The 288,358-nt window shown below is 44.3% G+C and overlaps 3 protein-coding genes across 7 annotated transcripts; 2 read left to right on the top strand and 1 right to left on the bottom strand.

The window, feature by feature from the left end:
- The first annotated feature begins 57,474 nt into the window (after positions 1 to 57,474).
- On the top strand, positions 57,475 to 208,417 carry LDAH (lipid droplet associated hydrolase). Its single transcript, XM_037812830.1, has 7 exons — positions 57,475 to 57,542; positions 76,720 to 76,875; positions 93,045 to 93,188; positions 109,917 to 110,086; positions 155,396 to 155,630; positions 189,504 to 189,586; positions 207,023 to 208,417. Exons 2-7 carry the CDS (start codon positions 76,722 to 76,724, stop codon positions 207,212 to 207,214), a joined length of 978 nt encoding a protein of 325 aa, XP_037668758.1. The 5' UTR covers positions 57,475 to 57,542; positions 76,720 to 76,721; the 3' UTR covers positions 207,215 to 208,417.
- Positions 208,418 to 212,666: 4,249 nt separating this feature from the next.
- GDF7 (growth differentiation factor 7) lies at positions 212,667 to 223,759 on the bottom strand. 4 transcript variants are annotated; one of them, XM_037813415.1, is made up of 4 exons: positions 223,366 to 223,759; positions 219,298 to 220,645; positions 213,090 to 216,349; positions 212,667 to 212,953 (listed from the first exon to the last, which is right to left on the bottom strand). In XM_037813415.1, exons 1-2 carry the CDS (start codon positions 223,757 to 223,759, stop codon positions 219,678 to 219,680), a joined length of 1,362 nt encoding a protein of 453 aa, XP_037669343.1. In that variant the 3' UTR covers positions 212,667 to 212,953; positions 213,090 to 216,349; positions 219,298 to 219,677. The 4 variants fall into 4 exon arrangements, with proteins under 4 accessions (XP_037669343.1, XP_037669342.1, XP_037669341.1 ...); XM_037813414.1 differs by having other exon boundaries at positions 212,667 to 215,578; positions 216,208 to 216,349; XM_037813413.1 differs by having other exon boundaries at positions 212,667 to 216,349.
- Positions 223,760 to 238,689: 14,930 nt separating this feature from the next.
- HS1BP3 (HCLS1 binding protein 3) lies at positions 238,690 to 269,712 on the top strand. Of its 2 annotated transcripts, XM_037813032.1 has the most exons (8): positions 238,690 to 238,748; positions 243,480 to 243,645; positions 247,058 to 247,265; positions 249,180 to 249,402; positions 261,532 to 261,692; positions 263,003 to 263,120; positions 263,720 to 263,767; positions 268,493 to 269,712. In XM_037813032.1, the coding sequence occupies exons 1-8, from the start codon at positions 238,717 to 238,719 to the stop codon at positions 268,734 to 268,736; spliced, it is 1,200 nt and encodes a 399-aa protein (XP_037668960.1). In that variant the 5' UTR covers positions 238,690 to 238,716; the 3' UTR covers positions 268,737 to 269,712. The 2 variants fall into 2 exon arrangements, with proteins under 2 accessions (XP_037668960.1, XP_037668961.1); XM_037813033.1 differs by lacking the exon at positions 263,720 to 263,767.
- The last annotated feature ends 18,646 nt before the right edge of the window (positions 269,713 to 288,358 follow it).

Genomic DNA, 288,358 nt, shown 5'->3' with positions numbered 1-288,358 from the left:
ATTCTGTGCCCGGAACCCTGTCTCCTCAGCCCGGCCGGCCCTGGCCTGAAGACCTGCTGACTCCTGCAGGGTCACCAGCCCAGACCCCCTCCCTCTCTCTACTCCCCACCCCACAGGCAAAGCCCTGAAAGCTGAAAGAGCATCCTCCTGGGTGAACTGAGACGAAGTTTGGAAACCCCATAGAAAGATGGGGAAAGTGACAAAGAGACAATTCAGAAAGGGAGCCCCCAATAGCTAATTCTCAAGGGGAATATTCCGAGTCATTGGCAGCAGACGTGACACAGATGCTGACCCATAGGAACAGACACTGGTCATGTCACTGCAGCAGGAGCCCTGGGGTTCAAAGCTTTGCCCCTATGGATTCAAGGTTATGGAGAGGTCCAGGGGGTCCCAGGGGAGGCACTAGGGTGGCATTTGGGGGCTCAGGCAGTGGCTGTTTTCACTACTGGCTGGACATCAGCTTTACAAATGAGCACATAAAGCAATGTTGAACTCACCTGTGGTCGAGGAAAGGCAATGAAGAAGCCCTTTCACGCACCCAAGTGGCAAGGACAGACTCCATCCAAGGAAGGACCCACTGCCCAGCTACACAGAGCGAGCAGCAGCCTCAGCTTCCCTGGGAAAGTGGGGTGTGAAGGCCCGGCCATTCCTGCCCAGGAGGGACACGGTGACGGCGACACTCACTCCATGGCGTGGTCAGCCTGCGTCGTGTCTGACTGCCTCCGCCACCCAAGCTCGCGTCTACCCTCCCCTTCATACAAGATGCTCCTTAATAAACAGCTTTTTGCTCATCAGACTCCAACCCAGCATCTGTTTCTGGAGAACCCGTGATGGGGGAAAGGCATCTCTCACCTACGCTGGTGCGGGTGATCTGGTGCAGCCACCTGAGAGAGAAATCTGACAAGACTTGGTGAGACCCCGTGTGCAGACTCCCTGGGCCCCAGCAAACCCATTCCTCAGTGTACCCCGGAGAGCCCTGCCCAGCATCCTTCCGGGTGGCAGGCAGGTTACAGCCACCCTAGCTGGACATCGCCAGGGAAGTGGGTGTGGTACGTAAAGCGTCTGTGCACGTGTCAGACATACTGAGGTGTATTTACATATAGCAACATGTGGCATTCTCAAATACAATACTGAGTGGAAAACAGAGGTGAATCCAACACAAGGATTTGAGTGCAACTGGTTTGTTTGAGCAGTGATCCCAGGAAGCACTGGGAGGGGGAAAGGGAGGGGAGGGGAAGGGAGACAGGAGGAGGGAAGGGGAGAGCAGGGCCTGTTCATGAGCTGGGTACCGCTATGGGTGACTGGGGCTCCGTCCTGCTGGGGACCCGAGGGGACTGCTGGTTGTCATCACCAACTCCTGTCCATCACCGATTGAGGCTCTCCCAGACGTTAATTCCTCTACACTTCCAGCCTACCCCACTCCTACAACCAAAAAAGCCCTGAAAATGTCACAGGAGCCTGCAGTGAAAAGCCATTGGCACATACAGGAACAGCTAGTGACGAAGGGACCTGGGTGGGGCGCTGTCAGCAAGTCACAGTGGAAAACAGTGTGACTTACAGCACGATACCTTATACAAAATAAAAGCACACTCTATGTCTTTTTCACAGCCAACCTATGTCTAAATAAAAGCATGGAAGATGGCTTGGAAGTAGATCCATTAAACACATGGGAGTGGGTTCCTGTGGTGGAGAAAGCGGGGAGGGGAGAGGTAAGCAGTAAAGCAAAACAAAAGATGGGGCTCCACGCATGTGTGATGGGAACTGGGCCCTCAATTCTGTATGCTTGAGGTCTTCAAGAATCAATAACATATATATTTTTTAAATGGAGAGCGTAAGAATGAGGTTCAGTTTGGGGGAGACCAGAGGCCTGTGTTCTCAGCAGAATAGAAAATGCTATCTGTTACAGATGTCCTGGGAGTGATTGCTCTTGAGATAGCAAGGACAGAGGGAAATAAAACTTCAGCCCGAGCTCGATGGCCGAGCGGAGCTGGTTGGGTGGTAGGGCAGCTGCTCCGCGTGAGCACAGCGGGAGCTCGGCTGGGGTCTGCAAAGCTAAGAACTTGTTTTCTCTGTCACTCAGACACTTTCCCCAGGACAAACACTCGAGGTACCTTCCCGAGGCCACAGGGAGCAATTTGAAGACTTGGACACCTAATAAAATATAATGAGGCCGGTTATAATCATGAAGCTTCTAGATGTCAGGACTTTTCAGGATCTTCACTGAGGACAAGGTTAAGATCAGCCACTGCAGATATTCACCCCTGGCCTGAATCACTAGCATGGTGGGATGGAGTGAGAGGCAGGGATAACAGAAGGATGGTGGAAAGTGCCAGAAAGTCCATCCATCCTCTGAGCTGTTGTATCACCCTAGTGAGATCCAGCAGGAAACAGGGTGAGCCTGCTTCCTCCACACATCCAGAGGCCCCTCTAAGATTGACTTGCTGCCCAGCAGTCAGAGAGAAGTAGTGCCCTATCAGCATCCTCCTCTCCCAGACACATCGAGGGTTCTTCTGGGCTGGAAATCCCTCCAAAGCCCCAGAGGAAGCCTCTATGAGCAGATCTGAAAGAGTAGCAGTCCCCTCTCTCTCGCTTTACACACACACACACACACACACACACACACACACACAGGTTAAAAATTCAAGTGCAATACTGGAGGAGAAAGAGCTTGGGGAAATAGAAATCCCTGTACAAATGGAGAGCAGGCAGTGACTCTGACTACTCTTTTGTTGGATTCTGATGGAAACTGAGGCAAGAACGCCAGGTGGCCAGAGGGAAGAGAGGACAGTTCTGCTGTTGATTCAGGCAGGAGCTGGGGGCTCCCCGTGCAGCTCTTAGCAGACCACAGCCACTCTGCCCTCGTCCCCGCAGGCCACATCTTCCTCAGACAGCCCCTTGTGCTGGCCCACCAGTTTGTGGTTGGTCTCACTGGTGATGGCACTGAAGACATTTGTCCTGCCCTCTGCTTCGAGGGGGCTAGAGTTGAGTAGAGTAGTGTCTGCTGCTGAGGCTTTGGTGTTTTGGTGCCCATGCAGGAGAAACACAAACTGAAACCGCGTATTTTAAGAATAACGTACCTGTCCATTCATTGTGGCCACATCTAAGTCTGAGTTATGTCCATTACTCTGTAGAAAAAAAAATTAACTGGGCCACTTCTAGAAAGCGGTCTCTGAGAGCTGCTTTCAAAGATGGTTTTGCTTTGTGGAGGATCTGCACGCTGCTGGTCAGTGGCCAAGAAGCAGGCATGTTGCTGTGGTTTCGAGTGTGGTCAGTCACGTGTTGGCAATACAGACGTGACAGAGGCGGGTGCCCGGTGAGTGCACAGGGTGCCATGTGTGGGGGGGCAGGAAGTGGCCCTGGGAAAACCCAGATGCCTCCAGGGCATGAAGAAATAAATGGAAAGGCAGTCACCAAAGGGACCGATGAGAAGACAGAGGCAGCAAGGGGCTCGGTGACGCGAGTCCCAAAGATGGGGCCCAAAAAGGGTAATTAATGTGAAGACATTGTTCCAAACCCTCAAGCCCTTTTCCTGCCAGAGAGTCTGTTACCATCATTGTTATTAGGGGATGGGCATAGAACCCTCCAGAAAACCAGGCAGACGAAAGGGACAGGATCTCCGTTAGTTTTAAAAGAAATAAACCACTGCCCCAAATCTGGAAAAAGGAAAATGTTTGAGACATTCACAGAGTTATAGAGATTGAAGAACAGACAGAAACTTAAGGATGATTCTCCTGCAATCCCCTCATTTTCCCAGGAGGAAGTGGGACTCAGGGGAGTTTGGGAAGTTGCGATGTCCCCGTCACAAGCAGGGGCCGGGTCCGGGACCATCGTGGGGTGTCCTGCCCCTCTGCCCTGGGCTCGCGTACGTCCCCTCACCCTTGGTCATGGCAGATGGGTGCCAGCCCTGTTTGTGCTGTGGGAGAACTTCCTTCAGAAGCCAGAGGGGTCCCCCTGGGTTCCAGGAGCAGAGCAGCCTGCTCGACCAGATGCAGAGGGAGGGCTGAAGCATCCGTGGGGGGCTGCCAGAGGGAGCAGCACCCCATCTCGCCCTGGCCCGAGCTGAGCAGACACGGTCCCAGCGTCTGTTTACATCCGTGGCCCCTGGGCTGGACCTTGCAGCCCCTCACTCCCCCACTCCCACCTGCCATGGACCCCGAGCATTCAGGGGTTTCTTTCACGGCGAGTGGGTGCACGATAGAACCTACTGTGGAAAGGAGGACGGGGGGAAGGGGGGTTGGAGTGCGGCAGAGAGGAAAGGTGGGGCGAGGACTGGTCTCTACCCCCCACTCCTCCCCTAGCAAGCTTGGGTCTCTGTTCATACGTCATTGTTTTTCTGTAACCTTGTATTTTTTGAGTCCTTTTCCACTGGAATGGCAGAAACTTAACCTCAGACGTTCCTTACCCCACCCACCCGTTTTCTCCAGGACTGAGTCTAAATCCTGGGGAGCTAACAAAATGCTGAGGGGTAGCTGGGGGGCAGCATCCTGTGTCCACGTGGGCATCTGCCCGAGGACCCAGTTCCCATCCAGGCCTCGGCTTCCAGTGCACGTGTGTCTCCGGTGGGGCGCCCCTCATTTCAGGCACGGGGCCGCGGATGTGGGCATTCTCAGCTGCTTCTGTGCCCCCCTTGAGGGCCCAGACTCCTTCAGTTCATGGTGGGGTGGGGGGAGTCTTCTCAGGTGGACCCAGCCCCTTCACCCAAGGGAGCCCTTTCTAAAGAGGGCAGGGTTCGGACACTCCACTCTCAGGAAGCTCTTCCCATCTTTCTACACACCGTGGCCTCTTTATTCCCCCAAGGGCATCAGCTTCTGGAAACCTATGTCAGGGAGACAATCTGTTTTCTCTGCTTCCTACTTTTCTCATCTCTTTCCTGAGGCAATGAGCATAGAATACCTGGCTGCTTAAATTGGCTGAGTGGAGAAAGACAGAAAAATATTTAACTACAGGGAGGAAAAACCCACATAGGTTAATGTCTTGAAATGTCACATTCTTACAGGATGTACAAGAAAATCCTTCATGTGTGTTGAATATTTGTGGGTGGGAATATCAATGAAGAGGCTGGGAGCAAGGCCTGGGATCAGGCATCAGGGGGCTAGCATTAGGGGAGAAGCTCCTCAGCCTCTCCTCTTTGCTCCATGGGTGGCAGTAAAGAAGGTGAGAGTCCTCCAGAGGCAGAGGGCTCTGGAAACACCAGGTGGAGTGAGGGGCAAAGTCCACCCTGCTGGGGCTGCCAGCACATATCATACAGCCCCTGAGCAAAAGGATGCCCCTCCGAGATCAGTTACACAAAGATGCCCTGTTCCTCTGGGCTGACACAGTTCACTTCTCCAGTTGCAGAAGGACCCATTTCAGCCCCAACAAGCCCCCCTGGCCAGAGGCTCCCAGGCCCTGCCCCACACCCTTGACCACAGATGGCAGCCCTGCTACCTTTCATTACAAAAGCGTGTCATAGTTTAGATAAGATTATAAGGGAACCTACAAGAAGGCACAGATGTGTATTTAATAATCCTGGATAGTTAGGAAACTCAAAACCCAACAAGGTGATCAGACCTTGGTCACACTGCCTGAGTACTTGGTTCTCTTGGGTCTGCTGTTTTTGTTGAAGGGTTCCCCACCTCTCAGGTAATGAGCCAAAGCTTGTGAATGAAACATTCAAAAAGTTCTCCACTCAGAAGCTTAAATGCTGCTCTCAGTGGTTTCCATGGGCCTGCATCTCTCTGCTCGCCACTGTAAATGCCATGGGACATGCTAGAGGGAACACAGAACTTTACACTTCACCTCCCAAGGTTAAAAAGTAATAAACAAGAGCAGGGAAAGACAGTAAAGAAGTTAAGCCAGTCTCTGTACATGCTCAATTTTCTGGTAACACAGATCATATCTGAAGCAAAAGCTGCTTTTAATCAAAGATGGTTGCATAGCTGTTATAATACTTTCCACATTGGACATTTTAACCAGTGCATAGTGTATTAGGAGGTCTGTGCATAAACAGACTGTCGGGGTGAGGAGGCACGCCCTCCCAAAGGAGAGCCTGAATAAATAAATATGGAACGATAAACCTCCAAGAAGCACCCGTGCCCCTACTCCTACCCGCCCGGTGGAGAGTTGTCATGCAAGCTGCCACGTGAACCAGATTCTAAGCTGCTGTTCACACCACGGAAATGAACTGCTCAGCTTTGAGAGGCACTCAGAGGGGCACTTTGACAAGGCCCCTGGACTCCAGACACAGCCTTGGAAATACCCAGTGGGACATGGCAGCGAGGACCCAGGTTTGAGGCTCTCCGGGATTCCTATGTCAGGCAGATCTATGCCCCCAGGGAAGAGGTTATCTGGGCCGGTGCCCATCAATCTCAGCCCTGACCAACAGGAGGCCCCTGGCTTGCCAGTCTCCCTCAAGAACCTATCCTGTGCAGCCGAGTCCTCCTACTCTCACCTCCAGCTCACTCCTCAACCACTGAGAAGAACTACACATCACCATTTTCAAGGTGATTGTGACAGGGAAACAATGCTATGCTTCTGCCAAATGTTATTTCATTTTCCTCTTCCTGGGCATATGAGAAGCCTTTTTTTTTTCCAGCCCCCCCCCCCCCAGTCAGGTGGAGGCATGTAGTTGAGTTTTGGCCATTAGAATCTGAGCAGAAGTGATGTGTGGTACTGCTGGGTCAAGGCAGCCAAGATCTGGAGAGCCTCCCCCAGGGTTTTTCTCTTTCCTTTCAGAGGTTACAAACTGAAGGTGGCAGCATCGTAGGGAGAAAGGAGCTGGGATCCCCAGGTTACTGCATGGATGAGAGAGGCCCAGGGAGCCACCTCGTCCTCAGCAGACCCTGCAATCAAGACATGAGCCTCTACAGAGTCTCTTACAGAAGCTGGTGAATGTTATCTTGATGAGTACAATGACTTTGTTGAGATCACTGGAACCCAAAGCTTTCCTTTATACCTGGCTTCTCTGCTTCCTGCATACTTTTACTCAATTCCAAGTATGCCCTGGGATTTGGCAGATTATAAGGCAAAAGGAGAGGTTTCCGTAAGGAGGGCCTTCCTGAGTGGAGGCTTTCAGAAAATGTGAAAGACATGTGCTCTCCTTTCTGAGGAATTATTTATTTCTCCACTTCTTCCCCCTTCCAGAGGTTAAAAAGGGAACCTGGCATAGCTCAGTTACGTTGTCAGACAGCAGACAAATAAATATGCAACATGTCAGGTGGTGATAGGTGATAGGTGCTCTGAAGAAGCAAAAAGGAGGGTAAAGGAATGAAGAGTGGAGGGGATTGAGCTGCAATTTAACACAAAAAAAAGTCAGGACAATTCCCTGTGACAAAGTGACATTTGAACAAAGACCTGAAGGAAAACAGTGAGCCATGCAAATTTCTGAAGGAAAGGTGTTCCAGATAGACGGCAAGTGCAAAAACCCAGGGGCAGGGGCATGATTGAAGCATTTGAAGAAAATTATGGCACTGGGTGGAGCAGAGTAAAAGAGGAGGAAAGTGGCAAGGGATGGGGTTCGAGGGATGGCCAGAAATGGATCACACAGGGCCTTGTAGGCCAGGCAAAGAACTTGGCTTTTGTGCTGAGAAAGCTCTGATTTTGCCCTTTCCCCTCTCAGATGTTCTGTGTTATAGTCTCTACAAAGCAGCCAGAGGGTCTTTGTTACAACCAAAGTCAAATCATGTCACTCATCTGCTCAACACTCCACATTGGCTCCTCAGAATAAAACCCAAACTCCTTAAAATGGCCTCAAGGCCCTTCCTACAAGGTCTGGCCCACTATTACCTCTCTCTCTCTCTCTCTGACCTCAGCTCTCCCTCTCTTTGTCTCAGCCATGGGCCTAGTTGCCTCCTGTTTCTCAAAAAGGAAAAAAAAAAAAAAAAAAAAAAGGTAGCAGTGAAAATGGTAAATTGAGGACCTCCAAAAATTTTCTCCTCCATAAGAGCAATGAGAAAACTGGCAAAAATTGTTGGTATCAAACTTTTTCAGAACTCTGGAAATTAACCAAAAGCTTGCAGCAATTGAAAGAGTGAATCAAGAAAAATGGCTGAATTTCAGTAAGAACAGAGAGCTTTTGGGAATTTTAACATGCCCCATAACCACTGCCCTCTCTCTAGCATCATGTAATCTTAAAAACCCAACAGCCTAAAATCATGGTAAAAAAAGAGCAACTTCCTAGCCACCAGAGGGATCAGATTGGGTTTGAAACTCCTTCAAAACCTAATTTCCGGAGAAGTATCATTATTTGACCTGAATGGTGTGTCTCTGGAAGACCCTATTGTAAGCTTTTCTTTACTTGACCTAACTCAGAACTCACTCATTAAAATATGCCTCTTCCCAGGAGGCATTTGTCAAAAGTAATCAGAGGCAATTGATTGATTTGTAGCTGCCTGGGATGGTAGAAAACTGTAGGGAAAAGCAATAGGCTAATCAAGAGACTTAAAAAGAAAAGCTGGGAAGTGAGCTGTCTCTCTGGGCTTTGAAAAGCTATGACACATTCCTGGTAATCTAAAAGGCCACAGTCATGTGTGGGGTTGTGCACATGAACAGGAAGGACCTGAAAGTCTCTAAACTCTCACCTTGTGCTGATCTTGGGCTTTGGACAATCAAGAAGTGAAGGCTAAGGCAGAATTTTAAACTGCCAAACTGAATGTTGAAGACATGTCCCAATGTGTACACAAAACCCCTGGGCAAAGACTGGGAGAAAGTAGATCCAGGAGACATTTAAGGAAATCATTAACAGACAAAGACAACCAAGCAGAGACTTCAGTGGCCACATGCAACAAAGAGTACAGATCTTATAGAATTAGTTCAGAAAAGTCTCTAAAGAAACAAACAACCACCACCACAACAAGAATGAGCAACAACAAAAATCCCTGGGGAGAGGAGAGAATCTGACTTCCAGAGTTGTCACATTACATTATTTAATATATCTGGTTTTCAACAAAAAATTATGGTCCATACACAAGAGAAAAGAAATGATTAGAAACTATCTCTGAAGAAACCCAGACATTGGGCTTACTAGGTAAAACTTTAAATTGGCTATTTAAAATATGTTCAAAGAACTAAAGGAAACCATGTCTAAAGAACTAAAGGAAAGCATGAAAATGATGTCTAACCAAATAAAAGATATCAATAAAGAACCAGAAATTACCAAAAAAAAAAAAAAAAAAAAACCTAAATAGAAATTTTGGAATTAAAAAGTACAATAACTGAAATGAAAAATTCACTAGTAGAGTACAACAGCAGATGTGAGCAGGCAGAAGAAAGACTCAGAGAATTTAAAGGCAGGTCAATTGAGATGAGCTTCAATTCAGAGACCAGCTTCAATTGTGTTGGCTTCTCCCCAGCCAGGTCAGCCTGGGAGCTCTGGCCAGATCCTGGCCTACAGGTGCCGGGGAGTGTTTGTCTAGATGTCCTCCTGAGGAGACTGCCAGCTGGAGTCAGGAAGGCCAACTCAGAGCTGAGAGCAGATGACCAAGGGCCGACGGAAAGACTGCCTTCCTTTTGTTGCTTGATGAGCCCAGTACACAACACACACAGCCTCTCGCGTATCTCCCCAGGGTGGTTCTGCCCTGTCCACCACACCTCCCTCCCTCAGTGCCTCTGCCCGGGCTTCCTTCCTCTCCACTCTATCCCTCGGTGCCTGGGCTCCCTGGATCCACAACCTCCCCTCTCCATTCTGGTTTTGGAGGAAGAGGTGAGTCATCTTCCTTCTAAAGCCTGTCATTCCACTTTTGTCCTCAACTCCATTTTCCCCGTTCTTCCTTCTTTTGGACCACCGAGGCCTCTGTCATAGATCTGTAACAGCTCCTTCCACTTGACCTATTAACACGCTCAAGTCATTTCTTTCTTAAAAGAGAAAGTCTTGACCTCGGATCTCTTTCCATCTCTACCCTGTCACTCTTCTTTCCTTGCCTCTTTAAACTGCCGGCGCCTGGCTGCCACCTTCACCACTTCACTGTCACTGCTCGCGCGGAGCCCAGGAACTGGCTCCTGGTTGCTGAGTCCAGTGGATGCGCTTTCCGATCGATCGTCTCCCCCTGGCTTGGTGCCACTGCTTCCTTTCTGAATAGCTGCTGCCTCAGCCCCTCATGCTCCTAGTCCCCTTTGATCTTCTGGCCACACTCACTCTCCATCTTGGCATCTTCTTTCTCTGCCTCAGATATTACAGCTCCTTGGGACTTTGCCCTCTGCTCTCTGTTCTTTGCACCACCTGCCGAGTATCCTACAGCGCTTTAGGCCGGTCCCTGCAATGAAGGCCCTAATGGGACACGCCGGTACTGAGGCTGAAGATCCCGAGCCTTAGACTGCCGCTGGGAGGGTCTCTAGAGAATATTATGCCATCAATCTCCCCATATAGCTGCAGGTGACTGAACTGTGTCTGGGTGGTGGAGAAACTGGGCAAGTTAGGGGATTTGGTGACTGACAGTGCAGACTAGAGATAAGTTAATTTTGAAGTGCTTATGAGACAAAAAAGAAATCCCCAACTAATTTCAGGCACAGCAGATGGCCTGCACATGTGGGAGAATATATCATCCTCCCACTTTTGCACCAGCTTCAATACTGATTCCTATAAGCAGAACCTCTGGTTCTCCAGCCTTGCAATCCACTATTTGAGAAAATAGGAGGCGGGATCATGGTATTCAGGGAAGCACAGTGTGAAAGTGGAGGTTTTCAACACCCTAGAATGAAATAAAAGAGAAGTATGGACAGGACTGGGCAAGAGCAGGAGCTGTGAAAAACTTGCTTCTTTTGTAAATTGAAAGATAATTGATGTGACCATAACCAGGCAATGGCCAGGAACACATGGTTACTGTCATGCAATGGGTGCTCCAAGACCTGTGCAGAATGAGATGGGCTGGGAGTTCACTCCCAACTGGGATTGGATGACTCAAGGCCTGGTCATTGCAGAACCAGCAACATGGACACATGATTTAGTGCTACAATCAACCACCCCTGGCAGGTGGAATCTCAGGGAAGGATTTTTAGGGTTTAATTAGTTACGATTATAAACTGTCATATAGTCAGGCTCCATGAGGAACAGGAAAATCAAAACACCTGGCAATGACTGATGATCAACTTTAGGGAACATCCTCCACATTCTGTCTCCAGACAAGTCCTGCTCATCCTCCAAGAGCCAACTTAAATGTCTCCCCTCTAGGAGGCTACCTTATCCGTAAGAGGCTGAATTTCACAGCCTCTCCTCTATGCTGCCTTTGTACACCCTTCTGTCATGTAATTTTACCACGTGTGTCATGATCATCAGTTAACCCCTCTGCCTCATCCGTTGGACTGTGTGCCCCTTGAGGGTAGACTCTGTGCTCCTTGTTACCAGCCATGGTGCCTGGCATACAGGCAGCCCTCAGGAAGTTTCGGATACATGGGATGAATGGTGAATGAATGAATGAAGACTTGAAGTGACCGGTTCTCAGAGCCAGACTGGGAAATCGTTCCCTAATAATGGGCACGTGTTGTTGGGTGTGTGCAAAGCTTCAGACAGTTAAGGAGCATTAGAAGGGTGCCAGCCAGGAGAGACATGGGACGGTGCAGCCAAGGCCTCTGGGAACGAGTAGACGTTGCTTCACCAGATGTTGGTATAAAATAGCAGGAGAATATAAAATACTGGCTGCTCCCTGGGTGAGGACCCCTTTCCAATGAATGGCCCAGAACACCGGCTCTGCCGACTGCAGATATCTGTGCCAGCCCCAGCAGGGCATCGAGGGGGAAGAGATCCAAAGATCAGGAATTGTCACCACGGAAGGCTTCACCCGGCAGGAATGAGCTGCTAGGAAAAGGAACACGTGATCTCCTGCGCTCCCCAACCCAGGCAGCCACCCGGGCTCCCTGCCAGGCCTGAGCAGCCTGCACAGAGCCCCCCACCCACTGCTTCTTCCAGAGGCCCCCGCAGGGCCATCTCTGCTGCAAGTCCCTCTTTGTGGAACAAAGCCCTGTGCAAAATGTTTATTTGTTCAATAAAACACACTCATTGAATGCTCAAAATTAATTGTGCTTAAAACACAAGTCCCCTAACTCTGCGTGCTCAGGATAGATGGTTTTCACCCTGAATGAGGTTCAGTTTCCGTGGGAGTGTCCGGCAGGCGGGGAGCAAGGCGCCGGTGGTGCTGGGGTCGGGAGGAGCAGGTTCAGGTCAGGATCAAGTCCTTGCCTCCCCAGTTAGAAACTTGACAAGCCTCCTGCAGACAAAACTCCTTTGACTTCTTTGCTTCGACTTCAGCTTTCCAGAGGCGATTATGAGGGTCCCTGGAGCTGGAATTCCGACCCAGGCTGCCTCAGTTCCAAAGCACACGCTCCTCCAGCTGCACCACGCTCGGCAATTCTCCCTCATGCTCCTCCGGGCTGGCTCCCCAGCAGCTCGGATTCCCTCTGGGGGATCCTACGGGGTCAACAGAAGTGAACAGGATGGGAACCAAGCCCCATCATGCCCAGACCCCTTGCCCTCTTCACTCTGTTGTTATTTTTCTTTTCTAGAGGAAAGTTCCAGGCAGAATCCGGGGTCTAGAGGACGCCATGTTTCCAGACAAGCCAACGGCCTCTCGAGTGTCCTGCTGATGTTGTGAGAGGGCGGCAGACGGGGCCGGGGCAGCTGGAGAGGAGACGCCAGCCCCATTCTGGGAGTAGCTGGGTGTCACTGTGACATCCAGGAAGTAACAGAACTTGGTTTCATACAAGAACAGACCTAGGAATGAGAAGAAGAGAGCTTGATATGGGAGGCATAGAAGTATCAGGTCAGAAGGAAGGAATGGCAAAGGAGTAACAAAAAAAAAAAAAAACAAAACAAAACAAAAAAGGAAAAATATACACAAGATATTAAGATATTCAAAATGATGAGCAATGATAAAAAGATGATAAGAATGAAGAAATGGCCAACACACAAGAGATAAGTCTTTGGAGGGACGTCTAGGCTCTAACTGGGGTTTTCTCTAGCTGCATTGCGATCTCAGCCTATTTTGATGGGGGTGGTGAGCCCCGCCTCCCTGACATGTGCACGTGAGGGGGCTCGGGGGAACCCAGGAGGAGTAATCGGACTCCACACTGTCAGATCCTTTCATCCACCCAGTTAATAAATGTACATGGACGCATGACGTATTTCTGCAACTTACAGCCTTGTGATTTTGGGCAAGTTATTTATAATGCCTGGATCTTAGTTTCTTCATTAACAAAATAGTTTTAATAACTCCTATAATTGTTGTGGGTTCTACATTAAATATATAATGTTATAAAGACCTATTAATAGATACATATGGCATACAGTAAATCCTTACATTCTACTTCTCCACTTGATGTCTTACATTAAATTATGTTTCCTGGAGCAAGATGTCAGAGATACTAAAAAGTTACAGTGAACTTGAAAACCAGGTGAAGGCCAGTTAGCTTCTACAGATGCGCAGCCACACTTTTTTGCAATGTTTTGACAAACCTGAAAACAGCCTCACAATAGACTCCACTGCCCTCACCCCCAATCACCATTAAATAATGGTTAGGTGATTGTGTTCGCACACTGTGCCCTGAAGAAGGACTCCGAGTGGGAAAGGCAGGCCGCAGCTGGAGCATGGAAGTCCCGGCCTATCTGTGAACTGAGCATGGTGGGAGGCTGGCCCCTCGCGTATCACCCTCCGTCCCCAGCACCACCATCATCTCAGCTCCACAGCTGGCATTGTTGAAGTGGCGTGGTAGGCCACGCGGAGCTGGGTTGAGCATGCCAAGAATACGTGGTAAGCTTTTCATTCAGAGGGCTCACAGGGATGAATGCAAAGTGTCCTACAGAGCAGTTCTTTACTGTTATTTGTATTTTGTATTGAGGCAAACTGTTTTGCCGAGCAAATGGGATTGCTCTTCTGAAATGGTCGTGGAAATTAGAGGGGAAGTACATATTTTTACTTTGCATACAATTGTTCATGACAAACATAATGAGTAAAATAAGGCCAATGCACATGTAATTCGTTTGATGTACATAGAAAATATAATAATATGCTTCATGCAGATAAATTATAATATACATTATATATTACATATATACATAATAGGTGTTTATAAAATATTACAACAATCTCTTTGTAATTATAGCAGAGGCAATAATGCTCACTAAATGGTCCATTTGCTCTCTTTCAGTTCCCAGCTTACTTCTGGCCAAAGGACTGCGGTCAGAAATTAACTCTCAGATGCAACCCCAGAAGAGCAGTTTTGATTTCTCCAGGCTTCTCTCTGCATCCGTGAAGCGGGGGGGAGGGTCTTCCAAACGGGGCAGCTACAAGGCGGTGGTGCTTCCATCAGCTGGATCCCCGGAGCAGGGACCCCTTCCCACCCCACCTTTTTGCTGGCTCACAGTGGACAGGCAGCTTGAGGGATAAACGTTTGCTGCAAGCTTCTGGGATGTTGCAGTTGATTTGTTGTCACAGGAAAACCTGTCCTATCCTGCAGATCTAGTAACTATTTCTTGGAATTCTCTAAAACAAATCTCAACTGAGAGGTTTAAACTCAAGAGTCAAAGTTAGTAAGCTTTAGGAGCAACGATTCCATCCCATCATTCTTTTCCCAAATTAATTTGAAAATCAAGGAATAACTCTTTCAGTTTTATTGAAAGGATTTTAAATATATTCCCCTTAAATTCAGACTTTTTAAAAATTCCAAACTCTTTAATCTGGATGAGGTTTAAATGTTTTTAAATCTTCAAAGTCCCTCTTGCTTCTGGACAAGTTTCAGGCAAAGGGACTTTCTATACTAGCTAAAAAGGACATCCTCAAATCATTTACAGTGCCAGAAGTAGAAGGCAAAAGATCTGGTGTTGCATTCCACTTGTATGGCAAAAGGAACTCACCAGATATTTTTGTGAAGCTGAGAAGTTGAAATAATTGAGTTAGTGTTTAAATGGTAAAAAAAAAAAAAAGCTCTCTTACAGCTTCACGGTTCATGTGAGACAAAATAAAATGGTGAAGGAAGCATTTTTCACAATTCACCAAGCCCAGCTGGATCCAAGTGGTACAGGGGGAGATGAACACTCTTTGGTGGTTTGCGTTTGAGGCTATGAAATGAGAGTGATGTACTGCTTGCTGACTTCCTCACTTCACAGGGGTTTTATGAGAATTAAACAGTTAAAAGACTTTGAAGATGACAAATGCTTAAGTGCTAAGCATTATGATTATCTGAAACTATTATTACATCAATTCCTTGTGTAATCAAGTATTATTATTGGAAGCTGTGCAAGAAAATCTAGTCTTTGGAGGTTTTCGTCTCTATTTGCAGAACAAAGAGGCAAGGGTATCATTCATTGTAAGTGCTTTAGACATGAATCAAGAGTAAGTAGACAGTGAGTGAGAGCTCCTTGTTTGTCCATATTCCAACAATAAGAACTTTATGTTCATTGGCATGACCCAAGAAAGCATTATAGTCTTTTGGTGGGGAAAGAAAACAAGAAGATTTAAATTCTGCGATCAGGTGAAAATAAATGGAACCTACTCAAATATTTTCAGTTGATTAAAACCCCTCCTGGCTATTTGAATAAATTGCTCTTGAAGTCATTAAAATGGTAACCTATGGTCTTTAGTACATGTTGGTAATTTTTCCGTACTCAGTTTCATGTATTTTTCTGGCCAGCTTCTTTCCAAAGAGTACACCTGTGTACTAGTTGAACAACGTCTTACTGAAAGATGAAATTAACTAATTTTGTTTGATTTGGATCTTAGTTAAAACTCTGAAGTTAGATATTTATATGCAGAGCCACATAAAGAATACTAGCTTAAATTATTCCATGAGGGACTCTAATAAGATTTCAATTTAGCTAATAGAACATTAGGATATGCTTAGCTAATGAAAATGATTCATCTTTGTTTTACTAGAAAATACAAGGGTGGGGGAGAACTATTACTTTAGGTATAGAACATCTAGTATTTTAATCTTATTTCCCTCCATGCTACATCCTCTTCTTAAATTTATTCACTTTTGTTTCTGAGCTTTGAAAAGTCCTTGATCTTTTTTAATTCATAAAAAACCAATAAAAGATTGTTTTGATTTTAAATAATGGGCCTTTAATGCTTTTGATTCCCCTTTTCCATGTAAAATAGAAGTCTCATGACTCCTATTTAATAGGGGGAATAAAGCTTATCCCAATAACTATTTTCATTTTATGAGGGCAATTTAAGTTTTCACTTTCATCCATTAATTATATGAGGATGTCACAAATGTTTGAAGCTGAGATTTGTTTATCTTTCCAATTTTGATCTCAGTTACAGCCATCACTTGGGACAGGATTAACATGTAACCAAGTAGGGGGTGCCGGGAACCACCCCCTCCCACCTCAACAGGGCAAGTGTGTTCAGTACAAATCTGGTGTCGTTCTTGCTGAGTTTTCAGAACAATCATACTTTCCAGCCAGGCTTGTGCCTGAATGGCCTCAGAATGGCCTCTGAGGAGCCCCAAAATTGCTGTCGGACAGGAAGACTCTGTGGGTATCTGATGTGTGGGCCTTTCCCAGCCTCAATAGGGTAGAGCAGGGCTGGTTTCTCTGCCATTTCCTCTGGGCCCCAACGCAACAGCCCTGAGTCAAGACTGGGAGAAGAACGTCAGCCAAGGAAAGGAGCCTCTGGAGTGCACCTCATACGTGGCTCCTCAAAAGTTTTGCAGACTACCTTGGGGAAAGTAATGAATGTTTGTGATTTTTTATTTTTTTTAAAAAAAGGACTATTCCATTCTACGGTTAAAGAAAGAAACCAATAAATAATGAGGATAGATGAGGCTAAGTATAGAAACAGCTATCACGTAAGACACATTAGACAAAAAGGAAGCAGAGTGCATGAGTGTTGACCATAGATTGGAAGGTTGAAGGGACCCAGTTGGCGCCAACTTGTTACATAGCAGCAGCATGCACAGACACTGGTGACACCACAGTGCCACAGACACGGCTTGGGGATCACCCATCTAGACCAAAGTCCCCCAGCTTTTACAGGTAGGGAAAACTGATGCCCAAAGAGCAGAAGTAGTATCTGTATCTTCGAAGGCCATATTCTCTATTTTATAAAATTTCAAACACTGAACATACAGAGCAGCGGCGGGGGGGGATGGGGGTGGAGATGAATGACCCCTCTACTCTGCCCCACATTTAGTCCCACAGATTCAAGGCAAGTGAGGGGCCCCAAGTCTTACAAGAGGGAACCTTGCCATGAATCCTACGAAGGAGATTTAGTTGCCGAACGATCCAAAAGGCCTCCCCAGGGATGTGCATGGCCCACACGGATGTACTGGGGTTTAGGACCCTCCCTCCCACCTTCAGTTCCTTCTTCATTCTTTTCCTATCTTGTCTTCAATTTATAGCCCTGCTATTCAGCGGGGTCCAGGAGCATCGCATCATCTGGAAGTTTGTTAGAAATGTAGAATCTGTCCTACCCAACAGTGACTTCATCAGAATATGCTTTTTAAAGAAAATTCCCAGGTTATTCCTATGCATATTAAAGTAGAAGGAATTCTGATTTCAGAATAGAATTTCCGGGCTCTCCAGCTCCAGTTCTTGCATCCATGTGCATTTCTAGTTGGATGGCTCTAGGGGGAAAAGCCCCATCCTGCCTCCTTCTCTGTGCATCTCCACATTTTCCACCTCATATAAAGGTTTCCTGGGCAGCGTTTTACCCCTGTTTTCATTCTCTCCTCCTTTCTGCTACCCTCGCAGTGATCCTGGCTGTTCGCGTCCTGCTGATAAATGTCTGCACAGGCTCCCTGGCTCGGTTTACCCTCCTCCCAGGGAGGTTGGGAACCCACCCTGAGCATCCGCCACCGCTCGCTGGGCTCAGCCCGGCCTCGTCTCCCTGCCGGATTCAATCATCCCTGCAGGTCAGAGGTTTATGGCTCGTTTCTTGTAGTTCCAGATGCGCGGTCAAGATGCCCTGGTGTGCAGCTGGCAGGATGAATGGCTTCTTGAAATATTTTTCCAATTCTGCTATTTCAGGAGACTTCTTCCACATTAATATCACTTGCATGGGAATATGAATATAGTGAAATCATAAGGATCAGATCAAGTTTGTCTTTAAACTGTTATATGTATTAAAGTCACTATATGGGCAGTTTCCATAAGACTTTAAATTGACTCTGAATGAAAGAGGACTTGGAATTGGCCCCCCAAATCTTCCTGTAAGTGCTAGGATGTATTCTGTGAGTATGGTTTTGTTTCCTAGACATGACAAGAAATTGCATTTGAAGGTGGGAAAAGGCAAAGGTGATTTTGTTATTTCTGGGGTACTTGAAGAATCCTCCTGCACCCACAGAGTCAAAATGCTTTTACTTAAATGTGCATGAGAACACACACACAAACACAAACATACCTGCTGTGCCTTATCATCCCAATTTATTGTCTCCTCCAAAGATGGAAAACAGAAGAAATGCAAAGAAATAAAAATAAAAATTGACCACAAAGCTGGTGATTTTTGCATCTTATAGGCACTATAATATTAAGGACAGTTCAGCTGACGAGATCTCACTGGTTGAACAACTCAGATGATGATGTTTCCTTGGTGTTACAGAAAACAGTAGGTTTAATTAAAATTACTAATCTACTTGGAAGGTTGAATTTACCTGGTGAAGAGTGAAATAGAAATCAGCCATCATTGGCTCTTTATGTGCACAGGTATCTCTGAGAACGTAAAGAGCACAGGATCGGAGGAAGGCTAAAAAGGGATTGTAAACAGAGGGAGATAGTCCTCTCCTGTACTCCGGGCAGCCACCTCGATGAACGACGGCCTTGATGAACTATTCTCTGATTGAAAGAATAATGGTCCAGAAGAACATTCCTTGGTGAGACAAAGCTGGACACTCTGTATGTTTAGCTTTGGGCTCAGCTCCATCAGACAAGGTTTTCTCCTCCATCGGGGCCTGCGGGGTCAAAGACCTAAGCGCTTAGCAGCATAAAATCCACCCTGCATATCAAACATCAGCAAAGAGTCACTCTAAAGATCTAAACCAACACTCAGGGGTTTGGTAGCACCAGAGCAGTGCTGATGCCCAAGAGTCCAGCACGCTGGGAATTCAATAGACTTTAGGCATCTAGGAAACGAGCTGGGCAGGCAGAATGGTTGAGCATTGCAGAGAAGTTCCACACCTGCAATAATGAGCGGTATCTACCAAACCTGCTCTTTCATGTGTGTCCTTGGGGCCTTACCCTAGCTCAGGCTTCACAGCCTCCCACCTGGCCACCTCCATGCCAGCAGCCTTGCAGATGGTCTCTGCACCTGGCCCCTCTCGCTCACCTCCCTCCTCAGTCTTCTAAACTGACTCATCTTCTTCAGTATTCAACATGACTCAGCTCATCCAAAAAGCAGGAAAACCCTTCTCTTATGACTTCTGAGACTTGGGAGGGGGCGCTCCAGGGGGACAGGAATCAGCAACCCCAGCTGCTGTGTTCCTGAGCCTGCCCACCTCCACCTGCTCTTCTAACAGGGGAAGGGGGCATTTGCTGCCACTTCCAAGGAAGCTCCTTTCCGAAGGTGGAGGGGATGCTGCACAGCAGGGGCAGCAAACTACAGCCATAAGTCGAATCCAGCTCATCACCTGTGGTTATGTGGTCTGTGAGCTATTAAGGGTTTTTACATTTTATAATGTTGGAGGAAAACAATTCAAATGATGAGTAATATTTTTGACACAAAAAAATTATATAAAATTCACATTTCAGCATCCATTGATGAAGTTTTATTGGAACACAGCCACACGCATGTGTTTCAATAGTGTCTGTGGTTGCTTTTGCACCGCGGTGGCAGAGTTGGGTAGTTGCGATGAAGAGCCCAAAATATTTACTCTCTTCGTTTGCAGGAAAAGTTTGTGGATCTCTGCTGTAGAATATGAAAATTGTTGATAAGGCAGTGTGGACTCCCAGTTTATAAATGGCAGAGTAAAGTTAAGATGATGTCACCTTCTCCTCCTGGAAATCACCTCAAAGTAACAAGGAGAAAAAAAACCAAAATATAAACTTCACCTTCAACAAAAGAGGAAACGTCTGTAACCTTGAACCACCACCTAGGATGAAATGCACAGAAATTAAGCAGGGGCATAGGAAACACCAAGAGATGATGCTCGAGTCTGGACATCCCAGAGCAAGTTGGCAGAACACAGTTCTCCAAAGCGGGTGGCACATCCTACGAGGCAACAATTCCTTACTTGGAACAATGATGGCGGGAGTGCCCTTGGACCTGATTTGACACCAAGGATTATCAGGGTGACAAGGTGCACCCCAGAGGCACTGCCATCTTGTTGCAAGAGGGGTGGAGGAGAGCAAGGCTGTCCTCTGAGCAGCCCTGCAGCCCCAGTCTCTACAGGCTGGGGAAAAGTAAAAGCTAAAACCTCACCCCCACACAAATCTAACTCCTTTGGATGGTGTCTTAGAAACAACAGAAATTTATCCTCCCATAGTTCTGGAGACCAGACATTGAAATCTAGGTATCAGCAGGGCTACGTTTCCTTCAAGACTGTAGGGAGAGCCCTTCTGTGCCAGTTTGGATGTATTATGTCCCCCAGAAAGCCATGTTCTTTGATGCAATCTTGTGAGGGCAGACATATTAGTGTTGATCAGGTTGGAATCCTTTGATTGAGTGTTTCCATAGAGATGTGACTCAATTGACTGTAGGCAAAACGTTTTATTGAATCATTTCAATGGCGATATGGACCCCACCCATTCAGGGTGGGTCTTGATTTAATCCCTGGAGTCCTATAAAAGAGCTCAGACAGAAGGAACTCAGTGCTGCTGCAGCCAAGAGAGACATTTTGAAGACAGCCACTGAAAGTAGACTTTCGCTACTCCAGAGTTTGCCTGTGAGAAACTAAGAGAATACCCCCAGACGTCTAGAGAGAGAAACGTCCTGGGAGAACGCCATTTTGAAACATAACCTGGGAGCAAAGCAAGAAGATGGCAGCCACGTGCCTTTCCAGCTAACAGAGGTTTTTTGGACACCATTGACCTTCCTTTGATGAAGGTACCCTATTGTCGATGTCTTAACTTTGGACACTTTATAGCCTTGAGACTGTAACTTTGTAACCAAATAAAACCCATTTATAAAAGCCAATCTACTTCTGGTGTTTTGCATAACAGCAGCATTAGCAAACCGGAACACCTTCCTTGTCTAGTCCAGCTGCTGGTGGCTCCTGTCCTTCCCTGGTTTGTGGCTGCAGAGCCCTGATCTCTGGCCCCATCTTCACGTGGCCATCTTCCTCTGTGTCTCTGTGACTGTGTGTCCCTAGCCTCCCCTCCTTTCCATCGTAGGGACACTAGTCATCAGACTGAGGGCTTCCAGGGCTAATCCAGAATGATCTCATCTCCTTAACTTGGTTCCATTTGCAAAATCCTTATTTCCAAATAAGGTCACACCCCCAGGCACTGGGAGATGGGGTGTGAACATGTCTTTTTGGGAAACACAATCCAACCCATTACAGGGGGTTCAGTGGTCTTAAAACAGGGCCCCAAATTCTTTGACGCTCTTCCCTTGAGAGGAGGTCTGTTCCCTCTCTCTTTGCATCTGGGTGAGCTGGGGACTTCCTCAAACCATAGAGCACAGCAGAAGTGATGTGATGTGACTTCGGAACTGCGTTTTGATAGGCCTGCAGCTTCTGCCTTGTGTACTGGGACACTGAGTCTCCAGGTAAGAAGTCTCACCCCCTTGAACTGCCATGCTGGGGAGTCTACAGAATCTCACAAAGCATTTCACTCAGAGCTGAAATGAGGCATGGGGGGGGGGGCTCCTCCTCCCTGCCACCAGCACCAAATGCAGTCGTCACCAGCCACATGTGGCTATCAAGGACTCGAAACGTAGCTGGGGTGACTGAGGAAGTAAATTTTAAAGTCCAGTGTTTTTTAATTAATGCAATGTTAGATTTAATATTAAAATATCACTAATTTTTATATTGATTACATGTTGAAATGATATTTCAGATAGGTTAGGTTAAATAAAATATATGGTTAAAATTAATTCTACCTGTTTCATTTTCTTTTTCTTTTTCTTTTTTTTTTTTTTTTTGATGTGGATACTAGAAAATTTGAAATTCCCATGGCTCACATTATGTTTCTGCTGGAAAGCACTACTAGAGCATCAGCTCCAATAGGTTCTGGGGCCCAAAGCCACTAGCCTTAGGCAGGTGTGTCTCCCACCTGGACCAGGTCAGTCACTTGAACCCGGTGAGCTGCTCAGGCTCTCGTCTGCACCTGGGCATGGTACAGACCTGACGTTCACAAGAAGTCCTTGAGGAAGGCTCAGGACAATTGGGAACAGAGAGAAAGGCCTTCCTTTGTCTGATGTCCATCTCTCCATTTTAGAAAGATTTTAGTTAAACGACCTGGCCTTAAATACTAGCAAGGCTAAATATTAGGTATGCGGGCTGGGGCATGTTTCTGAACCTCTCTGAACATCAGCTTCCTCCTATTAAAAATGACCAAAAAAGCCTTTGTTGTGAAGACATTTAACCTGCGCTGCCAGGCCTGAGAGTTGCTGAGGATGTCGTGTGACCCCTGCCCGCCGAGCTAGTGTGAGGGTCAGGGGTCGAGGTGGAAGTGACCCACATCTACCACTAAAGAAACAACACTCAGCGGTGCCTGAGAGCCCTGAAGGAGCAAAAAGAAAAAGCCTTGGGGGATACAGTAGTGTGTGTAGGTGTGTGTGTGTGTTGTGGAGGCGAGGAGACAGACAATGAACACATAAACAAATATATAATTCCACCGAGGGTGAGCTCCAGCCCTATCTTGATTTTATACGCACCAGGACTATGGAGGGATAAAGTCTTCAGGCAGAACTCTATCCGTTGACCCTGCCTCGTTTTACTTTTCCTGTATCTGCCTACATTTTTTTTTCTTTTTATTCCAAACACTTGAACCTTCTTACTCCAGGATCAACAGAGCAGTGCAGTTTTCAAAGAAAACAATATAATTTATGCCAATTGGCCTATAATCCATGTCTCTACAGTCAGCTTTCATATGGTCAACTTGTTCAATGGTCTACTTACCACGTGCCACCTTCACCTACTTTTTTTGTTTCACGTTACATAGCCTTGCACTTTCATGGCATTTCCAATGAAGGAGGTCAGCAGTAGCCTCTTGTGAAATTTTTGTATATTTTTCTGTGTTTTTCTGTTTTAGTCATTTGCTAAAGTTACGCCCATCCTGTTTCCGTGGGTCCATTAAGCATTTACGCCATTATTCACATATGACTCATTGAATTGACCCCTTTTGAGAGTTCTTACCTCTGTTTTGCTATTTTCTTTGTTTTTATGCAATAGGGGCTTCAATGGGTTTATTGAGAAAATTAGCCCCCATCTGTGCTTGATGCAATTATTATCAAAATCGCTATTTTGATCGAGGCAAATTACTCTACAGAAAGCTTCTTATGGGCAACTTTTTACTGTATGCTTCTAGGTAGATAACAGGGGAACAATAAAACCAGGTACCTTGTATAGGTATACTTTATAGGTATACTTTATAGGTATACTACACATGTGCCACACACCACCTTAGACCCATTTGGGAAGCAAGTGGGCTAAAGAAGTAAAGGAAGCACAAAGCACATTCATATACATTCTCATCTGAAATGCATTACAATTCCTTTCAGAAGTGAGGGATGGTAGGGAGAATTATTCTCACCTTAAGACAAGGATCCCACGGGTTAGAGAGGTGGCCTCCCATGTCGGAACAGGGCTTCACTCCAGGTTTTCTGACTCCTTGGCTCTGCTTTGGTGAAGCACTCCTCACTGCTTCCATTAGCAATTTTGCAAAAGAGCTAATTATGCTGCTAATTGGTTAAATAAGACACAATTTGTCTACCATTTGCTTAAGCACTGTCTATCTCCTCTGAAACTCCAAAATGTCATTTCTTGTTACTGTTCCTGCTTTATTGAGCAGGAAACTTGGTTGAATGAATGAATTTATAAACTTAGCCAGTTAGGAAAAGAAGAAAAAATGGGATTAGGAAATAGTTGAACAATCCATCAAAGAAATATCCTCCTTTAGAACAGTTTAAGCCAGTGGTTCTCAACCAGGGGCAATTTTGCACCCCCCAGGGCTATCTGGCAACGCCTGAAACTTCTTTGGTTGTTACGGCTCGGGGGAGGGGAGAGGGTGCTCCTGGCCTCTGAGAGGCAGAGCCCAGGGGTGCTGTGATGCGGCCCACAATGCACACAACAGCCCCCCACAACAATGAATTATCCAGCCCAAAATGCCAGTAGAACCGAGGTTGAGAAATTCTCTTCTAAGGGATGCTCGTTTTAGGAGCTTAAAAGGGGTACGGTTTGAAAACTAACCCTGCCCTTGAGGGGAATGTCTTCTTGTAATCTATTTCCCCAATAAAACCATGTTTTGCCATTTATAGCCGAGCTCCCTTTGCAGAAAGAAACCCACGTTCCTATGTGCGTTTTCCCTGCCTGAAGTCCTGGGTGAGGTTCTGCTTTGCTCGTCTGTTTCCTCCGGCAGTCTCCTCTCCACCAAGTCCCTTCATGAGCCTGACTCTTGCTCTCAGTGGAGGGAAGGGCCGCTGTGGCCTCAAGTTGTGTCCTGCTCCCAGACCCACCGTCGGGCGAGGCTCCCGGACGGGCAGAGCGGACAGGGCCACTGGCTTCGTTCTACTTCCTCTTCAGGCCTGTGCTGCCAAGACCAGCCCAGGAGCCAACTGAGGCAGGGCAAGAATTTCTGTTCCTTTCCATCTGTCTTTCCAACATGTTCCCAGTCTCTCTAGTCTTCCTCATGGCTCCCTCTTCACCTCCTGGCTGCCTGGCAGTTCTGCCCCATCCATCCAGTGCCTCAGGACTCATTTGTTTCGGTCTTTCCCTTTAAACCCCATTCGCAGCTGGAGTCCCTTAGGAAAGAGTCAAAAAGTTAAGGACTGATCATGAATGTTCCACCTTCCAGGCAGAGCTGCCTTTTAACAAGGGACCTCACCTTAGCTCAAAGGAGTGAAGTGCTAATGGTGGGATATCAGACATGACAGCCCAAAGTGCGTCCCCATCCATTTCCACACTGGCTTTCAGAGCTCCTCTCTTAGAATAAAAGGGCAGGGGGCTTTGTAGTGTTTACTTGAATGGTGGTGAAACCTGTTCAGAGCTCCAGGTTACCCAGCTGGCTGCTGGTGGGACCTGCCTGCAACCCAAGCCTGCAGCCACGAAGCCTTCTCTTTTCAGTAAAGAGATACCTGGAGGTGAGGTGGGGGAGAACTCCTGCAGGATACCTAGACTCTTCCTTGCACGTGCAGCCTCTCTTCTGCTTACACCAAAAGGCCACCATCCCAGAGCCCAGAAGAGGAGCCCTGTTCTCCACTTTGGGGAAGGGGTGCTGCTCCATGCCCCCTCAGGTGTCTGCCCTTGAAGCTGTATTGTTTGATGTGGTTCTGGGGCCTGAACAGCTCTCTCGTTCAACTCTGACTTCTTCATTCCTAAGTAGGATCCTCAACAGATGCTTGCTGCTTCATAAATGACCATCAAGCTTTCATTTGTTTGATGTTTATATTTCCTCTCATTCCTCTCTGGCATGGGAGGACTCAAGTTGAAACAGCTCAGATTCTTCCTACATGTCCTCACTCTGCTCTCTCTTCTCATTAAGTAAAAATAACCATGAAAAGGCAAAACAAAACTTAGACTTTCATTGCCCGGTAAAATGCAAAAATGTTTTTAAGAAATGGCCTAGAGATCCCTTCCCCCTAAAAAAGCACTCAGTCTAGAAGGAAAACAAAAACACATTTACAAAGATTCTGGAAAATGCCATTTAATGTCCAGAAAGCTGTGGGAGCCCTGAGGAGGGCAAGACAACTTGGGGAGGGTGGCAGGGAAGGTAGGGACAACTGCACAGAGCAGGGATCACCTGACCTCATAACATCCTCAGGTGAGAAACATTTGCTTATTTCAAACCACCAGTTTAGTGGATGGTTTTACTTCCTACCATATAAATGACTTCAAATGCCAGGATTACTTTAGTGTGCACACTGGGCTCTGCTAGAAACTCAAAGTTTTGGAGTGATTTTCCATATACTCCAAGGGTGAAATATAATCGAGGAAACAAAGTTTGTTCTTGTTGATGTTGTTTGGCCCAAATTATGCTCTACTATTTATGCCATTTTACTCCGTTGACTTTCACCCTAGATGCAACTTCGTCTGACTCCAGATAAAGTTCTCCTACTATCTACAGCCACTATGCCCTCTGTACCCAAGTACTTCTTCATGGTTAATACTTACCAAGTTAATTTATTTCACACCAGCTGGGGCAAAGTGGGGCAATTAGCCAACCCAGTCCAGCCAATGACATGACATTTGTTTAGGGTCCTGCCTTGAAGTTATCACTGTTTTAGTGATTTCATTTTATTATTCTTTCTAGCTAAACCTCCCTAAAACCTAGTTAGCTCCCACTGCCCTTTCCCTTGAAACTCCCACAATGACTCTACCGTACTTAATCCTAGATTTTGCTTTGCTTTACTTTATTTTGCTTGATTGGTTTTCACAGGACATTTATGTGTTCCAGTTAATTTTTTTTTCTTCTTTTTTTAACCAAATGAAGCAGTAAAGCTCCAGGAGAACCTTTGATTTGGGATATTTCCATCCCCATAATCTGAGACCATGAGGATTATGATCAATGTCATATCATCACTTTTAAATTAGAAGTGGAATGAGACAGACTAACTGTAGAGACAGCCTGCCCCCTCTCGCACTTCACAGTAAGCTTTCCTGGGGAAAGTAGTGTTGTGGCCCCATAGGTAGAAAGAAAGCCCTTGAGAAGTGTAGGAAAGGGAGAGATTAGTACACTTTAAGGAGAAACCGGAAAACTAAGAAGATTGTGGATGGAGCTTGGCCTTTAAGGCTGAGTAGGAGTTCAAAAAGTGATAAACAGAAGGAAGTCCCCCCAAGGAGATGGAACACCTTGAGCAAGACACCACGGTAGAGCAGGCTGGGGCCTATTAACAAAAAACTTTGTCTTGCTAGAGATGAAGGCTCAGGGGTGGGGAAGGGCCTAGAAGGACCTAAAGCTGCTTAGGTGAGTCAGAGCCACCTCACGAAGGACCTTGGCTCTCAAGCTGGGTGTAGACTTTATTCTATAAGAACGAGGAGTCACAGGAGACTTCAGAAAAGACTCTAGAAGCATAGAGGAGAAGAGCATATTTCAGTGGTAAAAGTGAGAGGTTTTGAAAACTTTAATCAGGACTGTAGCTATGGAGAGGAAAAGAAGGGGAAAAAGAAACTTTATACCAATCAAACCAATAATCAAAAATGAGTTGGATTTGGGGGAGTGGGAGTGGGAGGCTGGTACAGGAAGAAGAAAGAGTCAATGATCGGACATTGTATATCAAAACATTCACCCAGTGCAAGGTCCAAAGTAGGCATTCAACAAATGCTCATTGACATTGATGGTAAATGAGTGGCGATGCCATTTGTGGGGATTAGGAAATGAAAATTGGGCATGGGGAGGAAGGTAGCAGGGAAAGCCATAGGCTTGTGACATTTGCAGTACTTGAGGGAATCAGGTGGAGATGGCTAATTGTCACTGGAGGTACAAAATCTGGAGCTCAGGAAAGAGATCTGGGATAGAGATCAAATCATCAGTATTTAGAGCACTGGTGAACCCACACAAAAAAATGAGTTCTTCCAAGAAAACTGTGAGAAAGAGAGTAGGACAAGGGTGGATCCTTGGGGAACATTGTCTGCTGCTAGACTGCATGCTTTAAGTCCACCATTATTCTCATTGTATCTCCAGACAATGGCCTGGCAAAGAGCAAATGCTCAATAAACCTTGGTTTGGTTTGGGATGAATAAATCAAGGAGCAGGTAGACCTCACTTCATCAGAGAAGAGAAGAAGGATGAGATGTAACCTTTATTGAGCATCAACTACCTGCCAGGTACTAGCTTTGTGATTTCTCCTTGAAGAGAAAAAAATAATGCCATTCAAAGCTTTACAGATCACTTTATAGTGACTTCAGCTTTTGCAATGTCTGCAACTCTCATGCCTTCCTGATGACTTTCTCCCACTCTCAACATTTTTGTGTTAACCTCTGTTTAAGGAATCAGGACAAAATGAAATGCCTTGGAATCTGGGACACTCTCAACATTCTCTTCCATAAAGAGAACTCTCAGGTAACCAGACATCTTGTGGTGATGGTTCTTCTGGGACTGCTGGATTTGTTCATCTAGTTGATTAATTCCTCATTTTCCAAGAAACAGGCCCTGTACTATATGTGGGACTATTAAGTTAAAGAAGACATGGCTAGGCCCACAAGGAGCTTTCAATACAGTTAAAATGTCTGTGTGTGTGTGCACATGTGGGTGTGTGAATATTTAACCATAATATTATCTGATACGTAAGTGCTGTGTTCTGTGGGCACACATAGAGGAAGGAGCCTAACTCTGTCCTAGTGGTAGACATAAAAGTAGAAGATCATTAAAGTCAGAAGAAAAGATACAAAAACAGAGTTTTGAAGGTTAAGTAGGATTTTCTCTTCCAGGCGACGAAACCACATAAGCAAAGACGTGGAGATATGCGAGGGCCTGGGTGTGGACTGTTTGCAGAGGTAGGGAACAAAGCTGGAGCAGCACCACAGAAGGTTTTTAATGAGCGCAGCATGACTGGATTTGTGTTTGGGGAAGACCATCCTGGCAGTGAGTGTAGATGCTGGATCAGAGCCCAGAAAGACAACAGCTGAGCAGGGGGCTTTAGGCCAAGGTGCCTTCCTTTCCATCCTCTCATTTGTCCCACCAAGGCCTCAGGAATGCTAGATCTTGAAGACTCACATCTGTAAATGGCATTGAACCATTAGAAGAGGGTGTAGATTAAAGTGGGTAAACGAATCCCTTTGCAGCCCGCAGAGTTTAGGGGTGGGGACACAGGGTGGGATATAAAAACAAGGCTGCTCAGGAAAGTAGCTTGAAGATTTGGTCTAACTTGTGCTTACAAATCTCGATTTATCATAAATGAATTTTTCTCCAATCATGATTAGGCTTAAAGCTACCTTCCTGAAGCCCCCTCTGTGTTAAGATGAGTCTGCCTTATGTGTCACCATTGGCCCTGGCTCTAGCCCCAGCCCTAGCCCCAGCTACACCCCAGGGTGTTGCAGGGAAAATGCAAAGCTCTCTCAACCTTGAGGCACCAGAAGGAAGAGTCCCTCAACCTGGCAAAGCTTCCCTCAACAGGCTTGGCTCTAGTAACTGAACATTTTAACAACTCTGCTGAGACAGATAAACTGTCATACTGTGGAATTCCAGTGGGATTTGCAAAGACCTCTTATGGCCCAAAGCAGTCCCTAAATTATATCTTGGAATATGGTTTAACCACCTCATCAAGATTCAATTTCCTTAACTCTCTAAAACCACATTTTTAAAATACTGATTTAATTACTGCTGTATCCATCTAACTGCCTTTTGGTACATATGCAGTAAGCATTTTTCACACACGAATCCAAATGAACCAGAGACTGAAATTCTAGAGTAATTTCTGAAGAGCCAAGAAATTTTATTCTACAGTTCAAAATGTACAAGACCTAGTTAGCGTATCTGCCAACAGACACATAAAGACTGACCTTTGTAGCCCTTGGAAACTTCTTTTGCCTTCATTAGTTTTCTCTCTGCTTCAAAAGATAAAAACACATTGCTATCCCTGCGCCTTCCTTGGAAAGTGACTTCTAGCCCCCTGTGGATGAGGGTGTCAGGCCAGTTTCCGCATCACGAAATTTTCAAACAAAGATGGCAGCCAAGTTTGTGCCTCCTGAGTCCCATAGATGACTCCTTTTATTCTCAGCATCTCCTCTCCCCTGGTCTACAACTCAAGTTGTAGGCTTCTGACATTTCCCAGCTATCCAGAGCACAGCCATCAATCAACGGTGCAGTGTGAAAAAGAGCGGAGCCTCATCTACGAAGATTCCCAGCAGAGTTGGAAAGGATAAAAGATTTCAGTGCATACCAGACTATACACTAAGGGTGTCCCTAGAAAGAGACAAAAATCAACCCAGTTAACCAGCCGATTGCTCCCACTAAGGGCTTTATTACTCTACAAAGTTCATTTTCCTCTCATATCTGAATTTTTTTTTTTTTTTTTTTTTTTTTACAAATCAAGCCATCTCTTCCCCCAGGAAGTCTATCCCAATGTTCACCAAATTTGTTATATTTTTCAATATTTTTAATATAAACCTATCATTTGTAACAGCCATATTTATGCAATATTTATAGGCAATCATGAAAATGACTTTCTCACTATAGAGCTATTGTTCCATATTATAATGATCAATTTAAATGATATGATATCAAACCATTTAAACTATTTCAGATCTAAGAGATTTGCCAACATGTTCCCATACACTGTCTACTACTGTTGGTTTATCCTTTCAGTCTACAAATATTTATTAAGCAAATACCCTGGAGAGTACTAGCTACAGAGACTCATGCTAGGATCCAGGAGGTGAATTAAGAGGAAATTAAGGACAAGCACACTTTACAGATTCTGAATTTCCAGGGGATTATGTGTAGGGAATTTTTTTTTGAAAGCAGACCCATATTTTCAGATTTCTACACTTAATTATTAAAAATTACAAAAGGTATCTTGGACACTGGAGATTATGTTTGGTCTGGTAAATATCCCAGCAGCTTTCTCTTTTTAACCAACAGCTCATCTCAAACCTTTTACCAAATACTCAGCATAAGAGAACTTACAATAAAGTTTAGAGGGAAGGGGACCCAAAATCGGCTGAAAGAAAACAAGCTTTTCTTGGATGGAGCCTGCATTAAATCTTTTGCACTTTTGCATAGAGAGACCTGCTCAGAGTAATGTCTGTGGAGTTGAATTAAAAAACCTCAAGTGCCAGAAATAACAACTGCAGTAGATCAAGTCCAGGAACACATACAGGACTAGAAAGAGGAATTTTCCAAAATGTTGAGTTTTGTTTTCATCTATAATATTGTTGATAAATGGGAATGCTACTATGTGAAAACCTGGCACTTTGTTAGCTATAAAAGAACCTTGTGAATATGGGCTATTGTGCCTTATTAATTATAGATGACAGGGAAAGAAGCATGAGTACCTTCTATTGGCTAATGACCTAATGAAATGCACTGTGTTGTTAAGGAGTAATTAAACATTCCCAGTTTATTAATAAGATTAGTTGAATCTCATTTCTCTGTTAAACAAATAGCTCTAATCTTGAGAAGTAGATTTCTGTTTGGTATTATAACTTGAGGAAAATTTGAATTGTCTCACTATTTGCTAATCACGTAAAGAACCCAAGTACCATATTTCCAAATGAAGGTTACTTTGTTAAAGGTTTTTCCTCTAAAAAAATATAGATCCAACTGAGTAGTCCGTATTTTATAGTATTTTAAGCAAATAGAGAAAGATGCTTTTAGAAAAAATTAGTATGTACCACACTATAACTAAAATTAAATCTTTTTTGTTTCTTTGTTTCGGTAAATGTTTTTACATATAACGGGTCTCTTTCACTTAAAAAATTAACAGACTCCCTCCCCCTACCAAAAAAAAAAGTGGGAGGAGGAGCAATCTAGGTAGGCATCTGGTTGGGTTAGGAGGAAACTGGTAAGGCGGCTAGTTGAGCAATGAGAAATGAGAAATGAGCCTTATCACTTTTTATGGACCACGTTTGGGCTACAGTAAGTTAAGCCTTTTATCAGTTGTAGTGTAGTGGTAACTTCCTTTTTCAATAGTTTTAAAAGAAAATGTTATGATCCACCAAAAGCAAATTATCAAAGGGAGTGACACATTGTAAGCATATGGGTTTAGCAACTAGGAGCTTAAACTTTAAGAAATTGGCTGACTTCCAGCAGTAAGGAAGAGTCCGTCCCCTGACCCTCTAACACAACTAAAACTGCTGGATAAAATATTTTAAAACATTCTTTAACAATATCTAAGCTGACAAGAAATCAGGAGCCTGCAGAGGAAAAAAAAATGGAAATTAAGTGACTATTAAATTCAGGTAAATAAGATTGCACAAGTACTAAAAAGAAAACATGGATGAATTCTTCTTTAACTGTGGGGTAAGGAAAGGCTTTCTAACTATAATTCAAAATCCAGAGGTAATTATAAGATTGGGAGAAAATATTCATAACTGTGATGGTTAGGTTCATGTGTCAACTTGGCCAGGTGACGGTACCCAGCTGTCTGGTCAAGCAAGCACTGGCCTAACTGTTACTGCAAGGACGTTTGTGGCTGGTTAATAAACCAACAGGCTGGTTTATTAAATCACCAGTCAATGGGCTGCAGCTGTGACTGATGACTCACTGAAGGGCGTGTCTTCCACAATGAGAGAATGCAGTTGGCTGGATTGAATCCAATCAATCAGTTGAAGACTTTTAAGTGAGACAGATAGAGGACCTTCACTTCTTCTTCAGCTGCTCAGCGAAGTGTTTCGTGAAGAGTTCGTCAAAGTTGCCAGTTTGTTTCCTGAGGAGTTCACTGAACATCTTCATTGGAGTTCCAGTTTGCTGACTGCCCTACGGAATTTGGACTTGTGCATACCCACAGTTGCGTGAGTCACTTTTATAAATCTTATATTCATAGATATCTCTCATTGATTCTGTTTCCCTAGAGAACCCTACCTAATACAATAACATATCTCCCAGATAAAGGGCTAATGTTTCTAATTTTAGAGAACTTTTAAATTTTTAGGGGAAAAAAGACCACAAATCTTCAGAAAAATGGGCAGAAAGAGATATCAAAATGGCCTTATATCTCACAAAAAGAGATATAAAAATGGCCTTAGAGCACACGAAGACCTGTTCAAACTTATCCACAATAAGAATAATGCAAATTAAAACTACACTGAGATACCACTGCTTACCTGTCAGACTGGCAGAAATTCAAAAACTTAACAATATACTCTGTTGGCAAGGCTGGGGGAAACAGTTTAACATGCTGGGAAAAACCCCAGTGGAGGGGAATTTAGCAATATCTAACAAAACCACATATGTACTTATCCTTCAACCCCAAAATTCCACTTCTAGGAATTTACCTAGAGGATACACCTCCAGGAAAACAAAAATATATATGCACAAGGCTATTCATTGTAGCATCATTTGTAATTGCAAAATGTTGGAAACTACCTAAAAGTCCAAGCTTTCAAGGAGATTGGCTGAATAAACTCTAATACACACATGCAAGGGAGTACCAGGCCTTGTAAAAAATAAGGAAGATAAACCCTGTGAACTATTATGGAGTGATTTCAGGGAGATATTATTAAATGTAAAAAGTAAAATGCTAAAGCGTATACATAGTATGGTACCTTTTGCACAAGAATGAAAAGAAAATAAGAAAACATGCATATATTTATCTATCATTACAAAATGAAAGACAGGATAGATAAACCAGAAAATCAATAAAGTTCTGATTGTCAGTTAGGAGTGGGGAGAATAGAGTAGAAGGGATATGAGAGGGAGTGAAGTTCTTTCACATTTTTTCCCTTTAAAAAGATTTTTTTAATCACGGTGAAATTCACATAACATAACAGTAATCATTAAAATGTATAATTAAGTGGCATTTAGTACATTCACAATGTTGTGCAAACACCACCTCTATCCAGTTCCAAAACATCCCAGAGAAAACTCCATGCCTATTAAGCAGTCATTCCCTATTGCCCCCTCTTCAAGCTTCTGGAAACATCAATCTACTCTCCACCTCTGTGGATTTATGTATTCTGGATATTTCATACAAATTAACTTTGACTTTTGAAAGCATATCATTAAACCATGTACTCAAAAAAATTAAATCAGTAAGAATAGGAAGGTGGAAACAAACACACGAACCTCATTATATTTCAAATGAACATCATAATCACACTGAAGGGAGGAAAAAAGAAAAGAAAGAACAAATCACTTCACCATTTACCCAGCGCCCCCAGACGTCCACAGCTGTGGTCTAGTCCTACAACTCCATCCTCACCACCCACACCACCCTGGAGCACTCAGACTGCATCTTCACGGAAGACGACGAGGCCACCTATGACATCTGTCGTAGAACCTCAACATACATTAACCTTAACTGCCTCATTAGCCAGGTTGTGTCCTCAATCACTGCCACCCTCAAGTTTGATGGTGCCCTGAGTGTTGATCTGCTGGAACTCCAGACCACCCTGGAGCTCTAACCCCACAACCACTTTCCTCTGGCCATATATGCCCTCTTCTAAGAAAGCCTACCGTGAGCAATTTACTGTAGCAGAGATTACCTTGCTTTGAGCCAACCAACCAGATGGTGAAATGTGACCAGCGCCATGCTGTTCGTTGTATCATGGCAACATGTTTCCAAAGGCATCTATGCTGCCATTGCCAAAATGAAGACCAAATGAACATCCCATTTGTCGTTTGGCGCCCACTGACTTCAAGGTTGGCATGAATTACCACCCTCCTACCGTTACCTGGTGGAGACCTCGCCAAACAACAGCAAGCAGTGTGCAGGCTGAGCAACACCACAGCTGCTGCTGAGGCTCGCCTGGACCACATGTCTGACCTGACATATGTCAAACGTGTCCATATTCACCAGTACCTGGGCTAGGGGATGGAGGAAGGAGAGTTTGCTGAGGCCTGTGAGGACATGGCCACCGTTGAGACAGATAATAAGGAGGTTGGAGCAGAGAGTGGTAAAGAAGAGTGTCCTAGTTTGCTAATGCTGCAGAATGCAAAACACCAGAGATGAATAGGCTTTTATAAAACGGGGGTTTATTTCACTACACAATTACAGTCTTAAGGCCACAAAGTGTCCAATGTAACACATCAGCAATCAGGTACCCTCACCGGAGGATGGCCAATGGCCTCCGGAAAACCTCTGTTAGCTAGGAAGGCAGCTGGCATCTGCTCCAAAGCTCCGGCCTCAAAACGGCTTTCTCCCAGGACGTTCCTCTCTAGCAAGCTTGCTCCTCTTCAAAACATCACTCCCAGCTGCACTCTCTTCCTCCCCCCGAGTCAGCTCATTTATGTAGCTCCACCGATCAAGGCCCACCCCGAATGGGTGGGGCCACGCCTCCATGAGAACATCTCATCAGAATCATTGCCCACAGCTGGGTGGGGCACATTCCAAGCAAATCCAACCATCACCAAACGCCTGCCCCACACAAAACCACAAAGATAATGGCATTTGGGGGACACAATACACTCAAACCGGCACAAAGAGGATAAAGGTGGAGAGTATTAACCTGTCTACGGCAACTTTACACTTTGTTGTCTTGAGTCTGTTTCATTTCTGTTCTGTGAAACTGTCCATTGTGACTCTACACTGTCAATATAAGTGATGTTTTCATTTTAAATGTCAAAAAAAAACACAACAAACAAACAGATATCAAGTAACTTATGAACACAATGTTAGATTATATATGCTCAGTTTTGGGCAAGATGGGGTGTGGAGGAGAGAGGAAGAAGCGCCAACAGATCATGAACACTTGGCAGGAGGTTCGTTTATTATAGTGGTTGGACAAAGCAATTTTGGAACTATACTAAATGTATTATGGGATTGAGCAAATGAGTAAATGTGTTAATGTCACTGGGAGCCAGGGTTCTCACTGCAAAGGACGAGAGTTATTATGAAATGGGAGAAGGCAAGAAAACACCCTGTGGGGATGGGTTGGGATTGGAGGTATCAGAGTGAATTTACGATTTTTAAAATATCTATATGTAAGTGTATACGTATATGTGTGCATGTGTATTATATGTGTGTACATATATGTGTGCATGTGTATTATATGGGTGTATATGTATATGTATGCATGTATCTTATAGGTGTGTGTAGGCATTTGTGTGCATGTGTATTATATGTGTGTATGTATATGTGCGCATATATGTGTGTATATGTGCATGTGTATTATATGTGTGTACGTATATGTGTGCATGTGTATTATGTGTGTATGTATATGTGCGCATATATGTGTGTCTATATATGTGCATGTGTGTTATATGTGTGTACGTATATGTGTGCGTGTGTATTATATGTGTGTGTATGTATATGTGTGCATGTGTATTATATGGGTGTATATGTATGCATGTATCTTATAGGTGTGTGTAGGCATATGTGTGCATGTGTATTATATGTGTGTATGTATATGTGTGCATATATGTGTGTGTGTATATGTGCATGTGTATTATATATGTGTACGTATATGTGTGCATGTGTATTATATGTATATGTATATGTGTATATGCCTACATATGTTTCCTAGCTCTGTCACTGAAAGAGCCAAGGAACAAAGGCACCCCAGTAGCAATAAGCATACCCAGCACCCATTCCTTTAAGACCCTGCCTCTCTAAAAGGAACAAGGGCTCTTTGGAGAAACGGTTGATTCCAAGGCATATACAAGACTGAAGCATCTTCTTAAAGCAGAAAGCAAGGAAGTGCTCAAGCAAATGAGAACCTGTCACAAGGACACAGGAGCCAGCTTGGAGGAGCTTCCGCTGGCCAAATTTGGGACAATTTGAATATCCACATTAGGAAAAAAATGTAATTAGACCATTGTAAAATTGGGAAGTACTTTGGCCAGGTGATCAAACTTAACATCACCAGTTAAGGAAGATGGACCGTGTACCTCCAGATATGCTACTCTGAGGACACAGCACCTTTATGCAGTGTCCAGCTGAAAATGCATAACCTCAACCCAATCAGGAGGAAACAGCAGACAAATACAAAGTGAGAAAAGCACCATGAGAAAAGAAGTGGGATATCTGTAACCTTCAAAATTGTCAGTCATAAAAAATGAAGACAGGCTATGGAAATCTTCCAGATTAAGGAGGCTAAAGAAATATGATAAAATGCAATACATGCCCCTAGACTGGGCCTTGTTTTGAAGGGGAAAATGCTGTAAAGGATGTTTTTTGATCAAATGACAAAATTAGAATCAGAATATAGATAATAGAATAAATAAAAAATATTGGATCCATATAAGTTTATGAAGGTGACAGTTGTACTGTAGTTACATAATAGGATATCTCTATTCTTAGGAAATACACACGCTGTAGTTAGGGCTAAAAGGGCAATGATGAATGTAACTTGATAATTCAGGAAAAAAAACTAATGTATGTACACAGAGAAGGAAAAGGGAGAGAGAAGACTAGAACATGCAAATGAGAAAGCCAATAGGTAAAACATTAACAATGGGCAAATCTGGGTAAAAGGTATACAGTTGTTCCTTGTAGTTTTTATTTTTGCTACTTTTTGTAAGTCCTAGGTTGTTTCCGAATAAAAAACTTTTTCAGAAAGAATGCAAAAACAAACAACAAGAAACAAAACAGAACAAAACAACAGGGCTTCTAGGATTTGTAAGGGCATTGCCCTCTGTTGTCTCCCAGGGGGCCTACGGTAGAGAAGGGCTTACCGAGAGACCTAGGAGTGTGGCTTTCTGTCCAGTGGAGGGATTATAAATTGACACACAAAAAGCTCACAACATTTTAAAAGGAATTGTATAGCTTAGATTAAAAACAACTGGAGATAACACAAAAGGAAAAGAGACCTTGGAACTCCCAAACTCTCATGAGCAGGAGGCAGGGTTAGAGAACAAAGAAGATTGAGAGGCCAGAACCAAAGGCCCAGAGGGAGCCAAGAGGCCTGAAGAACAACCCCCAGGCAAGAGGACTGAGCCCCCATCAAGGCAGCTGCAACATAAGCCTGGATGAATTTCTGGATTGCTCTGGACAAGAAGCTGCTCTGTGCCGCCCACTTTTCCTGTTTTTGAACAGAAGTATCTGTAACAGTTATCCTGTTTGTCTCACTATTGTATTTTGACTGTGAGGGGGGCAGAAAACTTGCCTCTTCACATAAAAAGGAACAGTCCTCCAGGGGCAGCACCTGAGGAACTGTACCAGGACACTTGTCTGTACCTGAACCTGATTTAGATGATGCGATTCTGGACTTCAAGTTGATTCTGCAATGGGATGAGACCTGGTGGTCTGGAGTGTAAGGGATGAATGCATTTTGCATGTAAGAGGGATGGGAACTGTTGTGGCCAGAGGGCAGACTGTGGCAGAGTGTATTTTCCAAATATGAGCACAACAAAACTGTTATTCCACATGCTCTTATTACAATGTGACTCAGACTCTTCTCCCATTGATAGAGGATGTCTGTTTGCCAGATTCAGCAAATAAAAATACAGGAAACTCAAATAATTTTTTAGCATAAGTATGACCCAAATACTGCATCAAACATTTTTAATACCAGACAATTAATTGTTGTTTATCTGCAATTCATGTTTAACTGGGCATCCTGCACTTCCTCTGGCAACCCTAGAATTTCTCCCTCATAAATCTGGGTGGGTTTGTGATTGTGGTAGAAATGCTTCTAGTTGCCTTCCAAGGCTAGTCATAAAAAGCGATGCAGCTGCCTGGTTCTCTCTCCTGGGTTGCCAGCTCTTGGAATATAGCCAGCCTCCTGGGAGGAAGCCCAAGCCACCTGTGGAGGGGCCCCTGTGGAGAGGGACAGGGGCTCCTGGCCAACAGCCCTGGCTAAGCTCCCAGACCACAGCCAACACCAACTTGCTAGCCATGTGGGTATGTGAGGGCTACATCTTGAAAGTGGATTTTTACTCTAGCCTATAGTAAGTCATCTCATCTCTGTCACCTGGAGCAGAGAGGAGCCATTCCCACTAAGCCCTGCCCAAACTACAGATCTGTGAGCAAAACAAGAGATTTTTTTTGTCATTTTAACCACTAAGTTTTAAGGTTGTTTGTTATGCAACAATAAGATAACTGGAAAAAAAACTGGTTACACATCAAAGCCTCCTAGGTCAGGATTTGTCTAAGCCAGCATTTTTCTTCTTGGCCCCGGAGAGGGCTTGGCACTTTATTATGTGCAACTTCAACTAGAAATAACAGCAGTATGTGCTGTCATTGACTGATACTGATGCTAAGTACCCAAATTGCTACACTGGGGGTGTAACATTGACTTAGATGACAGAATAGGGTTGAAAAATCATTTCAGTGCCATACAGAAACTAACTCAAGCAGCAACTTTCTTTATCAGAACCCCATGAACTACGAATTCCATTTCTAAGTCTTTAAAACTTTGAACAACTTCTTATATCCTTCCTTTACTTTCCATCTAGGATGTTCTCAAGACTGTCTTCAGTTTGGTCCCCACCCCAGCCTCCAATCTAATCCTTCTGACACATTACTGTCATATTATTCTCCTTAAGCCTAATTTACTTTTATAATGCTATTCCCCTACTCAACAAATGTCAATATCTCCTCGCTTTCCTATAGGATAAATTCCACAGGACTTTATTTAACTTATCCAGCCTTAAATCCCATTGTTCCTCTTTCAAATTTTCTACTCAAGCAATAAAATCTTTCCTCATGAATTAACCATTCCAATACTCATTATCTTCAATGCTTTCTGTATACTGCATTTCTATCCTTGACAGTCCTTGCTTTATCCATAATGATAAAAAGTCTAATATAATTTATAGCTCATAATTCAGGCATAATCATCAGAAGAAGGAAGTGATGGTTTTTGTCTGCTTTCATATTAAATTTGCTGGACATTTTCTAATTTCCACCCTCTCTGTACACGAGAATCTGGGGAAAAGGTGTGGTTAGATTTATAAGTACACCTTGTGCCATGAGACTAAGCCAACAGGGGAAAGGCATTTATTGAACAAAAATGTCCCATAATTAAGAAAAATTAGTACTTACAACAATCAACAAAATTCCTTTCCATTTACATATAATGTTATTGCCACTGAGAGCAATGGAAAAATTCTTGTGCTCTAGAATGGAAAGCAACATTTTAAAAGTAGCATAAAGTGAGCAAGGAGAAAACTCTCAGAGACATCTCAAGAAGTCAGCATCATTTCGAGAACTTATCCTGTTGAAGTATAATTTTCAAGAAGAAATTAAAATAAGACTCTCATGCAAATACAAAATGAATGTATGCTAAAGGTTTTATTCAAATCATTAAGTAATAAGGGAAACAGTTAAGATATTAAGACAAGTTCAAAGAAGACTCTGAATATATGTGCGTGTGTGTGTGTGTGTGTGTGTGTATCCAGAATGTCTCTAGAATGCAGAAATGAATTTGCTAAATAGATGCAAAGCTGATTAATATCCAAAAGAGAAACAAAATACTAGTGTTGGGCTTCCTTTTTTCTACAGTAGAGAAATCAATTTTAACTCTATCAGACAGAATTAATTTGCATTGCTATGGACAATAATCATATGCATTACAGTCAGGTTTTTGCAAGTTAACTTCTACCCCTGTAGAGAGTCAATACATAGTCAGCCAAAGGAGAACACCTGTTTATAATCAAGACAATCCCCCAAGGGTAGATTAAACAACATCCAGCACTCCACTGAGAGGACACACATCAATGTCTTTTTCCCATTCTCAAGACTTGGACAATTTTTCCCACAGTTCCCATGGGTAACTCTCCACAGACAAGTAGAATGGGGAAAAGAAAGTCTCTAGTTGGATCAGCCATAGCCACAGCTCAATCTGAATTCAAGGTCGTAGGACCTTTGCTCTCACTCAATACCAGTTTTACAGTCCAGGACTTTGGCTTCCATTTCAGAGGATTTATGATTGTCTGGGACATCAACTAAGAAGGAGGCCCACCCAGTCCCCCCTAGAGACCCAGCAAAAGCTCTGGAGAAGGACTTCATCAGAGGTCATACTGAGGGTCCATGGGTGGCATGCTGACTGCTGCCAAGGGAGTTTATATCAAGAAGTTAACTCCCCAAACAAGTATCATAGCTCCTCAGACCAAGGAGTATGCAAAAGGAGAGTAGACATACTGGGGGCCTTGCCTTAACTCCTTTATGACTTGTGGGTACTGGATACCTCTGTTGCTTGCTCAAGTGCGACATCCCAGTTCCACCAAGCTCTCCCCCTACTCTTCTCTCCAGCTGTCTCTCAACCATCCCACCCTAAGGAACTTCCCTGAATTTTCTCTGATTGTGTCATCTTCCAAATCTATAGTTCCATCACTTGTGTCCCTCCTCTTCATAGATGGTTAGAATTTTGAAACATAAAGGCCGAGGGATTACCTTCTTTCCATTTTTAGCTGTCTTTGCTACCTTGCTGCAAGGAATATGGAAGGCCCAGTTGATTGGTTGGGAGAAACTCCAGAAGGACATGTCAGCAACAAAACTGGATTAGCTATTATTTCAAAAATATCAACCAAAAACATGAAGAAGATTTGAGACACCAATGGCCCAGCCAAGATGAGTGGCAACTTAGCTGACTCCATCTGCTGCTGCACTTAGAATAAATGCTTCTCTTTCAAGATGCTGTTTATGTATTCATTAATTCATTAATTCACTCAATGTCAACATTCTGAAAGTTTATTTTGTTAATTACTTTGAATAAACAAAGTGTGATGCACAAAATATCAAAAAAGAACAACACATAATACATATCACTTTGGAAATGAACACAATATTCAGAGTCAACGTAGATCAGACATAATAGTGGATGAGCCAGCTTCTAAGTTCAAATTGTCACTTTGAACTGAGCAAGCACTTGTGAAGAACAAAGGAAAACATCAGACTGACTAAAGAGCACTTTGCCATTCAATGTAATCAATGAGCATAAACTTTTCTCTCTATGTAGGTAGACTCAGATAAAGAAAATCCATATGCCTCTGAATTGAATATCTACCTCCGTAAAGGTATTTTCCCTTCATTGCCTTAAGAACAGGCAATGTGAAACAGCAAAGGAAGATCATGAAGACATCATATGCTGGAGACGGGCTTGGGTTTCATTTTGTAGGTAAAAGGGAGCCAATTAGGAATGTCAAGCATGAAAGTGACACTATCTGATTTTCACACCTGAAAGATCATTCAGCCTTTACCCTAGGATACGTCCATCATTTGTGCAAAGAGAATTCTTCAAAAGGTTCACCATAATAGAGAGTCATTAACAGATGCTAAGAACATGCCTGATGATGGGTGAAAAAGGGTGCAGGAGCAAGGCACATAACTGGGCTAACTACACTTTCCAAGGCTTCCTTGCAAAGACAACATACATGCACACACATACACACAAACATCACAAATCCACTATATATGCACTCCAAATCCGTGAAGGTCTTCAAGGGGATCTTGGGCTCAGATAAGCATAAAGGAGGGGAAGAAAAGATGGGAGAAAAAGTAACAGATTTAACTCTGATCTATTCTTTTGTTCTGTCTCTTTTAGTTCAGCCCATTCCTTAATCCTCCCTCACCCTTAGCATAATGGAGCGCCAATTTTTTTAATCAAAAGCCATTTTTAGGATCAAAGACAAACATATTTTTAGGTGGACAGTATGTTAGTTATATTTTGTAACATCATATGGTGAAGGGTATTCAACTAAAATTAGAGACTATATTCAATGAAATTCTCAAAAAAATCAAGGGCCTCCAAATCTGGGGGGAAGGGAGGAACTGAATCTTTCTTTTCCAGGTTATTTTTCTCAAGTCCTAGCGGAAGTGCTAATGGGAGACAGGCCTCCTTGCCATCCAGTAACAAATGTAGTAAGGTTACATGAAACCACAGAAAATGAGTCTAGTTAAAAATGTCAGATACGACACTAAAGGAAAACTCAATCTTGTATTTTTTCCTCTTGATCATGGTCTAATAGGGACAATTCAGAAATGATTTCTTCTGAACTTGGTGATATTCATGATTGAAATAGTGTTGCTAATGATAACAATGTGTAGAATTACTACATGGAAAGAACTAATAATGCAAATCATATGGTCTGTAGTTGCAGTTCCCCTGCAGATTATTTTTTCTTTGGCATATTTGATTGCTCAGAGATTAGCATACTAAAACTCAGATTTGTACTAATATAGTGAGAATTTGGGTTTATAAGAGCAAAATTAGAAATTAACCAAATTTTCACTTATGCCAGTTTTGCCATGCAAAATAATGACAACGATTAATGTGAGAGGGAATAAATAAAAAAATTGCTGTTTTCAAATATTTTTGGCATCTGATATATTTTTGTTTAAATCTACCAAGAAAAAGAGTCCTATGAGACACAATATTAAAATAATTATAAAACTATATGAACACTTGCTAAATCAAAGGGACAACTCAGTTTATGGTGTCAAATATAATGCAAATGTTGGGATCTTTAAATAGTATCCTACTTTCTGTCTATGCTTTCAAGAAAAAGAATATTTTTTTCACCTATTTGGAAGAATTTTTTAAAAACTATTTTCACACTTCAAAAACCTAATGTATATCTAATAAATTATTTGTTTGGAAGACTTTACCATATCATTTTTAGGTGTATGATATATATATATACGTACTATATAAATATATAAATAATATAGTATATAGATTCATATAAAGATATATACATTTATATTCAGTTTGTACTCTATCAGAAAGTTTTGCTAGAGCATGATACAATACCAAACAATCCCCAAATCTTGGTAAGTTACAACAACAAAGGTTTTTTTCTTGCTCCCATTAGCTGTCCTTCATGTGTTGTCTGCATCTCTACATGTGGTGGGTTGAAGCTGTATGTATCCCAGAAAAACATGTTTTTAAATCTAATCCATTCTCATGGATGTAAACCCATTGAAAGTAGGACCTTTGATGAGCCTACTTAAGTTAAGGTGTGACCCACCTTATTCAGGATGGATCTTAATCCTCTTACTGGAGTCTTTTATAAGAGAATGAAACTCAGACACAGAGAGAGAAAGCCATGGGAGCAAGGAGCTGAAATCAGTGAAACCCAGAAGAGAAGGGAGAGACCAGCAGATGCCGCCATATGCCTTGCCATGTGGCAGAAGAGCCCAGGATCGCCAGCAGCTTGTCTTCAGAAAGCATCACCTTGATGATGCCTTGACTTGGACATTTTCCTGGCCACAAAATTGTAAGCTAATAAATTCCCATTGTTTAAAGCTAGTCCATTTCATGGTACCTGCTTTAGTAGCCTAGGAAAGTAAAACACTACACCACTATTTCTTCATTCTAGAACCTAGGCCACAGGAACAGGAACAGCCCAATCTCGGACATGCTTATTTGTGGGTGAAGGGATGGCAGAATCCCACAATGGACCATCTGTTTGTGTTTCACTGGCCAGCTTAATGTCAATGGGGCACAAAGGACAATCTCTCTGGGCAGAGTAGCAAATTATTGGAAATAACTCATTGCTCACAGAACTTCCTAAAAATACATTTATGTAAACAATATATCCCTCAACTCTCTCCTTCTTAGGACAATAGATTGCACAACTGGGCAAATCTGCTTACAAAATACCCTTTACTTATCGGTACACATCAGAAACATGGTGTGATGGCTAAGTTCATATGTTAACTGGGCTAGATTATGGTGTCCAGGTGTTTGGTCAAACAACCACTGGCTTGACTGTTACTGTGAGGATATTTTGTGGATTTAAGTCATCAGGAAGTTGACTGCATCTATGACTGACTATATCTACAATCAACTGAGGAGCCACCTTCAACAATGAGAGAAGTATCATCCACTCAGTTGATGGCCTTAAAGGGAAAACTGATAATTTCAGCAGCTGGAAGGGAAAATTTTCATGTCTACTTCAGCCAGCCAGCTTCTACTGGGGAAGTCATTGAAAACCTTTATCTTGTGTCCTTCTCTATGGAATTCAGACTTGCCCATCCCCACAGTCACATGAGCCAATTCCTATAACAAATCTTGTAACAGTCACAACATCTCCTATTCATTCTGTTTCCCTGGAGAACCCCAACTAATATACATGAGACGCAAAAAAAGCAGAACTCAGAAGAAAATTCATAGCCAGAAAATTTGCATTTACAAACAAGACTCAAGTTTAGAAAAAAAAAATCCTAAGGAAAGCAGAAGGAAGGAATCATAAATTTAAAAAAACAAACAATAATGAGATTAAAAAGAGGAATCTGTAGGACTAATACGTAAGTCCAAGAACTGCTTCTATCAAAAAACTAAAAGAAATATGTAAGATACATAAACCATTAGTTTCTCTAATCCAGTGTGGGAATGGAAGATAGCATAAAAGTACAAAAATTAGAAATGATAATGGAATAACCACAAATACAAAGGAAATTGACAGTCATAAAAGACTACTTTGCTCAACTCTCTAACCAAATAAATTTGAACCTGAATAAGAAGGGTGTTTTTTTAGAAAACATAAATTACAAAAACTGTTGGTTTCAATACAGTTTAAATTGTTCCAGAGCATAAAAAATAAAAATAAGGAAATCTTCTAAATTCTTATTATTTATAATATTGATAACAAAAGCCTAAAAGAAAGCCACAAATTAATCCCACTTATGAATGTCAATACACAAATCCTACGTCAAATATTAGCAAATAGAATATAGCATAAAATTAAAATGATGCTTTACGATTGTGATATCTGAGGGTACCCCAAAATTTTACCATTTATCCCACTTTGCTTCTGAAAAAAATTGAAAAATAAGAATAGCAATGAAACAAATGGATACCAAAATATCATCTTTATTTCTGATAAAGGCTATTTCAGGGTCTGTTTTATTTTTCTCGTCTGCTTAAAGCAAATACCATGAAATGGTTTGGCTTGAACAATGGTACTTTATTAGCTTACATTTTTGAAACCAGGAAAATGTCCAAATCAAGACACTATGAAAGTGGTGCTTTATTCCCAAAGACTGGTTGCTGGTGATCCTTGGCTCCTCTGCCACATGGCAAGGCACATGGCAGTGTCTACTGGTCTCCCACTTCTCTTCTGGGTTTTGTTGATTTCAGCTTCTTGCTTCTCTGGCTGTCTCTCTCCCTCTCTCTCTCTCTCTCTCTCTCTCTCTCTCTCTCTCTCTCCATTCAATCCACTTTTAAAGGACTCCAGTAATAGGATTAAAACCCATTCTGAATGAGGTGGGTCACACCTTAACTGAAGTAGCTTCATCAAAAGGTAGTGAATCTTTGGTGGACAATGTCAGTGTTTAACCTTACAAATATGAAAAAGTTCTATCACGAACGAGAACAAATGTATACACTATTACAAGGAGTTAATAATAGAGAGGTATATGGAAAAAATGTGCCTATTGCAAACTTTAGACTACAGTTAGCAGTAATATTTTTAATACTCTTTCATCAACAGTAACAAATGTATTACACCAATACTATGTGTCAATTATGGGGTGGGGCGGTTAGGGGTATGGGAGGATTTGGGTTTCCTTTTTTATTTTCATTTTTTTTTATGGAGTAAAGAAAATGTTCTAAAATCATGGGGTTGTATGCACAACTATGCGATGATATTGTGAGCCAATGATTGCACACTTCAGATGGTTTGTACAGTATGTGGCTACATCTCAATAAAACTGCATTAAAAAAAAAGTTCCTACGTAAAATGGGTTCACACTGACAGGAATGGATTAAATTTAAGAACATGTTTTTTTTTTGTGTACATACAGTTCCAAACCACCACAGGGTCCATAGCTAACATGAGAGTCAAAAGGGCCTCCATAATGAACCCTAGAGTTAGAAAGACTTACCTACCCAGTCACAGGCAATGTTCTACTGAGGTGAAGACTTGCCCAGGTAATTCTTAAATCATGAAGGAGCAAACGCCTCTTACTTCCTGTGGGAAGTTAGCTCCATGAAGAAAGTGGAGGAGATGAGTTAAACAAGTATAGTTTATTCTTCCAGAATTTATGTATCAGTCAAGTCACACCACTTCCCCTGGAGCAAGGTAAGGAAGACGATGAGAGAAGCCAGAAATATTGTATTAATTGAGGTCCTCCACCATGGAAAGAAACATTTGGGAGTTTAAAAAAAAATCCATCAGGTCTAACTAGTAGCCTGTGGTCTATATTACTCAGGAGATAGAACCATCAAGAGAGTGCTGCTGCTATTTTTAGGAGGCTTTCCACCAGTAATTACTCATTTGGGTCCTCCTAGGACTACTGGTAGGCAAGAAGGATTTTGCCTCCAAAAGACTATAACCAGATCAGAAGGTATTCTGTTTTCTACTTTAAATTTTGTTCTTGCTGTTCAGTCCAAAGCAGCCCATCAGAGATTCTGCAATAGAATTAAATGCCAACATTCAGATATTCTAATGGTGAAACGCAAACACCTATTGTTGCCCTAGAATTCCCAGATTTGGGCCATTTTTCATATTAATGAATACAGACAGCCAAATCCATTTTTGAGAAATCAAGGAAATTAAATATGGACTGGATATTAGAAGATATTAAAGAGTTGTTAATTTTGTGAAGTATGATAATAGTACTGTTGTTCTTTTTAAAAGTTCTGTTAGAGATTCATACCAAAGTATTTAAGGTTAAAATAATATTACATGTGAAATTTGCTTTTAAATGCTCCAGCAAAACAAACACACAAAAACTCATCATTTGAGCACACCACTGATAACACAAGTGCTAGACTATAGATATGTTCAAAGTTTCTCAAGAGGCCAGAAGCCTAAGTCTTCCTGGGATAGTCAGGACAGTGACGTTTGAGTGCTGAAAGATGTGTAGGAATTTTCTGGGCTAACTGTGATAGGGTTATCAGGGAAGGGAAAAGCGTTCTCGGCAGAGCGCACAGCATATGTAAGGGCAAAGGGGTCTGAAACAGCAGATTGAAACAGGTTCAAGGAGCTCAGGACAACTCTGGGTAGAAACCTTGCACAACCCCAGTGAAAACACTGTGGGTAAAAATGCTCTTGACTGAATAGAGTTGACATGAGAGCCAACTTTTCTCCATTAAATCATGCCATTCCGGACCATTTTTTGTATTTTGTTAAGCCACTTTCTCTCTTCTTTATGCAAATAGTAGTCATCTTTCACGGCAGGACTCAAGAACTCCCCTCAGTCAGAAGGCCTCTCTACACAATGTAGAGTTCATTGCACACCCCCTCTTCTGATGCGTAAGAGGGTGTATTCAGTGTGGCACTGGGTGATGAGCTGGTCTGCGGTATCAGAACAGGTTTATGAGGGATGGTCTCATCTCTTCACCACCCACCTCTGCTGGATCATGAGCTCCTAGAGGGCTGGAAGACTTAGCACAAATCAAGTCTGGTGCAATGCTCAGGACATCCTAGGATTCACAAAGTGAAGCTTTCCCCTAGCAGAGGGAGAGGGCCGGGCAGGGCCGCCAAGAAGTTACACGAGTCCACTTCAGTCCCCATCATCCCCAGACACTCTTCAGGGTTGGTGTCTCAGTTTCACCATCTGGGGGAACCCTCCCCACGTCCAAACACACACACACGTACACACATATGAAAAGGACTGTGGTTCCCTGGCCTCCTTGAAATGTTAAAAAAATGAATGACTCCAGAACTGAAGTTGAACTGCTTCAATAAATTGGAAACCTAACATTTCTTTTCCCTTTTCATTTAACTCTGTAGATTTCAGTTAAGAATTCTAAAGAAAACCATGAATGAAAATGGGATCTAAGAGGGGACTTGAACTCTATGCTAAAGTTGTTATTACATTTTGGCATTTAGGAAATTGACTACGAAAAGTCAGGCGTGTATGAATTCTTTTTAAAGGAATCTCACTCCTAGAGAGCAAAAGTTTAACAGAAAACTCAAATAATATGGCAAGAGAATAGGAGACATTTTTGTTTTTTTTATTGTTCTCTAACCAGCATTGTGTGTGTATGTGGTGGTGGAGGGGGACGGATGATGACTCTAGCGGATAATTAAGAAAGCTAAATTGTAGTCTTGGACTTCTTCAAGGCTGCAGTGGGAGTGCAAGGAAAACATGTTAGTCTGGTAGGTTTGGGCTGTGGACAGGAAATTTTTAAAGTTGCAACATAATGCATTTCTAAAATATAAACTTAAAAATTAATAAACATGGGTAAGCCCAAAGAAAATCAAATATTAGAGGAAAACATAAATTAGTTGAGTCAATTAGTTTTCTCTTTCTCAGAAGACTAAATACCATGGATGCTATGGAAAGGCACTTTGATTGATGAAGGAGTCCATTCTTATTTTACTGGGAAAAACAAAGTCTCCATTAACAAATAAAAAAAGAATGATTTGTAAAAGCCTTGTACAGTATTATTGGCCCACAAAATCCTTGTTGAATGGAGCAATCCATTGCTGAGGAATCCAATAAAATTTGAACATACTGTAGTCTAAAGGGATATTCCTATGTAGCTAGTCCTAATCTCTACTTTGCTTTTAATTTATAGAGAAAGATGACCTATATCATACATACTTTCTTATCCTCACACACATCTCTACCCCACCACTAAAAGCTTCTTTATGGAGTGGCTTCCTTGAGAGGGACTAATAAATCATATCAATAAATTAAAACAAAATATTTGGGGATGAAGTTACACTATATATGGTGAATGACCTTGACTTAAAATAGAAGTATTATTTTAACCTCTAACATACGTATGTGTGTACATATAAATAAACACATGTACAAATATATATGTATGTGTGTATGTATAAATATCCATTAGTTTAATTGTGGATGGTTTGACTATCTAAAGTTGGTGTTCTAGTTTGCTAAGGCTGCTGAATGCAAAACACCAGAGATGGATAGGCTTTATAAAACGGGGGTTTATTTTGCTACACAGTTACAGTCTTAAGGCCACAAAACATCCAAGGTAACACACCAGCAATCGGGTACCTTCACCGGAGAATGGCCAATGGCGTCCGGAAAACCTCTGCTAGCTAGGAAGGCAGCCGGCGTCCGCTCCAAAGCTCTGGCCTCAAAATGGCTTTCTCCCAGGACATTCCTCTCTAGCAAGCTTGCTCCTCTTCAAAACATCACTCCCAGCTGCACTCACTGAGTTTCCTCTCTCTGAGTCAGCTCATTCATATGGCTCCACTGATCAAGGCCCACCCCAAATGGGTGGGGCCATGCCTCCATGGGAACATCTCATCACCCACAGCTGAGTGGGGCACATTCCAAGCAAATCTAACCAACACCAAAATGTCTGCCCCACACAAGACCACAAAGATAATGGCATTTGGGGGACACAATACATTCAAACTGGCACATTCCACCCCCTGGACCCCAAAATGACATTATATTTCCAAATACAAAATACATTCGTTTCATCACAATATTACAAAAATTTGAATCATTTCAGTAACAAAAGTTAAGTACAAGATCCCATGAAAATCAATTATAGGCATGGCCAGTCCTAAGGCATAATTTTTCTTTAGCTGTGGATCTGTGAACTTAGAACAAGTTATGTGCTCCCAATATACAAAGGAGAGACATTCATAGGATAAACATTTCCATTGCCATAAGGAGAAAGAGTAAGGAAAACAGGGTTAACAGGAGCAAAACAGTTCCTAAAACCCGCAGGAAAAACTCCATTAGATTTCAAAGTCTGAGAGTCATTTACAGAACAATGTTGCATCCTTGGGGCTTGAGAGAGCGGGAGCCTAACCCTTCCCAAGGGCCTTTTTGGCAGCTGTTTCCTCTCCAAATGCTTGGGTGAGTGCTCCAACATATCCACACATTGGGGAGACCACCTTCTCGGCCCCACCCTCCTCAAACATCGGGGCAGCTCCCGGATTCCCTTCCATCTCCGGGGCACACGCTCAACCCCCTCAGAACAGTGTGGTGGCAGCCAGGCTCTCCCCAATTCCCTGGGAATGTGCTCCAACCTCTTTGGGACCTGAGGTGGCAAAACTCTTCCAGAGCATCGAGGTGGAATGCCCACCCTTGACCTCTGGGGCAAACTCACCCTTTCCATTTGTGTGGGCTGCTCCGCTCTCCCAGCCCAAGGCCTCTTGACTCCAGACCTCAACCTCCATGGCTCTGTCTTTGAAGAGATTTTTCCTTTAATTTTTTCCTTGTCTGTCTCCTCCAGTCCAGACTGGCAATGGCTCTGTCTATAAAGATCTCACAAAAAATTCTGTTGGCTTTGCATGAAGCACACAGGGGTCAAACCCATTAGACAATAGGACTTTCCACAAATCCTTTCTGGATAATTCCATCTCCAATCTTGGCTTGTACTGAAATGGTGGCTGGGTTCCATGTTTGGTTACATCCTCATGTTGGGCTATAGCTTCAGGGATTCCACCCCCTGGAAGCTCGTAATTTTCCAAGCGATAAGCTTCTGGTTTCTTTGAACCCAAGAGTTCAGTTCTAAGTTTCTCTCTCTCTGCTCGCATTTTACTATAAGCTGCAAAGAGAAGCCAGGGTACGTCCTCCACATGTAGTCTGGAGATCTCCTCAGCTAAGTATTCCAGGTTGTCGCTTTCAAATTCTTCCTTCCATCCAACACCAGGACTCAATTTTGCCAAATTCTCTGCCACTTTAAAACAAGGATCACCTTTCTTCCAGTTTACAACAACACATTCACCATTTCTGTTCAAGACCAGAAGTATCTTTAGAGTCCATATTTCCACAAACAGTCTCTTTAAAGCAGTTTTGGCCTTTTCTATCAAGCTCCTCACAATTGTTCCAGAATCTTCCCCTTATCCACTTAAAAAGCTGTTCCAACATGTTTGGTATTTGCAAACTCAGCAGCAAAAGCACCCCATTCCTCTCGGTACCAAAATCTGTTCTAGTTTGCTAAGGCTGCTGAATGCAAAACACCAGAGATGGATAGGCTTTATAAAACGGGGATTTATTTTGCTACACAGTTACAGTCTTAAGGCCACAAAAAGTCCAAGGTAACACACCAGCAACTGGGTACCTTCACCGGAGGACAGCCAATGGTGTCCAGAAAACCTCTGCTAGCTAGGAAGGCAGCCGGCGTCCGCTCCAAAGCTCTGGCCTCAAAACGGCTTTCTCCCAGGACGTTCCTCTCTAGCAAGCTTGCTCCTCTTCAAAACATCACTCCCAGCTGCACTCACTGAGTTCCCTCTCTCTGAGTCAGCTCATTTATATGGCTCCACTGATCAAGGCCCACCCCGAATGGGCGAGGCCACGCCTCCATGGGAACAGCTCATCACCCACAGCTGAGTGCGGCACATTCCAAGCAAATCTAACCAACACCAAAATGTCTGCCCCACACAAGACCACAAAGATAATGGCATTTGGGGGACACAATACATTCAAACTGGCACAGTTGGTATTTGTCAGGTTTTAAAATTGTTTCTTTTTATGAGACAGTACCTTTCTGAAGGCAGTGCATTCAGTAAAGGGTCCTTTAGCAAAAATAATCAGCATCTCCCAGCTCAATTGTGGTGGCTTTTAGGAGAGTCTTTTACCCTGAATCTTGGCATAGGCCAGGAGGAACAGTCTAACTATAATATGGGAGTTATATCTGGCTTTGTTGATTTCTAGCTATTATCTCTATTCTATGTAGAGTTTCAAATATTAAAATCAATATAATTTTATAAATTAAAAAACAAAGAACTCATTTATGATATTTAAATTATGGTCAAGATAATTCATTATGTGGCTTTGTTTTACCTACCCGAAGTGTTTGAAAGAAAAGATTAACACAGCTTAGGACATACCAGAGCATTTTATGGAGGCTGCATTAAGCAGTTGTATATAATGTAAAAGCAATCTAAATGCAAAAAGCATTTAGAATTATCTATATTTACACATTTCAAATGAGAAAATCCATTATGACAGTCAGTGAAATACCACAATTCAAAATTTACATTTATGACCAGTGGTCCTATCTCTAGAACATACACTGAAGATAAATCTTAGTTGTGTTCCTTCTACACTCAGAAAAAAACAACTTCATCTTTTACTTTTATCTCTTTGCTCATTCTTTTCTTTTTCTTCCTCTTGTTCCTTTTTACATAATCATCAATCTACATAAATCCCAGTTCAGGGAATGCCTAAACCAAGAGTAAACTTCTCAACATTCTCTGTAATGGGGGAGAGGGAACATTCTTGATTAATAACCACACGTTCTCATAACCTCCATCAGGAATATTCTTTCCAATATTGTAGATCCAAGTGTTACCTATTTCTCTGTCTCACCCTCACCGCTATTAAGGAACCTGTAGCCCTTCCCAGCCAAAGTGTCCCTCGCTACTCCCTCAGCCCTGCTGAAGGGCCACCAGCCGTCGTGACAGGGCCTAGGAGTTATCGCCAAGAATCCCTGCGTAGCTGACCTCTGGCATATCAGAAGTGCTACCTTTATTCCTCTCTCCCTGCTCAGTGACGGTGCCCATGAAGTGCCAGAGATGTGCCACCTTCACCGTCGCCACCCTACAGGGGCTACACACGGCTGGGGGTCCCCTGAAATAGTTTCATGTCCATGGCACACTGCAGCAAGACTGCTCTGCCCAACAGGAGGCAGATCTCCTCCCCTCCTGCTATATTCCTTGGCACCACAATCTGTTCCAGTGGTTCTTCAGGAGCACTCCCTGGGGATCCCAAAGTCTTGCCCAGACTGTGTGGGAAAATTACTTCTTTCTAGTTGCTTCTATATTCCTTCCAGCCCTAGGACTCAGACATGAGTCCATATAGGTTGGGCAAAGAGGGGACCATTTATCAAAGACCATCATCCTGAACTCTCACTTCAAGCGTCTCTTTACCTTCTAGAGTCATGTCAAACATTTCGCAAAGAACTTTGCACATGGTAAAGCCTCAACAAATATTAGCTATTATTATTATTATTAGACAAAAGTCTCCTCTCTCTCCTTCTGGCCATTAATATATTCCCAGAGTTCCATAATTAGCCTATTCTACATAAGCCTCAATTTACACTTGTAAACTTTCCTACACAAATTATTCTTTGCCACCCAATCATGAAGCTAAATAGAACCCTGCGTTGCATCTTTGTGTGGCCACTGCTAGGCCAACGAAATGCAGAGTCAGTCCTTCAAGGCCTCTATGATGCGTCCCCAGATTTCCCTGGAGTAAGTCAGGGATTGAACATGCTCTCTGCTGGAAATAACAAAACCCAACTGAAACTGGCTTAAAAAATAATGGGACTTTCTTAAACTCATTCAACAGGAAAGTCCAGAGATTGGCAGACTTCAAGCACAGTGGATTAGGCCCTGCTCTATGTCCTGTCATTCTCTCAATGCTGTATTTCTCTTTGTTTTGACTTTCTCATGGAGGCAAAATGTTTGCAGCACTTCCAGACATCGTGTTCATATACCAGATTGCCTGTAAGGGCAAAAATTCAAGTCCCCCAGCATTCCAGGCAAGAGTCCTGAGATTCATCCTGACAGCATGGACCAAGATGGAAGCAATGAATGGGATGAGGAAAAGGCAATGTGATGGTTGGTTAAAACAATCAGGGCCCATTCAGGAGCCTCCCCCAAAACACATGGTCTGTCTGGGGGAAAGACAGGTGCTGTGCCATTACAGAGGAAGGAGAAGTAGAAGCTAGTTAGACAACTGAAAACATATTCACTACATCACCCATTGCTTCAGTTTTGTTTCTTAAAGTACCATGCTAAATTGCCACTTTCTATTCCCTTTCCCAGGTAGAATTATCATCTTTATTATCCAACCAAATATACCAGACAAATTACACATTCCTCTATGTGCCTTCCACTAAGATCTATATCAGATTTCAACAATGAGTTATTTAATATTAGGAATAATAATAATTAAAAAAAACCATGATCTTGGCTTGAGTGCAAATCAGTCATGAAACCAGAGCAACTAATTTAATGACATTTTACTCATAAAACTAGTAGCATTTCCTAAAATTTATAGTTTTAGAGAAAATTTTTAAATGATTTAAAAATTCAATATAGGAATTAAATAATATTTCAAAATAAAACTACAGAGAGACTATCAATGGAGTATATGGTTGTCCTATGACTGTTCAGAATATGTGAGCTGTAAATTCAGAAAGAGAGAGATGATACAGTAGTTTGGAGTCTTTCAGAATTCTCCCAATTGCTTTATCCCACATTTATTTCCTCTCTTCATGCAGACCTCTTCTCAAAGGTAACTCCTAAGACACAACTTTTCCTGCTGTCACAAACAATATTGTGAGACTGTGGTAGCCAGTCTCCATGACAGCCCCCAATGATCCCAGCCTCCTGGTAGTCACATCTTTGTATCATCACTCCCACAATGAATAACAAACAGAAGTTAGGTACAGACAGATGTGATGTGTTCATTCTCAGATTAGGTTATAAATACTGTGGCTTCTGCCTTGGGGTGCTCTTTCTTAAGCACACACACACACTCTCTCTCTCTCCCTCCCTCTTGGATCTCTTGCTCTGGTGGAAGCCAGCTACCATGTTTTGAGAAGCACTACAGGTACACATAGTAAGGAACTGAAGCCTCTGGCTAATGGCCAGCATGGAACTGAGGCTTGCCAATGATCATATGAGTCACAAGTGGATTCTCCAGCCCCAGTAGAGCCTGGAAATGACATTAGCCCTGGCCAACTAGCTTGACAGCAATCTCCTGAAAGACTGAGCCAGAACCTTCCAGCTAGGCTGCAATTGGATTCCTGACCCTCAGACTGTATCGATAATTGTTGTTTCAAGCTGGTGTGCTTTGGCGTAATTTAGTTAAAGTAACAAGATATAACTGTATCTTACCCTGCCTTTATTTCCCCTTGTACCTCATTACTGGTTTTTGTTTCATTTGTTTATTGTGTGCTTGTGAAGGCAGAGACTTTTCTGTTGGTTTGCTGCTGTCATCCCCAGCGCTGAGAAGAATATTTGGAATCTAACAGGTATTCAATAAAAATGGAATGAGTAAGGAGAGTCTAGAAATTTTATGTGAAAGTCAAAATTGTTTCATCTCCAGTTTTATAGTAATTATAATGGTCTGATTTTATGGTCATTTGAATTTACAGTAGGCATCTTGGTGGAATGTCTGCCCCACTCACTATGATCCCCTTAACTATAGCAAAGGGCACCTCTGTACAAGGTACAATACGACCCCTAGCGCTTGTCATTGATGATTGAACAATGACTGTATAAAAGACCCCAGCAGGCCAATCAGAATTCTTTCCTGGGAACTTGGAATTAAAATCAAGACAGCCAGCAAGAGTCTCTCTGTGTGGCTGGCCCTATGTACCAATCTGGAGAAGCTGCATTGTACTACAACAGGTAACATAAAAAATCTCAGGGGCTTTAAACAACAAAGGTTTCTTTCTTTCCGGCGCCACATGCATTAATCACAGGATGGTCTGCAGGCTCTATTCAGCAGAGCAGCTTCTCAAGGATGAAGGCTTGTGGGACAGACACCATTTGAATGTTTCCATTACCTTGCCAGAGAAAAAGTGGATCTCTGGAGGGTCTCATACAAGTTATCAATTGCTCAGCCTCAGCCTGGAAGTGACATGTCATTTCTCCTCATAGCACATTGGCCAGAACTGTTCACATCTGCAGCATAACTGTAAGAGGTTGGGAAGACATGATAAACAATTAGAAGGCTGCTGCAAGTAGTCCAAATAAGGAAAGAAAAGTGCTTGGACCAAGGCAGGAGTAGTGGGAATTCATCCCAGAGTAATGTAGTGTATAGTGTACTAGAGTCTGGCTTTGCCACTTGCCAGCCAAGTGAACTTGTCTAAGTTACTTAATTTCTCTGTGCCTCAGTGCTCCTATGTGTAAAATGGGAATAATAATAGAACGGCCATAAAGTCTGGACAGATAGATTTATTTTTTAAAGGTTGCACTTTCTTATTACTTATTCTGGCAAAGGTTTATTCAATCAAATCAAAGACATAAATCATCTGGGGCAACACACCACAGATGCACATGCAGGAATTGAAAGAAATACTGCATTAGTGAACTATGTTAACTGTAATTTTGCAGATGCATTGAATTGAGTGTTAGTAATGAGCGATAACACCTTGAACAAATCATGCAATACCATAATGTAATTAATCATTTTTTATGTTTGTTTCCAGAATTTATAGTCACAGATGATACTAACCTCATTGGGTTGCTGTGAGGATTAAAAGTGTGTTAATTCATGAAAAGTTCTTAGCACAGTGAGCAGCTATTTTCCTAAACTCATTCAGAACTGCCAATTATATTTTGAAAGTAGAACTGACCAAAGTGGGGAGGTGATGAGGCGCAGGTGCCAGTCTACTCTCAACAATTAGTTGGATGGTGGTGCATGTAACTCAAAGCTTCTTTTCTACACGAGATTCATTCTTGATTTGCCTGTTTACTTTTCTGCTCCTCCCTCTGGCTAAAGACCATGTCATGTTTACTGCCGTGAGTTTTTTGACAGCTGTATAGCGATCACCTACTCAGTGCCAGGTGCTAAGGATGCAACAAGTCACAAAACCGAGGTGACCCTTGTCTTCATGGAATTTGGGTGGGGTGAGTTTCAAATACCTGAGATAGCAATTTCCCACATTTTGCTCAAGCACTGCGTAGCAGAGGCTGGCGATTATAATGCTAAATAAACAAGGGCAATTGCGAATTAACTTTCCTGTGTATGTGGGGAAAGGAAGAGGACGGAAGGAAAGAGAAAAGATGCGACTGGTCACTACCGGAAGGGAAAAATGGGCAGAGGGAAAAAAGAAGGGAAGAAACGGAGAACGAAGAGGAGGGAAGGAAGTCGGGAGTATATCAAGGATGGCAGACAATTAGAGGGGGGTGAAATTCAAATGAGAGGGAAGACAAAGTCCGGCACAACCACACCCTGCAGACGGTCTCGCTGGTCTGGAACACGCCCCAGAAGCAAGTCCCAAGTCTCCCAATCCCCGGCGCACCGCGCGCCCTAAAGGCGTCTACATCCGGGAGCGGAGTGTGGCGCGGCGCGGTGACGTCAGTGGAGGCGGGACTCCGGTCCCGGTGACACGGTGCGGGGACAGTCGGGAAGACGTGGCTAAACGGACAGGTGAGGTGCTGCTCGCCGCCCTCGGGGCAGTCTTCGCCCGATTAAAGAAGAGCGGGCACTCGGGAGCGGAACTCTCTCTCCGGCTCCTCGCAGAGTCCGTGCTGCTTTTGGCCAAATGGCCGCAGCGGCGTAAATAACGGCGCTGCCACCGCCCGGGGGCTCGGAGTTTCCGTGACCGGGAGTCCCTTGCGGGGCTGGCGCGGTGGTCGCGCCCCTGAGCGCGGGAGTCGTACTGTTTGTACCGTTGCTCGTACCCCGCTGTGGAGTTGTTAGGTCAGGGCGGTGGGCAACTCGTCCGGAAGAAGTGGTTGGGACGGGTCAGAGTCTGGGCTGGAGATTCCGAAGGATCCGAGTCCTTGTACCGACCAGCACTGGACAGGTGGCTCTTTTCCCCCGGTCGGCCCCAGTTGTCCCACTTTCGGACAGTGGGGTCATTAAGGGGTGCTTTTCGTTCGTACTCTTAGGTTTCTCAGCAGGACCAGCTCCCTCTCTCCTGGCAAGCTTGTAAGAGCAGGTGTCGTTGACCCGAGAGAATTGACTCTCGGGCAATTCTCTGAACTAGACACACCGGTAACCTCAGTCACGTGTTTAAGCAGTTGCCTTGATATTTCTATGCTGCTAAGGTCAAAACGCACTTGCTCCCTTGAATTGAGACTTTATGTGGCCTCCACCTCTTGCTGCAGATCTTGGTGTTTTGTTGAACTGGTATGTGCCTCGATTTTTCTCATCTTTGGAACGGGGTGTATTAGAACCTACCTCATAGGGTTGTATTAACTGGTAGAATTCATATAGCCCTTGGAATAGTGCTTTACACGTTAGAAGCCCTCAATAAATGGCAACAGTTATTGCTGACTCAACTCCTGTCCTCCTTTCACCGACACACACAAACTTTATAGTTCTTTAGTGCTTTGCGGTGGGCATCTAGTGATCACACTGCTTTGCTTTCACCTTTATTGCCTTTCTTGTAAACTCTCACCCTTGGAGTTTGTCTTTACAGAAGACAGGATGCAGATTGGGAAACTTTATTCCTTGGGTCACTGATTCATTTCTTCCCCTCACAAATTGTTATTGGGTACCTGCTTTGTGTTATGTGTGCCAAACACTGCAAAAGTTTGTAGTCTAATATATGAACCTATAGTTCTTTGCCATTTTGACTTCAATGTAAAATTCTTATGACAAAAGAGACAGGTGTATCAAAAAGAAACTCCGAAAATTTGGAAAGATTTCAGAATCTTTTCTGACAAAGGATTTTTTGGTGGTGGTTGTTTTTTAAACTTCCTTCCAAAATAAATTAGAGCTTCTCTGCTGGATTTTTTTTTTTCCAATATTTCGACCTGAAGGTGAAAGGCTTATGTACAGGATTCTAGGAAACGGTCAAGGACCCAAAAAAGGTGCTTCTCTAAAATTGGTAGTTTGATCATTTAAGGCTTTCAGACTGAGTCACTTTCTTTTTCTTAAAAGATTAGTCCCCTTTGAGCATTTAGTATTTACTTTTACTATTATTATGTTATATGTTTAGGATTAGGTACTGACTTCTGATATCTACTTTTGTAAGTATACTTCAGCCAAAGGGAAATTATATTATTTTTTAATGAGTGTATTTAGTATGTAATTAGAGGAGTGTGTACACATTTGTGAAGTTCTTGGCTTTAACTGATACCAGAATCGGAAAGTTGCTTTCTAGCATGTTAAATTTTCATGTGTGTGATAACAATAAAGTTTGATGGAATAGTGATCTAGAAGCAACAAAGGAGTTAGGAAAAAAAATTTGTGTGTGGTACCTTTGTTACAATTGATGGAAGTCAATTTTAGAACATTTTCATCCCTTCAACAAGAAGTCCTGTATGCTTTAGCTATCATCCTCCTATTCCCCCATATTCCCCCAGCCCTAAGAAACCTCTAGTTGATTTTCTGTTGCTAACGAGTTCCCTATTCTAGACATTTCATGTGAATGGAATAATATGTAGTCTTTTGTGACTGGCTTCTTCCACTTAGCATGTTTTGGGGTTCATCCATGATATATCATGTATCAGCACTTTATATATGTATGTGTGTTGTGTGTGTGTTGCTGACAGGGCGACGCTGAAATGAGATGCAGACATAAAGTTAAGAATTAAGGGAGCAGGGGGCCCACTGCGTCTCGTACTAAGTGGACAATAATGCACGTTTGCTCCAGTTATTTATTTCAGAAGATCAGGGAGTATATGCTAAATGTCCTCAGGCTTGGGAGAGCCCACCAGATACCTATGTTTACATTCTGTTGCATATCAGAAGGAACGATCTAGGTTTAGGACAATGGTAAATGTTGTTGTCATAGTCACAAGACACATACCTTACAGGGCGGGCCTGCACGGCGTTCCATGCAGGCCTGAGGCTTAGCGTTCCAAGCCACCACCCTAGATACGCCTCAGGCAACATGGAAGATTTGGTTTCCCACATGTCCCTCTTTTTGTTTCTTCAATGCAGACAGGATGGACCAAGCAGCTTCTTTTTGCTTTAGGTCTGAGAGGGTTTTTCTCGTGCATCTGAGGAAGCAACAGCGATAAGAGCCAACATTGCTGCAGTCAGGTTAGGACCTGTTACTGGCAGCATGTTTGCTGGACTTGTTTTTCTGCATCCTGGCACAGCTTTTTTATCTGACCCCAAGTTGGATGTTGGGCTTCCCTAGTTTGGGGTGTTGGCCTGATCACTGTTGTCTTCAGCGTCAGACCCTGAAACTGCATCACTGGTGGCTCGATGTCCCATAGGAATTTTCTTTTCTTTACTGGGTTCATGGCACGGCTTCAGTCATCGGGCCGGTATCCAAAGTGGTGCTCGTCCGTCACCTGGGGAAACACAAGCGTAACCTCTTCCCCATGTTAATAAAGTACCCATTGTCCATTCATTAGTTAGCATGTTCTTCCACCATATAGGAGGTGCTTTCTGGAAATAATGTTTCAGTGTTGTCTTTTCAGCTGGAAAATGTCGTTCTGCAGCAGTGCCACCCAGTTTTTTATAAAAATTTAGAAAATCTAAAGTAAATAAAGCTTTTGATAATTGTTCATGGGGAGTTCCATCATCTCCCCCTTTTTGTTTTGTTAACATAGTTTTTAAAGTATGATGGGCATGCTCAACAATAGCTTGTCCTTGGGATTATAAGGAATACCAGTGGTATGACGAATGCCCCAAGTAGTAAAAGTAGCAAAAGGGCCATTATCAGTTTTTAAAGCATGGGGCAAGCCCATAGAGGAAAAACAGGCAAAAAGATGAGTACGAACATGTCAAAATGTTTCACCGGTTTGTGCTGTGGCCCAGAGAAAGCCAGAGTACGTGTCAACGCTGACATGAACAGTGGCTAAGTGGCCAAAGGAAGGGATATGAGTAACATCCATTTGCCATAAATCATTGGGGGCTAGACCACGAGGGTTAACACCAGGATCCTGCAAAGGTGGAGCAGTAAGGAGTTGACAATTAGGACAAGAAGAAACAATATCTTTAGCTTGTGTTCTAGTAAGGGAAAATCGAGTCATGAGTCCTTGCACATTAAGATGAGTAAGCGAGTGAAAATGAGAAGCTTCTGAAATAACAGACAGTAATAATTTATCTGCAGTGGCATTGCCGGCTGCTAAAGGGCCTGGGAGGTTGGTATGGGAACGAATATGGGTAATATAAAAAGGAGATACATGAGCGTGAATAGCTGATTGTCGCTCAAGAAAAAGGTTAAATAAACAAGGAGGCAACTGTTGCTTAATGGATGCTGTTTCAATTTTACTAGCTACATGAACAACATAGGCAGAATCAGATAAAATATTAACAGCCTCAGAAAAATCTGTTAAGATGGCTATTACAGCAGCCAGTTCAGCTTGCTGGGCAGAGAAATGAGAAAGATCTAAAACTTTGGACTTAGGGCCAGTATAGGCAGCTCGACCTTTAGATGACCCATTAGTAAAAACAATGGGAGCACTGATTAAAGGCTCACAAGAAGTATACTTAGGCAGTATCCATTGTGTACGTCGAATGAACTGGAAAAGATCATTTTTTGGATAATGATTATCCACCTGGCCAACAGTCAGCTAGAGCAATTTGCCAAGCTAGATGTTGTTGCAAAATAGCTGAGAGTTCTTTAGCGGTTACAGGGAGCGCAGTTAAACGAAGTTCAAAACCATTGAGTCGTTTTGCCTTTTTTCTGGCTTGAGCAACTAAAGTAGCTAAGAGATCTAGATAAGGGGAAATGGATTTTACAGAAGAATTGGGCAAGAAGATCCATTCTACAAGCTGATCGTTTTGCAAAAGCAAGCCTGCGGGGCATTTGGGAGTGGAAAAGATAAGTAGAGATAAAGGTTGTATAGGATCAATGGATCAACACGGGATATCTGAGCTTGTTGAACTTTAGCTTCCACTAATTGTAATTCCTTCTCTGCAGCTGAAGTTAAAGATCTAGGGCTGTTTAATTTAGAATCCCCACAAAGGAGAGAAAATAGGTTGGAGAGCTCATAGTTAGCTATAACTACTTTGGGGCAAAGCCAATTAATATCCCCTAGTAATTTTTGTAAATCATTTAAGGTAGTGACAGCATCTCTGCTGAGTTGTACTTTTTGGGGTTGAATTGTAAGTCTATTGATACTAGAACCCAAATACTGCGCAGGCAAAGTGCGTTGCACTTTGTCAGTAGCAATATGCAGTCCTACGTCCTGTAAAGCTTTTTGAACAGCGTAGAACAAAGCTTCTACTTCAGTCTCCTGAGGTGCAGAGCACAAAGTATCATCCATGTAATGGATTATATAAGCTTTAGGAAAATTTAAATAGACTGGCTGTAAGGCAGGGTCGACATAATATTGACATATTGTAGGACTATTTAGCATACCTTGTGGTAAAACCTTCGACTGATATTGTTTAGAAGGGGTTTTATTGTTAAGGGACAAAATAGTAAAAGCAAATTTTTCCTTATCTTGATCAGCTAAAGGGATGGAAAAGAAACAGTCTTTAATATCAATGACCACTAAAGCCCAGTTTTCTGGAATCATGCTAGGATTGGGGAGCCCAGCTTGTGAAGGTCCCATGGGCTGAATGACAGCATTAACACCTCTTAGGTCAGTTAACATTCTCCATTTTCCTGATTTTTTCTTTATTGGGAACAAAGGAGAATTCCAAGGACTAAAAGACTTCGATATGCTGCAAGGACAATTGTTCTTGAACCAATTCATGTAAAAGCTCTAATTTTTCTTTTGTAAGTGGCCACTGCTCTACCCATACCGGTTTTGTTGTAGTCCATACTAATGGGACAGGCTGGGGAGGCGAATGAACAGCAGCCGCTGCTAAAAAGGTTTATATCCTAAACCAAATTGATCACAGTTTGGTGAGACTTTTGTGGGAGAAGGGGTACCTTGCAAACGTACGCCAAGCCCACAGCTAGGGGCATACCCCATGTTTGCCATTATTTTGTGGCTTTGAACACTGTACACTCCACTAGGAGGAGGGATATGTACAGTAGCACCCCATTGTTCAAGTAGGTCTCCGCCCCAGAGATTAAGAGGCAGAGCAGCCACATAAGGCTGTAGAGTGGCCTTCTGTCCCTCAGGGCCAAAGCAAGGCAAAATATGAACACTTTGCATAAGTCCCTGAGGGGAGCCTAGGCCCACAACAGTAATTTGTGCCTCTTGCAATGGCCAATGTTGGGGCCAATGTTGACTAATAATAAAGACATCTGCGCCTGTATCTGTAAGCCCAGTAAAGCTATGCCCATGAATTGTAAGAGTACACATAGGGTGTGGCTCCTGCAGAGCCTCTGTGAGAAAAATTCCTGCCTTGCTTGTGCTACCGAAACTTCCATTTTCCCAGTTTTTAGAGGGGGAACCAACAGGTACATAAGGTAATAATAAGAGTTGAGCAATTTTTTCACCTTTATGGGCAGTCCTTGGAATAGAAGAAGACATGACCACCTGAATTTCCCCAGTATAGTTAGAGTCAATGACTCCAGTGTGTACATGAACACCCTTAAGATTGAGAGAATTGCGTCCAAGCAAAAGACCCACCATCCCTTTAGGTGAGGGGCCATAATAGCCGGTGGGGACCTTAACAGGAGGATTATTGGGGAGAAGACATACCTCAGCATTGGCAGCGAGGTCTACTGCTGCGCTCCCTGCTGTAGCTGGGGAAAGCTCCAAGACGGAGGGCTTGGAGTTGGTAGAGGGACAGCATGCAGATTTTGATGTTGGATTGGGAATGCTCCCTTTCTGTGAGGGACTGGGAGCCCACCCCAATTGACGTTTCCCGAAAGGGAGGTGTCATCCTTATGAAAAGCAGATCGGCACTGGTTAGCCCAGTGTCGACCTTTTTGGCATTTTGGGCACATACCAGGCAGCTTTTGCGGAGATTTATTTTTAAGGTGACTGCATTCTTTTCTGGTATGACCCATTTTTCCACAGGAAAAACATTTTCCTGGGAACCAAGAGCCAACTCTCAAATTAGCCATGGCTTGAGCCATCATTTCTGCTTTATAACCTTCAGACCCAATATCTTGGCATAAACGAATGTAGCCAGTAAGATCAGCTTTACCTTTAAATGGGGCAATGGCTCATTGACAATCTTTATTAGCATTTTCATATGCTAGCAGCTGCAAAATAGTATCGGCGGCCTCTGAACTAGTAATCTGCCAGTGTATTGCCTCTTGGAGCCAGGCAATGAACTCTGGATACGATTCTTTCAGCCCTTGTAAAACCTTTTGAAAGGATTGTGCAGCTTTACCCTTAGTTTCAATTTTGTTCCAAGCTTGCAAATAACAGCGAATCTGCTCGATTGCCTGATCATTATAAACAGACTGATTTTCAACAGTGGAATAAGCTCCTTGGCCCAGTAATTGATCTAAATTTATATTTACTTTCTGTTGCCGATTATGTGCAGCCTGTCGTTCTGCATGCTCGGTCCACCAAGTCCTAAATTGTAGATATTCTCCTGGGCTAAGGACTGTAAGGGCTAATGTGGTCCAATCTATGGGAATTAGACGAGAACCTTCAGCTAAACTTTGCAATATGCCAACTGAAAAAGGGGAATGAACCCCATACGTTTGTACAGCTTTTTTCAATTCTTTAAGAACTGCAAATGGGACATGCTCATGGAATTAAGAATAAACTCTATCAGGATAATTAGCATCTCGGCCAGGAGGCACTTCCTCACGAACTGTAACAGGGAAGGCAACAGGACAACATATGGCCTCTACATCTCCTTGCCGCCTGGCTTCTGCCAGACCCTGCTGTACGCCAGAGAGGCGGGCAGGTTTAACTACCGGGGTACAGCTATGCGCAGGAAGAGGCAGCAGAAGAGGCGGGGGCCATTCCTCCCAGCAAGGCGCAGAAGGAGGTTTTGGGCATTGACAAGAATAAAAAACTTTAGATTTTACTGGATCTTTTTTCCCTTATCATCATCAGAAAGAGGATTGGGACCAGTATTGTCATCAGACTCATATTCTTCCTCATCATCACCAGTTTTTAAAGTCTCAAGAACAGAGTTAATTAAATACCATGTAGACCAAATAGTAACAGGTAAATTAGCTCCTTGCATATGTTTTTGTTTCAATTCCTTACCTACCCGCTCCCAGTCATGCAATTCAAGGGAGCCAAGAGTAGGGAACCAAGAGCAGTATTTTTCAATAACCTGCAGCAATTCTAAGATTTGTGACTCCCCCACCTTGACACCACTGGCCCGCAGCAGCTGCCGTAAGAGGGAAATATAGGAAACATATTTATTGTGTCCTTCAGCATTACTCATTACCCTGCTTATAATGCTCCGGGTCGTTCTAGAAGGAACGCATACAAAAGACGGCCGTTACCTCCACCCGAGTTCCAGCACCGCTGTACCTCAGTCATTCAAGCGATTCTTCTGTCAGGAACCAGGTCCGGTTCTTTGAGCCCCATGTTAGGCGCCACTTGTTGCTGACAGGGCGGCACAGGAATGAGACACAGACACAAAGTTAAGAATTAAGGGAGCAGGATGCCCACTGCATCTCGTGCTAAGTGGACCATAATGCACCTTTGCTCCAGTTATTTATTTCAGAAGATCAGGGAGTATATGCTGAATGTCCTCAGGCTCGGGAGAGCCTACCAGATACCTGTGTTTACATTCTGTTGCATATCAGAAGGAACAATCTAGGTTTAGGACAATGGTAAACATTGTCTTCATAGTCACAAGACACATACCATGCAGGCCTGAGGCTTAGCGTTCCAAGCCACCACCCTAGATACGCCTCAGGCAACATGGAAGACTCGGTTTCCCATGTGTATGTGTGTGTGTGTGTGTGTGTGTATATATAATTTTATTGTGGTAATTTAAATTTTTAATACAGTTTATGCTCTTTTGCATCTGACTTCTTTTCTACTGTTTTTTAAAAATTTAATTTTATTAGAGAAGTTGTGGGTTTACAGAAAAAACATGTAAAAAATACAGCATTCCCGTACATCCCAAACCCTATTATTAACACTTTGTGTGGTACCTTTGTTACAACTGATGAAGAATTTTATAATTGTACTATTAACTATATAGTCCATAGTTTACGTTAGGGTGTGTATTTTGTTCCAGCATACCACCCTATTCTTAACAGCTTGCATTAGTGTGGTACATTTGTTAGAATTCATGAAAGAACATTTTTATAATTGTTCTACTGACTATACTGCATCGTTTACAGTAGAGTTCACTGTGTTGTAGTCCTGTGTTTTATCTTTAAATTTTTATTTTAGTGACATATATGACCTAAAATTTCCTATTTTAACCACATTTGCATGTATAACAGTGCTGTTAATTACACTCACAGTGTTTTGCTACTGTCACCACCATCCGTTTCCAAAACTTTACATCAATCCAAATAGAAATTCTGTACAAATTAAGCATTAACTCCTCATTCCCTACCCCCAGTCCAACCCCTGGTAACCTGTAGTCTAGATTCTAACTTAATAAGATTTGCTTATGCTAATTATTTCATATCAGTGAGATCATACAGTATTTGTCCTTTTGTGTCTGGCTTACCTCACACAACATAAGTGTCTTCAAGGTTCAACCATGTTGTCACATGAACCAGAACTTCATTCCTTTTTATGGCTGAATAATATTCCATTGTGTGTATATACCACATTTTGTTTATCCATTCTTCAGTTGATGGATATTTGCATCACTTCCAACTTTTGCCAACTGTGAATAGTGCCACTGTGAACATTGGTGTGCAAATATCTGTTAGAGTCCCTGCTTTCAGTTCTTTCAAGTATGTACATAGAGGGATTTCCAGGTCATATTGTAATTCTGTGCTTACCTTTCTGAGGAACTGCCAAACTGTCTTCCACAGCAGCTGCGTTATTTTACCTTCCCACCAGCAGTGAGTGTGTTCCTATTTCTCCATGTCCTCTCCAACACTTGTAATTTTCTGTTTCTTTAGAAAATAGTAGCCATTCTAGTGGAGTGAAGTGGTATCTCATTGTGGTTTTAATTTGCATTTCTCTGATAGCTAATGATGTTGAGCATCTTTTCATGTGCTTTTAGCCATTTGTAAGTCCTCTTTGGAGAAATTTCTCTTCAAGTTCTTAGCCCATTTATTAATTAAGTTGTTTGTCTTTTTATTGTTGAGTTGTAGGATTTCTTTATATTTTCTGGATATTAAACGCTTATCAGATATGTGATTTCTCCCATTGAGTAGGTTTTTTCATTTTTGTGATAAAGTCCTTTAATGTACAAAAGTTTTTAATTTTCATGAGGTCCCACTCTTTTGCTTTTTCTTTGGTTGCTTTTGCTTAGGGTGTAAAGTCCAAGAAATCATTGCTTAATTCAAGATCCTGAAGATACTTCCCTACATTTTCTTCTAGGAGTTTTATAGTCCTGGCTCTTATATTTAGGTCTTTGATCCATTTTGAGTTAATTTTTGTATATGGTATGAGAAAGGAGTCCTCTTTCATTTTTTTGCCCCCAGCACCATTTGTTGAAGAGACTATTCTTTCCCAATTGAATGGACTTGGTAGCTTTGTCAAAAATCAATTGACCGTAGATGTGAGGGCCTATTTCTGAACTCTGAATTAGATTCCACTTGTCTATATGTCTGTCCTTATACCTATAGCATGCTGTTTTGACCACAAGCTTTGTAATAAGTTTTAAAGTCGGGAAGTGTGAGTCCTCCAACTTTGTTCTTCTTTCCTAGAATGGTTTTGGTGTTTTCATCCAGGTCCTCCCTATATAACATGGAAGTCTCTCTCTGGCCACTTGTGCTGTGGAACTGCTGTCTAGTCGTTTTCTGCCTTCTCTGTAGTTATTCCCTGGTGGAGAAGTTAGCTTTGCCTCTGCAATTCCGCCATCTTCCCAGAAGTCCATCCTCTTATTTTTTTGGTGAGGTTTCTTCCACATTAGGGTATCCCACCCTGGCAACCCAGATGGGGTCAGTCCAGAAAGGTGGATCAACCCAGAAAAGTCTATTTTGCATTTAAGTGGACCAGAAAACAGAGGATTGAATTTGTGTGCCTCTCTTTTTTTACCCTGGGGTCACTTTTGTTTGCAGCACTCCTCAGCAGCTTGTGTTGCATCCTAAGCCTCTGTACACTTGGGTCCCTGTGCCTAGATACACGTGGTTTTAACTTGCTGTAACGAGAGGCTCTGTCATCTGCATCCACTGCAGAAAGGAGCTGGGCTGTGCTGCCTCTGCATGACTCATGAGTTGCACAGGACCAAGTGAGCGGGAGGGTCCAGGCTGGCGAGTCCAGGGAGGGGATCTGTTACCTGATCTTCGAGATTATTTTTATTTTTCGTTTGTGGAGTCCTTCTCCAGTCTCTATTGTCCTCCAGAGTTCTAATGAAGTGGAATTTATCCTTTTATTTTTGGATTCTGAAGGCAAACTTTTCCAGTGGTTGTCTACATGGCCATGTTGATGACGTCACTCCTGTGTGGCAGTTTAATTTTATCGTGGTAAAAAATACATAATATTTTTTAAGCAAGCAGTTCAATGACATCATTGCATTCTCACTGTTGTTCATGCATCACCACTGTATTTCTAAAATTTTTTCATCATCCTGAGAGAAATTCGGTAGCCATTATACAATAACTCATCATTTCCTCCTCTCCCTAGTCCCTGGTAACCTCTAATATACTTTTTGTCTCTGTGTATTTGCCTATTCTAGATTCTTTGTATTCAACCACAGTTTTTAGTTTTTAGATGAAATCCAGTTTGTCTTTGTTTTCTTTTGTTTCTCCTTTTGGTGTCACATATAAGAATTCATTGCCAAATCAAAGATCGTGAAGATTTAGCCCTACGTTTTCTTCCAGGAGTTTTATAGTTTTAGTTGTTACATTTAGGTCTTTGATCCATTTTCAGTTAGTCTTTGTATATGGTGTGAGGTAAGTATCCAACTCCAACTTTTAAGTATCCAACTTTTGTATGTGGCTATCCACATGTCCCAGCACCATTTGTTAAAAGAGACTGTTCTTTTCCCACTGGATGGTCTTGACACCCTTGTGGAAGATTGGTTGACCGTAGATGTGTGAGTTTATCTCTGGGCTTTCAGTCTACTCCATTGATTTATAAATCTACTCTTGTTCCAGTACCACACTGTCTTGATTACTGTTGCTTTGTGTAGTAAGTTTTGATACTGAAAAGTGTGACTCCTTCATTCTTCTTGTTCAAGGTTGTTTTGGCTGTTCTAGGCTCTTTCTCCTCTTTCTCTGACGATTTGAATGTTAGATCTTTTGTTATTGTCCTACAAATCCCTGAGACTCTATTTGTCTCTTTGTTTGTTTTGAAGTTTCCCTCTATTCAGATTAAGTAAATTCTCTTGGTCTGTCTTCAGGTTCATCCGTCCTATTCCTTCTCAATCCCTTTCTACTATTGATCATCCAGCAAGTTTTTTTTTATTTGGATTATTGTATTTTTCCATTCTATAATTCATTTGGCTCTTATTTTTTTAAAACCGTTTTATCCTTCAATGAGAACACTTGCATTATCCATGCAAATTATAGGCAAAAATTGATGTTAGTTTTAGATTATTTGTTATATAAACCACTCATCTTACTCAAGATTTTAAGCCTTATTCCTCTGCCAAGTTTTCTCTGTAATTAGCGGAAGTAAAATAGACATATGTAAATATTCCCTCTTTTTCTTTTCCAGACAAATTCTTGTTAGAGACCCCAATTAAAGGAAATGGGGAAGGAAAGGAGAAGGAAATTTGTCCTTGGTAAATTGAAAGTTGTTGGTAGTATCTCACTAGCAGATGGGAGTGGGGATTTCGAAACTCTAGAAAAAAGAGACCAGGAATCAAAAATGGAATGGAAAGTTTTCATTTGCTTATTAAAATGTTTAAAGGAGTTTTATGATATAATTCCAGATTCAGAAGCTCCTCCCCTTCTCCCTTTTTCTCCTGAATAATGCTGCAGATTTTAAATAGGACAGGTAATGTTCATTTACCATATTTAAGGTTTGGGTAATATTGACTCCCAGGGTTTATAAGTTTGATTTCCTACAATATAACTAAAAATGAATCGTGGATTCAATTACCAGATTCACTGACAGTATATCATTGTGGTTAAGAAGCTCTTTCCCAGTAAGTGTGAATATTTAATATATGAAGAAGAATATATTTCAATTCAGTGGGAAAAAGATAGATTATGTACTTAATGGTGTTAGCACAAGCGGCTCTCCATCTGAAAGAAAATAAAAGTGGATCCTTGTCTTGTATAGATGGATTAAAGATTTAATTTTTAAATGTAAAAATTAAAATAATAAAAATTTAAATGAACATCTGGGAAATGATATGTAAAATATAAGAGCACAGAAAAGACTTAATGTCTACAGTGTACAAAATCTCTTACAAACCAAGAAGAAATAGATAAACCAGGTACTTGAAACCTGGGTTAAGGACGTGAATAGACAATTCACAGAAAAGAAAGTACAAAAGGCGGATGAACATGAAAAGATGTTTAAACACAGTAGTAGTCAGAGAAATGCAAACTAAAGTGAGATATTTTATATCCAAAGACTATAAGAATTAAAAATAATGGTACCACTTATTGGTGATTGGGATATAAAGGGGAAGATACCTTCCTAGATTACTAGAGAAGATGTGATTCTTATGCTATACTCTTTTTGGAAAGCAATCTGGCAACACCTATTAAAATTCAATCCAGTAATTCCGTACTTGGGAATCTGACTTAGAGAAAGAAAAGCATTTGTACATGAGGATATATGTTAGCACTTGGGGATTTATTCAAGCATTGTTCCAAAAACTAGGAAGTGAAGGACTCAAGAGGGAGATGATCATATAAATTATGGTACATCCACATTTATGGAAACATTAAAAATAATGAATTATATTATTTGATTTGGCAGGATGTCCATGTATTATTAAATATGAAAAGCAAAATGTATAGAAATGTGTAAAATATGCTTCTATTTATAAAACTGACATGTCTCATACATGAAAATGTATGTAAATGCTTATATTTGTTTATGATTATAGAAAAATATGGACTTCATACTGAGTTAATAACATGAGTTTGAGAGTGATATGGATGGAATTGAGAAAGAGGTAGAAGGGAGGCGTGCACAAGATTAAAAAAAACCTGACCATCAAAAAATCCTGACATGCATTATAGCTCATTTATCCATTATTTAAGTAAAATTATATGTGTATGTATGTTGTTTTTTTTAATAAAGAACTGTGGAGTCAGATATCTGGATTTAAATTCTGGCTCTTCTGCTTTCGAACTTACTGTTTTTGTGCCCCTGGGCAAATTGATGGGGGGTGAAGGGAGGGAAAATAATAGTACCCATTCTCATAGGATTGTACTCAGGATTAAATGAGATAGTATCTGTAAACGGCTTAGCATGGGCTGGCTTACTTGGAATACTCCCTTCTGACTTACAAGATTTTACATGTCTTAGTTCATGCCTGTCCTAATTGGTTTTTTTTGTTTGTTTGTTTGTTTGTTTTCAGTATCTTGCTGGCTTGTTTTTTCTTGCCTATGGATATTCCCTCCCCAAATTCAGCAGGAGTTGTCAAAGAAGCTCTTGAGCAAGGGTGACTTGGAGAATAGTGATGTTATATAGGGCAGCAGGGAAGTCAGAATCCAGGGTGTGTAGGATTGAATTTTGAAAACAAGATGATTTTTATTTTTGACATGTAGAGCTTGACACATCCAATGAGACACTCAGATGAAAGTTGCTCAATATTTGAAAAGTGGGAGAGCTACTTGAGAAATATGGTGGGTGTTTTAGATTCCTAGGCTGCTCCAAGCAAATACCATGTGATAGGTTGGCTTAAACAAAGGGAACGTATTAGCTTACAGTTTTGAGGGCATGAACATGTCAAAAGCAAGGCATCATCAAGTGATGCTTTCTTCCTGAAGACTGGCTGCCAGCCATCCTTGGCTCCTCTGCCACATGGCAAGGCACATGGTGGCATCTGCTGGTCTCTCCCTTCCCTCCCAGGTTTTGTTGATTTTGCTTCTTGCTTCTCTGGCTTTCTCTCTCTCTCTCTCTCTCTCTCTCCAACCCATTGATAAAGGACTCTAGTAAGAGGATTAATAAGATCCACCCTGGGCCAAACTTAACTGAAGTAACCTAATCAAAAGGTCCTACTTATAATAGATTTATAATAGGTTTACACCCATAATAATGGATTAGCTTTAAGAACATGATTTTCTGGAGTACATACAGTTTCAAACCACCACACTCCACACTGAAAAGAATGTTCTTTCCTTACGCAAAATACATTCTTTCTATCACAGTATCCCAAAAGCCTTAAATCATTGCAGTAACAATATTAAGTGCAAAGTCTCATCAGAATTGGTTATAGGTGGGGTCTGTTCTGGGGCACAATTCCCCTCAGTCTGTGGCCCTGTGAAACCTAGAGAGCAAGTTATCTCATCCAATATACAGAGGAGGGATGGGCATAGAATAAACATTCCCATCCCATAGGGAGTAATTGGATGGAAAAATAGGGGCCATGGGCTCCAAACAGTTCCAAAACCCTACAGGTCTGAGAGTCATCTATGGAAAGATGTTTTCTCCTCTGGGCCTGATGGAGTGGCAACCTCACCCTTCACAGCAGCAGCAGCCATGCTCTCCCCAAACATGTGAAGGCTCCAACATCTTCAAGCCTTGGGGTGATGGCCAGGCTCTTGGCTCCACCCTTGTCAAGCATCAGGGTGGCAGTTGGACTTGAGGCTCCACCCTTATCAAACATTGGGATGTTGGCCAAGCTGTCAGGCATCTGAGAAAACTGGGGTGGCAGCACCCTTCCTGGACAATAGGACAGAAGGCCCACCCTTTCCAGTACTGGAGCATACTCACCTTTTCTACACATATGGGTGGGCCCGCTCTCTTGGCCCGAGAAGGTATCTTTGGTCCAGACCTCAGCTTCCATGGTCCTGCCCTTGAAGTGATTTTGCCTTTGATCTGTTCCTTTTAGTGCAGGCTGGTGGTGGTTCCATTCATACAGATCTCACAAAAAGGTGCTGGTTTCACATGTAGTACACAGGAATCCGAACTGTCAAGACAGTAGGACTTGCCACAGATCCTTCCTGGATAACTGCATTTCGAATCCTGACCTTGCATTGAAATGGCCAACAGGTTCCATGTTCAGTTAAACCCTCACGTGGAGCACCATTCTCTGGGGACTCGTTTTGTGGGCTCTCAGGATTTTCAAAACTATAAATTTCTGGTTTCTTTGTGCTCAGGAGTTCAATTCTCAGCTTATCTCTTTCCTTTCACATTTTACTATAAGCTGCAAGGAGAAGCCAGGCCACACATTTTAGTTTGGAAATTTCCTCAGCTACATATCCAGGCTTGTCAGTTTCAAATTCTGCCTTCCATCCAACATCAGAACTCAATTTTGCCAGGTTCTCTGCCACTTTAAGACAAGGATCACCTTTCTTCCAGTTTGCAATGACATGCTCATGACTTCTGTCTAAGGGCTCATCTGAAGGACCTTGAGTGTCCGTATTTCTACCAACAATCTCTTCACAGCAATCTAGGCCTTTTCTTTCAAGCTCCTCACAATTCTTCATCCTGCATGTACTCAATATCTGATTACAAAGTCTGTTTAACATTTTTGGTATTTGCTATAGCAGCACCACACTCTTGAGCTGTCATGTTTTACCCTTTATGTATCACTGGATTTGGTCTGCTAATATTTGGAATAGAGGTGTTTCTTCTGTGTTCTAAGAGAGATTGGCTTATACTTTTCCTTTTTTGTGATAACCTATCAGGTTGATATCCTCATCCTATAAAAAGAAGTTCGGAAATGGTCCCTCTTTCTCTGTACTCTGCATGTCATATAATATTGATATTATTTCTTCCTTAAGTGTTGGCTCTTTCACCTGGCCAGGAATTGTGACATCACTATCTTTAATAGGTAAAGAACTATTAAGATTTTTCTGTTCTTTTTGTGCATGCATTTTTTGAAAGTTGACGATGTCAAATTTATTGGCATATGGTTCTTCATAGTAGTCCCTTTTTATCTCTTAAATGCCTCTAGGATCTGAAGTGATACCCTTTTTTCATTTCTGATTTTGCTTATTTGTACTTTCTTTTTTCTTAAGTCTTGTAAGGGTTTAGTTATTTATAGGTCTTTTCAGAGAAACTTAGCTTTGTTGATTCTCTTTAATAAACATTTTTTTCCTATTCCATTAATTTCTACTCTATATTATTTTCTTCCTTCTATTTTCTTCAGTTACATTCATTTATTTTTTCTAACTCCTTAAAATAGCTCCTTGATTTCCATCCTTCTTTTCTGGTATGTGCATTTTAAAACTTTTCCTGTAGGCATGCCTTTATCTGTATCATGTACCTTTTGAAATGTCATATTTCGTTAACATTTACTTCATTATCATTTTTAAATTGCATTGTAATTTCTTCCTTGACTCATCAGTTATTTAGAAGTGTATTATTTAATTTACAAAAATCAGGGGATTTTCTTATAATTTTATTATTCATTTTTACCTTAACATTCCTCTATGGCTAGAGACAATACTCTGTTATTTCAGTTCTTTGAAATTTGTTGAGACTTGCTCAGTATATGGTTAGTTTTTGTAAATGTTCCATGTGCACTTAAAGGGATGTGTATTTTGCAATTATTTGGTAGAGTTCTTTATATGTCCATTTAAGTTTATTAAATTTTCTATACATTTATTGATTTTTTTTGCTGATTCTGTCAGATACTGAGAATGATGTGTTAAACTCTCCCACTATAATTGTTAGTTTATCTATTTCTCTGTCAGTATTTTACTTTGTATATTTTGAGGTTAAAATATTAGGCATATACTCATTTAGAATTGTTATAGTCTCCTGGTGGATTGAATTTTTCTCTTTTTGAAATGTTCCCTTTTATCTTGACTTAAAAGCCCATATTTTAAAATCTGATTTCAGTATAGCTATACCATCTTACTTTTGATCAGTGTTTGTGAAATACATCATTTTCCATCCTTTTGCTTTCATTCTTTATGAATCCTTATTTTTAATGCATGTCTCTCAGAAGTAGCATATAGGTGTTTCTTTTGTTTTTATACAATCTGATCATCTTTGTCTTTAACATAATTGATCTGTTTATTACTGATATATTTGTGTTTAAGTATATCATTTTACTGTTTTTTTAGTTATTTCATCTGGTTGCTTTTCTGCTTTCTTGCCACTTTTAATATTAATTATTTTTTCTATTTCCTTCTTTTAATTAGCATGTTATTTACACATTCTTCTAGAATTCTTTTAGTGGTTACTGATTTTGTGAACAGATTTTTTTTTTAACATTTTTTTTCTGGCTTTTCTAACTGTTCTCAGTGGAAAGTTGTTTCCAAACAAGCTAGTCCATCATTGCTGAAGTTAGTCCAAATTTAATTTTAACATACATTTTAAACTTTAAAAAACAGCAACTACAATTTCTAATTAAAAACAACTCCCAGACTCACCTCTGTTATATACCAAACATTTAGCATAGAGATCACCAGCATGTTAATGTGTGCTGCTAGACTAAGTTGGGGAAAAAAAAAGGAACTTAAATTCTGCTGCATTTTTGTATATATTTGTACTTCTTATATTGAGTTTGGTAACAATTACAGATTTTGTAGCCCTTCCCTGGACCTTTAAACTTTTAATCCTGTACTTGTCCTGTCTCTATGTATTTTACAAGTTGGTGTATGTTTTTGTTCTCAGCTGCTGAAACCAGTACCACACAGTGAGTTTGCATCACAACTGGTATTTATTAGCCCACGGTTTCAAAGGTTAGTAGGCTTGCTCTGCCCCCATCCAGGTTGGATATCTTCTGGCAGGCTAGTAATCTTTAGGGTTCTTTGACTTTTTTATTACATGGCCACTTACATGGCAGTGTTTTCTCCTTTCTCTTCTGGGTTACATTGACTTTCAGCTTCTGGCTGTTCTCCAGTCACCAGTTTCTTTGCTTACAAGGACTTCGGAAAAGGATAGAAATATACTGAAGGTTTGGTACTTGGTGCTGTAGATACATATGGGAAAGGCAGAGGTAGAGATGGGAGAGTGATTCAAATAATTTAGGACTACAGTTTGCACATACCTAGATTATTCAGGAAATTGTTCACATTATCTCATATTCTAGCACTTTTTCCATGTACCCATTTCATATTTTAATAATATAGTGCTTTAGTAATAATGAAAGTATGCTTGCAGAATTTGAGACAAGAGAGGGTAAAAAAGGAAGGAAATCAGAGACCATAAGGGATTCTACTTTCCCTCTTATGGTTCTGCTGGGGAAGATACAAAGGCAAGTCGTAACCTCTGCATTTCTTCACCATCTCCACAAGGTGATGGTAGGGGACTCCTTTCACTGGTAAAGCACATAGCTGTAAGAGAAGTCCAACAGAAGGAAGTTATCCATGGTTAATTTCAATCTAGAGAAGAGGAGAGCTGTGGGAAGGGCTAACCTGATTTGCTTCAAAACCCCTCGAAATTTTCTTTTTCACCAAGGATACGTCTCCCGGTTACTCCCTACTCTTATTGTTGTTGTTTTTTTGTTTGTTTATTTATTTTTTTTTTTTAATTTTCTTGCAATCCTGTAATCCATAATAGCTGAATAGTGTTATATATCCATTATCTCTTTGTGGCGTATACTTCTAGGTTTACTGAAATTTGCCTTTTTTATTCTTAAATACTGTCTCTGAATTAGGGTTTTATATTTTCGTGACTCTCCATATTGTTTTTCTTTCCTTATTTAGAAATGGACTCAGAAATCAAGGAAGAAATTCCTGTGCATGAGGAATTCATTTTGTGTTGTGGAGTTGAAACACAGATTCTAAAATGTGGCCCCTGGACTGATCTTGTTAGTGATCAAAGCGCCAATAAGCCTAAGCTGCTGATTTTTGTTATTCCTGGTAAGTAGGAAAACGTGAATGAGAAGATTTTATACAAATACTTATAACTGTTTTTGATTTTTAAAGTACTCTTGTGAATTAATTATAGAAAATTTGGTAAATACAGAAAATTTTATGAAAAGGAAAAAAAATCAGACCATTGATAGCAGCTAGTTCTGTTAATACTTTGATGGCTAGATTTTTGTTATTTTATGCATTTGTGATATGTATATTGTGTTGTCTATTTTATGTATATATGTGTGTATATATATTTTGGGGGGTAAAAATTAGAAGCATACCATAAATATGGTTTTGTAATCTGCTTTTATTCCCTCTTGACAATATTTAAAATATTTAGCTGTTATCAAATATGTCTGACAGTTATCTAAATAACTTTTTTCTTATTTCAAGATGATTGTATGTTTATTGTAAAATGCTTATTTATTCTGGGATTTGGCAACTTTGTCACTTGTGACCTTTGCTAGAGCACTAGCAATAGAATGTTAAGAACAGGTGCTTGCTTGTGCATATTTGAAGCGGTTTTAAAATTGTGAGTGAATTTGAACATACATGCTTATAATCTGTTTGTGGTTCCTTTTCCTCAAACTGCCATTTTGAAATGCTTGCTCATTTTTCAGTAGTTGTCAATGCTTTTCTTATTGGTTTGTAATAATAGTTCTTGATATTTAAACTAAAATTGTGCTTTGTCTATATATGTGGCAAGAATCTTTCCTGGCTTGTCTTTTGACCACATTTTTCATATTTGTTGTATAGAAAGTTTCAAATGTAGTCAATATTATTCCTTCCTTTAAGACTTCTGGGTTTCATGACTTTCTTAGAAAGATCTTCCTTATCTAAGAGTATAAAAACAATTCTCCCTAGTTTTGTGTAGTGTTTTTACAGTTTCATTTTTTAAGTCTGATGCATCTAGAATTTACTTGAAGTATAGGGACTGAGGAAGGGATCCAGCCCTCTGCCTCTTCGATGGCTAGCTCCTGGCCCATTACCATCGATTATATAATCTGTCTTTCCCTACTGATTTGATATGCTAATTTTATTATAAAGTAGATTCTTCTACGGTTGGGAGTCTGTTTCTGTACTCTGTCTCTTCATGTACTCTTCATGTTTAAAAATAGCTGTAGTTTCTAATACTTTTAAGTATCTTGTTGAACTTGACCTTGTTCACTTTTATTCTTTTGCTGAATATTTTTTGGTTTCTCACATGTTTCTTTTTCCATATGATCTTTAAAATCAGCGTTTCTAGTGCCAATAAATACCCTCAGAGAAAGCATTCCAAACCCTGGTCTGTTCTTTTGGTATTTAGTCCATATTGCTAACGGAAGTACTTTTATTGCTATTTCTTGAGTTTTCAATACTAGATTTTGTCTGTAGACTCCCTCCATGAAAGATGAGAATTAGCATTCTTACACTGCTGCTCCACATACACATTCATACTTTCCCTCCAACCCCTGAGTTTACCTGTATTGTATATTTTGGTTAGATTAGTATTCAGTGCTTTTATTCTTATAACCATGTACGTATTTACAGCTAAGTCTACAGGACGTTATGATTGTATTTTCTTTTTTGTATCTTTTTTTCATTTTTCTGAGTTAAAGATTGTCTCTTTTATTTCCTTAGTTTTCTGTTTTAATTACTAATTTATCCTAAAACTATTCTCTAGAGGTAAAACAAAACAAAACAAAACAAAAAAACCAATCCTCTCCATACCTTTGAGTAATCAGTCGGTTTCTTTCCCTCCCAGATCTCTCTGTTCTTTGGCTGCATTCTGGACTGGTTGCTCCTCAGGTCTGCTGCACAGCTGTCATCCTGGGGATGACAGCTTCTTCTGGATTGGATCCCCTATTTCCTGCATCCCTTATTTCCAACTTTCTCAGTTTATTCCCTTGTTTTCGGTGGAGCATATCTTCTAGTAGCTTCCTGAGCATCAGTGCATGGGAAGTAATCTATTAAAGATCTAGTGTATCAGAAAATTAGAATTGAGATTGAAAATCATTTTCCTTAGAATTTTGAGGGCATTAATCATTGTTTTCCAGTGTTCAGAGCTGCTTTTGAGAAGTCTGATATTGTGGTTCCTGATTTCTTGTATGTGTGTCCCACCCCACCCTCAGACTTTTTTCTTATTCCAAGATTCTGAAATTTTTTCTGTGAATTTTATTGTGAAGTATTTTGGTATGGGTGGTTTTTCATACATTGTTCCTGGCTTTTGTGGGCCCTTTTAATCTAGAAACTCATGTACTTCAATTCTGGGAGCTCTTATTTTCCTCTCCTTTTTTTAGTCTCCCATTTCATGGATGCAATATCATTTTCTTTGACTTCTTGCTTGCTGCCAATTTTCATTGTTCTCCTTTGTTTTCTATTTGTTTTCATTAGAACTTTGAGTGCTGAAACTGGGACAGACTTGGGCAAACTGAGTCTGTTAGAAACTCTAGGTAAGCCAACCTCTAGGGTGATTGAATAGCGACCCAGAATTTCATTGAGTGATTTCACCTTTATGTATCTATAGCTGTTTCTTGGATTGTTCCATTTTCCCAGGAAGGAATCTTCCAGTCTCCTATTTGAGGAGTGGATGCCTTGCTGGTAATGTTCAGAGCTGAATGGGAGAAAGGAGGTTGGACGTATCCCTGTTTAGTAACACTTAATCTAGCCATGTTTTCTCCATGGCACTTCTCTTCTCATCTGACCTGGAGTTCCTGATCCAAAATCTCTCTTTGGTTTAACCTCTTTCAGGAGTAAACTTCCAATCTGTCAGGATGTAACATTCTGTTTGGAAAGCAGTCTGGCAACATCTACTAAAATTAAAAATACATATGCTCTGCCAATAGTGTGAGTGCTGTTCGATGCCATTTGTTGGAGGAGAGATTTAGAAGCTGTGGGAGAGGAGGGGAGTAGAGAATAAGTGGAAATCTTATCTTGAGCTGGAGAAAGGATATCCTCCTGAGACTGGAAGAAAGGAGGCAAAGTTGGTTACTGAAATGGAGATGTGTGAAGGTGGGCTAGAGGCCTCTTGACCTTTGTTTTCTCTGTGAAGTACGAGTTGAGGTAGGTCATTTATTGAGAGTGAGAGTGGCAGAGGGCCTGTAGGTAGGGAGCTTGAGGAAGGTGGTCCGTGTTTAGAATAGCAGATGTGCAGAATAGAAGGAATGGTCCACCAAACAAAAGTGTATGGATTTTTGAGCAGCACGGTGACCAAACATGGGGTGCATTGGGAATGAGGCCTGAAAGCGCGGAAGATTGAGCTGGAGAAGAGCTATCAGATTTAGGATGCTTTGGCAGTTAACCATGTATGGCTAACAAAAAGATCTAGGCCTGTGGTTCTTAAGGTAGGTGTCAGGGCCAGCAGCATCACCTGAGAACTTGTTGGAAATGCAAACGTCTCTGACCACTGACCTGGAAACGGGGTGGGGCAATCTGGGTGTGACCAGACCCTCCAGGGCTTTGTATTGCTGGTGCTGCCAGTTAGGGTGTGGCCCTGGGAACTAGTGTTCAGGTTTAATGTAGGTGAAGTTCCTTGCTTTTGCATTGAGGAGTTAAGGGATTAAGGTGTTGGCTCAGTCAAGCCATCTGAATTTTGAAATTACCCAAAACTGGAAATGCCAAGTGAAAGTGTCATTTAAGGGTCCAGGTTGTCAGCAAATGTGGGAGTGTGACTAAAAGGTTGATAGATGGAAGTATTGTTAGATGGCCCGAGTCTTAGAGGACAGGTTGTTACGATGAGGCGCAATAGTGAGCAGAGCAGGCAGCCCGTTCCACTTCCCACCCAGAGGTATTCATTCGCTCACTCAGGTATCCCGAGGGCTGGGGAGACTGTGTTGGGGAAGTCTCTGCTCCCACTGAGGTGTGTGAAGTGTCAGAGAGTAGCGAGGCCTCTACTGAAGAGGCCTGAAGGAAGAAAGACCATCACAGGGGAGAGCCAGGTTTCAGGTGGGGTGAAGAGATGGTGGGAACAGTCAGTGAAGACTTGGATGGAGAGAAACTCAAAGCATCCACTGTTTGATAGTCTCATTGTTTTATAGTGCTTTGACAATTTCAGATCACATTTAGTTTCCTAATGTTCTTTTATGTTTGCCCTTCTGTTCTCATTGCTGCCCTTGACCCTTTTCCTTGGATTTCCCTAGAGCTGTAGGATGCAGCTGCCCATTGGTGAGTGGGATTCAGAATTATGTTTTATTTGGGGGCCTAATCTCTTTATACTGAGGGGGAAATTATGGTATTGCTATTTTCAGGATTGTTACGCTACTACAGACACCATTTTAAACCCATCTCTGGTAGGCTGAAATAGCATTTCGTTTTGAATCACATTGTTGTAACAGCTTGCAAAATGAATTCTGCACTTCTAAGATAGTAATGATAATGAACAGTGATTTATTGAAATCCACAGATTGAAAAACTTATAATTTAGCTTCATCTTTTCCTGTGAACCTTAGTTCTAGAATTTCTTTTAAATAGCAATGTCTTTGGACCTCTAAGTAGTGAAATGAGGCAAAGGAAGGCAATTGGAGAAAATAGAACATATCAAATCATTATAAATCTCCAGTGGTCGTATGGGAATAATGGAATCAGATGGCATATTTTGTACTGTGGGTACAGGGATTAGAGATCAAGCAGACAAGGCTTCATGAGTGAGCCTACAGTTCTGTCCACACGACAACCTGATTACCGGATGTCACTTGGATATATGGCGGTTTTTGTTCCCTGCAGAATTAACTGGACAGCAAGAAAGAAGTCGATTATTGCAGTGTTGTACAGCATTTATTGGCAGTCAGGGTCTAGAGATGATCACCACAGCCTCCTTTACATGCTGCTCAGGCATTTGGCTGCATGTATGTTCAAGCCTGTGTTTCTAACACATTTTGATACATATCTCTGATAAAATATTCCACTTGCATTTCTGTTAGGGAATGTTTTATAACATCCCTACACCTGGCAATATGTGTATCTGATTTTAGTTGCATAAACAAGTTTTTTTTTTTTTATTTTTCTTTGTGGTTTCCTGACCAGGAAGTTGAGTTCATGGTTGATAAAGTGTAACATAAGCCGTAACATTTAAGTGGTGAAGTATGAAATGATATGTGAGCATTTTGCATTGCACTTTCTGCTCTTGTCTCTGCTCTAAGTTGGATTTTTCATGTTACTGGCCATGCATCTGGTATCTGGTTGAGATTTGCATGAGTCACCTCCAGAATGACCTCTCCGGACTCCATTTAAAATCTCTTAACCATAGTTATGCTATTTTACTTTTAAGAAACTTAAACTTTTAGATTACATAAAGAATACTTAATAAGAAATAATCAAGAATAATGAGATCATTGATGTTGACTAAATTTCTCTACTTATGATATGGTCATATGAGAAGTAATAGAGTTGGGAAGGTGATAATGTTAAGTTGGAAAAGGCAGGAGGGAATCTGCAGTCAAAGTCCAAGGGGGAGAGAGGAATAGCACAGGGTAATTAGGAATACCCAGGCCCACCACGCCTGCAGCCCCAGGCCTCTAGGGACACAGATGCTGAATATTCCAGTTGTCTCTCCTTGTGTGACTTCTCCTGCCCCTGGCCTCTGTTTGCAACTCTGTGCTTACATTATTTGCTATGCATATTTAAAATTTTTTTTAAATTAAAAACAATTTATGCATGTACTTAAATATGATCATATAAATACTGCTGTAAGTTTAAATGCAGGGATTTTTTTCCTTTCTTTTTCTTTATTGCTTGGTTTATACTATGTGCCTCCTTCCACCAATATCAGCCCTCTCCTCGAACCATTTAACAATGCATGCATATTTGCATGTGTTTATCTATATTCATATATACCTATTGTGGGAGCCCCGGGCCCAGGGCCTTCCCCAAAAGTGCCTTGAAGACTGCACACAGCAGCGTGCTTGACCTAGGACAGTTAAGGTTTGATCCACTCTCCTTGTAAAATCAGGCCTCCAACGACAGCTTGCCTCCTTCCTGAAACTACCTCCTCCCTGAAACTCCCTGGAGTCAAGATAATCTATAATCCTCCCCTCCTCCCTGTTGATTACAGTCGATCCCTCCCTATGTCACAAGACCCCCGCTCCTCTCATACCCATTTGAATGTCTTTGTCCTAACTCTTATAAGCCACTTGCTGGCATCTCCTGCTTTTGCATAGTATCTTCACTCTGAGCTCTGAACCCGCCGCCGTTTAGAGCAGCTCCTGAATTCAGGGCAACGCGACCGACTTCCCACCCAGTAGGTAAGCCCCCAAAATAGAAGCCCATGTCTCAGAACATGTCCAGTGCCTTTTTTAGTCCTTCAGCTGCAAAAGCCCTCTTGAACCGTGACAGCTATACATGCATATTAAAACATATGGAGGGATGTTTTACCAAAACTGGATGATATTATATATACTTTTCTGCATCTTGCTTCTCCTACTGAGCAGTACTGATTAGAGATTCCTTCCTGTCAGCTGGAAGACCTCTAAATCATTCTTGTTATAGCTTGGGTAGCATTTCAAGGTAGTGGTATCATAACATTTTCAGTATTTCCTTATTTCCAGTATTTTTTTTTTTTTTTGGTTGTTTTTTTGTTTTTTGGTTTGTGTTATGAGGAGTGTGCCATGTCGGTTCTGACAGGAAGTGTGATCACTGGGGGGGGGCTGAACCTGCAGATGGGGAGCACACAAGCAGAGTGGGAGGGACCCATGGGCTTATGCCTTTATGGTGGTCCAGGAGTAGAGGTAAGTAGATTTCCCATGGGATTCAAGGATTGAATAGTTTAAAGCAAATACTCATGGGAAGGGAATGGGATTAGGGATCCAAGAGACACGGGGCTGGTTAGCTTGTCCTTTGAGGCCATCTGTGGGTTTTGGGTGAAGTGTGGGTGATATGGGTGGTGGCTGCAGATGTTGGTTTATGCCACAGAGCTAGAAAGCTGCTTATTATCTAGACCAAAGTTCAGTGTTGAGTCAAGTAGCCTAACCAAAGTGAGACTGGTTCCAAGGCTGCCTACATGTAAAAATTTGATAATTATTACATAGACTTACTGTTTATGTTTTGTTTTGTATATTGTGGCCTGTTTGTCAGTTATAGACTTTGAACACAGTTGATTTGTCTCTATTTGTTTTTATAACCTGGTCCTAGATAGCCATCAGGATCACTTGCACTCTTACGTCCTCCTCTTTTATTTTTTTTTAATGTGGTAACATTTATAGAACACAAAAGTAAACCATTTTCATGTGTACAATTCACTGATTTTAATTATGTTCTCAATACTGTGCTACTGTCACCAGTTTCCATACCAGAAATTTTCATCACACTAAACATAAACTCTAACCATTAAGTGATAACTCCTCATTCTTCCCTTCCCAGCCACTGGTAACTTTAATCTGCTTTCTGTTTCTGTGAATTTGCTTATTCTAGACATTTTATATAAGTGAAATCATACAGTATTGGTCTTTGTGTTCACTCAACAGTGTGTCTTCAAAGTTCATCCATGTTTCAGCATATATCAGAACTTCATTTCTTTTTACAGCTGAATAATATTCTATTTTACATATGCACCACGTTTTGTTTATTCTTCAATTAATGGACATTTGGATTGCTTTTACATTTTTGACTATAGCAAATAATGCTGCAGTGGACATTGGTATACAAATATCTGTTCAAATCTCTGTTTTCAGTATTTTTTGGGTACGTACATAGAAGAATTGCCAGGTCATATAGTAGTTCTATATATAACTTTCTGAGGGCTCACCATACTGTTTTCTGTAGAGGTTGCAGCATTTTACATTCCTACCAGCAGTGTCCTAGGGTTCCTAATTCTCTGCATCTTCGACCCTTGCCAACAATTGTTATTTTCCTGTTTTTTAAAATAATAGCCATCCTAGTGGGTATGAAGAAATATTTCATTGTGGTTTTGATTTACATTTCCTTATTGACTAGTGATGTTGAGCATCTTTTCACATACATATTGACCACTGTTTATCTTATTTTGAAAAATGGCCATTCAAGTCCTCTCCTGTTGTTTAATTGACTTGTTTGTCTTTTTGTTACTGAGTTGTAGGAGTTCTTTATATATTCTGGGTATTAAACCCTTATCAGATATATGATTTCCAAATATTTTCTACCACTCTGTGGTTGTCTTTTCACTTTCTAGATAATGTCCTTTGATGCATAAACGTTCTTAATTTTGATGCAGTACAATTTATTTTTTCTTTTGTTGCTCATGCTTAAGAATGCCTTGCTTAGCTATACCAAGATCCCTGTATTTTCTTCCAAGAGCTTTGGGGTTTTAGCTCTTGTATTTAGGTTGTTGATTAATTTTCAGTTAATTTTTGTATATGGTGTAAGGTTGGGGTCCAGTTTCATCCCTTTCCTTGTGAATATCCAGTTTTCCAACCACCGTTAGTTGAAGAGACTGTTCTTTCCCCACTGAGTGGGCTTAACATCCTTGTCAAAAATCAATTAGCCATAAACGTAGAGTATGACTCCGGGGATGAATGAGGACCCGGCATCGTGGGACTGAGAGTATCTTCTTGACCAAAAGCGGGATGCAAAATGAGATGAAATAGTTTCAGTGGCTGAGAGATTCCAAATGGAGTCGAGAGGTCACTCTGGTGGACATTCTTATGCACTATATAGATAACACCTCTTAGGCTTTAATGTATTGGAATAGCTAGAAGTAAATACCTGAAACTACCAAACTCCAACCCAGCAGTCTGGACTCCTGAAGACAATTATATAATAATGTAGATTACAAGGGGTGACAGTGTGATCATGAAGACCTTGTGGATCACACCCCCTTTATCTAGTGTATGGATGAGTGGAGGAATGGGTATAAAAACTAAAGGACAAATGGGGTGGGATGGGGGGATGATTTGGGTGTTCTTTTTTCACTTTTATTTTTTATTCTTGTTCTGGTTCTTTCTGATGTAAGGAAAATGTTCAGAGATAGATTGTGGTGATGAACGCATAACTATGTTGTCATACTGTGGACAGTAGTGGATTGTATACCATGGATGATTGTATGGTGTGTGAATGTATTTCAGTAAAACTGAATTTAATAAAAAAATCAATTAGCCATAGATGAGTGGGTTTATTTCTGAACTCTTAATACTGTTACATTGGTCTGTCTGTCCTTATGCCAGTATTGCACTGTTTTAATTACTGCCCATTTGTAATAAGTTTTAAAATCAGTATGTGTGAGTTCTTCATCTTTGTTCTTCTCTCTCAAGATACTTCTTATGATTCTGGGTCCCTTGGCTTTCCATATGAATTTAATGATTAGTTTTTCCATTTCTGCAAAAAAGGCCCCTAGAATTTTGATTAGGATTTAGTTGAGTCTGCAAAATTTGGGGGGTGATACTGACATCTTAACACTATTAAGTTTTCCAATCCATATACATGGGATGTCTTTCCATTTATTTACGTCTACTTTAATTTTTTTCTGAAATATTCTGTAGTATTTTTCATTTGCACAGTCATTTATTTCCTTGGTTAAATCTATTCCTAGATATTTTATTCTTTTAGATGCTATTGCACATGGGATTGCTTTCTTGATTTCCTTTTCAATAGTTCATTGCTGGTATAAAGAAACACCACTGATTTTTGTTTCTTGAAATTGTACCTTGCCACTGCTGAATTAGTTTATAATCTCTACTGACTTTCTTATGTATTCTTTGGGATTTTCTATATGTGGGATCAGGCCCCTTAAAATTAGAGATAGTTTTACTTCTTCCTTTTCAGTTTGGATGCCTTTTATTTCTTTTTCTTGCCTGATTGCTCTGGCTAGAACTTCCAGTACAATGTTGAATACCAGTAGTTAAAGTAGGCATTCTTGTCTTATTCCTTTCATTGTTTCATCATTGAGTATGCTCTTAGTTCTGGGTTTTTCATATATGCCCGTTATCCTGTTAAGGACGTTTCCTTCATTTCACAGTTTTCTGAGTGTTTTTATCAAGAAAGGGTGCTGGGTTTTGTTAAATGCCTTTTCTGTGTCAGTTGAGTTGATACAGGAATTCTGTTAATGTGGTGTATTATCTTGATTGATTTTCCTATGTTGAACCACCAGTGCATTCCTGGTATAAAATCCCACATGGTCATAGTGTATAATCCTTTTATATGCTGTTAGATTCTGTTTGCTAGCATTTTATTGATAGTTTTTGCATCTGTATTCATAAGGGATAATGGTGTTTTGTAATTTTCTTTTATTGTGTTATTTTTTAGCTGGTTTTTCTATAGGGTGATGTTGGTCTCATTGAATGAGTTAAGAAGTATTATCTACTCTTCAACTTTATGAAAGAGTTTGAGCAGGATTGGTGTTAATTCTTCTTGGAATGTTAGGTAGAATTCACCTGTGAAGCTGTCTAGTCTTGGACACTTCTTTGTTGGGAGGTTTTTGGTTACTGATTCAATCTCTTTACTTGTAATTGTTCTGGTGAGATCTTCTGTTTCTTCTCAAGTCAGTGTAGGTTTTTTGTGTGCTTCTAGGAACTTGTCTATTTCACCTAGCTTGTCTAATTTGTTGGCACACAGCTTTACATTGCATCCTCTTATTGTCCTTTTTATTTGTTGGGGTCATTAGTAATGTCCCCTTTTTTATTTCTAATTTTGATTATTTGCATCCTTTCTCTGTTTTCTTTGTCAATCTAGCTAAAGGTTTGTCCATTTTATCGATCTTTTCAAAGAACTAACTTTTGGTCTTGTTGGTTCTTTCTATTGTTTTTTTATTCTGTGTTTCATTTATTTCTGCTCTAATCTTTGTTATTTCCTTCCTTCTACTTGCTTTGGGTTTACTTTGCTCTTCTTTTTCTAGTTTCTCCAGGTGTGCGTTTAGGTTACTGATTTGAGATCTTACTTCTTTTTTAAAGTAAGCATTTACAGCTATAACTTTCCCTCTCAGCACACCCTTCTTCCGTCCCAGGATTTTTGGTTTATTGTGTTCTCATTTTCATTCATCTCAAGATATTCCTAATTTGCCTTGTGATTTATTTTTTTGAGCCATTGGTTATTTAAGAGTGCATTGTTTAATTTCCCTTAGTGCAGTCTTTTAACTGTTTTCTGGAGTTTCAAAAAAGATATTGCTGGTTGTTCAAAGCTTCTGTGAGAGGATGGAACCCTGAAGCTTTTCACTCTGCCATCTTGATGGGGTGGGGCTTGAATGTGCATTAATTGATTTGTGAATGTTAAACCAACACTGCATTTCTTGGTCATTATGTATTATGCTTTTACTATTTTGTTGGATTCAATTTGCTAAAATTTTATATTGAATTTTTGCATCTATGTTCACAAAGGATATTGGTCTGCAGTTGCTTTTTTTTTTAATTTAATTTTTTTCTGGTTTTGATATCAGAATGTTACTGGCCTTATCAAATGAGTTGGAAAGTCTTCTCTTCTTTTTAATGAAGAATTTGTGCAGAATTGGTATTATTTGGTATTATTTCTTCTTTAAATGTTTTATAGAAGTTGCCAGTGAAGCCATGTGGGCCTGGAATTTTCATTGGGGAAGAATTTTTAAATATAATTTCAATTCCTTTCATCAGTATAGGGCTACTGAGGTTTGGTATTTTTTGTTGATTGAATTTGCCTCGTTTATGTTTTTCAGGGAATTTGTCCATATCATCTAAGTTGTCCAATTTACTGGCTTAAACACAGCCTGGCATGTAGTAAGCGTAATTTCCTCAATTACACTTTTAACACGGAAGAATGTTTTAAAAATGTAAATCTGATTATGCCTTAGCCCTGTTTAAACCATTCCAATATTAACTTAAAATAAAAGTCAAAATGTATACCGTGGCCCCACAGGGTGCTGCATAATCACATTACTCCTCTCTAATCTCTTCACATACTAGAGTTGGTGTCCCTTACTGTATTTTAGCCACAACGGTGTATATTGGATTAAAGAAAGGAACCAAGTATTTTGTCCTCTCTTCTGTTTCTTTGAGAGTCAAGCTCTTTATTTTTTGAGGCCCTTTGCACTTGTTTTCCCTTCCTGGTATTCTCTTCCCTCAAATCGTCACAAAGGTTAATTTCCTCTCATCCTTTGGATCTCAGCTAACTGATACCCTCTCAGACATTTTTTTTTCAGGCCACCCTAATCTGTTCCCTCCTCTATCACATGACCCCATTTATTTCCTTCATAACATTTATCACTCTTTTATTATCTTATTTACTTATTTAGTTTTGTGCTTATATTCCCTCACTAGAACGGCAATTTCATAAAGACCCTTATCTGTCTTGTGCCTAACATGGTGACTTCCATATAGTAAATGCTCATTAAATATTTGTTGAGTAAAAGAATATACAAAAGAAATTTTAGTATCTATTAGAAGGAATGAACAGAAAGTAGTTGGATTATTACTTACTTGATGATGATAAAACAGTGGACCACAAAGCTTAAGTGTATTTGCTTTACATCTTATAGCCATCCAAGGATAGAACTCAGAACTAAACCAAGAGCTAGAGAGAAAAATGTGTTTTATAGTAGTTCCCTTATCTAGTACTGCCTGGTTTTTAGATATCCTGTCTTTATAATGATTGCATCTGAATGGTATAGTTTTTATCTAATAAGAATTCTCACAATAATAGCTCCTTTTTTTCCAGCACCTACTGTATGCCAAATACTGTGCAAATTGCTGTCCATTCGTTATGCCTAATTATAATGTTAACTACTTGACAGAGCTTTGTAAGATTAACAGAGTACACCAAAGATAGTAGACTAGGTCATTTATGTCCTTTTTTTTCTATTGTGTATGTATATATATATAGATAGATATAGATATATATATATATATATATATATATAATATATATATATATTGCATAGTCTTTTAGTCATTAAGTATTTGTTGGGGATTTACCATCTCTGTGAGCTTGGGTGAGTTATTTAGCCTCTGTGCCTCAGCTTCCTCATTCATAAAATAGGAGTAATAATAGTACTACCTTATTTGAGGACCAAATGAGTTAATATATGTAAAGCACTTAAACACAGCTGGCATGTAGTAAGTGCTGTATAAATGTTACCTGTTATTTTCTAGCCCCAGGAAGAAAACTAGAACTTTATTGAGAGACATAAAACATTTGAATAAATATTAGACATAGCACACTCCTGGAAAGTTATACTTAATAATGTAAAAAATATAATAGCTTTCTAAATTAACATACAAATAAAATGAAATTTCAATTAGAACCCCAAAGAGACTTTTAGCAGTTGAAATTGTTGAAAATAATTTTAAAGTTCATGAGATCAGCCAAGAAAATGTAGAAGAAGAAGGGATTTGCCCTACCAGTTACTAAAACATTTTTTAAAATGTAATAATTAAACAGTATGGTATTGGTATTAACATAGAAGGGAGGAAAAAATAAATGGAATTATTTGGAATCTGAAGTAGCAAGCTAATGTAAGAATTTGGTCTTGCATCAGAAGGACATTTCAAGTCAATGCAGAAAGAATGGATTGTGTAATAAATGGTTTGGGGACATTTTGCCACTTGGAAAGAAATCTGATTGCTGCTTTGTACTTTCTACCAAAAATTATTCCAAATTTATTAAAGATGTAAATGTAAAACATGAAGCAGTGGCATCCACAGCCATCACAGATGTGAAAACCCTTGTGCTGGTGCATCCCTTTTCCTTTCTTTCTTCTTCAGCTGCCAAAAAGCATGTACTGCATTTGAGAATGTTTTCACCCTATTTGACAAAGGAGACACCATCACACAAAGGAATTTGGAACTTGGGTGCCTAAGTCAGACTGCCACGTAAGCACAAGAGCAATACGGGTGACATAGGCACCATATTTTACCATCATGGCTAGGAAATAATAGCTAGCTGTATTAGTTAGGGTTCTCTAGGGAAACAGAATCAAAGAGAGGTATCTATGACTATAAAATTTGGAAAAGTGACTCATGCAACTGTGGGTATGCACGAGTCCAAATTCTGTAGGGCAGTCAGCAAACTGTCAACTCCAAGGAAGATGTCCGATGAACTCCTCAGGAAATGAACCTGCAACTTCAACGAACTCTTCAGGAAATGAACTGGGATCTTTGATGAACGTGTTTGATGAACTCCTCAGGAAAAAAACTGGCAACTTTGACGAATTCCTGGGAAACACTTCACTGGGCAGCCAAAGAAGAAGTGAAGGTCCTCTATCTGTCTCGCTTATAAGTCTTCGACTGATTAATTGGATTAAATCCAGCCAATTGCATTCTCTCATTGTGGAAGACACGCCCTTCGGTGAGTCATCAGTCATAGCTGCAGCCAACTGACTGATGATTTAATAAACCAGCCTGTTGGTTTATTACCCAGCCACAAACATCCTCGCAGCCATTGTTAGGCCAGTGCTAGCTTGACCAGACAGCTGGGTACTATCACCTGGCCAAGTTGACACATGAACCTAACTATCACACTAGCATTTATTCTTTACCAGGCAGTATTTAACTACTTTCCATGTATTAACTCAATTAGTCCTCATATAGCGTTATCATTCTCATTTTATGAATGAGTAAATTGAAGCAAAAAACTTGCCGGTGATTACACAGATGGTTAGTGGCAAAGCCAGATTCCAACCAGGCCGTTTGGCTCTCGAGTCTGTGCTCTTCGCCAGTTTGCTACACTGCCTGCCTAGGAAAATGGAAGATACAGACAACAGAAAAGAAATTGGTGCAACTTTGACAAGGATGGCAATGGTTACATTGTTACAGCAGAACCAAGTCATATAATTTCAAAGAGGAGAAAAACTAACAGCATGAGGAAATAGATGAATTTGATTGGAGAAATAGATGTTGATGAAAATGGACTAGTAACTGAAGACCTTTTCTTTTAGTTTGCCAAGCTGCTATGACAAATATCACACAGTGGATTGGCTTATATAACAGGTGTTTATTGGTTCACAGTTTAGCGGCTAGATGTACCAGAACAAGGCATCAACAAGGACCTGCTTTCTTCCTGTAGATTGGAGAATTCTGGGTTCCTTGGCTTGCCTCTCTGCATCCCATCTCGTGGCTGTCTTCGTCTGCTCCTCTGGTTTACACTAACTCTGGCTTCTTCCCATGGCCTTGACTGACTGACCTGGTCTTCTTTGACTGATTTCCTCTCCTTATAAAGGACTCCAGTAAAATGGATTAAGGCTCACCTAATTCATTTGGGCCATCCCTAAATAGGATTTTAAAAGATCCTATGCACAAATGAATCTATACCTTAACTGATAAAACATCTTTAAAAGGTCCTGAATACAAATTGGTTCATACCCACAGGAATGTGGATTAAGATTAAGAACATGTCTTTTGTTGGAGTATATAATTCAGTCTGCCACAACTTTTTACAGGTGATGATTGCAAAATGAAAACCCCATTTCATTTCTAACTCATCCCCAATATTTTAAAACAGATCATTTATTCATTCTGTCTCTATAGCAAAACCATGTCAAAAATACCTTCATTCATGCACACAAGAAAAATCTACATGTATTTTTTTCCCCCAAAAGGTCACACTGTGTACTGTTTATAATGTAAGTACTTGTGATAAATAAAACAAAAGTGCTTAGTAGACTCTTTAAAGTTCTCTTTGTGACTGGTTCTTACACTAATTTGACTGGCCTGGTTTTCTAGTTTTCAGGCTGCTTTCTAATTGAATATAGTCAAAACTTGAAGGGCCTTACAGGCAATATTAATGATTTTAGACTTTATTTAGATGACAATGGGAAGCCCCTGAAGTGTACTACTATGATTTGATTTGAGATTTAAAGATATCTTGTATTCTAAAGAGTGGATTCCATGGGGACAATAGTAGTTAGGAGGAAACCCATTAGAAGGCTGTTCAGGAAACTGGTGAGAAGTGATGGAGAGAAGTGGACAAATTTGAGATACACTTTGGAAACTAAATTGACAGTATTTACTGAGGGATTAGATGTGGGACACAGGGAAGAAACAAGAATGTTTGGACTTGAGTAATGGGTTTGTGATTGGTGGTTCCATTTAGTGAGTTGAGGAACAGAGAGAAAGAATGTATTTGAAACAATTGGAGAATGAAGCAGGAACAGAAATTCTCTTAAGTAATCATTTCTGGATTTAAAATAGAAAGCATACTAAAACTGAGTTATTTGTATAACTGTTACTAGATCTGTAGGAAAAATAGATCCTTTTTTTCCAGTCTGGACATTACCATGTGTGGGTTTATTGCTTTGGTTAATCTAAAGTCTGTGTTTCTTTTCTTAGGTAATCCAGGTTTTTCTGCCTTCTATGTGCCATTTGCAAAGGCTTTGTACTCTTTGATAGACGGACGCTTTCCAGTTTGGATTATCAGTCATGCTGGGCATGCCTCTGTCCCCAAAGACAAGAAGATTCTTACAACCTCGGATGGTATGTCCTTGATAATGTCTACTTTCCTTTGCAGTGAGTGGATGCTCGTGTTTCTAGAAAGCCCAGATGCTCTAATAAGAGGAGTCACACTCATGGGAGCCTGTTTATAGCATTAGGCCATGATGCCATGTTTTGGTAATTTTAGAATTTTTAGAGACATATTAACTCTTGTGCAGATACTTTTCTTTAAGAATTTGGGCCGATCAACCAATCTGTCTATGGCTTGCCTTTTCTGTTTATGCATTGGTAATCAAGTGTATAATTATTAATCATATACTGTGTTTCCCGGGTTATATTAGGAGTCATGGTGGAGAACAAGTAATATAAGCCATGGTCCTTAGTTTAAAGGAGCTCTCAATCTCACTCTTACAGAATGACTAAGTAACAAACTTAAGGAGTAAACAAAGGCAACGGTGCGGTATGGGTTAGAAAAGACTTTGTGGGTAGGTGGGTTTTGACAGTTGAGTAGAATTTGGATTTGGGGAGTAGAAGTGAAGGCAGAGGTGTACCAGGCAGAAGGAATGGCATCACAAGGAGCGAGAGCACTAGGTGTGCTACTCAGGGCCAGATGGCGAGGGACCTTGATAGCTGGGGCTAGAAATAAGACTCCATGTGGTAGACAGCAGGAAGCCTTTTAGATGGAGGAAGTAGTACACAGGGAGATGCAGATTACTTGCTTTTAACTTAGGAGGATTCTTCCATGTCCACTCTTCCAAACAATAGAAAATGAGAGCAAGAAAGAGAAATGTAACTTACGTTCTGTAGGCATTCTGTTGAACGGACTTTTGTTCTAAGGGATGCCCACAGTGAACGTGAGGTGGGAGAGCGATGATTTCGCTGTGCCTTTGTTGTCTGGTTTGCCTCCGGTTCTAACGTGGCCCTCCTCTGCATGAGCATCTACTTAACTCATACTCTTTAAGCTTCTAAGGTTTAAAGATGCATATGTACCTTTTATTTTGTATTCATGATTCTTTTAGACATGGATGTACAAGCGTGAATATTCAAGAACTTGTACTGTATGAATGATATTCAAGGCTAGTGTTGATTATATTTAATTTTAACCATATACTCCGACTTTAATCTCTGACCTCCCTATCAAAGGGTATTTTTTATTTATGTTTTAAAAATAGAAGGTATTTTTGCAATAGCTTAGGGTTTTTTTTTTGACCAAGCTGAAGTAAGTATCTGAGAATTGTCACACAAGTATATTTTTTAGTGTTTTTTTTCTTTTTCTGTAATAGTAACAGTGAACTATGTATCTTAAACCTTAAACCTTAGTTAAATAATTGTATTTAGTTTCTGAAAGGTTTTTTTTTAATCCTTTATTGGTTTCTCATTACATGTTCAAAAATTTTAATTGGGATGTATTATACACCAAGAAAACATTTAGTGACAAATAATTTAAATAAATACTGGGATATAATTTGTAACAATGACAAAACAAGGTGGGAGAGCAGATAGGTGTATGAATATTGTATGTGTATGCTATTGGAGTCAAGTTGGTATCAAATCAAATATGATAGATATATATAGGATGTTGAATTTTAACTACATGTTAACCACAAGGAATATTTATGTATAAAATATATCCATATAGAAGTGAGAAGGACTTCAATATGGTAAAATACAAACAAATAAATATAAAAGTAGGCATTAATGGAAAAATTGAGTTACAGAAAAAGTGTTAGACTTAACAGGCACTAAATGGCAAAATAACAGAAGTCTTGCATTATCATTAGTGACTTTAAATATAAATGGATTAAACTCTCCAATCAAAACGCAGAGATTGGCAGAATGGATATACAGTCTACAGGAGACTCATCTTAAATTCAAGGTCACAGTAGGTTGAAAGTGAAAGGATGGAAAAAAATATACCATGCAAGTAGTAATCAAAAGAGAGATGGGGTAGCTATACTAATATCAGAAACCATTGCAAGGAACAAACACGGTCATTATATACTAATAAAGGGGTCAAGTCAACAAGGAGACATAACAATTAGAAATGTCTACACACCTAACAACAGAGCCCCAAAATATATGAAGCAAATACTGACAGATTTGAAGGGAGAAACTGATGGTTCTGAATCAACAGTAGGGGACTTCTAATACGTCACTTTCAATGATGGATAGAACATCTAGGCAGAAAATCAATAAACACAAGACTTGATTGATGCTCTAGACAAATAGAGCCTGACAGACACATATAGAACACTTCAACCAACAACAACAGAATATATATTCTTCTCTAGTGCACGTGGATCATTCTCCAACAGATCATATGTCAGGTCACAAAATAAATCTCAGTAAATTAAAAAATATTGAATTTGAACAATCTGTCTTCCCTGACCACAATGGAATAAAGCTAGAAAACAATAACAGAGGGAGAACTGGAAAATTCACAGATACAGAGAAATTAAGCAAAGTGCTCATAAAATCCAGTGGTTAAAGAGAAAATCACAAGGTAAATCAGGAAATATCTTGAGGTGAGTAAAATTAAAATACAACATACCAATATTTATGGGATGCAGCAAAGGCAGTGCTGGGAGGGAAATTTATAGCTCTAAATACTTTACAAAGAAGAAAGACTTCAAATCAGAGACCTACCCTCAAAACTGGAAGAACTAGAAAAAGAAAAGCAAACTAAACCCAAAACAAGCAGAAGAAAGGAAATAACAAAGATTAGAGTGGGGAGATAAATGAAAAAGAAAACAAACAATGGAGAGAATGAACAAAATCAAAAGTTGGTTCTTTGAAAAATCAACAAAATTGACAAACCTTTAGCTAGACTGACAAAAAACAAAAAGAGGATGTGAATAATGAAAATAAGAAATTGAAAGGGGGATGTTATTACCTACCCAGCTGAAATAAAAAGGACTATAAGTGGATACTATGAACAAGTGTATGCAAATAAATTAGATAACCTATATGAAATGGACAAATTCTTAGAAACCAAACTACCTACATTGACTCAAGAAGAAATGGAAGATCTCAACAAACCAATTACTAATAAAAAGATTGAATCAGTCATTAGGAATGTGCCAACAAGGAAGAGCCCAGGACCAGATGACTTCACAGGGGAATTCTACCAAATATTCCAAGAAGAATTAATATCTATCCTGCTCAAACTCTTCCAAAAAATTGAACAGGAGGGAACACTACCTAACTCATTCTGTGAGGCCAGTTATCACCCTAATACCAAAGCCTAATAAAGATACTATGAGAAGAGAAGAGTGGAGACAAATTTCTCTTTTGACTGTAGATGCAGAAACTTTCAACAAAATATTTGCAAATCGAATCCAACAGCACATTAAGAGAATTATACTCCATGACCAAGTGGGATTTATCCCAGGTATGCAAGGGTGGTTCAACATAAGAAAATCAATTAACGTAATGTACCACATGAACAAAATGAAGAGGAAAAAAACCCACATGATTATCTCCATTGAAACAGAAAAGGCATTTGGCAAAATCCAGCATCCTTTCTTGATAAAAAAAAAACTTAGAAAAATGAGAATAGAAGGAAACTTCCTCAACATGCTAAAGGGCATATATGAAAAACCCACAGCTAACATCATACTCAATGGTGAAAGACTGAAAGCTTTCCCTCTAAGATCTGGAACAAGACAAGGATGTCCACTGACAGCACTCTTTTTCAACATTGAACTGGAAGTTCTAGCCAGAGAAATTAAGCAAGAAAATGAAATAAAAGGTATCCAGATTCAAAAGGAGAAGTAAAACTTTCACTATTTGCAGATGACATGATCCAGTATATAAAAAGATCCAAAAGATCAATAACAAATGCTGCTAGAGCTAATAAACAAATTCAGCAAAGTGGCAGAGGACAAGATCAACACATAAAAATTAGTTGTATTTCTAAGCACTGGTAATGAGCAATCTGAGGAGGAATCAAGAAAAAATTCCATTTATAATAGCAACTAAAAGAATCAGATTTCTAGGAATAAATTTAAGCAAGTATGTAAAGGATTTGCACACAGAAAACTATAAAAAAAAAAAATGGCTAAGAGAAATCAAAGAAGACCTAAATAAATGAAAAGACATTCTATGCTCTTGAATTGGAGGACTAAATATCATTAAGATGTCAGTTCTACCCAAAATGATTTGCAGAGTCAACACAATCCTAATCAAAATTCCAACAGCCTACTTTGCAGAAATGGAAAAGCCAATTATCAAATTTTTTTGAAGTGTAAGGGGCCCCAAATAGCCAAGAATGAAGTCAGAGCACTTTCATTTTTTGACCTTAAAACTTATTACAAAGCTATTGTGATCAAAACAGCATGCTCCTGGCACAAGGATAGACACATAGACCAATGTAATTGAATTGAGAATTGAGAAATAGACCCTAACATCTTTGGCCAATTGATTTTTGACAAGGCTGCCAAGTTCATTCAATTGGCAAAGAATAGTCTCTTCAACAAATGGTGCTGGGAGAACTGGATATCCATATTTGGAAGAATGAAGGGAGGACCCCTATCTCATATACAAAAATTAATTCAAAATGTATCAAAGACCTAAATATAAGAACTAGGACTATGAAACTCCTAGAAGAAAAAGTAGGGGAGCATTTTCAGAATCTTGTGTTAGGCAACAGTGTCTTAGAGTTTACACCCAAAGCACAAGCAATGAAAGAAATCATGGATAAATGTGATCTCAAAATTAAAAACTTGTGTGCCTCAAAGGACTTTTTCATGAAGGTGAAAAGACAGCATACTCAGTGGAAGGAAATATTTGGAAACCACATTTTCGATAAGGGTTTACGATCAAAAATATATATAGAATCCTACAATTCGACAATAAAAAGACAAACAACCCAATTAAAAACGGGCAAAAACTGAAATAAATTAATGTGCTTAAGTGAGTATGAGAATGTGCCATAGATATGGGGAGGTTTGGAAAATCCGCTTTTGTTTCTCCAAACTCCAGGAGAAAAAAAAGGACAAAAGACTTGAATAGACATTTCTCCAAGGAAGATATACAGTTGGCTTAAAAGCACATGAAAAGATGCTCAACATCACCAGCTGTTAGGGAAATGCAAATTAAAACCACAATGGGACAGCATTTCATATCCGCTAGAATGACTACTATTTAAAAAACAGAAAATTACAAGTGTTGGAGAGGATGTAGACGAATAGGAACAGTCACTCATTGCTGGTGGGAATGTAAAATTGTACATCTGTTGTGGAAGACAGTTTGGCAGTTCCTCAGAAAGGTAAGTGTAGAATTACCACATGACCTGGCAATCCCGCAACTAGGTATATACCCAGAAGAATTGAAAGTAGGGACTCAAGGAGATGTTTGCATACTCATGTCCATAGCGGCATTATTCACAGTTACCCAGAGATGGAAGCCACCCAAGTATCCATCAACCAGTGAATGCCAGAGCTTTAACCCATCTGAGCAGTTAGCCAAAGGCAGCCTCCTTTGGCTTTCCTGTCTCACCTAAGAGGAGAAAAAAAAGCTGAGAAACACTTCTGAATGTTTCAGCCAGGTATAGTGTTATTTGAAAGTGTACTTAGATTGAGTGTATATTGCAAACTCTAGGGTAACCTCTAAAGATTATTTTCAAAGTTGTGTAATTGATAGGTTAAAAGAGGATAGAACATGGAAATACATAAAGTACTCAATTAAAACCAGAGAAAGTGGAAGAAGGGAAGATTTAAAGTGACAACATCCAAGTATAACAACAAAAAAAAAACCTTTAAAATTTGGTCAATATTAATCCAACTATATCAATAATCACTTTTAATATGAATGGTCTTAAATAAAGCAGTTAAAAGAGATTTTCAGCATGGATTAAAAACAAACACAACTGTATGTTGTCTATAAGAAACCCACTTTACATATAAAGACTCAGATATGTTAAAAGTAAAGAGATGGAGAAAGATATGTCATATTCACTTTAAAAGAAAGCTGGAGTAGTTATATTAATTTCTGACAAAGCAAACTTGAAAACACATAAAATTATTAGGAATAGAAGGGGCATTCCATGATGATGAAAGGGTCAGTTCTCCAAGAAAACATGACAGTCCTTAACATGTGTGTGCCTAACAACAAAGGTCAAAATATGTGTGGCAAACCTGATAGAACTGCAAGGTGAAATAGTCAAATCCATTATTATAGCTGGAGGTTTCAACACCCCTCTTTCAGTAATAGATCCAGCTGGTAGAAAATCAGTAAGGATATTGTTGAATTGACTATGAACGACACCACCCGGCATCTGAATCTAATGGACACTTAGAGAATCCTTCTTCCAACAGCCACAGAATATACACGGTCTTCTCGAGCCCACCTGGGACATTCGCTAAGGTCACATCTGTGCCATAAAGCACACCTTAACAATTTTAAAAGAATAGAAATCATGCAAAGTATGTCCTTTTTTAGTTTACATTTTCACCATTTTTATTAATTTTGTCAAATGGTTTAGTGGCACCCCCACCCTCATGTGAAACAATGTTCTTAGACAACCGTAAATTTAAACTAGAAATCCATAACAGAAACATAGCTGGAAAATCCCAAAGTATTTGAAGATTGAACAACACATTTCTGAATAACACGTGGATCAAAGAAGATGTCTGAAAATAAATTTAAAAATATTTTGAACTACATGAAAAAGAAAACACAACTTACTAAAATTTGCAGGATTCAGAGAAAGCAGTGCTTAGAGGTAAAATTTTAGGAAAGAATGCATGTCTTAGAAAAGAATAAAGATATAAAAAAAGAGAGATAAAAAGCTTCCACCACAGGAAACCGGAGACAACAGAACAATGTGTTAGTTTCCTAGTACTGCCGTAACAAATTTACTACCAACCTGGTGGTTTAAAACAAATTTATTCTCTTGCAATTTTGGAGGCCAGAAGTCCAAAATCAGGGTGTTGGCGGGCCATGCTCTCTCTGAAGACTCTAGGGGAGCCTGGTTGAGAATCAGTCCTTCCTTGTCTCTGCCAGCTTCTCATGGCTTGGCAACAAAACCCCAAAGCTCTGAACAAGTTTCTCACCAAAGAAGATAAATGACAAATAAGCATATGCAATGATACTCAACATCATTTGTCAGTAGGGAATTGCAAATTGAAACAACAGTGTGATACCAATGTGTATCTATGAGAATGGGTAAAATCCAGAAAACACCACCAAGTATTGGTGAGGATGCAGAGCAACAGAACTCTCATTCATTGTTGGTGGGAATGCAAAAATGGTTCAGCCATTTTGGAAGACAGTTTGGCACTTTCTTATGCTATGACTTAACAAATGCACACCTAGGTATTTACCCAATTGAGTTGAAAACATAAGCCCATACAGAAATCTACACATAAACAGAGATAGCAGCTTTATTCATAATCACTAAAATGGAAGTAACCAAGGTGTTCTTCAGTAGGTGAATGCATAAACAAACTGTGGTACATCCAAATAATGGAATATTATTCAGCAATCAAAAGAAATGCCATGAAAAGAACTGGAAGAACTGTAAATGCATGTTGTCATGTGAAAGCAGTTATATGATTCCAATTATATGACACTCTGGAAAAGACAAAAATATGCATACAGTAAAAAAAATCAGTGGTTGCTAGGAGCTCAGGGGGCATGGGTACAGAGATGAACAGGTGAAAGGATTTTTAGGGCAGTGAAACTATTATGTATGATACTGTAATGGTGAATACATGGCATTATACCTTTGACAGTACCTATACAGCCTTACAGCACAAAGAGTGAAACTTAAATGTGTTTTAAAAAAAATCACTTAGGAAGTCAGTGGATCCTGGAAAGAATGCAGACTGTGACAAGAGAACCTAACTGTATTAGAAGTACGTGAAATAACCCCAATGAAGAAGATAAGGAAAAAGGTGCTGACTTAACTTTGGAGATGAATGGCATTTGTTTAAAGGTCAAAGAAAGTGCATTTCAGCACTGTACCTCCAAAAGTCGCTAGCTACCCTTGCCTGTTATCTGAATCTGGCAAAAGAAGAGCTCAGACAAAGACAGGGAACTAGAAAGTAGTGGAAATACCAGCAGAGTACTCAGTGAGGGATGATACCCCTACATGTTTCATGTTCAAACTTCTTAGTGGTGAGTTGCTAGCATGTCTTATTCCTATAATCTTACTTTGGTGATTGGTAAGAGAGAGAAGCTATATATTGATTTACTAGTATCACAGTGAGGTACCTGAAAATCATGCTGATGACAAAAGCAAACATTCACCAAACAGAACATGAACAGCGATTTTGCAAGTCGAAAACAGGCTTGAAGGATAACCCTAGATCAGCAGTTCTTGAACTTTGGCATGCATCAGAATCACCTGGAAGGTTTATTAAAACACAGATACTGGTCCCCACCCCCAGAGCTGCTGATTGTAGATGGGGCGGGGCCTGAGAATTAGCATTTCTAACAGATTCCCAGGTATTGCTGATGATGTTGGTCCCGGCACCACGCTTTTAGAACCACTGCCCTGGATCTTCAGCAGTAAGCACTGGCGAAGAAAACCAGTGGGAAGTATCTGCTGTGTGTCTGAATATATAAGAAATGTCTTTAACTCTTGCTTTAAATTATCTTATTAATTATAAATTTATTTTGAATATGCTTATTGCTGTTAGGCTGCTCATCTAGTGTAGAGTTGATAACTTGGTAATTAGGGCCTACCTAATGAGAACAGTGCCATCTAGAGGCATTAGCCCAAAGGGCCCAGGAAAGTTGTGGTTTCCTAGAGGGGTGCAAGGGCAACCCACTGGGTTACTGTGTGTGGTGCTGCAGAAGTATATAAGGAAGCAGAAATGCTGCTCTCCACCTTATAGGTCAGTGGCTCTCCATCTGTATTCTGAGTAACCCTGTTCTATGTAGGGTGGTGAGTAGGGCTCTGGGCCTCACCAGCCCCCCACTCAACTAGAACAGTTTTGTCTTCATCTGTTTTACATGTTGGAGGTTATGTTTGCAAATGTATGCTATAGAAGTTTGCTTTGGATAGACAGGACAGATATATTATTCCTCATCCAAGATTATTGACCTAAGGCACGGGTTTTCTGACAAGCAAAACATAGTGTGGAAAATATGTAATTATTGAGTGAAAGGACGTAAGCTGTAACCACATATCAGATGTTGAAAGGAAAGTGTGTTTTGCTTCATATTAGCACATGTTAAAATTATGAACAGTTGGAAATAATATTGTAGTTGCACCACATTATCACAATCATAAATGGAGTACAATTGGGAGAACAGATATTCACCAATGTCAGAAGAGGGCAATTCAAGGGGAAAAAAAGTGTTAAAAGAAAACGTAAGGAATTAGAAGTTTTACACTCTTTCCTGCTTTGATTCACTGTGTTCACCTTACTCAGTGGAAGACTCATTATCAACTATTTGAAGTCATTTGTCCAAAAACTGTGCATTGAAAGCTAGAAATCATGTTGGTTTTTAACAGATGAAATTATTACCTTAAAAAGTTACATAATCTTTCAACTATGAAGAACTGGGATCCTGCTTACCAAAAGAAACAATAAACTACCCCCACTGCTTGACCTAAAATAGGAAAAAAGAGAGAAAGACCAACAGAATGCCCTCTCTCACTTGACAGAACTATGAAAGGGTTCAAGATGGAATGAGTAGATGAGCGGAGAGGCAAAGATAGTCAGTCAGACAGGTCCCAGGACTCGTGGCTCTAGAGATGGAAGCAAGTAAGTCTCTAACTAGGTAGGAAGAAGAAAATCAAAAGACAGAGCAAAAGAAGGGGTTAGGAGTCTCAGGGAAGACAGGACAGCAGGACTAGGGCGTGTCAGCACTATAGTTAGCATCCCCCAAAACAGACTCGATCACTTCACGCCTCTCTTTGCCATTTGTGGACGTCTTCTCATTGCTCTCAGAATGGAGTCCAGACTCCTTGGCACGGTGTTCAGTGTCCTATTTGATCTTGCTTCACCCTTCCTTTCTAACCTTTTTTCCTCCATCTTCTCCCTATGACCACCAGTAATTACAGAGCTCATGGCTTTTTCCACAATAATACCTCACACTTTCAGCCTTTTGCTTTTGTTGCTGAATCTTGCCTCTTTTCCATATTTCTCCCATTGAACTCCTTAGCTGACCACTTGTTTTAGTCAAGAGAGATCATAATCTGATGACCCTGGCTTTTACAGTCTGTTTGGAGAAAAATAATTAAAAATTGTGTTTTAAGACATGTGCCTGGGGTTTACAAATAGTTTTTGTTTGTTTTCTTTAAGTAAAGTAGCAATTTTAAGTGGAATGTCTACCTGCCGTCCCCTCCCTGTGGTGTGCACCGTGAGGGCTAGCAGAGACTGTCATTGTTTAGATATGGGAAATTTATGGAATACTTAGGGAGCCGGGGACAGATGAGGCCTAAACTATGAGAGTGTTCTTTTGCGTCACCCAGGGGACGTTGTGAAAGGAAGGCCTGTTTGGATCTGTGAATTAAGTAAGTGTAAAGAATTAGGGATCACAGTTCTTGTCCAACTACCTCACTGATGTGTAATGCCAACTTAAACAAAGTCCTTTGGGGCTTCTGTTTTCCATGTGAGTAATAGAAAGTGAATGGTGGTTAGCTATCCAAGAACAGCATGTCAAAGCTTTGTTTTGGAAAAAAATTTTTTTTAGAAATTAAAAAACAACAACAACAAAAAACAATTATGTAACAGTCCAAGATTCTCAGAATTGACGGTTATTGCCATAATTGTTTTGGTGTTTTTTGTTCATAAAATAAATGAAATAAACCAATGCAGAGAAGGTTCAGCTCCTTTTTATCTCATTTCCAGTTCTACTACCGTTAATTTAGAATAAGTACTTCTTGTCTCCTTTTATACTTTGAGTTATATATATGTAGTGATGAAAAATGAATCATGTTGTTTTGAATGTTTTTCAAGTTTATATAAGGAGAAAACTGTATATTCATCTTGCTCAAAACATTCTTTAAAATATGAAGCGCTATGTTTAGCCTTTTAATCTCCACATGTAAGTTGTTTAATTAAAGTTATTTTAGGTTATAGCTTTGGAATAATGATGAGACCAGGTGAAATAGGTTACCAGATTAGAAAATTCTGTTGTGAAATTTGCAGTTAACATCTGCAGACCTAGTCCTCGCAAAAGGCTCATGGAGTACTAGTCTCCATGCTTGTTGGTTCTCTGATCACAGATGACCTGTTAATAGTGCTTGTGTGAAAATACATAGTTAGATTTATACATTTATAGTCAACGTGCAGCTAGATATACATATATTTTATTTATAGTTAAATATATGTACTTACTTTAGACTTATGCTTATAATTAAGTATATAGTTAAGTTTATATATTTATGATAATGTGCCTATAATAAAGAATATTACCTTTCTATTTGATCCAATAAAGCACTATTCTTTTCTCAAGCATATACTTACCCTAGTATTTTATAACTGTGCTTTTATGTCTGTTTCTCCTTACCAAACTAAACTTCTTGAAGATAAGTATATTATATTTATGTCCATATTTTCAATATTGCCAAGGACCAAGTAGTCACTGTTTTGTGAGAGAATTATCAATTTAGTTCATGTAAAAATATAAGAAAATAATATTTATCAGATCTACCAATGTCATGAGGCTGTAAGAAATACATAACATTTCAATCCAAAATTGAGAACAGTTTTAGTAACTGGAGCAATGGATTTGAACACCTAGATAAAAAGTAACTGTGAATTGTTGATATTATTTATTCCTTGTATGAACTACTTAGAAACAAATTATGTGTCTGCAAAGGAGAGGCTAGGCCTCCCTGTATTTGTGCCTAAGAGTCTCCTCCTGAATGCCTCTTTGTTGCTCAGATGTGGCCCTCTCTCTCTGGCTAAGCCAACTTGAAAGGTGAAATCACTGCCCTCCCCCCTACGTGGGATCAGACACCCAGGGAAGTGAATCTCCCTGGCAACGTGGAATATGACTCCCAGGGAGGAATGTAGACCTGGCACCGTGGGACGGAGAACATCTTCTTGACCAAAAGGGGGATGTGAAAGGAAATGAAATAAGCTTCAGTGGCAGAGAGATTCCAAAAGGAGCCGAGAGGTCACTCTGGTGGGCACTCTTATGCACACTTTAGACAACCCTTTTTAGGTTCTAAAGAATTGGGGTAGCTGGTGGTGGATACCTGAAACTATCAAACTACAACCCAGAACCCATGAATCTCGAAGACAGTTGTATAAAAATGTAGCTTATGAGGGGTGACAATGGGATTGGGAAAGCCATAAGGACCAAACACCACTTTGTCTAGTTTATGGATGGATGTGTAGAAAAGTAGGGGAAGGAAACAAACAGACAAAGGTACCCAGTGTTCTTTTTTACTTCAATTGCTCTTTTTCACTCTAATTATTATTCTTGTTATTTTTGTGTGTGTGCTAATGAAGGTGTCAGGGATTGATTTAGGTGATGAATGTACAACTATGTAATGGTACTGTAAACAATCGAAAGTACAATTTGTTTTGTATGACTGCGTGGTATGTGAATATATCTCAATAAAATGATGATTTAAAAAAAAAAAAAAAAAAAAAAAAAGAAGTATAAGAGATTCAACAATGAAAAAAAAAAAAAAGAAACAAATTATGTGTACCTTTTGGAATAAATTCCAAAATCAACAGGCAAGCCCTGAAGTGAAATCTGGTGGACCCTGAGAAAAAGGGTCAGGTTCTAACAGGGAATTGTCAGTGTCAAATTCAGGACCACTTATTGGTAGAGATATGATAAATTGCATTATTTTCTGTGAGCTCAGGCAGTTCTCAGTTTAGAAACACATGTTTCAAATGTGCTTAATTTATTATAACTTGGAGTACATTTTATCTGAAAAGAATGGTGTAAATGACTTCCCTGTTAGTCTCCTTATTTTGATACAATTCAATATCATTTTGTACAACATTTTACGGAGAATAATGATCTGTAGCATTTCTTCAGACTTTTAAAATATTAATAGGAATAAAAATATATAGTCAAATATGTAATTTTTTAACCTTTAGTTTTAACTAGGAAAATTGTGTTCAAATAGCTCATTTTAATTTTCTGTCATTGATCACTAACAGGTAATATGTTTATCATGGAAATCTACTGAATAGTTCCCAGAGATAAAGCCAGATTCAAGTTGAGGGGTTCATTTGAAATATGTTAGACCTTATTTCTGGTGTCAGTGAAGTTTTAAAATATTTATTGCATTTTGCTCATGCTCTTTGCTCTAACCATGTAAATGTTCTTGGTGTTTATTCGGGGAATGACTTAAATGACAGGAATTGAAATGATGGCAATCATAGCTCCATTCATCAGCCCACGCCAGACACGTGCTATGTGCTTTAAAAGTGTTACATTAACTCAGAATCACAGCAGCTCTAGAAGGCCAGCAGTATCATCTGTTTTATAGATGAGGAGACCGAAACTGGAATTTGAGAATTTCTCAAAGTCACACAGTTAGTGGGACACTGAGCTGGGATTTAGACCCAGATTTGTCTTGTCTCCATCACCCATGATCTTTTTACTACACCATACTGTTCCATAGAAATTTGCAAACACTGTGTAAAAAATGTCAAGTACTTGGGTTCCAATTATGGTAATTTTTTTTACATCAGAGAAGGCAATAATTGCTTCTAGGTGGAGTGATCAGAGAACTAGTACTGAGAGTGGAGGTGCGTAAACTACTCAAACCTAAATATATTATAAACAATAAAAATTTGAATTTGGAGCTATCAGGAGCCCTACCAAAGTCAGGTTTCCAGAGTCTATCTCCTAATTCTGTTTTATGCTAATGTGGCTTGCAGGATGGTGAATGCATGCTGGGCTGATCTGGGCAGAAAGGTTAGGGCAGAACATGTCCTGCATGGGAGATTAATAGTACCAAGGAAGTGGGAAAATAAGCCTAAAAAGCTCTTCAACAACTGTTATGTCATACATTGGGGAACAGAGATAAGCAAGAAATAAATTGTAAGTTAGGAGTAAATTAGTAGTAATATGGGGAGATAAACCTGGAGTGTTGTGGAAACTGACAAAAAGGTACTTAACTCTTCACCTATTGAATCATAAAAAGGTCTCTCGGAGGAAATGATAATTATTGAAAATTGAGGGAATATGAATTAGCCAAACACTGAAGGAAGCAAAAACAGCAGGTACAAAAGTAAAGGGCAGTCCTTCATAATGAGTTTTGGGTGGCCTTTTAATAGTTTGCATCAATATTTTGCCAAAATTGTGAGAGCAAGAGATTTAGTATCCCAATGATTAGAATTTTAGCAAGCAATTGACTACCTGGTGATACTTTGAAATATTACACCCTTTTATTGGAGGCATATATATATATATATATATGGAAAATCTTTTGGAGTTTTCTTGTATTCATAGAGTATTTGAGCTGGCAGTATTCAGAGATTATCTAATCAGTTCACATGTTCATTCAGCAATAAAATTTACTTTGTACTGGTCACAGGGACAGATGAAAAGGTGGACTTTGCCTTCAAGGTGCTCATAGCCTAAGAGGGGAGGTAAGCATATAAACAGGCAATTATATAAGTGTCATGAAGCCCTGTAAGAGTTGGGTACTGCTTAGGCACACTGAAAGGCTCATTCATTTTTCTTGAGGTTAGAATGAATGACAGTTCATCTGTGAAAGGGAAGGAAGGATGTTTCCAGTCAGGACTGCATCTTCTGCAAAGGCACAGAGAACTTGGTATGTTTGGGAAATAATGGGTGCTTCTTTATGGCTACAACATAGGGTATAGGTGGGGAGGGCTAGAAACAAGGCTAGAAAGAGCGCTGGAACCAGATTGTGAAGCCCCTTGTAGGCCACACTAAGGAATTGGTAGTTTCTCATCCAAACAGTGGGAAACAGTAGACATTTAGTGAAGACAAATGACATCAGATTTTTCAGGAAGATTACTTTGGTGGTCATGTAGAAAATTGACAGGAGGAGGAAGAGACTGTCCCTCCAACCCCCCACCCCAACAAGGACACCTGTTAGTGTTTTCACTGCGTTGGTGAGAAATGTTAAGGTCTTAAATGAATGCAGTGACAGTGGGGATAAAGAGAGAGAGAGAAATTTGAGATACTTTTAGGAGAAAGAATCAACAGCCTGAACTTGGTGACCAGTTGGATGAGGGTGAAGGAGAAGCTGAAGGTGAACATGGTTTCTAGTTGAGGAGTCTGTCCAGATTATAAGTTCTTTAAATAAGATGATGGGAAATACAGAAGAAACAGGGTCCCTGCCCCCCACCCCCAACCCCCGGTTGTTACTTGATTTGGTAACAGCCACGTGGTTGCCCAAAGTCATCTCAGTATAGCAGAAAATCCAGAGTGTATCTTTGTGTGTTGAGTCACTTGCAATATTGACAGTTGTTCATGGGGCAGCTTTCTCATGGATGGTCACTATCTTTTGGCCAGGGGCTGAGTGTTCATGCATTCACTCATTCATTCATTCCATAAGCACATTCCATTTGCTTAATACCTCCTGTGTGCATTAAGAATATGACAGTGCACAAAAATACTATTCAGCTTACATTCTAGTGGAGAAAAAAAATTATGTAAAATTTATGGTATGTTAAATGGCAGTAAGCATTATGGAAAAGAAAGGCAGGGGGATTGAGAGATTGTGTTTTTTATATTATATGTATGAAAGGAATGTAATTTGGCAACCGTGTGGGCTGGTAAAAGGAACAGTTTGTAGTATTTCTACTAAGACTTCCAGCATTAGTTTCTTACACCAAAAAGAAAAAAAAAAAGAAAAAATTACCTAAAATATTGAAGCAGTGCCATGGATTCTCTTAGTTGGCTAATAATATAACTTAGCCTAAACCAGTGGTTCCTTAGAATTGCAGGTTCTTGAGCTCCACTCAGACCTTCTGAATCAGAAAAATTGCTGAGTGGGGCCCAGCAGTCTGTTTTAACCAGCCTTCCAGGGAATTCTGATGCATGCTTAAGTTGAGAGCCTAAATTAAGAGTAGTTTATGGGATAGTTGACAGTTCATGATCATGAGCTTTCGGTTTTTCGTGTGTAAAATGAGGATAATAATACTTCCTTTCCAAGGTTTTTGTGAGGTCTTTCAGTTTGCTAAAGCTGCCGAAATGCAATATACCAGAAATGGGTTGGCTTTTACAATGAGGATTTATTAGCTTTCAAATAGTATAGTTCTAAGGCCATGAAGAGGTCCAAATTAAGGCATCAGCAAGACCATACCTTCTCTGAAGACAGGCTGTCGGCATCTGGGACACCTCTGACATCTGGGAAGGCACTTAGCAGTGTCTGCTGGTCCTTCTCTCCTGGGTGTTGCTTTCAGCTTCTGGCTTCAGTGGCTTCCTCTCTTAGTTTCTGTGGATGTGCCGGTGTATCTGAGCTTCTCTGGGGTTTCTCTGAGCTCTCTGGGCATTTTCTGTGTGTCCTTTATTGTCTTATAAAGGACTCCAGTAATGGCATGAAGACCCACCTTGAATGGAGTGGGTCACATCTCGGTTGAAATAACCTAATCAAAAAGTTCCACCTGTAATAGGTCTGCAACCACAGGAATGGATTAAAAGAACATGGCCTTTTCTGGGCTACATAACAGCTTCAGACTACTACACAAGCATTGATCGATAGACTGTAACTAAAATGACTAATACTGTGTCTGGCTGTTAGAGGCTTTTGATGAATGGTAATTCCTGCTGTCATTATTGTTATTTTGTTTAGATATTTTTCCCAGTGAAAAGATTACTTTCACTTACTGAATGAAAACATGCTCTTATTTTTGCTTTTAGATTCAAATGCTCAAGAAATTAAAGACATCTATGGAATCCAAGGTCAAGTAGAGCACAAACTAGCTTTCCTGAGAACTCATGTGCCAAAGGGAATGAAACTTGTGTTAATTGGCCATTCAATAGGCTGCTATTTTTCTCTTCAGATACTGAAGCGTGCCCCTGAGCTTCCGGTAAGTATACCTTAGGAGGTGGCTGTAGGTGCTCGATTAGGCACTTGTACAAATCTTCCAAAGCTCTCTTTTCTCTTTTGCTTTACATAGTCTAATAGCTCTCTTGTTTAACTGATGAATAGAACATAGGGAGGAATACTTGTTAGCTGCCTTTGTCTTTATCTCCATTTCGCTGTGCATTTGTATGAGTGCATGTTCATGCAGTTCCCATAATGTTTCAAAAATAAGGCTGAAGAAGATAATTTTCCAAATGAATGCCTTTGAATCTAGGGTGAACTGAAGTTCTTATGTTACATGTAATTTGCTGTCTTTTGTAAACATATGTTTAAGAGCATTCACAAGTTTAAGGCTTAAGAAGAATTTGTGTTTATTGGGAATGTGCAGAATGACTTCAGTAGCTTCAGACAGAACTTCAGTTTAATTCTGACTCTAACTATGTAGAGTTAGGTCAAACTCCACAAGTCAAGGGCAGTCCTCAGTTACCAGGCATAAGTTTGGGGGTCCCCAGGACCACCCTCACTTCTGGCTAACTGGCTACAAAATCAGAGGTTTCCACTACCCCCTCAGGTTTGATAATTCTCTGGCATAACTAACAGAAGTCAGGAAAGAACTATATACTTTACAGTTTTATTATAGCAAAAAGGATTACAAATAAGAAGAGACTCATAGGGCAAGGTCTGGAAGGGTCTCAAACACAAGTTTCCATGTCCTCTGCTCTTGGAGTCAGAACTTATTGCCCTCCTGGCACATAGATTTGTGTTATGAATCATGGAAGCTCTCTGGAGCTTTGGTGCCTGTGATGGTTAGGTTCATGTGTCAACTTGGCCAGGTGATGGTATACCCAGGTGTCTGGTCAAGCAAGCACTGGCCTGTTACTGCAAGGACGTTTGTGGCTGGTTAAGAAACCAGAAGGCTGGTTTATTAAATTATCAGTCAATTGGCTGCAGCTGTGACTGATTGCATCAGTGAAGGGCATGCCTTCCACAGTGAGACAATGCAATCAGCTGGATTTAATCCAATCATTTGAAGGCTTTTAAGTGAGACAAAGGACCTTCACTTCTTCTTTGGCTGACCAGCGAAACTTTTCCTGAGGAGTTCATTAAAGTTGCCAGTTCGTTGCCTGAGGAGTCATCGAACACATTCATTGGAGTTGCCAGTTTGCTGCCTGAGGAGTTCATGAGATATCTTCATTGGAGTTTCCAGGCTGCTGCCTGCCTTATGGAATTTGGACTCGTGCATACGCACAGTTGCGTGAGACACTTTTATAAATCTTATATTTATAGATATCTCTTGTTGATTCTGTTTCCCTAGAGAACCCTAACTAATACAGTGCCCAAGAGTTTTTATTGGAGTTTCATTTTGTAAGCTTGATTAATGGAGTCATTGCCAACCTAGTTGAACTCAATCTCTTTGAGAATGATATGACTCAGAGTCTAAACCCTGAGTCATTTCTTTAGCAGAAACGATTCAGGTGAGCTCTGGAGGCCACCATGAATAACAAAAGACAGTCTTATCATGGGAAGTTCTAAAGAGTTAGATATCACCTAGGTACTGGGACAAAGACTAGTTAAATTCTATAGTATAGTATGGAGGGTATTTTGCAAAAGTTTATCCCTCCTTTCAGAAGGAAGACAATTTATTATCATCATTGTCATCATTACCAACATCATAGTTGATAGGCAGAGAGATATCCTTATGGAACACCAAATCTTTAGTGTTATAACAGACACACATCTAACATCAAACCCAACAGTATAAGACTGAAAGCTTCCGCCTAAGATCAGAAATGAGACAAGGATGCCCACTGTCACCACTACTATTCAACACTGATGTTCTAGCCAGAACAGTTGTGTAAGAAAAAGAAATAAAAGGCATCCACATTGGAAAGGAAGACGTAAAACTTTATTTCCAGATGACATGATCTTTTATATAAAAATTCCTAAAAATTTACAGTAAAGCTGCTAGAGCCAGTAAAAACCAATTCAGCAAAGTGACAAGATACTGGTACAATGCACACAGTTAGTGGCATTTCTGTACACCAGTGTTCTGGTTTGCTAATACTGCCATTATGCAAAACACCAGAAATGGATTGGCTTTTATAAAGGGGGTTTATTTGGTTACACAGTTACAGTCTTAAGGCCATAAAATGTCCAAGGTAAGGCATCAACAACAGGGTACCTTCACTGGAGGATGGCCAATGGCGTCCGGAAAGCCTCTGTTAGCTGGGAAGGCACATGGCTGGTGTCCGCTTGCTCCCAGGTGGCGTTTCAAAATGGCGTTCTCCAAACTGTTGCTCTTGGGGCATTTTGTCCTCTCTTAGCTGCAGCTCCTCTTTAAAATATCACTCTCAGTTGCTCTGAGGTCCTTCTGCCTGTGAATTCCTTTATATGACTCCAGTGATGCAATTAACACCCACCCTGAATGGGCGGGGTTAACACCTTCATGGAAATTATCCAGTCAAACTTTTCCGTCACAGTTGATTGAGTCACATCTCCATGGAAGCACTCAATCAAAAGGTTCCAACCTAATCAACACTAATACATCTGCCCACACAAGACTGCATTGAAGAACTTGGAGTTTTGGGGGACATAATACATCCAAACCAGCACAACCAGCAATGAACAATGAAAAAAGAAATCAAAGAACAATTCCATTTGTAACAGCATCTGAAAAAATCATATATTTAGGAATAAATTTAACCAAAGATATAAAGAATTGAACATGGAAAAGTATAAATCATTGCTGGAAAAAATTAAGGTAGACCTAATTAAATGGAAAGAAATTTCGTATTCATGAATTGGAAGACTATTGAGTTAAAATATCAGTATTACCCAAAGTGATTTACAAATTCAACACAATCTCAATCAAAAGTACAATAGCCTTCTTTGCAAGAATGGAAAGGCCAATCATCAAATTCATGTAAAATAGCCAAAAACACCTTGAAAAAGAACAAAGTTGGAGGACTCACACTTCCCAAATCCAAAAGTTATTACAAAGCTACAGTTATCAAACATTGTAGTACTGATATAAATATAGACATACAGACTACGGGAACAGAATTGAGAGTTCAAAAATAAACCACATCTGTGGCAAATTGATTTTTTTCACAACTGTGCCAAATCCATTCAATGGTGAAAGAGTAGTCTTTTCAACAAGTGGCACTTGGAGAACTGCATGTCCACATGCAGAGGAGTGATAGTGGACTGCTCCCTCATACCATGTACAAAAATAACTCAAAACAGATCAAAGACCTAAATATAAGAATATGTTAAACTCCTGAAATAAAACAGAGGAGAGTATCTTCAGGAGCTCGTATTAGGGATTGGATTCTTGATGTAACACCAAAAGCATGAGTTACAAAAGAAAAAAAAATTAATTAATTAGACTTCTTCAAAATTAAAAACTTTTATTGCACCAAAGGACCTTATAAAAAAAAATAAACAGATAACCTACAGAATGGGAGAAAATAGTTGCAAACCATATATCTGATAAGGATTTAATATCTAGAATATATAAAGAACTCCTACAACTAAACAACAAAATACCAACAAACCAATTTAAAAAAAATAAACCATGGACTTGAATAAACATTTCCCCAAAGAAGATATACACATGGTCATTAAGTAGATGAAAAGATGTTTAGCATCATTAGCCATTAAGAAAATGCAAATCAAAAACTACCATTAGATAGTACTTCACATCCACTAGTATGGTTATTAAAATAAATGGAAAGTTATGTTGGCGAGGATGCTAGGATGTGGAAAAATAGGAGCTCTTGTGTATTGTTGGTGGGAATGAAAAATGGTGCAGCCACTGTGGAAAACAATTTGGCAGTTCCTCAGAAATTTAAATATTGAATTAACATATGACCTGGCCATCCCATTTCTAAGCATATACCCAAAAGAGTTGTAAGCAGGGACTTGGACAGATATTTGTACCACAGTGTTTATAGCTACATAGTCGCAATAGCCAAAAAGTGTGTTCATCGGTGAATGGCTGGATAAACGAAATGTGATACATACATACAATGGTATATTATCAGCCATAAAAAAGAATGACGTTTTGATACGTGCTAGATAACAGATGAACCTTGAAGACATCAGGTTGAGTGAAATAAGGCAGATGAAAAAAGACAAAGGTTGCATGATCTCATTTATATGATATAAGTAGAATCTACAAATTCACAGAGACAGAAACTAGAATACAGGATACCAGAGGTGGGGATTAGGGTGGGGAATGGGGAATAGTTAATGCTTAACGAGTACACAGCTTCTTTTTGGAGTGATAGGAAAGTTTTGGCAATAGATGGCGGTAATGGTAAAACAATGTTGTTAATGTAATGGACACCACTGAATTGTACAGTTGAAAGTGGTTAAAATGGGAAATTTTCTCATGTATATACGTTACCACAATAAAAATTTGGGGGAAAAATTATGTTCCTCAGAGGAATTTTGTGAGAATTTTTGTAAAGTATTTACAAATGGTGCCTGGATCATAAAAGTTACTTATATTGTTGTTGTTATTATTGAAATGATAGTGGAATCATTGGCTTAGTCATTTTGTTGACTGCTATACTTGTTGACTATTGCTGTGTAAGAAATTACTCAAAATCTTAGCGACGTAACACACTACTATAATCTTACAGCTTCTGTGGGTCTTGTACCCGGTTCCGCTTAGCTGGAGCCTCTGCTCTCCTGTTGCTCAGAAGGCTGCCATCCGGGAGTCTGACAGGGCTGCCGTTTCATCCAAAGGCTGGAGTTGAGAAGGGGCTGCTCTCAAGCTCACTTGCGTGGTGGTTGGTTGGTTTCAGTTTCAGAGGGTGTTTGGGCTGAGGGCCTTAGTTCATCACTGGCATTTTGGCAGAGGCTGCCTTCAGTTCCTTGCCATGCAAGCGTCACCAGCTTGCTTCATCAGAGCAAATATGCAAGAAGAGCCGGGAGAATCTGCTGGCAAGATGGAAGTCAAAACCAAAACTTAATTACAGGAATGACATCCAGTCACGTTTGCTCTCATCTGCTTTTTAGAAGCAAGTCACTAGGTCCAGCCCACACTGTAGGGAAGGAGATTACACAGGAGCAAAAATCCCAGGAGGCGTGGGCACCACTGGGAGCCACACAAGGAGCTGCCAACCCCGCCACTATTAAAGTTGGAATTCCACTGGAGTGAAATACAGTCAAGCATGTAGATGTATAAATATATCAATTAAAATACTGAATTTATGTCTTAGTTTGGGAAGTGTCAAGTAAAATGTAGCAAAGTGATATGAAATATAAGTTTTGGTTATTGGTTATTTAGATACTTTTAAAGCTTTCTAAAACAATATTTAAAAGGATACTTGCATATTTGAAATAGTAATAGCATTACTATTCTATAAACATAGAGAAGAAAATATTCCTTCATAGTCTGTTAGTCTTATCACAGTTCTCTCCTTTTAGTTTCTATTTGTGTGTTTGTGCCAGATCTATTCTGCATGTAATGTATGTTTCCTTTGTGTGTATTTGAAAAATTGTTCAACACATTTACTTTGAAACCTGTTTTTGCTTGCATCCACAATGTCATTTGGGAAAGAAAATACAATGCATCTTATGGTTAGTATAATTTCTTACAGCCTTTTCAGCTTTTTAACGTTCTAATTACTTCTCTACTTTTAGGTGTTCTTATGCATTCATGAATAACAGTGAAAAAGGAAAGGAAAGATGACACATAAGCATAACCTAGTGTATTTGTGGAGACATAACTAATGCTGTGATTATAGCATTTTTATCTTTAAAAGGGTGAATTTTAGAGAATAACATGTGCAATAAATTGTCCATAAAGTTCGCCTTTTGTTGGGGGAGGAAGGTGAACATCTGTGTGATTTTTATTGTTCAAAAACTTTCTCTGGTTTCAATTAACTCGGCATTGTTGAAGTTTTCACTATCTCTCACTTTAAACACCTGGGCTAGTTAATATTGGTGGTGTGATCTCTGCCAATGTGTTGAAATTTCAGCGTCTCTGAGCTACTCTAAGACGGCACAGTGCTTGCATGCCTGACGTTAGCATGACATGCTCCATTTGAGATGCATTTAACAATCAGAAGAGTTTGTGTAAGCCAGAGTGTTGCAATCCCTAATCATTTTGCCAAAAATAAGTTAGCTGTTATGTTTTATAACATATGAAGTGTGATAATAAGAAACTGGTGTTTCCATCTCCTGTTACTTTTACTGGAATATTTGACTCCCATAAGATTTTGAGGACATGTAGTTTAGTAGCTAGTCTATTTGGTTTTATTTCAATTCTTTGCAGTGTTTTTGTAACTAATTATATAAAACTTTACTTTTAAAATTGTTTTGAGAGACTTTTATATTATCTGACCTATATTTTAATATACTGGGAAAATAATTACCTTTAAAAATATGGTCTTTAAATATTTTTGTTTGTTTCTTTTAGCAAATTTGGTACATAGAATAATGGAAATTCTTTAGATGTTTTTAGAGTAATTTCCAGAATAGGGAATCTAAAAATAATCTTCAGAAAATAGATAGTTGGAAGTCTCTTAAATAGTTATATCATGACTTAATAATAAGCACAATTTATTTTTAGAGTTATAGGATTTTAGAACTGAGATGGATTTTAGAAGCAGTCTAGTTTCATCTTTCTTTTTATAGGTAGGAACCAAGAGAACTGTGCCTTGCCAGAATTCAGCTGCAATTCTGTCTGATTGCAGGGGTGGGGTGTGGTTATATTAGCTGTGGGTTGCAAAGAGAGTCTGAGAAGGTATCTGATGGCTATTTCAGTGTTTGGATGACAGCAGAGGGGATGGTACAATATGTCCTGCAAGTTTACACAACTAGATTCACATGACTTATTATGTTGCAGCTCAAGGCATAGGTGACTCACAATTTGGAGAAAACTTGAATTCCTTATCCCTACTATCCAGAATCTTCTATCTCTTATCATCACTGTTCTATATGTTTAAAATGTGCAGTCTGATTTTGCCAGTGAGTCTTTTGCAGAAAGTTCAAGATTAGGAATTGGAAGCCCTTGATTCTTTGGGATATGCACTGAGCCATGGAGTGAACTTTAAGTAATTTAACTTTTATGCTTCTCTAATTATTTTTATAGCATTTGATGATAATACTTCCTCACCTTCCAGGGATAGCAGATCCTACAAAAGCTCATTTTTTTTGTTGTTTTTTGTTTTTGTTGTATTATTTGACCTTCCCTGGGAAACATGCACAATAACAGAGAGTTTCCTTTGTGTATTCTGGTTGCAAAAATACCTTCTCTCTAAATGAAATTTCCAGATTACTTAAACTCACTCCTTTAAATTCCATGTTACTTTATCCAATTGGATAAAAACTTGTTTAAAATATATTATATGCTTATCTTCCTTCTCAGTTGTGTATATTGATTATTGTTTTAGTTTCTTAGGTTGCTTAAAGCAAATTATCATGAAACGGTTTGGCTTAAACAATCCGAATTTATTCGCTTACGGTTAGAGTATGGTAACATGTCCAAATCAGTGCATCATCAAGGTAATGCTTTTTTCCTGAAGACCAGCTTCCAGCGATCCTTGGCTCCTCTGCCGTATGGCAAGGCACGTGGTGGCGTCTGCTGGTCTCTGTCTTCCAGATTTCATTGCTTTCAGTTTCCTGCTTCCCTGCTTACACTTACTCTCTCCCTACCTGCATATTCATTCCATGTATAAAGGACTCCAAAATAGGATTAAGTTCCCTCCTGAATGAGATGGTCCACATCTTAACTAAAGCAGCTTCATGAAAGGGTCCTACCCACAATGGGTTCACATCCACAGGAAAAGATTAACTTTAAAAACATGTTTTTCTGGTGTGTGTGTGGCTATAACGCAATTATAAAGGAATTTTTTTCTTAGTGATTCAGCTCATCATTTTGATAGTGCTATTTTACTAGAAAAAAAATGTAGTCAAAGGGCAACATTCATAAATGAAGCAGAATTTTTTTTATTTTGTCTGAATATGGTAGTTTCATTCCTGTAAGTAATGTATATGGGTATTGGTGCTGTGAAAGAAACAATAAATTTGTAACTAGCATGTGGTTCAGAATATACAATGTTAGTTTTTTTTTTATCTTAATGTTTCTTTTCTGTTTATAATTTCAGACCTTTCACAGAATATATCAGGAATTTCTTAAATTTGTTTTCAGTAGAACTGTTTCTTTTTACTATAGTAGGTCATTAAACAGACCATTTACTCTTGTAAATGAAATTTTCTCTTCCTTTAGAACACTGACACTTCAATTTGCAATGTCTTTTATTTTATTTTTTTTTGACTGGATATATCAACGTTCCTCTGAATGGTATTGCTAAATGACTCAGAAGAGAAACTCAACGAAATAAAAGTAATATTTATTCATGGTGATCAATTAAATTATTTGCCTAACTTAAGAATACTAACTACTGTGTGTAGCCCTCAATTTGACAAGAGATGACAGAGAAGAGTCTCAGTCTACCTGTGGAATATGTTGGTTTATTTTCAGTGCTTCAAGATACATTCAAAAATAATTGGTTTGGGGAAGTCGCCATATAATTTTAAGTTAAATAAATATGTTTTATATTTAAATAAAGAGGAAAATTTTTTTGGAAAAAAGAAGTAGTTAAAGGAATTTTGACAATGTCCTGAAATTTCTAAGTTGGTCGTGCTTTTCTTCTTCAATTTATTTCTCAATTTTATGGTTTTCCTATCTCCTCCCTTTGTTTAAGACACTACTTCTCTTTCCTACTTCTGGTATGTTGCTGCTAATTTACTGTTGGTAGGGAAAACAGATTACTATGTTATAATTCTGTCTCAAGTAAAAATAAACAGGTTCTAAATAATGATAAAGATAAGTTTGACAAAATTAAATGTGTTGTTTTATTATTGTTTAAAGTCCTTATTCTCTTTTGTTTCCTTAGAGATTCTCAGTGATATTTTAGGTATTCAAGATTTTAGAGGCTCAAAATATACCTATACCTTTCACTTTTTGTGTGTGTTGATGTCCTAGATTACAGTGTAGAATGTGTATCTTAACTATGGGTCAAGGTTAAAAACAGTTTGAAAGCCATTAGCTTAGACTAAAATATGTCATGGAAGCTAGAAGAGAAAGGAGAAAGTCGAGAAAGCTGTAGGTATGCAGTAGACTAAAATGACCACACATACTTTGCCATTCCTGTCTCAAAAGTTGAAGTCTATTTCCCCTCTTGAATTTGGGCTGGGCATGTGACTTGCTTTAACCAATAGGATGCAGTGGAAGTACCTTAAGAGTACTGGCAGCCTCTGTTTCTTCCTCTTGGAAGCCAGCTGCCATGTAAGAATTCCAGTTACCGTGAGACCCCTGCGGTGTGAGAAAGCTGAGCTGGCCACATGGAGGATCCCGAGGCACCAGAGATGTGAGTGAAGCCTTCCTACACCTTCCAGCTCATCCCATCCTCCACCGAGTGTGACTCCAGCTGATGCCGTAGGGAACAGAAGACCCTGTTTGAATGCTCAGCCCACAGAATCCTGAGACAGGATGAAAGGAAAAATTGTTTTGAGTCATAAGCTTTGGGGTGGAATGTCACGAAGCAATAAGTGACTGAAACTAGGTGACAGAGTTGAGTGTAAGACTGACTGAAGAGGATGAGGACTTAAGGCTTCTGGTGTTGGATGGTCATTGATGACCTTAAAGATAACATTTTTAGTGAAACAGTGGGAGAAAGAGGATGCAGGAAGTTAGGTGGTAAATGGATAGTGATCCAAGATTGGCCAGTTAAGGGGAGAGGCCAGGGTGATAATTTAAGGAAGAAACTGGTCAAGTGAACATATTTTTCCTGAAAGGGGGAGAGAATTTAACATCTTTGTATGCTGAAGAGAATAGCCCCATGAAGAAAGAGATGTTGAAAATGAAAGAAAAACAGGAATAGTTATTGGAGGAAGTTTCCTTTTATTTGTCTTTAAAGCTGGCACACTTAAAAACCAGAAAAATTGAATTTTTCTTAATGTTTGAGTGCATCCTTGTAAAAGTTTTTTTCCCCTCTTATTAGGATATATATGACTATACTTGGTTCTTCATTTGAGTCTAGAAACCTAAGTAAGATTTTAAAATTGATACTATTGTCATTACTGACAGCAATTATATCCAGCCTTCATTTGAAATTTACAGAACATGTTCACATATAGCAAGGTCATTTAGCATCCTAACTTTTCACATTTTACAGATAAGTAACTTGATATTCCAAGGAGTTATGCTGTAACCCATTTGCCGTTTAGCTAGAAAGTGGCAGAGCTAGGGCTCTGTATTCTGTTTTCTAACTTTCCCATTATCTTCTCTCCAGGTGGGTTAGTTAAAATGGTTTTGATTATAGATGGTAAAAGTAAGTTATTTTCTCAAACACCAAAACCTATATGGCCTGGTTGCTTAAACTTAAGGTTTCTACTGATGTTTCTTTAATAATTGAGTTCTTCACATACACAGTGGGAAGCAGGTGAACGCTTTTGGAGGTGTTAGCAGGGAACATGGAGAAATGAGAGCATAAGTGAGTGTTCTGGGGGATGAGAGAGAAAGGGCGTTGGTGTTGTGGCAGACATTAACTCAGAAGAGAGTGAGTCAGAATCCCAGAATTGAGCTGGGCACTGAAGGGGGATTAGAGTGTGAGGGGAGTTGGGGGATCCTGCCAATAGAGTGTGCAGTAGTTCCTCAGTTATCTCCGTTTGACCCATTAGTGATCCTGATGTGTGAAAACCACAATGGCCAGGCAGTCAACAACTACGCTGATTTGTGAAAGGTTCTCCATTTCAGAAAACAATAAATCCCCCACTCCAAGGGAAGTTTATATTCAGTATGCAGAAATGCCAATTTTTCCAAACATTTATGCATTTATTCAAATATATATTTATCTGTTTAAAGTGTTTGCACAAACACATTTAATTTCTTTTCTGAATTACCAGAAGACTACCTTGCTGAAAACAAGATACGTGGAAAGTTTCAACTTTTCAACTTCAGCCATTTTTTAGTTATCTGCATATTTTTTTTTAAAAAAAAGCCTGAAATTGCTTTCAAAGTGGAAAAATCATGTGGGCTTTTTTCATCTTCTCATAACTCAAAACTATTTAATACATTTTTCTCAAACTTTGCAAAAAAAATCACCTTTGGGCTGAAACCTAGCATGGAAAATTTTACACAAAAGGCTAATTTTTTTGGAAAGCTGTAAGAAAGTGAAAACGGGTTTATAATAAAACATTCTTCATGCATGTCAATACTTAGTACTTTATCTAATGCATTCCATCTGAGAATTTCTGAACACTTTTCAGATTTAAATATTGAGCCATTTTAATGTTTTGTATCCATGATAAACTGTCAGTTACAGAAATTTCCCCTGTTCTCTCAAAGGTCCAATATCTTGGGAGCTACTGGGAATTGTTTAAAGAGACACGTAGGGCTAATGAAGTGAAGTGGCTACTAGCCAGAGAAAGCCTTACACCTACTGCCTAAACACACTTAATGCCTGTTTTGATCAGCACGTCTTCCTGACCCAGAAGTGGCTGTGAGTATTTTATAATAGATGACACTGGACAGTGATTCAGATATCTAAGTCAGTAGTTCTCAAAGCAGTATGCACATCACCTGTGCTCTTGTTAGAAATGCAAATTCTTCTACCCAGAATCAGAAATTCTAGGTCTGCGGCCCAGTAAGCTGTGTTTTAATAAGCGCTGCAGTTGATTCTGATGCATGCTTAAGCTTGGAACATAGAATGTATTGAGATGCTGTGGACAATTAAATCTCCTTGGTCTTTCTGTGGCACGTCAGAATACAAGTCCTCTTTTTCTTCAGCTCGCTTCTCACATCATCCTTTGGAAGAAGGAGGAGTACTAATCAAGTTCCATAAAGGAGCTTTCTGCATTTCAAGTATTCTAGGTCTTTCCACCTATGAATTTGTCCACAAGCACACACACCCACATTGGTAGAGGGGCTGCTAGCCAGCTGGATCAGAAAAGCAGCACCACCAAGATGTATTTTCTCATTTCCCTGAGTTATCTGGGTCAAACCTGGGATGGGAACATGTATTTCATTCTCATTCTTTCAAGTCACAAGTTCCAAGATTAAGCAACAAGGTCGCAGAGGTCCGTTAGTGAAAGCTGATTTCCCTACTCTTTTGTGTGCAAGTTTTCAATCTTATGCGCTGCAGTGGCCCTCTGCGTTCCAAGCAACTGCAACTCTAGTGCCTGTATTTTTGTGTCTTCAGGTGCTTAAGTAGTTACGTATTTGGTATTGTAGCAAATTTTGAGAATATTCCCCTGGTGATGAGAGTCCCCAGGCTGTTGTGTGTGGGCCTTTAGCTAATCTCTGGGGGCACCAACTTGTAAGAATGGGAGATTTAGGCATAGACTGCAATTATTCAGGAGAGAGAATTTAAGGAGTTACAAGGTACAGTCATTCAGCTGCAACTCATTTAAATGAAGCATGAACTACAGGTCTATAAGCTAAAACAGGGAAAGGAAAAGACAGACATTTTTAATTGATAATGACAAATTTTTATTTTGAAAAATTGTAAACAGAAAAATAAAATAATTGTATATTGAATCTCTACATACCCATTATCCAGATTACTATGGTGACTAATATTTTGTCTTTACCACATTTTTCTTAAATACTTGTTATTCACCTCATATTTCAGTCTAAATACCTCATTGCACATCTTAAAAAAAAATGGCATTTTCTACCATGTCATTGAAGAAGAGCTACCTAATAAAATGTATCGAAAAATGTGTGCTTAGCATAATGTCTGACACAGTCCTTAATAAATTAATATATAGTAGTAATGAATAATGTTTATTAGTATAGTACTTATTAATGCTAGTTTGATGAATGCAACTCAACAGTTATCAAAATTAATGGCCACCATTGCAGAGTTTACAAGAAAAATTTCAGTGTTGTATGTGTGTAATTCTGTATACTTTTTTTTTTAAGTCTGAAAAAGTAAACACAACTTGGCTTACAGTGGTTATCTCTGGTGGTTAGTGCTAAGTGTAGTGGTAGAGTTAGGAAACTGTTGTTCCTACTTTTTTACAATAATCATGTGTTTTCAAAAAAAATAATTACTATAAAGAGTGTTCATACCTTTGAAATATGCCGCCATTAAAACTGTATTTTCAGAAAACATTGTAGCACATAAAAGTTAATCATAGAGGCAGGACTCGGGCAAGATGGCGGCATAGAGGGGAGTGGAAGCGAAGTAGTCCCCCTGGAACAACTACAAAAAACCAGAAACAACTAGTAAATAATCCAGAATAACTGCGGGGGGACAGAGACTGCCCACTCATCATACACCAACCTGAATTGGGAGGAATGCCTGAGAACACAGCATAAAATTTGTAAGTAAAACCTGCAGAACCAGGTCGGGAGAGCCCCTCCCCCATAGCCCGAGCTGTGGAGCCTCGTGGTGCCAGAGAGAAGCTCTCTCCCAGCAAGCGAATACAGCTCAGCTGAGCTCCAACTGGAGTTTTAAGTAGCGAGTGTGAACTGCTCACTACAGGTACGCAGCCCCAAAAAACAGACAGAGTCTTTGGGTGACGACTGACCTGGGAGAGCCGGAGGGTCGCCTTGGACTGGGTCTGAAGGGGACTATCTGTTTCTTTTTTGGCTCTGTGGAGAAAGCCCCAGTCATTTTCAGTTTCCAGGGCTGTGAAGCGGAGAAGGGTGGAGACAGCACAAGCAGAGAGAGAGAAACCATTGAAATGCTAATGACCTCCACCTGGGGGGTCTGTCTTTGCTAGGAGGAAAGGGGTGGAGCCCTTTCCATGCAGAACCAGACCCCAGAGCCTGGGGGAACACGGCCATACCTCCTCACACCAGTCAAGAATTATAGGCTAACAAGCATCACCTGCTGGGCAGAAAAGCACAGTGACCCGAGGCATCAAAGGGTGGAGCAATTTTCTAAGACACACCCACAGGGAAACCAGATACTGAATATTTCTTCCCTCTGGGACCTGAGCCTGTTCTGGTCTGGGAAAACCTGATTTAGATAACCAAGGAAACCATGCCTAGACAACAGAAATTTACAACCTACACGAAGAAAAACAAAGTTATGGCCCAGTCAAAGGAACAAATGTATACTTCAACTGAGATACAGGAATTTAAACAGCTAATGCTAAATCAGTTCAAAAAGTTTAGAGAAGATATTGCAAAAGAGATAGAGGCTGTAAAGGAAGCACTGGACATGTATACGGCAGAAATCAAAAGTTCAAAAAAACAACTAGAAGAATCTATGGAAATGAAAGGCACAACACAAGAGATGAAAGGCACAATGGAAACATACAACAGCAGATCTCAAGAGGCAGAAGAAAACACCCAGGAACTGGAGAACAAAACACCTGAAAGCCTACACGCAAAGGAGCAGATGGAGAAAAGAATGAAAAAATATGAGCAACGTCTTCGGGAACTCAAGGATGAAACAAAGTACAATAATGTACGTATCATTGGTGTCCCAGAAGGAGAAGAGAAGGGAAAGGGGGCAGAAGCAATAATAGAGGAAATAATTAATGAAAATTTCCCATCTCTTATGAAAGACATAAAATTACAGATTCAAGAAGCGCAGCGTACTCCAAACAGAAGAGATATGAATAGGCCTATGCCAAGACACTTAATAATCAGATTATCAAATGTCAAAGAGAGAGAATCCTGAAAGCAGCAAGAGAAAAGCGATCCATTACATACAAAGGAAGCTTCGTAAGACTGTGCGGATCTCTCAGCAGAAACCATGGAGGCAAGAAGGAAGTGGTGTGATGTATTTAAGATATGAAAGAGAAAAACCGCCAACCAAGAATCCTGTATCCAGCAAAGCTGTCCTTCAAATATGAGGGAGAGCTCAAAATATTTTCTGACAAACAGACAATGAGAGACTTTGTGAACAAGACAGGTGCCCTACAGGAAATACTAGAGGGAGCACTACAGGGTAATAGAAGACAAGAGTGTGTGGTTTGGAACACAATTTTGGGAGATGGTAGCACAACAATGTAAGTACACTGAACAAAGGTAACTGAGAATACGGTTGAGAGAGGAAGGTGGGGAGCATGTGAGACACCACAAGAAAGGAGGAAAGGAGGAAAGATAAAGACTGTAACTGTGTAACTTGGTGAAATCTAGAGTATTCAACAATTGTTCTTTTACGAGGGAGAACAAGTAAATGTCAACCTTGCAAGGTGTTAAAAATGGGGAGGCATTGGGGGAGGGATGCAATCAGCATAAACTAGAGACTGTAACTAATAGAATCATTGTATTATGCTTCCTTTAATGTAACAAAGGTGATATACCAAGGTGAATGCAGATAAGGGGGGGATAGGGGAGGCAGGTTAGACACTTGACATTGGTGGTATTGTCTGATTCTTTATTCTACTTTGATTTAAGGTATATACTGAGTGAAATAAGCCAGACACATTAGGACAATTATTACAGGGTCTCACTAACAGGAACTAATTATAATATGTAAACTCATAGACATGAAATATAAGGTACCAAGATATAGGACGAGGCTTAAGAATGGGGAGTGGTTGCTTAATATGAGGAGAATGTTGAATTAGGATGAACTCAAATGTTTGGAAATGAACAGGGGTGTTGGTAGCAAGATGTGAGAATAACTAACAGCGCCGAATGGTGTGTGAATGAGGTGGAAAGGGGAAGCTCAGAGTCATATATGTCACCAGAAGGAAAGTTGGAGGTCAAAAAATGGGAATGTATAAAACTGAATCCTATGGTGGGCAATGTCCATGATCAACTGTACAAATACTAGAAATCACTTCCATGAACCAGAACAAATGTAAGACAATACAATTAGAAGTTAATAATAGAGGGCCATATAGGGAAGAACTATATACCTATTACAAACTATATACTACAGTTAGTAGTATTTCAACATTTTTTCATAAACAGTAACAAATGTACTATATCAATACTACGAGTCAACAATTGAGGGGGGTTGGTTAGGGATAGTGGAGGATTAGAGTTTCCTTTTCTTTTTTTCTTTTTTCATCTTTCACTTTATTTCTTGTCTGGAGTAATGAAAAGTTTCTAAAAATTGAACAAAAATTAAGTGTGATGGGTGCACAGCTGAATGAGGGTACCCAGGGGCAAGTGATTGTACACTTTGGATCTTTGGATAATTGTATGGTATCTGAACAATCTCAATAAAAATGAAAAAATAAAAAAATAAAAAAAGTTAATCATAGAATACTAAGAAGAATGAAGAAGATACATAGAGTATATGATTGCAACTATATGAAAAGAAAAACATACATGGAAAAGATATAAAATAAAATCAACAAATTTGTGTGCAAGTTCTCAGTCTTATGCACTGCAGTATAGTGGTTCTATTTGGTGAAGTTAGGGTTTTTTTCTCAGTAATTTTTTGTTTTCCAGTCTCCTTTAATGATGTATTTTTCTTCACTATATAATTATTTAATGGTCATGCATTTTCTTTCCCTTTTTAAAAAGCAGTTTGATCATATTATTTCATAATAGAAAGTTGGTCCAGGAGTGATCTCTGTAAATTCTCTTTATAAATGGTAAACTTTGTTGCAGTCCCTCTTAAGATTTGGCCAAATTAACCTATAAGGCCCATATCAAATGCCAACTTTCTTAGATTCTTTTGGGCACAAGATAGAATGTAAATAGACGAAATAATAAATAGGCAATAAGTCAAATGCTACTTCCTGTCTGCAAACATTCCTGATTGCTCTGACTGAATAGAATTACTGCCACTTTTGAACTAATCATATTGCCTCCTAGTATCTTTTCTCTCGTGTTTTGTAGCTTAAGTTCTAATTTTTATTATAGTCACAAGAATAGGAGCTGGCCCTTTTTCTTCTTTGCACACCTGAAAGTTCTAGCATAGGTTTTTATACATCCATTATATATCCCCCAAAGAAAGGCATCATTCCATTTTTGTTGAATTAAATTAAACTCTATAGCAGTTACAACTTCAACAGCTGCTACTGGGTAAACTTCTCACTCAGTTCAAAACCGCCCCTTATTTCTGTTCATATAATCAGCTAACCTCCGGCACTGACCTTAGAGAAAGGATTGCTGTCTTTTACAGTGAGAGCGGGTCCATCTCAGCAGCAGGAAGACAGCAGTTACATGCAGCAGAGGAGGGCACTACTAATTCAACTTTTACAAGCCAGCACAGGAGACTATTTTCTTGGTATTGTGGTAGGTAAAGATTTCATGAGCTGGACAGCACAAGCTCTTCTACAAAATATTGGCATATGCAAGAGGAAAGAGATTAAGGACGTGGCAGACAGACTCTAGGAGTGTCCTCTGTGATCCCCAGTTCTGCTGTAGTCTCTTCTCAGTGATCTTGGGCATGACCTGTGACTTACTTCTAACCAATAGAATATGGCAGAGCTGACAGAAGGTAAACAATTACGTGAACATGATTATGTACATGAGATTGTAGGGCTATTCTTGCTGAAGCCTCTTTCCCTTGCTGGCTTTGATAAAACAAGCTGCCATGTTGTGGGCTACCTATATTTGGGAGGCCCATGTGGCAGGGAACTGCAAGTGGCCTCTGGAAGCTTAAAGCAGCCTCTGGCTGAAAGCCAACAAGAAACCAAAGCCCTTAGCCCTCCAACCGCAAGGAACTGAATTCTTCTAAAAACCAGAGTGAGCTTGGATGTGGAGTCTTCTCTAATCAGGCCTCAGGTGAGACTGCTGTCCCAACTGACACCTTCATTGCAGTCTTGTGAGACACAAATCATAAGACCCAGCTCAGCTGTTTCTGACTCCTGACCCACAGAAACTGTGAGATAACGATGTATTGTTTTAAGCTGCTAAGTTTTGGTGATTTGCCACATGGCAGTTGTTAATGAATACAGAGTGGAAGTAAAAGGTAATGTCAACTGCATCATTTCTCTGCAGAAAAACCACCCCTAAGACCACTGGTAACATTCAGTAGCAGCATCCTTGGCAGTAGCAGCTATCCCAGCCTCTTACCCTGTGACTCTTCCCTCCTCTTACCCTACCTCACCCACTCTTCCTGCTCTACTCAGTTAACTAGGCTCTTGGCCTTCTTTGTGATTTTTCATTAACCCTGTGTCCCCCCTCCCCACCCTCACCCCCCTGTTTGGGTTGTTGATATGTGTGCCCTTTGGATGGCCTGACTCATGATTGCCACACAGGGATCAGCATCATTCATCTTGCTAGAGATAAGCAGGGCCTTACTTGAAAGTATGGCCATGTTCGAATCGCATCTGACCATGAGGGTCCTAGGATATTGGGAGACCTTGGGGTATCAGTTAGTACCCCATGCTAAAGCAGAGGTGTTGTCTTTGTGAACACCCTTGCAATTGGATACATGTCTGAGGAATATACCTTATGCCTTACCACACTTTAATCTTCATATGTTGATGAACTGGGTGTTCTTAGAGCCTCCGTGGATGGAGCATAGCAGTTAGAGAAGTAGCAAGGAGGAAGCAGATGGACACATTTATGTAAAATTTTCTTTTTGTGGCTCTTACTTACTCTAGTTAGAAGAGTCTTTCTAGGTTTATCTTTTTATAGAGATGAGAAATAGGAATGTGATCATTGGGGAAATAAAAGGCTCTCTAATATGGTTATCCAGTATGAGGTTGTTTTATACTCCCTTCTTGCTTGTATGGAAAATCTGTGAACAATATGCAACGTAAGTCCCCCAAAATTCCCTGAAGTGGAAAAAACCCAGCAGGCATTAAATGAAGGATTCTTCATAAAAGCAAAATGTGGTTGCTTTAAGATCTCACATTCCAAGCCTGTTCAGACTAATTGTATTTGGTTGGGAAGAAGCAAGGTCATCAGTTATCTTGGAGGTATATTGACTAGTGGATAAAGACTGAAGCCAGCATAATTTCTGGCAACCTGTCCTTAAGAAAGCAGACAATAAATTATCTTCCAGTATCAGTCATACAGAGGCCAGAGGGACCACATGCAGCTGAAATCTATAGACAGTCCAAAAACTGCATTTCAACAAATAGTTTTAATCTATCTCCTCACTTGTATAAAGTTATGGGAGCTTCTTTAGTAAGCCAAATTGAGCATTAGCAATTCAGTCTTCCTTTTCCTCTTTCGTAGTTTACTACCCTCAGGAAAATGCTGAGAAGCTTCTCTTTTTTGTTTGTTTTTCCTTTAACTTCTCATTTTGAAATAATTTCAAATCTACAGCTCAGTTGCAAAAATAATACAAAACCCATACAAGATAACTCCAACATACCCAGCCCCTCAGATACCCAGACCCTTCAGTTTCAACGTTTTCTCACGTTTACCGTATCATTCTTTCTGCCTGTCTGTCTGTCATCTGTCTATCTATTTTCTAGACATTTGAGAGTAGCTTATATACATCATGCTTCTTGAACAAGGAATACTTGAATACATCTCCTAAGAACAAGAATGTTCACTTATGTAACATCCACTAAGGCCTTGCCACACTTGAACCTTCATATGTCGATGAACTGGGTGTTCTTAGAGCCTTAAGTACAGTTATCAAATTCAAGAAATTTAATTTTGATATGAAGCTTATGGCTTCCTGGAAGACAAGGGAGGGACCAGGAGAGGCCACCATGTGCCTTGCCATGTGACAAGTTACAGACCAAGTATTACCAGAAGCCAGCCCCAGAACACCACAGTGCTTGGGGAGAAAGCATCGCCTTGGTGGCACCTGATTTGGACTTCTTTTATCTTCAGCACTGTGAGCAAATAAATTCCCATTGTGTAAGTCTACCTGTTTCATATTGGTATTGACTTCAGCAGCCTAGGAATCTATAATAACATACTTGAAATAAAAATAAAGATTGTGTCTGATAACTCCAATATCTGAACCTCTTGTAGTTCCATTTCTATTTCTGTTTTTTCTTTCTTTCTTTTTGGTCATGTCGTATTGTCTGTTGGTATGCTTATTAAGTTTTTAAAAATTGAATATATGATATTGTATATGAAAAACTGTTAAATTAATATGAGGCTCTTCCTGCAAGGAAGATTTGCTTTTGCTTTTGACTAGCAGTTCTAGTAAGGGCAAATCATTTTAATCCCTTAGGGGATTGCGCTGGATCCAGGCTGTGCTTGTGAGAGCTGGTCTGTTTCCAGTTCATCACTACTCCTGGAGTGTAGCCCTTAGTTCCCACCAAAAGCCTAGGCGCCTTCCCAACTTTTTCCCCTCAAACCCCATAAGATTTCCAGAATCTCTGTTCAGCTTCTCAGCTTGTTAGCTGCTGCTCACATATCAGCAGATTGCTGAGGAGAAGACCTTTGTCAGGGCACTTCTCTGAGTTTCCTTTCTCTCTCGATTTTGGTACTTCGAATTCTCTGTTTTTGGTGCTCTCAAAAGGATTTTTTTTTTTTTTAATTTTGCCAGCTTTTCTAACTGTTCTTGGCAGGAAGATTGCTCTGCAACAAACTAGTGTGTGATCTCAAGCCCCATCACCATCATTACCAGTTGTTGTCCAGCTTCAAGTTCAAACTTTGCTTTTGAGAAGTCCAGTACCATTCTGAGTTTTAGATTATTTGTATGACCTTTTTTCCCCCTTTGGACAGTTTTAGAATCTTCACTTTATCCCCAATATTATGATGTTTTCCGATGATATTCCTTGGACTGTCAATCCTTTTTAATCTGGAAACTGGCAATGTTGTGTACTGAGAACTTTTCTTGTATTTTTTTTCTCTCCTTATTGTCTCTTCTCATTATTTGAGTGTTGTACCTCCAGAAATGATTCTCTTGACTTATTTTCTTTTCCATTGTCCATCACTTTTGTTTTTAGTTCCATACAATGAGAAATATGGGAAATTTCCTCAATTTTATCTCTCAGTTCATCTAATTGGACTTTTTAGTTTAGCTTTCATGCAAACAATTTCTAAGAGCTATTTCTTGTTCTTTGTTCCCTTTTTGTAGTATCTTTTTGATTTCATGGGTCTCTCTCTGAGGAGAGCAAATTTTGGGAGGCTTTGTTGGAATCCTGTGTTGTCTCTATTCATTCTGAATTCCTCTTTTCGTATTTTTATGTCGATCTGTACATAATAATTGAAGTGTTCCTCAAATATCTGATTTTCCTTTGGTGTCTATTCATATTTAAGAATGAAGCGCTAAAAGTAATACGAGGTTTTGCATGGGAATAGGGCTTTTCAGCTGGCCAACTTCACAGCAGGATGATTGGCCAGGTACACAGATGTTTTCTGTGGTGTTCCCAGATGTCACCATCTATGTGTATTTTCCCTGGAGCCATTCTGTTTATCCAGAAAATATCCTTAAGTCTCCTGCTTGAGGGGCAGCAGCCTGGAAGCCAGACAGCGCAAGGGGCTATATGTGAGTGTGTCAGCATTCAGTGTTTTAACTTTCACTTAAACCTCCCCCCCCCACACCTTTTTTATGGCCCTTTCCCCTGCCTTTCTCTTTACCTGACTTACCCAGCTTAGGAACCTCTCAGCTTCATTGTCTATACAGAATAAACCTGCAGGCCCTTGTTGGAGGAGGGGAGGAGGAATTGCCTGGTCATGTTGGATGAGGCAGGTGTCCTAGGGACTAACTGCCCCTTACCCAAACTTTCACTCGCTGCTGTGTGCTGCGCACTGGTACTAAGCACCCGAGCACCTATTGCGTACTTTGATGCATTCGTGAACAAAACAGAAGGGGGAAAAAGCAACTCTGTCTTCCTGGAGTTTACAGTGTACCAAGGGGAGATGATAATTAACAAACACAAAAATTTAAGTAAGTGAGTAGGCTCAAAGGTGATACTGCCTTGATTAAAGGAATGGAGCAAGAAAAACGGGATTTGAAGTGCCAGGGCTGGGGGATAGAGGGCAGTGGTGGACTACAGCTTTTAACATTTTATTTGACATATACAGGAAAGTTGTAAGAATGGAAATAGCACAAAGAACACACATATCTTCTTTACTTAGATTTACCTATTGTTGATATTTTACCTCATTTACTTTATGATTTGTTCTCCATCCATATACATACTCATAATATTTTTTGCAGAACCATTTGAGAGTAAGTTGAATATATCATGGCCCTTTCACCTAAACACATCCTTAAGTGTATAGTTCTTAAGAATAGGGACATTCTCTTACATAACCAGAGTACAGTTATAAACTTAGGAAATTAACATTGATAGAATAGTTTTATCTATGTTCTATATTCCATTTTTGTTATTTGACCCAGTAATGCCCTTTCTAGTATTTTTTCCCCTCCAGGACAGGATCCAGACTAGGATCAGGTATTGCCTTTAATTGTGATGCCTCTTCATTCTCCTTTAATTTGGGACAGTTCCATGATGTTTCTTTGTCTTTTCATAAAATTGACATAGTTGAAAAATATGGTTCCTATTTTAACAAAATAGAGTATTCCTAGCTTTGTGTTTGTCTCATGTTTCCTCATGATTAGATTAGGTTGGAATTCTCAGCTAGAATCCACAAAGGTGATGCTGTGTCCTTCTTAGGGTGTCACATCCACAGACCCAATATCCAGCCCCTCCCCACTGGCGATGTTAATTTTGATGACCCAGTCCAGGTGTTAGCCAGTCTCGCCACTGCATAGTTACTGCTTCTTTCCTAGCAATTAGTAAGAAATCTGGAGAGGAACTTTTTTAAGTTCATGCCATATCCTGCTCTTCATCAAAAATTTCTCCTAGATTTAGCATCCATTGCTTTTGCTTGTCAGATTCAATCCTTACTATGATGGTTGCAAAATGATTTTCTAACTCTAGCAGCCTCTCCCACATATACTAGGCTGCACTCACTTTCTACTGTAGGCAAGAGCTCTCCCTTCACTCTCATTTGTTTATGAGTATATTTTCCAAGCATTAATCTGGTGGCCATACAGGATAGATTAGCCGAGCAGGAGAAGGGATGCTTGGAATCTGTGACCTCTCCAAGGATGCCATTGGGTCCTTAAATCATCAGTCAAATTATATTGGTGTTTGGGCCTAGAATAGTGCCCCTCAGACACACACACACACACACACACACACACACACAGAGCATTGTTCCATAGGGGTCTGTGAATTCAGTGAGTAACACACATCTGACTAGGCAGGCCTTTGGAAGCAAAAAAGACATTTTTGAAGAACTCAAAACTAAAAGACCGCAAATGAGTAATTGCTGTCCTCACAGTTCAGTTTTCTGCCTCATCAAGGCATTTTCCTGGACTCCCTGAAATGAGCACTTTTTTTCCTGATCATTCAGTCTTAATTTTATTCCACAGTTGTGGTTATTGAGTTGCCATTTTCTAAAATTATTTAGTTCATTTACTCTCTTTTTCATTGATTAATCCCTTTAACCTTCAGTTATTTCCATTTTTCCTAATTACTTTGTATTCACAATCTTTAAAATCAACAACAAAAAAAATCAGAATCCCCTCCTCCATTTATGAAATTGGAAGACTTAAAATACCTGGAGTATTACAGGAAATAAAAAGAAATTATTTCAAGAATTTTTTAAAAACTTGGTTGAAGAAGTGGAATCATCAAGATGGAAATGAGGAGGGCAGAGCTGGTGTTCCTCCTTGGGGGTCCTGCCCATAGCGGCAGGGGCATGGTTGGCTCATCCATTAAAACTTACTGTTTCTTCTCTTATCATTCAGTTTTCCAAAACCTTCTGCTTTTTTCAGAAAAAGTAACCTGCTAATGCTCAGTGTCATTAACATTTACAAATATGTCTGATTTTCTGATAGCTCAAGATATACTGATTACTGCTGTCACTTGCAATGAAAGTACAAACAGGCTCTAATTAAAGGTAATATAGAAGCATCCTTTCATGCAGAAGAATGAACTGCAGTTCAATAATTTTCTTTTTTTGTGGTTGACTGGATAAGTTGCAAATTGAGGCAAGGAGATTTACTAAAACTAGCACTATTACCTGAAACATCTGGTAAATTGAGTTAAAATTTTATTTTTAACTGAAGAATTATTTTTCTCTGTTTCTCTTCCTTTGTGTTATTTGCGTCAATTAACATTAAATTTAACTTGACAGACTTAAACACGGATCTTTGGCTGGATAGACAATTAAAAGGTGAAAATAATTTTAGTGCAGAATTGTTGAAGGCATTTACTCATTCATTTCTGGTCTCCAGTATTGCTAATGAGAAGTCCAATGTTTGTCTTTTTTCCCCAAACTTATTTTTTGTTAGATTTGTTTGGGTATCTAAAATAAAATATAAAATTCACTATTTTTAAGGAACAATTTGATGTGTTTTGACAAATATGTACATGTATACATTTGGTTTAAGAAGTATAATTGCTCAGCATTAACTCCCTCTTGGTACCACGACCCTTTTATCGTTACCACCATGATCATGGTATGGAATATTCCATCATTCCAGAAAGTTTCTTTTGTCTTCCTTTGCAGTGATTTGCCTCTTCCCACAGATCTATATTCTATGGCTATGATTTTGTCTTTTGTACAATTTCCTATATGTAGAACCATGAAGTATGTAATCATTGTGTCTGAGTTCTTTCACCTAACAAAATGATTTTGAGATTGATGCATGTTGCAGTATCAGTCAATTGTTCCTTTTTATTACTGAGTAATATTCCATTGTGTGGATATGCTATAGTTTATTTATTCACTGGTTGATGGATATTTAGGATGTTTCCAGTTTGGCGTTATTGTGAATAATGATGCTATGAACATTCATGTGCTTCTCTTTCTCTGGACATATATTTTCATTTCTCTTGTGTACATTTATTTCTCTTGGATGCTTAGGAGTAGAATTGCTGAGCTTATGTTAGCGTGTGTTTAATTTTGTAAGAAACTGCTGGAGGGGTGACATTATCAACATGGGAATATAAACAGCTACTGAAAACTTTTCTCCAGAGATTTGACAAAACAAAGGGCAATTCTGAATTGTTTGAAACTCTGGAGTAGGCTATAGATTGGGGAAAGAGCCTGCAAATGCCAAATTGAAGAAAGAGAAGAAATGTCATGTAGGAACCTTCTGTCCCGGACCAGGCGTTCCTCTCCTCTCCCCCTCATTTGGTCTCTGTGTGGGAAAGGCACAGAATCAGCAGACAGAACCTCTTCCACCAGGGACACAGTCTATAAAATCTCTCACAGCATTGAGACATACCCCTACTGTTTGCAGACCCGGGGGACAGGGAAGGGCATTTCAAGGCCCAGGTTAGTGAAGAACAAAGAGACTGAGAAAACGTGGACAGAGACTCTGTTTCCAGCCCTGGGTCTGAAAACCCTTCCCCCACCCTTGAGGGAAGCAGAAGCCAGCAGCCGTTTCCTTGCCTTGGGGGTGACTGAGGTACTGGGTCACCTGAGGGAGTCCTCTACCACAGATGGAGCCCCACATCAAGCCAGATTTTGACCAGCAAAGTGAGGGCATAGGAAACCCTCAGTCTCAGCTCACTTGTTTAGAGATAGCCTGTGCTCGGAGGTGAAGTACCCTCTGAGGATGATTAAGTTACTGAACAGCACCATCTGCTGGACAGTCTGGAAAGTGCAAGGGAAGTCAAACACTTAAAAATATGCTCCAGACCCTTTATTAGGACCACAGGAGCTGGTCTACATGTCCTGTATGTGAACCCAGCCCTGTTTAAGCTGAGAAATACAAAACACCAAACTGATAAAGCAGGGCTCTAACACAAACCCAGGTCTTGCTGGCTGGTGGAAAACAGAGCACCACTGGAAGCCAGCAGAACTGTATTAGCACACACACTGAACATGCTGGGGTGCCCCAGAGCCTACCTCCCATCCCTGTGGCAGGCCAAGGTAGGTGCCTGATTTGGGGGGGGGGGGGGGTCTTGGGGCCAGAGCCAATCTGACAACTGGCCGGTGAGAGAAATAAAGAAAAGATGGAGATCAAAGATAACCAACAAGAAAACCTTAGGCAAAAGAGATAAAATAACCTCCAGAATAAACTAATCAAGAAAATCAAATGCCTAGACAGCAAAAAGTCATGAGCCACACCAGGAAACATGAGGATATGACCCAGTCAAAGGAACAAACTAAAACCTCAACTAAGATTCAGGAGTTGAAACAACTCATTAAAGATGTTCAAACAAATCTTCTAAACCAAGTCAAAGGAAAGAACCTGCAAATGCGGCAAAAGAGATGAAAGATATAAAGAAGACACTGGGTGACCATAAGGAAGAATTTATAAGCTTGGAAAAAACAAATGGCAGAAACTTTGGGAATGAAAGCTGCAATAGAAGAGATGAAAAACACAGTGGAGACATACAACAGCTGATTTGGAGAGGCAGAAGAAAGGATCAGTGAACTAGAGGACAAGACATCTGAAATCCTACACACAAAAGAACAGATAGGGAAAAGAATAGAAAAATATGAGCAGGGTCTCAAGGAACTGAATGACAACATGAAGCACACAAATATATGTGTTATAGGTGTCCCAGAAGAAGAAGAGAAGGGAAAAGGGGCAGAAAGAATAATAGAGGAAATAACCAATGAAAATTTCCCAACTCTTATGAAAGACATAAAATTTCAAGTCTGGGAAGCACAGCATAATGCAAACAGAATTGATCCAAACAGACCTACTCAAAGACACTTACTAATCAGATTTTCAAATGTCAAAGACAAAGAGAGTTCTGAAAGCGGCAAGAGAAAAGCAATCTATCACATACAGGAGAAGCTCAGTAAGACTAAGTGCAGATCTCTCAGCAGAAGCCATGGAGATGAGAAGGCAGTGGTATGATATATTCAAGATACTGAAAGAGAAAAAGTGGCAACCAAGAATCCTATATCTGGCAAAAAAGAAAAAAAAAATTCCTGTATCTCCTTTAAAATGAGGGAGAGTTTAAAATATTTACAGATAAACATACACTGAGAAGAGTTCATGACCTCCTCTGGAAGAAATACCAAAGGGAGTGCTACAGACAGATAGGAAAAGACAGGAGAGAGAGGCTTGGAGAAGAATGTAGAAATGAAGATATCAGGAGATAGAAAAAGGGTTGAGATTGGGCATTTGGTGCTGAAGGAGTATAGAATTTTTCAGGAGGATTGATTGTATAGATCCAGAAACAGATAGCACAATACTGTGTGATGGTAGTACAATATTGTATGTACACTGAACAAAGATGACTGTGAGTATGTTTGAAAGAAAAAGGTTAGGGATATGTATGACACCAGAAGGAAAGATAGAAGGTCAAGACTGGAACTGTATAACTTAGCGAAACCTGGAGTGGTCAATGATTGTGATTTAATGTACAAACATAAGAATGTTTTTACCTGTGGGAGAACAAATGAATGTCAGCTTTGCAAGGTGTTGAAAATGGGATGGTATTAGGGAAAAAATACAGTCAATGCAAACTAGAGTCTATCGTTAACAGTAACATTGTAATATACTTCCATTAATTGTAACAAAGGCAATATACCAAAGCTAAATGTCTATGAGAGGGGGATATAAGGGAATGGCATGGAATACTTGGCATTGGTGGTGGTGTCTGACCTTACCTTTTCATTGTATTTTATTTTATTTTTTCTTTTATTTTCTTTTCTTTTTTTCTTTTTCTTTTTTTTTTCTGCTTTTCTTTTCTTTTTTTCATTTTTCTCCTCTTCCTCTTTCTTTGCGGAAGAAATGGAAATGTCCTCATATAGATAGTAGTGGTGAATGCATAACTATGTGATTATACCAGGAACCTTTGACTGTTTACTTAGGAGGTGTGTGAATAAAACTCTTTAAAAAGAAACAGGGATACAAGTGCTGGAGAAAATGTGGAAAGAGGGATGTACCTAATCACTCTTGTGTGGAGAAGTAGAATGGTGCACCCCATCTGGAAAGCAGTGTGGTTCCACGGGAAGCTAAGTATGTGGTTCCCATATGATCCTGCAACCCTGTTATTAGTTATATACTTGGAAGAGCTGAGAACAGGGACAGAAAAGGACATTTGCACAGTGGGGTTTATGGTGGCAGTATTCATGATTCTCAGTGGATGGAGGTGGCCTAAGGGTATATCTACTGATGAACGGAATTACTAACTGTGATGTATACATACAGTGTAATATTGAGTAGCTACAAGAAGGAATGAGTTGTGAGGTATTCAACCTGGTGAATGGACCTTGAGGACAGTATGTTGAGTGAAATAAATGAGAAGTGAAAAGACAACATTATAATGCCTCACTGATATGGACTAACTGTAATGTGCAAACTCTGAGGATTGAATGACAGCATAGGTTATCAGGGGAAGGCTTAAGGTAAAGGTTCCTAGATTGTAAGCTCTTACAGCAGTTACATCTATTCCTAAGTTGTAATGGTTATTTCTAAATCCTGAGATGCTGAGCTCTTTGTATAACCTGTCAGTCCCTGGAACTTCGGGTATCTGTGTGACACCTGTGACTCAGAGCCAGAGTTCAGTAGCTATGAATGTCAGCATTACCCCATACAGCAGATGTTAAAGAGCTTGAGAAAGAGATCAGAATTCAGTGGGAGATATGAACAAAATGGGCTTGGTTAGGACTAAGGTAAATCAGACTAAAAGGTATAGGACGATAGTGACGGTGTTTTAAAACTTCAACTTCTGTATGAGACCAAAGGAAGAGATGTTTATTTGGTGCAAAATCTTTATTTTCTGTAGGACGCTGTATCATTTAACTTGTATGATCAGTTGATTCAAACACCATAGTAGAACTTTTTATAGGGAGTGAGATCTGGTTGGTTTGTACAGGTTAGCATGAAGCCCCAATATGTTCCAGAGTAATTTGGGCAGAGAATAAAAATGTATTTGCAAACCCCCCTTGTGGGACTGGGGAAAAATGTGGAAATATTAAACTTCCCCACCTGGGGAATTACTGATAGTCTCACAAGCATTGGGAACTACAAATTTAGAAGGCCGAGCCCTCTGTCTTGGGGATTGCCCTTATGAAGCTTGTTATTGCAAAGGAGAGGCTAAGCCTACTTAAAATTGTGCATAAGAGTCACCCCCAGAGAACCTCTTGTTGCTCAGATGTGGCCTCTCTCTCTAAGCCCACTCAGCAAGTAAACTCACTGTTACCTCTGCATGGGCCAGGACTCCCAGGGGTGTAAATCTTCCTGGCACCGTGGGACATGACTCCTGGAGATGAGGCTGAACCTGGCATTGAGGGACTTTGAAAGCCTTCTTGACCAATAGGGAAAAGAGAAATGAAACAAAATAAAGTTTCAGTGGCTGAGAGATTTCAAATGGAGTTGAGAGGACATTCTGGATGTTATTCTTATGTGTTATATAGATATCCATTTTTAGTTTTTAGTGTATTGGAATAGCTAGAAGAAAATACCTGAAACTGTTGAACTGCAACCCAGTGGCCCTGATTCTTGAAGATGATTATATAACTATGTAGCTTACACTGTGTGAGCGTGTGATTGGAAAAACCTTGTGGATCACACTCCCTTTATCTGGTGTATGGACAGATGAGTAGAGAAATGAATATAAAAAGTAAATGAATAATAGGGGGGTTTGGGAGGTATAGGATGTTTTGGGTGTTCTTTTTTACTTTAGTTTTTATTCTTTTTTTATAGTAATGAAAATGTTCAAAAAGTAATTGTGATGAATGCACAATTATATAATGGTACTATGAACAGTTGATTGTGCACTTTGGATGACTGTATGGTGTGAATATATCTCAATAAAATTGAGTTTATTAAAAAAACCAAAACCCAACCAACCAACAAACAAAAAAGAAACTGCTAAATTCTTAAGTGGCTATGTCAATTTGCAATTCCAAAATGAGATTTCCAGTTGCTCAACTTCTGTGATATTCTGTAGATTTTTCATAGATGTCCTTTGTCTGGTTAAATAATCTTTCTACTTCTTGTTAGGATTGGTCAAGTACTTTTTCTGCATCTGTTCAGATGATGCTATTTTCTGCTATGGTTTTTCTTTGCTAGTCTGTTAATATAGTGACTTATATTGACTGATTTTTCAAATGTGAAACTAAACTTACATCGTTGGGATAAACCCCATTCAATCATAATGTATCATCCTTTTTATATAATCCTGGATGTGATCAGGTAAAATTTATGCTTATGTTCATGAGAATATATTGATCTATGCTTTTCTTTTAATGTCTTTTTCTGCCTTAGGTATCAGGGTAATGCTGGATGAGTTGTGAAGTATTCTATCCTCTTCAATTTTCTAGAAGCATTTGTGTAAAATTTGCATTATTTCTTCCTTAAATGTTTGGTGGAATTTACCAGTGAAGCCATCTGGATCTGGAGTTTTCTTTGCGGGGAAGTTTATTTTCTTTCTTATTTTGTTTTTTAAACAACAGACTTCTGGGGCTGTTATTCACATACAATTTGCCCATCTAAAATGTACAATATGGTGTTTAGTACAGTGTTTTTTTAGTATATTCGCAGAGCTATGCAACCATCACCATAATCAATTCTAGAACATTTTCATCACCCCCCAAAGAAACCCTCTAACCATTAGCAGTCAATTCACATTTCCCTCCAGCCCTTGTGTAAAAAAGTTTTTAACCACAAATTCAGTTTCTGTGATAGTTAGAAGTTATCTGTTTCTTCTTGAGTGAGCTTTGGTATTTTGTGTCTTTCAAGGAATTTGTCCATTTCATCTAAGTTTTTCAAATTTATTGACTGTAAAGTTTTTATATCTTTCGTTTCTCTCCTCATCATTTTTGTGTTTTCCTCTATCTTCTTGAATATATGGAGTAGCTTTATAATTGCTTTTTGAAAGTCCTTGTCTAATAATTCTGTCTTCTGTGTTATTTCTGAATCAGTTTCTATTGATTGATTTTTCTCCTGGTTATGGGGCATATATTCTTGCTTCTTTAAATTTTTGATAGGGTGCCAGATGTGAATTTTATGTTGCTGCACATTACATATATTTGTAAGTCTTTAAATATTTTTGCCTTTGTTTTGGGAAATACTTAAGTTGCTTTGAAACTCTGAGGTTTTTAAGACTTGATTTTAAGCTTTGTCTGGAACAGCCTTTAGTCAGGGGTTGATTTGGGCTCCCTGCTAAGGCAGTGTGTTTTTGAGTACTCTTTCTGATGCCTGTGTGTTAGGAAGTGTTCTGGCATGGTGGGAACACTAACCCCAGTCCTGTGTGAACTCTGAGGCTTGTTCCCCTGCTTCCTTCCACTGGTTCATTACCAGTAGTTTCCTCAAGTGCTGTACTTCTCAGTACTCAGCTGAAAACTTGAAGGAGGAGAAAGGGGCACCTTCTGCAGATCTCTGGAACTTTCTCTCACTGTGTTCAGCTTTTCCTGCCCAGCACTCTGCCCTGCATATTCCAGCCACCTGGACCTACCCAGACCCCTCGACTCAATGGGATCTCCGCATGCTCTGGCCTGGGTACTGCTCTGGGCAGTGCACTGGGGCAGTCGTGAGACTTGCCTCTATAATTCTCTTCTTTACGAGTCCACTGTCCTGAACTGCCTGTTGTCCAGTGTCTGAAGACTATTGTTTCATAAAATTTGTTTGGTTTACTAGTAGGTTAAGGTGGGAGGGTAAATCTGGTTCCTGTTACTTCATCATGGCTCATATGCCATTTTAATTTTTGTTTCTTTGATTGTGATTTGTTTTTTTCCTGGAAACTTTTCAAATCTTTTCTTTATTCCTGGTATTTTGAAATTCCATGGTATTGTACCTTGACTTGGTGTCTTAGTTTGCCAGACTGCTATAATGAATACTGCAGAGTGGGTAAGTGTAAACATGGGAATTAATTGGCTCATGGTTTTGAGGCTAGAAGTCCAAAATCAGAATATCACAAGGCTTTCTTTCTCCCGGAAATCTGTAGCTTTCTGGTACTAGTTGACTGCAGTCCTTTAGGTTCCTTGACTTGTACTTCTGCTTCCTATCACATGGCAATGTGCTTTCCTTTCCTTGCTTCTGTGACTTCTGGGTTCTCTTATAACACCCCCAGTAATCTGGACTAAGCCCCTCCCTGTTTCAAGTGACCACACTTTAACCATAAATAACCTGTTCAAAAGATCCTATTTACAGTGGGTTCATGCCCACAGGGATAGGTTATGATGAAGAACACGTGTTTGCTGGGGTACATAATTCAACCTACCATACTTGGAATTTTAAAAAAATTTGTTCATTATCTGTGTCAGGCTGAAAAATGTCTTCCCAAAATATCAGGCCCTAATCCCCAGAACCGTTTATGGTAAAAGGTGTGATTAAATTAAGGGAATTAAAATGGGGAGATTATCCTGGATTTTCTGGGTGGACCCTAAATGCAGTCAGATGTGTCCATATAAGAGAGAGGCAGAGGGAAACATCACACAGACTGAAGCGACGTCACAGAAAAGCAGGAGGCAGCGTGCCCACAGAGGCGGACGCTAGAATGATGCAGCCAAAAGCCAAGGATGCTGCAGCCACCAGAAGCTGGGAGAGGCCGGGGATGGATTCTGCCTAGAGCCTCCAGTGAGACCACAGCCCTGCCAACCTCTTGATTTCAACCCAACAATGCTGATTTCAGACTTCAGGCCTCCAGAATTGTGAGAGAACACATTTCTGTTAATTTAAATCATCCAGTTTGTGGTAATTTGTTACAGCAGCAAAGTTTGGGGAGCCTTTCATTTATTGTTTTTGTTAGGCTCCCTTAACACCTTTTATCTTTTCTTTCTGGAACTTGTTTAGTATCTTGTTAGTTTTCCTGAATCAGTTCTCTCATTTTCTCTCCTCCTCCTCATCTCAGTGCTTTTGGTGGGATTTCTTCCACTCTTATCTTTCACCTTATTTACTGATTTTTTTTTTTTAATTTAGGAGATCGCATGTTTAATTTTTAAGACTTCTATCTTGTTTACTGTATGTTCTTTTTATACTCTATTCTTTGTTAATGTAATATTTTATCTCTAAACAAATTATAAATTCTTCTAATCCTTCCATGTCTTTTCTTCTTAGTTTCTTTTTTATATATGCTTTGCTTTGTCTTCCATGGTAGAGTCTTTACTCCAGTGTCTGGCAAGCTCTTGTTTCTTACTTAGATTAAGATTGTACATTATATTTTCTCTATGGAAGTTTTTTTATGGGCTGCACTGACTGTCAGCATATGGACTTTAGCCTTAACTGTTGAGTGATTAGATGCAAGTAAGGCACCTCAACTGGCAATATGGTAGGCCATGCCCAGGTTTGTGCTAGGAAGAAGATTATGGAAATATTTAACTCTGTCACAGCCAGAAATTCCATTCATTGTAACAGGATAAGTTCCTAAATGTGGAGGAATTGTCCATGACCCCCCAAGCCTTGCATATGAAAGTCTGCAATCCAGTTATGAGAATTGTTAACCACTGGAGTAATTTTGTCTGTTTTAGTGGGAGTTGATATTTTGGCAAACATATATCAATTTGGGGGCTCAAGAAAACATGCATTTTCCCTCCCTGAAATGAGTAACAACTTTTTTTCCTTATTGGCATATGCTCTGTGAGGGAATCTTTCAGGACTGTTTACCCCCACAAGACTGAGGAAGAGCGTATTGTGGTTTGGTATTACAGATGTCTCCCAGATTCATTAAAGATCGAGATATGTTTCAGTTTCATGGTCTCATTGTTTTGAAGTGATTTTTCAGAGGAATAAAGGAAGCATCTTTATCTCACAATAAAAGTCTGAAACAACATATTTTGTAGTGATCTGTGGGAAGACTAATTAGAATCACTCGCAGGGTGCTTTCTCTGACCGAGTGTGCCTCTTTCATTAATTGTACTCTACCGGTGGAAACTACTCCAGGGAATCTATGCATGAAGGTTCTACAAAGTTGAAAATAAAGGAAATGCTTTTATCTTTAAAAGACAGGTGGGACTTAATTGAGAACATCATAGAATTATTTCAAAATCAATTTGCTTTGATTTCTTATAGCAAATGTGCTCTTAATGCAAACTTTTGATGTATGCATTTGAAATGCATCAATTCTATCCATTGAAAATGTTAGCTGTATTTTCTGAACACCTATCAAGAGCCACTGAGGTGAATGCATTTTTGAATTGCTGACTAAATCTGAACCGGTAACAGAGTAGATGATTCCCAGCACTTGTGGCACCACCAGGAGAGAGGCTACCCTCATGAAGCTGGCATGTCTCGGAGTTAGTGGGAAGAGAAACATCCCCTTCCCAGACAGACCTGTGAGGAAAAGATAAGTGTAAGATACATCTTTTACACATCTTTATTTTTCTCTGTACTTAACAGGAGGACAGATGCTTCCCTCACCTGTCCTTTTGTCTTGATCTCACAGGGTCGTAGCCATACTAACTGATGGATTTGCTTTTTGCCAGACAGAGTGAAACAAGAAAGTCACACTTTGTGCCTTACAGTTGACATCTCAAAAGCTGGCAGTGTGCTCTGGGATGGCTTCTGTTGCAGGAACCCTTTGTTGCCTGGTGCTTGGCGTGCACCTGGAATGTACCTTTGCCTCTAAGCTTTTCCAGTGTATTCCTTGCCCTTACCCCAAAAACCTCTGACGGATATCTTTGCCTCATCTTAGTACAGATAATTTTATTTTTAATATTGAACTGATGTTTGCATGCTTCTTGGTATTTTTCAGCAAAGTTTAATGGGTAAAAAGTTTGTTTTCCTGATTTAGCGAGTAACCCCGTGCTCTGTTGTCAGCACTTGTGCATGGTAGGTACTCCACGAATGCCTGTCAAACACTGTCTTCTCCAAGGTCCTTTTCAAAGGTTCCCAGGCCCTGATGGACAGGAGGTCTCTAGTGTCCATTTTACATGTTTCACAGTACCCTTTATTTCCCATGTCGAGGTACCTACCTATCATGCGTTATTACAATAGCTCTCCCTCTAGGCTTTTCACCCTCTTGTTCACCCTTGTGTCTTCAGCACTCTGCACAGCTTCTGGTGTATTTTAGGTGAATGTGGTAGTTAACTGTATATGTCAACTTGGCTAGGCTCTGGGTGTCTAGTTCTTTGATCGAACACTTGTCTAGATGTTGCTGCAAAGGCAGTTTGTAGATGTGATTAGCATCTATAATCAGGTGACTTTAAGTAAAGGAGATTACCCTCAATATGTGGGTAGAACTCATCCAGTTAGTTAGGGCCGTAACAGCAGAAAACAGAGGCATCCTAGAGAAGAAGAAATTCTGCCTCAGGACTCATCAGTTCTTGCCTGAATTTCCAGCCTGCTGGCCTGCCCTACAGATTTCGAACTTGGAAGCCCTACAATCATGTGAACCAATTCCTCAAAATAAATCCCTTTACACACACTCACTCACACACACACCCTATTGTTTCTGTTTCTTTGAAGAACCTAGATTTATACAGGGCCCAATTATCTTTGATGAATGAAACAAATCAACAAACCCAAGTACAACCAATAAACCTAATAAATGATTCTTCCATCTCAGTCTGTCTGGGCCTAAGCTTTTAAAGACTGAAGTTGATAACTTAGAACATTCCTAATCCCATTGCCAAAAAATTGTTTGTTTGTTTTTGCTTCCTGTACACACAGTACAGTCCCAAGTTCAGGGAATTGCCAAATAGCAGTTTCTTGGAAATGGAATAGCAGCACCCTTTCACTTTCTGTATCGCATTGCCACTGAGAACCATGAGAGCCGATATTGCCGAAAGCCGTAGTAGTCATGTGAGAATTTTGTAACTGTAGACATGAAGATGGGTTTGCTATTGTCACTGTTCTCTGAATTTTGGATCTACCTGGAGAATAATGTTCAATTCAGAATAGCAAGCACTCTGTCATAGATTACATAGAGCAGCTTGTAAAGATCAGCAGTGGGCCTGTGAGTGTCATCATTTTCTGAATGAGGTTTTTAATGGTTCTGAATCCAAAACACTAAAAAAGAAATGGATTCCAAGAGATTTCAAGCTAAGAAAAAGAACATTTTGCATTTGAAATAAATATAAAGTGTATAAAATGATAAAAGGTAGAGAAGAATGGGTTATAGGAAGATTTTTTTAAATATTTGTAAGTTATATAAATACCTCTCTGCAAATATGCAAATATTCCTTGTAATTAAAACACTGACATGTAGATGAAATTAATGAAATGGCTCTTTTGTTTTACGTTTAGATAATTTAAGTGTAGACAAATCTCTGCTCCAGAAGTTCTGAGTATAATTCACATGAATGGAAAATGGTAAAAAGTGATCAGTTTCTTGAATGCCATCTATCTTCAGCAACCATGTTGAAATGGCAGAATTTTGCCTCAGTAATGACTAGTTGAAGGATCTAATGCTTTACTTCTTAGGATACAGGATGGTTATTTCTGAAGCTGAATGATTTGGTATTGGCCTGTCTTTAACAGTGAACCAGTCACTGAAGGAAATGATTCGTTTAAACACAAGGGAGTTGGGTCACCAAACGATGATGGCAAAGAAGTTCTTTTTTATAAAGACATACAGTGTATATAATGGTTAGTAGCATGAGCTCTGGAGTCACTTTGCTTGGGTTCTTATTTCATACCTGTCACTTTGTAGCTGAACCTCAGTTTTCTCAGAAGTGAAGAAATAGTCCTTACCTCATATGATTTTTATGTGTGATAAATGAGATAGTGTATGTAAAGTGCATTGACACAATGCCTAGAACATAGTAAGCCATCACTAAGTGATAGGCTGTAACTACTACTATGTATTCTAAGCACTTAACCACTGCTGAGCAAATTCTCGACTTACAGGCAGAACATAAGATCTCTCAACTCCATTGGAAATCTCTCAGCCACTGAAACTTTATTTTGTTTCATTTCTCTTTCCCCTTTTGATCAAGAAGGCTTTCTCAATCCCATGATGGTGGGTCCAGGCTCATCCCTGAGAATCATGTCCCATGTTGCTAGGGAGATTGACAGCCCTGGGAGTCATGTCCCACATAGAGGGGAGGGCAGTGAGTTTACCTGCCGAGGGGGCTTAGAGAGGCCACATCTGAGCAGCAAAAGAGGTTTTCTGGGGATGACTCTTAGGCTCAATTATAAGTAGACTTAGCCTCTCCTTTGCATTAACAAGCTTCATAAGGGGAAGCCCCAAGATCAAGGGCTTGGCCTACTACAATGGTCACCCCCAGTGCTTGCAAGAATCTCTCAAATGGAATCGCGAGGTCATTCTGAAGGATATTCTTATGCATTATATAGATATCCCTTTTAATTATTAGTGTATTAGAATAGATAGAAGGAAATACTTGAAACTGTTGACCTGCAATCCAGTATCCTTGATTCTTGAAGGTGATTGTATAACTATATAGCTTATACGGTGTGACTGTGTGATTGTGAAAACATTGTGGTTCATGCTCCCTTTATACATGTGTGGACAGATGAGTAGAAAAAAGGGGGAGAACAAGTAAATTAATAATGGGGTGGAAGGAAGAGTGTGAGATGTTTTGGGTGTTCTTTCATATTTTTATTTCTATTCTTATTTTCATCATTATTTCTTGGAGTAATGAAAATGTTCAAAAAATTAATTGTGGGTGTGATGAATGCAGAACTATATGATGATACTGTGGACAATTGATTGTACACTTTGGATGATTCTATGGTATGTGAATACATTCAATAAAATTGCATTAAAAAAAAAGTTGACTCCAGTAGTTTTCAAATGAGAATGCAAACTATGTGAAAATGTTTCCTTAGAGTAGAATGAATTGACCAGTCTGGAAGTTCTTTCTTTAAGGAGACAGTAATGTAAAAAATATTTTATCATGTACACAGATTTGGAAAACTTTTCTGCACAGATGTGTTAATAAAAATTGAGTATACTTTCTTGATCTTAGTGACTTTTTGTCAGTAGGTTACTACATGAAGAATAAAAGAAACTTTTATTTCTGTGTCTTACGCTATCACATTTGAAATGTAAGTTTCATTGAAATGATCATTACGATGTCTAGAAAAATTATGTTTCACCCAACAATTAATAACTGTTGTTCTCCACAGGCAAGGGAGGAAAACCAGTGTCATCAACCAAGTATTAGTTGGGCTTACATTTTTGTGAGGCAATGATGCATTCCCGCTACGTTAGAACTTCCTTATTGTTTCGGTCCATTCCCATGACTTCAGAGTGCACTTTAATCCTGAATTTCTTGTTGATGTAGATCAGTCAGCTGTAACTTCTTCGTCGCTCATGTATTTTTAGTTTCCCTTGCATGAAGCTTTGTTTCACATAGGTCCCGGTGATGTGTCGTGTATAAATAGTAATGGATTGCTTCCTGTTACTGCCAGCTGATTTGATCAGTCTGAAGTTCTCGTGTACTGGGGGTTATATAGCTAGTATGGAATCTGTGTAGCACATTTTTTGGTTTGACAGTAGCTGTATTTACCTAGTCCCTAAATCTTTGAAGACATTTTAATAAGCACAGAGAAACCCCTTCTTTGGAGTGAGTAAACTTGAAACTAAAATGAGTAAAGAGATATCATAAGGGGCTAAATTATGAGGCATCTTGGAAAATGGATTGTTTTCATTAGTTGATTTTTCTAGTTAACTGTAGATGGACCAGAGGGAAAATACCTATTTCTAACTTTGCTATTTAAATTGTTTGTAGCATGTTCTAGCATGCTTTTCTGCTTTCATAGAGTACAGTAGAACTTAATTGAGTTTTACTTTTCTAATGAAGAATCTGATTCACATAGGGATCCTAGTTCTGAATATTTCCTCTTATCATCTACAGTGTTATTATAAATGCAGACGTGCTAGGGGATTAGGATTAAATGCCCTGAACTCATGTTATTCTCTAGAATTATTTTTTTAACCAAATTCTTGTTAATGGTTATGTGCCAATATTTTATAAAAGTTCCCTGGAGGAGATAATAAGATTGAGAATTGAACAGTTGGATTCAAGTTAGTAGAAGTTGCATTATGCTGTGGCATCTGGTTTTCAAGAGATCACTTGCGGGGCATAGTTGAGGAACCTGAAAATAAGCAAAAATTTTTCTGTGCTTTCAGAGTAGAAAGCCCAAAGAACATATGAGCTGTAAGGCTTAGGATGTCCCACTTGAAGCTTATTAACTCTTTTTTTTACTCATAGTTCCAATAAGCTGGTTTCAAAGAAGAAACAAAACTTAAAATATCTCTGCTTGTCAGCACATACACATCTACCTAATATTTTGTTGTGACATAGCATTCCATTGTATCAGTGTATTGTAATTTATGTAACCAATCCTAATTATCAACACTCATTTCCAATCTTTTGCTGCTTCAAATAATCGTTTTCCATATTTCTGAACTGAATTTTTTCCCCTAATACCTTTATCATAAATTTAATTCCCATATATTCTTAGAACTGTTACTAGACTCTTTTTCATTCCATTGAGCATTGTGATCCTTTTCTGGTATTAAGAATTTTAATTATTGTAGCTTTATAATATATGTAATATTTGCTAGAGCTATTCTCCCCCTTGTTTCTCTTCTTTTTTAGAATTGCTGGGTTATTCTTATATTTCATTTTCCAGATGAATAGTAATATAACTTGACACATTTCAAAATACGAATCGTCTTTTAGTATTTTAATTGGGATTGAAATGAATTGCTAGATCAAGTCAGTGGGAGAACTTATATCTCTTTTGAAATAGGATAGCAGAAATGTCTCTTTGGGTCCTTATTACATAATTTTTTTTATTATAGAAGTTATAGGTTCACAGACATATCATGCAGAATATTCAGAGTTCCCATATATCCACTGTTATTCACATATTACATTAGGGTGATACCTTTGTAACAATTGATGAAAGAATACTATTATAACTGTACAATTAACAATAGTCCATAGTTTATATTAGGGTTCACTGTGTTGTACAGTCCTATGGTTTGGTTGATTGTTTTTTAAATTTTATTCCAGTAAATATATGAAACCTATAATTTCCTCTTTAACCACATTCAAATGTATAATTCAGTGGTGATAATTACATTCACAGTGTTATGCTACCCTCACCACCATCCATTACCAAAACTTTCCATCATTCCAAAAATATTCTGTACCAATTAAACATTAACTTCCCATTCCCTACTGCTTCCCAGCCCCTGATAGCCTGTATTCTAGTTTCTAACTCTATAAATTTGCTTATTCTAGTTATTTAATTTCAGTGAGATCATAACACTATTTGTTCTTTTATGTCTGGCTTATTTCATTCAACATGATGTCTTTGAGTTTCATCCATGTTGTTTGTTGCATGCATCAGAACTTAATGCCTTTCTAGGACTGAATAACATTCCCTTGTCTGTAGAGAGCAACTTCTGTTTAAACATTCATCGGTTGGTAGCTGGATACTTGGGTTGCTTCCATGTTTTGGCACTTGTGAATAATGCTGCAGTGAATATTGGTGTGAAAATATCTGTTTGAATCCCTGTGTTAAACTTTTTTAAAAACTTGTTTTAGAACTTGTTTTAACTTGATCTGTAAATAATGGTAATTGTGCCTTTTCCTTTCCAATATTTATAACTCTCATTTGCTTTTACCTTGCCTAATTCCATTGATTTAGTCATTCCTGGATAGTATTAGTACAACAGCAACCAGGATAATCCTTCTTTAGAGAGAGTTTAAAATATTTTCAGACAAACAGACACTGAAAGAGTTTGTCAACAAGAGACTTGCTCTACAAGAAATGGTAAAGGGAACACTGCAAGCAGATAGGAAAGGACGGGAGAGAGAGGTTTGGAGAAGAGAGTAGAAATGAAGACTGTCAGTGAGAGTAAAAAGAGAGAAATTAGAATAAAATAAAATAAAATAAAAAGATATGATATAAATTCCAAAAGTTAAAATGATAGGAGACATTACGTTGAGTGAAATTAAAGACAGTAAAGGAGATTTATAATACAGAACTATCTCATGTCATGGATTGGAAAACTCAATACTGTAAAGATATTACTTCTCAAATTAGTTCATAAATTTATTACAATACCAGTCAGAATCTCAACAAGATGTTTGTGGAGTTTGCTGAGCCAGTTCCAAAATGTACATGAACTAAAAATACCCCAGGCATTCTTGAAGAACAAGAGGGTGGCGTTTAAATTACTCTACATCATAAATAAGACTTTGTGCTCTTTGCCCAGAGTTAAAGTAGGCTAGTGGAATAGATTAGCGAGCCCTGAACTGGACCCATTCATATCATATACACACAGGATTTACAACAGAGAAGCAGAGAAGCAGGGAAAGCAGCTATTACAGTTAGTAGTTCTGGGACAATTTGTTTTCCATATGGGAAAAAATTAAGTTAGACCCTATTCCACAGCACACATGAAAATCAGTTTCCGGTAGATTATGGACCTAAGCGTGAAAGGCAAAACCATGGAGCTTTTAGAGATATTACTGGAGAATATCAGCAGCCAAGGAGCCTGCGGGGAACTGTGACCTGTGGCAGGTCTGGCTGCCTCACCGTAGTGTGTTCCTGCAGCTCCAGGGGACTAACAAACCAAAGTCCAGCCGAAAATGAGAAGGCAGCTTCGTCGTTGTGTCTGCTGCTGCCGCAGCCGCTAACGAGAAGTTAGCTCCTCAGCCCCAGTGATGAGCTATTCTATGGGCTGGCAAAGGTAGCTCCTTCTTGGCGGTTCACCTAAGACACTGCAGTGGAGGGGCGAGACACCCTCCTTCCTTAATGGCACGGGTTGCTGTGCATATATCCACACCTGTTTGAAATCTCGTGTCTTTTTAAGTCCAGCAGATCATCATGTATCACTTAAAGGAATAAAAGGACTTAATGATGGTAGAATTACCTAAAAGATAGAGGAAGAATTCTGAATTTGAAGGTGGAAAAATCAGTGGTTAATTGTAATACCACTCCAAATGCTGAGAGATTTTGCATCCACTCTGCCTCTGAGATCCTTAAAGCATGCTGCTCGGTACGAAGCGACGTGCCAGGTCCCATCTGGCACTTTGACATTAGACAACATAATAAAGATTTACCTTCTCTGTGAGCCCCGCTCACTCACTTAGGTAATTATACTTTAAAAAAACAGAAGAGGGAAGTATAATACTTAATAAATGCAGTGTTGTTTAAGAGTTACTGCTGATCTACATCCACTTCAGCACTTAATATTGTCAGGCTTCTTAATATAATTAATATGCCACATCTCTAAGAGAGATAGCAGTCACATTTGACTCTGAGCCATTGGCAGCAATCCTGAAGAATAGCTTTGGACAAAAAGGCAAAGATGAAGTTGTGGCATACCCATGGTACATGGAATATGAAAATAGGGAGACTTCTTTTACAGAGCCTAGAGACACCGGGAAGCTATTAGGTTCATTTCTAATGCTTCCTGCAGCTGAAGATAATTATAGTTATATTGTGCTTGTGCTTACCCTGTACCTCCAGCATCATAATGATTACTACTGAATCAGAAGTGCTGCATCTCTGTTATGCTAGAAGGAGAAAAAGAAGATGACCAAATATCAGCAAAGTCCTGGGATTCAGGGCTAATTTCATTCCTTCTCTGTGTGTGTAGCACTGTGTTGTAGTTCATGCTGCAAGTGTGATTCATTTAATTGTCTTTTCTTATCCAGTCAAACTTCACAGGGATCCCATACCTTTGTACGAGTCTTTGTACATGACCTTGGTACAACCATAGCCATGTAGGCACCCGGCTCTGAGTTGAGGATTCTGGACCATCCCTGATATTCTGGGGTCTACAGACTCTGCACAACAAGTTCCTATGAGTGCTTTATTTGGCTTTTATTAAGCACAGCCCATCCAGCGTCTCCTCTTCTGCTCTGTACCTGAGAAGATGCCAGGGTGGCAGAATCTAGCTTCAGTGTCCTGGCTGAGACCCTGATTCATCTGAAAAGCACATTAGAAGCATTTTGCAATGCGGTGTTATCCATCCAGCATTTTAAAAATCATCTGAAAAAGATGTGGCTCCCTTTTCTCAAAGAATGTCTTTTCTTCCTCATCAGGGCCATGCGAGCATTGAAGGAACAGCACATTCATACTTTTGTGACAAAGGAGGAGATCCAAGGGAGGTCGAATTATGTGACCAAAAGAGAAACAACTAAAACGTCTCAGTTATTGTTGAGAGAAAAGGAAAAGTCTGAAGGAAATGGCTGAGCTGTACTAACAGATATGACCATGGGAAAACAAGAAGATACTATGACTAGAATGAAAAAAGTCCTCAACAGTTTTTGCTCTCAAATCTCTGTTCTCCCTAATAGAGAGGCATGGAGACAGACATACAGCCGGTACCTGATCACCTTCGACATGCGGGCCATGCCATCAGACAGGTTACTGTGGAAAAGGGCTCTCGAGATCAAAGATGGAAAAGAAACTTAGTCCACAAAAAACTCACTTTTACTCTCAGGACCTACCAGCAAAAGTGTATTCAGTTCATCCAGAGGAGGAGGGCAGATACGTCAGGGGAATGGTAAAGCAGTCAGGGGAATAGACTCACAGCTGAAGTTCACATCAGAAGGCCCAAGCCCACGTTTGAGACAGATAAGAGGTAGCATTATCTGACTTACAAAGAAGGATTTTGAATGAATGAAAAAAATCCTGATTTTGGGTTAAAGTAGAATTTCTTAAACAAGATACAAAGAGCAGTAACTATATAGAAGACAAGACTTAAATTTGACTACATCAAACTTAAGAACTTGTCTTTATTAACAAAGAAAAAAATGACGTAAACAGGCAAGTTACGGACTATACAATATGACAGAGGACTGGTATCCAGAATAAAAAACAACTACACATCAGTAAGAAAAAACACAGGCAACCTAATAGAAAAATGTACAAGAGACTTGAATAAACACTTTGGAGGATATAGAAATTGTCCAATAAACATATAAAAGCTATTCAACCTCATTAGTCATAGAAACACAAATTAAAGCCACAGAGATATCACTATATACCAGATGGGTCAAAATTAAAAACTTGGCTGTTGCCAGCTGTGGTGAGGATATGTAAAAAACGTGAACTCTCATGTGCTGCTGATAGGGTTGTAAACTGCTACAACTACTTTGGAAAACTATTTGGCATTATCTACTAAAGCTGAACCTATGCATAATTAACCTATAATGCAGTATTGCACTTTGAGGTGATCCATGCAGCAGGAATACAAGGACATTTTCTAAGAGACATGTGCAAAAAATGTTCATAGAAGCATATTTGTAATATGCCTACATTGAATGCAATCCAAACATGTATCAGTAAAGTAAGTAAATTGTGATACGTTCACACAGTAGAAAACTATATAGCAAAGATAATGAATAACCTGCTGCATATACAGATGTGGATGAATTTTATAAACATAGTGTTGAGTGAAAGAGTCAAAAGACAAATGCATACTCTGACTCTATTTATGTAAAGCTCATTAATAGGCAAAAATAAATGATAGTATTAGGGAATGATAAGTATTAGTGTAAAGCGAAAGAAGGAAGTGATTCTATTAAGGGATGAGGAGGACTTGATATAAAGCAAAGTTAGAAAATGATTGATATAAAGTAGGGAGATCAGAATAGATATGAGCGGAGGAAGGAGTTGTGATTGGAAGGTGCACATGCAGGGCTTCTGGCAATGTTTTGTTTCTTGACCCACATAGCTGTTCATTTTATAATTATTTTTTAAATTGTACGTTTTTATTTTATATGTTTATCTGTAGTTATATGTAATAATTTAAATGGTTTTTTTAAAAAAGTAAATCCTTTCCATTCTCATTTCCATTCTGCAGTCTGTTACTATTGATAATCTATTCCATTCATATTACTCTGTTAGTAATAGGGATTATACCTAACTATTTTGACTTTTTTGATCTCCATAGAAGTTTTTTTTATATGCTATTTTTAAAAATATTATTATGGTAAATAATGATTAATTTACAATGGTTTTAATGATGCTTTTTTTCCTTTTGGAGTAGTATTAGAATGTATTTCCTAATTTTCTGATGAATTGAATTGAAATAATATTTTTGTCTTTAAACATTTTCCCATGTAGATAGAAATTTCCAGCTTCTCTAGTCCCTGGCCTGTACTTTATTAGGGTTGAATCAGTTAGAATTATATTTGGTCCTCTTAAAGATTATCTTTAGCTTGAAAGATTATGGAATAGAAGAGTTTTTCAAAACTGAACTATCTACAAATGTACTGAATAAAAGATGCTGAGTAGAAATGGTGTTCTTTATGTGGCTCTCCTTTCCTGTGGTATCATCATTGGTCAAACAATTTGATATAACCACTTTATTAAAAGTGGTACAGTAGTTCTTAATTTCTGCAATCCTTCAAAGGAGTTGTGAATTGCTATCACAAGTGGCTAGGAGTTATCTAGAGTCTGATTCCTCCGCACCTTGAAAATTAACCCCAACAACTAAAGGGGCATCCTTCTGTCCTCCCCAGGCTGGCTGTGGATGGAGAGTGCAGTGGGCAGCGTGCTTTTCAGCCTGAACGGATCCCTCTTCATCTCTAAACTGGCCATCTGTCTCTACGCTGTAGAAGAACACTTAATCAAGTAATGCTCTGCCCCTTGAGAAAGCTCCTGTCAAAGCATGTTCTCTGTTTTAGGTCGTCCGCACCTTGCTGCTCTTTCCCACGATCGAGCGACTGTCACAGACACCCAACGGCAGGATCGCCACCCCGATCCTCTGCTGGCTTCGCTATGTCCTCTACGTTATCAGCTACCTACTCCTGAAACCGTGCCCTGAGAAAATCAAGTCCTTACTGCTCAGAGTGGGCCTTAATATGATGAACCTGTCAAGTGAGTTTTCAGTCAGCAGCGTATTGGAGCCATTCTGCATTGGTAAGCACCTTTAAAATGTATGTGTTTATTCTTATATGAGAAAGTGTTTAGAAAATAGTTTAGAAAATAATCTCAGACGGCGGATGAATCTCAAACGAAAAATTATTTATTGTTTTTTTTTCCCCCAAAATGTTTAAAACTAACAATGAATTAAATGAAAATTTAGTAAGGGCAACACTGCTGACAAATAGAAAAACTCATATCTAACTTTAATTTTAACCTCATGCTTCTGATTCTCCACTCCAGCTGGAGGATGGTGAGAAGGAATTCTGTACAAAGTGTACTCCTTACTGGGGTCCTTACAGGATTCCAGGGTGTGCCTGTTAGTTCAGTGGGACAGTTGTGAGAGATAGCTGAAGGAAGCCAGGCCCACAGTTCCCACAGAGTGGACAGGTGATGCTTTTATTTTCTTCCTTTAAGTGTTTTTAGAGGTCATTTAATTTTTAAAGTAATAATTAATGGTTATGGTAAGATATTATAATACTGGGTACTTTGTTGATTGTTTTCTGAATGTGCCAAAGAATGTGTTTCCTACTTTATTTTTTGGCTTCAAAAATTATTTTAAAATGCTATCTCTCTTTTTATATGATACTAATTTATACTGTATTTAAAAGTGACTTTCATAATAAAATAATCCCAGTTGCTTAATCTACCAAATGAGGATGACATGCTGTTCTGAGGAATAAATGTGATAATCTATACAAAGCTTCTAGTATTTTATTTATAAGAGGCCTCCAATAAATGATAGGACAGTAACAACAGTTGAAACAGCAGCTAATAATCATCAGTGCTCAGTCTGAGCCAGGGACTGTCCTTCGCTTTTACCTGTGGGCCTCAGAAGAAATCATGAGGTTTAGGTATTATTACTGTCCACATTTTACAGATGAAGAAACTGCGGTTCAGAGAAGTTACGGGATATTTTAGTTTCTTTGGCTGCTTAAGCAAATGCCATGAAACAGTTTGGCTTAAACATTGGGAATTTATTCACTCATGGTTTTGAGGCCAGAAAAATGTCAAGGTATGACCAAGGCAATGCTTTCTTCCTGAAAACCGAAGTTCTGAGGCTGGCTTACAGCAGTCCTTGGCTCCTTTGTCACGTGCCAAGGCACATAGCAGCGTCTGCTGGTCCTTCCCTTCTCTTCCAGGTTCTGTTGATTTCAGCTTCTGGCTGCTATCTCGATGACTTTCTCTCCCTCTCCCCCTCTTCCCCCTCCCCATCCCTCTCCCCCTCCCTCTTACCCCCTCTGCTCCCTCTCCCCTTCTCCCTCCCTTCCTCCCCCCACCCCATGTTCATTTCATTTATAAAGGACTTCAATAATAGAATTAAGACCCATCCTCACTGGGCTGGGCCATACCCACCTTACCTGAAGTAAAACTCCCCAAAAGGTGCTACTTACAATGGGTTTACACCCACAGAAATAGATTAAATTTAAGAACGTGTTTTTCTGGGATACATCCAGCTTCAAACCACCACACATGATTTGTTCAAACCCAGGGAATCTGCTTCTTTGCTAAGCTTCCTTTCACCATAGCTCCTGCTGTTCTCTTTTTGCCCCAGGTAATAAGAAAGGCAGGAATCCTGAGTAAAATTTACCATGCTCACCTGTATTCAGAATGCCACAAGATCATGTACGTAGTGAATCCAAAATCAAGTCATAGACCGTTACTGTACAATTGAACAGCTAGATTGTATGGGAGGTGTTTTTCCAACTATGTAGCAATAAACTGTCATCACAAATACAAGGTTCAATATATTTTCTTTTGTGGATTTTTTTTCCTTCATGACCTCCCCAACCCCAATTGTTTATTATAGCCTTAGCATAGTGAATGAAGAAGTTGAGAAAGGGAAAGGGTACACAGGACTGAGGATAGTCATAAACCTTGCCAAAGACTGAAGTTGGAGTTGTCCCTTAGAGACCATCTGGCCCAGTATCTCATCCTCCCCTTACAGATAAGGAAGAGATGGCCTAGTAGGTACCAGTTGCACTAATTGGAAGTCAGAAATCCCCAAATTTCATTTTGGTTCAGTACCATGACTCATTCTGTGGCCTCAGTTTAGACCATTTTCCTCTCTGATTCTCAGTTAATCAAACGAAGAATTAGACTAGATGATTTCTAAGGGCCAATTTTTGAGATCCAGTGGAAGTGGGGGCTCCATTTCCTCTTAGGACTTCTGCTTCTGGGAAGATGGAGATGTACTTTTCCCTATTTCTCCTGCTAAGTGCAATTTAAAATCTGGGTATTATATTGTCATTTTGGGGGACATAACACATTCAAACGAGCACATATATATAAAACAAACATTAGAAGCTTCTGAAAGTTGAAAAACAGAAAGCAGACCTTGGGGAAAGATACTGATGAGTTCTCTGGGTTTTCTCTTTGCTTCATATATTATAGGCATGGAACTGAAATAGCTAGAAGTTCAGAAACACCAATGAATACAGACCAAAAACAAAACAAAACAAAATAAAACTCCAACAAAAGCCTACTCTGTCTAGCCAAAGGACCAAAAAAGGGGCACCATTTCTAAAAGAAACTCATAAATAGTAACATTCTACTTCAGCCAGATACCACAGGCAAACCATGGCCTCATCCCCACTCATGCCAGCAAAACTTGACTAGAGAGCCTGGACTTCTTTCTACTATATTCCTGATAGTCACAAGGCACTCTCCCCTTCCCTGCTGGGGTGCTGTCTGGAGGAGGCCAAGTGGGGAGTCAGAACTTTTACCAATCTCTAGCAGTAATGGACCACTCCCACCACCCTAATGATGTTAGTGGATGCCTAATGAAGAGAAGTTGCAAGGCACTCCCACCCACTTTGAGCCTGGGTGGTAACAGTGGAGGCTTAGTAGGAGTTGGAATTCCTACTGCTGCCCAGCAGTAATAAGGAGGCTCTCCACCATTTGGGTGTCAACAGAAGCCAAGTGGAGGACCTAGACTTTTATCCCGCTTGGCAGTAATGAGGTGGTGGCTCCCCTAGACAAGGATGCCCACTGTCTCCACTGCTATTCAACACTGTACTAGAATCCATGCCATACCAATTAGGCAAGAAAAAGAAATAAAAAGCATCCATACTAGAAAGGAAGATGTAAAGCTTTCACTATTTGCAGACAATATGACCTTATATATAGAAAATCCCAAAAAATCTACAACAAAGCTACTAGAGCTAATAAACAAGTTCAGCAATAAAGGTGGGATATAAGATCAATATGCAAATATCAGCAGTTTTTCTGTACACTAGTAATGAGAGATCTGAGGAGGAAATCGAAAAAATCTATTTACAATGTCAACTAAAAGAATCAGATATCTAGGAATAAATTTAACCCAAGATTTAAACCGCCTGTACATGGAGAAATACAAAACGTTGCTAAAAGAAATTGAAGAAGACCAAAATAAATGGAAGGACATTCTGTGTTTATGGATTCGAAGACTAAGTGTCATTAAGATGTCAGTTCTACCCAGATTGATTTGCAGGTTCAACAGAATCCCAATCAAAATTCCAACAGCCTTCTTTTACAGAATTGGAAATGCCAATTATCAAATTTATTTGGAAGGCTATGGGGCCCCAAATAGCCAAAAACATCTTGAAAATGAAGAATGAAGTTGGAGGTCTCATACTACCTGACTTTAAAATATATTACAAATCTACAGTGGTCAAAACAGCATGATATTGGCACAAGAATGTAGATATATTCACCGATGGAATCAAACTGAGAGTTCAGAAATAGACCCCCACATCTATGGCCAATCAGTTTTTAACAAGGCTACCAAGTCCTCTCAACTGGAACAGGATAGTCTCTTCAACAAATGGTGCTAGGAGAACTGGATATCCATATGCAAAAGAATGAAAGACGACTCTATCTCACACCGTGTACAAAAATTAACTCTAAATGGCTCAAAGACTTAAATGCAAAAACGAAGACTATAAAACTCCTAGAAGAAAATGTAGGGAGGTATCTTTTAAGATCTTGTGGTATGCAGTGGTTTCTTAGCCTTTACACCCAAAGCACACACAATGAAAGAAATAATAAATGTGGTCTCCTCAAAATTAAAAACTTTTGTGCATCCAAGGACTTTCTCAAGAAAGTAAAAAGACAGCTTACTCAATGGGAGAAAATGTTTGGAAACCACAGAGCTGATAAGGGTTTAATATCCAGAATGTGTAAAGAAATCCTACAACTCAACAATAAAAAGACAACCCAATTAATGTATGGGCAACAGACTTGCATAGATATTTCTCCAAAGACAATATACAAATGGCTAAAAAACACATGAAAAGATGCTCAACATCACTAGCTATTAGGGAAATGCAAATCAAAAACAATGAGGTATCATTTCACACCTACTAGAATGGCTGCTATTCAAAAAAACAGAAACCTACAAGTGTTGGAGAGAATGTGGAGAAATAGGAACACTCGTTCGTTGCTGATGGAAATGTAAAGTGTTCCAGCCGCTGTGTAAGATAGTTTGGCAATTCCTCAGGAAGCTGTGTAAAGAATTACCATATGATCTGGCAATCCTGCTACTAGATATATACCGTGAGGAACTGAAAGCAGGGACTTGAACAGGTATTTGCACACCAATATTCATAGCAACATTATTCATAATTGCCAAAAGATGGAAGCAACCCAAGTGTCCATTAACCAATAAATGGGCAAACAGAATGTGGTATATATGTACAATGGAATATTGTTCAGTTGTAAAAAGGAATGAAGTCCTGATGCATGCGACAACATGGATGAAATAAGCCAGACACAAAAGGACATATATTCCATGATCCCACTGTTATGAACTAATTATAATAAGCAAACTCAAAGTGTTAGAATCTAGGATATAGAATACCAGGAGATAGATTGGGGTTAGAGAATGGAGAGTTGATGCTTAACTTGTACAGAATTTCTGTTTAGGCTGATGGTAAAGGATTGGAAATGGATGGTGGTGATGGTAGCACATTACTGTGAGAGTAAACGATAGCACTGAACTATAGGTGAATGTGGGAAACTTTAAGGTTGTATATATTACTAGAATGAAAATTAAAAGATAAAATATAGGTCTCTACAACACAGGGGACCCTATTGTAGATGATGGACTACAGTGACTAATACAAGTATAAGAAGGTTCTTTCATGAATTGTAGCAAATGTACAATACTAATATAAGATGGTAATAATAGAGTTGTATATGGGAAAAATACACCTAATGTAAATAATGGACGATAGAACTATTTTAATAATCTTTCATCAATTATAACAAAGTTAACTACTGTTAAAAAAATAGTAGCTATAAAAAGAAAAGTGCTGTCATCCATTGTATTGTAACAAAGTTCCACACCAATGCAAGGTGTTAGTGTGGTGGTGTACAGGAATACTGTATTTTATGCATAATTGTTTTGTAAACTCACAACTTCTCTAAATACAAAAAAAAAGCAAAGTAGATACTAACTTCAGAACAACAACAACAAAAATAGAAAATAAAACTAAAAGAACCTCAATCGAAGCTTTATACCATATACAAAAATCAACTCAAAACGAATCATAGACTTAAACGTAAAATATAAAACCATGAAACTTTTAGAAATAAATTTAGGAGAAAAGGTCTTCAGGATCTTGGACAAGGCAATGAGTTCTTAAACTTGACAACAAAAGTATAACATCAAAAGGAAAAACTGATAAATCAGAGTTCATCAAAATTAGAAATATTGCTCCACTAAAGACTCTATTAACAAGCTACAGACTGGGTGAAAATATTAACAAACTGCATATCCAACAAAGGACTAACACCTAGAATATATATTTTAAAAAACTGTGAAACCTCAACCATAAAAAAACAAAGAATCCAGTTAGAAAACAGAAGAAAGACATTCACCAAAGAGGATATATTGATGACAAATAAGCACATGAAAAGATGTTCAACATCGTTAGCCATTAGGAAAGGGCAAATTAAGATCACAATATATCATTACACACCTATTGGAATAGCTAAAATAAAAAATAGCAACAGCAGCAAATGCTAGTAAGGATGCAGAGAAACTGGATCACTCATACATTGCTGGTGGGATATAAAATGGTACGGCCTCTCTGGATAATAGTTCAGCATCTTTTTTAAAAACTAAATATACAGCTACCCAGCAATGTCCTGGGCATTTATTCTTGAGAAATAAAAACATATGTTCACACAAAACCTTGTGTATGAGTATTTATAGCAGCTTCATTCATAATAGCCAAAAACTGGAAACAGCCCAAAGGTCTTTCAATGAGTAAATAGTTAAACTAAGGTATAGCCGTACCTTGGAATACTGCTCAGAAATTAAAAGGAACAAACTGTTGATAATATAACAATGTGGATGAGTCTCCAGAGAATTATGCTGAGAGAAAAAAATGCCAATCCCAAAGTACTATATACTGTATGATTTCATTTACAGAGCATTCTTGAAATGATAAAATTATAAATGGAGAACACATTAGTAGTTGCCAGAAGGTAAGGGCAGAAAGGGAGCCAGGAGGGAAGCAGGTGCAGTTATAAAAGGGTAATGGAGAGATGCTTGTGATGGAATCCTTTTGTGTCTTGACTGTATCAATGTAAGTGCTCTGGTTTGCTAATGCTTCTGTTGCACAAAATACCAGAAGTGGACAGGCTTTTATAAAGGGAGTTTATTTGGTTACAAATTTACAGTCCTGAAGCCATAAAAGTGTCCAAACTAAGGCATCAACAAGAAGATACCTTCACTAAAGGATGGCCGATGGCATCCGGAACACCTCCATCAGCTGGGAAGGAAAATGGCTGGCATCTGCTGGTCCAGGGTTATTTCACCTCCTCTCTCAGCTCCTGTGCATCCTTAATTTAGCATCTCCACATGTCCTGTCCGCAACTCCAAGCATCTCTAAAAGTGGCTCTCCAAAAGGCTCTCTCAGCTGCTCTTGGGGCATTTTGTCCTCTCTTAGCTTCTCCTGAGCAAACTCTGGGCTAGCATCTCAAACCATCAACAAACATCTGGGTCTCCTGGCTTGGCATGTCCCAGGGCATTTTCATCTCTCTGCTCTCTCTGAGAGTTCCCTTTAAAGGACTCCAGTAAATGAATCAAGACCTACCCTGAATGGGTGGGGTCAAATCTCCATGGAAATATTCAATCAAGAGGTTACACCCAAATCAGAAAGATTAATGAATCTGCCCCCACAAGATTGCATTAAAGAATATGGCTTTTAGGGGAACATGATCTATCCAAACCGGCACAGTCAGTATCCTTGTTTTGATATTATGCTGTAACTTTTTTAAGATGTTAACATTGAGGGGGAATGGGTAAGGAGCATATAGGATCTCTCTATATTTTTTCATATATAAATCTTATTATCTCAAAATTAAAAAGTTGAATTTAAAAAAAAAGAGAGCGTTCTCCAGTTAGGCACTCCGTTTCCCTCCTTGTACAGTTTTTGCTCCAGCCTGAATTAGGTGCTTGTCCTTGAGAACTGAGCACCTGGAGGACACAGTGCCCCAGGACCAGGCAGCTGCCTGCGCTTTCCTTATACCTCTTTAGACAAACTTTCTAAACCCAAATCAAGACATGGCATATAAGAAAGTTTTATTTGTTTCTCTATGTACAAATGAAAAGTCAAGATACATCAATTATATTACATTTAATTATATGTTTAGTACATAATAATACATTGCTTATGACTTATAATCCAGTGCTTAATGTTTTTTATTAAAACAGGCAATTATATAAAGATATTTTTTGGTTTTTCTACACCAGAGTTATAAACTTCCTCTAGAGATGCAGGTCGACACAAACTGCAGTTGGAAGGAAGACGTCTTCCAAAGGCGTCTTCCTTTCAGCTGCAGTGACGGACCTCCCACCACGTCCTCCAGCAGCCCGAAGTGCAGGCAACAGGAAGCACGACAGGTTGAATGCAGGACACATTCCCTCCCTGACCCAAGGATCCAGAGCCCTCCAGCCACGTTGTTTGAGGAACCCTGGACTCCTTTCTCACACAACCAGAGTGGACTTACACTGTGTGCAAAACAGATTCTGTGACCCAGACTGAACACTCAGCCACATTGCTTCCTCTCTGTTCCTAACAACTGGCTTTTGGACATAACAACAAGCTTTTGGACATAACCCTCCTATTTCTGACATCTTTCCTTCTCAGATTTGCTAGTCCCTTGGTTCTAGATCTGGCCCTCTGATATCCAAGTTATCTGCACCTCAGTGGTCTTTATTTTCCCCATTACCCACTCAGTCTTTGCAAGCTTGGGTAAAGGGAAAGGAGGTGAGAATTACCTGTCTTCTCCCTTCCTTGGGTTCTTGGTTTGTTTTCTACTTAGGTGTTTAGTTCAGTCTCCTACTAGTGACCCTGACCAGCCTCTTCCTGCGTGCTTCCTCAGGATCCCCAGTGTCACCCTTCTCTTGCAGCAACCCTCACAGTAGCTGCCTTTGCCCAGGCTTGCCCTGGTGGCTACTTCGGCCGTTCCTGTTACCTTGCTGACCAGATGCCACTGTTCCTCTCCTGCAAATGGAATAAGGTCCAGCTGAGAGAGGGCAATGCTAATAGCATAAGACCCTCACTTTGGCAGATGGTTGGTGGGCTCCTCCAGAGCTTACGTCCCATGAATGGTAAAGGTAACCGATATTCATACGAGCCCTGGTTATCAGCTTCCATGAAGAGAGGGGTTATTGAGGAAAAGGAAGGCCAAGTCAGGGATCACACTTGGTGGCCACATCTGGGCCATCTGCTTTGCAGTTTGTTATCCAGACAATGACCTTTAACTCGCCAGCTTGAGTTTTAGGAGGCCTTGCGGTGTTTGTCCATTATGTAATGTCTGTGCTTCAGTACAGATCTCACGAAAACAAACGGAGGAAGTTTGCCAGTCCAAGTAGTGGATAATAAATCCTGCCCTATCTAGATAGCAACTCATTTTCTGTATCCTTTAGTTTATACACACATTTTTGTTGTAAGTTCTGAAAAATTCAAGGAACCAGATATTCAGGTATTTCAAATGCTGCTGTCCTTTTGGCAAGATGGCATGTCCCTTCCTGTGGGCTCCTGTGGCCTGTGTTCTCTAGTGTGGCTGAATGAAACATCATTTACTACCCAGCATTCAGACAAGAACAGCCCAATTTAATTAGTATATTCTGTAAGCTTTATAAACACGACAGTGTTCATCAGTGGAAGTTATGTAGCTAGGTTGTTTTAAATATTATTTTCAAAGAAAATATGTGCATGGAGGGAATTTCTTTAGTTTTAATTCTGGAATGTTGCTACTATGTAGTTTCTTGAGAGTAGATGTTCTTCCATTTCATGCGAATTGGACTTTTCACTGAGACAGCTAAATTGGATTTTCTCATCAAAGCTAAAAGCAAATACATTTTAGCCCAGCAATGTCACAGTTCAAAATAATTAACTTTAAAAAGTATTCCAGGGTCTTTTCCTCAGTTAGGCCAAATTGATATGTTTTAATCCCTTTCAGTTACCTAACTAGAAAAACATAGCACAGAGAAAGGGAATTCCTGGTAGGTTACGTTACTTTGTTGAATACATACTTGTCAAAGAAACTTTCATAATCTTTCCTTTCTTTAAGCAATATGGAAATAACTTTTTAAAACATTTACAATGATATAAAATTAGCTGAACTATGTAATGAGCTGATACATAAGTGTCACTAAAGAATTACAAATTTCTTCACGAATATTACTCAGTCCCAGAATAATTTTTGAGTAAGTCAAAACTAATTCCCATTGCCTGTTCTCTCATTTATGTGAGTAGCTTGCAAAAATTCTGTTTATAAAACCAAACATGATTCATTGAAATTTAGACTAAAAGGGGTGTGTTTTGGGTCAAAATTAGGATTTAGGGTAAAAAATGATTAGCTATAGTACAAGGATGTCATCTCTGGTATAGAATTAAATGGCCCAATGACGGTCTTAGTATTTTTTCCAAAGAAATGTTTACATATCTTTTAAAATTATCTACCAGTCTAAAACACCTGGGGTCATGTTTATCACTTTGGTGAACTCAGTGTCACCTAGATCAGATTATCTGTTTGCAAACTAAATGTATAATTATAAGAACCAGAGTCCTGGCTTATGAAGAAGCTTCTACCTCCAAATTATGCAAAGATTTTACAATGGGAGAATTACTTTTTCTTTTTTTTAGCTCTGGTTTTCAAATTGCTAAAAAGCCACATTTGACACCATTGAGAAAGGTAGGTGAGAAACAACCTGGAAAAAAATAAGGAACTGCCAAAGAACTCCCCTGTATAAGAAAACTTCATTTGGATTTCGGTGCACACCCAATCCTGCTTAATCTTCGGAAACCCTCCTGGCTTATGCCTCTCTGAGTGCCTGGCCCTTACTTTACCTGAGAAGCTGTGTCTGGATGGAACTTTGCTGGAGTGTGGGACACTTGTGTCCTAAGGATCATCCAATCTCAGTTTGTACTTAACTTCAGGAACTTTGCTGCCACGCAGCCCTGCTCAGCTCACACCTCCCTAACGGGCAGCGTGCCCCTTACATCCACCAACACCTTACCAGCCTCAGCACTAGCCAGAAGATGCACCAGGAGGGGCCACCCTTGGAAAGGCTCTCCTCCCACCAGATCCTACCTCTGCCTCCTTCAGGGAAGTCCCAGGACCAATAGGTGTGGCAGGAGGCTACTTGCTCCCCAACTCACGTACCAGAACCTGAGAGGAGGTTAAGTACAGTATCAACCCCTGTGCTGACCAAAAATACTCAGAAAATTCAAAGGCCCTATCGTTATTTGTTTTTTTATCAGCGAGGACTAAATTTGGCTCTAGGTAATAGAAAACTAAATTACAGTGGCCTAAACAGATAGGGGTCTGGATTCTTATGCACCAGGAAACCCAGGCTAGGCAGTCCAGAGGTCACCATCAGGGACGTGGGTTCTGTCACCCTTGGCACCTGGGCCTTTATCCTTTGCTCATCATCCCGTGGTCACAAGTGGCTTCTGCAACTCGAGGCCTCGTGTTCAGGCAGAAAGAAAAGGGGAAAGATGCAAAGGGCTTACGTTGTAATTAGAAAGAGAAGTCCTCCCCAGGAATTTATGCCTGTAGATTAGGAGCCTTAACTGTCACATTCCTCACTGTAAGGGATATGAAGAAGTATGCTTTGGCTTTCCCAGGTCTTAAGTGAAGGAAGTCAAGGAAACGAGGTTTTTCTAATTGGCTTTTGGGTAGTCACATGGTATCTCTCTGCCACATCCCCACTCCAGGATGGTTTTGGAATTCATCTTCCATGGACTTAATCACAGAACACCCCACTCACCAAAGAGCTGGCTAAGATAACTAACTCCATCGTCTCTCCACTGTACCTAAAACTCACCGTAGCCACGTTCTTCCAGAATGTCTTCTGGCTTCACAACCCTGGCAAAAAAGCCTCAGATTGGGGCCTGCAGTCTGTTTCTTAATTGTGAAGCATATCTAGAAGCACCATTCCACAGTCGAGCCCATCTCAGTTCCCACGATTATTATTTTATATGCATTTTTTTTAATTTCAAAGGGAGTTTAAAATAAAACTTTTAGATAGTTCACCTTTTTTTGTGTGCCTTACTAATGGCTCCTCTCCCCAGGCACCCTCCCATCATGGAAGTGAATATGCCAAAGCCTTTTCTAATCCAAGAAATCTTGTAATGAGCACTTTTTTAAGAGATTTTTTCTTGTAAACATCATGGTATATTTTGGACATACATGATGTTCAGCCTTTTAAAGAAAATCAAAGTAACTATCAGAATAGACCAGTAGTAACAATCAAATTTTACACTGTTGTGTACATATCCACATATGGTAGATTTCCTACCTCCAAAATTCACCTATCCTGATTAAACCATGCCCATTCCAGTAATTCGCTTTACTTCGGCCAACAACCCTCTCTCCTTGGTAGGATGACAAAACCAAGCAAACTGGGGGCTCTGATTGTAGACTCTTAATAGTGGCACTGGGTAAACTGCTGCCAAAGCAGCAGGACCACTCAGCTCCCCACAGCAAAGTGCTATTTCAGAAAACTACTCACACATTCCCCCAAGCTGCCTCTGTTGTCATTAGTTCTGTTGTTACTTCCCTGTCCATTGTCCCTTGCTGCTAAAACTGGTGCTAAGGTGACCTACTTCCTGGGCAGTCTCTCCAGAAGCTCTTGGACTTGCCCTCTTGCCTATAGTTATTCATCCCAATTTGATACCAGTATCTGCCAGCTATGGCCCGCCCCCCTCCAAAAAACACCAGCCCAGCTACCTCCTCCCTCCATCCCTTCCCATTTATTTCATTTAACAACCCCTGCTGATACCTGCCATGAACGGAGCGCTCTGATAAGCACTGAAGAGAGAGAGGAATGAAATATAGCTTCTGTCCTCATGTTACGTACAGCGTGGTAGGAAAGACAAATGTGAAGAATTTTAATGTATCACGGTAAGGGATATAAAAACATATAGGATATGTTGGTGAGTGGTACCAAGGAAGGAGTGATCACGGAGGAAAAGATAAATGAGTTTGCACTAAAGATGAGCTAAGATTTTTCCAGACCAACAAAATAGGGGAGAGCATTCCAGACATTAGAATAGGCAATTGAGGGGAGCAGAAGGCAGCCTTCCATGGTAGATGATACGTGCTTGGAGAATTCAATGAAACCACTTGACCTGTGAGACAAATGTCCTATTGGTTTTCCAACGCTAGCCCTCACTCAGATATTTCAAACCCTTTCAGCCACCCTTTTGTGAGCTGAGGTCCTGTAGTAAATATTTGAACATTAAGCATGTTTTGGTGGATGGTGGTAGCAAAGAAAATAGAGTATTAGACTCCTCATTGAGTATTTTTTAAAAAAAATTACACCTGTATTTAAAGTTGTAGTGAAACAAAGTAAGCAAATAACATTCTTATAAATCATTTTCTTTCCTTCATGTTTTTATTTCCATTATTCCGTTACTAGACATTTCCTCACTGTGGTGCTTGAAACTAAATTCTGCTGGGTTTCCAAGAATGCTGTTGACAGTCTTTGCCAAGAGAAATGTGTTTTCCCCATAGGAAATTACACTTCTGTTTGGTATTATTATTTCTAACCACTGGATTATATTCTGAGCATTTCTGAGGAATGACAGGGATAGCTTCCTTGGAGCATTACTGGAAAGGAAACTGGTATTGTACTTTCTTGTTTCAAAGAAAAAAACAAGTACCATTAGATGGGTAATTACCAGGAAAAAAAAGTAGGAATAAAAGCGTGGTGGAGTACATTGTCTGATGTGTTCAGAAATGTGACTCCTTACAAGTTACTTGAAGTTTTAAGCTTTTACTAATTCAAGAATGACACATATAAAAGTGTGCTTACAACGTAAACATACACCTTCTTGAATTATCACAGAGCAGACCTCCACATGTCTCAGCCCAGTTGAAAACAGCAGAACGTTGCGTGGATCTCAGCAGCTCCCTGGGGTTCCTGCAGCCCCTCTGCTCCATCCTCACAGACGTGATGCCTTCTTGAATTCCACCAAAGCTAGTTTAGTTTTGCCTGTTTTTGAACTTTATACGGCTGGTGTTATACGGTATATATATTTTTTGTCTGGCATCTTTCACACAACATTATGTTTGTGATGTTCATCCATGTTGCATGAGGTTTTAGTTCTTTCATTTTCATTTTGTATGCTTTTCCATTAGGATAATGTACTACGATTTATCCGTTATGTTATTGGTGGATATTTGGGTTGTTTCCAGTTTGGGGCTGTTATGCATAATGCTGCAGAGAGCATTTCTATGCATGCCTCTCAGTGAACTTGTACACATATTTCTGTTGTGTATTTATCTAGGAGAGGCAGTCCTGGGTTAATATGTTATGAGTATGTTCACCTTTAGTAGATAATGTCAAATGGCTTGCAGTGTATGCGACTTTATTTTATTCCATTTGCTCATCAGCACTTGGTATTGTCTGATTTTTTAGAGTTTTGGCCAGTGTGGTAGGTATGTAATAGTATCTCGTTGTATATGTGAGTGTGTGTATATGTATATGATTCCAGGTATTTTACTTTATTTTGAGATAGTTTATTCTTAAATCAGATAAAATAATTTTTAATTAGATAGAGTTTCCATTTTAAAGGCAGTAATTAGATTATGTTATGTGGCAGAGTTGAATTTAAGAAAGGAAATAATATTCATCATATTCACACAAGGATTATTTGAGGATCATCCTAGAATTCTGCCAACCACAGCTCACCTTCTTCCCACTGTTCTGCAAAGCTACCTTTGTTAAAAATCATATAATCATATATTTGTAGTCATATCGGGGAGAATTTATGTAGAATCAGTATTTTTTTCTATCTTAAATGTTTGGTAGAATTGACCAATGAAACTATTCTGGTCTGGAGTTTTCTCTGTGGGAAGGGTTTTAACTCAAATTCAATTTCTTTAATAGATATAGGACTATTCAAGTCCTTTAATAGATATAGGACTATTTCTTTTTGAGTAAGCTTAAAATTTGAATCTTTTAAGGACTCTGTCAGTGTCATCTAAGTTGTTGAATTTATTAGCATCAAGTTCTCTACAAAATTACCCAATAATCCTTTTCATAACTGTAGAATTGGTAGGGATGTCACTTCTCTCTTTCCTGATATTGGTAATCTGTGTCTTCCTACATTTTTTTCCCTATCAGTCTAGCTAAAGGTTTATCAGTTTTTATTGTTCTTATCAAAGAACCAGCTTTTGGTTTCATTATTTTCTCAATTGTTTTTCTGTTTTCTATTTCATCCATTTCTGCTGTGAACTTGCTATTATTTCCTTTATTGTGCTTACATTGGGGTTAATTTGCTCTTTTTTTTTTTTTTTTTTCCTATTTTCTTAAGGTAAAAACGAGGTCATTGATTTGAGACCTTTATTTTTTCTAATATAGATTTCTAGTGCTATAAATTTCTCTCTAAATTCTGATTTAGCCCCATCCCACAAATTTGATACATTGTATTTTTATTTTCTTTGACTTCAAAATACTTTATTTCCCTTTAGATTTCTTCTTTGACCTAGGAATTATTTAGAAGTGTGTTATTTAGTTTCCACATATTTGGGGAATTTCCGAATCTTTCTGCTATTGATTTCTAATTTAATTCCATTGTGACCAAAGAACATATTTTATATGATTTAATCCCTTAAAAACTGACTGAGACCAGTTTTATGGACCAGGATATGATTTATGTTGGGAAATTTGTGGTGCTTTAAAAGGATATGTATTGTGCTCTTTTGGGTAGACTGTTCTGTGTATGTCAGGTCAAGTTGGTTGATAGTGTTGTTCAAGTCTTCTTTATATTTATGGATTTTCTTTCTACTTGTTCCAGCAATTACTGGGAGATAAATGTTGAACTCTCTGACTGTAATTGTTGATTTGTCTTTTTTATTGTAGCTCTACTAGCTTTTCTTTCATGTATTTTGAAGCCCTGTTATTTGGTGCTATCTTAGTTTGCCAGTGCTGCTGTAACAAACTACTGTATAGTAATTGGCTTAAACAGCAGAAACTTATTGTCTCATGGTTCTGGAGGCTGGAAGTCTGAAATCAAGGTGTCAGCAGCGCCAGGCTTCCTCTTAAAGGGGAGAATCCTCCTCCTCTCTCCCTCCTTCCCTCCCTTCCCTCCCTTCCCTCCCCTCCCTCCCTCCCTCTGTCCCCTAATTTTTTCTCCTTACAAGGACACCTGTCGGATTAGAATAGGGTCCATGCTAGTCCAGTTTGGCCTTATTGTAACTATTAGCATCTTCAAAGATCCTATTTACAAAAAGTTCACATTCCCAGGACTGGGTGGGGTTGGAACGTGAACATGTCTTTGGAGGGGACACAATTCATTCCATAGCAGATGCATAAACATTTAGAATTCTTATGTTCTCCTGATGGGTTGACCCAATTTATCACTATAAAATAACCTTGTTTTGGTAATATTCTTTTCTCTGAAATCCATTTTGTCTAATATTAATATAGTCACCCCACTTTTCTTTTGACATGTTAGCATGGCATATCTTTTTCCATCCTTTTACTTTTAATCTCTTTATTTTTTCATATTTATAGTGTATTTCTTGTAAGTAGAAAATAGTTAAATATTGCTTTCTTATCCGCTCTGCCTTTTGATTTGTTTGTTTGGACCATTTACATCTAATGCAATTATTAGTAAGTTTGGGTTTAACTCTGCCATTTTCACTGAAATCCAAGATGGTAGATTAGGAGAGACAGAGCAAAATTCTAAATGATATAGAGAACAAAAAAGCAATAGAGAATAAATAAAACCAAAGTTGGTTCTTTGAGAAGATCAATAAGATGGACAAACCCTTAGCTAGACTGACAAAGTTAAAAAGAGAGAAGACCCAAATAAACAAAATAATAAATGGGGGGGGGGCATTACTGTGGATCCTGAAGAAATTTAAAAAATCATGAAAGAATACTACGAACTGTACGCCAACAAACTAGATAATTTAGAGGAAATGGATAATTTCCTAGAAACACAAGAACAACCTAGACTGACCAGAGAAGAAATAGAAGACCTCAACAAACCTATCAGAAGCAAAGAGATCCAATCAGTCATCAAAAAGCTTCCTACAAATAAAAGCCGAGGGCCAGATGGCTTCACAGGGAAATTCTACCAAACTTTCCCAAAAGAACTAACACCATCCTACTTAAACTCCTTCAAAAAATTGAAGAAAATGGAACGGTACCTAACCCATTTTATGAAGCCAACATCTCTCTAATACCAAAACCAGATAAAGATGCTACAAGAAAGGAAAACTACAGGCCAATCACCCTAATGAATATAGATGCAAAAATTCTCAACAAAATACTTGCAAATCAAATCCAAAGACACATTAAAAAAATCATGTACCATGAGCAAGTGGGGTTCATTCCAGGCATGCAAGGGTGGTTCAACATAAGAAAATCAGTCAGTGTAATATAACATATTAACAAATCAAAAGAGAAAAATCACATGATCATCTCAATAGATGCTGAAAAAGCATTTGAGAAAATTCAGCATCCTTTTTTGACAAAAACACTTCAAAAGGTAGGAATTGAAGGAAACTTCCTCAATATGATAAAGATAGATGTGAAAAACCCATAGCCAGCATAGTACTCAATGGTGAGAGACTGAAAGCCTTTGCTCTAAGATCAGAAACGACAAGGATGCCCACTGTCACCACTAGTATTCAACATTGTGCTTGAAGTTCTAGTCAGAACAATCTGGCAAGACAAAGAAATAAAAGGCATCCAAATTGAAAAGGAAGAAGTAAAACTGTCATTATTTGCAGATATGATCTTATGTTTTGAAAACCTTGAGAAACTGATGACACAGCTACTTGAGTTAATAAACAATTTCAGCAAAGTTGCGTGTGATGCAAGATTAATGCACATAAGTCAGTAATGTTCCTATACACTAGAAATGCCCTAACTGAAGAGACACTCAAGAAAAAGATTCCATTGTCAATAGCAACTAAAAAATAGCAGCTTAACCAAAGATGTAAAAGACCTCTACACAGAAAATTACATAAGTTTTCTAAAAGAAATAAAAAGGGACCTAAAGAGACGGAAGAATATTCTGTGTTCATGGATAGGAAGGCTAAATGTCATTAAGTTGTCAATCCTACCCAAAGTGATCTACAGATTCAATGCGATTGCAATCAAAACTCCAACAACCTATTTTGCAGACTTGGAAAAGCTAGTTATCAAATTTATTTGGAAGGGAAGATGCCTCAAATTTCTAAAAGCATTCTATGAAAGAAAAATGAAGTGAGAGGACTTAATGCTTCCTGACTTCCTAAGCTTACTATAAAGCCACAGTAGTTAAAACAGCATGGTATTGGCACAACAATAGACACACTGATCAGTGGAATCAAATTGGGAATTCAGAAATAGACCCCCAGATCTATGGTCATATGATTTTTGATAAGGCCCCCAAATCCACTGAACTGGTACATAACAGTCTTTTCAACAAATGGGCTGGGAGAGCTGGATATGCATAACCAAAAGAATGAAAGTGACCCCTACCTCACACCCTATAAAAAAATTAACTCAAAGTAGATCAAAGACCTCAATATAAGAAACAGTACCATAAAACTCCTAGAAGATAATGTAGGGAAACCTCTTCAAGAACTGGTATTAGGAGATTGCTTCTTAGACCTTATACCCAAAGCACAAGCAGCAATAGAAAAAATAGATAAATGAGAACTCCTCAAAATTAAAGGCTTCTGAACTGCAAAGGAATTTGTCATAAAGGTAAAGAGGCAGCCAACTCAGTGGGAGAAAATATTTGGAAACCATGTATCTCATAAGAGACTGATATCTTGCAGATATAAAGAAATCCTACAAAATGACAGTAGTATAGACAGGCCAATTATAAAATGGGCAAAAGATACGGAAGGACATTTCTCTGAAGAGGAAATACAAATGGCTAAAAAACACATGAAAAAAATGTTCATCTTCACTAGCTATTAGGAAAATGCAAATCAAGACCACAACGAGAGATCATCTCACAGCAATAAGAATGGCTGCCATTAAACAGGAACCTACAGATGCTGAAGGGGATGTGGAGAAATTGGAACTCGTACTCATTGCTGGTGGGACTGTATAATGGTACAGCCACTCTGGAAGACAGTTTGGCGGTTCCTCAGAAAACTAGATATCGAGTTACCCTATGATCCAGCAATTTCACTTCTTGGTAAATACCCAGAAGATTTGAAAGCAGTGACACGAACAGATATTTGCACACTGATGTTCATAGCAGCATTGTTCACAGTTGCCAAGAGATGGAAACAATCCAAATGTCCTTCCACAGATAAGTGGATAAACAAAATGTGGTATATACACACGATGGAATACTATGCAGCAGTAAGAAGGAATGAGGTCATGAAACATATGACAACATGGATGAACCTGGAAGACATAATGCTGAGTGAAATAAGCCTGACACAAAAGGAGAGATATTCTGTGTTACCACTAATGTGAACTCTGTGAAAAATATAAAATAAGTGTCTTATAATGTAGAATGTAGGGACCTAGAGATAGTCAGAAGCTAGTGAAGGGGGGACGATAAACTAATACATACAGATATGATAATGAGGGTGATCTTAATGGTATGGGGTCAGTTGTGACTGTGGTTCATTAATGGGATTATAAGTATCAGTGACACATTGAAGATGAACATGTTTGTAAATGGTTGTTTAAAGATATGTAACCCATAGAGTAGCACCAGAAACCTAAGTAAGTGTTAGCATGATATAAGGTATGACACTGGTGCAGAGGGTTAACAACAGAGTGGTATGGAAAAACTACCCATTATGTATTAAAGACTATATTTAATAGGAATATCTTACCAACTCTACACTAATGCTAGGGATGAACAATTAGCAGCTGATAAGAGCTCTGGGATGTATTATGTTATGATAATTGTTTAAAGTTGAGAGTGATGATGATCGTACAACTAAGTGAAAATAATGTAAGAAACTGTTTATCGTGGGATAGAATATAAAGTGAAGTTAGGAACACACTACTTAATAAATCAAGCGCTCGACTTGAGGCTTGGTCTTGTGAAATTTAGAGTTGTAAATAGGAGGGTGAGCCCTCCTATGATTATGCCTAATAGGCACCTACAGGGACCCTCTTTTGTTACTCAGATGTGGCCTTTCTCTCTCTAAGCCCAACTTGGCAAATAAATTCATTAACCTCCCCCCCCAACCCCCTTCTCCACCAGGACATGACTCCCAGGGGAATGAATCTCCCTGGGCAATAGTAGGACATGATTCTCAGGAATGATCCTGGTCCTGGCAGTGAGGGATTGAAAATGCCTACTTAACCAAAAGAGGAAAAAAAAGAAAGCTAACAAGCTGAGGTCACAGTGGCTTAGAGATCCCAAATGGAGTCGAGAGACTATCTGGAAGTTCCTCTTATGCAAGCTCCAGCTAGATATCCCAAATGGCCACAGTATGCCATGCCCTTACCAAAAGTAATTCCCAAATACCTAGGTCCCTCCCTGAGATTCTATAAAAGATTCACTCACTAAGTTTTATCTTTCAGAAACTTAATCACCAGTGTTCCTATACCAGACAAGTCCTAAAACCCAGAGGCAACAGCCTCTTTAAGATCAACAATCAGATGCAGCCCCATTCCCCATACTGTTGGCACCCCCTTTCAATATGAAGAAGTTAGTGTGCTCACTGTCTACACATCCCTGAAGATGGAGAAAGAAGTTAAATGAGAGAAAGGGGTAGCAACAAATAAGGTAAGATTTAGCAAACATCTACAAATACTGAAACTTTATATAATTGTGTGTGTGTGTGTGTGTGTGTGTGTGTGTGTGTGTATATATATATATATTTTTTTTTTTTTTTTTTTTTTTTGGATGCTGGGGTGTTGGAATGGCTGGAAAGAGGTAAATGACATGGTGGAACCGTGGCCTGTAGCATCCTTGAGGATTTGCTCTATAGCTGCTCGTTGGATTGTGCGTTGAAGGTCTTCACCTTTCTATATATACCTTATATTGCATCATAGGGAAGGGACTGAGACTGTGGAACTGTAACCCATAACAGTAATTACTTATATAACTGCTTCTTGGGCTGTACATCAAGAGTTGACACCTTTCTGTATGTATATTTTACAGTAATGGAAATGGCTGAAGTTGTGGAACTATGACCCATGACATTCTTTGAAATTTGCTATCTAACTGCTTATGAAATATATACTGTTATGTACATATGTTAAAGTTCACAAAAAAACAAAACAAACAGACAAAGAAAATCAGTTGGCCATAAATGTAAGGGTTGATTTCTGAACTCTCAATTCAATTCTGTTTGTCTACATGTCTGTTTTTGTGCCAGTACCATGATGTTTTACTTACTGTGGCTTTGAAATAAGTTTAAGATTGCGAAGTGTGACTCCTCCAACTTCATTCTTCTTTTACAAGATGGCCTTGGTTATTCGAGGCCTCTTACTCTTCCATATGTATTTGTCGATTGGGTTTTCCAGCTCTGCAAAGGATATTGAAATTTTTATGGGGATTTTGTTGAATCCATAAACTGCTTTGGGTAGAATTGACATGAACATAGACTGTCCTTCCATTTATTTTCAGTTTTCTTTGACTTCTTTTAGCAGTGTTTTGTGGTTTTCTGTGTACAGTCCTTTACATCCTTGGTTAGATTTATTCCTGGATAGTTGATTCTTTTAATGCTATTGTAAACAGAATTTTTTTCATATCTTCTTCTGATTGTTCATTACTAGTGTATAGAAAGACTTTTAGTTTTCGTGTGTTGCTCTTTTATTACCTCACTTTGCTGCGGATGTGTGTGTTTGTGTGTGTGTGTATTTTAGCTCTAGTTGCTTTGCTTTATTGTAAATTTTTCAAGATTTTCTGTATATTGGATCACATATCTGCAAATATAGAAAGTTTTAATTCTTCCTTTCAAATTTGAATTCCTTTTATTTCTTTTTCTTACCTAATTGCTCTGGCTAGAACTTCCAGTACAATGTTAAATAACCGTGGTGACAGTGGGCATCCTTGTCATGTTCCTCATACTAGAGGGGAAAATTTTCAGTCTTTCACCATTGAGTGTGATGTTAGTTGTGGTTTTTTCATATATGCCCTTTATCTTATTGAGGAAGTTTCCTTCTATTCCTAATTTTGTAAGTGTTTTTTATCAGGAAGAGGTGCTGAATTTTTGGCAAATGCCTTTTCTGCATCAGTTGAGATGATCATGTGTTTTTTTTTTCCTTTCATTCTGTTAATGTGGTATATTACATTAATTGATTTTCTTATGTAGAGCCACCCTTGCAAAACTGGGATAAATCCCAGTTGATCTTGGTGTATAATTCTTTTAATGTACTGTTGGATTTGGTTTGCTAGTATTTTTTTGAGGATTTTTGCATCTATATTCATGAGGGATGTTGTTCTGTAATTTTCTTTTCTTGTGGTATCTTTATCTGGCTTTGATATCAGGGTAATGTTGACCTCATAGAATGAGTTAGGGAGTGTTCCCTCCTCTGACTTTTTGGAAGAGTCTGAGTGGGATTGGTGTTAATTCTTCTTAGAAAATCTGGTAAAATTTACCTGTGAAGCCATCTGTTTCTGGGCTTTTCTTTGTTGAGAGATTGTTAATTTCTGGTTCAATCTCTTTAATAGTTATTTGTTTATTAAGATCTTCTGTTTCTTCTTGGAACAGTATTGGTAGTTTGTGTGTTTCTAGGAATTTGTCCATTTCATCTGGGTTATCCAATTTATTGAGTTGTTCATAATATCCTCCTAGTAGTCCTTTTTTATTTCTGTGGTGTTGGTACTAATGTCCTTTTCATTTCTGATTTTAGTTATTTGTGTTCTCTCTTTTTTTCTTTGTCAATTGAGATAAAGATTTGTTAATTTTATTGATCTTTTCAAAGAAACAACTTTTGGTTTTGTTACTTCTCTCTGAAGTTTTGTGTATTTGTTTGTTTTTTATTCTCTACTTCATTTATCTCTGCTCTAGTCTTTGTTATTTCCTTCCTTCTTTTGCATTGGATTTAGTTTGCTCTTTTTCTAAATCCTCCAGTTTTGAAGTTAGACCTCTGATTTGAGATCTTTCTTTGGTTTTAATGTAAGCCTTTAGAGCTGTAAATTCCCTCTCAGCACTGCCTTTGCTTCATCCAATGAGTTTTGGTATGTTGTGGTTCTATTTTCATTTGCCTCAAAATATTTCCTAATTTCCTTTGTGATTTCTTCGTCTCATTTGTTGTTTGTGTGTGTTGTTTAATTTCTCTGTATTTCTGAATTTTCCATTTCTCCCTCTACTATTGATTTCTAGCTTCATTCCATTGTGGTCAGAGAAGATACATTACATGAATTAAGTATTTTTTAATTTATTGCAACTTGTTTTGTGATGTAACTAGAGAAGAATGTGTTTCTGCTGCTGTTGGGTAAAGTGTTCTATATCTTCTATTAGGTCTCGTTGGTTTAGAGAATTGTTCTGTTTCCTTATTGGTCTTCTATCCGTTATTGTAAGTGCTGTATTGAAGTCCCCTACTATGAATGTGTAACTGTCTATTTTTCCCTTTAAATCTGTGAATATTTGCTTCTATATTTTAAGGCTCTTATGTGAGGTGCATATATATTTATAATTATATTTTCTTGTTGAATTGGTCCCTTTATCTGCATATAATGATGTTCTTTGTCCCTCCTAACAGTTTTTGACTTCGAGTGTATTTTATCTGATGTTAGTATAGGTACCACAGCTCTTTTTTGGTACTACTTGCATGGTTTATTTTTTGATAATGCGGACTTTCTTCTGCCATTTTGCTTTCTTGACTTTGTAAGTCTGATACCTTTGCTGACCCTCACTTCTTCCTATCATATTTATTTGATTACTCCTACTATCATATTTATTTGATTTTTTTGTATTACACCATATTGAGTCCTTTCTCATTTCTGAATGTATTTATCATTTATGTTTTTTTGTGGCTACCATGGGGTTAAAATTTAATATCCTTAATCCTTAATCTATAACATTATAACAAATCATTTGATTTGGTACCAACTTAATAGCATACACATACATTGTTCCTATATTCCATAGGATATAGGAACTTGTTGCAAATTATGTCTTTGTAAGTTGTGCATCCAAAACCATAGATTTATCGTTACTTTTTATGCATTTGCATCTTAGAACCTGTAAGAAGAAGTGGAATTACATACCAAAAAATAAAACACAATAATATTGGCATTTACAATAACCATATATATGTTTAACTTCTTAAGGAGCTGCCAACTGTTTTCCAAAGTAACTACCATTTTACATTCCCACCAACAATGTTTGAGAGTTCCAATTTCTCCACATTCGTGTCAGTGCTTTTTATTATTCATCTTTTTTAATATAGCCATCCTAGCAGGTGTAAATGGTATCTCATTAGGATTTTGATTTACATTTCCCTCATGACTAATGATGCTGAGTATTTTTTCATGTGCTTATTGGTCATTTGTATATCCTCTTTGGAGTAATGTCTATTCAAGTCCTTTGCCCATTTTTAAATGGATTTCTTGTATTTTTATTGTGAGTTATAAGATTTTTTTATATATTCTATATAACACTATATCCTTATCTGATATATGATTTTCTCCCATCCTGCAGTTGTATTTTCTCTTTCTTGATGGTGTTCTTTGAAGTACAAAAGTTGTTAATTTTGATGTGCCAATTTGTTTTTCCTTTTGCCATTTGTGCTTTTGTTGTCATATCTAAGAAACCATTACCTAAAATCACAATGATTTATTCCTGTTTTCTTCTAGTGTTTTATAGATTTAAGTATTACATTTAGGACTGTACTCTATTTTGATTTAGTTTTTGTATTTGAGGTGAGGTAGTGGTCCAATTTCATTCTTTTGCATATTTATTTATAGTTGTCCTATTATCAGTTGTTAAATGTCCACCAATTTCATTATCTTTTTCATTTCTGGGTTGATAGCAGTTGATTGATTTTTCTACTCATTTTCAGTTATATTTTCCTGCTCTGCATGCTTTTCAATTTTTTATTGGATGCCTTATATTATGAATTTTACCTTGTTGGGCACTGGGTATTTTTGTAAATATTCTTAAGCTGTGTTTGACACAGTGGTGTTACTTGGAAACCGTTTGATCCTTTCTGGTCTTACTTTTAAGCTTTGTTAAGTGGTATCAGAATAGCATTTAGTTTAGGGCTAATTTTACCCACCACCAAAGCAAACCCCCCCGTTTGATGCACCTTTAATTGTGAGGTTTTCTACTGTGGCTGGTAAAAATAGTTCCCATTTCAAGGATTATTCCTTCCAATCATTTTGGATGTTTTTTTTCTCCAACTTCTAGAAGTTTCTTCACATGATTGTGCTGATAACTACTTAGCTGAAGTTGCAGGGGAACCCTTTACTAAGATCCTGAACTTGCACGTGTGCACACACTCACTCTCTCGCTCCCTCTCCTCCCTCCTTCCCTCTCTTCCCCTCTCTCTCTGCAACTGGCCACTACTCTGCCCTTCCAGAACACACTGCCTTAGCCTTCCCAGACTCCCAGTTCTGTCTCCTCAACTTAAGGAGCTTGCCAAGCTCATCTTAGCTTTCTAGCTTCCTGTGTTGCAGCTGGAGACTTTCCAAACAATAAGCTGGTACAACTATAAGGTTCATCTCATGTGATTCCCTTTTCTTAGGGATCACTGTTTTTCATTGCCCAGTATCCATGTCTTAAAAACCATTATTCTGTGTATTTTTTCTGTTGTTGTTTTTTTTTTTTTTTTTTTTTTTTTAAGTTTCATGTAGGGGGATAAATCTGATGCCCGTTACTCCATCTGTCTGGAAGTAGATTTATTATGTAGGGTCAGTTTAAAAGCTTTGGCTTTTTTATTAATAATTCAACATTCTTCATTAATAAATTGTACTTTTCTGTCCCTGAGAGTATTTTTATTTCACAGAATCTGATCACATATCTCAAATTTGATGATGATATTTTTGTTCTGTTTTATAAGCAGCTTAAAATCAGTAATTTTGTTAGTAACCATGATTGAGGGTTATATATTTCTTGCCCTACATAAGATTATTAACAAAGTAGTAGGCACAAGGTATTGAACCACATATTTATTGGTGCAAAGTGATACACTTCAAATTGATAGCTTTGGGGGCTTGTGAAGCTCTCTTATGGCTCCAGGCACCAGAGTTGGACTTTCCCACAGACGGCATCAGAGTCTGTAGCTGACATCACACAGTTCTCAGGCCACCCTTCCCATTGTGCTCCCAGCTCCCTGTAATATAAAGGAGGTCGTTTCCGGGGTGGAGGAAACGTCTGGCATAGGCATTCATTACCAGTTACCCAGTCAGTAGGAAAAGTGCAGGTCTCCAATTCCATAAGGACCCTCCATATCGTTTCTTTTATTGGTTTGCTATTGTGACCCCCCATTCACATATTATGTAACTTCCCAGACTTATTTTCTGGCTAAAGAGGATCAAAAAGATGATTTGTCAGAGAATGCCCAGAGTGAGCAAAGAAAGTATAAGGGGATGCCTTTAGATATGAAGGCACTAAGGCCAAGTCTGGCTATAATTCCTTCGGTATGAACTCAGTAATTCTTTACTGAGAACCCCCACCTATGAAGCTGAGATCAGGCTCATAGAGAAGTCACATGAATCTAAATCTCCATGAGAAGCAGTTAATACCAATGTAATGTGAATAGTGCCACCTAAACACTGACGGCAAGCAGAGGAGAAAACAGACTCTTCCATCTGGGGAGCCAAGCAGAGCAGGGTGAATGGAGGATATAGCATCTGTGCTGTATCAAGTAGACCAAATGCTGTGAACAAAAGGATAGGTGAGGATGAGAAATTTAATGTGTGTCTAGAGAACACATTGACTATAATGCAACATCTTCTGTAGATGAGTTGAGACTTGAAGTTAGGTCACGATCAGATTGTGGAGGAGACTGTCAGAAGGCACAGAAAAATAAGAATTTCTCCTCCATAAAATCCATCTTTTCCCCTAAAAGACTCTTTAACATTCCCATGATGTTCCCCCACACCTTTCCTTTCTTCTTAAGTGCCCTCACCATACCCATTCTTCATTCCTTTGTCTTATCTTAATATCCATTCAGTTTCCCGGCCTTATAAGTGCTGCCTTATTTGTAGCTCTAGAGTTTCACTGTTCAATCAGATAGATACTACACATGTGTTTCCATTTAAATTTAAATGTAAACTAATTGAATAACAATTGAAAAATTCCGTTCCTCAGTTGCACTAGCCACATTTCAAGTGTTCAAGAGACACTTGTGGCCAATGGTACCATGTTGGACAGTGCAAACATTTCCACAGTCACAGAAAACTGACTTGATTATGAACATCATGGAACAACGGGAATCTCTGTGAGTGGATCTGGAAATGCAGAAGTGAATCTGTTTATAATTACACAGTATAATACTTCTTTGATGGTGAGGGTGTTCTTTGTTGAATCTTAAGTGCCCAGAATTACAGTGAAGATCCTGCCTCAGAGAAGCATGCACTGCCTGAGCCACTCTTGTACCTAACTAGGGCTGCCCCTGTAGGTTCTTTTTTCATGTATGAAAAAGCACTTGTGCTTTCACTTCTTGGGGCGTAGCACTCAGCCTCATGGTGGCAAGACAAAACTCAGATCTGCTGTGTCTGCTGGGAGGGGTGGGGGAACAAGTCTTGTCCACCCAGCTTAGTCTAAACTGGGCCTGCACTGCAGGTAAAGTACCTTTGGAACATTGTGTCAAGAAATTAGATTTTTAGCTGGGCCTAGCCTGTTTTTATTACACTGAGTAATATCCATATTACACAGGATTGCTGGGAAGTGCACAGCGGTCCATCGGTGTTTACTGTGACAAGAAAGAAGCTGGTATTTCTGACTGCTTCTTAAAGCGAAAGCATTCTTCGCATGAGCAAATAGGGTTTCTCATGTCCAGGCATAAAGGATCTGCTGATCTCACAAACAGCCAAGGCTAGAGGAGGAAGCAAGAAGAGATGCTTTTTTGAACTTTATAGCTCTTATATTTGGGGGCAGAGGGGAGGGATAGAGGTGTGGAATAATAGGATATAGAAGCCCAGCCTGTCAAAAAAAAAAAAAAAGGGAATAGGAAACAAGTGTTCCAGTTGGAAAACATGGCCTTTACCCTGAATAGTATCTTAAATGAACCCTTTTGCAAATCAGTAAGACATTTTTTTCCTTCATGAGTCTGCCGGTAACAATACAAGTGAGAGCATTAGGTATTATTTTTAGAGCACATTTCTTTATAGGAAGCAAGTGTAACAGACATAAGAAGTCTAAAACATAATATGGGCTGGAGGATGGGGGAGGACTCAGAGGAAATGGTTAACTCGAAGAGCAGGAAAGAAAAACTTTATTAAAAAGCCCTCATGTCAGAAAGATTAAAAAATATTGCATCCATAAAACAAAGAACAGAATACTACAAAAAGAGGCAAAGGACAAGAAAATGTCCTTGGAAATTAAAGTTTGGCAGCCAAAATAAAAATTCAGTAGAAGGGCTGAAAGAGAAAGTTGAAGCAATCTCCCAGAAAGTAGTATAAAAAGAAAAAGAGAAGTGCCAAAGAATAAAAAGACTTGGAGGATCAATCCAAGAGGTCCAACAGCCTACTAATAGGAGTTCAAGAAGGAAAGAACAGAGAACACAGGAAGAAATGATCAAAGAAATAATGTAAGAAAAATTTCTAGAACTGAAGTTGATGAGTATCTGCAGTGAGTGGGCCCACTCTATGTTCAGCCCAAAAGAAAAGACTTACAGTTTTTATCCCAGTGAAATTTCAGAATACTAGAGCTAAAAGAAGGTACAAAGAGCTCTTGGGTTTGGTGGGAAGTAGGAGAGGGTTGACGTAGAGTTGAGGGAAGTAGTCACATGCAAAGAAATTGGAATCAGAATCATTAACCTTGGGTCCTAGAAGACAGTAGTAAAACATTAACTTCATATTCAGAGGGTAAGCAGTTTTGAGCTTAAAAACCTATACACAGCCAAACTGTTAGTCAATATGAGAAAAGAAAAAATATTAGATTTATCTCCCATGTACCTTTTTATTAGTTACTGGAAAATGTGCTTCAGTGAAGCAAGGGAATAAACCAAGAGAAAGAAAGTCGTGGACAGGATCCAGGTAATAGGAAATCCAGTTCAGAGAAGTGGCAAAAGGAAGTCCAAGGATAACAGCTGGGCCGGTCTGGAGAGCAGCCACTCCCAAGATTGGAACAGAAGAATGGAAGGCTCTGGGAGGGACACATGGCCAGGAAGGCATGGAACAGATGACTTATTGGATGTATAGGAACATTTGGAAATAAAACACTGGTAGAAATAGGGCAGATCTGATGGATTTTGGAGGAAAGGAGGGAATTTTCACTCTGCACAAAAAGAGAAGAAAAGACAAAGTAAACAATGAACAAAAAAGGAAGGACTATAACCTATCAGAAGGAAGGAAGGAAAGAAAGAAAGGTAAGTGGCAAAATCACCTGGGATTCCATCAACCAGAGATAATCACTGTCACTATTTTGTGTCCATCTTTTCAGCAGTAGCTGTACCACACACAACTATTTTTACAAAAATGGGATCATACAGTACTATTTTGTAATAGACCTTTTTCAGTGACTATTATTCATAAACACATGCTTAGTATTGTGTATTCTTCTGCAGCATCATATTTAATAGCTTATACTTCAGCTAATTGAGTAGACAGACCATAATTTATTAACCAAATCCCTGTTGCTGTACATTTATGTTATATCCAAATAGCTTTAATTTGAATTATATTATAGTGAAACAAAGATAGCTCTGACTTTGAAACTTATTCTTATTGTATAGCTATAATGAAATATCCTTTTCTGATTTAGATTAGGCCAAAAACATGCAGAATATTTACTCCTATACATATTCATGCTAATACCATGGGCAAATTGGCCAGAATGATAGACTCCCACCTTTTAGGATCATATAATGGTTATAGTTAAGAAGTCTGGGGAAACTGTTAAAAAAAAAAAAAAAAAAAAAAAAAGCTGAAAAAGAGCCCAGACTTCAATTAGTGATATGAATGAAGCAGGTCTGGTTAAGACCAGGGCAAGCCAGGCCAAAGGGTAAAGGTTGAAACTGACTGCGTTTTAAAACTTCAACTTCCATACAAGACCAAGGGAAGAGATATCTATTTGGTACAGGATCTAAGTTTTCTAAACGGTACAACTCTACAGTCGATTTGTTCAAACACCACAATTGCATGGAATTTTGAATAGGAAGTGAGATACGGTAGGTTAGTATAGGCTGTAGTGAAATAGTGACACATCCCAGAGTAATTTGGGCAGATAATAAAAAATATATTTACAGCCTCCCCCTCTCCAGCCCCGAGGATCTGGGGGAAGGTGCGGATGTGTTGGACATCCTCACCTGGACTGGTGTTGAAGTTGTGACAAACATTGGGACTGGCGGTTTGATGTGCTGTTTCCTCGATTATGGGACTTGCCCTTATGAAGCTCGTTACCGCAAAGGAGAGGCTAAACTTGCATATAATTGTGCCTAAGAGTCTCCCCCTGAGTACCTCTTTGTTGCTCAGATGTGGCCCTCTCTCTCTCTAACTGAGCCATCTCGACAGGTGAACTCGCTGCCCTCCCCCCTATGTGGGACCCGACTCCCAGGGGTGTAAATCTCCCTGGCAATGTAGAATATGACTCCCGGGGATGAATGTGGACCTGGCTTCGTGGGACTGAGAGTATCTTCTTGACCAAAAGGGGGCTGCAAAATGAGACAAAATAGTTTCAGTGGCTGAGAGATTTCAAATGGAGTCGAGAGGTCACTCTGGTGGACATTCTTATGCACTATATAGATAACACGTCTTAGGTTTTAATGTATTGGAATAGCTAGAAGTAAATACCTGAAACTACCAAACTCCAACCCAGCAGTCTGGACCCCTGAAGACAATTATGTAATAATGTAGATTACAAGGGGTGACAGTGTGATTTTGAAGACCTTGTGGATCACACCCGCTTTATCTAGTGTATGGATGAGTAGAAAAATGGGGATAAAAACTAAAGGACAAATGGGGTGGGATGGGGGGATGATTTGGGTGTTCTTTTTTCACTTTTATTTTTTATTCTTGCTCTGGTTCTTTCTGATGTAAGGAAAATGTTCAGAGATAGATTGTGGTGATGAACGCATAACTATGTTATCATACTGTGGACAGTGAATTGTATACCATGGATGATTGTATGGTGTGTGAATGTATTTCAATAAAACTGAATTTAATAATTTAAAAAAAAAAAAGTCTGGGGAAGCAACTTGTTATTACATTCATGGTCTATATAATATATGAAAAACTATACAGCTGTAAACTCTATGAGAGTGGGACTTATCTCTTTTGTGCTTATGACATAATAGGTGTTTACTAAATTTGTATTGAATCATTGAATAAGAAAGATATGTGATATAGAAAATTTGAACAAGAAACTGGTTAAACCAATAATTGAGATAAAATGGTGTTGCCAGTGTAGCTGTGAAATGAAAGAAGTTAATAAATTATTTCTTAAAAAAAGTAAAGGTACTTCACATTGAAAATGGCTGATCAATCACACATACTTATCTTCATTTCAACTTAAGATCCCATGAAAATAATATTGAAGTTTTTTCGAGGTTTATGATGGGAAGGAGAGAAAGGCCCTTAGCTGATAAGAGATTTCAGTGGATTTCTGGAAGAGAGTAAGTGGGAGTAGGGGAATCTGGATTAAGCAAGACCTAGGGAACTAGAGACTAGAACGGTGTAGTCAACTACAGTAGCCACTTGTCACATAAGACTATTTACATTTAAATTAAGTTAAAAATTCACTTCCTCATTCACAAGAGCACATTTCAAGTGATCAGTAGACACATGTGACTGGTGGCCACTCTATTGGACAGCACAGGCACAGAACATTTCTGTCATCACAGAAAGTTCAGTTATACAACACTGGCTTAGAAGGTGGAATGTGTAGCTAAAGAAGGGGCCTGTCTTCCCTGAAGAATCCCAAAGCATTTGAGACTCAAATTCCTGGTGCGAGAAAGGAAGGGTGAGATTGAGACAGGTTGCTGAAGACAAGGATTAATTACAGTCATCCCCACCCCTGCCTGCTTGCATAGCACACGTAGTAGCCAGGCATCATCCCATTTCTGGACCCTCCCCAAAACTGGAGTTCTTTAAAAACATTGAGGAGCCTTGAGAAAAGACTTTCATGTATTTTGGCATATAGGGACCTCCGATATAACCCTTGTAATCACTGTCATCATCTGACTTTTAGATATTTATTTGTCTGTACACTCACCACTAAATATAAGCTCAGGAATAGCAGGCAGTTTTTCTGTCTCGATATTTATTGCTCTATCTCCATACCTAGAGTGTCTGGCACACTGTAGGTACTCAGTAATCTTTGAATGAATAAAAAAATGAATTGAATGAGTTAGTTAATTCACTAACTTGGGAATAATTCAAGAAGTCAGCAAAGGGAAAGTCTAAGGTGGGAGCCATGTAGCAGTACTAGAGGGCAACTGTCCAGAAAATTGCAGAAGGTCTAAGGGTTCTAGAAAGGAAGTCTCCAGGAAGAAAATGACTCAATATCTGATTGGCTTGATTAAAAAAAAAAAAGCTATAAAAAAGACAGATATTAAGGGAGGGGGAAGAAAGCTGTATGGTGGTAGAAGGGAGACTTGAAAGAACGGAAATGTGTTTCCTGCACCACTTGGTTCAGCAGTCCGTTAGGACCTACAGCCTTAAGTGCAGAAGACTCATTTGTGACTCCAAACCAAAATGTGGACGTGAAAAGTGCAGTTAACAGAAGCTAGAGAGGGAAGAGAGAGTTAAAGAAACTTAAAGAGTAATAACACCCATATCTTTTTTAAATAAGGATTCAAGAAATGCCATCTGTCATTGCCAGAACAAGAAATAAATGTATCATTTAAGTAATAAGAGGAATTAAAAATAAGATATAAATATGTTAAAAAGATGTCAAGAGGGAACATGAGGGGTGTGTAAGTGTGCAAAATCCTTATCTGTCATAGGAGCTAGGCAAGGGGAAATGAATAAGTTACTGAGAAACAACAAGATGATCATAATGTTTAGAGATATGGAGATAATGAGTGAAGATCAGCTAAAAGAGAGGTTTTCCCTAGGGGAGTGGACTTGGGGTAGGAAACAGCGGGACAAGGAGCCATTGTTTTTCACCATAAGGATTTCTGTTTTAGATCATAAAGTATTATAAATGACTATGTATTACCTCAATAAAACTTTAAACAAGGAAAGTTGAAGTAAAATGTTTAAAATAGTAATTTGGAGTTAAAATGCCAGGTGATTTAAACCAGGAGGGAGGCAAGGGGAGAGTGCAAGTACACTAAGGGCCTGCCTGGTTCGGATGGAGAGAGGACAGGCCCTGATTGATTTCAGACAGTAGTAGTAAAAACTGTAAGTTTTACACTTTTTACGTAAGGCTAACCACTAGATTAATAAAAACAGAATTTATGCTTTGAAACTGTTAATGAAAGGAAATTTTTTTAAAAAGGAGGGATGGAAAACTCATCATTCACACCAAAGGGAGGGGAGAAAGAGGGTCAGAAATAACAAGAAAGACTCCAGATGTCTAGAGGTAAACCAGATATCTTTTATCTCAATATATGAGAATATGTTAAGTCCCTTTATTTAAAAGAGATTTTCAAATTGTGTTTTTAAAGATGTCTATTTATATGATTGCAAGAGACTTGCTTAAAAACTAACAGTAATAATACCAGTAAAAATGGAATTCTAGGCATAAGCATTAAATGAAAATTTTCTTACCAGTAGAAAAAAGCCAAGTGGATTCATACATTCATGTTCTTGTGGCTTTCTTCCTCTTTCCCAGGTATTAAACATTGGGAAAGTGATGGTCATTTTGCTTATTTTGCCATCAGTATAATGGGACTGACTAACCCTTATTAAAATCTCTTAAACATCTTTTAAAATAAATGTTATTTTAAATTGTTTTCTTTTTTAAAAATTGCCATATAGTTTTATGTTAATAACTGCATGCCTTTTCCCTGGTCGACATGGTTTTTCTGTAACCATTTGTGCTCCTAATCCTTAAATCCTAATAACGTGGATCAGCTGCAATTACACACACATGTCATCTCCTGTAGTGTCTGGCATGGTGTTGCCGTACTGCTAGCGTCTCCTGCGGAGAGGACAGGCAAGGTGGAGGGGACGTTGCTCTCTAGGGCCGGCTCTTGTTTCCGGGGCCTGCTCCTGCTGCGTGACTTGCTTGCCTCTCTCTGCCGCACTGATATCTTCCATCAGATGGTGCTTGCTGAAAGAAAAGAGAGGACCATGAATTTACTAAAACTAATTGGACATTTTTGTTCTCTACATTGTCTGACTTTTTTTTTTTTTTTTTTTTTAAATGTAGCTAATGCTGCCTACCTTGGGAGCCAAGAGATGATGGAGGTGGTGGAGAGAGACAATAAAACCATCAAGGAGCATTTACCCAAGGTAATCACCGCAGGGCTGCAAAGGGATGAGGGGGCAGAGATGTTCGCTGAGGATGAAAAGCTGGGATGATTACCCTCTGTAAGACTAAATTGTAGAGTTTCGACAGGTCCTACTTCTAGTTAAAATTAAAGTAACTCTTGAAAGTTGCCAAAGGAAAGTTGAGTGCATAGTTACTAAAATATATTATAAACAAAAAGAAATTATTGAATTTATTTCCAGAATCAATACTTTTCCGTTTTTTCAATGCATTTCAGCCTCTATGACCTTGTATTAAGAAGACTCGCGATAATTTTTATTGCATAAATGAATTCTATTAAAACATAAAAAAACATTGAGAAAGAACTAACATTACAAAATACCTGATAACTAGTGAGTCTGTCTTATTTTCCAACACAGTGAAGTAGGAATGTCCAGCTCTGAAACCGAGACCAGATTCTGTACAAGGAAGTACAGAAAGGCAAAAGTTGAAATAGTCAGCATTTGTGAGTTTCTGCTGCAAATGCTGGAATCTTCCACAAACACGTTTGGGAGCACCAATCTCTGAAACTATAGAAGTTCCAGGTTCAGAATATGTCTAAGCAACCTCAAATTTGGGCAGTTGTGGTACTCGTGTGCTATCATTTGTCCGTCATGAATAGAATAGAGTTGTCTATCTGATATGATAGCCAGTAGTCACACGTGACTGTCTGTGGCTACTCTAACTGATATGTGCTATAAGTGTAAAATATACAGTGGATTTCAAAATCTTAGTACCAAAAAAATATGAAGTATATTATTAATAGTTTATATTGATTATACGTTGAAATGATATTTTAAATATATTTAGTTAAATAAAATATAATATTTAAAAATTTCACCCACTTCTTTATACTTTTCTAATGTGGTTACTAGAAAATTTTAAATTACTATTGTGGCTTGCATTATATTTCTGTTGGGTAGCACAGTGTCTAGAGCTTTGAAGTCAGTACTGAACTATGATATCTGCTAGGTTTAATGAAATAATCCCTGCTCTAGGGCCCAGGTATTTACAATCTGCAAATAAATCCTAATACCCTATTGGGTTTAGAATTCCTTAAGGCATTTGACTTAAACTTGCCTATGAAATTAATTCATATTTCTATAACCTCCCAGTACAATTATCTTAAAGCAAGAAATGTAGATGTTCATTAAAAAATATTTTCAGAATATTGATCATAGTAGCTTTACCCAGCAAGGACTTTTGAAAATACCTATCTGTGTTTGTCTTATGGACATAGTGGTCATCATATTTCTAATATGGCAATTGGCCGGAGATGGAAGATTTGAAACCAGAAGGCAGCTGAACGGGGAAGGCTGGGATCTCAGGAGAACCCTCAGGGCTTTCAACTGCTTCTAGTCATTGAAGGATGTGAAAATATGAGAATAGCAGTATTTTGTTTTTCAGTTAAATTATAAGAGAATCTGTTTCCAAAAAAAGCACTAGGTTCTCAAGGTTGGAAGTTCATAAAGTCAGTCCAACTCCCAGTTAATAATCAGACTGGCAGATGCTCACTTCCAAAATTCACACTTGCTGCACGACGAGGCCTTCATGTGTCAAAGCTCGTCTCACCACCTGTGGGAGCCAGCTGCTGTGAAATACTCATCATTTCTGGATTCTGTTTGTGTGTTGTGCTCAGAAAGAGGTCAAAAAAGGTGCTACCTTATTCCTGTGCAAAGTTAAATCCATATGTAGGTGTAATCATTCCCAGTTAGAGATCTGTTCATGGTACCTGACAGGGCGTGAGATTTACTGAAACTTTTATGGGAGAAAAATGAGGGTATAATGGGAGATGGCAGACATTTCAAGGTTAGTACATTCACTGGAATAAGGTTTCCAACTACAGAGAATAATTCTGTTTTGTTCTTAAGATAGCATTAAATTCCAAATGGACTTTGGAATTTGGGAAAGCAAAGCATTGTTTAGTTTAATGATGCAAAGCTACCTTGCCAAAATAGGTCAGTGCAGTTAATTATCACTCCTACCGGCTAAATTTGAGCTCTCCATTAGAATAATACAACTTCAATTCCTAAATGAAACTAAGTACAGAAAGACAGGAAGTTTATTGCAACTTTTTTTTTTCTGTAATGAAAAAGAGGAAACATGCTGTAATTTAATATTGGTAAAAGTTGAATCAACATAATATGTCCCAGTCTGCTTGAGAAAATAAGGAAACCTTGAAAGGGCAGATAGTTCTAGGAAGATTATGGACATTTCCTCCTGGCTTCCAACCACCATGATAATTAGTAAAACTTGAAAAGAAATTCCCAAAGCTAGAAATGTCCCTATTTTAGATATTCCAGTCAAGGATGCACTGCCCATTTCAGCCCACACATTGGCATTCAGAAACTTCATCCCCAGCCAGGATTGTCCGGAATGAAGGTTTTGAGTCACGAATTTTGTTGCAAAATCATTCAACAAATCTGAGTTATTAAACTTCTAACAGTTCTGAAAAATCTCTCTGCATTACACAGTCATGAAGCTATAGGAAAATTAGTCTAAAAATAGCCTCTCTACTGCTTCATGCAGATGGCCTTCTTATTCTTCCTCTTCCACTGGAGAGCTGTCATACCGTAATCAGCAGGCTTTGGTTCTAAATTCACATTTTCTACCGCTCAATTTCCTTTGTCCACATTAAGGGAGCTTTTTATCTTCTTGAGCAAAATGGGCCTTTTTAACTCCATGGTAAGTCTCCTGGGCTGACTATCTTCCCTCCGAGGTCTAGAGACTTTATACACAATATCCGGCAGTTTTGTATATTTGCAGTGTTTCAAATAAAGTTATTTCCGATGCCTGGAACAAATAGAGCAGGCTAATCGTTGTTTCCAAAAGTTGTTACCATAATTTACGGCATCGTAGAATCCATAGTTTCTTCACTGCACTAAATCTTCCTTTTCTTTTAAGACTTAGTTCCAGTGTCGTCTTCAAGAGTCCTTCCCCAGCCCCTGGCTTGGGTCAGGTGTCCTTTCTGGGCACCCCTGATCCCCAGTGTAATTATGATTATTATCATCACAGAGCACTTAAATGATCAGCCTTCCCCTCTCCCCACCTTGACGTAAGGAACTGTGTTTTTCTCCTCTCGAAATCCCCCATGCATGATACACAGTAAGCAATCAATAAATGTATAATAGATGGACAGACAGTTGGATGGGCGAGCCATGAGAGGAAAGATTCGAGACCCTTTTTGTGCCATGGACCTCTCTGGCTCTCATAAAGTGTAGGGGCCCCTTCTCAGAATAATGTTTTTAAGTGCATAAAATAAATACAGGGGATTATAAAAGATACCGATTTTATTGAAATGGTTATCAAAATATTTTTAAAACTAATTCATGATATGTTAATATGTGCATCTTTATAAATACACAAAATAGTGAGATATAATAGCAGTCATAATAACTATTGTGAATTTGTAATGATGAGCATGATTTTTTATTTGAAACAAGTTGACTGTGATTTGAAAATATCCCTGATTTTTATAGGTGACAAAAGTAAATAAAAGTAATAGTAATAGTGCTATGGTTTGTTGCCTTTATTCACAAATGAAGGTATTACTAAATTATAATTAGAAGTTAGTGAAAATGAAGATTTAGTTTTTCCCATCCAAATGTACATATTTCCTCCCACCCCAGCCTCCACCCCACCGTCTCCCCAGGGGCTTGTAGACCCCAAGTGAAGAAACAAAGTCTGCCTCGAGAAACCAGAACAGGCTGGCAGCATGGCACTGTGGCTCGGGCACTGGCCTGAGGACAAGTAGCCCATGGTGTGCTGCCCTACAGACACGAGCTATTTTTGAGTTATTACAGAGCACTGAAGGGTTTAAGCAAGGAGATCATACTCAGCAGTAATACTCAAAATGTTTGACAACCATTCTCCATGGCCACATGACCAATCAGAACCAAAGCCAGCTATGAACAACAAGTTCACCTGTGTCAGCCATAGGAATGTGGTCAAATTGACAAATGAGGCGGATTACTTTGGGGGAAATACATGGAGGAATATCAGGAAAGAATGAAATGTGTAGACTTTTATAAGAACCAAGGCAGTGGAGATGAAGAGATAGAATTTGGAGATGTTTAGGAGATAAAATCAAAGGCAGTTAGTACTAATGGGTTATGCAGGAGTGGAAGACGGAGGAAAGACTATTTCTCTTTGACTGGAGATTTGATAGTAAGGTAGAGAATGTGGAAGGAAAAGCAGCAGCGAGTTTTAGGGGATGTTCGCTTTGGTACATGGATTTGAGATTCCCTGGGGACATCCGAGTGGATTCATATGCCTGGCAGGTAGCTGGATATGTGGGTATGAAGGTTAGAAGAGTAGTCTGGGCTGAACTTTGGTTTGGGAATGATGAGGATATAACTGAAGCTATGAACATGGATAATATTAACCTAAGAGACTATGCAGAATAAGAAGAGGAGCCATCGGAAGATTGATCCTTAGGGAATACTTCTTAAGGTCAGGAGGAAGAAAAAGCCAAAGAATAAGACAGGAGCCGAGGGGAAGGGGCAAGAATGAGAACCAGGGTGTACTAAACCAAGGGAAGAGAATTAACTATGCATTTTCGCTACCCCAGTCCCAGTATGCATTTAGGAGCCTCTAGGGTATGCTCCACTTTATGAGGCACCTGGCGTGTCCGAGGCAAATAGAAGGTCAGCTTTCCCTTGTTCTATCATTGTTCTAAACTATAAGGGAATGTATGTCTCATTCATAGAAAGGTGAAGTAGCGTTTGGTTTATAAACTTGAAGTTTTCATTTAAAACTCACTTAGGAGGGAAATTCTAAACTGCCGTGACCATCTTTGGCCCAGGCTTATGGAAACAGCTGGTGCATGCTACTGCCAGACTGGATCTGAATATCACCATCAGTCAATGGGATTCTGAAATTGTTCCCAAGAGAACACATGGGGCACAGCTTTCTGATGAAGGTCAGCAGCAGTGGAGGGGCGACCTGCAAGGTGGCACTGCTCCTTTCCCCCAGAGGGCCAGTGTGCTTTGGGAAAGGGCCAAAGTGCTCTCAGGAACAAGAGCTCTCTACTTTAGCCAACTCTGCATCCTTCTTAGCCTGACTTAGCTCAAAAGTGCATGTTGCCTTTGGGAACAAACCTTGTGCAGTTGTTTGCAGATTTGGCCATGCAAATCCTTCTGACATGCACGTGTCCTGCTTGGTGGAGTACAGGAACCGAGGCCCTGCTCCCCAAACCAGCTAACCAGGACTGCCTCTCTGCCAAGCCTCAGCCTGCAACTGAGTGTGTTAGTTCTGGCTGTTTAATTTGAAGCCTGTTCAAAATGTCATAATCATCCTGGAAATAGAGGTTTGCTTTATCTGTCATTTTGATTATGAGTACTTCGCTTCAGGTAGTTGTGTTAACATACCTTTGAGTTCCCTAGTGAAGCACAATTAAAGAAGGTTTACTGAACTAGAGGGCAGAGTCTTCAGAGTCACAGGCCTAAGTTCAAATCCCAGCTCTGCCACTTGTTAATTATGTGGCCTTGGTTTTGATTAAATTACTTGATCTCATGTGTCTGGGATGTAATAAGCACTCAATAATTATTGCTTATTACTATTTTAAAGTTAATTGTATCTTAGATATGCCTCTGAGTACTTTAAAAAGACTATTTACCTAAAAATACACAAATTATCTAAACTGACTCAAGAAGAAATAGACAATCTCAACAGACCAATAACAAATTGAATCAGTAGTCAAAAACTCCAACAGGAGATTTAAAATATGTTCACAAAATTCTTTAATATCCGTCCCCTTGAAGGGTGAAATCTATGTCCCCTGCACTTGAATCTGTGCCTGTGACTGCTTGGTCAATGGAGTATAGTAGATATGAATGCTGGGCCAATTTCTGGGCGCAGGCCTTGAGAAATGGGCGGTTTCCATGGCCTGTCTCCTAGGGCACTTGCTCTTAACCCAGCTCCATGCTAGGAACAAACCAAAATGGCCCCTGGAGAGGTCCACATGGAGAAGAGCCATCACGGCTCCTGACCCTCTGCCCTGGCCAACAGCCCTAGCCAACAGCCAGCACCATCTTGCTAGCCATGTGAATACACTACTGGTCAAGACACCCCAGTTGGAGCACAGACAAGCCATTTGCCTCAAACCCTGCCCAGCATGCTTATTTGTAAGCAAAATAAATGATTGTTGTTAGTTTAAAACAAAAAACAAAGAACCTCCTAACAACGAAAAATTCAGGACTAGATGGCTTCACACCTAACAACGAAAAATTCAGGACTAGATGGCTTCACAGGTGAATTTTACCAAACATCCAAAGAAGAATTAAGAAGAATTAACACCAGTCCTTCTCAAACTCTTCCAGAAAATTGAAGAGGAGGGAACACTTCATGACTCATTCTATGAGGCCAGCATCACCCTCATACCAAAGCCAGATAACGCATAAGAAAAGAAAATTACAGACCAGTATCCCTAATGAATATAGATGCAAAAATCCTCAACAAAATATTAGCAAACGGAATCCAACAGCACATTAAAGAAATTAAAATTACAACAGTCTTCTTTGCAGAAATGAAAAATCCAATCAGCAAATTTATATGGAAGGGAAAGGGACCCCAAATAACCAAAACCGTATTGAAAAAGAAGAGCAAAGTCTGAGGACTCAGACTTCCCAATTTTAAAACTTTATACAAAGCTACAGTAATCAAAACAGTGTGATACTGGCGTAAGGATGGACGTAGACCAATGGAATATAATTGAGAGTTCAGAAATACACCCTCACATCTAAGGCCAATAGATTTTTGACAAGTGTGCCAAGTCCACTCAATGGGAAAAGAATAGTTTCTTCAACTAAAGGTGTGGGAAAAACTGAGTCTCCATATGCAAAAGAATGATGGTGGACCCCTACCTCACACCACTCACCAAAATTAACTCAAAATGGATCAAAGACCTAAATATAAGAACCAATACTATAAAAGTCCTAGGTAAAAACTTAGGGAAGCATCTTCAGGACCTTGTGTTAGGCAATGGTTTCATAGATTTTACACCGAAAGCACGAGCAACAAAAGAAAAAATAGATAATTGGGACTGTTGTGTTTCAAAGGACAATATAAAGAAAATGAAAAGACAACCAAAAGAATGGGAAAATATATTTGGAAATCATGTATCTAAAAAGGGTTTGTTATCTAAAAAGAACCCCTAAAACTCAACAACAAAAAGACAAACAGCCCAATTAAGACATGGACAAAGGACTTGAATACACATTTCTCCAAAGAAGAAATATAAATGACTAATAAAATATCATTAGCCATTAGGCAAACGGAAATCAAAACCACAGTAAGATAACCACTTCACACTGCCTAGAATGGCAATTTTTTGAAAGACAGAAAATAACAAGTGCTGATGAGAATGTGGAAAAATAGGAACCTAGTACATTGTATATGTATAATGGTATAGCTGTTGTGCAGAGAGTTTAGGGGTTCATCAGAAAGTTAAACATAGAATTACTACATAACCCAGCTGTTCTAGTTTGCTAATGCTGCCGGGATGCAAAACACCAGAGACGGACTGGCTTTTATAAAAGGGAGTTTATTTGGTTACACAGTTACAGTCTTAAGGCCATAAAGTGTCCAAGGTAAGGCATCAACAATCAGGTACCTTCACTGGAGGATGGCCAGTGGTGTCCGGAAAACCTCTGTTAGCTGGGAAGGCACGTGGCTGGAGTCTGCTCCAAAGTTCTGGTTTCAAATGACCTTCCCCCAGGACATTCCTCTTAGTTGCTTTGGGGGCGTTTGTCCTCTCTTAGCCTCTTCAGAGCAAAAGTCTGCTTTCCAAGGCCATCTCCAAAATGTCTCTGTAAGCTGAAGCTCCTCTCTCAGTTCTAGAGCATTCTTCAAAGTGTCCCTCTGGGCTGTAGCAGCTTGCTCCTTCTGTCTGAGCTTATACAGTGCTCCAGTGAACTAATCAAGGCCCATGCTGAATGGTCTGGGCCACACCTCCATGGAAACTATCCAGTCAGAGTCATCACCCACAGTTGGGTGGGGCACATCTCCTTGGAAACACTCAAAGAATTACAGTCTAATTAACACTAATAGGTCTGCCCACACAAGATTACATCAAAGATAATGGCATTTGGGGGAACATAATACATTCAAACTGGCACACCAGCAGTCCCACTTATACTTATATACTCCAAAGAACTGAAAGCAGGGAATTGAACAGATATTTGCTCACTGATGTTCTTAGCAACATTATTCAAAATAGCTAAAAAGTGAAAATAACCTTTATGTCTATCAACAGATGAATGGATAGACAAAATATGGTATATACATAATGCAGTGGAATATTATTCAGCCATGAAAAGAAATGAAGTTCTGAGACATGTGACAATATGTTGAACGTGCTGAAGACATCATGTTGAGTGAAATGTCAGACACAAAAGGACAGAGACTGGATGACTCCACTTATATTACATATATGGTATCTGCAGTGTATGAATGGAGTATATGACTCCACTCCACAGAAAGTAGAGTACAGGTTACCAGGGTGAGGGAGAGGTAGAATGGAGAGTTAATGCATAATTGGTGCAGAGTTTCTGTTTGGAAAAGTTTTGGTAATGGATGGTGGTGAGGGTAGCACAACACTGTGAAGGTAATTAATTGCACGTAAATATATGCTTGGAAATAGTTGAAATGGGAGATTTTATGTTCTTGACTGGGTTGGTTTTCTATTATTTTTGCAACTGTCCTATAAGTTTGAAATTTATTTCAAAATAGAAAGGTTTTTTTAAAAAAAAAGACTGTTTTCTTTACTTTTCCTTCCCACCACACCCCTTCCCAGATGTATTCATTATGTAATGAAAAAAATTAGTGGTTATTAGGGTATGTGGCCACGGGATCCTGGACTGCCTCAAGTCTGCCCTTGATCGCAGCCAGTGCTCGCCGTAAGGTGCCTCAAGTTACTGCATAGGGCCAATGACAAAGGAAAGCACGGTAGTGCTTGAGCTTACCAGGCCTCGGGCCCGTACCACAGTGCAGAGAATTCTCAGCCTGACTTGGTCTTTCCCTGAGTAGGACAGAAATCCCATTCCAGCTCACCTGCCATAACCTGAGGCATATAATCGGGTACAGGCAGAAACAGAAGAAGATAAATTTGCCCTAATGTCTGGGACAAATAGAGGAAAACAGAAGCCCTGGGGCTGCTTCTCTCCATCCCACCCCATCGAAGAAAGAGACCAAAAACAAGTTGAGAAGTGTAGATTCTGACTCTTGACACTTTGGTGACACCCAAAGGAGAGAGCCCCACTTTGCAACTCTTTTTTTTTTTTAATGTGCTTTTAATTTTGAGGAAAAGTGATGATACTTGAAATGAGGAATGCTTAAATAGCTTCTTCCTGAATTTATTAAGTGTTAAATCCAAAACAGCTTTATAAAAACTATGAACTTGCTATTGATTTTTCCAAAATATTTTTCTCTTTTTTTTTTTTTTTGAGCTCCTCAGGGAAATTATTTCATTAAATTAGTACATATAAGATACCAAGAAACCCTTCTCTGAAAGTATTTCATAACATTTCAGCAGTGAATATTTCTCTTTCTTCTGCATGCTGCCTCTTACACTAAAAACATAGCTTTCTAAATTTCCTTAAGAATATTACCTGCTTTATCTGACTAGTTATCAGCTTTAGCTGAGTTCCTAAAGTACTTATTATAATTTTGGCATTGAATACCAGCAGAATTGAACCATCACTAAATACATGTAATTCATAGTAGCTCAGTAGATCCTTAACCAAAGCTCTTTTCCCTTTTATTGTCATCTCACTTTAATGCTTCATTTAATTTTTCTTTATTTTTGCAAATAAACATCCCTTTCCCCCATCTGCTTTCCCCCACCCCCCCAACAGGAACCTCTAATCTGCTTTCTATCTCTGCGAATCTGCTATTTCTAGTCACCTGCTGTAAGTGATAGCATACAATTTTTGTCCTTATGTGTCCTGCTTATTTCACTGAGCATGTTTTCAAGGTTCTCCCATGTTGCATCATGTCTCATAACTTCATTCTTTCTTACACCCAAGTGATATTGCATTGTGTATATGTACCACGTTTTATTTAGCCATTCATTTGTTGAGGGTCACTTGGGTTGTTTCCGGCTTTTAGCTATTGTGAATAATGCTGCTATAAACATTGGCGTACAAGCATCTGTTTGCAACCCTGTGTTCCCTCTCTTTGCTGCACCCCTTTTGTTGCACATTTGACCCAGCCACTGGCGCCTGGCCCAGTCAGTAATCTGGTGGTACGTCCTTCTACTCCTTAGGCGTGTCCGTTCCAGCTGCTCCCCTGGATGCCCGCAGAGGGGAAGCAGGCTTCTAGGTACACAGGTACTGTGTTTTCACTTCCATCCTTAGCCTCGTTTTTTGTTTTTTGTTTTCAGTCTTTAGGGATTTTAATTCTCCTTTTCTCAAGAATGGCAATTGAGCCAGTTAGGGATAATTAGGGAAGCAAGGAAATAAGGTAAATTGGAAATTAAGTTTTCTAAACTGTCTCCTTTTTTTTTTAATTCCTTAATTCCAAAAAGCATTATTCAAAAAGACTGCAGTGAAATTTTAACTTTGTGGCTTCTTGTGTTCCCAAGAGGGGTAAGATTTTTAACTGAGAGGAGATGCTTATATTGCACAAGAGGTTTCCTTTAACATTCTTCTGAAGTTGCAAGGTCAATGCTTAATAGTGCCTTCAATTTCGGGGGCAGCAGCAGGCAGTTGCTGTAGTGGCGTGTTCTGGACTCTTCCCCAAAGATGGAAATGCATCAGTTTGTTGCCTAAGCCAGGAAGGCTGGATCGGGTAGAAACAGAAATAAAGGCAGCGCAGGAAACTCGAGGAGGGAAGTGAGGGACCTGGATGTGCGGGCACTGATTGATCTCCCTTGGTGAACAAGTGACTGCTTTGTATTGAGCCTTTTGCTTTTTTGACAAAACAAGCAAAACACAGGTCAGGTGGGAGTTCTTTAAGAAAAGGAAAGAAAAAGTGGAGAAAGCAGGAATGACAGAATTTTTCATGACCTCTGAAAATCGGGCAGAGAAAACAACTGAGAGCTGGATCCTCCTCGTTTGATGGCTTTCTTGGGTGCTGGCTGGCTCTTACCCCTTCCACCTAGCCTGACAGCTTCAGGGCCCTGAAGATACCAGCACCAGGGAGCTGGAATGCTGACAGGGGAAGGCTCACAGCCAGCAAAGCTGTGGGTACTGTCTTCGCTGCTCTGACAACCCAGGAGCTTGCCCCCACGGGCCCCACCAGGACGAGAAGCAGCAGCCGCAGATTGCCGGTACCCACCTTCGTCTTGGAAGATCCTTGACCAAGGCCACCTAAACGGCACCGCAGCCTGGACTCTAGGTCTCACTTCTGGGTCAGGCTCTGCTCCGGGAGCTGCGTTTCAGTGGCGGCTGAAACAGGGTGTGCATCACTGTTTGGTTGATGACTTATCTCCCATCTGGTCTACCTTTCTCCAGAATCACTGTCTATAATTAAATGAATAATGTATACAATAAAGCACCTTTGCTTTAGGTTCAAAAAGTTTTGATATCTTTATAGTCTCAGAGTCTGTCTGACTTATGTCAAAAGCAACTTAGAAGAAAATATATTTTCTCAAGGGCTAATTTAAGGTCACATGACTTCTTTTCCCTTTGACCTAGGCACAGCTTTCACTGGGGGTAGGAATCCAGACAGAGCTCTAGTCTGCCATGGCAGAGTCGGTGTCTCGGAGGCCCCACTCCCCTCCTGCTCCTCGTTCTAACAGCAGCGGCCCTTTATCAGTGCTTACTCTGGGTCTGCTTGGTTTTCCAGTCCTCTCCACAAACCCACGGGCAGCCGTTCCTTTCTTCGCTGTGCGGATGAGGAAACAGGCCCAGAGAGGCTGAGTAATTCACCCAAGACCACAGAGCTAGTCCACGGAAGAACCAGGGTTGCTGTCGAAGAGCTGGCTCAGGCCGCAGCTCTTTATGCCACAAGCTGGGCCCTGCCGCCCCCTGTCCTGCGAGAGGAGCCTGAGTGGGCACACACCTCACTTTCCCATGGTACAAGGCCTTGGCGAGAGGCCCTTTCCCCCGAGGGACGCCATGCAGCCCTCTGCTTAGGTCTGCAACACCTCCCAAAACAGACACCCGGAGAGGACCTGAAGGAGCAGAGTCCAGTTAAGTGCCCAGAAGCGCTCAGTCACACCAACATGGCTATGCAGTGAATTAAGTTCTGAGGAGCTCCTAAAATTCTGTTTATCCATAAAGTTAACAAAAGAACAAAATAAATGCACTTCTTCAACTATGAAAAAACTGATTTCATTAGACCCATCACTCCTGTAATGCCTCTAGTCTTTCTGGACTTACTGAGTAGAGAGAGGTAGGTCAGATGGAGATTTTTGTGTGTGGCTTTTTAAAAATATTTTAAAACGTTGATATATCATTGGAAGTGATTTTTGCTAGTTACTAGCTGAGTCAAATATTGGTCATCAGATGGTGTCTTGGTTCACAAGATGGTGTCTAACATTTCTTTGTTCTTATGATAAATCTCTATTAGTAATACATAAAAGCCAAAAACTCAAAATGTACACTAAAGCAAAGCTTTGTTGGCTCCTTCGGGGCAGAATTAGGGTTTTCCAGCTTTGGGTTCCCCCAGTGCTTTGTTCATGCCCCTCTGCGCCTGCCTTGTTCTGAGGGCCAGTTTGCACAGGCCTGTCTTCTTCACTAGTCCATGAGCTTCTCCAGGGGAAGGACTCCTCCTCATTTCTGAATTTCTACCACTTCGCCTCGCGCCAGCTGTGGGATAGGTTCAGTCCTTTTTCGTGGAACTACTTTGAATCTGTCAGTGCCAGCAGTTTACCCTCCAAAGTGCCTGTTTACAGACACACACACAAAAGGTGAAACAAAAACATAAGAAGAGACAAATGTGGCTTCTGTGTAGGGACAAGCTGCAGCTAGTTGCAGGGACATTTCAGCAGGGATGTTTCTCCTTAGAGACACACTGGCGAGTGAAAGGAAAGTGCATCTGGCCGTAATTCCCCCTTCCTGCAGAAGGTGCATGGGGGAAGCTGAGACACCATCCTGGGAAATCACAATTGAGACAAACTGAAAAAATTAAATTTTGTGTTTAATAGAGAAATGGATTACTTAACAGCAATTTCGAGATGCAGAAAGATTTCTGTCTCAATAGTGTGTACTTTTCATCAACTCTCAAGAGTATCAAAACAAGTGCCAAGGAGAAAAAAGAAATAAACTACAGGAAATCGTTTATTGTCTTATAAATCTTTGAATTTAAAACATGCTGCTGTTAGTCTGAGATATTCTTAGGTAACAATTCCAATATTTTTGTAGCACTTGTCACTCCATGACATGCATAGCCCCAAAGAACTACAAAGACTTTGAGAGCTGTAAATAAAGACGGTTTTTCTCCTGTTGCTGATTATCAAAATCAGTTTTCATATCCAGCTTAAGATCTCCCAGTCTTCAAGTTTTGTATTTTCATAACCGGGTCAGTTCACTGTTAATTGTATATAGTAGTAAAAGGTACTGTCTAAGAATGTTACCTCTAGATTTATAACCCGGCTTTACAACTCTAATTGCTTGATTTTAAGCATATTACTTAATCTCTCTAAGCCTCAGTTTCCTTTTCTGTAAAATTGGGATAAAATACTTTCCTGAGAGGATTGTTGTGAGAAAATATGTAGAGCCTGGCTTATTCTCAGCTTTCATCAGTTCAGTATTATACATGGCGATTAATTTTTACACACCCGCATAATAACAGTTTACATGTAACCACTATGTTTTGGTGCCTCCCCACATTTGCAGTTACTTCTCTTTCTTTCCACTTCACCTGTCCTCTCCCCACCCCACACACACCTCCACACACCTCATACTTCTCAGTTTCCTGGTGAGGGTTACAATGCAGAGTTCTCTGGTCAAAGCTATTGCCTGTGACTTACAGTCTGTAGGGAGTAGGAAGTGTCTTGAGTCAGTGTGTGTGCAGGCATCAGAAGGACCATGGGTTTTACTTGTAAGCCAAGATTTTCATAGAAAGCCCTTCAGTGAATGTAACCTGAAGAAGAACTTTAAAAACAAAACAAAACAAAAAGCCTGACCCCACACTCAATTAGGTACTTAACCAAACACAGCCCACTCAGATATTGTGGGAAATCTAGCATCCTCACCGCTGTGCTATCTTGCTCTTCATTGAGGTTCCCAGTACATGCTTTTGGCAGTATGTGTCCCACAACTACTGTAGTTGGATATGACTTTTCACTTAATATTCTAAGATGGGTGTAGGGTCTCTTCATCAGTTTCTGACACCTTCAGGCATGAGGAGAGGCTTGGGCTTTCCCCAGTGCTGAGGTTCATGACGCTGGACTTCTCACTGGAAAGTCTGCTTCATTTCACTGAAAAGTAAATGCTGAATTCTTCACAGAAATATTCTTTGAAATGTCTGACAAAAAGCAATGGCACGTCTGTACAGTGGTGCTGTTCTCCTTGGCAAGGAGACTTTTCTGCTTTGCTTTCTGTTCTGGTTTGCTAATGCTGCCGGAATGCAAAACACCAGAAATGGATTGGCTTTTATAAAGGGGGTTTATTTGGTTACAAAGTCACAGTCTTAAGGCCATAAAGTGTCCAGGGTAAGGCATCAACAATAGGGTACCTTCACTGGAGAAAGGCCATTAGCATCTGGAAAACCTCTGTTAGCTGGGAAGGCACATGGCTGGTGTCTGCTTGCTCCCAGCTTGCGTTTCAAAATGGCATTCTCCAAAATGTTGTTATTGGGGCGTTTTGTCCTCTCTTAGCTGCAGCTGCTCTGAGTTCCTTCTGTCTGTCAGCTGTTTTATATGGCTCCAGTGATTTAATTCAGACCCACCCTGAATGGGTGGGGTAACACCTCCGTAGAAATTATCCAATCAAAAGTCTCGCCCAAAGTTGACTGAGTCACAACTCCATGGAAACACTCAATGAAAGGATTCCAACCTAATCAACACTAATACATCTGCCCCACAAGATTGCATCAAAGAACATGGCCTTTTGGGAGACATAAGACATCCAAACCGCACACTTTCCTTCTAGTTGACTCTTTTTGTATTATAATTTTTCACACAACTTCACCACGAACCAGCTTTTGTGATCTGGGAGTCCCCAGAGTGGCTTATTCAGGCCCACGTCTCTGCAAACAGGAGAGTGCACTGGGGCGCAGGAATAGACCCGGAGAACCCAAACCCAAATCTGAGTATCCAGCTTGTGCCACGCTGTGTCTGACTCTGAGGAAATGCCAAACAGCTGAGTGTAATGAGTGTTGTAATATAATTTAAAGGATTCCTGGTGGTAAGAGTAGGGAGTGATTTAGAGAGAATCTAAAGTGATTGGCCCTTTTGTTAGATAACTAATGCCTGAAAATAACTTATACCCCCAAAAGTCTTTAAAGGGAAAGCTATAGCAGGGCAATTGCTGAGAAAACCTGGGAAATGTGTTTCTCTGTGACTGGCCAGTGTTGTGAAGCTGCAGCATTTCAGAGCTGTCGGAGAGCATTAGAGACTAGAAGGAGGGAACAGACAACTGCCAGGCTCTCCTGTCCTCTAGAAAGCAAAAAGAAGTTCTTACTCTGCTAAGAGCCATGGCAAAATGGAATTTGGTTTTAAAGGCTTTAGACTGCCTGGAAGTGGTTGCAGTGAGCAAAAACAGGAAAATGGGAAAAATGAATTGGGATTAACCTCTAAGCCACAGGTTCTCTGCAGCATTCAAAACTGAAACCCCAGGTGACAACCAGAAAAACTCCTCTGAAATGATTCAGAATAATTGTGCAACTCAAGGTTTAGTTGTTCACCGTACTTTATAGACTGCTACATTAAGTGAAATACTTTTCTCTTTAAAGTGTTTCTTAACTAACCATCTCATTAACTATTAGTCATCAAGACATTATTGTAATAAAGGCCGGTGTTTTTATAAGTGATCCCCCCATCCCACGTTAAGATAATGGATTTAATGATTGATACGGTGAAATTATCCAATGGGAAATACCCCGCTTTCCTGGGCCGCTCTCCCCCGCCACTGGATCTCCCACCATCTCTCTTCTCCTCTGTAGTGAGAGTCAAGTTCCTAACATGCAGAGTGAGCCTGCCGCTCTGTTGTTTTAACATCTCCAGTCCGCTCCTGTGGACTTGAGAATCAGCACAGCCTCCTGGGCATGGCTCAGGAGCAGGCTGCCCAACCCGGTCTCTCTCTGCCTCTCTGGCCTATTTCCCACCACCAGCCATTTTTAGTTACTTGAAATTCCCCAAGCACGGCATGCTCTTTCAAAATTCTTTGTACTTTCCTTGGTATTCTCCCCACCATGTGTCTCCCTTCTCCCAACTTGAAGACCCAACTTCAGGCGTCACCTCTCGGGGGCTCCTACCTGACCACTGCTTCCCCCCAGCGGCACCTCACCCGGACGCTCCAAACTGCAGTCATCTCCTGCCTCCCCCTCTAGAAACCATGTCTTACTGTCTCTGTTGTCCTGATTCTTCACACAGACTAGATGCTCAGTAAGTATTTGCTGAACAGATGAAGCAGCCCGTGAAAACGTGAGTGAATGAGCGAGCGAGTGAGTTAGGTGTAGTTACGGAAACTGCAGTAATATAGCAGATGTCACAGGGTCCTTAAAGGTTAGTTCTCATTTTTTGTAGAAATTATCACCATGTGCCTTTCTGAATATAAGATTTCACTTTTGGTTTGCCTTTTTCTTTTTACAAATACAGAAGAATAAAACATAGCAGTTTTTCAGTGAAGCACAGCAGCCTAGAGCTAGACTTGCATGTGTGCACACACGTGTATGCATTTGACAGGCAAGAGTAGATGCAAATCCAGTGAGGGTGTCAGTCACTCCTTGGGGGAGGTCATCTCCGTGTGTCCTGCTGCTGTCACCTGAAGTATGGTTCCAGTACCTCCCCACTGAACCAGCTCACTCTCCTGCAGGGAGCCTTTCCTTAGGAATGCCATAGCCGTTCTTAGCGTGCGATCATGTTTCACCTGCTACACGGAAATCTCTTTGAAGCTGAGTCTCTCTGCTTCGTTGTTGCATGCAGTCACCAAACGTCCTGTAGCCCACCGTGTGGCCGTCAGGAAGCTCTCAGCGGTCACTCGGTGACTGTCCCAGTAACTCCGTCCCACACCCCCACCTGCCTTCTCTCCGGAGTCCATTTCCACCTCCGTGTGCACGGCTTTGCTGCTGCATCCTTTCTGTGAATTCTAGGAATCAGTCACACAGGTGTCTCCCTACGTGGTTTCCCTCAGTCGGATGCATCATGACACCCTGAGACCGTGATGGTCCCTGCCCTGAGAAGCCACCATCGGGAGGAGGCCTTGGGCCGACGCACCGGGGGGCTGCTCTGAGGCTCCGCAGGCTGTCAGTGTCCTGTCTGTGTGGGGAGGAAAACCTGTCTTCTCATAAAACTGTTCTGTCTTGTTTTTCAGCTCACATTTTACTATGGGAGTATTGACAGATGGTGTCCAAAAGACTACTATGAAGACATCAAGAAAGATTTTCCACAAGGAGATATTCTACTCTGTGAGAAAAATATACCTCATGGATTTGTCTCCTCTTCTAATGAGGAAATGGCTAAAATGGTAGCTGACTGGCTAAAGTATGACCTAGCCAAAATATAAATAATGACACAAAGAAAGAAGCACCTACAGCCGGGTCATAGGGGCAGTAGGTTTACTGGATTTGGTGGGTAAGTGTTTAATTTTGATGATTGATGTGAGAAAAACGTGAGAACCTCTTGGCTTAAAAAGTATGAGCTCCCATGCTAGAGCCTGAAATAAACACAGTTGATGAATCATTCCCTAAGTTTATCAAGACATTTCCCAAGACTCAGGGATCACAGCGATCACTTCTAAACAAGGTCCCTTATGTTTGCAGGAGGGGCCCAGTGACACAAGGCGGTTTGTTCTGGTAGGCAGGATCCTGCAGACAAAATGGGGTCCAAATCCAGTTGATTTTAATTGATTTACATTGTAGAATAGACCCTCCTAGAGGAGAAATTATGAAATACCTGCTAGAAGATGTAACAGAGATCAGTGACTATTGAGTATATTAGGTATGTGACAGGCATGAGACCATGAGAACGGCCCTTGGGCTGCAGAAGTGGGACATGCTGGCCGCAGGTCCTGGCCATGAACCTGGGTCTCCTTTAAGAACAGAAGCTGAGGATCAGCCCAGGCTAACTTTGCACGGGTCTTGGCTGAGATCATCCGAACCAGATGGGCCTCAGGGCTGCCTGTGGGCCCCGCTGTGACTGTTTTGCCACATGTGGAAAACCACCAAGTCCACTTGTTTCTAGCAACTGGTGGCACAGGGCCAGCCAGAGCCAACATGAGAGGAGGCACCACTTGTCCGCGAAGCTGTCCTGAAGAGCATGACCGCCTGACCCACCTGCAGTGGATGAGAATGACGTTGCCCACCTGGTTCTCTGGTCAAGCAACCAGAGGGGAGTTGTTGAAGGACCCAACTGTGCCTCCTGCTACCTGACAGCCAGCACACACCGGGCTGTCCTGCAGCCGGCCGGGTGACGAGCTCCTGCAGGTTCATCTCCAGAAGCAGCCTGGGGAGGCCTTGGACTGTCCTGAATCCAGCCCCCACCTGCCAGCATGCAGCTGCCCCTTCTGTGATTCTTCCAGTAATGCCCTTATTTGTAATAAAGACACACTGAAGTGTGTGCGGGTGATGGAATGTCACGTCGGCAGTTTACTCTCAAATGGATCAAGGTAGAAGATGTTCTTTGTATTTTTACTTGCAACTTTTTTGTAATTTTCAGATTGTTTCAAAATTTAGAAAAATAATAATTAAAAACAAACACCATTCTCTCATCTCCTGCATCTGTCTCTCATTTCTCCTTTTCCAGAAAATGAACCTATTCTAGGCAGCAGATGGAGTCCTGAGTTCAAATCCCAGATCTGTCATTCACTGGGTTTGTGACATCACTTAAGACATGAACTCCTTGAGCCCCTGTAGGGTAGTACAAGTATTTACTTGGTTTTTGGATTAGGAGAAGGTTTTTTGTTTTCATTTTGTTTTGCTTTTTTAAATGAGGTCATGCATTTAGCATTTAGCTCCCTACCAGGCTAATGGAAGATGTTCAATAAAATGGTACCTAAAGGAAGAGGATAGTGAACTTCTTTTTCCTTTGATCTCTCTTCTCTTTGGTGCAGTGGAGGACCCCGTGATATCTCAGCCTCTGCCTTGTTTCACCCAGACTGTAGCTTGATTCTTGCACATTTTAACATTTCTGGCTCATATGAAAGGGGGACACTAGCTCACTTGGCTCAGCTTTCTGGCCTCCAGCCACCCATGCCTCCCCCCACAAAACTAAAGATGGTCTAACATCATCCTAGGCTCCCCAGACAAACCCAAGATGCCCTAACATCACCTGGAGCCATTACAGTCGGTTTAGAAAAGATGCAAGAAGCAAAGATTTCTTAGATAACACGAGACACGCATCGTTGTTCCTGGCCTTCTCATGCAAGAGGAAAGAGGATATACTTGAGCTGCTCCTTCACTTGGGGGTGGGAGAGCTGGAGAGCTCAGCGAGCAAGGACTACATGTGCTCTGCAGGAGTGCTGAGGACAGAAGTGCTTTTATCAGTGACCTTAAACACATGACGTAACCTCCCGATCACTTTCCAAGAGGACTGGGATTCCTGCCTGTGCCCCATACAGGTGTAGGTGAGTGACCACATTGGCCCAGGTGGACAGCAGCTAGGGGACATGTCTGGCTCTTCCTACCAGACTGAAGGCATCTCCAGAGCAAGACTTGTGTCACCCAGCGTCATGCCCAAGTGAGACTGAGTGATCTCCCGAGACAGTGGGTGAGGGCCTGAGAAAGCCCTGGGTTGCTTTGTTCTTTAAAGAAAAAGCTCCTAGGAAGAGAGCCGAGGGGGGAGGCTGCCTCTAGTCCCAGAAGGACAGGTAGCATGTGGATGGGTCTGGAAGAGGAGAGCAAACTAGATAAAGAACTGGCTGCTCACCCCGCATTTTCGGTGTCTCAGTTAGTCTGCACAATCCTGTGGGGTTCTGATGATGTCCATTTTACAGATCACCACTGAGGTGATAAGAAAGGTGAGTGACTTGCTCAAGATCTCACAGCTGCTGAGGGGCAGAGCTGGGGTTCAAAGTCAGGCCTCCTGCAGAGCTGTTCGCTTCGTTCCGCCTTTCACTGCCTCATGCTGCCTCCGAGAGCTAACGGGGGAAGGCCTAGCAACGGGAGGTTTGGGGAAGGGCAGCTTTAGGGCCACTGGCCAGGGAAGTAAAGAGTGGACAGTTGGTAACAATTGAGTTCTTACAGAAGCTTGAAAGGCATGTAACCAAAATGGGTTTTCAGGGGAAAAAAATTTATCGGGCATTGGATTGAGAAGAGAAAAGCTTTCATGCGGGGGCCAGTGATGAGGTCCGAGCTCTTACACAGCCACCTGCTGCTCCCTCCCGGACGTGCCAACTTCTGGCCAGCTCCTCTGGGCGGGCTCTGCACCTCAAACTGCTGCAGTCACTGCTGCAGCTTTTAGAAAGCCCTTGCCTCTACCCCATCTCCTGGTGACCTGACCCCAAATACCAACTGCTCCTGCCTCCCAGAATATCCCCTCCGTCCAAGCCCTCGGATTCCCTGGCCCTGCCTCTCGTGACATGCTAACATTACGGCAGGAATTATATTTTTAGCAGTCTGTCATTCCTCTCCCCACCACACTTATAGCCCTCAAAAGGAGAGTTCTAGAAGATGGGGCTTGTGTCTTAGTCATCCCTGAATCGGGAGGACCTATAGAATAGGGCCTGTTTGTCATCTAAACCCAAAGTTTCTACCATGCCTAAAAGGCAAGCTCTCGAGAAATGTGATCTCTCAGTTGGTCAGACTATCAGGAAATCACATCTCAAGGGCTCTTCATGCCCCAAGACTGAGCCTGTAAGTGAAAGTGTGACCTGCACACATGCTCCTTTATCCCTTACGCGTCTCCCCAGCAGAGCTGTGGGCACTGGGTCAGTAGATTTCAGGGTGTCAACTGTTTGCTTTCTAGCACTGGGGACAACAAGAGAGCACAGCCGCTGCATCTCGTGGCCTCTCCTCTCGTCCCCGTGCGGCTGCAACTGTTACTTCCATTCTTCTGTAATGAGAAAACCCCTGGAGTGTGGGAATTAGCTGCTACCAGCTATGCAGCCTATTTTTTGTCGAGGGCTAACCCGTGCAGCACACCAAGGGGGAATGACAGCACAAAGCACTGTGCTGTGCTCTGGGACAGCAGAGTGTTTTCCTTTTGTACTGCATGCCTCAGACATTCTGGCAAAGGGGCCCGTGCTGACCTCCCCACCTGGGGACAGCTTGCCTTGCTGGGTGAGTCTATGGGAAAGTTCCTCTTCCCTGGGACAGGAATGTGACCCTGTGACTGGGCGTCCACTTCAGCCAGGGGGTGCCGGTGCACCTGCAGGGGTCTCCCTCCCTCACAGTGGGACCAGAATCCTGCCTCTGCAAACCTGCGAACCCTGCGCAGGCCCAGAACGCTGGGCGCCCCTCCTGGCCGCCTGCTTGTGTTGTGGATGCTCCAGGGGACGCCCAGCGCCCACAGTCGGTGGCTGCACACTGGTGACATGTCACAGTGGACTCGTCTCTGCCCAGATCACTGTTCCTGCTGGGCAGATGAGTGTGGGGTTCCTGGGGCACGGAGCCCCCTCGGCGGAGCAGCCTCGGCCAGCCTGGGGATGAACGGGCGTCCCTGGGGCAGGGGTGATGGAAGCCAGGCAGCTCGGTCAGTGCAGGGCCTCTGGGATTTGCTCTCATCTGTGTCTGGGAAATGGGATAGATTTTTAGATGCCACCCTGCCTCTCCTTATCTCCCTATAACTGCCCCTTCTTTACTGAATGGGAAATCTCCTAACCACAGGATGCCAGGGTAGGTCAGCAAGAAGATGGACAAATGAGAAAATGAAGACTTGGCCAAGGTTTGCTATAAACAGCACAGAACGAGGCACTTCAGGCTTTGGGATGGCAGGTCATGGAGCTTCCAAATTTACTGTACCTGCCAAATTAGTCAGTTGAGAGGGGAACACAATTTTTTCTTGGAAAGGAAAAAACTCCTTTACTTTGTCATGATGAAATAAAAGCTCAAAAAGTGAGTAGACTTCCTTGACCTGCCTTTCACCAGAGCCCAGCTCGCGTGACCTCAGGGGCTTGCCCGGTTGCACGCAGGGTGTCGAATTCAGAGCACACGAATGCCACTGTCACAGGCAGAGAGGTGGACCGCGCTGGCATGACCCAGCCCCAACAGATAAGCCTGGCAACAAGTCACCGGCGAGAACAGGTCCCTTTCACCCTCCACAGCTGCTGCTCTGTCCACTCGTCCTTTCCCGGGAATCCATAAGGAGCAGATGGAACTGCTTCCCCGTCCACCTGCCGGGAGAAGGTGGGTGCAGGAGCTGCGCTATCGGAGGAGGCCGCATGGCTGGTCCCATCCTGCCCCACCTGGAGTGATGCCAGGAGATGCAGGCAGTGTCCCCAGCACAGGCTCCTGCACAGACGCAGCCCGTCATATCTGCTCGAGGACCCTGCAGGTTTCCCTAGGATTTGCAGTCGGCTTTTCCAAGGAAGATGCTCCGGTGGGGCTCTAGGCCCTGGGTCCTCAGAGGCAGCCTCCTGGGTGGGGGGCTTGTGCTTCCCGGAGGAAGAGGGATCCTAGGTGGGAGAGGTAGGGAGAGAGCAAACCCTTCCACGCAAATGTTTGAAATGCCAAAGCTTGCTCATTACAGGTCAGCAGGGCTCATTTCACCAAGGGGGACATCCATCTCCCTCGGCCTCTCCTCGCCCCGAACCCCAGCTCGCTGCTTCTCCCTTCCTCACAAGGACCCCGAGTGCCAGCCCCACACCCAAGCCTCCCCCCTCTGGCCGGCCCCACCTGGAGACTGCAGAGCTTCAGGGGTGGGGTGATGAGCACAAAGACCAGAGGACTGGGCCACCGAGCCCCCCATCTTGGTGCCAACCTCCCTGGTGCCCCCAGGACTGACCACCACAGAAAGGCTGCAGGACAGAAGCCTGAAAATTATTCTTGAAAGACCAGTCACAAGTGATTTTCTCCATAAAATATTTAATCAACTTATCTTACAAAATATTAAAATGGCTATTGATGAGCATAAACAAGTTTAACAAATATATAGCGCTATGTAATAGACAAAAATAGATTGCTGTTTACAGTCCATTTACATTTCCATATGTACAAACTATTTAAATTGGAGAGTACATATACACAGTGGGGTGCAGCTGCCCTTGAAGAGCCTGCTGCCCACATGACCAGACGCAGCTGCAGGAGACGGCTGAGTCTGCAGCCCCCAAGCCTCGGAGATCTGCCTGGGCCAAGCCAGAGCCCTAAGACTGCAAAGGAGATTTGTGTCAAATGAGCTGAAAAACCGCACCACCATCTCCAATCTCCTTACTCCCAAACCAAGCTAAGACAAAGCAGGTGTCATCGCAAAATGAAAGGGGCGTCTAGCAGAATGAACAAACCCACCTTGTCTTTAGCTGCTGAGGGAAGTGTCACTGAGCCTTGGCGATGTCACCACGGCTTCACTTCCTTAAAACCAGAGAACTGCAATCAGATTTAATTTGCTTTTTTAGCAGCAGGGATCTCATCGTGAACAAAATTCTGCTGCCCTAGGTCACCCAGGCCTGCTTAAATGGCAGCCCACTGGAGCTGTTATGGGAGCTCTACAGAAATCTTCAGTTAGATTTCTTTATTTATATACAATTTTTTTTCCAAACTTTTCAGATCCCCTATTTTCATCTGCTGAAAGGGCAACTTACAGTCAGCATGTTAAGCCTTGTTAAAAACAAACAAAAAAAACCCACTGACTTTTCATATGGAGCGAAATACTTGCAGCTAAAAGATCTGAAGTGACTCAATTATGATTCTTTGTCAAAGAAAACATAAAACTGTTTGCAGTACAGTATAAAGTGAAATACAAACATGAAATTACTCTAAGATGCTCATGGTTAATCTGTGATTTATCCGAGTTGGAGAATGCCAGAGAAATTCCCCTTTCGAGAGCCTCTGTTTCTGGCTTGGAACCTTTGAGTATTTCCCAGCCAGAAAACACATTATACCCGAGCTTTCTCTCTCACTGAACTGCATCGGCATTTTCTAACCAGAACGCTGGGTGGCTGACTTCGCTCCGAATCTGACAGGCCCTGACCCAGAAATATGTGTGGCGAGGAAATGACCCCGCTGTGGGGCCTCCTCCGCCAGCCCGCTCAGCGCCTCGGCCGCGGGGGAGCCGACCCGCACGCGTGGGGCTGTCGGGCCCGGTGGCCTTGAGCCACTCGGAGACAAAGAGGCCGCCAGGAAAGGCCTTGGCACCCCGCCCCGTCCATGCCAGGTAAGAGCCTGAGAGAAGCGCAGCACCTCAAAGATGGGCAGGTGCTGCCCGCCCTCCCCAGGCTGCAGGCAGCGCCACCGAGCCCCCACCCTCTCCCATGTCGCAGCCCAGGGAGTTTTCCCAAGGGACGCTTAGCCTGTGTGCTTCTGCTGATTTGTTTCCTTCTAATTCAGCAGGGCTGCTCCGAACAAGCCTGACAGGACGTCTTGCCCGCTGCCTGCCAATCCCCAGCCACCACTGCACCCCACTCTGTCTGCCAGCCGCTGAGAAGGTGGTGAGACAGGGAAGCCAACGCAGAGCAGCTGGCCATGTGGCTGGAGGTTGTAGCACCGTGCCTAAAGGCACCCGGATCAGACTGGCAGCTTTTCCAGGTGTTTTCTAGACGATTCGTTTCCGCATTCCATTATTGACTAAGAAAAGGTATTAAAAAGTGCACGGCCGCGTCTCTTGGGAGGCTCTCTGGGATGAAAAGTTTCTGAACCAGCAGAAGGAAGTGCACCTGGCAAAGAGTGACAACTGCTTCACTCACCAGCACACAAAGCCGTCCTGCCGACGGACCCACCTGGCTGTGGAGAAACACCTCTCGCAGGAAGTGTCTGTGAACGCTGCTGCCCTCTTGCCCTTGTAAGGGGATGTATTTGAGAGAAACCCACCCACCCTTTTGCCACTGGAGACACTAGCACATGCACGCACAGATGCTCGAGAGGCCTGCAGGGCTCCCCAGGAGGTTGCCCTCTGGTTGTGCTGCCCTCGGGGTGTGTGTGTCCCTGCAGTCCAGGCCTGGTGCTCAGTGACCGCGCTCTCCTCGACTCCACTGTCCTGATCGCCCTGCTGTAGCTGCTGCCGCCGCCACGAAGCACCAGCCCAAACTCGGCCTGGCCAAGAGGGCTCCCACCAAGGGCACCAGCCCAGGCCCTGGCTGTGGGGGTGGGGGAGGAAGCCGAGCTGTGGCCGAGCTGAGAGCGTGCACGTGAGGAGCAGAGAACCCGGGACTCGCCGTCAGAGCCCACTCCGCCCGTGGGCCAGGTCCACTTCCTGCTCTCTCCCTGCAGCCTGCGGGGTCCACGTCGGGCCTGGAATTGCGGGGCTCCCGTGAAGAACGGGCTTCCCTCACCCACATCTGCCTGTGGATCAGCTGTTTGGGCAGGTCTGGATTAAATGACCCTGCTCCAGCCTAAACGGTGAAGGTTCCACGTACAAGACACCAAGCTGTCTGAAAATATTCAAAATAAACATCATTTTTTCCTCCTCCCTTTGGGTGTGTCTGAATACCAAACTCTGTCGCCGTTTGCCAGGCCATAGGGAAGCTCTTCCGACAGATGATCCCTGCCCTCGACCAGCCCCTGGCAAGCTGGAGCCCGACCCCAGCCCAGACCCGGGCATGGCAGTGAGGTGGGGAGCAGGGAGAGGGGACGCGGAGCAGCCCACCCTTGCCCAGGCTTGCCTGGCCCCTCAGGGACTCCAGGACCATCCAGGTCCCTGTCTGGGCCACCAGCGAGACGAGCCTCCTCTTCTCTGGGTCACCTCCACAGGGGCACCGGCAGCAGGTGGGCGGCAGGTGGGCGCCTTCCCCAGCACTGGTCACAGAACAACGTCAGCCAAGCGCGGCCCTGCTCATGCCTGCCTGTGAGCGGGAGGACCGCGAGCTGCTTCACAAGGCCCTTGGCCGGGGGCACAAGACCGGTCTTGGCTTCTGGGAGCTGAGCCCCGGCTCCCGGGCGCCGGCTGCCTCGGGTGGGAGTCGAAGCGACAGCCACAGAGCCCCAGCAGAGGCTAAGCATATAGAAGACACACGCGAGCCCGCACGCAAGGTGCAAACCTGTGCAAACCCTAAGAGGAGAGGTGGGGGCCTCTTCCCAAAACACAGTCATATTTGCTCTGCCTCTGGATTGAGTGGACTTTTTGGGCAGAAGAGACTCCTAGAAGCCTCCACCCTAAGCTCAATTTCCAGGGGCGGAAGCTGAGGGAGGGCCTCAGACTCCCTTTGGGAGACACCTTGGGGGCGGCCCTGAGCAGCCTTCCTCCAGTGGGTGTGGCCATCCCGTGGGGTGCTCAGCCCCGGAGGTGCCGGGGCCCAGGTGGGCTCAACCAGGCGCTGCTCAGGGAGCCGCTCACTTCCACCCCCTCACCCCCTGCTCCCTCTCTGCCCTTCCTGAGGCAGGTGGCCTCCCCGCCCCCAGAGGAGCTGCTCGGCCTGCCCGGTCCTGAGGGAAGCCCCGTGCCATGCTGCTGCCCACCGAGAGGGACACTCACAGGACCTGGCGAGGCCCAAGACGGTCCTGGCGCCTTCTCACCCCTTCCTCGGGTTTTCTGGAAACCAGAATCGAGCAAGGAAGAGCAGGACTGGTTTTGTCTGCAGGCTCTGCTCCTGGAAAGAACTCATTTTTTCTCTCTGCTTTAAGAAAGAAAACCTATAAGCCCTGGTCATTTTCTGCTACGAGTCTGCAAGTGCCAAGAGGACAAACGACCGTCCCGTTACCACCACAGGCTCCTCCGCCCTCCCTTGGGCTCTCCAGCAAGGCCCCAGCGGCGACGCCCTACTCTGGGGTCACCTGAGGTTGCCTCTGCCATGCTGTCTGCTCCGCTCATCCCTCCCGTGCCCCTGGAGCAGTAAAGCGCCAGGACAGTGGGGTGAAGGGGCCACGTCCACAGTTCAAGCCTGGCTTCCCGGCGCCAAGATGACAAGGCCAGCGGCCCTCTCCGGAAGACCCAGACCAGCCGCTTGGTAACCAGAATTCAAACACTCAAGCGCGTGGCCGCTGCTAGACATGCCTGCCGGCCAGGGTGGGGTCTTCCAAAACCCAAAAGTCCAAGTGCAAGTGGAAGTGAGCAGACAGCCTTGGTGTCCTACAGAGCCGGTGCCAGCCCCCTCTGGCCCTAGCCCGCCTGCCCCCGCTCCCCAGCAGCCTATGGTGGCTCAAATTATCCCAATTCTCCCCCAACAAAACGGATTTTAAAATAATAATTATGCCTCACCACTTTGGGAGGGATACGTTGTTGTCCCCAAATGGGGGCTTCCTTCACTGTCCCGACACTATCCCTGCTTGGGAATTGCCACCTTTCCCCACTGGTGTGACTGGAGATTCCAGGGAGGAGCTTGGTTTGTGCCCGCACCCCCCACCCCCACCCCACCACCGTCCTGACTTGAAGACAGTGCCGGATTCCACCACACACTGCCGACTGTGGGGGCAGAATCCTCTCCCCTACACTCCACATCCTGGCGAAGCTCATTCAGCCACATCTTGGCAGCAGCAGCCTCTCTGCCTCCACGTGCGATGGCCCCTTTGCTGTCATTTTACCACGTGAAAGGCACCCTCTCCATTGGTCTGGTTCCAACTCTGCAGGCCAGAGGGTGGGGCAGAGTCAACACAGGGCTCCGGGAGCCCCTGGGGTTCCGTGCGGCTGCTTAGGAGCTTTCCTTCCACTCAGTAAACAAAGAGTACACTGAGGACTTCCGGGGCCACGGAAGGAGCTGTCCTTGCCGAGGGACGGCACACACCCAGCTCCGGGGAGCAGGCGGACACCTACCTCCCACCTCACTCTGACAAATCTGGTGAGAGGCAGGTCATCAAGAGTCAGTTTATAAAGCTTAGGCTAAATCAAGACAATTCTTCCCCCAAAAAAACTTTTTCTCGGTTACTAAAAGAGTATCAAAATGTTTGCTTTTGTCTAAAGATATTAAATACCCTAGAATTTCTTCACTATAATAGTTAACTATAGTTTTGCATTAACCCCTTTTCTGAAACTTCTAATACTACAACTTTTAACACTTTGGTGCCATTTATTTTTACTGTTTATTGTGACAGGTGTCAGAGCATTAGCCATACAAGCATTAGTAAAGTCACAACTTGGAAAGGGGAAGTGAGCCTTCTCTGGCAAAATCACTAAAATTAGATGGGCTTGTACCAAAGCAGCTACTTTTGATTTTCCTTTTTTTAACCTGAAGAGACTGTTGTATTTTCTGGTTATTTCTGGCTACTCAGCTACAGACTATAAATCCCTATTATATAAGGGGGGAATCTTAATTTTTAAAACAACTTAAATGTGGTTTTTTAGTCCTTAAACAAATTAGCTGTATCCTAAATCTTCAGTATTTCTGTTTCTTAGGAGTATGATCACCTAAGATTAAAATTTGTATAAATCATCCCGGACCTTAACAGCCAAGACCGGAAGGGTTGAATCAATACATCTCCAGGATCCTAAGGGATAAAGCTTAGGAGAGCCCATGAGGGCTGCAGCGTTGTTAAAAGAAGCCCCAGGAGCTCCAGGCAGGAGACTGGCCAACTTCCCTCTCCCAACGATCTGCACAGACCACAAAAGACACCCAGGGACAAACGAATCAGATGCAACGGCGCAGTGAACAGTGAGGCCGGCATGCTCCAGCTTGCTTCTGCATGGGAACTCCCACCAGCACCAGAACTGTGGAGCCAGCCCACTGGCCAGGGGAGGGGCCTCCACCCCAGCTGCCCCCACCCAAGATGCAAGTGCCCCTCTGCCGAGGCAGGAGGGGAGGGGCAGACCTTCCCTCACCCCCGAACCAGCGGGTTGTGGTGAATTTAAATTGGACAAAAGCACTTTTGTGTGCCTTCACTTCCCGTTACTATCACACTGCCAAAAACTACAGCAACAACACACAGTGAAAGCGTGTAAAAGCCGACACAGACTCACCAGCTGAGCACAGGCCCGTTGGCCCACCGAGTAGGCCCTTTGCAGCCACCCCTACCCCCCCAGCCTCCGGCCAGCTTCTTAGGAGAACCTCCGGGCAGGTCTCTAGGAAAGTGGTAGCTGTTCCCTCCTTCCCCCATTCCCAACCACTGCACTAACTTCCTCCCGAGTGCCCCCAAGGCACTGCTCCCACCCGGGCACCCCAGCTCGGAAGCTTCTGAACCTGGCAGATCCCAACCCCCATTTCCACCTCAAATCAGACTCTGGGATTTAAAACTTCTCCCCAGCCCTCTTCCCAAAAGGAAAAAAAAAATAGGCTTTCCACTTCCTGGATCATTCCTAATTGGAATTGGTAAAAAGCGACCTTAGCAGAGCTCTGGGCGCTCCACCACGCATTCTTTCCGACCAATGTTTCCTTCCAAAACCAAGGAGGGGGGCGCGTGCAATTTAAACAAAGGAAAAAAAAAAGGTCTTTTCCAGCGGTTACTTCCCAAAGTAAATGCTTTCTGATGCCATGCAAACCTTCGGGAAGGGCAAGCACTGTCTCCTCCCGGCAGGTGCGGGGCCAGAGTTTGCACCTCCAGTCGGTCCAGGGTGCAGAGACCCAGCCACCCAGCCACCCAGCGGGGCTGTGACCCAAACCCGGCCGGAAACAGAGAGAGATGAGACAAAACTCACTCGCGCCCCTTTCGCTCTCCCGTTCTGGAGCTCCAATTCCCTAAGCCGTTTCGACCCGATTTAGTGTCTGTTACTGCTCACCAGCACAAACGCATTCCTCTCCCCCGAAGGGGGCAATGGGCGCAACGGCGAGCTGCCTGCGAAATACACACGGCTGTGACATTCCGTAGTTGCAGGTTCCCTCTCCCCTGGGCTTTGGGATGCTGGACGTGGGAAATGCGTGCATGCGAGAACGAGTGCATGGCTGTGAGTGTGAGTGTGACCGTGTGCTCTCCCTCCTCCAACGTGCACCACGCACGGTGCCAGGCCTGGCGCGGCCCGCAGCTGCTCTCCGGTAGCGGGTCCTCGGCGGCGCGGCTGCCCCCTCCCCGGCCCGCCCGCTACCTGCAGCCGCAGGCCTCCACCACCATGTCCTCGTACTGCTTGTAGACCACGTTGTTGGCGGCGTCGATGTAGAGGATGCTGATGGGGCTGAGGCGCGCGGGCACGCAGCAGGAGGCCGGCGCCGCGTCCGGCGCCATGGAGTTGAGTAGCGTCTGAATGATGGCGTGGTTTGTGGGCTCGAGGTGCGAGCGCAGCGGAAAGTCGCACACGCCCTCGCAGTGGTACGCTTCGTAGTCCAGCGGCGCGATGATCCAGTCGTCCCAGCCCAGCTCCTTGAAGTCCACGTGCAGCGACTTGCGACTGCAGCGGCTCCGGCCCCGGCGCCCGTGTCCCCGGCCCACGCCCCCACCGCTGCCCTGCGGCGCCCGTGCCCCGGCCAGCGCCGTCCGCCGCCGCCTGCGGCCGCCGCCAACGCCTCGCGGCGACCCGGGGCCAGGGCCCGGATCCGGCGGCGGCAGGGCCGCCAGCGCCTCCCCGAGCGCGCGGGCCTGGGCGCGGATCTCGCGGAACAGGTTCTCCTTCCTCTGCGTGCGGGAGGCGACGACGAGCAGCGCGCGCTCCTCCGCCGCGGCGCCACCCCCGGCCGGCGGCCCGAAGCCCAGCAGCCGCAAGGCCAGCGGGCTCCGCGCCGGACCGCCCACCGCGCGCAGCCAGAGGCAGAGCGCGCGGCTGGCCCGCGGCTCCCGGCGGTGGCGCCGCACGGAGTCTGCCACGTCGAACACCTCCCAGCGCGCGCCGGCCAGGGGCTCCGCGGCCCGGGAGTGCAGCAGGCGCGGCGCGCGGGCGGCGCCGGGGCACGTGGACAGCAGCAGCAGCCGCGGCGGCCAGGCGGTCGCACTGCCCGTCCCGGGCTCCGGGGACCCGCGGCACAGCACTCGCAGCTCGGCGCCCACCACCTCGTCGACGTCGGGAAGGCTGGACACGTCGAACAGGAAGCGCTGGCCAGTCTCGGCTGCCGAGTCGTCTGCACGGAACGAGCAGGGACAGAGAGAGAGAGAGAGAGAGAGAGAGAGAGAGAGAGAAGAGAAAGGCGCGTGAGCGCGAGGCCCGCATTCCCCGGCGCGGGGCCTCCTAACCGCAAATCGCCTCTCCTCGCTCAAGGCCAGAGCAAGGCCCGCTGGAGCCGGCGCCTGCGGCCTGGTCCCCACCCAAGCCGGAACGCTGCCAGCCTGGCCCCAAGGAAGGGGGCCTTTCGTCCTTAGGTCCATCGAGCCAAAAACCCAGCAGTCGCGGCGACCCACCGACACCTGCACAACGCCGAGCCACGGGGCCGGGAGCATGCCCTCGCAGCCGGGACCCAGACTTAAGGCTTCCGGTCCCGGAACCAGAGGTACGAGACAGCCAGGAGTCCCGTGGACGCAGCTGAATTCGCGCGCCCCTTGCGCGGCTCGGAGACCCGCTGTGCCCTCTGCTCAGGGTTGCCCTGCCGGGCCTCCGGGAGAGCCGCGGGTCCCGCCTGTGCCAAAGGGAAAGCCTTCTCTCTTCTCCTCTCGCTCAGCCTCTTCCCCCGGCCCGCCGGCCGCGGTCTCCCATGCGAGCCGGGGCCCCTCTGGGGGTCCAGCAGGAGAACCCGTGAGCCAGGCCAGCGGTGACCCTCTAGTCCAGCCTCCTCGTTTTACCAAAAGGGAGGCGAGGCCCAGGTGGGGGCCAGGCTCGGCCCAAGACCTCAGCAAATAAGCGCTGCTGGAAGGATTGGGAGCTCCGGGCGCAGCTCCTCCCAGTGCTCCCGCGGCCCCCGATGGAGGGGGAAGCCGGCAAAGGGACGCAAGGAACTTTCTCGGTTCTCCGGAGCTGCCTTGCTGCAGTGAGGGGCAAGCACGGCCGGAACAAGGGCTCACTCCCAGGACCGGCGCTCGTGTCTCTGGCTTATTCTTTCCCTCCGCTGGGACTTATTTCGGGCCTTAGAGTTTTAGTTTTGGTTGAGGGCACTTTTTTTTTTCTTTTTCGGCCCAGAAAAAAAAAAAGTTAAAATTCCACCAAGCAGGAGATAAGGAGCGCGCTTTGAAGAGAGGGTCATATGGTTTCATTTTGCCCCAAACTAGGAAAGGCTGCAGACTTCCTCCACCTTCGGGACTTACTGGCTTAACCACCAACCCTAGTCCCTCGCGGCCTGTCGTCCGAGGACTTGCCGCTGTCGGTGGCCTCTGGGACCTCAAGCAGCCGCACCCAGAGGCTGCAGGTAGAAGTGGAGGCAGGAGAGGTGCTGGGCAAGTGCCGGGCCTCTGCTGTGGAGCCTGGGCACTCATGGGCACTTTCTCCGCTTCGCCTGCAGCCCCTAGGCCTCCCCTGGCTTCAGGGGCCCTGTCACCATGTTCTCCCAGAGAGAGGAAGAAGAAGCCTCCAGAACTGTCTTGCCAGCCAAGCGGACCTCTGGAGAAAGGCCCTGCGGTTTAGCTCCGGTGGAGACGCAGGTGGGCCTAGCTTGAGACCTGGGAAAGAGCAGCTGGTGCCTCTGGGAGCTTAGGGTCCTGCACCCCTCACCCTCCCACCCCTCCTGTGGCCACAGAGCCCGCTCTGCTGCTCCACATCTGGGAAGGTCCTCGCCCTACCCAACAAGGACTCCAGCTTCCCAGGGCCCAGTCCAGTGGGCATGTCAGAGAATGCCTGACAGTTCCCACCAAACTATAAGGCCATTTGGGCCTGGGATTTGCTCACAGCCAAAATAAGGCCGTCTGTGCAAGCGCCATGTATGTGTGTTGGAGGGGTGGGTGATTTGGCCACAGTGGCTTGCAGGCCTGTGACACTTACTTTCCAGCGCTTTTCCCCTTTCTTTCCCTCCTGCCTCCCTGGCTGGATAGAATTAAGGCTGAAATTACTTGAATTTCCGCCTGAAATTAGTTAAAATTTTCCTATCTGTCTGCTTTAATGGCTTCAATGGAAATTAATAAAATCCAGATGACACAAGGCAACCACCATGCAGCCTCACCCATGTCCTACCTTTGGAGAGGCCAGGCCAGAGGAAGGTGGGGCCCTGGGTCCCAGAGAGGACTGCAAGCCTGCGGGATCTGGGCCGGGCCCTCTTTTCCCCACACGACCCAAAATTCCTGGATCTCATACCCTCCAGGGGCCCATCACCAGGCACAGGCACCCACAACTAGACACCCCATACACATCCAAGCCACCACCTCGCAGGCGCACCTATGAGACGAAGGTCCTCCTCGTACCGATGACCAGCCTCTCCAGGGCCGCCCACCTTGGTGTGATACCTGCCTCTGCCCAGCACTCCCGGGGCTTCCCCCAATCTGTGCAGCTCACCACGCTGGGAGCTGCAAAGACTGGCCCAACCAAGCAGCCGCGCCGCCACCATCACCGCACAGTCCCTCTCGCAGGACCGCGGGATCCGAGGCTCCTGCCTGCCCAGAAGCCACTCCAGACCCTTCTCCGAGAAGTGGGTCTCGGGCACGGCCTGCCTCCTCGAGGGACCCGCCGGCCGGCAGGGCCCAGGCCACCCGCAGAGAAGCCGGCTTAGGCTCCGGGGCGGTCCCCGCGAGCTGGCACGGTCCAGGGTCCAGGCGCAGCGGGTTCGGGTGAGTCGGCCTCAGCGAATTTTCCTTCTAAAACCTGAGGCTGCGACGTGCGGGGCGACCACGGCCCACAATGGAAGTAGAACGCGGGACACGGCTCCGGCGGTGGCCTTAACCCAGGACCGGACGGGATGGGCGGGCGCAGCAGAGGCGTGAGTACCTGGGGTCGCCTGGTCCGCGAAGCCGGTGATTGTGTCCGCGCGGCCGTCGCGGCCGGAGCCCGGACCGGAGGCGGCGGCTGTCCCGGCCGGAGGCCCCCCGGACAGGCTCCGGTAAAGCGACATCATGAACTGGTGCGGCACCAGCGAGCCGTTCCTGAAGCCGGGGCCGGAGGCGCGGCGCGCAGTAGCGCGGGCACCGGGAGCCGGGGCGGCAGGGGCAGCGGAGGAGCCCGCAGCCGGGGCGAGGGTCCGCCCGCCGCCGCCGCCGCCCCGCGGGCCCCCGGCCGGTCCTGCCCCCGCCGCTCGCAGCACGGCGGCCGCTTCGAGCCCGTCACGGGGGTGGCAGGCGCTCAGCAGCCAGAGGCACAGCGCGGCGGCGGCGCTCAGGTCCATGGGCTCCGTGGGCGGGCGGGCGGGCGGCGCGGGCTCCGCGGCTCCGGGAAGTCCCGCGGCGCCTTTGGAGCATAGTGTTTAATAATCCGGGAAGCGCGCGCGGCCGGCCGCGGCCCCCCCGCCTCCCCCAGCCCGCCCCGCGCCCGGCGCAGCGCCCCCTGCCGCACGCCCGCGCGCCCGCCTGCGCCCCCCACTCACGGCGCCCACCGCGGCGCCCGCGCCGGCCCGAGTCACCCGCCCGAGGCTCCCCCGCGGCGGTGCGGCCCCCACGCCCCGCCCGCGCTGCGCCCCTGCCGGACGCGCCGTCCTGGGTGCGAGGCCCGGGTGCCCCGCGTTCCCGCCCAGCTTCTCCCCGCTCCCGGCGCCTGTCCCGACAGGGCTCCGGACGCCAGACGTGGGGCTGGTCCCGCTCGCGCCGCGACCCGTGAGCAGCGCGCGCAGAGAGGCCGCCAGGGCGCGTTGGTGATCCGCGGTTCCCCATCCTGCCAGAGCCCCCACCGCCACCCCCACCCGGCCTCGGGGCGGGCGGCGGGAGCAGGGGAGCGGACCAGGAGGAGGGGCGGGAGGGCGAGCCGCCGGAAGGGCTGGCCGCAGAGACGGCGGACCTGGGCCGTCGTCGCAAAGGAGACTCTCGGGCGCGGGCTTGGCCCCTCGGTGGGAGCCCCGCGCTGGGAGGAGCGCGGGAGTCACCCGGGCAGCGCCGCGAGGCCCTCGGTGTGTGGAAAGCGGCGGCCTCTCGCCAGCCCTGTCTCTTCAGGGTCCGGCCGGCGAGCGGAACGCGCCCTCGGGTATGTGCGCGCCGGCCGGGAGCCGGGAGGGCGAGCGGCGAGGGCCCGGGGCGGCGCCTCCCTCTGCCTTCCCCGGCAGCCGTTTTCGCGGGGGCCGGCGTGGGTGGAGGAACGCCCGGCGGCGGCGGCGGCGGAGCCCGGGAGCGCATTCGCGCGGGGGCGGGTCCCAGGCCGCGTCGCAGGAGGACTCGCAGAGGAAGGAGGCTGTCGTCGGGGATCGGCCCAGCCCGACGGGCAGCTCGGGCATACCCTGAGTGTGGAAGCGTCCAGCGGACGGACGAGCCGCTTTTAGGCGGACAGAAGGCCTGGGGCGGGCCGACTGCCGCAGCACAGCCGGCGCGTCGTTTTTCCTTTTAAACGGCGTCAGTACCAGGCTCGACATCATGCCGGCGCCGTGCGTCGGATGCGGTCATGCGGAGAAGAGGCAACACGACCTGTCGGCCCGACGCCCTCCCAGCTGCGCCCACCTCTGAAGACCCGGGAGGCCCTGTCGGGGACGCTCCGGCACCACTTCCCTCCCGGTTCCCCTGCACCCGCCGCTCCATCCCGAGCTGGCGCTGCGGTTATCGCCATCCGAGACACCACAGGGACGCCGTGTCCACCCGGCTTGTGGCTTTGGGCTGCTCACTCTCGGGGACAAACCGGGCTGGAAGGGGGAGCCTAGGAATGAGTCACCACCCGTGGACCCCAAGGCCTATAGGGTGGGCCGAGGGGAAAGGCCCGAGGGGAAAGGTCCGAGGATGGCTCATCGGGTGGGGGCTCCTGGGTGGGACGCGCTGCCGGCGTCGAGGGTCTAAGGGTTGTTGCCAGAAAACTAACGACTGGGTCAAGACCTGGCTTGGACCTCGGGCAGAGTCCCTTGCCTTGTCTTGGCGTCAGTTTCAAGTGCCTAAAGAAGGAGAGTTTGGAAGGAGTTCCATCCCAGGCTCTTCACAGCAGGTGCTAAATAAACGCTTGTGGGGTCCTGACACCCCTGCCCTGAGGGCTAGTGGGAATGGGGTGGGGCCCCTGGACTCTGGCTGTGCTTGCAGTGAGCAAGCCACTTGGCTTCTCTGAGACTGAGGTTTCTCATCTGTAAAATGGGAGCATTCTCACCTCAGGAAACTTGTTTGTGGCCAGGACAACAGGCTGGACCAAAGCAGCCTCAGTACGGGAAGGCACCAGGGGAGCCTGCCTGGGGGGCTCCCATCCTTCTGGAACCACTGCCCACTGGCTGTCCAAGCTTGGGCCAGCACTTACCCTGTAAAGTCAGGCAGTCGTTCATTCATTCATCCTTCTATCCATCCATCCATCCATTCCTCCTTTGCATTATCAGGCACTTAAGCCTTGCATCCTGCATTCAGCAGTGCACAGGAGATTTACTGTGGGCTAGAGGGGCAGTAAACAGTAAGGAAGTAAGTAGAGTAAAGCAATGGAGAACCAGGGCTAGGGGGCTCATCAGCAGAGGCCACATTGGAGCCAAGCCCAGGAGGGAGGGGGTGGAGTTCTCTCCATATCTGATCCCTCCCCTTCCCTTTAAATGACAGTAACTATTTGTCCCCCCCCCCCCGGGTGTGTGACTTCATGCCAGTGGCTGTACATCCCTTGTGCCATTTAATTCCCACAACTATTCTGTGAAGTTGTTATTATTCTCATTGTATAGATGAGGAAAGTTGAGTCACGAGAAAATTCAGCACCCTGCCTGGGGACACCCAGCCCTTGGCTGCCTGCTGCCTGCAGGGATGGGAAGGCCAAGGGCTTGGGTTTACGCGCTCCCCCAAGCCCAGGGGAGAGGCAGGTGCTCCTGCCTTGCCTCTCTGGCTCTCTGGGAAGTTCTTGGCAGAGAAAGGGGACTCCTTCCTGCCAGAGCTGACAGCCGGGAGTTCACCACACCTGCCACTGAAGTCACTGCCTGTCGTCAGCAGCAGCAGGACCTGCCCACAATTTGAGAGGCCAGCTCCGAGGATGGGCTAGCGAGAGCTTGTGTTCCAGCTGCTCATTTTACATGTGAGGAAACATGCAGAAGAGGGCCGGGTGGCACAGCGAGGCAGTCCCAGAGCCAGGGCTTGGCTTCACCCAGCTGTCCAGATGCCCAGCCCTGGGCGTCTCAGAGCACCCTGACTGAGAATTGGTCCTCGGTGAAGACATTTCCTTCCCTGAGGAGAGAGAAAGGTGAGACGAGTACCACACAGCCCTCCGTCCCTGACGCTGTGATGCCCGAGCCCTTCTGGTGAGCAGTGGCCTTGTGGGGTCCAGCCTATCTGCTGGGGGCTTTCTCGTGGGGGATGTGGGGCTTTGGTGGGTGGGCTGGGTGGGAGGGAGCTAGCACCCCCAGCCTGGAGATCCGAAGCTGTGCTCTTTGTGTCACTTTGGGCATTTTGAAAGAATCTTCTCCATCCTCCATGTTGCCCCAGCGGTCCCCAGAAGGTGCTGATGAGGCTCGGAGGCAGGTGAGAGGAAGCAGGAAGCCGGGGAGAGAACCGGGGCCGGGTCTTCAGTGGTCTGCTGACCAAGCCCCTCCCTTTCCAGACCCCCCGACTCCAGCCTTCTCCCCCTCAGAGAGAGGCAGTGACTTGGCTTTGACAGAAGAGTACAAGCAGCCTGGTTGCCTGGGGCTCGTTTCTTAACCAGGGTGAGGAGGGATGGGTCCCACATTCCCACCCCAGACCTTGCTCTTGGAGCGCCTTTTCCTGCTTGCCCATCCCTGGCAAGAGCTATTTGCTTTCCCAAAGTCTCTGATTCGGAGCCATAGGATTCCAGGATCTGGAGGGACCCTTTGCATCTTCAGGCCAACTTTCCGTGGCATGCTGGAAGCAAAACAAATTGCTACCCAGGCCATGCCTGCACAACCAGAGACGGAGCCACCTAGAGCTGCATGTGAGGAAGTTCCTCCCACGGCACCTCTGAGAACCACATCTCTCAAAGGCTCTGTTTTGGTTTCCTTTGGCTGCTCATGCAAATACCATGCAATGGGTTGGCTTAAACAATGGAAATTTCTTAGCTCATGGTTTTGAGGCTGGGTAAAAGTCAAGGCAATGCTTTCTCCCCGAAGACTGTGGCTTTCCGGGGGCTGGCTGCTGGCGATCCTTGGTCCTGACTCCTCTGTCACATGGCACATGGCGGCCGCTCCTGGCCTCTCCCTTCTCTTACGGGTTCCGTCAATGTTCAGCTGCTCCTTCCATGGCTGTCCCTCGTGTGTCTGCATTTCATTCTCTTATAAAGGACTCCAGTGATACGGTTAAGACCCATCCTGCCTGAGGTGGGCCCCACTTAACTGGAGTACCCTTATCAGAAGCTCCTACTTTGACGGGTGCATGCCCCAGGAGTGGACTAGATTTAAGAGCATGTTTTCTGGGGTACATAGCACCAAACCACCCCAGACGCCTCTGCTGTAGGGAGCTCACCCAGTGTGGGAACCGGGACACTGGCTGGTGCTTAGGAAGCTGGGGAGTCTTGGACTCTGCCAGCTGTAGCCCCATCGTGGCGAACGTCAGGCACTGGGGCTGGGGCCTGCTGGGCCTCGCATGCATTCCCCACCACACCCAGCTCCAGGCCCCCGTGCCTGATACAAGAGAGCCAGGAGGCCCTCACGGGTGACCCCTCTGCAGCTTGGGAAGCCAGGTCCCCACCAAGGGGAAGTTCTCAGCAGCCTATCATTTGGCACCGCAGCCATCTGGGAGTTGGGGTCTCCCTGATCTCATTCATGCCTTTGCTCTCCGTTTCAGCTCAGAGGGCCTTGTTTTCAGCCATGCTCAGGGTGCCCTGTAGGCGAGGCATGCTGAGAGCTTAGCCCCCATCCTGTTCACTGGTCAAGATGCTGGGTTCCTGCAGACCCACTAGGCCCCCGGTTCCTGCAGCTGGGTGCTATTTTGGAGCATTTAACACATGGCCCCCAGATATGTTTGGTTGATGCACCTGAGAGTTCAGAGGCCTGGATCCAAACCCTGGCTCTAACTGTGGGCTGCCAGTCCCTTGGGTGTTGCTGACTTTAGAGTCCCCAAGTGCACGGTGAGGCTGACAATCGAAGCTCCACCAGGGCTACCTGTGAATGGCGGGGAGTGTGAGGGTGGGCCCAGCTCAGGCTGCTGCCAGGGAGCTTTCCAGGTGTCTGCCTGGTCCGCCCCCACCTCCGGAGCCTCTGGTCTTTTCAACTCAAGCTGGAGAGAGGCTTGGAGGTGAGGGCACCGCGTCAGCTGTGGCTCTGCCCTGATGCTGTTTCATGGGGAGGCTGGGAGAGGGGAGACAGAGGCAGCATCTAGAGATGCAGCCTGCAGATGGGCTGCAAATATCTCCCCAAGAAAGACCTGGGAGGGGGCGGCCCCGGGATTCCAGCAGGGCTCTGGTTCAGCCCTCTGCATGGGGCCCAGGGCGCGGCTTCCCCAGTTATCCCGGGTGACGGCTCTGGCCCCAGGCCGCTGGCCCCTGCCCGCCTCTGTGCCCTGCACTGCAGGGTGGGAGAGGGGAGGCACCAGAGAAGACGGGGGTCTTCTTTCCCAGAGTCCTCCGCAGGGAGCGTCTTTAACCACGTTTTGGGACAAATGGCCGAGGGCTGGCAGACACCGCCATCTGCTGGTCACTGGCTGTAACAGCATCACAGCGCGGCTCAACGCCCTACCTGCTCGGATTCCCAGACAGCGTCAGCCAGGCAGAAGACTCGGGAATCAGCACCCCAGACCTCTGCGGTGCTGAAAGGTTTCCTGGGAGATGAGAGGGAAAGGACTACCGCCTCCACTGAGGCCAGGAAACACTCCAGCACGGGGTCAGATAAAGGCCTGGCTTCAAACCCCGCCTTCGCACGGCACTAGCTTTGTGGCCTTGTGAAATGAATTAACCTCTGATCCTCTGTCTCCTCTGCTTTAGAAGGGACTGTGGCTCCCACCGTCCAGGGGATGCTGCAGACTAAAGGAAATAAAGTCAGTGAGGTGCTGACCACCGCGGCCAGCACGGAGAAAGGGCTCAGTGATGGGCTTTTATTATTAGCTGAGGAAGTCCTGGCCTCAGTAGCTGGAGGGGAGTTGATCTAACCTGCCATCCAGGCTCTCCTGTGGGCACTGGCTTTGAGGCTGTTCCCCTCTATGTACTTGCCCGTCTGCATATTCTGGAGTCATGTCTCCATGAGATGTTCATCTTTGGGGGATAGAAACTAAATGCAATAATTTGGAATGCCCACACTTCAGGATTTCTCAGAGAAGGCTCCCAGGTTTTCTCCTCTAGACATACAACGAATAGGGGCCGAACCGTCTTTGGCCTGGGAAGACTCGGGCCAACAGGATTGGAGGACTCAGAAGGTGTGTGGTGTGTCCCCCGGGCAGGATGTGAGGCCTCGCAGCCACCTGAGGCTGATAGCCGTGCAGCCGGAAGGTCTTGTGGCTCCTGGAGCAGGGTGGGCAGGGCCAACTGAGCAGGAGCACCCCGGGGCTGCTCTGGGGATCCCCTGGAACAGAGGCCTCTGGGAGATTTGCCTGTAGGAGGCAGCCCCTAGGACAGAGGATGGGTGGCGTGTACAGAATTGGAGACGAGGCCCTTAGCCATGGCAGCCCCCAAGAGCACCCACCATGAGGCCTTCTGGGGTAGCTGATCCACCTCTAGGTAATAAATTAAGGGCAGCAACCCAGTGAGGTTCTGTCCCCGCAGACTCTATTCCCAGCTTGTGCTGATTACTGGAGACGGAGACACAAATCCAGGAGAGTTAATAAAGAGTGGATGACAGAATCAGCCCCCTAAAGCCACCAGAAATAATTACAAAGTAAAAGAACTGTAGGATACTATTTTGTTCATCTCTCAGGTTGGCAAAACTCAAGATAAAATACATGATTGTGAGAGGATGGGCAAGTGGGTGCTATTGTACACCCTTGGCAGGAGTGTAAGTTCAAAGAGATTTTTCAAGAGCAATTTGACAGCATCAGTGTTAAAACAAGGAAAGAGAAATGCTTTGACTCAGCGTGTGTCTTTGTCTCACTTGTAGAAATTTAACTTATAGATTTACTCATGCAAGTGAGGATAAATATACAAAGGTTTTAAAAAAATAGTGAAAGGTGGAAATACCTGAAATAGCATTTAATAGGGTGTTAACAAATAAATTAGGATACACCCTCAGAATGGATTGCTATTCCCTATTGTAACAATTAGATTTATGTGCATGGCATAGAAAAACATCCACAATCTCTTATGCCCAGATACAGGGTGGGCAGAGTGGAGGGAGGGAGGGAGCACACCCACAGCTGCCAAGGCCAAAGCCGAAACCACACAGTGAATGTGTCAGGAACAAATCCCTGTCCCTTCCGTACAAGCTCTGGGTCCCAGCCCCCTTACCTCCTCTTCCCTCTGCTTCGTGTAAAACCAGATTCACATTTTTACATAACAAAAAAATCCAAATCATCGTTTCTAGTTATCAAAATAGACTGTAAAAACCTATACTAATTCCCAGTATAGCACTGGAAATAACACTGACAGATCAAGGGGACAGATTAGAACCCAGAAACCAATAACAATGTCTGCAAATATTTAGAATATAATAATGGTGACAATTTCCAGTGGAGGGAAAGTATGAATTGTTCAATAAAAGGTGGACATTCAGTTAAATATTTAGGGGGAAAAATGGATCCTTATCTCATGACATAACCAAAATTAAATCCTAAAGGATCATAGAAAATGAAACTGTAAGCAAACTTGGAGGAAATTTGTGACTGTTTATATAGTCTAGGGATAAGAAATACTTTTCTCAGTAGAATTTTATTGCCAAAACCACAGAGAACTATCCATAGTTGAAACTACATACAAATCTTAAAACACGCATGTCAGAAATTCTAAGAACAGAACTGACATCAACCAAATGATGAAGCTTAGCATCACCGGAGAGGGGAAGAGCCAGCTCCCGCGCCCCCACGTGCTCTTGGAGGTAGTGCCCCTGCTACAGTGTTTAATCTGCACCTAATCGCAAGAGACAATTAGACACATCCAGACCCAGAGCAGGCTGCAAAAACAATGGACTTGGACTCGTCAAAGCTGTCAGTGTCATCAAAGATAAAAAAGGCTGGGCAACTTCTGGAATGAAGGAGACTAAAGGGACATGGTCTTTAGCTATCCTGCATGTTCCGTAGCTAGATTCTGCACTGGGGGCAGGGGAGGCAGTTTTAAATAAAAGATGTTATTGGGACAACTGGGGAAAATGTCTACAAGCAATACTCAAATGTTTCAGAAGAAAGAAAGAACACACACACACACACAAAGGAAGGAGGTAAAGTAAACATGGCAGAGTGTTATCAATTGGTGTTGTGGTTTCAGGGTGCTGCCAGCCCCCCCCCCAGCTACCGGGAGTGTTGGCCGCTGGCATCTCTGCACTTAGTCCTCTCTGGGACTCGCTTCCTCGTCCGAGCTCAGGCCCCTTCCCAATGGGGCTACGAAGGATGACAACAAAGGGAAGGGCTGTCCCAGCTCCCTCAGAATGTCCCAGCACCCTTGTGGTTGTACCACGGCCAGCACCCTCTGCCCACCCCCACCCCTACCTCCAGAGCTCTGCCCAGAAAACCCTGCCAGCCACCTCGGCCTGGGGATCCCATCTGCTGGTAAACGGCATGCAGATGGGGTATTGCCCTTCTGCTCTGGGAGCTTGAAACTCTCAAAATAAAACTTACCAGGAAAGACAACTAAAAGACAAATGAAGGGATAATATTTATCTCAAAGGGCTAGTTTGGATGTGTTATGTCCCCCAAAATGCCATTATCTTTGATGCAATCTTGTGAGGGCAGACTTATTAGTGTTGATTAGGTTGGAACCTATTGATTGTTTCCATGGAGATGTGAATCAGTCAACTGTGGGCAAGACCTCTGATTGGATAATTTCCATGGAGGTGTTACCCCACCCATTCAGGGTGGGTCTGAGTTAAATAACTGGAGCCAAATAAACAAGCTGACGGGGGACCTCAGAGCAACTGAGAGTGACATTCTGAAGAGGAGCTGTAGCTAAGAGAGGATAGAATGCCCCAAGAGCAACATTTTGGAGAACGCCATTTTGAAACACAACCTGGGAGCAAGCCGTCGCCAGCCGCGTGCCTCCCCATCTAACAGAGGTTTTCCGACACCATGGGCCATCCTCCAGTGAAGGTACCCAGTTGTTGATGCCTTACCTTGGACACTTTATGGCCTTAAGACTGTAACTGTGTAACCAAATAACCCCCCTTTATAAAGCCAATCCATTTCTGGTGTTTTGCAAACAGCCAGCATTAGCAAACCGGAACAGTTAGCATTTTTAATAGATAAAGCATTTTTACAAGAATGCTTTCCATGAGGGATCAAAAAGAAAAACAATGCATTTTTTTTTTAATGAGCCAGCAAAATAAACAGGAGAGTTACATAGAAATATAAAGACCAACAAACAAACAAACAAAAGTCCAACCTCACTTGTAATTTAATAGACTTCTAAACAAAAAGAAATACCATTTTTCACTTCTCAAATTTGAGATGATTTAGGAAAATGAATCTGTTGCTGGTGAAGCTTCAGGAACGTGTCCTCCCTTCAGCCTCGCTCAGGGCGATTAGTAGTGTGACCAGTCGAACGCAGGTTCTCTGCCCGATGAGCATCACAGCCGATCTGTGACACCAGGATTTCAAAGGGAGAAAGACTCGATTGCCACCCGAAGCAAGGGGAACAGATGGTCTGTCACCCTAAAATGTCTCCTCGAACTGCAGTAACTCTGAGAGTTTTATAGCATCCAAAGATAGGCAGGTTTATGATAATGAGTGTAAGGGGTAGAGATGACGAGGTGAGAAATGATCTGATTATTGCGCATGCGTAGATGGATTGCATGCCTGGTCACAGAATGTATGTAAGAAAAGGGTGGCCTTAACATGATGATGGGTGTGATTTTTAATATTATAATGAGGTATAGGCCACTTATAGGTTGAAGTTTAAGCTACTGCACATGGCAGGCCGGCCAATATTGGTTAGCTCTAGCTTCTTCTAGTAGGATAGTTTAGGAATTGGGGTGGTTAGCTCTGGGCTGACTCAGATTCCTTCATTAATAAACATTAAGGGGCTGTCTAGTGATCACAAGACTTCAAAGTTGCAAAACAGGATAAGGGGGTACAAATGGGGCCAGTCACTAGGTTTTCACAACCACAAAGTAAAGGTTATCTAGTTATACAATCATTATCAAAGATCAAGGCAGCTGGGTTATGGTTCAATGAGTTTCAGTAATTTCAGGTATTTCCTTTGGGCTATTCTAGAATATACTAGAAAGTAAGAAAATGGTGTCTATATAATGATTCAGTCACCAGATTGTTTTTTAGCTCTTAATTTCTCAGTTACAGTTGCAGATACAAAAATCCCTGAAAGTGTTGTGTCCCTGTGCTCCCAGGTTCTCCAGCTCCCCGCTGTCTCCCACTCCTTTGGGAGCCAGACATTGGCTGGATTTGCTGTGCTGGGCAATGGGCAGACCAGAGACCCAGGTTCCTGAGGATTCCCTGGAGCCCCTGGGGCCCCAGCCGCCTTTCCGTCCAGGCCCCTTCTGTCTCTGCTCCCGGACTGCGTGCACTGCACCCGCACTGGAGATCAGTCTCTGCTTTCATTGGTCAAAGACCATTTACCAGAAATACGTGTGGACTTTGAAGGGCTGGGGTGAGGTGTGTCACAGAATATACACTGTAATTCATACTTATTACATACTGATAATGATTAATTGTATACTTAAAAAAGACAACATAAATTGTAATAAATATAAAAGTAAGACATAAAAATTAGTGAATATAAGTATATAAAATTATAAAGGATAGTTATTAATATAATTATTAATATATAACACAAATATATCATGTGTATCACTACATTGTATGCATGTGTATATATATATGTATGTTTACACACACAGACACATTTATCATTGGCTGGACTTGGGTGGTCTGGCCCTCTCCTTACAGGGGAGCCTGGGAGCCTGAGTGCTTTGTCTTTCCAGCCTCTTTGGTAGTAAAGGAAAGGAGGAAGGGGGTTGTGGGTGGCTTTTGGGGAGCTGGTCTACAGTGCCCACCACACGTTGCATCTTAAGTCACATTTTATCTCATTTTACTCATTTCTGCTATGGCGGTTTCAGCAAGGAGAAAACCAAGGCTCAAAGAAGTAGCCACTTTTTCAACCCCAGGACCTGGCCCACCTCCCCCTGGAAGTACCCCATGTGTGCCAGCCCCGGGCTGAGTCGGTCCTGTGTCCGCTGCTGGACGCCCACAGCACCCGGCTGCCTCAGCGTTGGCATCTCCAGCTGTCCGTGGCTGCTCCGTGAGCCCTGCCACCCACCCCGTGTCTCCCCTGCCTCCCCAAGGCCTGGCAGGTGAAACGGGTCTGGAGCTGGGCCCACCAGCCTCTGCTGAGTGACAGCCAGGTGGCGGTTCTGATGCCCTGGTGGGTCCCAGACCCCCAGAGCTAGAAGTGTGCACCCAGCAGGTTCCCAGAACACTCACCCCACCAGAAGCAAGGGACAGGCCTGGCTCAGATCAGCCCCCCTGCGGGCTGGAGGGTCCCTCTGACTGACCCCCGAGGCCCAGTGACTTCCCCGAGGCGCAGACCGAGGCCTGGCCTGCAGTGCTCCTCCCAGGGAGGGGGAAGGGCGGTGGATCTAAAACCCTTTGCAATGTGGTTTGAGTTACCACAGCTTCAGCCATGGAAGGGGCTCCTCCAGCCAGGCAGGAAGCAGACAATATCAGATTTAGATTCCACATTCCTTGCATCATGTGCAATTACCACTGGAACCACACGGGGCACACGGGGCCCACAGAAGCAGAAAGTGGGATTGTTCTCAGGGATGGGCTCCCTCTTCCATCAGAAACCGGGAGTGTTCTTGGCAGGCAGCAGGTGTGCCCAGGCCCCCCGGGGAGCTCGCTTGGGAACCCGCAGGCAGGAGGAGGCTGGGCTCACAGGCCTGGGCATGGTAGTAGCACCTGCAAGGATGGGGAGATCCTCTTCTTTGCAGCTGCCACCCCTGCTTGCCCATGGACATGAATGTGTCCCTGCACCCATCCCCGGCTGTTCTGGTTTGCTAATGCTGCCATTTTGCAAAACACCAGGAATGGATTGACTTTTACAAAGGGGGTTTATTTGGTTACAAAGTTGCAGTCTTGAGGCCATAAAGTGTCCAAGGTAAGGCATCAACAATAGGGCACCTTCACTGAGGGATGGCCATTGGCATCTGGAAAACCTTTGTTAGCTGGGAAGGCACATGGCTGGCATCTGCTTGCTCCCAGGTTGTGTTTCAAAATGGTGTTCTCCAAAATGTTGCTCTTGGGGCATTTTATCCTCTCTTAGCTGCAGCTCCTCTTCAAAATGTCACTCTCACTTGCTCTCCAAAATGTCACTCAGTTTCTCTCTTTTATATGGCTCCAGTGATTTAATTCAGACCCACCCCGAATGGGTGGAGTAACACCTCCATGGAAATCATCCAATCAAAGGTCTTGCCCACAGTTGATTGAGTCATATCTCCATGGAAACAATCAATATGTTCCAACCTAATCAACACTAATATGTCTGCCCCCACAAGATTGCATCAGAGGGCAAGGAGTTTGGGGGAAAACAGTATATGCAAACTGGCACAGCAGCTGTCTTTCCAAATGGGCTCACCGGGTGGGTTCACCCCTCTCTTGGTTCCAAGAGCCTCCCTTCTACCCAGGTCAGGGTCTCCAGCCCAGGGCTGCCTCCTGAGGTCCAGTCACCCGGGTGGCCCCAGCCCTCAGCACCACCCATCCAAAACGGAACTCACCATCCCCCCCAAAATGTGCTCCTTCCCCCTTGGCCCTGTCACTGGAATGGCAACACCATCCAGCCACCCTCGGGCCAAACTGTAGTGGCGCCTCTGGCCTCCTGCCTGCCCCCATTTGCTGACTGAGTCTGGGCCAGTTCCATCTCCCAAAGCTCTCTCCCACCTGGCCCCCTCTCTACCTGGGCTGTCACCCTCATCCGGCCCACCATCATCATCTGCCAGTGTCTTCTCAGCTTCTCACCATCACATGCTCTAAACCGCTGTCCATAGAGGAGCTGGCCAGGTCATTGCTCTGTCCACAGCTCCGATGGCTTCTCACTGTCCTCAGGGCCACTGAGAGCCCTTAGCTGGGTGCAGACGGCTCTCTGTGTCCCGGCTCCTGCTTGACCCTTCCTCATCAACTCCTTTCATCTGGTTCTCTGAATTCTGCATTCCTTCTTGTCTCTAGGCCATCGTGCGTGATAGTCCCTCTTCTCTATTCTGTTCCTTTTTATTCTTCTAGTCTTACTTTAGATTTTGTCTCTTAGCCATCTCTGACCCCCACCCCACCCAGAATATGAGCACAAAGATGCTCACTGAAGGTAGCAACGGTGTCTTCCTCACTGTGCATGCTTAGCTCCCAGCAGCAGGCCACCTATTTAATAAACGTTGGTCCCGTAGAGACTTCGTGATGCATCCCAGAGCTGCAGCACACTCCGACTCCTGGACTGCTGAGGCCCACACGATTTTGGGAGCAGAACCTGAATCCCCTTCCTCTAGAGAGAGGCAAGTTAACTTAATCAAGACATAGGCCCCTGTCCTGCAGAGAGGCGGGCAGGCTGGCAGGCAGAGTGGCAGCAGCTGTGGCCATCTATCAGCCACACAGCTGGGGCCGCCCCGCAGAACTCACTCTCGCAGCCATCCTTCCACTCACTATCGCTTATTTAGTCTACAAATTCAAAACAAACCCAATAAAGTTAAATGAATGTACGTATCTTATTCAAAAGATACATTGGGGAAAGTGATTCATTTTTCACCATGTTTCACTGCAGAGCTTCTTTGCTGACACTGGATGCGGCCCTGGGTCATAACTAGGAGGTGATGAGACCGGCCAGCCGAGGCTGCCCCTCTTCTGGCAGAAATCACCTGTCGCCATTGCCGACATCGCGGAACGCCAGCTTCTGCTGCCTTTTGTTACTGGGAGCAACCAAGTCACCCTCTGCTGCGAGAGCTGCAGGAGAACAGCAGGGCGTTTGGGGCCTCCTTCTGGCTGTTTCCAGGCTCAGCTTTGCTTCCCCTGGGCCGCTTGGCCGGGGACCCACCCTGCTTCTCCTGCCACGGGCAGCCGAGTCCACCGTGACATCTGTTCCCTCCCGCAGCCCTCTCCTCCTAAGCCTCTGAGGAAAGCGGGCCCTGGACTGCACGGCGCTCACCCCAAAGGCGGCCACCCACAGGCAGGCCAGGAGCCCCAGGCCCCCTCCCAAACCTCTGCCCCACCACCCACTTGAGCCACCCTCGGGGCCTCTGTCTGGGGAGTGCCTGGCAGGTGTAGAGAGAGCTGAGAGCAGGACGGAGAGAGGCCCCCAAGAGAAGGCAGGGAAGGAGAGGTTGGGGGCAGCAGCTCCATGGGCTCACCCCCAAGGTGGGGACGGGTCTGTCTTGTTTGCTGTATACCCAGAGCCTCCCATGGGATCAGAGCAGAATTTGAGCTTAGTAGACACTTGAATGAATGAATGGATGAATGAATGAATGAATGAATGGGAAGGCCACGCGGGAGAGGAGAGAATAGCTTTGCAATGGGACTAGCAGAGAAACAGCACAGAGGGCCCTGGGCGGGGGTCCGGGAGTTCCAGAGCTGGGCAGCAGGGCTGGAGGCTGGTTCCTGGGGAAGAGGCAGTTCAGCAGAAGGCCCGCCTGGATTTCCCGAGGGCAAAAGCCGCAGGGGAGAGGGTGTCGCGGGTCAGCAAGGGGGAAGGAGCAGAGGGGTGAGCACCCGGGAGGGGAGGGAGCCTGGGCACGCCGCGAGGGGAACTGGGGAGAAGGCCGGGCAGGAGGAGTTGTGTGCAGAAGCTGCTGCTGGGAAGACCCTGTTCGCCTCTGGAAGGTGCTGCCTCTTTAGATTAGACTTCACGAAGGGGGTTGCATTTCTCTTCCTTGCTGGGGTGTGTGTCACCTCTTCGGACCCTGCTGACATTTCTGGGAGGTCGGCGCTCTCAGCACCCCTGGGGTTCGGGAGCACCCGCGGCGAAGCTTCCCCGACGCTCTCCCCCTGGCAAGGGGACCAGGAAAATTTCCGGTCCCCACGGGACACCGGCACGCGGGAAACGGGGCGCTGTGCCCAGTGTCGCCCGCCCGTGGCCACCAGGGGGCGCGCCGGGGCTGGCGCAGGCGGCCGTGCGCGCGGGGCGGGGACGCGGCGACGCCGGCACCGCCCGGTCCCGTGACCGCGCGCCCCGCCCGCCGCCGCCGCCATGCAGTCGCCGGCCGTGCTCGTCACCTCCAGGTGAGCCGGGGCCCCGCGCCGGGCGACCTGCAGCGCAGAGGCGCCGAGCCGCGGCCCGAGGGGGCGCCCCGGGCGGGGACGGAGGCGGAGGCGCGCACCGGGGCGGACCCCGCGGCCCGCAGCTCCCCGGCGCCCCCTGGTGGCCGGGCGGGGCCGCCCCGGTGCGCGCGGGAGAGGGGGCGGTGTCGCGCGCCCCAGGTGAGGAAACTGAGGCCCCAGGGGGCGGAGGACGAACCCAGGAGCCGACGGGAGGCTGGGGCCGGGCACCCCTGTCCCTCTCCCTGCCGCCGGCGGTCCCTTCCTGTGGCTGAGCCGCGAGCCGTCCGTCCCTCCTTCCAGCGTGCGCCGCGCGCCTGCCCCGGGCAGGCCCCTGGGGATGGGGTGGCCTCGAGTGGGGAACGCCAGGAGCCGGGGGGTCGGGGCCGGGGGGAGGCCGCGGGGCCGGGCTCCTGGGAGGAGGGAGTGAGGCTGCGCCCTGCGGGGTGCGGGTCCCAGGGTCCGGCCACGCAAGGGGGGAGGAGGACAGCAGTCCCTGCAGGGAGTGACTCGGGGCCGGGGTGCCAAGGCCCCAGAGGCGTCTTGAGTGGTGGTGGCAGTGTGGCCCCCTTGATCCTGGCCTGGTTTCACTGTTTCCCCCCTTTCAGTAGCTGTGTAATGACCCCCTTCAAGCATTTCCATATACCCCAGCCATGTGCCCTCAACACAAACTCGTGTGCTAGGATGCCAACTTATGACATACAGGAATATATTACCCCACACAGACAGCTGTTAATTTCCCAGCAGCAAATCTGAACTTCCCTGTGACTTCAGGTCTAGAAAACTCTGTTTCATTAGGTAAAATTGAATGTCAGAGCCTGCTGGGTCTCTAGATGAGGTAGCGAGGTTGCAGGTCATAGCTTCGTTGGCAGAAGAGGTTACCCTGGTGCCACGTAAGTGACTTCCTCTCCCCGAGCCTCAGTTTCCCCCTCTGCAACACGGAGGTTTGCGCAGGGCAGGAACACGCAGTGCCAGCGGCAGACACCCCTCTCGGCCACTCGCACAGCAGTGGGGTTTGGGTTTGGTGCTGGGTACTTGGGGGTAGGTGGCATCCCTCACTGCCCCACCTGGACATGGCTTGTGAACACACACACAGGGGTGCCACATGCTGGCGAAGGCCACACGAACTCGTGTGTGTTCCTCCTCACTGGCAGGCTCCAGCAGACCCCCGGAGCTGCAGGGTACACCCCAGTGCCTTAGCGCAGCAGGCCCTTTCCAGGTGGGCCCCACCTTTTCTCTCCCCTTGCCTGTCACATCACGCAGGCCTTCATTCATTCATCCAGCAGATATGCACTGTGCTGAGACTCAGCAGTGAAGACAACCAGGTCCTTCTCCCGGAGCATTAGTGGGGGCTGAGAACAATAGGCAAATATATAACACGTCAGGGGAGATAAATGCCTTGAAGGGAAATAGGAAGGTAGGGAAGTGGAGTGACAGGTGCAGTGGACGCTGGTCGTATGGTGGCCATGGAGAGTCCTTCTGATAGCGTGGCATGTGGGCAGATCCCTGACAAGTTCCCTGAGGGACAGAGCTGGGCACATGTCTCAGGGAAGTGTTCTGGCAGAGAGGAAACAAAAGCAAAGGTCCTGAGGCAGGGGGACAGCAAGCAGGCTGCGTGGCTGGAGTGGGGTGAGCCCAGGGAAGAGTGTCAGGTGACGCAGGGGTCGGGTGATGTGGGGGTCAGGTTGTAGACTATACGGTGACAGGTGTGAGTTTGGGACCGAGGCTCACATCAAGGAGGGCCTCCGAGGTGAGGCTGAGGCCTTTGGATTTCATTCTGAGCACGATGGGATATTATCTGACTTACATTTTGCCAAGATCCTCTGGCCGCCCCGTAGAGCTGAGCAGGGACACAAATCGAGGACCATTTAGGAGGCTGTCGCCATCATCTGTATGAGAGGATGTGGCATGGATGGGGTGAAGCGGTGGAGGTGGTGAGAAATGTGTGGATCCTTTTGACAATCTTTCAGGATTTGCTGATGATTTTACATGGGCTGTGAGAAAAGGAAAGGGCAGTCAGGCCTGGTTGCAGGGCTTTTGGCCTTAGATACTGAAAGGATGACATTGTGGTTTTCTGGGCTGGGGAGACGGTGACCGCAGCACTTTTGAGGGAAGGTAGGAATCACCTGAGCATCCATCTTTTAGCAAGTTCCCAGGTGCTGCTGATGTGGGTCCAGGGACCACACTTTGAGAACCGATGGTCTGGGGCAAGGTGGTAGGTTGCCAGGCCCTGTCCTGCCAACTTTGTGGGTGTGGATTGAAAGCGGGGCCAGGCGACACGGTGGCCTGTTCATCCCCAGTCACGGTCAGCTGCCGGCCACAGGCACAGAGCAGGCAGAACCCTGGAGTGTGGGGGGCACTTTCCCGGTCACTCAGCACTTGGGGGAGCACTGGGCACCGAGGCCTCACACAGATTCCAGCAGTGGAACAGGGGGAGGCATGACGTGACAGGGAGGGTCCGGGAAAGGGTGGTGGCATCTGTGGCTTGCAGGTCCTGGTGCCGACAGAGCTCCCAGAGACGGGGAACTGAAGAGACAGAGCTGGAATTCGGGGTGCCTTCCTCTGCCTTTGCACCCCCAGAGGCCCCTCCCCTCCTCCAGCGCAGGTGTCCCCGTCCTTTCCACTGCCACTTCCTGGAAGTCAGTTTTACCTGTGCTTGGTGTTCACCGTGATCCTGCTTTATACCTTCTTTCTTTGCGAAGCCGTGTGGGAGGCGGCCCGGGCTCTGGAGCCGGCCGCACGGGATTGACTCCCAGCTGCGCCTCCACCACCCTGAGGCCTGGGGCACGTGAGGACCCTGTGTGTCTGTTTGCCTGTCCTTTAAGTGGGCCCACGTGATAGCAGTGCCCTGCAGGGCTGTGGGGAGCCCCAGTGGCCACCCCGTGCAGAGCAGAGCGCTCGGGCTGTTGGTGAGGGCTGGCTGCTCCTCTGTTCATGTCAGGGTGCCGTGTTCTCCACCCTTACCAGCACACATCTGGGCCTCCCAGGGCTGAGCCTGCACCAAAGGCCTGGCTGTCTTGAAGGATTTGGGTTCCTTAGCATGTGCTTTATGCTGCATGAAAGCATCCCACGTGTGTCTCGGTGTATGTGTGTTCAGCGGTCCGTGTCCATACTGCACACGCGGGCAAATCACAGGGGCCCCAGCTCTCCCCATTTTGTCAAGCGGCAGCATGTGGTGACTGTCAGTGTGGAGACCCAGGGAAGGGGTACCAGGCTGGGGTGGTGGTGGTGATTTAATACGTCAGGATGTAATTCCAGAGAGAGAAAGGGCCTTGCCCCAAGGCACAGTTCAAGCAGACGAGCACCCCCCGCCCGGCCAGCATCAGCCCTTGTTGGAGTTCCTAGAGCCCCAACCAGCACATAGTAGGTCTGCTTGGTGTCCACCGAGGCCGACACTGGCCTGGCTCGTCATGCCCTGTCGTGGGTGTGTGTCTGATGTGTTTTCATGCGCCCAGGTCTGTAAACACCCCTATATAGGATGAGGGGTACACTCAGCACTTCTTCTCACTCCAGAGAAAATGTTTCCTAACTTGGTTGCTCTCCATGCAATTTAGCAAATCTGAAGAGCATTTAACACTTTTTCAAGTGCTCTGATGTTCCTTAGCAGATGTGTCCTCTAAATGCTCGTGAGGAAGGTACTGAGTATAGATAGGAAACGGGCTGATTTTGGTTCCTCGACTGCGTAAACAAACACCGCGAGATGGTCTGGCTTAAACGATGGGAATTTATTCACTCACAGTTTTGAGGCTAAAAGTCCAAATCAAGGCGTCATCAAGGCGATGCTTTCTTCCCAAAGATGGGCGCTCTGGGGCTGGCTGCCAGCGATCCTCGCTCCTTGGCTTGCTACGTGGCAAGGCACACGGCGGCGTCTCCTGGTCTCTCCCTTCTCTTCTGGGCTCCATTTCAGCTTCTCGTGTCCTGTGGCTTTCTCTCTTGCTCTCATGTCCATTTATGAAGGACTCTGGTGAGAGGACAAAGACCCGTTCTGATTGAGCTGGGCCACACCTTAACTGAAGTGGCCTCATCAAAAGGTCCTGCTTACAATGGGTCCACACCCACAGGAATGGGTTGTTTAAGAACGTTCTTTTCTGGGGTACAGACAGCTCCAAACCACCACAGGTGCCATGCCGGCTCCCCAATGGAGGGCCTCACGTCTTGCACCCTCTCCGTTTCCCCCAGCTGGGCTGGTTCTGGAGCTGATCTCCTGCCCCTGGTCAGCTGAAGAGGTGTCTCTCTCCAGGTTCCAGAGTTGAGCTGCCTTCACAGAGGGGTTTTATTCTTGCCCTGTGTGTGGACCCTCTACAGAACTTTCTGATGTCTGATTGGAACCCCGTGATGCCATCCCACTGAGACTGCAAAAGCTGATGCACTGATTTTGCATAAAGCATTTAGTTCATGGTTTTCAGTGAGCCCCTTCCTTCTCTGTTCTCCCATTTTCCTTTGTTCCTGGGCAACCCAAGGACAGGACCCAGGTCTTGGTGTGGGAAACCAGGCTGCTGAGCTGCCTGCAGGGTTTGTGAGGGGCTAGGGTGGGGCGAGGTGGGGCCATGGCCTGGAGCTGCTGAGGACCCCAGCAGACCCTGCAGAACTGTCTCACACCCGGGCCCGTGGGCCAGACCCAGGTCCTGCCTGCGTTTCCCCTGGAAGCCTGTGGGCTTGACCTGAACTTCCTTTGTCTTCTTTTCCCATTGGCAGGCGAGTCCAGAATGTCCACACGGGCCTTGACCTGACCGTGCCCCAGCACCAGGAGGTGCGGGGCAGGCTGATGTCAGGCCACGTGGAGTACCAGATCTTGGTGGTGACCCAGCTGGCTGCGTTCAAGTCGGCCAAGCACAGGCCCGAGGACGTCGTCCAGTTCCTGGTAAGCTGGGGCTCAAGCCAGGATGCTCCTGAGGAGGCCCAGGCCCAGCGTCCAGGGGACCCTGGGGATCTGCCGAGGCACACCTGCCCGCCAGGTGTGGGGGAATCTGTGAGAGTGCAGCATCTGCAGCCAACACCCACTAAGGCCTGCAGGGTGCCAGACCCGTGTTGGGTGATCAGGACATGGGAGTCGGGCACTGATGCTCACAGTGCATCAAGTCTACCCTGGGAGGTAGGCTTGTAAAGAGACAGATGCAGATGGTGACAGGAGCTCACGGCGGGCCGTGGGAGCACAGTGCAGGGCGCCTCACCCACCAACCCTGGGGAATGGGGTTCTGGAAGGCTGCTCAGAAAAGGTGAGGGCTGAGCTGCATTCTAAGGAGCAGGTGGGAGGTAAGGAGTGGAAGGAGAGAAGGGTGCCCTCACGGAGGGCACAGGGTGGCATGCGGGGAGCTGAGCCCAGCTGAGCGTCGTCCTGGGATGCCAAGGGAGGACGTGAGGGTGGACAGCGGGCTGTGCAGGGAGCCTGCCTTGCCTTGCAGCCAGGGAGGTGATGCAGGCAGGGGAGTGGCATGGGCACATGTGGGGAGCGGAGCTGGATGGGAAGGAGTGAGGCTGAAGGTGGGGAGCCCGGGGCTGCAGGGTACAACAGTAACCCCCAAGGAGAGGGGGTGATGCAGGCCGGCAGTAGTTGGAACGGAAAGGAAGGACAGATTTGAAAATATTTACAGGGTACTCTCTGCCTAGGTTTTGTAACTGTCTGCCCAGTGGATGGGTCCACGAGGCTGGAGCTCAGGAGGGGGTCGGGCCCAGGGGGCAGGTGTGGAAGGCAGCGGCCCTGGGCGAGAGTTAAAAGTCTGGGGGTGGGAAGAGTTCCCCAGAGAGCAGAGGGCAGAGAGAAGCCTAAGGAGGAAATTGGGGCCCCAGCAGTTCAGGGACAGTCAAGGACGAGGCATCCCCTCGAGGCAGAAGAAAGAAAGCTGGGTGTCTTGAGTCACGGAGCCTGATGAAGGAGAGCGTTTTCAGAAGGGGCAAGAGCACAAGCTCACTGCTCTGTTGTTTATTTCCCCTTTGGCCTTTTATAAAAAGGGCCTGAACCTTGTGATGCAAAGGGAAGGCCACGGAATTGTTAGGATAAAGATGAAGTGAGCAGGAGTCATGCAGCAAAGGGGAGGCAGTAGCCATGCGGCTCCTGGCTGCAGCTGTGTGCTCACAGGTCTGTTCTGAGTCTCCTGGCAACCAAGACGAAAAGGGAAACGGTGGACTGCATTGCTCTCTCTGCCTGCAAAAAGAGCCAGGTTCTGAGAGAACGTGGCACAAATTTTTTGGGGCCATTTGGCAGAGTCACAGGATGTATCTGAAAGAGCAGTGGTGCTTTTGCACGTGGGTGTTGATCACACGCCTCTTGACAAGCTCCAGATTTAACATGAGGTGGTCCTGTGTCTGGGTGTTCCCAGAATGGGGTGCTCTGCAGGGCGGCTTGGCAGCTTCCCGGTGATCCGACTTAACCAGGCTGGAGCTCAGCACACCCACGTGGTTAAGGAGGGAGCCGAGGAGGAGAGACCTGAGATCGACGCCCCTGGGTGTGACAGGCAGTATTCTGGTAGCCCTGGAGGGGTACCCAGTGCAGCCCCCCGCGATCGGCGTCTCAGTGAGGGCGCAGATGAGGATGGCTTTCAGCAGCCCCACATACCCTCCCAGGGCCACTTTTTCCCCACCAGTGACAACCCTGTACTGTGGCAGGCGGTGCATGGGTGCTTCTCAAACATTCCGAAGTACCCGCAAGGGCAAAGGAAGACTGGCATGTGTCCCCGTGGGGTCTGGGGTGGCCCCCAGTGGTGTACCCCAAGCGTGAAATCTCTTTGAAGTTCCATGATTTAGCTAAGAAAATTAACAAGTGTTTTGCATTCTCCTTGAAAAGGCATATATATCATCATATAAAAGTGTGCTCACCTGCCTACGGGGAGTAGCTCCTGAGGGGCCCCATGTGTCTGTGCTTGATGGACACGCCCGGGTGCTAGCCATGTGGCTCACCGCGTCCACTAAGGGGTGTGGGGCCAGGGGACCGTGCATCCAGCACCCAGCACCCAGCAGCAAGTGCCTGTCCCTGACCTCCTCTTGGGGCGAGCTGATGGCTACCTGAGAAAGCCCTTGCTGTGGAACACGGCGGATGTGGGTCCTGGATTGGGGGGACCCCCGGCGCCCCAGGACCTGAGGCCCCCAGAAGCCGGGCCTGTGGGTCGGTGGGGCCAGCAGAGGGCGCTCGGCCCCCACGCGGCCTGCCGGGACCAGCCTGGGAACTGTGCCCGCGCCAGGCCAGCGCTCCCGGGGACGGCCCGCGGGCATCGTGTGCGGGGAGGCCTGTTGGCAGGAAGCCCCGGGGCCGGCCCTGTGCCCGGCGTTGGCAGCTGCAGGCAGTGACTTCCTTCCCCAGGTGACTGCCCACCCCGGGGGCTGCGCAGGCCCCCTCCTCCCCAGCCACCCCCCGCCCCAGCACCCTCACAGGTCGCCCCAAGTTTGAATACGTGGTGGGCCGAGGTGCTGCCCTGGCCTGGGGGTGACATGTGGATAATAGAAGCCCCCCCTCCACCGTGGTGGTACAGAGGTGCCGGGGAGCCAGGCCTCGGGTATGGGAAGCAAGGGACCCCCCTTTGACCCTGGCTGTGGCCCCCAGCCCACTGCCCTGCGACTGCTCGCTTCTCTGGGTCTCCCCCACCGGCCTCTGGGGGCCGAGACAATGCTGGGGTGTCCCCATCCCGAGCCACCGCGCAGCGAGAGCAGGCTGAGTGCCCGAGTGAACCTTGGCTGCTGTGGGAGTTTGGGGAGCTGCAGAGGGGGCGGTGGTCAGCCTTGCTCTGCAGGGGGCCGGGGGCGGCACTGGGGTGACTCGCTCCCCAGAGCCCCAGCCCGCCGGATCGAGAACCCAGGGCGCAGAGGGTCGGAGAATCCAGCCGTGGCCGGATCTGGCTCTGCCCCTGCTAAGCCCTGAGGCGTGGCCCTGCCAGTCATCCCAAGAGCCCTGAAGAGAAAAGGGGCCCCAGGCTGTGGCTGGAAGGTGACCTCACTGGAGACCTGAGGCCAGCCTTCCGGTGCCCGCAGGGCCTGGGGCGGATGGGCTGCCTTCACCTGGCCCGGCCCCAGGCCCAGAGTCTCCCTGTTATCTCCTCTTTCCCTGGGGCCAGAGGACTGTCCAGTAACTGAGTCTCCCCTTGGCTAGGGGGGTTAAGGAACGGGAACCAGAGCAGGAGCTGGGTCGGGGACGGGGGTGGGGTACACCCAAGGGAGCCTGCCCCTAGCCCCAGCTCTCCCTGCGGCCGGAGGCAGGGCTCTCAGGCCTCTTGGGACCCCTGCCTGAGCTGAGAGAGGCGCACTTCCCTCTTCACTCAGGAATCCACATGCCCCTCTCATTCCAGGTCTCCAAAAAGTACAGCGAGATCGAGGAGTTTTACCAGAAACTGAGCAGTCGCTATCCAGCGGCCAGCCTCCCCCCCCTCCCCAGGAAGGTCCTGTTTGTTGGGGACTCTGACATCCAGGAAAGGATTGCCGTGTTCAATGAGATCCTGCGCTGTGTCTCGAAGGATGCCGAGTTGGCAAGCAGCCCAGAGCTGCTGGAATTCTTAGGTACCCAAGGCTCTGTCCTGACTCGCTGTGATCTCCCTGGCTCAGAACTAGGATGCACAGCCCTGGCGCAGCAGGAGGGGGCCGCTGCTGCCCGCTGCAGCCCGGAAGCTTCAGCCAGGGGTGGTGGGCAGGAGACCAGGCCCGAGCCCTGAGGGGCTGCCTGTCTGGGTGCCAGATGGAGCTCACACAGGTGTGCTCTCTGCGGTCGGACCCCACCTGCAGGCATCCTGGCCAGTCCCCTGCCCCAGAGCTCCCCCCACCCATAGGCACACCCACCCTGGGGTCCAGCTTAGGGCAGAGCCTACCACACAGCAGGTGCTTATGATGAGAGCTGAAATTATAACCCCCCCTCCCCACACACACACACCATCACCAGCACACCCAGCACCTCAGAACGCCCCTGGGGCAGCCCCCAGCCTATTCAGGTGCCCCCAGGGAGGACAGGTGCTCCTGGGCCCTCAGGGTGGGGAGGGGCCCCATGTGGTCCTGCAGGTTCCCCTCCTGGCTTTCTCCCTCTTTGGATACCCTGTTTGACTTAGTCTTCTCTCAACTGCTGTGCATCTGTGCGTTCCACAAGCTGGATGGGAATTTTCCAAAAGAAAGTTAATAGCAAATAGGCAAAGTTTTAAAAAGAGGGATAGGGAATAAAAGCAAAACTTGTGAGTGCACAGAAGGCCTGGGACCAGGTAAGGGTGCAGAGCCCGGGTTTCGTACATCGTTTGTGGGCCCCGCATGTGGGCCCACAGACCCATTCCCTCCTGCCTGTCCTCACCTCCCTTGGGGGCCTGTGGCCTGTGTGAGGGGCTCCAGCCCACTTGTAGCTATAGGAGACTTTCACCCGCTCCCGGCCCCTTCTGTCACGGAGAGGCAGGATAGGGTACACGAACTTCTGTAGCCTCTGTGTGCCTCAGTTTCCCGTTCTGTCAGTAGAGGTACAGCCAGGACTTCTGTCAGGAGGGTTGGGTGATATTTAAGTGAATTCACACCTGTAAAGTGCTTATTGGTATTAGATGGGGAAATTGAAAGTTCATGAGGTTTTGAAAGGTATTTTCACATTTGTCCTAATGATAATAGAATATAAGACAATATAATAATTATCACTCAGAGCATTCTTTATGCCAGACACTATAAGTGCTTTGTTTACAGAGTGATTAAAAAGAAGACCAGTGAACACTTCCAGAGATTATATTATTCAGTAACTTTTTGGACATTGGTGAGCAAGCGTTCTCAGCCTGCGCTTCTCACACTCCCCGTGGGGAGGAAGTAGCAGTTTGATTCCCGATCTGTCACAGGCTGATAATTTGGTAAATCTGAGACTGCGTGCTCGGATGTCGTGATGATGCCCCACTGCTGTGAACGTTCAGCAGGCTGGCGCTCCCCTTCTGTACCTCCCTCGTCCTGGGTGCCCAGCTGCGGGCCGTGCTTCAGAGGCACTGATCCGAGGCGGTTTGTAGTGGAGCAGTCAGTCGCTTCTGGAGCCTTCTGTGTGCCCCCTCTGCGCATGCGTCGCATCTGTCATCTAATCAGCCAGACCCTCAGAGCAGGTCTCCATCCGTGGTGGGAGGGGCCAAACCCCTCCATGGGCCCCACGGCCACGTAAGTGTTTCTGGAGGTGTCTGGTTCTGTCCAGATCACCCTGTACACCATCTGGCTCATGTGCCACTCGCTCGGCAAAGATAGGCTCTGCCACCCCTGCCTCGCAGGCGGGCTCTGAGCCTCGGGGGTCCAGGTACTGCTGCCTCTGCCCAGCTCTAAATCTCCCACCTGGAGCTGCTCTGCTCCCCAGGGGGCTGTAGCAGCCTCTCATCTGCCCAGACCCGCCTCCCAGCTGCTGCCAGAAGCCCTCAGCCTCAGAGCACCCCCTCCACCCTGGGGATGGGCGTCATGGCCCTGCTTTTCCGTTCCTCTCCACAGGCACCAGATCCCCTGGGGCTGTGGACCTCTCCAGCAGAGAGCAATCAGTCCTGGCTGCCGACAGCCAGGCAGGGGACGCCGGGGAGGCTTTCGATTTCTTCGAGCAGCAGGATCGCGTGGTGGGAGCGGGTCCGCCCATCCTGGGCCCGAAGGGTGAGGATGTCGGAAAGGGCTCAGAAGAGGAGGAGGAGGACGAGGCACTGGACCCCCTGGGCATCATGCGGTAGGTCTCCTCACTCGGAGCTTTCTGGAGAGGGCTCCTCCCTCCATCCAGGGAGTCTGAGAAAACCCCTGGGTCACCACCCTGCAGGGCTCTGGGCCCTGAGGCCTCGGCCTGGCATCTCAGGGAGCGGCTCTGCTCACCCTCAACATCGCCACACCTCTGAGGCTGGGCCCAGGTGTTGCCTACCCGTCACTGGTCTGCACAGGACCCTCGTGGAGCTGCCCCGGCTGTCTGAGCCCCCAGCAGGCACCAGGAGGCCAGGGTCCTCCTTCCAGCTCTTCGCTGGCAGCTGTGTGACTCACGATGCATGGCTTGAGCTCCTGGGCCCTGTTTCACCACGTGTGAGGCAGGGATATTTATCTTGCCTCTGCACGGGCAGTTGTAAGGCTTCCATGAACTCACAGAGGTGGAGAGGCCTGGGGACCCCTGAGGCGCTGAGTTTGTAGGATGTGAGGTCCCCCGCATGGTGGACCGTGTCCACTTTGCATGCACATGCACTTACACACACCCACTCACGCACAGGCACTGGCTGCGGAAGAGGAGGTGGGCCAGCCATGGTCTTGGTGTCCCCGGTGGGTGGTGCCCCATTTCTGCCTCTTTCTTGTCCCTTCTCCTTTTTTCTGCCTCTGTCAGCCCATCAGTAAGCCACTCCCGAGCCCCCACTGCCTGCCCCCATGTGCATACAGGGGCAGGGGTCGTGGGTCCACTCCCGTGGGGCTATGGGCCAGATGAAACGAAGGAGCCGACGTCCTGCCCCAGGGCTCTTGTGTTGAGCACAGGCTGAGATGTTTGGGAGGAGACAGCTGCCCGGGGTGGGGAACTGGGCAGACTCAGCCCCCCAGGGTCCTCGTTCTTTCTTTGTGGCCCAAACTTGCAAGAAATAAGGTGGGATGTCTTTCTGTGCTGGCTGTCATGCTGGGCGTGGCACACCGGGCAGTGCTTTGATTCCCTGCCTGCCTGGCAAGCAGCTATCATCCCATTTGACACATCAAAGAAGTAGAATGCTGCAGAAGCCGAGTGCCTCGCTGTGGACACCTCGTCCATAAACCACGGCGCTGGCATTTGACTGGAGTTCAATCCCGGGCCTTGGGACCAAACCGCCTGGGCTGGAGTTCTGGATCTGCCATCACCAGACAGGTGTCCCCGGCAGCTTCTCTCGTGTCATCCGAGTTTCTCAGCAAAAACAGGGTAGTGGCAGCACCACCCTCTTAGGGCAGGACTTATTGCAAGGATTCAGGGAGTTCCCAGAGACCAGGCACCTGGTCAGTGCTTTGTCCTAAAGCCACACTCCTTCCACCACCACCTCAATGGAATCAGCCACAGGCCTGGAGATGGGTTTCTGTTTGTCAGTCCATCTTGGGATTTGTGGGAGCCTTGGGTCAGCGGGTGAGTGAGGCGGGCCCTAGAGGGCCTGCCCCGGAAGGAAGGAGGGCCGAGGCGGTCAGGCTGAACCCTCGGCAGCGAGGGAAACACAACCCTGAGGCCTTGGAATGCACCGCTCCTGGCTCCGCCGCACGTTCCTGTGTGCCAGGATGGGGGCGTCCTCTCCTGGTGGAGGATGTGAGAGGACAGAGCTGTGGGGCATGGCTGTCTGCAGGCTGCAGGTGGGCAGTGAGGATTCACATGCCAAAAGGACAGCCGGGAACCCAGGGAGCACAGCTTCTCAACTGGGAAGTCGGCAAAGCCAGGGGCATCAGCTGGAGGGTCCGCAGAACCTCGGCATGTGGAGCTCCCTGGACGCAGGCCCCCTGCCCCAGCCCTGCCTGGCTCAGACCTTGCCCTGGAGGGGGTCAGCGGCCCCGAAGTGGTGAGGTTATGTCGGGAGAAGGGCCTGTCAGGAAGAGGCTGGGGGAAGCTTGCAGGAGCTCCCCTTATCAGTCTTGCACAGGCCGCCGGCCCTTCTGGGGCTTTATTTTGGTAAGGATAAGGTTTTGTTTGAAAACACTTTCTGTCTTTCTGAGAACCACATGTAGTGCCAAACTTTGGAGGTTTGTGCCAGCCTGTGGCTGGAGGGCATGCTCAGCAGAGTGGCTCCTTTTTTGGGTAGGAAAATGCCCTTTGGGTTGGCAAGTGCTGCCTCGAATTTCCTACTTAGTCCAGCAGCAGATTGTCAGGGGGTTGTCAGCCAGGTGGGGACCACGGGCACCCCTGCGCCTCACGCACCCGTCCCCTGCTCTGCCCCCCAGGACCTTGTTCCTGAACCCCACACCAGGTACTTTAGCGCCTCCAGAGAGAGCTCAGAGGTCTCGGACCCTCTCCTGCCAGTGTGTCTTTTCATGACCGGTGCAGTAATAAGATGAACATGTGTCTGTTGGGGCTGTCAGTGCCATCACAGAAACAGCCAGCAGTTTTGGGGAGCTCATTAAATGCTGGGGAAAGAGTTCACATCTGCTTGCAAAGACTCATTTTATGTTTTAAGACAGTCTTCTGACACTTTTTTGTTATGACCCATTATAAAAGTTACATTGTGTATCATGACCCTGTGCACACATGTACACACACACAAACACACACGTATGTAAACTGAAACAAGTTTCAAGAACTCCTACTAAACCTTACCAAATGCATTGCCCTCTGCTGTTTTCGGTTCTGTTTCATTTTTTTGTAAAGGTCACGAGCCACCAAATTGTTTTCACCATCGGTTGTGTGTCCAGCGTGGAAACCGGTGTTTGGGGGCTGGTGTTGGCGTCCGTCTTTTGTGTGTGTGTTTGTCCAGATCCAGCCAGCCAGCGGCTGAGGCAGGGCTTGGCACCTGCTCTGCCATCTTCAGTGGGCCCAGCAGTGGGCAGGGGCCTGGGGTTGTCCCCTTTTCGCAGATGAGGAAGTAGAGGGCAGCAAGGACCTCAGGCTCAGCCAGAGCCTCAAGTGTGGTGAGCAGCGCCTGGAGGTGGGCTGTCCCACCAGTCTCTCCCAGCCCACCAGGAGGGCTTTGCGGGGTCCTGCACAGTACCCCCACCTGACCCAGTGGAGGGGACACCCTGCCTTTTGTAGGCGGCTTGTGTTTTGCAGGCGGAGCTCTTCATGCCACCCTGAGCCCCACTGTGGACGCGGCAGCCCTGGTTTCCAGCCGCGCCCCCATCCCACTGGGCCTGGCCTGGCCCTGGGCCCCTCCACGGCTCTGCCTTCCCCACATGGCCGCGGGGGGCGCTGAGGCCCTGCCACGGGGAGGCTGGGCACACAGTGCTGGGGAGACGGCTCAGCCTTCCTTTGTCTCTTAAACATGGTTTTGGTTTCTGAGGCAGAGAGAAGGGGCCGTGTGTTAGAGAGCACCCTCCCCGTACCCGCCCACCTTGGCTGCCTGTCCATGTCCCTGTCCCAGTCCCAGCCTTGGGCCCAGGCCCAGCATGTTCGTGTGGGTGCAGATGGCGTGAACAGGCCTTTAGGGGCTCTGCTTTTTCATCTAGTGTCCCCCTGGGATCACTGTTCCACGTCATGCATAGCTTTCGGGTTTAACTTTCTATTTTAGAGACTTCATGGTTCCGAGAAAAATGAAGTTCTACCAGAGCCATTTTGTCTTCCACTGAACAGTCTGTTAAAAACATTTCAAATGATTTCTTGAATAATCTGATTATGATTGAAAAAGTAAAGGTGCAGATGACTCCCCCTCCCCCCGACTGCATACACTCTGGGGTATTCAGGCCTTATTGCCACAGTGGGGTCGTGTCATATGTGCCATTCTGCAGTTGTTCTTTTCAGTCTACCTATTGGATCTTGGCCAGTCAGTAAGTAGACTTCTGCATTCTTATTCTGTGCAATTCCAGCAGCTTGATGAGCTGTAACTGGCATTGCCAGGCCCCCTGCTTGCAGCAGTTGTGGGGTTTCCATAGGTTTTTGCTAATATAGCTGATGGTTTGAGGAACTGTTTCATTTATTTTCTTGTGCTTCTCCCCCGGGTGCATGTTCCAGAGCAGGGTCCGGAAGCCTCTGGTGGGGGCTTTACCCCTTGGGTACAGTTTTCTTAAAGGGGCCTAACGCGCTCTGCCTACCTGAAAGGCCGGCTCCTTCCCACCCCTTGCCCCTTGCCTGCTCCCCCTGTTGTACGGAGCCTTCCCTCTGGTACCAGGCCTCCGAGGACCCCAGGCGCCCACGGACAAGCCGCTTCCTGCGTGGGAACGCGCCTTCCTGCGTGGTGTGCTGCCCGGACTCTCCTCGTGGCCCTGGGGGCAGCGGACAGTGAGCGGATGCCCGTGGTCTGGCGCCATGGCCTGAAGTTGGGGTGTCGGACACTTCTGGGGAATGTGTTTGTTCTAAACATTTCTATAAATTTTTCTTCCTCTTCCTTAATAAGCATATGTGTTTCCATGTAAAAATGATACTTTATCCCAGCGTTTGGGTGACATCGATGCTCCGGGATGAGTTTGTGGCTCCAAGTGCCCTGGATTCACTGACCCAACGTCTGGAAGCCCAGCTGGGGCCCCAGGTGGGCCATGGAGGGCCCTCTGGGCCACCTCATCCCCTGCGCTGGAGGTGCCCTTGAGCTCCCCTCCATGGGTGGCTCTTGCTAAAAATCGCTGCCATCCTCAAGGGCTTAGAGCCTCTCTGATGCTCGGGCCCAAGCCCAGGCCCCCACTCCTGCTCCCCCGGCGTAACAGCACCTGGCTGGGAGTGCTGCATGACCTGGAAGCCTGCAGAAAATGCAGATTCCCCGGCCCTGCCCCAGACCTGGCCCTGGGAACCTGCTTTAACATACTCTTAAGGTGATTCGTATGCAAGCTCACATATGAGAAGCCTGAGACACCAAACCTGATTAAAGTCTTGGGGGTGACAGAAGGGGAATAAACCCAGACAGCAGCAAGTCACCACCACCCTGCCTGCACATAGGGGGTCCCAAGGGAAGAGGGGAACTGAGCAAGGTTCTGTTCTCTGCACCCTCCCCCACCTCCTCCTCATTCCTGGGTTTATCTCTTCTGTCCACGTCTGGAGGAGTTCCCCGGTGTGCAGGCTTAAGGGCAGTTCTTTTTATTATTTTTTTTTATTAGACAGTTGTAGTTTTACAGAAAATATGCAGGAAATAGGATTCCCATCTACCCTACCCTCACACATGCTTTTCTCTATTATTAACACTTTGCATTAATTAAGCTGTTAACTATAATCCATGGTTTATATTAGGGTTCACTGACTTGTATAGTCCCATGGGATTTTTTAAAATTTTTATTCTAGTAAAATATATACAGCCTAAAATTTCCCCTTTTAACCATTTTCAAATATACATTCACAAAGTTGTGCTACCCTCACCACCGTCCATTACCAAAACTTCCATCAGCCCAAACAAAATTCTGTGCCAATTAAGCCTTAACTCCCTATTCCGTCCCCCAACCCCAGCCCCTGGTAACCTGTATCCAAGCTTCTGACTATGAGTTTGCATATTCTGATCATTTCATATCACTGAGATCATTTAATATTTGTTGTTTTGTGTCTGGCTTATTTCATTCAACATAATCATGTATTAGAACTTCATTCCTTTTTATGGCTGGATAATATTCCATTGTGTGTATTTACCACATTTTATTTATCCATTCATCTGTTGATGGACACTTGGGTGGCTCCACCTTTTGGCAATTGTGAATAATGCCACTATGAACACTGCTGTGCAAATGTCTGTTCGTGTCCCTGCTTTCAGTTCTTTGGGGTATATACCTGGAGGTGGGATTGTTAATACTTAACTTTCTGAGGAACCACCAAACTGTTTTCCACAGTAGTTTTTGATTAGTGACACCGTCTCCACTTGCTGGTGTCCTGCTGAGGTCTTTTATTGCTTCTTGAGTCAGTGTAAGTACTTTGCATGTTTTTTTGGAATTTGTCCATTTCTTCTGGGTGATCAAATTTTTTGGTGTAGAGCTGTTCATTTTATCCTCTTATCCTGATTATTTCTGTGGGGTTGGTAGTAATGCCCCCCCTCCTTTTCATTTCTGATTTTAGTTACTTGTGTCCTCTCTGTTTTCTTTGTCAGTCTAGCTAAAGATTTATTGATCTTGTTGATTTTTTCAGAGAACCAACTTTTGGTTCCATTGGTTCTCTCTGTTGTTTTTTTATTCTCTATTTCATGTATGTCCGTTCTAATCTTTGTTATTTCTTTTCTTCTGCTCACTTTGTGTTTAGTTTCTCTTCTTTTTCTGGATCTCTGATTTGAGATCTTTCTTTTTTAGTATAAGCATTTACAGCTATAAATTTCTCTCTTAACAATGCCTTTGCTAAATTCCTTAAATTTTGGTATGTAGTGCTTTCATTTTCATTTTCCTTAAGATATTTCCTAATTTCCATTGTGATTTTTTCTTTGACCCATCAATTGTTTAAAAGCATGTTCTTCGTTTTCTATGAATTTGTGAATTTTCCAGTCCCCCCTCTGTTAATGATTTCTAGCTTCATTCCATTGTGGTTGGAGAAAAGGTATGTTGTATGATTTCAATATTTTTAAATTTATTGAGACTTTTTTGGTGACCTAACGTATGGTCTGTTTTGCGGAATATCCATGTGCACTAAAGAAGAGCGTGTGTTCTGCTGTTGTCATGTCTTGTTGAATTAACCACCTTATCAGTATATAATGACTTTCTTTGTTCCTTGTAACAGTGTTTTATTTCAAGTCTATTTTATCTGATAACTACCCCGGGTCTCTTTCAGTACTGTTTGCATGGTAGATGTTTTTACACCCTTTCACTTTCAACTTACTTCCATCTTTGAATTTAAGGTGAGTCTCTTGTAAACAGCACGTAGTAGGGTCATGCTTTTTTATCCATCCTCCCGTACTCTGTCATTTTTCTGGAGAGTTTAATCCATTTATGTTCAAAATAACTACTGATAATGCAGGCCTTTCTCCTGTCGTTTTTCCGTTTGGCTTTGTGAATCTTAGACCATTTTTGACCCCCAACTCTTCCATTAATGCTTGTTTTCATATTTTTTTATTTTGTGTATTGTACTGCATCAAGTCTCTTCTCATTGCTATACATATATATACATACATATTTATATATTTTCTTTGTGATTACCATGGGACTTCAATTTTTAATGCAATTTTACTGAGATATATATACACATCATCTAATCCAACCAAAGTATACAGTAAATGGCACACAGTATCATCATATAGTTGCACATTAATCACCACAGTTTTTGAACATTTTCATTACTCCAAAAAATAAAAAATTAAAATTAAAAATAACACCCAAAACATCCCATACCCCTTACCCCACACACACACATTATTTATTTGTGTATTTTTTTTCTTTATTTTATTCCATCTGCCCAGACACTGAATAAAGGGAGTGTCAGTCACAAGGTTTTCACAATCAAAAGTCACACCAAAGCTGTATACTATACGATCACCATCAAGAATCGAGGCTACTGGATTACAATTCAACAGTTTCAGGTGTTTCTTTCTAACTATTCTAATACACTTGAAACTAAAAAGGAGTATCTATATAATGCATAAGAATACCCTCCAGAATGAACTCTTGACTCTATTTGAAATCTCTCAGCCACTGAAGCTTTATTTTTTTCATTTCTTTCCCCCCTTTTGGTCAAGAAAGTTTTCTCAATCCCAAGCCAGAGCCAAGCTCATCAGGGCTTGAATTTAACATCCTAAATCTGTTATCAATCATGTTTGATTTGATACCAAATTAACTTCAATAGCACCACAAACACCGTTCCTGTACCCCACATCCCCCCACCTTTTTATTGTACTTGTTACAAAGTACACCTTTATATGTTATCTGTCTAGGCAAAACTATGCTTTATCATTACTTTTTATGTATTTGCATTTTAGAACCTGTAAGAAGTAAAAACTGTAGTTACCTACCAGAAAATACCATATTATAGAATTGGCATTTATATCACCTTTAGAGGTCTTTATTTCTTTGCCTCTTCGATCCGCTCTCTGGTGTCCTTTGAGTTTGAAGAACGACTTTAGCATTGCTCGTCCGGCAGCATTATGGTGGAGAACTCCCTCAGCTTTTGTTTACGTGGGAATGTCTGAACTCGCCCGCTTTTGTGGAATACAGTCTCGCCGGGTATAAAATTCTTAGTTGGCAGTTGTTTTCTTTCAGCACTTTAACTGTTTTGTCCCTCTGCCTTCTTGCCTGCATGGTTTCTGATGAGAAATCAACACTTAGTCTTACAGGGACTCCCTTGTGCACAACACATTCCTGTTTTCTCACAGCTCGCAGAACTCTCTCCTTGCCCTTGGTATTTGACAGTTTGATGACCAGAGGGAAGGTCATATTATTGGAAAGGAGAGCTGACTTCCGCCCGGCTTTGACAGTAGCAGTCCCCTTGCCCTCAGTTCCTTGGAAGGCTGCTGCCCTCCCCAGCTCCAGTGCACTGGGTTCCAGGGCAGCGGTGCTCATGGGAGGCCTGCCATGTGTCAAGAAACATGGGCACAGGCTCCCCGCTCCTCTGGGTGGATGGAGGGGAGGACGCTCTCGTGCATCAGTCACGGTCACCTGAAGTGACTGCTGCACCATGGCATCTGCTGCCTTTCTCTCCCGTGTCCTCCGTGCCCACCTGCAGAACGAGCCTGGTCTGGACGTCTGTCTTCTGTCAGGCACACACTGCCAGAAAGTGACATCTGTTCGTGCACACCCACACATGATGCACAAACATGCTTACACGTGCCTGCGCCCTTCCAGGGAGCCCTCCCGCCCCATGCAGCCTGTGCTGGGCTGGACACACCTCCTTGGCGGCCCTTGTAAGCCAGCACAAGTCCAGATTAGCCACCTGGTGCTCTGCAAGAGTCAGGGCCTGCCATCCCCTCTGCTGCAGAGCTCACTGCAGGGTAGCCCAGTTGCCCTGTGCATTAGTCAGGGTCCTCTAGGAAGCAGAACCAACAGATATATGTGTGTGTATGTGTTATATGTATGTATGTACATGTATGTATATAGTGTAAATATTATGAGTTTTACTGTAGGAATTTTAGCTCACACAACTGTGGGGGTGAACAAATCCCAATTTCATAGGGCAGACTGCAACTGGGAACTCTGATGGAGGTTTTTGATGAATTCCCCAGGAGAAGCTGAGTGGATGAAGTAGAGATAGGAACTCTTCTGACTGCTGACATCATTACTTCTCCTTTTAAAGCCGTTGTCAAAGGCAGTCTCCTCAGTTGACTGTAGATGTAATCAGCCATAGTGCAATCAACTTGCTGATGACTTAAGTCCACAAAATGTCCTCAAGTAGCAGTCAGGCCAGTGCTTGCTTGACCAGACAACTGGACACCAACCCCCATCCAAGTTGACATGTGAAATTGCCCATGACAGCCCCTCTCTGGGGCATCCTCCTGGCATGTCAGCAGAGGGCTTGTCTCGAGGTGGGCTGGTGGGCTGGGTGCCCTGGAGCTGACGTGCCTGTGCTGCCTGGGGGGCCTCTGATATGGGGAGCGGAGCAGGGGCTCTATGCTGGGCTGAGGGACTGGCTGTGACCTACGTCGTGCTCCTAACAGCCCTGAGGTGTTAGCTCTTCGAGGGAGGTGAAGAAACTGGGCTCAAAGAGACAGAGCCTCACCTCAGAGGTGGAAATTCTCCCCCAGTTCTGAGGTCAGGACTCCAGGCCTTATCCTAGAGTTCCCTGTCACCTGTTGATTGCTTCAAACCTGTGAACTTGTGAGTGTTTTGCTTTCCACATCCTTGCGGATCCTGTCTTCTCTGTCACACGGCTGCTGCTCCCCAATTCCAGGCCCTGAGCACGTCCGTGGGCCCTGACTGCTCCGGGCTTGCTCCCCTCCCCTGGTGGAGCTGCCTCTGTGGAAACCTTCAGGGGCTCCTTGTCTGTCCCAGAGTCACTGGGTCCCTCTCTCAGAGTCATGTCCCCAGAGACCCTGACGGAATGGCCTGAGCCCCCACCCCCACTCCTGTGACCCCCCCCGGCCCCTCGGGCGGGCACGGCATCTGGTCAGTTTACGTGGCTGTTAGGTCTTTTCCACACGGGTCTTCCAGGCACCGTGGGGGGCCTCTGTGCCCCGTTGCCTCCCCCAGGTGCTCAGTGGAGGCGCTTAGTGTTTCCCTGGCTCTTGAAGACTCTCGAGTGAAGCAGTGAGCTCCACACAGAAGAGCTGACTTGGGGGGGCTGGCTCTCTTCCCCCCTTCCCCTCCTGCCCACAGGAAGAAGTCTGGATTAGATCTGTGCTGTCGCCCTGTCCGTCTGTCCATCCGTCCTTCCATCCACCCATCCAGCCTTTCATTCAGCATTTGAATGTCTGGGACCAGGCACTCTGCTGAGTACCAGAGACTGAAGATTTGGGGCCACTCGGGACGGGACCCCGGGCTCTGGGCACCGCGGCGCCTGCCTCCTGCCTGCTTTCTGTCACCCCTGGGGATGGGCCAGGGAGGCTGGACTTGGAGCAACAGAGGAAAGGGGCACAGACAGTGCTCGGCTGAGCAGCCCCCCTCCCCGGGCCACAGGTGTACTGTATTTCAATTCGAGAAAACAGAAGATCAAAAACACCTCCAGGGAGGAAAACGAGCACAAATCCACTTGGAGAGGAAAACTCAAAAGACACCAAGCTAGACCTCCTTGGTGCTTTCGGGACCGGAGCTCACGGATGCAGAAAACCCCGGAAGCCTCTGCCTCGCCTCTCCAGAGAGGGCCCGGCACAGTGGCTCCTTCTCGCTCTTTTGTTCTTCAGATGGTCCCGACTCCGTGTATACTCTGATTTCTGGGTGATGTTGCCCCTCGCTGCCCTGCAAGGGGCCTGTTTGCCAGGCAGGGTGCCACCTCTGGTTTCCCAGGCCATCGGCCGGCCTGCTTGTTCCTGAGCGGGTGGTGGGATGAGTGTGGCCAGTGAGCCTGCAGCAGGGCACCAAAGCCCGAGGACCCTCAGCCCAGGGGCCCTGGGGTGGGTGTTGGGACTCCCCCCTGCTCTGCCGCAGGCCCTGCTGGATCCAGGAGCAGGGGCTGAGCAAAGGGGAACCGAGGGAGGGGGCAGCCGGGCCAACCGGGAGGTCCCAGCTGGCGCAGGGCCGCCCCAACCTGGCCCATCGTTGGCTTCCACGGGAGACGCAAACTCAGCTTCCTGCCCCACCCCAGGGTTGCTGGCTCAGTGAGTCTGGCAGGGCCCCCCCAGGCCACCTGCCCCGAGGGCCCCAGCTTCTACCTGGCTCCCACTTCCCAAGGCTCCCTCCACTGCCTGGCTCTGATCCTTGAGAGCTGTGCTGTTTTGGAAACAGGAACGGCCACAGCAGCTGAGCCGTGGTGCCTCGAGGTGCATCCAGAGGTGTAGCTGAAGGTCTCTAGAAGGTGCCTGCTGTTAGGGTGGGGGAGTCCAGGCCCCTTGCATGTGACTCCAGGCAGGGCCCGGGGAGGATTACCTGGCAAAGCAGAGGGCGTACCTGGTGGCCTGGGGCATAGCCTCACCTGGCTTGTGCCCAGGACAGAGAAAGTGCAGGCGCTGGGCACAGCCCCTTCAAGTTCTCAGTCACCGCCTTTAAAATTTGCCACTTGCTCTCCGGAGAACAGCAAAGTGCAAGTGAGCGTGAATGAGGTGTGTCCTACGCTGGAGAAGGGACACCTGTGTGGGGCAATGCGAGAGCATTTCTGATTGGACTGTCTGCTCTCCCCCTGGGTCCCAGCCATGGAGTGGCATCCTGAGCCCGGCCTGGGGAGGGCTGAGATCCGGAGGCCACCCCGGCCCTTGGAAGGAGAGCCTGTCCTCCGACTGGTGACCTCAAGGGGCCCAGAGGGGCATTCAGGCGGGGAGTGGTCTGGGCGTCTGTCCAGCCCCGCGCCCACCTGCTTCCACCTGCTGCACCCACCTGGAAGGCACTGTCCCAGAGGCTTCGTGCCTGCCACTTCCTGCAGTGGGGGTCTCAGCCATTCCACTGTCAGGTCACTAGAAGGTTCTTTCTTGGCACAGGCTCAGCCCTGCCTCCTCCTGACTTCTTTGCTGGTTCTGGTTCTCTCCACCGGGGAGAAAGGACCTGACTTTTCCCTTTTCGAGGTGTGTTGGTCTGTTAGAGACGGGAGGGTGGTGCTGCTGCCTCACCCCTGGATTTCCGTCAGGCCTCTCCATGGTCCACTTCCTGTCCTGCTCTCCTCTCCGGCCCTCGAGTCCGGCAGGCCCCTGGCGGGCCTGTGCGTGTGAGGGTCTCATGGGCAGGGCTCCTGTGGAAGTCCTCACCTCATGTGTTGTCTGTGTTTCTGCAGCTCCAAGAAGCCCAAGAAACACCTCCAAGTGGTCGCGAAGCCCAGACCCTGGCCCCGGCTCACCATCTTTGATGATGAGGTGGACCCTGACGAGGGGCTCTTTGGCCCGAGCAGAACATTCTCACCACAGGGCCCTGCAGAGGATACTGCCCCCCAAGACGGTGAGTGGAGCCTCAGGCGTGTCCTTCTGCTTTCAGGCCCACTCGGTGAGCTGCCAACAGTGAGGCGGGTTGGAAGTTATCCCCTTCTGTCTTGTTTGCACAGAATACAGACTCGGCTTCTTGAGTTCTTCTGCTGCAGAAATCTAGCCTCACACCTGGTGGCCCCACAGACAGAACATTCCAGGCTCATGCAGGTGGCTTGCTTTTTGTTTGGAGAGGTGTGGATTGGGACTGGTGTGCAGGACCCTTCCTCAGACCTGCAGCCAGCGGTCAGTGCCGGGGACCCCCAGGCGTTGTCTGGCTGGAGAGTAGGTGGTGACCTGTCCCAGGCATGCACAAGGCTGTACGGTTTGGATTATGACGAGAGGTTTTGTGTTACCTGGATAGACTCCACCACAGGGTTCTATGCACAGCTGGAGAAGGAGAAGCCGAGCAGCCATGCGGCTTCTGGTCTGGTTCCTCCCCCTGGCCCAGGCCCTCATCCAGGGTGGGCAGGGGATGATGTCACTCCTGATACAGCAAACTCTCAGGGAGCCCCTGCTGAGTACCAGGCTCTGGGCTGGACCCCAGAACACAGACCCAGTTCCCATTCTCACAGGGCTCAGAGGCCCATAGGAGGCAGGACAGAGGCTGACAAGTGCAGGGTAGCTCCAGTCTGCAGCAGATCTGAGCAGACGCACGTCTGCGCCCCTGCGGGAAAGCCAGGGAGGGCACCCACTGGGGAGGGATGGGCTGTCGTCCCAGAGCCGAGCTGGAAGTCAGCAGGAGTTTGCCGAGCCTGCTGAAGAGAGAGATTCCAGGTGAAGAGGACAGCCATTGGCTTTCATGAAAGGGCAGTGTGGGCAGCCCTGACACGGGAGTCGGGCGTGGGGGGTACGCCACCAGCTCCTGTCCCCCACTGAACCCCAGCACAGGGCAGCCCTGGCCCGGGTTGGCCCTCAGTAAATATTAGTTGGAAGACTAGGGTGCAGCCGTGGGAGGTAAGTGAGGAACCCCGGTTGGATTGGACCAGGGGGAGCCCAGACAGTGAGTGTGAGAGGTTGTCTCCTCCTGAAAGTGGTGGGGAGACCGTGCAGGACGAGCCACATTGAGTGCCGAGATCACGTGACTGTAGCATACGTGGTGGGTGGTCAGGTGCCCCGGGCCCTGCAGGAGCCCCCTGCCTTCTCCCTCCTCTGCCCAACCCGGCCCCACCCCTGTGGTTCTTCTGTGTCCCTCCTGGTCCCTTGCCCGTCTCACCCTGCACCCCCGGGCTGCTGAGGACCAGGCCATGGCTTCCCCTGACCGCTCTGCCGCTGCCTTCCCTGCAGCCCTGAAGTTGTTCGATGACCCAGACCTTGGCGGGGCCGTGCCTCTGGGGGACCCCTTACTGTTGCCGGCCACCCGGGAGAGCCTGGGCCGTACGGACGCCTCCGAGGAGCTGTTCAGGTAACCCCCACCCCAGGGTGCTTCGCCAGCTCTGAGAGGGGCCCCCTAACACGGCCAAGGCACCACGCGGTCAGCTCCCATCCCAACACCTCAGCCTCAGCCCCAGGGAATGAAGCCCGGCCTGCCAGTCAGGAGCCAGTGAGGGGGATCCCTGGAGAGGGTCAGCCGCCCAGAGCAGCTCCCGGATTCTAGAAAGACAACTAAGGCCGAACTTGGTTTCGTGTGCGCCACAATGCTTTTTCTTTCACGCTCAGATTTTAATGGTTTATATAAACAGTAATTGAACTAGGTGGCTGCAAGAGCAAGTGTAACTGGCCTAAACAGGTTTGGGAATAGATAACGCTGACTCTTGGCAGCACACAGTCATGGAGGGGGCGGGAGTGCAGATGTTCTGGAGGGCGGCCGCCCAGCCGGAAGTTTCGGTCAGTAGGTTTCACACGGGGTGGCTTAATGTCCTAAGAACAGAACTTGTGTAGAAATAACTGCTATTCACTGGGTGTTTGCTGTGGGTCGGGCGTTTGTATGCTGGGCCTTCTGCACGTTGTCTTCTTTAATCTTCACGACAGCCCCTTGGGGGCCTTATTTTTTCCATTTTATAGAACCCTGAGTGTGGGAGAGAGCTCGCTCTTCCCAGGCACAGCTTTCAGGTGAGAGCTGGGCCTGGGACCCTTCCAAGGAGGAACCTGCCAGCCTCCTCCCTGCCCTGGGCACTCTCCGAGCACTGGGTGCAAGCGGGTGGGAGACGGCCTCCCCCACCCAGGGCCACAGTGGCTCTCCCTGGGCTTCTGTGCGTGCGGCTGCATTGCTCGTGAGGTTGGAGTTATGCACGTCTGCGCCTCTTCACCCGCGTCACCCAGAGTGCAGGGCCATGCTTTGGTGACTTACAGGAAGCTGAGCTGCCTCTTTCCAGGAATGGTTTCTGGCACTGCAGCGGGCGGTCCCAGGAGGCTGTCATCTGCACCCTCGTTAGCAGACGCGGGCTGTTAGCCCTCTGCGTGCCCACCGAGCCCGAGTCACAGTGATGGCTTCTTGTATTTACATCTCCCCAGGGCTCCTGGCATCTGTTCACTCTCATCTTGTGTCCTTGCTCCTGACATCCTGCAGGCTGGGAGGAGTTCTGTATCACTGTTGTCATTTCATTAATGGGGGAAACTGAGGCCCAGCGAAGAGAAGCACTAGGGCCAGCCCAGGGGGGCAGGCCGGGCAGGCCCATCCAGCCCAGTGAGACTTGGTGTTTTCCAGTGGGAGGGTTGTAGTGGGACCCTCCTGGCTTGGTTCATCCTAAAGCCAGTACGCCAGCACCTCCAACCGTGCTCCGTGGATGCCAGGACTGGGAGAGGTTAAAAGACGCTGCCTTCAGGGCTCCCACTCCCAGAGGAGCCGGGAAATGCCATGTCACACAGAACCTCTCGGGGCCTTCAGCACCCGCACATGTGGGGGAAACGCCGGGCAGCAGTTTGTGCCCTTCTTGGTCCCTAGGGCCTCCTTTGTAATGCCTGTTAGCAGCTCACAGGGCCACATTCCGCCGGAACCGCTGCTTTGGAGAACATGAGTCCTGGGGCCCTGCCTTCACTTTCTTTATTTAACCACAAGATTTTATTATATATATATTGTTATTATTAAAGAAAGTGTAGGTTTACAGAAAAATCGTGAAGAAAGTACAGAGTACCCGTATACTCTCCCCTGACGCAGTTTTTCCTGTTATTAATACTTTGCATTAGTTGGTACCGTTGATAGAATAAGTGAATCAGTGTTATTTACAGTTACACTATTAACTAAAGTCCATAGGTTACATCAGGGTTCGCTGTTTGTGTTGTACAGTTCTATGGTTTTTTAAACTTTTTATTGTGGTAACATACATACAACGTAAAATTTCCCACCTGAATCACCTTCAAATACACAGTTCATTGGGGCTAAGCGGCCTCGTGTTGTGCTGCCGTCAGCACTGTCTGCTCCCAAAACCTTTCCATCGCCCCAATGGAAACTGCCGATGAAGCATTAACCCCCGTTACCCACCCCCACTACTGCCCTGCAGCTTGTATTTTAGTTTCTGGCTATGAATTTCTATATTCTAATTATTTCATGTCAGTGAGGTCATACAGTGCTTGTCCTTTTGTGTCTGGCTGATTTCACTCAGCATGATGTCTTCAGGGTCCAGCCACGTTGTCGCATGTACCAGAACTTCATTCCTTTTTGTAACGGAATAATATTCCATTGTATGCAGATACCACATTTTGTTTATCCATTCATCCGTTGATGGACACTTGGGTTCCTTCCATCTTTTGGCAATTGTGAATAATGCCACTAGGAACGTTAAGTGAGCAAGTATCTGTTCAAGTCCCTGCCTTCAAGGAGGGCTCCAGTTCTCTCTCTTGGGGGTCTGTGCCCCATCACTGGAAGTGACCCCAGGTATGAGGCTGGCAGCAGCAGGCAGCCAGGGGCTGGGGCTGGGGCTTGGGGGCTGCACCCAGCACCTCCACACTCAGCAGGCCCTGCCAGGCCCGGTGAGCTGGCCTGACCTCACCAAAGGCACCTGCGCCTATCCCAGGTGCCAGAGCCGCTCTGACAGGCATCACCCAGTGGGCGGGTTGAACAGTGGGAACTCGGCATCCCGTGGTCTCGGAGGTGAGGTGGCTCGCTTCCTCCCGGGCACTGGCTTGCCACTTCCTTTGGCTTGCCCCTCTGCTCCCATCACATGGCCACGTCCTCTCCTTTCTCTTCCGGTTCCCTCTGACTTCTGGCTTCCGGCTTCCGGCCCCTCCTCATGGCTTTCTCCTTAGAAGGCCTCAGGTAACAGGATTTACAGTCACCGTGGTTCAGGTGGCCACACCTTAACTAAAAATAGCATCGTCCCCTCCCTGTCCTGTCCTGCAGAAAATAATAACCAAATGACATCTTCACAAGGCCGTTTACAGTGGGCTCACACCCGCAGGGATGCAGATCAACACTGACAGCCTGTGTTTATAGGGGACATGATTCCACCTATACACACACACACACACACACACACACACACACACACACACCACCATGCTGCCTCCACCTGGCCTGCGCGCACACACACACACACACACACACACACAAACACAAACACACACACACATCACCGTGCTCCCTCCCTCCACCTGGCCCGGCAGGCTTTTGCACGGGACCAACCTGCTAAGGCATTGGGGTGCGCTGCAGGGGTGTTGGGGTGTGTTGCCAGCACCCTGCCCCGCCTCAGCCTTCGCCCCGTGCCGTCCCCTTCTCCCGCCTCTTTCTCTGAAGCCCCGGTTCCCCCAGGAAGCCTTCCCCGCTGGCTCGGCCCCTGGAGTCACTCCCTTCTCCGAGCCCCGAGAAGTTGGTCCTGGACCCTTTTAATAGTGTGGATCCGCCTCCCCACTGGGCCGAAGGTGCCCGGGTGGGGGGTGCTGCCGCTCATCTGGGTTTTAGGCGGGCCTCGGTTGGCACACAGAGGCTCCCAGAAGAAAATCAGTGTCTGCAGTGTCCCCTCTCACTTGTAGCCCTCTCCGTTATTTTATTTGGTCCTCATGAGAATCCCCCGGTTTGCAGGTGGGGAGGCCGAGGACGAGGGTTGGGGGTGGGGAGTGGTGTTGAAGTGGCCGAGGCCCTGATGGAGGGTCTGTGGAGTGAGGAACAGGGGCAGGGACCCTGACTGCAAGGTCACGCTCCTGTCAGCATGGCACCAGGCAGCTCTGCGAGGTCCTGCTGCAATTCTGGAACCCAGAGAGGCCAAGTAGCATGCCCAGGGCCCCCAGGTCTCGGCCTCCAGCTGCCTCCACCCCCCAGATTAGCTCCCTGGATTTCCCCGGGAATTTTCCATGGAGCTCTGCCTGAGCCTCTGGGGTATTGCTCTTGGACCCTTCCCACAGCCCTGCCTGTCCCCTGCTATCCCCTGGTTCCGGACCAGACTGGCCAGTGCACAGCTTCTCCGGGAGGGCAGGAGTGAGGCCGCCACGCCCCGGGAGCGTGAGCTGGGGGTGTCACCTCACTCACATCCTTGGGTGCAGGGCTCCCGAGCCCCACTTTTGCCAGGATGGCTCACCACCCACTCCCTGCCCACTGGGGTGAGGCCTGGGAGCCCCCATCAGGTCGTTCTTTTTGAGCATCTTCTGGAAGCTGGAGCATCCTTGAAATGCCCTCACCTGGCCCCTCACAGATGGAGAAACTGAGGCCCAGGGAAGGGCCTTGCCCATCATTGCGTATTTCTAGCTCTTCTTGTTGTGGATCTTCTCTGAGTGGCTGAGAGGCCTCTCAGACCCGTGAGCCCCAGACTGAAGCCCTCTCTTGAGGGAGAAGAGAAGGGGCAGCAGATGTCCCCAGGCCTGGCCCAAGGGGGGTCTTCCCAAGGAGGGGGTGTCAGAGACCACAGAGATTACCACGAAGCCCAAAGAGAAGCTCCTCCCTCTAGAGACGAGGGAGGCACTGGTTTGGCTCCGCAGCAGGGAGAAAGGGACAGGTCCTTTCAGCCTCCTACTCCCTCCACGGCATTAAGGGCTTTGGGAGGGTCTCAGCAGAGACAGGGACCAACCGAACCTGGATCAACCCCAACCTGAAGCTGGTGAAAAGGCTGCAGTGCATGGGTGCTCACAGAAGGTGGATGCTCATGGAGATCCGAGCTCGCCACGCCCAGTTTAAATCCTGTTCCCCACACCAGCCGTGGGGCCGAGCTGTGGGGCCCTGAGCATCCCTTTTCACGAATGTGTTTTGAGATGATTAAATATGTTAATGAGTGTGGAAGTGTCTGCTGTGATAGGTTCAGCCCCATGGCCTCGGATGGTGGGTGGAATGGGCCAAATGGGGTCTGCAGTTGCACGTCTGGTTTCCAGGAATCGAGTTACCCACCAGGAGCTGGAAGCATGGGCAGCAGGGGCAGAGCCAGGCAGTGGCCTGGCCTTTCTGTCTGGCCATTCAGTGCCAGGGGCTGGTCCCGTGTGGCCTCCCACCATAGCGGCCCTTTGTCTGGCCCACGGAAGGGCTTCGGGGGTTTGTGAGGACGGAATAGGACACTGCAGCTAAGATGTCTGGCATGAAGCAGGAGCTCAGGACACACAGCGTTCCTGTTGCTTCTGAAGGGTTGGAGGGAAAGTTTCCTCAAGAGTCCCCTGTGCCTAGAGCAGGGTCACCGGAAGGCAGCTGTCAGGAGGCTGCGGGCGCCCAGCTCTGGCACCGGGAGGAGAACCCAGCCATGAGCTGCTCCCCGGGAGCAGGATGGAGGAAGGGGCCTGGTGGGGCAGGCCGAGTGACTGTGCCCAGTGCATTCCCTGGAAGTGCCCGGTGCCCAGTGTCCAGGTGGGAGTGGTGTTGCCTCTGGGTCTTGCAACTTTGTCAGGAGGTGGGTCCACTCAGGGCCTTTCTCTTTGGTTCCTTAGAGTTGAAGAGGACTTGGACCACATTCTGAACCTGGGAGTTGAGCCCACGCCCAAGCCCAGGCCACCCGTGGCAGCCAAGCCTGTGCTACCCAGGAAACCAGCAGTGCCCCCCAAAGCAGTCCCGGCAGGAGCCGTGGCTGGGCAGCGGAAGCAGCCGCAGGTCCAAGCCATGGACGAGATGGATATCCTGCAGTACATCCAGGACCACGACACACCTGGCCAGGCTGCCCCCAGCCTCTTCTGAGCCTGCCCACCCCTCTGCCCGCTCCCTGGCTAGACAGGCCCTCCCCTGTGGAGGGGGGCAGGCTGTGAGTGAGGTGCAGCGACTTCATTCCCGAAGGAGGGGGCTGGAAGCCCAAGCAGCGGACCCCCAAAGCATTGCTCCTTTCTCCTCTGGGCTCTGGGGTCACAGTGGAACCATTGCAGTGGAAGGAGTGAGGGTCATCATGGGAATTGGAGCCCATGTGGTCCCAGGCTCCATGGCTGTGCAGGGCACAGTGGAGGTGGGGTGCCTTGCTGAGCAGAACTGGGAACAGAGAGACCCCATCCTCACTCGTGCCCACTGGGCACTGCCAGCCCAGAGCAGGCGAAGGGAGGACCTGGGCCTGGGTTGGGGGTTCTCCGCAAGCCACTGTGGAGTCTCTGGGTGGCCTGGCTCCGGGAGGGTCCCCCAGGAGTAGGATCCCAAGTGGGTGCCTGGGAGAGCCAGGCTGCCCGGGCCTGAGCCGCTGCCACCAGGCTCTAGGCAAGCGCTTTTCCGAGTGACCCACCTTCTGGACCAGCCCCAGGCCCTCCCCTTCCTTTCCCGGGGAAGGCTAGGCTTGGGGCACAGGCCGGTGCCCGCCGTTCAGCTTGGAGCACAGTGGCTCAGCAGCTCCCCCAGAGCTCTGCCGGGACCCAGGCCATGGTGGGCTTCTCGCCCAGTGCCGCCTCCACTCAAAGTGGGGCCTGGGCTTGAGGCTCCCAGACTTCTGCCTCCAGGGCCTTGTCTGTCGGGCCGATGCCATCAGGAACTTTGGGGTCTGGATTTGCTCCCCACCTTTCACCAGTGGAAGACCCCTCCTGGGCAGGGTCAGTGCCTTAGACTCCCCCGGACCCCAGCTCAGGGGGCTGGGAAGAGCCTAGAACTCAGGGCATTCTTGGTAATTGAATGATGGCGCAAAAGGGGAAAGAATGTCTTTTTGGGGTATGGTTTTTAATAAAACCCAACTGCTCTTGTTCCCGGGCTCTGTCCTGCCTGCCTGACAGAGGCGTGGAGGGGAACAGGACCCCAGACCCTTTCCTGAAACGGGCCAAGAGCCAGCCCCGTGGCCGTCCCCAGCTGCCCCTGCCCCCTGCCCTGCCAGGGAGGAGACGGGAGCCCAGAGCCGCCTCTGCCTTGCATCTTCCCATGTTCCGCCTCTAATCCGGAAAGGCCCCCTCCCCTCCCCCTCAGACAACTCCTCCCCAGGCCCGGCACCCACCCACCAAAGGGGCGGCCTCAGGAGGAGAGCAAGGCCATGGGCCACATCTCCTGTGCCCAGAGGCCGCAGAGGCTGCGCAGCCCGCCCCCGAGCCCCTTTACCCAATGGTCACCAGCTCCCGGCCCTCCTCCCCTCTGCATCCAGCAGGGGATGTTTAGTGCAGGAGAAGGCTGCAGGGGCAGCAGGGCAGGATGCCAGGAGGACGTGGCCCCTCCAGTCGGGGTCCTTGGAGGATGAGGCACCCCTCTCTGGTGTGGCTCCATAGAGCCGTGGCCCTAGCCCCTTTCTCAGCAGCCTCGAGCTCTCTGGACACCACGGCGAGGATTTGTGCTCCAGAGCCTCATGTGCTAAGCATGGCTCATTTCTCCCCACAGTCTGTGTCTGCCTGGCCAGTCAGGGACATCCAGTCATCCAGTAAAGTCCTTGCCAGTGACGCATGCCAGTATTTGCTGGTTTTGTGCTCTTCTGTGTGCTGGGCTAATGGGGGGCTGCGGGGACAGGATGGGGGCAGAGGGAGAGGAGTGTCTTTTATAACAATCAATGACTCTGAGAGCTGCCCCTGAAGGACCGTGGGGTCCCTGAGGCTCTGCCCCGGGAGGGTGGACTGTGGGGAGAGGGCAGACTCCAGTCATCCTTTTCCACTGGGTAACTGGGGCGGAGGGGCCAGACCCCGGCCTCCGTGGGGGTCACCAGATCAGTAAAGGGGGGACTGCTCAGCCAGGACCCATATGGAAAGAGGACCCCTTCCCTCCTCCACTGTGGGGGCCGGTGGGGCCCTTTGACAGAGGACGCTGCAGCCGGGCTGGGTAAACTCATCTACCATGGACAAGCCGTGCCCGGGCCTCCTGCCTGCAGCCCTGCCGGTGTCAAGGTCTTGAAGCTGCCACATTCCCGGGACCCACAGACTCCGAAGCCAGATGGTTCTGCAAACCAACACCCACTGGAGAATGAGAAACATTCCGTGCAACACGGGGAAATCTCCCTCAGGGGCAGTTCGTGAGCTGACGGATGTGCGGCTTCTCTCATCCACGACTCAGGTTTGGATCTCGTGGCCGATGCCAGGTTGGGGTCTTGGCTCCCAAGGTCAAACAGTTCCTCCAAGCCGAGGAGGACCAGCAGCCCAAGAGCCTGCAGCTGTGAGTTTGCACTGGAAGGGAAACCAGGCTCATCTGGGACCAGAAGGTTGGTTTATTCCTGAAGCTGCCGGGAGCCTGGGACAGGGTGCGATGGTGGTCAGCAGCAGGGCCCCGGACCTCTCCTCCCAACCTCAACCTCTCAGGAAGCCATCGGCCCCCACCCGTTCTCCAGGAAAGTCCCAGTCTCCTCAGCTTCCTGAGCCCTCACGCCGATGGCAGGCAAGATAGCAGGTGCCCTGTCACCCTGTCTGCCACCTGCCACCTTGTGGTGTAGACGTACGCTGTGCAGTGGGTGTAGCACCCAGTGTTACGCTTTGCTCTGGCTCCTCCCCAGGCTCCAGGGAAATCCAGCTCTGGAAAGTCAAGTCCCCTAGCTTCCAACTGTCCCGCAACGTACCTCCTGGGAAAGGGAGAAGGACACTTGAGCTACCGACGTGCCCCCTGCATGGTGGCCTCCAGGCGCTGCTGTGCCAACACCCACCCCCCTTTGAGGGACAACCTTCCGTGTCAGGTTCTGGATGGTCCCACTCATGGCAGACCCTGATCTCCCCAAACCTTCCTGCCCTCAGTGCCCAGAGGCCGCAAGGTTGGGGAGAAGCTGATGAAGGGGTCAGTGGGGGAGCTGGCTGGCGACAGCCCTCGGGTTCTCACGTCGCCCACCACAGGCTGGCAAGTCAGCGGCCAGGCCCTCTGGGAATGGAAGGACCTGGGCTCCGCTCCTGCTCGGCTCGGTGACGTGCCCTCCAAGTTGCCGTTGCACTGAGTGAAGAGACCTGCCCTGGGCTCATGCTGAGGGCCTAGGGAGGCTGTGAAGTCCTGCTCGTGCTGGAGGGTTGCAGTGAACAGGCCACTGCAGTTCAGCACAGGGGGCTGTCCCAGGGCAAGCCAGGCACTGATGGGGGGACAGGATGGCCAAAGAGTGGTCACGGGCCTCTGCCAACTGAACTCAGCCCAGCCTCCAGCCCAGGGCACTGACCAGTGCTACCCAGGCGTCCCCCGAGGCCTGTGCCGGACTTGGTGCCACAACACAGAGAATGAGCCGGGGCCCTGGCCCCAGAGGCCCTCAGCAAGCTGGACGCTCGACAACCCCATCCAGGGCTGACCTCGAGCTGTTGGTTTCCTTGGCTCTGGCTAAGGAAAGCCACGGGATTTCATTTCTCTGGTTGTGCTCAGGATAAAACTGCAGCTTCTGGCACTGGGATTAGGGGCCCAGCCCATGGTCTCCATAAGTGGGAACCCAGGCTGACAGCTGAGCACCGAGGCTCCTCTCTCCTCAGCAATCGGCAGCAGGCTCTGCGTCGCTCTCTAAGTAAATCCGGGTGCTCTCCCTCCAGCCCAGCTGACCTGTCACACTGCCTGAGAGCTCCTTCACCACTGAGCATTTAATAGGCACCCACTGTGTGCAGGCCCTTGAACAGGCGGTCGTAAGGGTGGTGAGATGGACTCAGGTGCGGGAAAGCAGGAGAAAGCAGGCTCAGCCCTGCTGGTCGAGAAGCTCCACACCGCGCTGGGGCTGGTCGAGGCTGGCTGAGCACGTGAACATGAGCTCTTAGCACTAAGACAAGTACCCAGAGGCACCGTACAAGATAGAGTCGGGGGAGGAACCGGTCCTCATGGATGCAGGGGAGAGAGAGCTTGGCCAACCCAGCCACAAAGCACTTCCTGAGACCCTACTGTGTGGTGCCTGTTCCAAGTTCACGGAGGATGCCACGCGGTCACCGCTAACGCCGGTCCTACTGTGAGCCATGCTGAGCCCCTAGTCTCAGTTCTGTTCTTTGGGCCTCTTGCCCAAACATCAGACACAACTAAAAGCAGCACCTCCTCCTCCATGCAGCCCTCCCTGCTGGACATCCTTCCCTCTCTGCTGCCCTCCAGCACGTACAGCTTGTTGCATGCAGCCCGAGCCCAGCCTTTGGCCAGTAAGTTTCTGGAACCTTCCAGGAGGCCAAGCTACTCAAGAGCAGGAGGGATGACTTTTGCATCTCCTGTGTTCACTCTGGAGCATGGCACAGTGGCAAGGAGGACCCTTACCCAGGGCCTGCGGGGGGCCATTTGGCACTGGTGGGCTCTGCAGCCTTGTTAGAATACGTGATTTGGGGGTCACTGGATCAGTCTGACAGCAGGCGTTTGTACGTCGCTTATGACTGACATATGAGCGGGCTGCTCACTCGGAGCACCAGGACTTTACCCTGCGGCCAAGGTGCAGTCTGCCCCCCCACCCCACCCCGTCATGGAAAATCCCACCTGCCTCGGCCAGGCAGTGATGGGCTCCGAAAGGGCCTGCACCACCCCCGCCCAGTGCCTTCCGGGAGTGAGCTGCGGTGGGCCTTCGTCGTGGCCCTGCGAGCTCGCTCTTCCACACCCGTCTGCGGAGAGGACCTGGGGAGGGCGCGGAGGGAAGTGGCGTTTCCGGGCACCTGCCTAATGTGCTGTGGTGACGGGGTTCTCTCCCTTGCAGCAGACGCCAGAAACGTCAAAGCCTCTGAATCAAGAGTTGCGTCTCTTTACTAAGCAGTGAAAACTTCAGATTTGCTGAAGAGGACCCTTCCGAGCAGCCGCCGGCGGACGGTGGAGGGTGGAGGGTCGGCGGCTCGGGGCTGTGCTGGCGGCCTGGGCAGGCTCAGCGGATGCGGCCGTCCCTTGCTGGTTCCCCAGCAGCCCACTCCCGGCCCCTCGCCCACCGTCTTCCTGCCCTCCACTGTCCTCTCGCTCTGCTTCTCGGGGGTCGGGAAAGGCTGACTGCTCCCCCCCCAGCCCCCGGGCCTCAGCTGCCTCGAGTTGGTTTTCCTCCAGCATCGCTTTTGACCTCTCCACGTGCGCTCCCTGTTTTCCTTTCGGTTTCCCAGCAGCATTGCCCATTTCCCCTAACGGGTGCTCTGGGTTCCAGAGGTCACATTTTTTAAATTAGAAAGTGGAACAGCCAATGTCTCGTCCACCTGTTTTTGAGACCATCAGAGCAGTGGAGGGGCTGAGCTTGGCGCACGCCAGCGGGCAGGGGCCTCCTTTGCCCACCCAGCCTGGCTCTGTATGAATCAGCCCAAATGGGCAACTCTGCAGAAGCACAGAGCAGGCGAGCGGTTGCCTGGCGCTGGGTGGGAACAGGCCTGGCTGCCCAGGGGCCCAGAGGACCTTTGGGGGGTGATGGGAAGGCTCTACAACTGGATTGTGGTGATGGTTCATAGCTGTAAATTTATAAAAATCATTTAATAATTTTCAGAAAACGGGTGAACTTTGTGGTACATAAATTATACCTCAGTAAGTTGTTAAAAAGTTCTAATGACTGGAGAAACAAACACACCCTTCTTCACAGGCAGCAGAGCACGGGGGCTGGATGTGTGCACCAAGTCCCGGCTCGGCTTATTAGCAGGCGAGTAGGGGCCCATCACCTGATCTCTCCGTGCCTCCGTTTCCTCTGCAGTAAAAACGAGGGATTATAAAGTCACTGCCTCATTTGGGTGGCAGTACGGACAGAGGTGAGCTCATGTTTGTAAGGTGCTTGGGTAGTGTCTGGTGTTTAGGAAGTGTGTTTTTTGAATGGCTGAAATATTGCAGAGTCATCACCCAGTCGTCTGTTTAGCTCTGAGGGATTCTCTTCGTCTAAGAGCGAGGGCTGTCTGCTAGCAGGAGACAGCAGCCGACAGTCTCACTGTGTGGAGAGAATGTAGGTGAGAGGAGAGGCTGTGCGACTTTATACAAATCACTGAGCCTCTCTGAGCCCAGCCTGCCCCTCCGCCGAGTGGGGGCCCTGTGAGACTCCCTGGCCAAAACCATTTGAGATCCCCCAAGGCCTGGGCTCAGGCCCTGGCGCTGAGGGCTCTGGGGTGTGACCAGGGGCTGGGTCCAGGTGGGCTGTGGGGGTGCAGGAGGAAGGAGGACGGTACCCCCTCTGCCCACCCAGGCAGCTGGGACGGGCTGCAAAGGAGCCTCCGCGGAAGTGCTTCAAACGAGGATTTCTAATGACATCCCAGTGCCACTTGCACGCCAGACAAAGCGGGGTTTATGGAGCACCATGGAGACGAGGAAACAAACACCCAGGGCTGACCTTTTGTTCGGACAGCTGCGCGGGCTGGGGCTGGGCGCGTCGAGCGAGGGAAACCCTGGCAGCGCCTAGCCTGGCTCCGCCGAAAGGGCGTGAGGGGCCCTGAGCACCAGTGCCCCTTCCTCCCGACCCCTCGATGTCCCCCCCGATTTCCTCATCCACTCCCTGCGCACTCGGCCGCCCCAGCATTCCCCAGCAAAAGGAAGCCACTCACGCAAAGACGCATCTACAGATGGTCACCGCAGCGTCAGCCATAAAAGGAAACGCCCGGCGAGCGGATAAACTGATACGCTCACAGCGAACCACTGCAGAGCAACAGAAAGGGGAAAGCAATTGAGAAACGGCCCCCAAAAGCATGCTACTGAGAGAAGCCAGACCCCCGAACTATCTGCTATTTCATGTGTATGAAATCCTGGGAAAGGCAAAACTGTAGTGACAGCAGATCCGTAGTGGCCGACGGCTGGGAGTGGGGAGTGGGGGTGGCGCTAGGGGAGGAGGCTGCCTGCCAAGGGGGCACGAGGAGACTCTGGGGCCGATGGAACTGTTCCGACACTTGATTGTGCTGATGGTCGCGTGACTGTATCCCTTTATCGGAACTGCACACCTGAAATGGGAGAATGTTACTGTACACGTATTACGCCTCCATGAAGCTGGTTACAGAGGGACCGCGGGGGGGCCCCTCACCCAGAGGATGCCTGCCGCTCCGGGGAGTCAGCCCTGTCTCCCCGAGATGGGGCCCCCCTTCGGTGATATCCCCTAGAGTCTCCGGAGCCGGGGTCCCCGGGACGCTCAGCACACACTGGCTGGTGCGGGGGTGGCTTCCGGGCCAGCAGATGGGCAACATGGAGGGAGGGGCGCACGACCCCACAGAAGGGAAGAGCTGCCCCAGGTCCTCCGGGGAAATGAGAGGTCAAGATGCCTAGACACTGAGAAGGCCCGAGCACTGCCCGTGAGGTGCTGGCCCTGCTTCCCGGGAAGCTTTTCTCTTCGCCTCGATACCCCTCCACCTCCTTTGCAGCTGCCTGATGTGGCCCTGCCTGGCCCAGCACAGGTGGAGAGGCTTTACCGCAAGGCAGCTCGCGCCTCTTCAGAGCCGGGGGAGACTCCGCTGGGCGAGTCAATGGAGCAGCACAGTCCCAGCCTCCCTCCCCTGTCCCCTCCTGGAGTAAAGCTGAGTGGGGCCTCAGAATCAGGTGATCGGGCCGTCACTAAGCTCCGGGGGCTTGGGCTGTGTGCTGGTTTGAATGTATTACGTCCCCCAGAATAAGCCATATTCTTTGATGCAATCTTGTGGGGCAGACGTATTAGTGGGGATTAAGTTGGAACGTTTGGATTAGGTTGTTTGCATGGAGATGCGCCCCACCCAACCGTAGGTGATAATTCTATTGAGATATTTCCATGGAGGTGTGGCCCCACCCATTTAGGGTGGGCCTTAATCAGTGGAGCCATATAAATAAACTGACAAACAGAAGGAACTCAGTGCAGCTGAGAGTGAACTTTTGAAGAGGGGCTACAGCCAAGGGGGACACTTTGAAGAAAGCACAGGAGCTGCAGATGTGAGACAGTTTGAAGACGGCCGTTGAAAGCAGACTCTTGCTCTGGAGAAGCTAAGAGAGGACAAATACCCCAAGAGCAACTAAGGGTGACATTTTTGAGGAACTGCAGCCTAGAGAGGAACATCCTGGGAGAAAGCCATTTTGAAACCAGAACTTTGAAGTAGATGCCAGCCATGTGCCTTCCCAGCTAACAGAGGTTTTCCGGACACCATTGGCCATCCTCCAGTGAAGGTACCCAATTGCTGATGTGTTACCTTGGACACTTTATGGTCTTAAGACTGTAATTGTGTAACCAAATAAACCCCCTTTTGTAAAAGCCAATCCATCTCTGGTGTTTTGCATTCTGGCAGCATTAGAAAACTAGAACAGGCTACATGGACCCTCAAGAAAAGGCGCCTCCTGGGAGAGGCCTTTGTGGTCCACCTGGGCCCCAGGAGCGGCTTTCACGTCTCAGCACTGCCCATCAGTCTCCACTGGCGTTGCCCTTTGCTTTGTAAAGTGCAGATACTTTGCTTGCTGTTGCTCGGTTCCCTCATGCTGAGATCAGGACTCAGAACCCGGAAAGCCTCAGGCCGCTCCCCTGCCCTCACCTGGGGTGTCCTCCTCACCTGCACCCACAGGTGGGGCTCCCAGAGCTGGTCTCTGAGGGACTTAGTTCACTGACAGGTATCTCCGTTTCTTCCAGGAACGCTGATCTCATATTTTTCTCATATTTTTCTAATTCTGATTTTAATGATTTATATTTTTCTAAAAAGTTCTCCACTTCATCCAGATTTCAAGTATATATCATATTCTTCTATAAGAAAAAGTGTCTTCATATTTGTGATTATAGTCCAGTTTCATTACTAGGGTTATTATTTTTTTTTTAATCTTTTTGTTGGGGAAGGGGTGGGTTATATTTATCAGAAATTTATTCTGTTAGTCTTTCCAAAGTACCAACTTTTGGTTCTAAACGTCTATTTTACTATTTTTTCTACCTAATTCATTAATTTCTGTTTTTAAGTATTCATTTCTTCTGTTAGCATTTTTTTAGTTCTTTATTTAGAATCATGTCAAATTTTTATCTACTTTCCTTTTTTGTTTTTTAATTTTAAGAACATTTAAGCCTACAGAATTTCCTCTAAGCAGAATCTTGGCCACCTCCCTCTAGATTTTATCACATAGGGTTCTCATTTTCATTGATTTGCAAGAGATCTTAATTTGCAGTATTTATTTCCTGTTTAAATTAGAAAGACTGTTCGAATGCTAGTAGTGTTTGCGTGTTTGTGCTTTTGTTTCCAAGGTTTTATCACTGTTATTTTTATCCTTTTGTAGTTTAATTCTACTCTAATTGCATTGTGGCCTGAGAAGGGGAATCTGTAGGATTTCTACTCTTTATAATTTGAAAACTTTTCTTTGCAGCCTAATATATAACCATTTTTTGTAAATGTTCAGTGGACATTCACAAATGTATATTCTCTGTAGAATATCTGTAATTTCAGACAACTCTATTTCTCAGAATTCTCTGTCCTCATCTACTTTGGGTCCCCTCGATCTGTCATTGCTGAGAGAGGAGGTGGACGTACCCCACTGTGCGATGCTTTTGTCACATTCTCCTGGGGTCGCTTGGTACCAGTCCAGTCCGGTCCCAGAGAGCTGCCCAGGCTCTCGTGACATTTGACCTCACCTTTGCCCCAACTTTGCCCAGGGGGCAGCTTAGCAGGAGGCAGGAAGGGCTGCTGCTCACAGTGCAGGCTCATTTGGGTTTACGGCCCAAGCCCACTGTGCCAGTTTGGATGTATTATGTCCCCCAAACGCCATGTTCTTTAATGCAGGCTTGTGGGGGCAGACGTGTTAGTGTTGGTGAGGTTGGAATCTTTGGATTAGGTTGTTTCCATGGAGATGTGACCCACCTGACTGTGGGTGATAACTTTGATCAGATTATTTCCATGGAGGTGTGGCCCCACCCATTCAGCAGGGGTCTTGATTTAATCACTGGAGTCTTATGTAAGAGCTCGGACAGAAGGAGCTCGCTGGAGCAGCTCAGAGAGATGTTTTGGAGGTGGCGGCTGAAAGCAAACTTTTGCTGAGACTTTGGGGATGCTAGCCCAGGGTTTGCTCTGGAGATGAAAACAGGACAAAAAGCCCCAAGACCAACATTTGAAGAACACACAGGAGCTGAGAGAGGAGCTAGAACACAACCCTGGATCAGCAGACACTAGTCACAAGCCTTCCCAGCTAACAGAGGTTTCCTGGACCCCGTTGGCCTTCCTTTGGTGAAAGTATACTTGTGTTGATGCCTTACCTTGGACATTTTCATGGCCTTCAGACTATAAATTTGTAACCAAATAAATCCCTTTTATAAAAGCCAATCTATTTCTGGTGTTTTGCATAACTTTGCATAATGGCAGCATTAACAAACCGGAACACCCACTTTCTGTGGCTTGAGCCTCTGCCTTCACAGTGAGGCCTCGGAGCACGGGACCCCTGTGGCTGAGAGGGACACAGCAGAAGGCCCAGGGGCCAAGAGGGACGCAGCGGAAGGCCTGCCACGCCAGGGGTTCCCATGCCACGCCCAAGGCTCAGCCTTCCCTGCCCAGGAGCCCTGCCACCCCAGGGTTCCTCCCTGGCCTCCAGTTCTCTGAGCTCCCCCGACCAGGCCAGCGAGGGTGGGAGTTAGTACCCCCATGGCTAGGCACGCCCAGACATAGCCCTCCACAGCCAGCCTGACCTCTGGGGCTCCCTAAATTCAGCTGTGAGGTCACTCCTGTCCCCTTCGTGGGGCGAGGAGAGGCCCAGGGAGGGAGGGGCTGGCCGACTAGTTGGGGCCATGAGGGTGAGGCCTGGGGGGCTCCTCCTGAAGCCCTTAGCTTGATAAGGGAACACAACTCCAGACGGGAGCGGGGGTGGACTGGAGGGCGTGGTTGTTCCAGGGGGTGGTGCAAAGCTTGGAAGGAAGATGGGCCTTGCCTGCTGGGACAGGAGGCCGTGGAGCCATCAGATGCTGTGGAGCAGGGGTGACATCAGAAATCGGGGGGTAAGGGGCTGCAGAGGAGGGCAGGGGGGCCATGGGTCTACAGTCAGTGTTGACATCCCGGGAGGGGATGCAGCTAGTTTAAGATGCCCGTGTGTGTTGTGTTTTCTCTGAACACAAGGGCTGCGGCGTCTCCTCCTCGGCCCATCTGAGCTGAAGACATCTTCTTCCCTGGTTTGGCAGGAAACATTTGCAGCTCTTGCCAAGACATCTGCGTCGTCTTCCTGGCAGCACACAGCATCCTGAGAGATAGGCCCACAGTTGGAAACATCCAGAATCCTTTCTGCTTTTCTCCCACGGGGTTTTAAACGGAAGCTTCCAACCTCAGGCCGAGAGGGGTCAGACCCCAGGAGCCTGGGCTGCAGAGCACCAGCGTGTGGGGAGGGAAATGTGGGGGGCGGGAGTGCTGCACCAGGGCCCGAGAATATCCTGAAGCCCCAGGCCCTGGCGCAGACACCCTCCTAGGGGTGAAACGGAGGGGTGGGTGGGGTGGGCTCCTCTACTCTGCAATGTGGGGAAACTGAGTCAGGGGGAAGAACTGGAGCTCTGGCTCCAGACAGGCTGCCTTTGAACCCCAGCTTGTTTACTCCCTGCACGGCCTCAGGTAAGTCCCTGCCTTCTCCTCTCTAAAAGGTCAACTAACATCTACCTCACAGGTTTGCTGTCAGGATTGAGGAAACGCACGTGAAGTATGAGCCTAGTTCAGCACACTTGAGGGGCCCAGTAAGCACCCCTGAACCCCCGAGAACCTGGCTGGAGAGGCCTCCATAGCTGTGGCCACTTGTGATGCCGGCCGAGGGCTCCCGGGCTACCCTGCAGGCCACGTCCCTGCTGGCCCAGCTCTGGGCTTTGCCTCCTTGTTGCTGGCCCTGAGGACATCCCCCACACAGACCTGCTGGGGGTCTAGTTTGAAGGCTAAGAACTCCCAGCCCCAGGGCTGCCCTGGGGTTTCTTTAAAAGCAGGGCTTGGGGGAGCAGGGAGCAGGGTGCAGGGTGTGGAGGAAACAGCCACTGGCTCCTTGGCTCAGCACCAAGCTGCCATCCTGGGGGTCACTGGGACTTCTGGCCCTGGTGGGACTGTGGCCTCCCAGCCCCTTCCCTGGGTTATATAACTGTTTTAAAATAAATGCATCCATGGCAGTCACCTCCCGTGGAGGGATCTACAGGGCCCAGGCCTGGAGGAGGTTGGGGCCCCCCAGGGCAGGGGGGAGCCTCCAGCCGGCACAGGCCTGCTGCCCGGGAAATGTCACCCGTGCCACGGCAGGGAGAGGCACTTGGCCGAGGGGTGTCACAGCTGGGAAGTGGCTGAGCTGCAGTTGGAGCCTTTCTCTCTGGCCCCCGTCGCCCTGGGTCCCGATCAATGTTCAGTCTTCTGCGTGGACCCAGCAGCGCGACTTCTAGTTTTTTTAAAGCAGTCTCATTGAGATATAATGCACATACGGTACAGCCTTTCTTTAAAGTGCACTCTAGAAAAGTATTCATCGAGTTGTGTAATCATCACCACCATCAATCATAGCATGTTTTCATCACCCCAAAAGAAACCCCCTATCAGCAGCCCCTCCCCATGCAGCCCTCCCCCAGCGCTGGGCAGCCACTGATCTACTTTGTCTCCATACGTTTGCCTGTTCTGGACATTTTGCACCAGTGGAATCACACAATATGTGGTCTTGTGTGTCTGGCTTCTTTCACTTAGCATCATATCTTCAAGCCTTGAATCGGTACGCCATTCATTTCTACGGCCAAAAAATATTCTATTGTATGGATGTACCACATTTTGTTTATCCCTTCGTTAGCTGATGTCCATTTGGGTTGTTTCCATCTTTTGGCTATTAGGACTTGTGCTGCTATAAATAGTTGTGTACAAGGTTTTCGTGTTACCATATGCTTTTATTTCTCTAGGGTTAGAATTGCTGGTTCACAGGTAATTCTATGTTAAACTTTGTGAAGAAATTCCAGACTGTCTTCCAAAGTGGTTGCATCATTTTACATTCACCCCAGCAGCGTTTGAGGATTCTGATTTCTTCATGTCCTCACTAACACGTGTATTTTGTGTCCTCTTGATTATAGCTGTCCTAGTGGGTGGAGAGTGGTGTCTCAACTGTGATTTTTGTTTGCATTTCTCCAATGACTAAGGATGTTGAGACTCTTTTAATGTGCTTTCTGGCCATTTGTATCTTTTCCTTGGATAAATGTCTATTCAGAGGCTTTGCCCATTGTAATTTGGGGCTGTCTTTTTATTCTTGAGTTCTAAGAGTTGTTTGTGTATTCTAGATACAATTCCCTTGTTTTGCAAATATTTTCTCCCATTCTACATGTTGCCTTTACATTTCACACGTGGTGTCTTTTGAAGCACAAAAGTTTTACATTTTGATGAAGTCCAGTTTATTTTTTTTTAGTAGCTTGTGCTTTGATGTCATGGTCTTCCCAGTTTTTTAAAACAGTATTTAACATAGAGAAATATGTCCAGACCAAAGCAGTCATTTGGTTATTAAAAAAAATATATCTAAATCATCTCTAAATTTTAAGGGTTTGAGTGCCCTTTAAAGAGCTTTAGATTCTTTTTTTATGTTTTCAATCTGAGACTTTTACAGAATTCTTTCACTACACTCCACTTCATTCCAAAAATAATTTGATACCGCTTATGAAAATTCAAATAATAGAAAAGAATACAATAGATAAAGAATTCTGGGCAAAGCCAAAGTATGCGCCTGAGAAGCCAGGGTAAAACCAGTGTATGGAATCACATGCATAGAGCTTCCCAGCGGCCAACGTAAAGAGGAAAATGCAATTATTTATCAGATTCACAGGCCCATGAGATGAACTTCTCCTCTGGCTCCTCATCAAGGGAGACTGCGCTTGGGTTTATCAACTGGAAGAGGGCCTGAGTATACGGTCCGTAATAACCTGTATTTTCACAGGCGCAAGTATATGGTCCCTGATAACCTATATTTCACGGCCCAGACACATATCTCTTGGTCTTCTCGCCAACGTTTTGCCACCCTCTGAGTCACCCTTGTTGCAGTAGTCTTTTATAAATACCAACAAGGGTTCCTCGCGTCCCTTGAAATTCTTCAATAGTTCTCAGCTGCCCTCAGGATAAAATCCAAACTCTGTAAGGTGATTTACGTGACACTTCGTGGTTTGACCCCAGTTCATCAATTGTGAACTCCCTCCGCCCTGGATCTCAGTTTACCAGGGCCTCTTGGGGGCCCACACTCATGTTTGTTCTTTCTTTTTTCTTGCTTTTTGTTGTTGCTGTTGTTAGAGAAGTTGTGGGTTTACAGAACAATCATGCAAGAAAATACAGGATTCCCATACACCACCCTGTTCCTAACACCTTGCATTCCTTTTTGTTAGCATTGATGGAAGCACATTTTTATATTGAACTATTAACTAGACTCCATGACTTAATTTGGGGTTCACTGTGTTGTGCAGTTCCATGGATTTTTTTTTTTTAATTTTTATTCTCTTAACATATATACCACCTAAAATTTCACCCTTTTAACCACATTCAAATATACAAATCTTTGCTGTTAATTATGTTCACAATGTTGTGCTGCCGTCACCACCATCCGTAATCAAAACTTTCCCATCGTCCCAAATAGAAATCCTGTAAGTTTTGAGCCCACCTCCTCATTCTCCACCCCACCCCATCCCCTGGTAACCTATATTCTAGCTTCTGACAATAGGAGTTTGCTTCTTCTAGTTACTTCGTATCAGTGAGATTGTGCAATATTTGTCTATGTTCTCTTTGTGTACTCCTACTTCTAACAAGTGTATGTGTGTTTTCCACTGTGACAGCAGATTACAAAGAGTGGAAAAGAGCTGTGTCGGGCAATATACTGAGACTGACAGTTTATCAGCAGTGGAGGAGGTTGAAACAATATAAAAAATCCACTCTAGATGCTCAGTGAGTGGAGTGACCGGGGGTCATTTAATGGCAGTGCACACAGCTCAGTCTGTTGTGTAATGTTGTAGAATTTGGACTCTTCATGTGATAAAGCTGCTGAGAAACTTATCTTCATTGTACTCTGCTGCAAGAAGGCATGAGAACATGCAGTGCTGTTTAAAATAATTTTTCTTACACATTGGTTAATGTAAAACATAAATTTTAAGGCCCAGTGCTTGAACAGGTAAAATGTTAGTCATAAAGAAGCCTGGACTCCCCAAAACAGTGCTCTCTCCTGGGTTTTGTTAGCTGGAGTCTGACTGCAGAAGGAAAGAATGGCCACTCTCTAAATCTCTGTTCCATTTAAAAAATTTAGAAATAAAAGTTTTTAGAAATGCAAGAGATATATATGTTCATTGTAGAAAATATGGATAAGCCAAAAGAAATAAAAAAGCATACATAATCCTGCTAACATTTGGAAATATTTTCTTCTATATGTTTCTATTTGTACATATATCTATGATTCTTTTTTTTTTTTTTGCAAAAATGGCATCTTACTGACATGGTTTTTGTGACTTGCTTCCCATACCCAAGTATCATGAGGAATTTACTGTAATAAATATAATCCCCACCGTCCCCTGAGTGACAGACCCTCTGGCTGTGCCTTATTCACCTGCTTGTCGGGACTTCCACCCTTCTCTCCTCTGACTCTGGGCTCCAGGGTGGCTGCGAGGCTGGCACTGGAACCGCACTCTTTCTTCGCTGTGCTCTCTGTGACTCGAGAGCTTGACGCATGTCCTGGTCAGGCTGCGGCGACTTGTAATAATGGTGCTTTGTGGCCTCCTGAGAAAGGGGCTGTGTCAGTCTCTCTTTGTCTGACCTCAGCCAACCCACCCTTCGTGGACGTGGGATTCTTGGGCCCTGGGGACCCTATTGAGCTGTTGCCATAGCGATCAGAGCCAGGGGCAGGGGCACTGGGCCAGTGTCCCTAAAAATCCATCTCTGTCTTAGTGACACAAGCTGTTAAGTCTCAAACAAGGAGACAGACATGGCCAAACATGCTGGCATCCTGCCTGACTGAGGCTGGGGTCCCCCAAAGGCTCCCTGGGTCCTGTCCTGACTTTCCCTGGGAAGGAGGCTTAGCTCATCTGCTCGGAGAGCCCCATGGACGCCCTGCTGTCACCCTGTGGTCCTGGGACCACTCCCAGCCCATGGTTTCCGTCTCTGGGGACACCGCGTCTGAAATCAGCTCTCGGCACCACAGAGACGCCCATGAGGAACCGAGACCACCAGGCCTTTTGCTACTCGTGCAGCCAAGTCTCCTGTTACCTGACATCGGGGCCGGGGGGGACCTTGAAGACCGTCAGCTCCGTCTCCCCGTGGGACAGGTAGGGGTACAAGGTCCAAAGGGTCAATGATCCAAACCACTCAGCAAGCCAGGGGGACAGCCTGGACCAGGCAATGCCTCACCTCCAAAAAGGAGCATGTTTGGAGTCTCTGAAAAACAATTGATATTTTTACAGTAAGTTCTTTAAGTCTGATCTTTTAAAAAAAAAAGTTTTCTTTTTCTATTATTCAAGTAGACCGTGCAAATATTTTCCTTATTAAAAAAAATTAGAATATTGCAGCTGAGACTCAGGGCCCCTTTGGCCTCTGTCCCCGATCCCAGCCCCCTCCCCAGAGAGCACGTCCCCGTTTGGGATGCATCCAAATCTGGTCTTTAAATACCAAGATTGTGCTGCTTGGCTTGGGGGTCTGGCCGATTGGGGTGATCACCCTCATCTCCACCGGGCATGAGCCCAGCAGCCCTCCGGGGCCGTGGGTGCCCCTCAGCCAACTCTGACAGGTGGGGTTGCCCACGCGGGAGGCATTTCCGTGATCCTGGGGTGGCTGCACCGCTGTCCCCTCTCAGCCTGGGGCTCTGACAGGCCCTCCACCTTCTCGCCCCAGTTCACAGCAGCCACTGCCGCTGGCCTAGGTTGGCTGCCGGAAGTCTGAAAAGAAGAGAAAATCAGAAATTTCTCTGCCAGAGTTCAGCCATCTCCTGAGCGGGTCCAGGCCCCAAAGGTCAGGGCCTTGGGCCTGTCCCTGTTTCCACCCTGCCCGTCCCACTCCCGCCACCCTCCACCCCCACTGGGCTTCTCCAGCACCGTCCCCTCCCACCCAGCACCCAGGGAACCCCTGCCAGGGAGAAGCACAGCTGACCCTCTCAGTGTCCCCTGGAGAAGAAAGAGGGAGGTGTAGAAGAAGAGTTTGGAGAGGGCAATGATGAATCCAAAGAGGTAGATTTTATGTGGCAGAAATTCCAACCTCAAAGATAAGCCTCTGGGGGGAAGAGGCCGTCCTGGCACCCCCACAGCTCACCCAGTGGGGGCTGGAGCACCCCACCCTTTGGCCACCCGACTCCCCCAGCTAAGGCCGTGGCCCCCACCTGAGGCCACAGTCCTGCCGAGTAGGCCTCTGACTCCCCTGTGACCCCCGACCCCAGGCCCCAGCTGAGGAAGGGAAATAGAGTCGCGGAAACCACCACCACCACCTCCGGGCTGGGAAACGGGAAGCCAGCCTCCGTCCCTGCACCCTCGGCCGACCCTGAGGGCCGCGTGCCTGCAGCCCACACCCGTCGGGTTTCTCCACAAACGGAGACCACAGCCGGCGTGGGGCAGCCGCTTTCTGTGTGTGTGTGTGTGTGTGTGTGTGTGTGTGTGTTAATCAGTGAACGTCTTTTTCTTTCTCAAGGAAAAGCATCTTTCCCTGAACGTTAACACTTAGGACACCTGAAATCGGTAAGAGGGTTTCCGGCACGCAACGAATTCTGCTGGGCAAAAACCCTCTGCGTTCTGTGGAATCCCGAAGCTTCCTGCCGCGTGGTTTTGACGCCTCTCGTGGAGGTCAGCCTCTTCCTGTCACAGCCAAGAAACTGGGGGCCCCGGGGGGCCGGGGGCCAAGGGGCTAAGGGGCTCACTGCAGACCCCGCCCATCGGTGGCGTGAGCAGGACCCCTGGAAACCTGCCCGGGACTCTAAAACTGGCCCGAGGCCTTCCTCGGCCTGCACCGTGGTGGACAAAACCAGGCTTTGAGGCAACCGTGTTAGTCCCAGGCGGGAGCAGGCGTCGCCATGGTGACGCGCCCAGGAAGTGAGCCTCTGCCCCGGAGTCAGGGACCAGATGCCCGTGTCCCGCTGGGCTGGAGGAAGCCGCCGCAGCTGCCCTGGGGCTCACGCTCACAACCCTCAAGCCCTCATCCCCGGCGAGCGGCGGCACTCGGGCACCCAGGGGCCCTGGGCTGGGGGCCCGCGGCTCACATCCCCTCGCCAAGGGGACACTCCAGAGGACACAGGCTCAGCCTCTTTACATGGCCCTGAGGGGAGGCCCCAAGCCAGATCCTAAACGCACTGAGGTAGCCCAGACCCCGCCACTCTTGGTCGCCTCACATCAGCGTCCAGCTGTCGTCCAAGGGGACACCGAGCTAGGGGATGCCGAGGAGGGACACAGCGGGGAGACACACAGTGGGGGGACGCTGCAGTGAGGGGAGACAGTGACTGGAGAGAGGAGGAAGGGATGTCTTTGCCCACAGGAGGGGGAGGCAGTCAAGGCAGGCTTCCTGGAGGAGATGACACCCCAACTGTGGTCTCAGGGTTTTCCAGAAGGAGAGTTGGGAGTAGGGAGCGCACTGCAGGATGACAAAGCAGCTAATGCCAACACATGTGAGGGCCAGGCAGGAGCAGGGGGCCCTGGCATGGCCAGAGGGGGCTGGAGAGACGCAGGCAGCTGGGGGTGTTGGGAGAGGGAAGGCTGTGACGAGCTTCAGAAGTTCGGGTCACATCCTGTGCATCAGTAGTTTTCAAACTACTAGTCCCCAAGGAGCTTCAGGGCCCTGGAGGGGCAGGCAGGGGGTGATCCCCGGGTCACCCTCGTCTCCGTTTCATATTCTGGGGCTCCACACAGGAAAACCTTGGAATTAATGTCCCAGTCATAAAAAACAAAGTGGGAGAACCGCAGTTGTAAGGCGTGCCGAATGCTCTCGTCGAGGAGCCAGCCTCCTGGTTGCTGCCTTTTCTTGGCTGCTTTGAGGACGCAGGGGCCCTGGAAAGGTTTCCCAACCTGGCTGAGGCCTGGAGCAAGGAGAGTGAGTCTGCCCTGTGGCCGTCCCCAGTGCCCAGCGGAGACCACTCCAGCCACCAGCTTCCTTGGCTTTGAAGTCAAAGTGTCTGTTGACTTGTTTGCATGGATGTCACAGAAGTGTCCACAGGAACCAAAATAGAGAAATAGGAAAGAAAACAGACAGGCCAGGCAGGGCGGAGGAACTGAGCCAGCCATAGCCCCTTTGGGGGACACTTCCCCCCAAATCAGTCGGACACGGCTGCTCCCTGCAAGGCCCGGGCAAAGCCACCCTCCTCCGTGAAGCCCCCCAGGTGCCGTGTGGGAACAGCTCCTGCTTCCTGTCCTTCCATGAGAGAGCGTGCTCGTGGGCTGGGGGAACGAGGAGCTTTCTGTGCCTGAAACCGGGGGCTGCTGCTCGCCTGCAGGACACGTGGCCTCCCAGAGGGGGACAGATTCCTGCCCTCGCACCCCAGCCACTGCCTCCCTGCAAGTTGCAGCTGCTCCTGCCTTGTCTGGAAAGCAGCTGCCTCATCCTCTCCACCTCGCAGAGAAGAAACGGGGAGTCGCCTCCCCCAAGGCTCAGAGGTGCCCACCCCCGGACCCATCTGCTCTGGCTGTGAGAAGGCCCCCTTTGTGTTCTGGGAGGGATGCACTTTCCTCTGCGTTTCTC

The sequence above is a fragment of the Choloepus didactylus genome, chromosome 20 (assembly GCF_015220235.1).
Source record: "Choloepus didactylus isolate mChoDid1 chromosome 20, mChoDid1.pri, whole genome shotgun sequence".
In the NCBI taxonomy this organism is placed as follows: domain Eukaryota; kingdom Metazoa; phylum Chordata; class Mammalia; order Pilosa; family Megalonychidae; genus Choloepus; species Choloepus didactylus.
The sequence above is the reverse complement of the archived record's forward strand: the minus strand, read 5'-3'. Positions and strand labels throughout refer to the sequence as shown.

Excerpts from the sequence above, each read along its gene's own strand:
- LDAH (XM_037812830.1), top strand. The coding sequence starts at position 76,722 with ATGGACTCAGAAATCAAGGAAGAAATTCCTGTGCATGAGGAATTCATT. Across the intron at positions 110,087-155,395 it reads AGCGTGCCCCTGAGCTTCCG|GTCGTCCGCACCTTGCTGCT; the intron begins GTAAGTATACCT and ends TCTCTGTTTTAG. Across the intron at positions 189,587-207,022 it reads TCAAGGAGCATTTACCCAAG|CTCACATTTTACTATGGGAG; the intron begins GTAATCACCGCA and ends CTTGTTTTTCAG.
- GDF7 (XM_037813413.1), bottom strand. The coding sequence starts at position 223,759 with ATGGACCTGAGCGCCGCCGCCGCGCTGTGCCTCTGGCTGCTGAGCGCC. Across the intron at positions 220,646-223,365 it reads CGCGGACCAGGCGACCCCAG|ACGACTCGGCAGCCGAGACT; the intron begins GTACTCACGCCT and ends CGTTCCGTGCAG.
- HS1BP3 (XM_037813032.1), top strand. The coding sequence starts at position 238,717 with ATGCAGTCGCCGGCCGTGCTCGTCACCTCCAG. Across the intron at positions 238,749-243,479 it reads GCCGTGCTCGTCACCTCCAG|GCGAGTCCAGAATGTCCACA; the intron begins GTGAGCCGGGGC and ends TCCCATTGGCAG. Across the intron at positions 247,266-249,179 it reads AGAGCTGCTGGAATTCTTAG|GCACCAGATCCCCTGGGGCT; the intron begins GTACCCAAGGCT and ends TCCTCTCCACAG.